The following is a 288358-nucleotide window of genomic DNA, read 5'->3' on the forward strand; positions in this document are numbered from 1 at the left end:
TGTCCCCAAAGTCTCGAGCAAACATCCTCCCATGTAACAATTTCCAGTTCAATGAAATGTCACTCACAAGGAAACAGTCACGCCCAGGTTCGAGAATCAAACCTGGAACATGAGACTTCCTCAGATAAATCATGAATATTGTGTACAATAATTACAACGCCAGTTCATTCCTGGTAATTCTGAATCTGCGGTTTGGTTTGCATATATAAGCAGGACAATATTCAGTTTTCGAGGGCTCGTACCGTCGAAACTAGGAGTCAAAAAAATATTAAGAAAGTTTTTTTTTGTATTTATAATGATAATCCTTTGCATACGTTGTTAATTCTATATTTTTCGAGACTTGAGACGAGAAAGAGAATTGCCCTCCCAAACCGAGACGGATGTTTATAAATCGAGACGAGACTGTCAATGAGACATTTACAAATAAACACGAGACAGACATTTAGAACTCTCAACGAGAACGAGATCAAGGCTGCCATGTCTCGTCTCGATAGGATCCTTAGTGCTGAAGTTGTGAACGAACCAATTAATGCGTTCGGGGTAACGAGATGAGGCAGCTTCTTTCGCAGTACAAAATTCAAAATACATCGTACCATTTCAGTATGGGATATTGTTATACACGTGGGCGTATATATAGTTCACGTGGGTGGGGGGGATGGATCAACTTTTGGTATGATTAGGGTTGCTTTATTTCGTAAGTGAAAATCCAGGACACTGCTGGCCGGAAGCTTGTTGGGGAGCAGGGGGTGCTGGACCCATCAAAGTTGTGTGTATGTAGTCACGAAGTCACGCTAGTATTGATACTTTTCTGTTCATTTTGTGTCACTGCTTTTTTAAAAACCAAATATCTTTAAGATGACTCGAGGGGAAAAAAATAACTGATTTGATAGTCTCAATGCAGTTTGTTATCGCAGAAATTCCGAAACTATCAGGAAATTGCAGACATTTGGTCTGCAGTCCCATCTGGTGTGTTGAATTACGTAATTTCCTTCCCATCCGTATCCCGTCCTACATCTCTAATTTAAGAGAATAAAATATGTCCAAAGATTTTTTTATGAACAAGCAGTTGAACAGGTAACTCTGGTAATTTTACTGAACCAAAGGGGGGTGGACCCGTTGAACCCCCCCATAAATACGCCCTTGGTTATACACATTATTTCCTTGTAATAATTATACATACACTAAGTAGCCTATTAATATGTACTGTGCAACTGATGTAATCTTCTCAGTGTATTTTCTCTTAATTGCCCAAAAATATTTGATCATAACTTGCGCAACAGAAATGAAACACAAACTGAAATTGCTTTATGGAAAAAAAAAAAAAAAAGTAAAATAGGCTTTATAAATAAAGTGAAGAATGTAATTCTTATTTTGCACTACATAGGTTACGGTAAATTTCGATAAATACTATAAGTTTAAAATATATGTATTTTTGAAAGTTTGGTCAGCAACCAATTTTACAAGCGTATTTTTCGCATGACCTGAGAACACGCACGCAGCAGAACCTTTTCATTTATCTTGCACGTGAGCAGCAGGGATATTTCATGGAAGAATGATAATTACAAAGCATAGCTTTCCTGTCCACTATCGCTCCTTCTTCCATTATTTAAATCTGTACAGATTTGCAAAACTGCTGCACATGTTCGCTCACCGTGGGCTCTCTAAGTCGTGACGTATTAACATGGCGGCGGCGTGTTTTCAGCACAACGCTAGCCTCGCAACTTTGGAAGTATCGTTTTTGCCTTAAACTGGACGGAGAGAAACGCGAGAACTTGCAGGGGCCGTTTTTCCAGGGTGTAGTTTTTAAAACTGTTGTAAAAAAAAAATTGAGTGAAAATGTCCTGACCAGAATACCAACTAAACTTCTCAGTTCCCAAGTACAAGTATTAAATGAAAAATGCACATACATAACCTTGACCACTTTCTTTCACGAATGTTATTGTTTCAAGTTGTTGTTTGCTTCTCTCAGTGGCGTGCCCAGGATTTAAAAAAAAAGGGGGGGAATACGTATACCTTTTTAGTAGTCAGCCCTCATTTTGCCATCTTTTCTTGCCTTTAATGGGGCATTCCAGCGTTTCGTGTGTGACATTTTACACACAAAATTTGAAGTTCTAGACATGAGATTGGATTAAAATATTCACAACGAACTGTTTTCATAGAATTATGAAATACTCTTGTAGTGTCTACTAACAAATTAAAAAACTTGAGTATAATGGCATAGCCTGAATTCATGAAAGGCATTAACAAAAGTGCGTTACGTGTGTGACACTGAAAATGTAGCAAATTGTGACTTCATTTGTAGGTGAAGCATATAGGATAAAGATGCTAGTGACTTTTATTGGTGAAATGTGTAAATTACATGCATTCACGAACATCTAAACTTTAATGCAATTATACACAATAATAATTTCCATGTTAATACGTTTTGTTATTTACATGGAGTAGAACCACTTTTCGTGAATGACCCTAATATTGTTCTTTTTTTTTAAGAAATATTTGGGCCAAAGTACGGTTATGACCCCCACCAACCTACCTTTGGCACACCACAGACTACTTTTCGTCATTTTTGTATGAAAGCCTTTCATACTAGGAATATTTGTGCAACTGAGTATATCTATTTAGTATGTTGCAATTATTTACGCGTAGTTTCACCACTCATACAATATTATTGTTGTGTATTTAAACAAGAGGTGTAATACGCGCAAATTCGTTCATATTGGTGCAATAAACATTACGAGAATTCACAGTAACAATGATTTTAATGCACTACTTACGTCCTGGATCAAGATGTCTGTACTCCCACATTAGCATATAAACAACAGTACAAACGAGCGAACGTTGATAATCAAGATTGACGTACAGTAACCTCCCCGAGTTACGTAATGCGTTCCGTAAACCTTTACGTAACTTGAATTTACGTACGTCGAATTTGTAAATTGCTTAAGTGTAACTTCGTAAGAAACTGCAATATTTATTATTATTATATGTATGTATATTATTTACACAGTATTATTTTATATATGAAACTTCATGCAGCAGTATTTACTATAAAAGTATGAAAAATATATAAAAATAATATAAAAACAAACTGAAATCACACTTTAAAAAAAATGCCTTGTGACAGCTACGTACACTTATTACGTAACTTCGAATTGACGTAAGTTTGGGGGTTACTGTATTTACAATTCAAACATTTACAACAATTTACATTTATACTTAAATTGGAATGAAAGGAATCAAATAAAAGTCCATAGCATTGTTGTTGTACGTAAAAATTATATTTTCATAAATTGTGCAATGGAGGCAACAAAATACATAGATAGACAAAGTTAACACAAGTGCACCAAATTATTAATAAAAATGGATATATTTTAGAACATAGCTATTTAAGTACAGAACGAGTACTGGGTACAATGAAGCAAGGTACACGGCCTCACAAGAATTTACAAAGAACTGAAAATATGTATATGTGTCAAAGTTATGTTGTTTTACAAAAACCACTCATTCAATTATAATAGTACGAGCATAGCCTTGTAATACTGTTCAGATAACTCACCGTTTATTCTTTCTCAAAGCAAATAATTTACATCAAGATTTGTTGAAAATTAGAGAAAAGATTTTTCAATTTTAAAATATTAAAAAATGTGCTTAATTTAATTTATTGTCATAGTTCTTTGAAATATCCTATATACAATTTTCATAAAGTTTGTAACACAATTAGGTTCAGGTCTAATAGTTTTCAACATGCTTCATGAACTTCAATATAAAATATATGTACATGTAAATTTATTTGTTTTTTATTTATTTTAGAATTATATTACGTCATATTTTATCGTGCCATGTTCTATATTATTCGTCCTCAGAAATATCTGATGTTTTTCTTTTGCTTCAGTTAGCCAAGCATCATAAACCTTTTATTAGTAATTAATACTGATTTGAATTTGTGTACCATCTTCAAATATTTACATTCAATAAGCAAAGATCTGAGGCAAGTATTACTATATTTTTCATTCTACTAATCTTCAAATATTATTCATATACACGTGGAACAAACTTGAAGTGTATAATTACTACTTGATTGTTATAATTAGGGAACGGAACTTTAGGTAAATAAATGTTGTTTTTTTTCTGCGATAAGATAGAGACCCTCGTTTTTGCAAAAAATCTGATCATAGCGTTATATGTCAACACAGCAAATTTTATTTTACATAAAAACACATATTTTCCAGTTTTCCGTATGTAAATACATATTTTGGGAATTTTCATTTTAAATACATAAAATCGCTCATTGACTTCAGCTGCCTCGAAATCCTCGAAGGAAAAATGTTTATTCTCCGCACCTCTTTTATATCGAGAGTGTTAGGTTTGTTTTGTCTTTGAACACGCTCGCTGGCAGACTTCTGGCGCCTCGCCTACGATCCTATTGGGGGGAAATATTACCCCCACTGGATCTAACGCAAAAGTGCTAATGTATAAATGTACAGAATTTTTTTGGGGAAAACCAAGATTTTCAAACTTTGTGCCAAATTGCACGTGTTTTGGAAGGTGAAGTAGAGGAAGAGGAAGCTTTGGAAAACTTCAGCGTTAGTGGCATTTCGTGCTTCAAATATGAAAGAATTGTTTCTTATGACGTGGAGCGATCTTTCTCACAATATAAGATGCTTTTTAGAGATAATCGTCACAGATTTAGAATGGAGAATTTGGAAAAAACTATGATGATCCACTGCAACTCTTGCAAAAAATAGCTCACTAAGAGGTAAGCATTTAGAAACTGAATTCAGGTGTTTAAAATGCATGTAATATTTTGTTTTTGTTACCAAATGGCTTTTATTTTTGTCACATTTATGACACATAAAAAAAAATATATTTCTGAGTTTTTAGCACATAAAGATCCGTTCCCTAGTTATAATTCTCTTGAAACAATATAATTATTCATTGTAACCAAAGTAACTCAGTTTCGTGTGGCTTATCAAAAAAAACTTTCATTATTTTACATTAGCGCAGTATCGTATTTCTAGTTTATTAGAAACTAGCTAAATTAATTAGACAAGTAAAGGGCACAATAACATTTATAATTCTCATCATAGTTTTTATGAGAATTCTAGAATGAACCTAGTATGTATCTTTTGGCTTCTGAAATACTTTGAGATCATGCTATTCTATACTCGTAATAAAAACATATTATATAAGATTGATTTAATGAAAATATCAAACCATATCTTTATATTTATATATATATATATATATATATATATATGTATCATGTGCAGATACAATACGTTAACTGCACAGAGCAGGGAAGTGTATAATACATCACTGGCTTCAATTCGTTGTACATGTTTTCTACAAATTCAAGTTTGTTGAATGATCAGACATTTTGCACAACACCGACTGTATTTGGTAAAGATTTAACTTTAAATTGGCACCAAAGATTTCAGTTTGAAAACTTAAACCAGGTTATCGAACGCCTAATAATGATACTATTAACTGAACTACCACTGGCTTCAATTCCTTGTTCATCTCTTCTAAAAATTCAAGTTTGTTAAATGATCAGACATTTTCCACAACACCGACGGTTTTTGGTACAGTCTTCACTATAATTTTACAACAAAGATTTCAGTTTAAAAATTGCTCCAGGTTAATGAACCCTTAATGTGCTAGTAATAACATAACTACTCAATCTTTCTTTAGCATTTACTGTCGATTTTAGTGATTTTATAGTGAACTTCATAAAATCTAATACCGATCAACACTTCGCTTGAAATTGAAGAGACATGGGTTTCAATTAGGTTCAAACAATTTACATCACAACAATAAATTCTTGACAAGTTTTAATAATGCAATATTTACAATCAAATCATTAGATGTTGTATGTCACGTTTGTTGTTCAGTCGTTCTTACCGTTTTGTCTTTATTATATAATGAGAAGAAACATACATATATATAGTTACATATCATGTGACCAATTGAGGAGAACGTTGCAGGAATATTTCTGAAGCAACGAATTAGATTTAAATTGGCTGCAGGGCTACCTGGCACAAGACCCACAAAATGGCGGATCCCTTCTCCAACTCTCATGGGTTCCTTGATATCACGTGGATGGTCAACCAACGAATCATCTCGCGCCATAAAGAGAGCGAGTCTAGGTTGATCATCTCTTCAGTTCTTGAAGGGCATCTGTACTCAAACACATCGCACTTCCTAGCCCTGAAACATAAAAATATTCATTTTAATAAAGATGGTATGTAAAATATATTGTAGAGAATTAAGTATGCATGAAATAACAAGAAAATTGCAGGATTTCTGCAGGCTAGTTATTTCTGTTCTTAATAACATAAATGAACTTCAGTTAGTTTAGTTTTTATACTCCATGAGGCCTTAGAAAGATCGCTTCGCGGGCTTGCAGCAGACGACAATGTGGGGGTGTGTCTGCGAGAACCAATCAGGTCCGCGAATGAGCGAGCCCGGTTGCCACAGCTAGCTCACTGCACCCTTCTGGAAGGGTGAGTGACCTCTGCCTCTTGCTACCTCGGCCTGTTTGTCCGGCTGAGGAGCAGACGACACGAGAGTATCGGCAATAGTGTGCGAGCGACGTCTGCTGTTAGCCCGCGAAACGCCCTTTCTAAGGCCTCCTGCAGTATAGTTGTAACGTAAGGTCTAATTTGTCTTGACATTACCATTTGTGGTTATATTCACTGAGCAACTTTCTTCCATTGTTGCCTCGAAGGACACTGACCCCTCGAAACGTCCCTAAAATTTCCCGTAGCCTACAGCAAATATTACTTTAAATTAAATAAACCCTGCATTTTTAAATTTAAAAAAAAATGCATTTAGATCACAATTGGTTCCTGTTCAGAGTAAGTTAAATATAATGTGATATTAATAATTTAATATATATTTGTTCATTAAAAACGACTACTACATATTAATGAAAAATTAATTGGTGCAAATATCGTGTGTGTGATTTATATCTATTTGTATGATATAAATATTCAAATTTGACACCCCCATCCAATACATCGTCCTACCTACACCCCTGTGTATAACCTAACATTTGTACGAAAATTATGTTTTGAGAAGGACAGAGTGTGTTCAACAATAATACTAATCCTATCAATATGACAATGAGTGAAATGGCACATGACTTTCTATGAGTATGTATCAAATAGAAAATGTATTTTATTATTATTATTACTTACGCTACTATGTCCGTTGTAATAAAATATCTTGATTTGAGTTTATGAAGTTGGCCATAAAAATGTCAGAATGTGGAAAGATAATATTTGTCGTTTCTCCTCATCCCATAAATACATTCGAACTAGTGGCGTGTCGAAAGGGGGAGGGGGCTTTACGGATAATTTTCTAGTAGTCAGTCCTCATTTTGCTATCTCTTTCTGCCATTGATGTTCATTTTTTTAGGAATACTGGGCCAAAAGGTGGGTTATGAACCCCAGAAACCCCCCTGGAGGACACCACTGATGCGAACATTGCACGTTGAGTACAAAATTCTCATATACACTGCAGTATATGTTTGGGCCTGACTTTTGGGGAGAGCAGAACATGAAACTCAGGTCCTGTGAATTTAATAAAATTTGTAAATTGGCGGGCGAGTGTCCCCCAGCTCTCCCAAGTTACGCCTTTGCATATACATTTACACATATAGGGTCAAGCTGGGTCAGAAAATGACATAAATCATACTCTAGACCTACACTACAATTAGCGAACACTGCTTACATGACAATTCAGGATTTCATTATTCCCTTTTCTGCAATTTGATTGCATATTTTCAAAATCAAAATTTTGCTATCGTTTTTGAGATGGGAGTTGGATAAAATGCAATAGTCGTATTTTAACAAATATGTATGTCTTTCAGGTTTCAAATTGAGCTGATAAACAATTTCCCGCCAATTTTTACAAATCTCATGTGGTTGTTCAAACAACGCAGGATTTTCGACAATTTCATACAGGACATATTGCTACTAAAACGGAATTTTTAAACAGCTTGGTTTCATGTTCTGCCTACTGACATCGTTGCAATGTACTTTGTTTCTTTTGATATCAACTTTGACTCAGAGAGACAAAATATAATTAGCACAATTATAATAAACAAGAAATGTACTAACCTGTCTTGTCCTCTGAACGTAGCCTCCATGTATGACAAAAGGCGAGCTCCTTCTGTGGTATTGATGAGTTGTGACGTCAGATAGCGGTAGTTTCCATTGAAACTAAAAGGAAGATAAACTTATTTCAATTCCACAAAAGTAACATAAATTAACATCCAGAAATGGATAAAATATTCTTCCATAATAACAAAGTGTCCTTCCATATCAAATATTAAGGTACTGCTTCGATCTCGTGAAAACACCTATCACTCATTTATTTCGTCTTTTTTAACATTGCTACTTACGTATCCTGCATTGCGGAACATTCTATAGGGTGGAATTATGCTTTTCTCACGAAAATAATAGCGGATAGCCCCACAAACCATTCACGAATAGCCCCAAAAACCATTCACTCATAGCCCCGCAAACCATTCACGCATAGCCCCAAACACCATTCACGCATAGCCCCAAAAACCATTCACTCATAGCCCCAAAAACCATTCACGGTAAGGTTAGGTTAGGTTCCGTTAGGTTAGGCAAACATACTTAAAAATTCATTTTTCTAGAAGAAAACATGAATTCGCGCAAAAAAAGATTACACGATGAAAGAAAATACATTCATGAACTTCGATAATGCTATAGAAACTGATTTCCGTAAGTAGTTTCTTCTGTAAAAATGAAGAAATCAGTTTTCACTAGATCGAAGTGTTACCAATATTAATTCTTGTATTAGATTTTAAAATTCGAAAACTTATGTAGTTAATAAATTTAATATCTTTACTTCATATTTACGTTTCTTTTAAACTTCATAGCTTAAACCGTTTTTTTTTCTTTCAGGATGTATTTCCAAGTCAACAAACGTATTTGTCAAAAAATTGTGTGTTTTAGGCAACGTTAATGTTACTAAGTAATGTGAAAATATTCGATAACCAAACTTTTTTTTTTCAACTAGCGTAATATAAATTATATTCTCCATAGGTACCACTGGCGTATACTCAGCCTATGAGCTTGACTATATCACTATGGCAAGGATGAAAAGTAGCCTCTCGCAAACGCTGTGTATAAGTTGTCATACACGCCCATTTTTCTTCGTTTACTACGTCATCAAGGAATTCACGTTGCCAGGTCAACGGCTGTCAGGTTGCAAACTTCAAAGAAATCAGGTTGCCAACTCCAGAATCATCACCATCTTATCGAAATGAACAATTTTATTTGCATTTTCTAATCGATTGTAACTGCACATTTTGGTCTCTGGGTTTGAGGCTCCAGATAGACTAGCTAGTCTAGAATTTACGCCGCTATAGCTCTTTTCAGTTCTTACGGCGGGCGCTCTAGAAGCTGGCAGGAGAAGTGGGGAGCGGGGATTACGCAACAGACCAACCAGACAACAGCAGTGGCGCCGAGAGACACGGCGCGGCCGGAAAAAGTACTACGTTAAACTCGTTCTACTGGCCGCTACGTTTCTTATCGTGCTGGATTGGTCGCTTCCCCGCTCCCCACTTCCCCTGCCAGCTTCTAGAGCGCCCGCCGTAAGAACTGAAAAGAGCTATAATAGGCACCTACATATTTACAATCAGCTCACAGCTTCAAAGTCGTTTCAAAACCTATTTTAAGTCCACTTTAGGCTTGGACAGGGTATCTGGACTGGGCCTACAATTGAAAGTGGAATCCGAAACACTGCAATGTGCCTTCACTTCGATTTCGAGATGACATCGGCTCTGGGTCTGATTGTATAGTCACGAACAGTTCTGAGTTGTAATGATTCCACTTACAACAGGGTTCTTACAACCCAGAACTGTCCGTGACTGTACAGGCCAAGGTGTGAATAGCCTGCATTTTTTACTTATGATTTGTTCTCTAATGAAAGTATGATTGATCCATGAACAAACACGCTCAATCCGCTCAAATAAGAATAATCTTTTAGTTGAGCATCGCGTTACGCTAACCACTTTGCCACACAGGCTAGTACAAGTGCTGACATCTCTGTTCTTTCGTATAAGAACATTCCATAGAACAGCCAGAAAGTTCGCAAGCAAAAAAAACCCATAAGCTTTCCTATCCTACAACTCAGCAGAGAAAATTTCTGTCCAGTTAATCACATGGACCGTATGTGTAAAACTCAACATGGGGAGTAGTCTCGGCTGATCTTAAATCTCCCTCTTATTCAGGAACTAAGGGAAAAGGGGGGAGAAGGTCATAATCGCTAAACTTTCCCTCCAAAACAACCGTCTGGGAAGTTTTTTATGTTATTGTTCCTGGGATGTCTGGCTCGCATCCAGGGGCCAGGCGCCGCATTAGGACTATTGTCTTTTGCTGCAAATGCAACTTTTGCTATCTTTAGACTTCTCTGCTGTGCAAATGTAATGCTGTGGGTTTTGCAGTTATATTCCTATGCATAGGCATCCGCAGAGGGAGCCGGGGGCTCTTGCTCCTCTGAGGTATCGAATTTGAGTGGTTAAATTGTTGCGTGAAAACATGGATAAGGGGTGCCATAAAAGCATAATTAAACGATCTCTGATGTCTGTGGCGTGAAAAAAAGTGCAAGAGACAAAGAATTGTTCATCACCAAAGCGCTATATGTTTATGAACAGTAATCAAATCGAATCTTTTTTCTATTTAAATAGTTAACTGAAGTCTGAACTTGACAACAACGCCAATATATTTTCGATTCAGTTTTGATTCTATGATTTGTAAAATAATGATAATAATAATAATAGGTAAAGTTCCCCGTGCCTCGTAGGGCAGCGTGCCAGGAAGGCATATTTAGGGGAAGTGAGTGTATGACCCCACACATTCTCGATCTCGGCATTTTGGAGGTAATTTGATCAGCATCACGTCCCAGCCGCCTTTACCCCCCAGATTTGCCCCAAGGCACTAAATCATTTGAGGCTGGGTGAGCCCCAAAGCTGCTTTCAGACCTTGGATCGCCCACCCACTCGGGTCTCCCGCGTGCCAGTCAGACACCCTATCGACTACACTACCGCGTCTCTTTAATAATAGTACTAATAAACATCATAAAAGTTAAAATATGAGTTTCTATGACTGAAGGGCAAGCTATGAAATCTTAGGCCTGGTATACATTGGTCAAGTAGAAGGGAAAGTAGTTGGAGTGAGAAGGGTAAAGCGAGCTACTCTCCTCGTGTAAACAACTGGGGAGAGCACTGGAGCCAGTACTCGCTCCAGTAGTCAGGACAGTCGAGTGGCTGTCTACGGAGGACAGTGACTCGACCAAGTTGCTTCCTCTCCCATTGATTTTTTCACTCGCGCGTAAACTCGACAGACCACTCGATCAATGTAAACGGTTTCTGAGGAGAGTATGGAGTCTGTGCGGTAGTAGAGTGTTGTGATTTGGCATTGTAATTGTAATTGTATTTTTAAAAAAATCACCAAGAATACGAGGTGATCCAAGTCTGACAACATAAAGTTTGTAGAGGCGTAGGAGAAGTAAAATTGAAAGTAAAGAATTTACGTTCTACGTACAACCAAGAACAATTGAAAATAGAAAAATCAAGGAAGTTAGTTGTCTTTCTAGACTTCTTCTCGTGCATTACTGTGTTCATGTCTCGTAAAACAAAAGGAACTGTTTTAGAGTTGTTTGTTTTAAATCGCCAACGACGTGGACGTGTCCATATTGTCAAAAGATCACCAAACAGCTGCAGCCACTATCCCACTTTGCTAGAAAGTGTGTAAACAGCTACTAGCCACATAATGGTCGAGTCGAGCAGATAAGCCAGTAACTCGTCCCATTAAATCTCCCGCTTACTCGACCAATGTAAACGAGCCTTTACTCTGGCCCCCAGCGCCCTAAGTGGAAACTCCTATCTGAGGGGATGGTTTGCCCAGTTTGGGGAAAGGTGGGGATGCTTGTATGGATCGACATGGAGGAAATGCAGTGCGTGAGAGGATGCCTACGTAAATTATGAGAATGGACATTTCCACTCAATTTTTTTAAAAGCAATTTTAAAAACTACACCCTGAGAAAATTACCCCTGCAATTTTTCACGTTTTCCTGCGTTCAGTTTAAGGGGAAAACCAGACTTCCAAAGTTGCGAGGCTAGCGTTACGCTGAAAAACACGCCCCGCCATGTTAATACGTCACTACTCAGAGAGAGCTGGTTTGTCGTCTGCTTCGAGCGTCCAGTTTACTGGGGGTAGCCCACGGAGAGTCAACCTGCACAGTAATTTTGCAAATCTGTGTAGAGTTACATAATGGAAAAAGGAACGATCATGGAAGGAAAAGCTATGCTTTATAATGGTCATTCTTCTATTAAATATCTATCCCTGCTGCTCACGTGAAAGATAAACGAAAGAGTTCTGCTGCGTGCGTGTTTTCATCAAGTCACGAGAAAACTATTGCTTGTAAAATTGGTTACTGACCAAGTTTTCAAAAATATATTTTAAACTTATATTTATCGAAATTTACCATAAACCATGTAGTGCAAAATAAGAATTTTCACATTCTTCACTTTACTTATAACGCCTATTTTTACTTTCTTTTCCATAAAGCAATTTCAGTCTGTGTTTCATTTGTTACGCAAATTATGATAAAATATTTTTTGTGCAGATAAGAGAAAATACACTGAGAAGATTACATCAGTTGCACAGTACATTTCAAAGCTAACTTTATGTGTAATTATTCCAAGGGAATAATGTATATAACACTTTATCACATACTGAAATATATTTTGAATTTTGCACTGCGAAAAAAGCTGCCTCATCTCTTTCTCCGGACGCATTAATTAATTGGTTCACAACCTCATTACTAGGGATCCTATCGAGACGAGACAGGGCAGTCTTGGTTTCGTTCTCGTTGAGAGTTGTAAATGTCTGTCTCGTGTTTATTTGTAAATGCCTCGTTGACAGTCTCGTCTCGGTTTCGGAGGGCAATTCTCGTTCTTGTCTCAAGTCTCGAAAAAGATAGAATTGACAACTTATGCAAAGGATTTTCGTACAAACTTTCACAGTGCATAGTGATCATAAAGACAAAACAACTTTTCTTAATTATTTTTTGTTTGTTTGACTCCTCGTTTCAACGCTACGAGCCTTCTAAAACTGGATATTATCCTGCTTATACGTCTATATGCATACCAAACTGCCGATTCAGAATTACCACGAATGAACTGGCGTTGTAATTATTATACACAAAATTCATAATTTAACTGAGGAACTCACATGTTTCAGGTTTGACTCTCGAGCTGGGCATGACTTTTCCTTTGTGAATGTCCATTCATTGAAGTGGAAGTTTTTTGGTGGAGGAGGGGGGTTTGCTCGATCCTTTGGGGACAGTAGGCCCAAGCGGATACTTCTATTGTTAACGTTAGTGTTGCTCACGAGACGAGACATTTCCGTCTCATCTAATAAAAGGAGACGGGAAAAGAGAATGTTTCGAAATGAGACGGGACAGACCAAAGTGTGGTCTCGTCTTGTGGGCAGGTTGGGTGATACTTAGATTATGCTGGTTGGTGTTGGTGACAGTGGGGGAGTTTCTCCTGCACCCCGACTACGAATACTGCTCGTAGCTATTGTAGCGATTACCCAAAAGTGGGAAGAAATGTGACATTGGAGAAGATACATACTAACCATTAAACAATATGACGGAAAAGCGACGTAAAAGTAGGATAAATACATAAATTTGTCACATATATATATTAACTGAAGAAAACTGTCGTTTACTGCAGGAAATTTAAAAACTGGGCGTACTTTTTTTTAAATTATTATTATTATTATTTTTATTATATATATACCATATCATCTCTTATATTGAAGAAATTGGCGTGTAAACCCTAGTGTTCTAAACGCAGGGTGCGAAATCCAAGGGGGAATATCTCCCCACCAATGATCTTGTCCTGAAATTTCCCCCCACCAATCTCTTCCGGGGAGGAGAGTTTTTGTTTTAACAAGAAACAAAGAAACATAAACAATTAATTTTGGATTCGAATATATTTGACTGGAATAATATCGAAAACGTACAAAAGGAACGGACATCAAAGAGCCTCATCTCTAAGGACACTGAACACCGCTATCCCTAGCACACAGAAATAAGACCGATTTCTTATTCCTTCTCCATTTCTCATCGGCTTTCGTTAGCAACCGCGAAGTATATAAATATATTAATAAAACACGTATTAGCATTTATATGTGGATCTTTTACAGGAAACTATTATCTTCTCTTAATGTCTCTTAATTTTTGTCCCTCCCTCCTTAGGCAAATCATTGTTCATAGCATCAGTAGTAGCTACATTAAAATCTTCAATTTGCAATTACATTTTGAATGAAGGACTGTCGATATAATATATTGTATAATTTAATTTCATTATTTAATAATTGACACTTATTTAATGACTGTATATACGTGTGTGTGTGTGTTTATATATACCTAGATATATATAGTGTGTGTGTATATATACTTAGGTATATAGTGTGTGTGTGTGACTGTCTGCTGCTTCCCCCCCACAATCTGCAGTGATTTCGCACCCTGTCTAATTGTATCGTTATTTTAAAAATTGCGAAGAAAATATGACGAAAATAATTCTAATTCCAGAAAAGACATTTTTGTAACAATAATTACTTGCCAGTCAGAACCTATGTATTGGCAATGAACAAGGCTGTTCACGTGTTCAGCCATTGACTGTTACCTTACCAGTATTGTTTTGTCAGCCTAATGAAAACCCTATACCGAGTGGCTGAATTATAGTAAATTCTGCTATACTGTTAGGGTATAATTCATATCCAACAAATGGAGCACACATTACTTTTGCACTGGAAGTTATAACAAGATACTTGTTTTACGCAGTAAGAAATGACTGTCGCTTGCACGGCCCATGGTAGTTTACGGGACGAGCAGGAGCCCTGCCTGCACGCATTTCTAAAGGATGACGTCAGGCCTGTCTAGTCACCTTCTACGTCACGTTTTGAAATCTGTGACGTAGGAGGTGAATTTCAGCAGTGTTTGAAGGCGTGTATCTTGAACACCAAAACAAATATCGCCGAGATATTTTGCACATTTCAGTTTGGTGTCATTATCAGTAAAATGCATATATTTAAAACGTTTTTCATGTCATAGTGGAAATGTCCATTGTCTTAACTGGGGCATTCACCACGCTCCTCCACTTTGAGTACTGCTGACCCCCCCCCCCCCCACCACCACCAAAGAAAAAAATTCTGCGGGCATTCTCTTTGTGGCCGGCTCCAGTGGCGGAGTGGTTAGCACATCGCGCTACGAAGCCAGGGGTCCCAGGTTCGAATCCTGGCCTGGTCTTTGATGTTTGCGAGTGTCCATTCATCAATTTCATCATATCTTCACTCATCCCCATCCACGCAAATTAGCCAAAACTGGCACAAAAAGCGAAGTAAAATAAAGCAAATCAATCAATCAATTTATCTTTATATGTCCATATCCCACAGGCGTGTTCACATCCTCCCATTGGGGGTGGGGGGTGGGGAGCGAAATCAACTACTTAAGGTAAGTCGAGGAAAGAAAAACTACATTACGCACAACTATACTGTTTTTGCAGACTCTGTATTTATGAGTATAGAACAGGGGCGTTGGGTCAGAACCACTCGAAAATGGTATTTGTGTAATTTAGACTTAATTACATACATGCTATACTTCTGATGTGGAATAGAATTGAAGCACAGGAAAGCATAATATAAACCAAATTCATCTTGTGAATTGACTGCACATATATGTAGTACTTTTTTTTTCTTTTTTTTTTTTACAAATATTGGATACCATGAAACACTGTTGGTCCAACATTAGAATTGACTTCTGCAGATTTATGAGAATAACACATCTTACTGTGTCAGTCCTCGTTCAGTTGGTACGCCGAACTCCGTGATGGAGTGGTTAGCACAGCGTGCTACGACGCCATGTATTCAGGGTTCGAATCTCGGCCAGGCCATGGGTGTTCTTTGTGAGAATCCCAATATGCTGACCAAGGCAGAATTTATTTTATTACAAAACATAAAGCTAAACGTTACGTTTGAACCTTCTAGCAAGGTCTTCTTCAGACTCTGTACCAAATACAAGTGAAATAAGGTACAAAACAGGAAGATCCATATACACAAAAATAACTCCCCTCCACACACAAGATAATTAGAAAGTTGTTTATCTGGAACATTCCTTTCCAGGTGTTCCAGCAGGTGGCCTCCTGCCAACTGTTGTTTCATCTGACAGGCGATTTTGATAAACATTCCCTTTTATCTGGAAAGTGGTTGGACTCCTTATCTCATGCTCAATTTTCCTTATCCTTTCTTTCTTCATTGCTAGAAGGTTGAAACGTAACGTTTAGTTTAATGTTTTATAATAAAATAAATTCTGCCTTGGTAAGCATATTGAGTTTTTGATTATCATGGAAACAAGGCTTAAAGGTGTTATTCTTTGTGAGTTCATCAATTTCTACAATTTCATCGCATCATAAATCATCCTCATCTAAATAAAGCTAAATAAGATAAACCAAATGAAACAATTTATTACTTTATGCCACTTTTGGCTACTTGCGACGATGAGGGTGAGTGATGATGTGATGAAATTGGTAAAGGGACACTCAGAAAGAACACCAGTGCCCAGGTAGGAATTCGAACCCGGGTCCCCAGGCGTCGCTGTGCTAACCACTCTGCCACGGAAGTCGGCATAACAAATTAAATAAAGTGTTGAAAAATTGTTTACACATCGTAATTTGCAGACATCATAAACAAGGACGTATTTCGGGGGTCCAGCCCCCCCAGAAAGACTTACTAAGTACTAAAATTAAATAATGACAATAATGAAATAATAAAATAACTAAAATTTAATAATGAAAATATACTTGTAGTTTAATCTAGGGTTATTTATCTCCTCCCAACTTATTGGAAGGCAAGAATCATGTGGCTTTGAATGACAGTACCAGAGAATATTTATGTATGATTTATTACTATGTAGATATAATAATATGCATCAAATATTACCAGGAACATAACTTTTCGTCAACTGGATCTAACATCCTTTTTTGATATTCAATAAATATTATTTATCTATTTGACGTCAATTACCTTGTCACGTGAGGTTCTTTTTTACAAATTTTACCGACCTAGTACATTATGCAATTAAAATATAATTGTAATATTTGGTGTCCCGACAGAACGTACCAGCGACGAAACGTACCACTCAGAAAAACACCTACCTTCAAGATATTTACTCCGCGACAAAACGTACCATTTCGAGGAAAACGCTTGAACTTAAAATCAAAAGAGAATAAAGTGGTTAGTGGCCCGACCAGTGATCACGTTTGTGGAATCCCGAATGATACTCAGTTACATGTGAAGAAGCGTATGCAAGAGGCGAAGAAAAGGGTTCGAGAGGAAGACACGCCAATGACCAAGATTTACAACGATACTCTAGGCAACCTTCACGGCAAAGGTTAGGTTAGGTTAGGTTTGGTTAGGTTAGACTAGGTTAGGTTAGGTTAAGTTATGCTAGGTTAGGTTAGTCTAGGTTAAGGTAGGTTAGGTTAGGTTAAGGTAGGTTAGGTTAGGTTAGGTTAAGTTAGGCTAGGTTAGGTTAGGCTAAGTTAGGCTAGGTTAGGTTAGGTTAAGTTAGGCTAGGCTAGGTTAGGTTAGGTTAAGTTAGGCTAGGTTAGGTTAGGTTAAGTTAGGCTAGGTTAGGTTTGGTTAGGTTAGGGTAGGTTAAGGTAGGTTAGGTTAAGGTAGGTTAGGTTAGGTTAGGTTAAGGTAGGTTAGGTTAGGTTAAGGTAGGTTAGGTTAGGCTAGGTTAAGGTTAGGTTAGGTTAAGTTAGGTTAGGTTAGGCTAGGTTAAGGTAGGGTTAGGATAGGTTAGGTTAGGTTAAGGTGGGTTAGGTTAGGTTAGTTTAAGGTAGGTTAGGTTAGGTTAGGTTAGGTTAAGGTAGGTTAGGTTAAGGTAGGTTACGTTAAGTTAGGTTAGGTTAAGGAAAGTTAGTTTAGGTTAGGTTAAGTTAGGTTAGGTTAGAACTGACATAACTCAAACGAAAATCGAAAAAAACAGAAGAAAATGTGGACGACAGCTTAAGCACAGCTGATTTTAAACACGCCAAAATAGCTATATATGCATTATATAGTAATTTTGCCAGTCCAAAGCGTGGATAAAGTGTGATGGAAATCAGCAAAACCACCAAGTGGTACGTTTTGTCGCATCGCAAATATTTTTATTATATTCATTGGAAGACCCTTCGCAGGTAACCACTCAGGTGGTAGTTACGTTTTGTTGGTGGTACCTTCGGTCTCGTATTCGGAATAATTAATTAAATATAATTATTTTAATTTAAACATTATCATTATTATTATTATAATGAACCGCGGTAGCTTAGTCGTTATGGCGTCTGACTACCATGCAATAGACCTGGGTTCGATACCCGGCGGGGAAGAACCGGGATTTTTCTGCCTGTTCAAGCCGCGACCAGCCGCCTCGTATAAAGTGGGTACCTGGAGGATACTCTGGTGGTAAAGGCTGCCAGGGGCGTGGTGCTGATCACATCATCCTCACCTTGGGCAGTGATCAAGAAAGTGTGTGACCCTAACTCCACATCCGCTATACGCCTTCATGCGTGGTGCAAAGCACAAGGGAGCACTTTATTTTTTACTCCATTATTATTATTATTAGACACTTGGTTCTGACTTCCCCCTATCGAAATATATTTCTAGATACGTGCCTGACCCTAAAGGATTATAAGTAAGTACCTCTATTCATCAACTCACCTAGTTTCATCATATAGTATGTTGCTCAGAGGGTAAAATTTGTTGGGGTCCTTTGCAGCCTCACACAGCATCCTCTGCCGACAGTCCTCTGAGAGCACATTCAACCTCTCGAAGTAATAGTCCAGTTTCTGGAGCCTGGAGTGGACCTCGAACTTTGGAGACTCCTCCTTCTTGTTCTCCAGAGTTTCCAGGAGCTGCCCGATTGGTCCTGCCGGCTGCACGGGCATGTTGGGAAATTTTTGTGACACTTTGGGGATGTGCGAGGGGTCTCCTGTTTTCCCGGTAACCTCCATTTTGGGCTGCTGGGCGTAGTCGTCCACGAAAATGAATTCTGAATTGAGAAAATAATAAAATTTGAGTCCATGAGTGACAGCATAAACTTTTATACAACGGGTGAATGGGTAAAAGCTTTGTTGAATCCATAAATTGTGTATAACAAAGTCAGGGTAACGTCACATGTATGAGCCGTTGGAAATCATTTTAGTCGAGGATTATATTATATCTATTATTTTTATCTAAGCGTTGTCTAGGTCCACAAAATGGTTACAACCAGAAGTAGAAAAATACAGCACCTGCGCCTGAATTTTCAAATTCAGTTCTAAAAATCTATACATATACAAATTAATATTTCGAGTTCGCTTTTGGAAATTTGCATTATATTTAAGAAAAAATAACGAGTACAGTATGTATTTTTTCACTGTTACTAGCCAAATTTTAAAATCTGCAATGATATGGTAGAGTCTGCTGTATATTAGAATGTATTGCATAGCTATACATGCTGTTACCAGTTAAGTCTTCTCCGACAAAAGAATTAATTACTTTTAATACTAATTAATGAAATAAATGGTTTTATATCACATTTCAAAATGTGTATCTTTATCATAGTTGGATTCATTTCTTTCTTATCTCGTATTTACAAAAAGAAAGAACAGCTAGCTGCTGAGAAAAAGGGGCTGTGTCCTGAATTAGCTTCAGTTTCTTCTACACCTGGTTACAGCCATGTAACATTTAATCAGGAGCTATTGCGTTTGCGTAATGCCTTCAACTGTCGCAATGAAATCAAGTTTCTCGAATTACATTGCAGAACATTTACGATCCAACTTTAAACTACTTGCCCAGTCCAGATTAGCCTATCAATGCATAAAGTAGACTTAAAAACTCAACTATAAACCCAAAATGTGACATATTGGTTTGATAGTGAAAGCATACAGGTTTAGCAAATTATACTATTTTGTCCGGTCAATAAATAACCGGATTAATGCCGTGAAAAAGCGAAATAAACTGGCAGAGCGATGAAACTTACGGGATATGTACACCAGGTTGGGGTACGCCACATGTCTGCAAGACGAGTTCCAGACCGTGTCGCTAGGTGGCAGCACTCTCAGGGAAGTGTGTTCGGGACAAGCACTCACCACCATACACAGCAGTCTTACGCTCGTAAATGTTCGCTGGTGTGTTGCCATCTGCCGTCAAAAACTGTATCACGGATCGCTGAGCCTCTTTGTGGCACCTGACACCGTGAACGCCATGATTCACCTCACTGAATGACTGACTGGCGCCTTGGAGGCAAATTGCACATACAGAACCTCCCTTCCCTGCCAGTGCTGCCACCTAGCGACTCGTCTCGCAGACATGTGGCGTACCCCAGCCTGGTCTACATATTCCGTAAGTTTCATCGCTCTGTCACTTTATTTCGCTTTTTCACGGCATTAATCCGGTTATTTATTGACCGTACCAAATATAGAAACCTTAAGAGGTAGTTGAGACTCAATTCTGTGCGGGTACAGCCACCAATAAAAATGAGACACCTAGATCCTGAAAGACTGTCTTCCCTACAATGCATTATGTATGTTCCATTAAGTCTATAGCGATCAGACGACTTCAACATCAACCTTTTAACACGAAGTTCTGTTATCGCCGTAGAATATTGCAACACATAACACATTGCAGGGAAGCCAGTGTTTCAGGATCTAGGTGTCGCATTTATATTGCCAGTATACCCAGACGAACTGCTGTGGATTTTAAGTAAGCACATACCCATATTTGTGGCTAACTGCCTCCTGCTTGGCGTAGACTGGTGAACACTTTGATCGTCTTGCCTCTTCTCCATATTGTAGTTTTTATATCGCTTCATTTGTTTGAGTAAGAAGTTCTTCTTGGGTACCATATCCCTTATGATTGGGGAATTCTTAATCACATTGGTCCAGTTGAAATTGGCGTACGGGCTAGTCCTGCAAAAGATAATGAAGGTTGTCAGAATCACGATTTCGAAGAAACATCGAAATGAAAAATATATATGTAAATATCTTTCTTGTTCATTAAAGCTTATTTTGAGAATAACATCCTCAACATTGAATATTCAGGTTTAAGGAGAAAGATTTTTTGTTTCATTTGCGAACAAAATTTTACATCGTACATTTAACACACTGAACTTATTAGAAAAGTATTGTGTTAGAGACAATGCTGCCCTCTATCGAGAAAGCAAATTGATATTTATTACGAATTGTGTTCATCACTACAAATGTCTGAAGTAAATGTTTGTCTATTCCACTGTTAACAAATGATTGCATATTTTCAATGCTTATTTACAGGCAGGGAACGGATTTAAACGTAATACGAATGTAATGTGCTTATTACGTAAATGTATATTTAGTTATTTTAATCAAAATTGTAAAAAATACCATTTTAATAATATAAGATACTACACGAGCTACATCAAATTCAGTCCCGGCATTTTAACTGTATTATCGCGACCGTCTTGAAGAGAAACCAGAAGCGAACGTTTGCCACAAAATTGTGGTTCTGGCGCTACTGTCGTGCGCACAACTATGGTAGTGAGGGTGGGGTTAGCAACAGGCTGCTCGACTTGGGCCTCTCTTTCAACCTTGCTAAAACAACTTTGTAATGAGCAGGAGCTCTCATTCTCTATTGTTGACAACAATTGTAAATAACCAGGAATTTCAAGTGTTTTACAATAACAAAAGCAAACAGTTGGAAGCAGAGTGGATAAAAATCATAATTTTTATATAAAAAATCATTTTTGTTGATTTTTTTATTTAAATCAGATTTCTTTTATTTAAATCTATTTTTATATTTAAAAAAAAACATGCTTAAAATTGCTTCCTTGGTTTTTGGCATCATGCACAGAGATATATGTTTTTTATAGAAATGCTTTTTCTAGTAAATGTCCCCTGTAAAATATTTGAACAGTTCGATTAAAGCAAATAAAAAAATGCGTAAACATACATTTTTCTGTTTCTGATACTGTAACTACTATGGAAATGTTTGTTGAGTTTCTTAATGAAACAAATAATAATTTCAGTAACGTTTCTTCCAGTGAAACAAAAACATTCTGGATGTACTATAAAATTGCAACTTAAAATATAATCTTAAATATTTTTAAAGTCTTTGTACCTGAATTTTGGAGAGTTTTTGTAATGATAGTTCAAAAAATATCATCTGCCATGTTCATTTACACTTTAATGATAATGTCACTATTTATGGTTTAACATGATTAGTATTTTGTATATTTTTCTACAAAAAATGTTTGCTATTTTTGCGCATAAAATTATTGAATTTTAAATCAAGAGAAATCCTGTGTTTATTTACATTTCCTTTCGTATGAACTTCACACCATCAGAACATATATTTTATTTCCTTAATTTTCCTATCTTAGAACCTAATAATCATCATTAAATGATTACGAGATTAATGTACTTTCACCAAAAGTGTTTCTGATGTCTACAAAGTCCTTATGTACATTATTCTGTAAATTATTTATTTAGAGTTATTTAAATCAGTAATTTTTTTTAAAAAAAATCATCAGATTTAAATCGTTATTTAAGTCAATCCACCCTGGTTGGGAGGTTGTAAAATTGAATATATCTGAAAGCACTGATTTAAATTACTCTAAATAAATAATTTATAGAATAATGTACAGCTAGTATTGAACCTAATAACAATAGGTTGTGGTGTCTAGTAGCCTACTGTTCGCTTTTCAACCATGTTTCAGGGCATACATTTTGGAAAAGGAAAATTGTAAGTAAAAAAAATTATAATTGCTTTGTAGTAACACACACACAGAGAGAGATAGAGAGAGAGAGAGAGAGAGAGAGAGAGTCTTGTTTTTTAAGAGGTTTCCTAATTAGCCTAAGTAACTTTAACTTTGCAAGTTAAATAATTCGAAGTGATTCCTAATTTTCTCCCATTTTCATTGCAATATGAAGTCAGAGAAGGGAAGAGGGGCAATATGAAATAATTAAATTTCCCTGCATCTGCACCAACACACATACGTATTCCGCAGCCTAGAATGTACTTGTGGAAGCTCTGAATTAATGTCAGCTTCCTGCATACATTTTTGCGATATTGTATTTGAAATGTGGTAAAAATGTAATCAGTGTACACGTGTAAGATCTAGTTGATTTTTGCCCCGTTATACAATGTGCACATAATTTTACATCATGATACTATACTGGTTACATTCCGAGCTAGCGGGTTGGGAAAAGCAGAGGCGTAGCAAGGGGTGGGCGAAGCGGGCGACCGCCCGGTGCCTCGCGCCTGAAAGGGCCCCGCGCTCCCAGGTTTATACGAAAAAATATATAATAATTAGAAGTGAGAAAAATATGTGAAAAAGTTATATTGTTTGCCCGGCAATAAAAATAACACTGAATACGTTACATGTTTAGCATTTGAGAAGCCACGTCTCTATAAACAAACTAAGATTATAATAATTTTCCATTTTGTCAATTCTCTGTCTATTATTCATTCGTTTTATGCGCTTGGAAGCAGTGTTGCAAACCTCCAATTACACAGAAAAAACTGGTTTGTTTGGAATTACCAAAAAAGTTTGGTTGAGCTGTTTGGTTATGCTTTTTGTTTCCGATAACCAAATGTTGCTTGTAATTACTAAATAATTTTGTTTAAGAATACCAAAAAATTTGGTCAGACAATATATGGTACTCGTAAACAAAATGATGCATATGTAAGTAAAGAGAAACAAAACGTTTGGTTAAATTTACTATATGTGCGTGAGCGTGCTTTCGAATTTGAAATAACGATTGTCCAGTTTCGTCGAGTGTAGTATGAAAATCTTTTGTCAAAAATTGAAACTCATGTAAATAGATAATTACTCGAAGCGAGTCTTTATGTTGCTGTGTAAGCTAATATTCTGAAAAAAAGCTCAGAATATACTTACTTTATACTGAGTTTCCTACACCGGCCTCTAGATGGTTCTGTCAAAATGTGTACAAGAAACATAAGTTTTTGTACAACAAATAATGGTACGTTTGATTGTAATCATAATGAAAAATTGTGCTTTAACATTCTTCGAAAGATGTGTGAACATCAAAGCTACAAATTAAGAAGAAAATGTACTGCAGTGAATAAAAGTGAATCTCCCATGAGCAACCTTTTGATTCTGGACTATATAAGTAGAAGGTAAGTGTGTTGCAGAAAAAAAAAACCACGCTCCAAAATCGGTTAGTTCATGTCAACTTTGAGATCAGTTATTTTCTACAAACTATCCACCCTAGCTAAATTACAACATAAGTAATTATGAAAATTATTTAACAAACCGTTTGCTTTTCCTAAAGAAATGGGTTACATTTTGTTAGATTTACCAAAATAATATTTGGTTTTGGTAACCACCAAAAAATTGTTTACGACAAACAAATAGAATTTGACCAAATCTTTTGGTAATGGTGAACAATTGTTTGGTTGATGCCTATTTAAACAAACGATTTGTTCACCACTCCATTTCTTTGGTTAATCCAAACAAACATTTTTCTCTGTGTATGCTTGGTTTAAGCTTGACGAAAGAATTTGAAACACACACACACATAGGGTTACTAAAAATTTAAATTCACGAAAGATTTTACGGCAGTGTGTTATATATTTATCTGAATTCTGATATCAGAAAAACTCAAGCGAAAGAATAGTCTACAAACTTGCAACCCACAGCGGTAGATGTCGCAATGCATTGAAATCCAAACCTTACGCGGCACGTCGACAACAAAAGAGACTGAAAAAATCCAATTTTTCTTTGTTTTGGAGTTCTGTTAAACACAAGCGTTATTGCGATTGTTGCAACTGTAAGATCTTCACTGCTGACATATTCTGAAGCCTTGAAGCCAGGCACAGCAATGCAAACAGAATGTTGTGCACGGTGACAAGCGGTTCTTAGCGTTGCTCGCTTTATTAACTCTCCACCGTGTTTAGTGTTCGGTAGTGATATTACAGTAATGTCGGTTAGAGATCGCGATGTGGGAAGAAAATTCCCGTCCGGTGCGTCTAAGAGAAATAGAAAAGCTGAAATAACAAAACAGAATAAATGTTCATGTGGTTCGCTGATGAAATATCTGAAAACATATGCAGGGGAAAGTGTTGCAAGTGATGTCAATGAAATACACGAAGATGAGTGTCAACCAGTACATTCAGAGGATGGTGCATGTGTAGATCATAGTGTAAGTGAATTACATTGTGTTACTGCTACAGAAGATAATTCGAGTTCCTGTTCGTCAGTAAGCAAAGACGTAGCGGAACCAAGTTTCAAAGATCCAGGTAAGTGGATATTAAATTTAAGTGATCAACAGAGCTGCGAAATAGTACACAACGGTCCATTGCGCCCTTTGCTGAGTGACGAACAGTACCCAAAGGATGATCAGAGCAGTTTTCACTATCACAGAATAATAAAAAATAGCGGGAACTTGAACAGACGTTGGTTAGTATATTCCGTCTCTAACAATTGCGTTTATTGTTGCTCATGTAGATTATTCTCTGTACACAGACCTCCCTAGTGCTAAGCGGATGTCATGACTGGAAACATATGAGCAGTGTGTTACAGAAACATGAAAACAGTGAGTCACATCAACTCCATGTTAAAGTGGCTTGAATTAGAACAGCGTTTGTTAGAAGGGAGTTCTATTGACCATGTAACACAGTCACGTATTCAGGAAGCTAAAAAACTCGCCATGCTATCGACAGAGAACGATATCGTCTCAACTCTGGACTATTCAGTCCACTTTCATAAGTTTATTATTATTATTATTATTACTATTATTATTATTATTATTAATATTATTATTATTATTATTTTTGTTGTTAAAATTTCGCTAACGTATGACTGGAGATTTTGTATCGAACAACACTGTTTCAAATTTAGAACACGGAAAGGGGCCTCGCATTTTAATCTCGCTCAGAGCTTCGCGATATGTTGCTTCGCCACTGGGGAAAAGCAACGAATTAGCGATCAGCTGAATTCTCTTCAACTGACATCGGGCATTTTCGAGTCACGAATTACCGAAGTTGCTGGCGGGACGAAACAAATGAGCGTCGGATACACAGCATGTTGCCAAACGTACTGTAAAACTGGAGCTAGGAAGAGTCTATCAGCACCGTTATTGGATAATAGTTGTACGTACAATAGTACACAAAGCACGGAAAATTAGTACACAAAACACCCAACCACTGTAAAAGCAATATAATAGAAACAACTAACAAAATCAGACGTACTCTTGTCAAAGTTGTAACGGGAGAGCGATGTTACCCCTACAGGTTTAACTTCGCAACTGAGGTTGTTGACACTTATCAATTGACATATCCCCGAAGACAATTGGTGCACAGATTGAAATATGTAGGTCAGTCGCCAGTTGAGGCTGCGATCAGTATAGAAATGTAAGTAAATTAAAATCAGGGCACGAAATTCTGGGGAGGACGGGGGATCACCCCCCCCCCCACCACCACCAACAATCTTGTCCCCCATCATCAAAACCTTGCGGACAAAGAGACTTTGTTGTAACAACAAAGATAAGCACTTACTTCCCACTTCATATACAGGGTGTTTATAAAGTCCCGGCACCATTACAAATGTAATATACATTGTAATGGTACCGGGACTTTATGAAAACCCTATATATACTTCACCAACGATAATATCTCCTACCTATGCAGTAAGGTGCGTCACACTTCTTACTAATTGCCATTCCCCATTCCACTTTTCTGTTTTTCTCATTATGTTTTGGATGCGTGTGTAGATATACAGGGTGCGGCGTTTAATTTTTCCCATTTTCAAAATACCAAAACTGATTTATTGCGCAAGGAAATTATACGAAATGTTAGGCACGTTATAGTCTTGGATTTACGGTTCAAAACATATTTCTTGCATTTGTTAGGCTGTTGAGATCAGCGAGGGTAAGAGTGTGCGGTGTTTAACGGCAGTTAAGCAGAACTTTCGATATTGGCTCAATCAAATCCATGCAAAATCTTCAAGCGGCCACTACACAGTCCTAAGGTCGTAGTCTGTTACGTCATTGCATCGCAGGGAATTATCGGCCCCTACTTTTTCGAGGACGATAATGGTGCTGCGGTGACTGTCAATTCCCAACGTTACATCATGCTTACAACCTTCTGCCTGTGGTGACACGTTGTAACTGGAGAGCTTGTGGTTTCAGCAGGATGGAGCCACATCACGTACAGTACGTCTGTCGATGAACATGCTACGTTCTGCTTTCTCCGGGCGACTTCTCTCCAGGTCCGGTGACATTCAGTGGCCCTCCGTATCTTCGACCTCACTGCACTGGACTTCTTTTTGTGGCGGGGTACCTGATGGCTAAGGTCTACGCTCGTACCCTCCCTGATCTCAACAGCATCAAAAATGCTGTTCATGAGGCAATGCTGATGTTACACCAGACACTCTGCAGCGTGTAATGGCCAGTGTGCAAGGGAGATTCCAACAATTAACTGACGCCAATGTATGGCATCTCATGGACGTATTATTAAAAATAATAAGATTTTAACTGTAAAACTAAGGCTATAACGTGCTTAACATTGTTCATTTCAAGTAATTTCTTTGTACAATAAATCAGTTATGCTATTTTGAAAATGAGAAACGTTAAATGCCGCACCCTGTAGATATAAATAACGTTTACTGCGCTGTAAACAAAGCACATATAAGGGACAATGTCTGCCCAGGATAAATTCATTAGCATGACCGATAATTTTGCATTGATTGATTGATTGATTGATTGGGTTTATTTTACCTTGCTTTTCTGCTACATTTGGCTAATCGCGAAGAGGAGGATGAGTGATGATATGAAATTGATGAAGGGACACTTAAAAATAAAGCCTATAAGACGAGATAGGGCCATAAAGAGAAGGGGGGTCATGCCGTTTAATTTTTAGCAGTCTGTTCTACACCACTTCGACATTTTTTCAGCTTTTCTCTTTCGAAAAATTGGATCAAGGGGAGGGGTTACAACCCTCATCAACCCCATTTGATATGCCATTGGTTGAAACAGTCAATGTTGTGTATAAGGTTATCGTAGTATGCGAAATTAACCATGTTAACAGAATAGCACGGCTTCGTTTGCAATTTAGAAACGAGACAATGCCGATATAATTCAAATTCCAGAACGTCATCTTTTCCAGAGCACTCCAGAGTCCTGGAAGCAGACTTCTTTATATTCATGAGGAGCCTTCCAGAGGAAAATGCCCCTCGGACATTCGCCTGCATCGAAAAATTGGTTACGCCAACCGTAATGCGACAAAGTCGTTGCGTGGACTCGAAAAGAGAAACTGTCCCTTTTTGTCTTGGATAAAAAGCTATGTCGAGTGGAAGGGGATTTATTGTACTGTTGCCAAAGGGTGGGGGAGGTCTTGTGTTTCAGATCTTGGCACGTTTCGGCCAGTGGGGAGGGTGCAGGGCGGAATACACTTCGTTCTGCTTCATTTCAGCCAGTTACTGGCGACAAATTGAGCGCGTGTGAACAAGAAAGTCTAGTGTGTAGTTTTTCGCTAAACTTTACATTGTATATAGTATATCCATGAAATGAACTTGCTTGAAAAGAAACTCAGTCACAATTAAAGTTACTTATTTTGAGCGTTAATCCCCCCATTCTCCTTATAAACGCTGTAGATATAGTCTTGTAGATTTACAGAAACGGTATGCCTCCTAGTTACATAACTTGCATTTGCCTAAGACTTTTGTAATTTTCCTAGCATTCTATGTTATAAGCCCTTTATTGTTCATTTCCTGTGGTATTCCATGTTTGAAGCACTTTTTCTTAGGATAGATTTTTGACATTATTTTACGATTCTCTTTTAAATGTTCTTTATTCCTGTTGTGTTTTTCAAGTAACTGAATGATGGATAATCTTCGAAACATGAAAGTGTAATGTTACTTTTAGGCCGTTCGCTGGCTTAAACTGCTTGGCTGCGAGAGGATCTTAAATGTGAGGAGGCGCAATAATTAATGCTCTTGCCCCTTATCAATATTTATTTAGGACTCAGGTAACGAGGGGGAAGTTTACGCCAGAGCCGGATCAAAAAGTAATTAAATACTGATAATAGAAGGACCAGTTGTCATCACTGCACCTGTTGATGTTCCCGCGGTGCTGTCCCGCGGAGGGCGTCTACGTTTGGCACGGCCCAAACCTCCGCGCGGGCCCACTCTACGGTGCACACACTACATACATACATACATACGTTCATACATGCATATGCAGCGGCGGCTCAAGGGGGAGAGCCGCCGTGTCATGGCACTACCCTCAGAAGAAAGAAATGCATGCCTAGCCCAAGTATTGTTAATTAATACATTGATAGTTTACAGACAAGGAGATTCGAATCTTGCTATCGGTCAAGCTGACGTGACGACCGCCACAACCACAGACTAGATATGAACCGCTCCAACCTCCTCACTGCACTGCCAACTGTTTCGTACCCTCGGCGAGGCAGCGGTCCGCGCCATCCAAGAGCTGGCCTAACAAAGTTGAAACACGTGCACAGGGTTGGAGAAATCTCAGCGAGTAACATTTCCACCATGAGCCGGGAGGAAGGTGGCAGGGGGTGGTTTTAGCCAATGGGGTTAGCCCATAAGACACCAGCCGTGCCCGTTTTCGCTTGGCACAGCGAGGGAACTTTCGCAGTGTTGACACAGTTGCCATCTTCAGAGATAAGTCGCTAAATACGACGGATTTCTAAGACCCGTTGGGGAAGTAATTCGTGAAAAAGGTACTATCTACTTTTCTGCCAACTTTTGGAGAAACGAACCTAGTATTTTTTCAAAGTTAAATGAACATTTTGATAATAGATAGATGCGCCTACAGGGCCATCCAGACTTTTGAAAAAATATAAAAGTAAAAAATCCTATGGTGATGCGAGTTTCCTTTGGCATTTCGACAATTTATTTTTACATCAAATGTCTAGAATATTTTCAACATCCAGTTGGAATACGTGTGTATAGGGGAGGAGAAGGTGAGAAGATTTGTTTTCCCTTCCTCTTGTAATTGTGTTTTTAGTGAAGTGTCCTGTAGTGTATAAAGATAGGTTAGTGAGTGAAGATGAATCGTATTAGTGTGTTATTACTTAAACACACACTGTTTTCCACGTTACCAAACGAGGATAAACATCTTGGCCAGTGGGGCAACCTCAAGGAGAAGGGGGGGGGCATTGCGGATGTTTTTTTTATTTTTTATTTCTTGATCACGTTGGCACTACCCATCATACTTGCCGCCGGCCGCCACTGTGCATATGTACAGTAGCGTAACTAACAAGCTCTGCGCCCCCTCGCAACTTTCAGTTGTGCGCCCCTCGTTTGAAAAAGCAATATTTTTTTCTAATATATTAATTCACGCCTACATTTATATTAGGTAAGTATATACAAAAATGAAAATACATACATGTATTTTGAATCAATGTAAAAACTGGTACGAAAGGTTAAGACAACAAACTAACAATTTATGTATTATAATTGTATGTGAAAATACACTTACTACAAAAATTACGATATTGTTAAATGCTCATTACCAGTTCTCTGAGTTTTTGATGGACGTAAATTCTTCTGATAGTTTGGTCAAATCTAGTTTTCGTGCCCGATCGCTTTCAATGATTAACAGCGCCAGTCCACTCAATCTCACTCTTGTCATTCTGCTTCTCAAGTAATTTTTGATCAATTTTAGCTTGGAAAACGACCTCTCAGCTGATGAGGACGTCACAGGCAGTGACGGCGCCAGCCTAAAATAAGTGGGGGGCTACAGATTTCGGAGTCAAATTGTCGGCGGCTAACTAATACTGAATGAAAGGTATTTACTTAATACTTTAGTTTGGTATAATTTAACCAGTGACATATTTTACAGTCAGAACGAAAGATACCGGTAAATCACTGATGTTGCATTTTGTTCTATCATATACAAAAAAAAAACTTTTAGGTACGAATCATTTATATCAAATAAAATGCAACAATTATATTGTTTTCTTTTCCTAAGCCATTATTTAATGGAATAATATCACAGATCTACTATTCATATGAACCGAACACTACAAGATACGCCATATACGAATAAATACTACTCGTAACACTATTTCTAGGTTGTTTCTTTGCTGAAATGAGAAAATGAACCACAGCAAGAAACTACTAAGATGCGTCTGTTATTATGAGCAGCTTTCAATCCAAAGTTTATAGCATTCGTAAAAGGCAATTTTGAATTTTTCAACCATTGCAAGCAGTTGCTGAAGGGTTTTTATTTTAAGTTTCTATCTGCCTCATAGTGTGCCATAACTCTAAACTGTCCAGATCACAACTGCACGAAGCGACGAAACATTGTAGCTTGTCGTGCTTCAGAAAATCGGCACTAACTTAATAAAGTAGGCATCAAATAAACACCACGACCCTTGAATAGAAAGTGTGTTAGTGATACCATTTTCTCTGCCATGTTGAAATATCTAAAGTCTTCTCAACGACTAGAATTCAGAAAATAGGTCTAAAAATGGAGACAATGCAAGAAAATACAGTCTACGCAAGGAGGTGCCACTCTCAAGGAAAAATATATTTTCACTACAAATTCAATTCCACAGGAGAAAAATACATTGGCATAAAAGTAATGAATATAATTTCAACTCTTGCACTGGACATTTTGATTAGAGAATGTAGCTGCTGAAGATTATAATCTTATTTCAGAATATATTATGAATAAATAGTGATTAGAATTGGATCAGTAGTTTTAGATGAGCTTCAAAGATTGATTCTCCTGCACAGAATCAAATTCGGTCACTATGACGGTACTGAAGAAATTATTTTCTAATTAATTAACATGTAGGAATAGGGCTGCGAGCAATGAAATGGCCCAAGCGTGCTGATTTTTGCACCATATTGATTACTTGATGGATTTGTATTAAGGTCCACCATATGCACAGCGGTTTAATGGTAACGTCGTAGCCTTGTAATCAAGGGGTCCCAGGTCGATACACGGTAGAGGCACATAGTGGTTCGGATTCCACTTTAAACTGTAGGTCCAGTTCCAATTAGTCTATCTATGCATAAAAGTGGACTTAAAACGAAACTCAAACAAGCTAATGTGGACGAGAGCTACAGCTTCTAGTGAAATGTTACCTCCGTCGAGGATCGAACCCAGGACCCCTTGATATCAAGGCAGCAGATTTATCGCTAGACTATCGGGGCTGGGAGGCCAATTTTAATCTTCCACTTCTTAACATTTAAGAATTAGTTTGTGTACTCTTTGAGTCTAACGTCGTATTTCTTCCTCTTGAATATTTGCAGCGATAAGAATAGATATAACAATGGGACCAATGAAAGAATCGATAACACCCATGCAATCATCGTTACTCGAATGACGAACTAAGAAACAGAAAAGACACATAGCCCTTCTTTAGATTTTGAACGTCGTCATACGTATAAAAATTCATTTGTTACAACTGTTAGACCTATTCTGAAATACAGTGTTACGATTTATAGCGGCTAATATAATTGTACACATTTAGCTGCATATGTCAACAATGAAAGAACAATCCCACAGCTACTGAATGCTTCTACCTACCAGACAGGCAATAGATATCGTAGCAAGTTAGGCGAATTGCGACTCATGATTTGGCCAATTACTTAGTATCAAATTACCAGTGGCCACTGTTATCCAGGCATATCTGCAGCTAACCCCTTCTCTTGATTTTAGAACACATCGTAATAAAGTAATCTTGCATCTAACCGAACTACTAGAAAATATACTTCAAGATGGACGTTTTCTAATGGAAAATGGAAACTTCTACTTTTTAAGTTTTCAGTCGAAATGCGTCTACCGTACTACATAATCTAGGGGGGCTACAGGGGGGGCTGAGACCTGTTTTTTGGGGGGGGCTTCAGCCTCCCCCAGCCACAGGTAGGGTCAAATACAGCATATAAGCAGCGCATATGTCAGGAATGCTACTAGCCAGAAGTTTTGTTTTCTATCAAGATGAATTCTGCAACTTCGCTGATGTTCGACATGTTTCTTCTTTTAATTTCAATTGACACTACATTCCGAAAACAAACTATTTATGTAGCTATAGCGTAACATACATCTTCAAATTTCTTTCAGGAATCAGTAGCGGATTTCAGTAACTGTCTATCGGTGTGTCCCGTAAGGCGGTGGGGCTTAAAAGATAAAAAAAGGCGAAGGTTTCTTCAATTTGTTTCATACCCTGAAATCTATTGTTTACTTGAATCACTACGATCTAAAGCACGGTATAAAATCTTTACTTTAAAACAATCCAATGGGTCGAGAAAGCCAATACCTTCTCAGTTCGTCGACGAAGGAGCGTTGACAGCGGATTTTCTTGCCTGTCGTCTATTAAACTACTCAGCTAATGAAGGTTTTATTCTAATATGGCAATTCACTTTCTACTTTTCTAGTGATTCACATTTTCTGTTTGCAGTTGTAGGGGGAGAAAAACATTTTGTTTTCTTGAAAATATATTTTAAAGCTGAAAGGAAAACTTTTGTGAACTATCGGACTTTCTTAATTAGCTCGTGCCCCTCCCCCCCCCCGCACCACGAGGTTTGCAGGGGTGCTATTTACGCCACTGCATTAGTATATGCACACACTTTCTCTTATTAAACAAGAAAGTTCACCTGTGACGAACTAGGTAGAAAAGTAAATATTACATTCAATGCTAAAAAGTAATTCTATTTCAAACTCAACAATATTCACTCCCCAACAGTGAGCTCGACTGCCACGTTTCAAATATGAAGTCTTCACGCCCAGTTAGGAATGATAAATTACAATAAAGCATAAATTTTTTAATGTAACAGAGCCTAGTTTCCTTGCCTTCGGTGATTCCACGAACATTCTTTCACCTTAACGTCCAGAGAAGACACATACTTGCGAACAGTCTTCCCCACACTACAAATTTTCAAGTTAACAATTTAAGTATAGCAAAGTACCCGTGAAGGTAACTACTCATCACGTTACTTTATTGCAAAAAAGTAACTCTGTTACAGTTGCATCTACTTACTTTCAAAAGTAACTCGTTACAGTTAGAATTCCACAAAAAAGTAACTGCCTATAATACGTTTATCTGTAGTATTACCAAGCAAATTGTCCATCGGTAAGTTTATTCTCTTTGTTTGAATCCTGGCCTGGGCATGGATGTTTCTGAGTGTCCATTCATTAATTTCATCATATCATTCCTCATTCCCATCTTCGCAAATTTGCCAAAAGTGGCACAAAAAGCGAAGAAAAATTAAACAAATCAAAATAAAAAAAAATCAAATCTTTGATTCCTTAAACTTGTACTGATCTTCTTGTCCTGTTCAAAAGTATTTATACACAGTGTATGGCTCGTATTACATCCAGCTTCACTGGTCGCTTCATCTATCCAGGCGTTGATTTTTGGACCTCTTTCTTCTCCACGGCTTATATTTTATTTAAAACACACAAACACAGGGTTCTGTGTTCCCGTGAAACAATTACAAACTTTCACGTAAAAACGTGAGTGCGCACAGTACGATGTAAAACCTTGAGGCTTTGTTTCGAAGCTACAGGCCTTGAAAAACAGCATATTACATCCTGTAGGTATGCAATCGCACAGCAGAGAGTCATGGTTTCCACTGTCATTCATAATTTCTGTCGGACAAAGTGCTATAAAGTGACAGCATAGATATCCAGCGGTGGTCTGTGGCTCTGAAATTATTGAAGGGTTAGTACTATAATAATGGGGCAATAGAGAAAATTAGATCAATAGTTACACATATTTATTTTAACAATAGAACTCATATATGTTTCTTGTATATTGAATCGATTCTTCTTAAGGCTGCAAACGTGTCAGTGACGTACTCGTGAAACGGCTGCTTCTTAATTTCTTTCCAAAATTCAGCATTCGGTAACGATGAAAGGCTCTCTTATGAAACTGCATTATGATGAATGTTTTTATGTGTCTGAGCAAGATGGATTTATTTAAATTAGGTTGATTCAAATCGCTATTTAAATCAATGTTTAAATCAGGTGATTTTTTTTAAAAAAAAATCATTGATACAAATCACTTTAAAGATATCATATCACTTTTCACTGTAATTTTGTCTGGATGGAAATATATGAAATAGTTATGCATGTTTGAGAATTGCAAGTATGTTTATAAAAACATATATATTTTATTCAATCTATATATATATATAAATGGATGTATGTGTGTGGGTGTGTATATATGTTTGTTCCGGCATAACTCTCGAACGCCTGGAGCAATTTCAACCAAACTTGGTACACGTATCACTTGCAATCTGGAAAGAATACTTTTGGGGTAAGACACCCCTGACACCCCTAGGAGTGGGGTGGGAAGGGGTGACATGTAAAAATAATCGAGAACGACCGATATTAAATTCCGCACAAACAGACATCCGTGACTCTATGCAATCCCGCACAACGACAGTGTTTCTCGGGTTGTCTAACATTCAGGCTGTGTAGCGAATGGAATCCATAGTTTTCGTGACACTCCCAATGCGGTTCAACTCCAAGTTCATCACCTATCGGCAGGGGGGGGGGGTGAGAGGGGGTGAAAAATAAAATGCCACAAATGACCTAGATTAGTGTCGAATCCATAGTTTTCGGAGTCGCTAAGCCAATTAGTGACATTCACGATCACATTTAAAATTAGTTAAATTTTACACTATAGTTAGAATTCATTATTTTCCTGTCTAATACAAGATTGGGATAAATAAATACCCGGGCAACGCCAGGTAATCAGATAGTATATGATATTTTAGACGTTAACTCGAAAGTACAAGTTTTATGCACATTTTTCATTTAACTAACGTATTTACTTCTCTCTCTCTCTCTCTCTCTCTCTCTCTATCTGTGTGTGTGTGTGTGTTTGTTTGTATGTCAATTTTAACAAAAAAGCTCTGCATATCGACACACCTTTAGTCTCATTTCCTTAATAGCATCTCTTTCTACAAGTTTTCGTTTGATATTAGTTACACAAATGTCAAACTCCTTTCTATGTAGTACACCCTGGATGGCATATTGTAGACTATCCAAGCTTTGGCGTCTGGACCCACAACCAGTATAATCTTCTGTGGGGCTCGTGTCGTGTGTTGCCCGTATGTATTTGTGATTGTCCCTTCATCAATTTCATCATATCATACTCATCTTCTGCGAAAAGTGGCAGAAAATCGAAGTAAATTAAACCAAATCAATCGATCAATCGAATTCAAGACTTCTGAATTCCTATTTCGCAGTGCGTCAATATGCGAACACGATGAGATTAAATAGCAAAATGTATCTCGATAAAGTACATGAGTACAACAAATAATAGGGTTCAAGTAAGAATCAAAATTCGCCCCCGCCCCTCAAAAATAAAAAAAAATATAAACAATATCAGTGAAATTTAATTTGTTTCAAATTGATTTTGTAGTGACATTTATTATATATCTGCATTCAGCACATCTTGTCAAATGTCATGAAGATGAGATTAACAAAGTACCAATGTTCCTCATCCAGAAATTGTTTGTACATTCCCTATTTTATTTCAAATAAATCGATTTTCAAGTTTTTGGAAGTCCACTTTATGCATATTGTAAGCCAATCGGCACATTATCTCCAGTTTAAAATCGGATCCTCTTTTTCTATGTTTCCGCCTGTCCCTCTGAACTCTCTCAGAACTTCTTGTTCAATCAAATGTGTTCAGAAAGCATAACCGAACAGAAAAAATGCTTGTTTGTAATGACCAGTAAAGAGACAGCAATTGACCAAATATTTGTTTCAACTGACAAAGTCAAATTATTGTTCATTGCATTTGAATTATTAGAAAATTTCCCAAAAAATAATCCAACATTTTCAAATTTGGTAAAGGTCACAATGTATTTTAGAAACTACAAACAAACAAACAAACAAAAGTAGTACACGAAAACATTTTTTGTGTTATTTTATTGCTTCTAAGGAAATTAATTGAAAGCAAACATTTCTGATTCTGAAAAAAAGTGAAAACTATCTATAAAACAGACACCGGTGACAAAATATTTTTTCAAAAAATTGGCAATAAAAGCATTATTGATTTGATTTGATTTTTGTTAGTTAGCGTTGCTTTTCTGCTTCTTTTGGCTAATCGCAACGGCGAGGATAATATGATGAAACTGATGAAGGGACACTCACAAAGAACACCAATGCCAAGAGAAAAAGGAATTGAAGACTAAAATTGGTAAACGGGTAAGTGCCACAATAATTCAAACACCGTTTTCCACGTTAAACTGTGAAATGTGCCATGCTTTAAACGTGAAATGTGGCTGGTAGCCCTCTAAGTAGTTCAAAGGGCGTGTAAAGAGGTCACTAGTGTGCACGTTCTTACGGGCTGATGAGCGGAACGATGCGATTTCACAACACTTTCGCTTTTGGCACTTACAACGTTTACCACTTTAGTCCTCAATTATTGTTTACCGCATGAATTTTGTTTAGTGATCAGGATCATACGTTTTGAAATTACCAGAAAATAACCCAAACCCAACATTTTTAGTTTTGATGAAGGCTAAAATGTGTTTCAGTAGCCACAAACAAAATATAGTTGTGTACAAAAAAAACTTTTTTTGCACTATTTTAGTGTCGCAAAGAAAGTTAATTAGAAACTGAAATATTTATAATTAGCCGGAACAAACCAGTAAGTTGCACTGAGAGACTCTTAAAATCAGTGGCGTACATACACTTTCATTTCGAAGGCTACTTTTTTTTCTGCGTAAATTTGTATCTGTGTAATGCCAACCACATGATTTTATTGCAGTTATATAGGGCGTCGCACTCGCTACCGATCCCAGCATTTCTTTAATAATTTTGAAACTAATGAAGATATTGCAACGAAATTTGAAGCGGGCTTACCTCTGTTTCTGGGAAACGTGATGACACTATAACATGTGATGAAAGTGACCACCATTTACGTCCAGGCAGCATTGAACCCGGTACACCATATTTCGCTACCGAACTCCAACGAGTAAGTCCAGCATCTGATTATTTATATGGGGATGTCTGAGGGATAGTTTACGCAAACAATCCACGAACCTAAGACTCCTTGAAAGCAATCATCAACGAAGAAATTCAGGCAGTTACAGCGGAAGAACTTGCAAAGTGGTTCCGAAATATGGTGCACCGGGTTCAGTGTAGTCTGGACGTAAATGGTGACCACTTCCAGAAAATATTATGATGTCATCACATTTCTTATAAAATAGGGTAACCCCGCTTCAAATTTCGTTGAAATATCTTCACTAGTGTCAAAATTATTAAGCAAATGCCGGGTTCGGTGGCGAATGGGACACCCTGTATTTAAATCAACAATTTGAGAGGGGATTCCAGGACATTTGAAGGGTACTCAAGCCCGATACTTCCCTTTAAATAAGTCGCTCTGTAAAGGTCAAACATCAAAGCTGTTAATGCATGCTTAATACATAAAAAAATGCATATAAATCTAAATGAACTCACTGTCCTGCATCTGTTGGTCTGTCGTTTTGAGGTTCGTGAATATTTTGAGTGCTGCTTCGTGATCCGTCGATGTTCGGTTCGTAATCGCTTCTGCAGTTGGACACTAACACCAACACCAATACGACTATCATGTTCTTGGTATCAACCATCACGAAGAAATGCTATATGTCGTGCGGAACTATGCCTGCCTACCTGTTGAAGCACGGTCACTAGAAAGTATAAGCTTTTCACTAGCGCAAGAGATATGATCAAAAGTCTTGAAGTGCCAATCTCCAACGACTAAATAATTGGAACGAATACTGTTGAATTGCACGATGTCAGTCTCAGTCGAACAGGAACTTCTCGCCCAATACTCGTACCGAATGGATGAAACCTGTTTTTCGGCTTGTTCGCTCAGGGTGGGTTGAGAATTATGGCCGTGTTTTCGGAGGGGAAAATCGCGTTGCCTAGACGACCTGCAAACCCCCGAGTCTGAATCCGTAGCAGTAGAAAGATCGCGGAAGACTGCTTGGTGAACTCACCGACGGCAAAGTCCAAAGGAAATGTTCTATCAATCAATGTTGCTAACTCCCTTCGCGCAGTATCGTCCTGTTCGTGTTGCGCAGGATTAATCGGGCGGAATACTCCAGCGGTCACGTTAAGTGGAAACACATAAAGTCAGGATTTGATTTAGGATGGTGTGGATCTCGTGTCTAATACAGAGTGACCACTGTTGATATGGATGTCGTGCTTAATACAGGGTGACCAACTGTTGATAGGATTCCGTGCTTAATACAGGGTGACCAACTGTTGATATAATCTCGTGCTTAATACAGGGTGACCAACTGTTGATAGGATTCCGTGCTTAATACAGGGTGACCAACTGTTGATAGGATTCCGTGCTTAACACAGGGTGACCAACTGTTGATATAATCTCGTGCTTAATACAGGGTGACCAACTGTTGATAGGATCCCGTGCTTGATACAGGGTGATCTGGGTTCGATTCCCAGGGTGGATGATCTAAGGTCAGAATTCTGGAGTTCACCCAACCTCTAATAAATTGCCTTGGGGGTAAATATGGTTGGAGCGTGTTGCTGATTACATCATTACCTAAAAAATTGCCTGAGTTCGATAATGTTTGGAGCCTACTCCCACATACCAAAACATGTCTTCATGGCACGGTCCAATACACACGGAGAACTTTACCGTACCGTACTACTTCATACAGGGTGACCACTGTTGTTATGGACCTCTTGTTTAATACAGGGTAAATGACAGTTGATATGGATCTCGTTCCTAATACAGAGCGTCCAGCTGTTGATATGGATTTTATGCTTACAATGTGACCACTGTTGTTACTATTCATACAGGGTAACCCTGTTGATATGGATCTCGTACTGCATACAGGGTGACCAACTGTTTATGTCAACTCGAGACATGTGTAAAAGCGAAAACAGGCAAAAGAAAAAGTTACATTGTTCAGTATCATTTACTTGTTTTGTAAAAGCACTATTTTCATTACCAGCCGATCAATAGAGACACTGAATTAAAATTAATTAAACATGAAATAGTAAGGGAAAGGACCCGATTATCGTCCCCTCTCCCAATACCGTCCCCCATGGTATTGGCGTCGTAACGTGCTGCCAACTACGGAAAACAGACAGAACTATTTGAACGTGGCCTGTTTAGTATGCAGTGAGAGAACAAAGGTTGGTGTGTGCACGCTGGAGATTGTGTTGTGGAAAATAAGTGTTTTGCTGTTTCCAAACGTTTAGGAGTGCATTACCACCGCACCACAGAAAGGTAGGTGTTTCCCTTTACCTTAATATAGTACATCAAAATAGAGGTTGTAAAGTATATTTAAATGTATTTGATTGGTCGTTTCTCGTACCACGTCATGCTCAATCACGACGTCATAGTGCTTATAGGATAGATCCCAATATGATCCCCCCCATGTATGTTAAATACCGTCCCTGGGACGATAGTAGGCTCCCAGTTACATTGCGCTTTCATCGTTTCAGATGCCTCCTGGTCCTACAAAACGAAGAAAACAGTGGGTTAAAGAAGCCATGGTTCGAGCAGTGGAAGCAGTTCGCAAGAAAGAAGAACATCAAATATCAAAGTTCGTCATCGGAAGATGAGGAAGAACCTGAACGTGTAAGCACAGATGATGAAGACAGCGATGACGATTACGGTATCAAGACGGAGACAAGGATTATGAAGACAGTGAAGAAGATGCCGTGTACTTGTATTGTGATGGTTTATTTTCTGCCGACAGGAATGGTGAAAAATGGGTGCAATGCTCAACTTGTAAAAAGTGGTGCCACGAGGACTGTGCTGGAGGACAGAAGCCACCTATTCACTTCACCTCTTCAGTTTGCTTAAGTGCGTAGATAAATGTTTGCATTTTTTTTTCAGTCCAACATCCATCAGCTTACGTTTTTCTCATGGTTGCAGGGGACGATATTAGGCAACCCATTCCTTACTTTCGTGCATTTGAGCACTTTTAAGAAACTTTTTTTCGCAGGTATTTTGTATATTATTTATATACAGCTCACATATATAAGAAATATATATAATATTCTACTGAATCGTGTTGTTTTCCATTTTTGCACTTAGCTTTTTCAACTGAAATTTTTGTGTTTTAAAAAAGGGTCGATATTCTGGTCCTTTCCCTTATGTCACCCTTAAAATTTCTTAGTAACTTCCGCAGCCATAAACACAATTTTATCTCACGTGTCTGCTACCTTTATATGCGTGTTTCACTTAGCTGGCAATGAATGTCGTTCAGTATTGTGCAAAGCAAGCAGAGAAAACGTATGTTTACATGCTGTTCTTTGAACGTAACTGCCATCGTCAGTAGCGTCTAAAATAAACTCAATGACAGCTGACACAAGGAGGCTTCTATAAGCTGGACGATGCTGCCATCTGTCCCTCACAGCAGTAAAGAATGCCAGCGTCTCTTAAAATAACTCTCATGTTTATACCTGCTCCCCACCCCCAAAAAACGAGGCTTTTGAATTGGAATGCACCTCATACAAATATACAGCATTCATTATTCAATTAGATTTCTCCAAGGAGTTGAATTCACGCTACGAATGATTTTGTACATAATCATTTGGTATTCAGAAAGGTAATGTCAGTAGTAACAAATCAGAAGAAATAAGATTTTTGGCCTCTCGGTATGCTAGGTAAACAGCTTATGGTGTCCAAGCCTTCCTGGTCAAACAGAGGCCTTTGTTTATCCTAACGTAATATCATAGAAGCAAAGTACTGCTAAGATTTTACAAAGAGAAATACAAGTAATGTGCAGATTCTTCAACGTTCACTGTATTTTTGATGTCAAGAATATTTTTTTAAAAAAATATTCTACTTTTGGTTGCATTTTTGTTTTTAGCGTCGCTTTTCTTCCAATGTTAGCTAATCGCGACGGTGAGATGGTTGGATTAAGTCGAAAGAAACACCATGTCGAGGCCAGGACTCGAATGTCACCACTCAGTATATCACCCAAACGTTCTTTTTTTCGAATAGGCAAACACCATGGTCGTGTTTAGGGGGTCCAGGGGATTCAAGGGGTCCGGACCCCCACCGAAAAACTTACCAAGTACTGAAATTAAATTATTATTATTATTATTATTACTATTATTATTATTATTTATTTGTTCAGCATAGGATACATTTCCCAGTTATGTTGAACATAGCACACTGTGAATAAATAACAAGATAGAAGAGAGAAAAAAAAGAATACATGAAAGTATGAACGTCTATGTACACAATATGTACATCAATTTATGAACTTATTGTTGTGATTATCTTTTTTTTCAGCACACTACGTGAGTCTGTGAACATATCAAAGTCTACAGTTTTTAATAGTTCATTCACCGTGTCCTGCATGCGCACTGCAGGTGAAAACCTATGCGTGTTGACCCTTGACCTCTCAAGTGTAGAATAATTTTCGGTTTCTTGCACTGTGTCGGCCTACATTAAAGTTTATACTTTCTAACAGTGCAGAACACTCACAGCCGTGATTAATCAGTTTCTGTAAAAAAATGACATCACTGACGACTCTTCTGTTGAACAAAGTTTGCCGACCGAAATGCTTGCATAAAGATGTATAGTTCTTTTTGTGATATTCAATGTTCACCTTGAAGCACAGCCATTTCACAAACTGCCTCTGGACGCTCTCCACTTCCTCTTGCCATGTTTTGCACTGTGGATTCCATATGGGACTGCAGTATTCCAGTACTGGACGAACGAGTGTGACGTATATTTTTACAACCGCAGGCACAGAAAAATTAAACAGAAAATTTTTCTTTTTTAATGTTTGTTGTATAATCGATGGTTATTTATTTTCACCGAACTTATTGCAAGGCGAGCATTATATGGGGATCATATGGTTTTGAAGAGCAGTACTATCAAAGAAAAATTATGCACACAACTTCTTTCAATAATAATCAGGATCTTTACTTTTCGTCTACTGAATCAAACATATTTCTTTGTTATTCAATAAATATTCAATTCCTTATCTATTTGACATTAATTTCCTAGCCAGGACAGTTGTTTTATACACATTTTCATGATCAAAAGTACTTACATGTAAACTAATAATGAATAGGTGATGTAAATGTAAGGTAAAGTGCTCACGTGTGCTTTGCACCACGCCATGAAGGCGTATAGGGGTTGTGGGGTTAGGGCCCCACACTTTCTTGTTCTCGACCGAGTTGGGGGTGATGTGATCAACACCACCCTCTTTGCCGCCTTTACAATTCCCTCGAAATCGACCGAACTACTCGTGCAAGTTTGTGCTACCAAACGATGCTCGGTAGAGTCCATTATGATCAAGGGGGTGACTCTCAACATGCATTGCCCGACGCGTGCTATTACCCCTCTTTCCCTATTTTCCGTGCATGGTAAACACTGAAATTTCAACTATATTCAGTGATTTTCTCAAACAGTTGGCAACACTTTTCTCTAGTGTGGGATCCTTGCCAGCACTTCAATGTGTTAGGATCAACGGGATGATAAAAGCGAATGGAGGGAAATGGAAATCCTGGTGCGAGAGGAAAAAAAAGAAAGTTACTCGATCCCTGGTCCTATCTTTCTGCACTGGATTCGGTAGGATTTGGAGGTTCGAACCTGGGATAATCAGGATCCTGAAAAAAATTCGTTCTCTGGCATGACCGGGTAGAAGGTAGAACGCGGAAGATGTATTGATTTCTTACCAACAGACACAGAAATGAAAGAAGTGATACTTTGCGTGCGAAAAATTTCCCCCTCTGTGCATTGGACGTGGCACGCCAAACTTTTTTGGTCGATATTACTACATACTTTCAGTACATGAACATGCTTGAAATTCATTTGCAACTTCAAAGTCGTGAAAGGTTTCTGACTGATTGGCCGCATGGTGGCGTTCGTAGCTGCATATCACGTGATGTACAGAGAATATACGTAGTGACGTGTTTAAGGTGTCTATCTTGTTTCAAAGCCCCAGAAATATACTAATGTCCAAAATTAAAGCAACAAACGGAAATTCTTTCCCGTGTGTCCATTTGACCGCATAATATGATCAGGTGATAGTAATATTTAGGATGTCATAGACAACTGGTTTAAGATAGAAAATAAACTAACCTTAATGTGCCAGGATTCAGGGGTGCCCATCCCCCTCAAGGCCAATGGCGCATCCCCCCAAAAATCATGTCATGCGTTTCCCCCAAATCATATCATTCGCGCCCTCAAACCATATCGTAATCCCCACAAAATATTTAATTACGACAGCGTGTCTACCGAAAGTAACTTTTTTCTTAGCTTTACTGAACATTATAATTGATCTGCCCCTCCTCCCTAAACAGGGGTGCCATCACTCAAGACCACCCCTAAATCGTTCATCATAATCGAAAATATCGCGTGGATCCCACTTTAAACTGTAGGTTCAGTCCCGATTAGCCTTAGAGTGCATAAAGTGGTCTTAAAAAACCAAACCAATCAACCGAGAATATCGCTTGTCTTGTAATGCAGCGTTAGTATAAAAACTTCATATTCTTGTCATTAAAGCGCCAAACACACACCATAACAACACACCATTGCGAGCGAAGCGAGCAAGAAAATTTTTACTTCCATTTCTTTGCAGGCTTTGAATAACATTAGTTTAATGGTGTGTCAATACTTTCTTAAGATCCCGAGATATTTAGTCTTTTCCTTTTCCAACTTTTCCTTTGGCACATTCGTGGTCGGAAACGCATGGATGCCTTATCGCTAAATAGTCTCCAAAATGTAATATTCGAACTCTCTCTCAACTACAGAAATCCCTTCACAATCTAAGATTTAACACTTTATCAAGAGCTTTCTATCTCCCCCTTTAAATTTCATACTCAATCCTGCCACTAAAATTTCCATGCCAATTTTAGACTTACTGTTAATATTGAAGAGTAGATAATGCCTCCTCCAAAAAAATAATTCTAAGTTTCCACACCACAATTTCCGCAACAGTCTAAGACAAGAATTGGATACCCCCTTCAATTTAATGCTCAATCCCCCTCTAACTAAAGTACTCGCCATAATCTAAGACCTAGAGTTGGACACTGTCCCCCCAAAGTTTAATTCAGAATCCCCCTCAGAACCCACGTGTCAATTAAGGCCTAATATATAGGAGTTTGATACCCCCTCGATAATGTCCTAAACACTTTCATTTTTTCATCTAATGGATTAAATATGGTGCATTTAAGGTGTAAAATTTTTAGATATATTTTGGAAAAGATATAAATGTTGAATTTTATATTACTTGAAGGGAAAAAATCCCCCCAAAAATCTTGATGGCGCATCCTGCGCCATAAACCCTTCCCATGTGGGCAACCCTGCCAGGATTTATCAACAAAAAATCACGATAACAACAGGTTAAACTTGACAAATTTATCAACAACAAAAAATCACACGAGGAAAGGATTTCTGTTTGTTGCTTTAATTTTGGACACTAGTGTAGAATACAATAGTCTTTAATCTACTACCAGGTTGAGATTCGATAGGCACTAAAAGCTCTCAAAATAGACACTACATTTAATGTACACTTACCGGCAATAAAGATGGGAAACATATATCCTGAAATATTCACTTCCCTGCAAGGCGAATTTTGGGATATAGGTGTCCCATTTTTATTGCCGCTAACTGTATACGTATCTAGAAATATATTTCGGGGAGGGGAGTCCGAACCAAATGTCTCAGAACTAATAATAATAACAATAATGGTAACATAAATGTTTAAATTAATACGAGTACTTTAATTTACAATACTTCAATATTATTTATAGGTCTATTCATAATGTATACATTAGTTAATATCTATTATTACGTGACTAGGTAAAAAGACGGTATACGAATCGATATACGCGTACTCCTATAACAGCACTATTCATTATCTAGCTTACTTGTAGAGAGTCTACCAATTTGAATGAGTGTTGTGGCAACACTGACTGGAATGACGAGATGGAACTGTGACATCTGTGTGCAGCAGTCTGTGGCAAGTTATCATGTAGAGATACACAATGCAACAAAGCATAGAAATTATTCGAATTTATTATCAAAATTCGTGTTCAGTTCGACAGATATTTCGTGCATTGAGAGGAATTTCAATATCTTTTCCGATGAAGCACATTTTTTTTCTTCATGGCTACGTTAACAAACAAAACTGTAGGATTTGGGCAGATGAAAATCCGCAAGTGATTCTGGACGTACCCTTTCATCCTAAAAAAGTGACTGTGTGGTGTGGTTTTGGGCCAATGGCGTGATCGGGCCTTATTGTTTTGACGACCAACATGGAAATCACATGGCTGTCAACAGGAGGGATACAGGAATTTGGTGGTGCAGTTTCTGTGGCCTAAACTGGCAAATCTTGACATCAACAATGTGTTTTTCCAACAGGACGGCGCAACTTGCCATGAAGCTTGCCAATGGAATTATTGCAGGAAAGGTTCCCCGGACGAGTTCTGTCCAGAAAGGGTGATGTGTACTGGCCACCAAGATCATGTGACTTAACCCCCCCTGGATTATTTTCTATGGGGTTATGTCAAATCTAAGGTCTATGAGACGCCACGCACAGTTCGTGCCCTGAAACGGAACATCGAACGAACCATTGAGGCTATACCGCTCAATATGTGTGCAGACGTGCTGGAAAATTGGACATTCAGAATCCATTCCACCCACCGAAGCAGAGGAGGACATTTGAACGACATATTATTCAAAACATAATTCCATTGTTTGCTCTTCAAAATAAAAAAAAATGTATGTCATTATCACTTGTGGTTTTTATTCTATTTAATTTTGAAGATCTGACCCTATACTAAAGATCGCCAAAACATTGTGTAAAAACAGCCAAGGAAATTAAGGTCGAAAAGATAAAGAATTGGATACCTAGTGATTATCAAAAAAGGATGTTAGATCCAGTTCACGAAAAGTAAAGTTCTTCATTAATATTTTATGCATATTGCTATTAGTAGTAGCACTGACAAAGGTAAAAATCAGCAGTGGCGTAGCAAGGAGTGGGCGAAAGTGGGCGACCGCCTGGGACCACGCACTTGAAGGGGCCTCGCTTCCCATGTGGTTGATACGAAAAATGTAATAAATAGAAGTGAGAAAAATAGATGAAAATGGCTAATAATGATAAAATGAGAACATTCTGTTTTTAGATGGCTTTAAATTTTAGTTCAACGTTATAATTTGAATGAATGCGTCAAATCAGAGGCGTAACCTACAGGCGGGCCCCCTAACCCTAAGGGGGCCCGAAAAAAGTAAAAATTATTTTCGTTTTTCTCATATGAAACATATACGCAAAAATTTACGATAACTTGGGTGGACATTTTCATGTTTTTAATCTTTTCTTGGAAAAAAAAAACTCACAAGATTTGTTGATACTAAAACCGATTCTGTTGAGGAGCCAGCCTCGTAGCTAGATATTTTGGCGCCCTAGGCAGGTTGTGGTTTAGTGGCCCCCCTTACCACCGCTTTACCAAACACCGACAATTTGTGTGTGTCCTTCGATATTTTTTTCCTTCAAATTGGGGCCCCGGGTTCGATACCCGGTACCCGGCAGAGGGACATAGTGGTTCGGATCCCACTTTAAACTGTAGGTCCAGTACCGATTAGCCTTATTGTGCATAAAGTGGACTTAAAATACCAACTCAATCAATCAATGAAAAGAAATCTTCGTTCAAATTTTGAAATGAGGAAACAAAGAAAAACTCATTAAAAATATTATAGGTTATATTTAATGATTCCTACTTTGTATTTTTTTAACAAAATAGGATATTTATGGATATTTCAGTTATGTCTTAGTGCCTGAAGAATATCTTTAGGAACTTACTATTACTACTACTTTGGTTATAGAAAATTCCAGCAGTGTGTTACAAGAATATACCTCTCCTGACGTATCCCTGAATACTTTGTATCGATTCACATGAGATTTCAAATTCAAAGAACGGATGGGTGCCTCGCATTCTAATCTCGTCAAGGGCCTCGCGATATGTTGCTACGTCACTGATAGGCAGTCACTGAGTTCAGTCAGCAAACCTATTGCGGTCTCTGCAAGAAGTTCAGAGGATCCTCCACTTACCTTTGCCTGTGGTAGTAGTGTGCATGAATCTTCTTTGGTACTGTTATTCAAAGCTGTATGATCCCAATATAATCCTTTATAATAACTTAGGAAGAAATAAATAACCCGAGATTATACAAGAAATGCTAAACAAGATTATTTTCATTATTTAATTTTAGAACTTGGTAAGTCTTTCGGGGGGGGGGGGGGCAGACCCCCGAGTTCTTCACATCAATAGATTTCCCATATAGGGCAATCAAAAGCAGTTATCTTCGAAGTATTCACTTATGAATGAAGCAGGCAACAACCGATAGAAAAAGAAAGTGCTGTATAGTTTTCAGATATGGCCTGAAATTAGTTTTAAACTCAATAACCTACATTTATTGCATGTAGATATGGAAAAAAATAATGTTAGGGCACACTGTGGGTTGGTTCTCTTCCCCAAAATCTATGTTATGCTCCAAAAGTTGTGTGTTTCGAAACGATTGAGTTAATTTACGAAGTTCTAACTAAGCGTTGAAATACTTAACTATCCACACCAACAGATGGAGCTGAAGTGTTGTGCATACCCAGAGGGGGCCACTCCGCGACTTGCACGTTATTGGCTAGAGCTTGTGACGTCACCAAGCGGACACGAGCGGAAGAAAGCTATGCGTAGAATGTAGCAGATGGCCCATGAAACGCTGTGTTTTCATGCATCTTTTGATATTATACACCAAAGCTGTTAATTTAATTTGACAACAAGAGATCAAATACGCGATAGAAGAATACACTTATTCCGAAACAATGCTTAGTTTATTTTTCATACATTATATGCGTGATATCTTGTCCCTGTAGGCTGTAGTCCACTGCCAGTTTTCTTTCCAGCTAACCTATTGCATTTATTTTAAATGTCTAATTCTAAGGAAAGTTCTTGTCCGGCCATATTTTGATATGAATTTTTACTGAATGTCCTGGAATTTCCCTTTAATATTTTTACACTACTTTTCAGATTCTCCAGTTGATCGCCACGATGAGGATAAATTTATTTTTGTTATTTAGCGTCTTCATCCACTTTTGGCTAATCGCGACGAACAGGATGAGTGATGATTAGTTTAAATTGATGAAGGGACACTTGCAGCAGGCACGTATCCAAGGGGGAGCTTAGGGGGCTCCAGCACCTCGTTCAGGAAATTCCGCTACATAAAATTAGGTTCATGGCTTCTTAAATAATGTGATGATAATTTGAGATAAATAATTATCGAGGCAAGACACAGAATGTTCTATAACCCTGTTATTGTTAATAGAGCGTATCCAAGGTGGGATCAGGGGGCTGGAGCCCCCCTTAATAATTTGCAGTTTACGCTACATAAAATTAGTGGGTTTTTTTTTGATTTGATTTATTTTATTTTACTTCGCGTTTTGTTCCTCTTAGCTAATTTACGAAGATGTGAATGAGTGATGAAATGATGAAAATGATAAATGGACATTCACACACAACCATGGCCGAGCAGGATTCGAACCCGGGACCCTTGGCGTCGCAGCGCGATGTGCTAACCACTTTTTTTTTTTTTTTTTTTTTCAAAAGGAAAGCCCCCTAAGCGGAAGCTTCCCCCCTCACATTCACTCATATAATTTCATTCACATTTCTATTTCAGGACTTTTTCAGGACAGACAATCACAAATACCCATGCCTTACCCGGGACTCGAACCCGGAACCCCTGGCGTTGTAGCGCGTTCTGCTAACCACTTCGCCACGGAGGTCGACACCACTCGGCCACAGGGTCGGGCACCCCGAATTTTTATCTGGAGGGAGAAAGTACTAGGATAAACGTACCAATAATAATAATAGTAATAATAATAACATTAATAATGGCATTATTATTACTAGTGGTAGTAGTAGTAGTATCAAAGACGTTATTACGCAAAAGGGAGGTAGATGTCTGGGCTAAAGCATTTATTTGGAACAAACGATTTGAAATATTTTTTCAACACCAGAAATTTTACATTAGCTAATAATTGAAAACAAGCACACAAACTGTATTTTTGAATGGCAGAAAATGAATGATAAATGCATGCCGAAGATATTTTTTTTGTACATATAACATGTATAACTTTCATATGTTTTACACATATGCAACATGGAGCGTAAAATAACAAAATACATATGCAAGATGCTAACACTAAATTATGTACGTATTCAAAGTTTTTTCATTACATATATACAAAACATATTATTTAAATACATCACATTAGAAAAAAACAATTATATTGCGAGCGAAGCGAGAAAGAAAATTTTTTGATCCAATTTTTGCAATTTAAAACAATATTGATTTAATAAGGAACAAATAATATCACATGGCGCCAAGGCATTTTCTCTTTCACATTTTTTTTTAAATTAGATTATTTAGCGCCCATGGCCGACTCCCGACGCCCCCTAGCTACGTCTCTGAACTTGACGAGACTGAGAAAAGCTGGCACTGCAAGCGAAGCGAGCAAGAAAATTTTACGAAATGTATTTTTATTTGTATAAAATTTGAAATAGAAGGGGGCAATTTCTCCTCTGTGCACCCTGAAGGTGCCTTTGGCCATCAATGTTTGCCCCCCCCCCCCCTAGAATTGACTTCCGTCGAAGGTTGGAGGACAATGCCCCTGCCCTCCCCTGTGGTTGCACCACTAAGTAAGTCCGAAATTTGGAGGAACAAATTGAATCAATCCTGCTACAGCAACTTTTTGGGAAGTGATGATCACTTTATTCCAGGCGATTTTCTTCTATTATTATTATTGCACGTGGCAAGAGCACAAACAGGTTGATTTGTTCTCATTCTACCGGCATTCAAGAAAAGGTGTGTATAAGTAAATAATCGACCCATTTATCTCAAGCTTCCGTATACGATAACGAAGTAAGTTCCATTCTGTCCTCTTAATGACGTCATAGCGCGCACAGAATCATGGGAGAAAATCTCGGAACCTCGGGAATGGCCTACCTTATAAAGGTAGCTTGGTGCATACCATTGTTTCCTCTGTGTTCCAACGAAAAATGATCTAAACTTTAAACCCCCTAAAGTAAAAAGACTTCCTTGCAGAGTAAGTAAAAGCTTTGATTTTGCATTGAAAGTTATGGAAAAAGTGTTATCACATCTTTAAAGACTTTGTAAACCACTGCATGAACCTCAAATTGGATATTACATCTACTCTAGATGTGTCTATATGCTGAGCGTTCTAGTTGTTTTAGATGAGAAGAAAAACGTTTCTCTCGAAATTTGAAGAGATTTCATAATCACTCCATTGCTAGTTTGCTTCAAATTATAATCGTTAAGATTTGTCATGGATGCAAGAATATCCTCAATCCATTGATCAATATTTCAATATAGTTTGGCTCAATTTCACAAACTCTCTGCAAGGGCAGATTCAAAGAGTGCGAGGGGCCACTCTCCTCTTGCAATTTTGGGTGTAGAGGCAGGGTCAATCTTATTCTCAACGGCATTATTCTATTATCTGAGATACTGATAAATAAATGAAGTATTCGTAACCAGCCCAACCCCTGCCCATTGCTTTGTCCCCAGGGAATTTGTGACAAATGATTATAAATCTTAATATTAATTAATTGATTTGGTTTATTTTACTTCACTTTTCTGCCACGCTTTTGGCTAATCGCGAATGCTATGGGGGGAAAAAATTCAAAACTTGATCGCCATCTGACAAGTTTGATGTCAATTAGGCAAAGATATGTAAAGCCCATAACATTTCTCTCAGTAACATAATTGTATTGACTTAGGAAGATGTAAAAATTCCACAATCTCTAATATCCACATCCATGGGCCATCTATGGTGGGAATTCCCACATCTCTAACTAATGGAACCCATTCTCTGTTTTGTTTATCAGTCACTTCCGGGTATTACGGTTCCTCGAATATGAAAACAGAGCTTTCATATTTTGGGCAATTTTCCCATAAATTAAAGCCCTTGATATTATGGACAACCTTCTTGGAGTCCTTTTAAATTTCTGTAACTGTATGTTTCATCAGGAATCGAATAAACTCATTTTAGAGTGAAATAAGTTGGAAGTATTTATTTGACTTTCTTAAATCTCATGTCTACTACTTTTTGATCAACCCTAATATATTAACTTGCAGCTTGATTGTGGTTTTAAAAATTGCACGTTAAATTACACAAGGAAACTTTAAAAATTAGTCTCATGAATTTCATAAGTGGGAAGAGATTTCCATACTTAAGTATGGTCTAGTTTGAGAGTACTTTCTTATATTATTATTATTATTATTATAAATGAAAAATGACTGGTCTGGCTATACGTAAGCTACAAGCGAAGAGACAAGCAATACATTGCAAGAAATTCTGTGTTGGTAGTACAGGAATTTCCCACCAGGGAACACAGTCAGAGTCACCTTAAGTGCTGCCACAGCGTGAGAAAGTCCGGTACTATTATGTATTATGCACCTTTTATTTTACATGCCAAGTTACTACCTTATTAGTTTTGAAGTGTAGAAATTTAAAAAAGTTGACGCAGGTGCATAATCACGATTTTCTGCATGGACATTACTTAATCACCTCTTTCCAATAGGCAGAGAGAGATAGGCCTACATGTATACCAAAGATAAAGTGTGGACTGAAATTTTTTGCGTGTTTGCTTTATTGGCTTTTGGCAGTTCACCCGATGACATCATCCGATGACAGCCAATGCGCGTGCGCTACCAGTATTTGACTCACCTGCATGTGTCCGTCTTGTTCAGCAGGGATTGTGGGTAATGAAATGTAGCCACAGAATGTAGCCGGTAAAGAATCAAGTCCAGACATGTCGTGGTGAGATTTTAGCAGTGCATTGTGTTGTTAAACAGGTCCAAAAAGTTTCGTTATAAAATGAAAGATTAACTAGAATCGTTGTAAAAGAAAGAACATGTACACGTTCAAGAGCAGGTGAAAGACAAAAACCTTAGAACAAGCTCATGGATGATGCCAAAGTTCTCTAGATTCGGTAAGTAGACAAGCGAAAACAGTACATTTAACGTAAAGTTTCAAATTAATATTCAATTGAACGAGGTAAGCTTATGCGAACTTGGGAAGTTACTTGCTTCAAACACCAACATTTCAATAAAATAGCTATGTTAGAGTTTCTCGTAGTATGAACATTTAAATGACTACCGTACGGAAGTCTACTAAACAATATCTAATGCCAGTCCTTGACTTTAACAAGATGGAGTTAACTCGTAAGTACTGGTAGCTAAGCATATTTCGTTATGTACGTACCTTACATTTGAAGCTGAAACCAGAAAACTTGAAACATCGTCTCTAAAGGTATCTTGTGATAAAAGTTGATTACAGTCTATGCTTTCTTTTGTACCTTCTGTCTGATGTAAAGGAATAGATAGGTTTCGGATGGACTAAATCGGAAATTTGATATCGCGATGTATCGTCAAGAAAATATCATCCCAGACGACACGAAAGCACGATACGATATTTTTTTCGTATTGTGCTATCGGCGATATATCGTCCCTACGATATATATATCGCCAAATATCGTGAAGATATATCGCTGACACGATATATATAGCTAAAATATCGTGACGATATATCGCCAATGTGATATACGCCAATACTATATATATATATCGCCAAAATATCGTGAACGATATATATCGCCAAGATATCGTGACGATATATCGTCTAGTTGATATCGCCCAACACTAGTAAGAAAGAAAGAAAGAAAGAAGGATGGAAAGAAGTTGAAGAGAGAAAAGGGGCGAGATAAATGCAATCTTGGGAACCTCAACCGAAAAAGCACCTGAAAATATTATGTCCTCTCAAGCCTCTGCAAACATAATTTTCTAGTGACGTCACTCTAAGTGTTAGGTGGTAGAACAACGCAGGCTGAACCTCGCCCTTTAATAAAGGAAAATTGAATTGAATTTAATAAGTATGCAGACCAACTCTGTGATAGAACTCTATGACGAATGATCTAAAAATGACATCTGGTGCAAAATATTCGTCACAGAACACTTACTCTCAAGATCACAGTGTTTTGCGAACACAAAGATCCAAAATTACGTAATATCAGAAGTTTCAGGTCATAAATTATGACATACTGAATGAGGCCGGATACGTTAGGAAAGACGTAACATGATTATACATGGTGTTTTCTAATGAGAACGTTGAAAAGTGTTCTTCGATGTCCAATACTTTCTTTATTCCATGAACCATGAAATAGAGTATCAAAACTAGCCTCACAGTTCAGGTCAAGTTACAATGTGGAATTATAGGTACCCTAATTCACATTGCCACGGATGTCAATATTGGAATTCATATAATTACTGATAATTTTGTTTCTCAGCGAAGTAGTTGGGAACCGAATTAGATGTTACGTAAAGGCCGCTTCTTACAGGATATGAACTTTTAAAGGACAGTGAAATGGACACAGAACACACATTCCATTGTTTTCCTAACACCCTCGATGGCGTAGTGGTATCGTTGTAGCCTTGCAATCAAGGTGTCCCCTGTTAGATTCCCAGAGGGGGCGCATGGTATAGTGATTCGGGTACAACTTTAAATTGTAGATCCAGTCGTTAACCTATGTGAGTATAAATTGGAATTTGACAGCGTTCAAGGCGACTTTTTTTCTAAAATAATGTCTCGTTAAGTTGTCGATTTTGCCAACATATGTGGCAAAGTGGTTAGGAGAGCGAGCTACGACATTCACAATTAATATCCCGATCTGGGCATGTTTCATCATATCATCACTAATCCTCATCGTCGCGATTGGCCATGAGTGAAAAATCAAATCAAAATGGTCCACTTTCATTGCCAAAAGAGGTAGAAAGTGACGACGAAATGAGAAAGGTGCAAATACTCGTAGATTCCATCAGTCTGTTCTTTATCATTTTTTTAATGTAAAATTTTCGTTATTGAGTTTAGACTGAACATGAATCAGGGAATAATATATAATATAAATTCGTTTCTGAGGTATTTTTCTTGAACATAAATCAATGAAACATGAGAATAAAAGTGCAATTTTCTTTACTCTATTGCCATCTTACTTCGCTCTAATTTTAATACTTAGCACGTAAAGGCAATAATAAAGTAGTGTAAGTTGGTTGTTTCAAAGTAACACTTTGTAGGTATGCATTTGTAGCCTCTTTTTTTATCAATTGAATATCAGTTTTTGACATATTTTGACAATTTTTTGTCGTCGTTTTAGCGTTTAGCGATGTTTTAGTAAAATTTCCCTTTTTTCCCACTCACACTTGGTAGGTATGCATTTGTATCCTCTTTTTTTACCAATTGAATATCACTTTTTGACATATTTTGACAATTTTTTGTCGACGTTTTAGCGCTCAGCGATGTTTTAATAAAATTTCCCTTTTTTTCCCACTCGCACTTGGTAGGTATACCACAATCTTACGTGATATAACTTAACCTATCCTTTTTTTTTATTACGTGCTAAACTACACGAGAGCCTCTACATGCTTTGACCTACTTTAGAGTAGACCCAAATAGACAGTTCTACGCCCGAAAGTGGAGCTCGGAGTGGGGTTCGGTGGAGCTCGCCTTAATGGTTTTCTCTTGTAAGGCATAAGCTCCATTTTCTCGCAGTGTTGCCAACACCTCACTCGATCACGATCTTACGTGATATAACTTAACCTATCTTACGATTTTTTTTTTACGATCTTCAGTGATATAACTTAACCTATATATTTTTTTTTTTATTTGCACTCCAAACTGTAGTAGACCCAAATGGAGAGAGTTCACCAACCGAAAGTGTGGGCTCGACTTAATGGTTTGCTCTTGTAAGACACAAGCCTTATTTTCTCGCAGTGTTGCCAACATCTTACTCGATCACGATCTTACGTGATATAACTTAACCTATCTTACGATTTTTTTTTTACGATCTTCAGTGACCTATCATTTTTTTTCATTTGCAGCATCGACGTCGGACGACGATCTAAACCAGGCGCGGCATTTTTGGCATACTCTGTAATTGTTCGTGATGGGTTGCAACGAGGAAGGTTCGGTGCCTACGAGTATAACTTTCAAATCCGAAGAAATGAGCGTCGGGGTTGTGTTGGTCAGCGTCTGCAGGAAACACATCGTGTGGCAAAATTCGCAGCACGAGTCCGGTACGTCGCAGCAGGAGAATTCGATGCGAATTCCCGGGATGAAATGGAGCAGGCAGCACGCTTCGTTCTCCTGCTGGTCGATCTGGTCGAGGATCAAGCTGAATCCCAACTTCGGAGAAACGACCGCTTTCACGGTGTTGTTGTTCGCCTCGGTTCCAAATTGCCTGGCTCCGAAATTGCGATTTTTCATGTGAAAGTAAGAAAAAAGCGTTCGCACGACTTCGACCCACGGCGAGGGGATCTTTACCCAGTTCACGCGTTCGATGCGCTCCCGAACGAACGCGGAATCCTTTTTGGGAAAGTAGCGTTCTTTGCTCGCGTCCAGGTTGAGAGAATCGATGTACGTGGCCCAAGACCACACGTTGTGCTGGGGTTGTTGTTGTTCGCCGCTCCCCTCTACGACCTGGTGGAAACGAAAATTATCGGGCAGGATAGTCCGTTCGAAGGTTTTGTACTGGGTCGATATTCTCTTCTCCGTCCTCAGGAGGCGTAGAAATTGAGTTTTGAACGCGTCAGTTTCGGTTACGTCCTGGTACAAATCTTTCAGGACGTTCAACTTGTTTTCCAGAACCGTATAATGCAACACCAAGTAATTGATGTTGCAGTGTATGATGAAGAAAGGCGGGAGGATGCAGCAGAATCGATAGATCAGACCCCAGCCGAGAAAGTAATGCGTGTGGAAACGATGCTGGGTCGTCCACGTGAATTCGTTGAGAACGTGGCCGTCGCAGACGGTGTTCGGAAAAATCGCTCGCAAGTACCTGGCCGGATCCTTTCCGAAAACCTTCTCGAAAACGTGACGCCAAGCCAGAGCGTTGATGCAGTCGCTCTTGAAACTGGCCAACGGGGCTGACAGATCGAGCTTCCTTCCCAGATCGAATTGGGTCGCGTGCCTTTCCACGAACTCCAGGTAAGCCTTCGCCGTGGGCCACACGATGCTCGTGACGATCTGTTCCACCGAGTCAGTGGTTCGATATCCCGTGTCGAAGTATTCGCCCCCAACGCTTTCTTCAAGATCGTGAGCAGAAAATTTCTCTCTCGCACGTCTATGGCGGTCCTCAACCCTTTGAATTGCACCTCGTTGTTGTCGGCCAGCTGCACGACGTATTTTTTTTTGGTCAGCGCAAGAAAGTTTTTCAATACGAATTCGACCTTCACCCGCAGTTCGGGAACCAACCGCTCGTGTAAATAATCGATCAGGTTAGCCTTATGACGTTTATCCATGAGAATGAAACGCGAATCCGTGTCCATGTACATCATGCGCGGACGCTGGGGTTCGAGGGGAAATTTTCAACCACGTCGCGCGATTTCAATAAGATGGTTCGTGAGAGAAAAGTAACGAGAGAAGCGCAAGCGGGATTCTTCGAAACGAACGAGCTCCAAGTTTTCCCGTACGGCCTTCGAACGTAAAATTGGTTTACGTGAGATCGAATTTCTTCCGGAATGTCTTTCAGCTCGTACATCTGACCGTACATGCTATTCATCATCAATTTAGCCGTGTTCTGTTTGGCGTCCATTTCGAGCAGTTTGCCCGGCGGCAAGGTCTTCTTCTCGCAATTCTTAGCTTCCTTGATTTTTTTACGCAGGGCCATGATCTTGCGGATGCACGTGGCGTTGAGCGTGTCGGGCGAGAAATACACGTGGAGATCCGCTTCCGTGCAGCCGGTTTGGGGGATTCGTGTTGCCGCGATAAACATCGACTTCCGTGCCCGGCGGAACGGACGTTTGTCGGTGTGGAATTCACGCCATTTCAACGTGAACTTGGAGTGGCGAGAATCCCACTGCGACCATGACGCTCGGGTAGAGGGACGTATGTGAACCCCGAGAAAATTCTATATAAAATAACATACCTGAAAATTGTATTCACAGTATAGATTGAATTCTTGAGTTTTTTTGTATTCGCATCCAAGAAATTCTATATAAAATAACATACCTGAAAATTGTATCGCTATTATATACTAGACATTTTTTGATTTCTGTGATTTTGGAGAAAGCATAATGGCATCCACCACCAGTTTCAATCGTAAAAATGATAAAACTGAATGTGTTACTTGTGGGAAGCTAATCTCAAGTAACAATTTATCGGTACACAGGGCAAGATGTAGCGAAACAGGTTCGAGAATTAATCGTTCGTTACCTTCTAAGCCTTGTGTTCGATGCAGAAAGATGATCAGCATTGCACATTTAAGTAAACACCTGAAAATTTGCAAACCATCGACCGAACAAGGAACATTGAAAAGAAAAATCGATGATCCAGAAACGGAAGCTTCCACTTCCAAGCAAATTAAATTATCTAATGAACGAAAACCGATTAGATCTGCATTCAACCGTCATATTCAGGATTTCTCTTTTACTTCGGAACCAGGCTACGACATTCTTAGTTTCTTGCGTGAAACGAAAACATCCGTGATAAATATTCTAAAAAATAAATTAGAAAATAATTCCATAAAAGTATACGTTGATCTATTTTCCGAATACGAAAAAGTCGATGGTACAACAAGAGTCTTTTATCATCGAACAAAAAACCAGGCTCTTCATTTGGTGGACGTCGATAATTTGGACGAATTTTATTCCGATCTTTCAAATGAACTGGTTAAGAAACACGACGATTTCGAGGTTAAAGGGTCGGGATGGTCTCTGTGTGGAAGTCCTCACACGTTAACCGTTTACGTGAACCGATTCTCGCCTCTTCGCGCTTCCAGCTACGTTCCTCTTCCACCGAACATTCAACACAAGAGGGCTGTGTTAAATATACAGAACAGCGATAACAAGTGTTTTCTTTGGTGTGTGTTGGCGGAACTTCACCCGATTCATTGGTCAAATAATCCAGAACAGGTTTATCATTACAAGCAGCATGAACCTGAACTGGAAAATGCAATGGCTGGCATCGAATACCCGGTGACCATTTCTGATATATCAAAATTCGAAACACGAGCACGAGATGCAGAAGGAAAACGCTTAATCATCAACGTGTATTCCTATACGTTGGATAAACATGTCGTGCACCCCGTCAGGATAAGCGATGTCGACGATGACGATGCTCGTGTGATTAATCTTCTTCTTATTTCAAACGAGGGTGTTCACCATTACTGTCTCATTCGTTCACTATCACGCTTGGTCAGAAGTCAATCAACCAAGCATGCAAACAACATCGAAGTTTGCCCGAGATGCCTAACCACGTTCGACGATCGACAACAATCCGATTATCGAAAATACACCGGACGTCAGATTGCTATCGATAAACTTGCCGAACATAAAATATATTGCGGGAACAACAGACCGGTTCGAATGTTGATGCCCGAAAAGAACGAAGTGGAAGAATTCAAAATGCACAAGGCGTTGTTGGAACATCCGGCCATCATCGTTGCTGATTTCGAGGCGTTTCTCAAACCACTCTCGTACTGCGATCCGGATCCCGAAGTTTCTTCCACCACACCTTACCAGCTTCACGAACCAAACAGTTTCGGTTACGTTGTCGTGCGACAGGATACAATAGATGAACCGTACGTATACCGAGGACCCGATGCAATCGAACGCTTCTTCGAAAAGATGGTCGAGGAGGTGGGGAAAATTGGATGCATGCTGCAAACATCGAAACCGATGCTTCCGTTATCTGCTACCGAACTTCAAAATTACTATGACACTGTCAAGTGTCCCGTGTGCGATAACCACTTCACGGACGACAATCGTAAATTGTTTCACCATTCGCATACGGACGGTCGCTTCATAAGCGGAATCTGTAATGCATGCAACCTCAAAATCCAAAAACCAAAATTCGTCCCCATATTTTTTCACAATGGTTCTAATTACGACTTTCATACCTTAATTAGGAAACTTGGATACGACACTCAAAAAGTAGATATTCTTGCTCAAAACGAAGAACGATACATCTCTATAAGTAAGAAAGTTATGATTCCCGAGACTAAAAATACCATCGAGATGAGGTTTCTGGATTCGTACAGATTTCTCTCTGCCAGCCTGGACGCTCTTGCCGGCAAACTTCTAGACGAACAATTCAAAATTACAAAAGAGTAGTGTAATTGGATAGTTTCTAAGTCACACTTTGTAGGTATTTTTTTTTTATTAATTAAATATTACTTTTTGACATATTTTGACAATTTTTTGTCAACGTTTTAGTGTTTAGCGATGTTTTTAGTACAATTTTCAATGCAAATTTTTTTTTTCCCAGCAAATTTTTTTTTCCCACTCACACTTGGTAGGTATGCATTTGTAGCTTTTTTTTTATCAATTGAATATCAGTTTTTGACATATTTTGACAATTTTTTGTCGATGTTTTAGCGTTTAGCGATGTTTTAGTAAAATTTTTTTTTTCCCACCTCACACTTGCCACGATCTTACGTGATATAACTTAACCTATTTTTTTTTCTTGAGATAAATATTTTTGATCTTGCAGTTGTTGAATTCGCAAACAGATTTTTCCTAAGTCTTACCGTTTCCAAGATAACCTCACTTCCGGTCGCCATTTTGGATTTCCGAACATAGGTTTTATTCATATTTTACTCACATATAGGCGTACATGACGAATTTGCAAACAGATTTTTCCTAAGTCTTACTGTTTCCAAGATAACCCAACTTCCGGTTGCTATTTTGGATTTCCGAACATAGGTTCTATTCATATTTTACTTACATATAGGTGTACGTGATGAATCCGCAAACAGATTTTTTCTAAGCCTTACCGTTTCCAAGATAACACCACTTCCGGTCGCCATTTTGGATTTCCGAGCATAGGTTCTATTCATATTTGACTTACATATAGGCGTACGTGATGAATCCGCTAACAGATTTTTCCTAAGTCTTACTGTTTCCAAGATAACCTCACTTCCGGTCGCCATTTTGGATTTCCGAACATAGGTTCTATTCACATTTTTTCTCACGTATAGGTGTACATGATGAATCCGCAAACAGATTTTTCCTAAGTCTTACCGTTTCCAAGATAACCTCACTTCCGGTCGCCATTTTGGATTTCCGAGCATAGGTTCTATTCATATTTTACTTACATATAGGTGTACATGATGAAACACCAAACAGATTTTTCCTAAGTCTTACCGTTTCCAAGTTAACCCCACTTCCGGTCGCCATTTTGGATTTCCGAGCATAGGTTCTATTCATACTTTTTCTCACATATAGGTGTACATGATGAATCACCAAACAGATTTTTCCTAAGTCTTACTGTTTCCAAGATAACCTCACTTCCGGTCGCCATTTTGGATTTCCGAACATAGGTTCTATTCACATTTTTTCTCACGTATAAACGTACATGATGAATTCGCAAACAGATTTTTCCTAAGTCTTACCGTTTCCAAGATAACCCCACTTCCGGTCGCCATTTTGGATTTCCGAACGTAGGTTCTATTCATACTTTTTCTCACATATAGGCGTACGTGATGCATCCGCAAACAGAGTTTTCCTAAGTCTTACTGTTTCCAAGATAATCCCACTTCCGGTTGCTATTTTGGATTTCCGATCATAGGTTCTATTCATACTTTTTCTCACATATAGGCGTACATGATGAATCCACAAACAGATTTTTCCTAAGTCTTACTGTTTCCAAGATAACACCACTTCCGGTCGCCATTTTGGATTTCCGAGCATAGGTTCTATTCATATTTTATTTACATATAGGTGTACGTGATGAATCTGCAAACAGATTTTTTCTAAGCCTTATTGTTTCCAAGATAACACCACTTCCGGTTGCTATTTTGGATTTCCGAGCATAGGTTCTATTCATATTTTATTTACATATAGGTGTATGTGATGAATCACCAAACAGATTTTTCCTAAGTCTTACTGTTTCCAAGATAACCCCACTTCCGGTCGCTATTTTGGATTTCCGAGCATAGGTTCTATTCATATTTTTTCTCACGTATAGGTGTACATGATGAATCCCCAAACAGATTTTTTCTAAGTCTTACTGTTTCCAAGATAACACCACTTCCGGTTGCTATTTTGGATTTCCGAGCATAGGTTTTATTCATATTTTACTTACGTATAGGTGTACGTGATGAATCCGCAAACAGATTTTTTCTAAGTCTCACTGTTTCCAAGATAACCCCACTTCCGGTTGCTATTTTGGATTTCCGAACATAGGTTCTATTTATATTTTTTCTCACGTATAGGCGTATGTGATGAATCTGCAAACAGATTTTTTCCAAGTCTTACTGTTGTAGTAGAGCAGGTAAGAGAGTTCTGCGCCCGAAAATGGCGCTCGGTGGCGCTCGCAGTGTGGCCAACTTCTTACTTGAAAAAATCACCAAGGTTTTTGTTTTTGGGTCTAACCTAACCTCAAGCAAGGAGCTGGCAACGCTTGAGGCTTGCACCTAACCTAACCTAACCTAACCTAACCTACCTAACCTAACCTAACCTACCTAACCTAACCTAACCTAACCTAACTGGTGAGGCTCGCCTTAATGGATTTCTCTCGTAAGGCATGAGCCTTATTTTCTCGCAGTGTTACCAACTCCTCACTCGAAAAAATCACCAAGGTTTTTATTCGGTCTAACCTAACCTAAAGCAAGGAGCTGGCAACACTGCTTGAGGCTTGCACCTAACCTAACCTAACCTAACCTAACCTACCTAACCTACCTAACCTAACCTAACCTAACCTAACCTACCTAACCTAACCTAACCTAACCTACCTAACCTAACCTAACCTACCTAACCTAACCTAACCTAACCTACCTAACCTAACCTAACCTAACCTAACCTAACCTGGGGAAGAGTTAAACAATCGACAATGCTGCCAACACCTACCTACAGCTTTTTTTTTTATTTGGCAAGGGCTTAGCCAATTTATATACTGGCGTAACATACATACACTGGGCAAGAAGAGCCGGCAACAAACACACACTGCTGTAAAAGAGAGATGGATGGAAGGCAACACAGTATGTGTGTGCGTGTGTGCGTATAATATGTAGTATTATTAACTAGAGTATGTTGGCAACCCACTTACAACTAAAAAATAGAGATGCTAATGTTGCTGTAAGATGAAGAGAGAGACCTATCGTGATTTTTGTAAACCTCTCTCGGGGGAAACACAATGTGCTACACACACACGTGCGCGCGTGTTTTTTTATTATTTTTGTATTGTGATGCAAACACATCTAGAAAAACTACAATTTTGTTCCCTCTCCTCTCTGTGTGTGCTATCAATGTTGACACAATGATGCAAATTCAACAATATGTAGGTCTTGGGACGACGGAAGTTACACAACGGCGAGCCTCGTCAGTACACCTACCTGCAACATCCGGAGCGTGCAAGTACATAATACCTAACCTAACCTAACCTAACCTAACCTAACCTAACCTAACCTAACCTAACCTGGGGAAGAGTTAAACAATCGACAATGCTGCCAACACCTACCTACAGCTTTTTTTTTTATTTGGCAAGGGCTTAGCCAATTTATATACTGGCGTAACATACATACACTGGGCAAGAAGAGCCGGCAACAAACATACACTGCCGTAAAAGAGAGAGAGATGGATGGATGGATGGCAACACAGTATGTGTGTGCGTGTGTGTGTATAATATGTAGTATTATTAACTAGAGTGTGTTGGCAACCCACCTGCAACTAAAAAAGATAGAGATACCAACATTGCTGTAAGATGAGGAGGGAGGGAGACCTATAGCTGGCAACAGTGGTGAGCGAATACGTATTATTTCCAAGTCCCGGGGGCCAATGTTTATATATATCGTGACCTTTGTAAACACCTTTCGGGGGAACGATGTGCTACACATGCGCGTGCGCCTCTTATTATTTTCTGTATTGTGACGCAAACAAACAAATAATAATTTTTTTTTTTTTTTTAGATGGGGGTGTTTTTCGATATATTTTTTCGATAACTCTTACTATTTTCGAGATATTTGCAATTTTAAGATTTTTTTTAACGCTGGACTTAGAAATTTTTCGGTATATATTTTTTTTTGTTCCATGACAACCTATGTTTATTTTGGTATGGGAGGACAGAGGACACCGAGACTCGACCGACACACTAAACCCAACCTCTCTATGTGTACTCTACGTCACCAAAAAAGGTTAAAGGTACCAAATAACAATAGTTAGAGTTTTGCCAATCTAGTAAAGTGGATTGGTTGAAATCTCCAAGGCGTATTTTGTATTTTTTTTTTCAAATAAGAACACGTTAAAACTGAACTGTCTTGGATTTTTGAGTTTTGTATTTGCCCTGAGAAAATTCTATATAAAATAACGTACCTGAAAATTATATTCACAGTAGATTGATTTTTTTAGTTTTGTAATCACCTCAAGAAATTCTATATAAAATAACATACCTGAAAATTGTATTGCTATATACTAGACTTTTTGATTTCTGTGATTTTGGAGAAAGCAATGGCATCCACCACCAGTTTCAATCGTAAAAATGATAAAACTGAATGTGTTACTTGTGGGAAGCTAATCTCAAGGAACAATTTATCGGTACACAGGACAAGATGTAGCGAAACAGGTTCGAGAATTAATCGTTCGTTACCTTCTAAGTCTTGTGCTCGATGCGGAAAGATGATCAGCATTGCACATTTAAGTAAACACCTCAAAATTTGCAAACCATCGACCGGACAAGCATCGAAAAGGAAAATCGATAATTCAGAAACGGAAGCTTCCACTTCCAAGCAAATTAAATTATCTAATGAACGCAAACCAATTAGATCTGCATTCAACGACCAACTCCAGGATTTTTCAATTAAGTCAGAACCAGGCCGTGACATTCTAAGTTTCTTGGACGAAACAAAAACATCTCTACTAAATATTTTGAAAGATAAACTTGAAAACAACTCTATAAAAGTATATGTTGTTCTGTTTTCTGAATACGAGAAAGTTGATGGCACAACGAGTATTTTTTATCATTGTACAAAAAACCAGACTTTTTATTTTGCTGACGTCGAAAATTTGGACAACTTCTATTATAAAGTTTCCAACGAGCTGGTTAAGAAACATGACGATTTCGAGGCTAAAGGGTCGGGGTGGTCTCTATGTGGAAGTCCTCACACGTTAACTGTTTACGTGAACCAATTCTCACCTCTTCGTGCATCCAGCTACGTTCCTCTTCCACCGAACATTCAACACAAGAGGGCTGTGTTAAATATACAGAACAGCGATAACAAGTGTTTTCTCTGGTGTATATTGGCAGAACTTCATCCGATTTATTGGTCAAATAATCCAGAACGGGTTTATCATTACAAGCAATACGAGTCCGAGTTTGAAAGTGTAATGTCTGGCATTGAATACCCGGTGACATTGTCGGATATAACAAAGTTCGAAAATCGTGCAGGAAAACGCATCGCTATTAATGTATATTCCTTCACGTCAGATAAATATCTTGTGCATCCCGTCAGGATAAGCGATATCGACGATGACGATGCTTGTGTAATAAATCTTCTTCTCATTTCCAACGAGGATGTCTATCATTACACGCTAATTCGTTCTCTATCACGTTTGGTCAGAAGTCAAACTACCAAGTATGCAACCCACATCGAAGTTTGCCCGAGATGCCTAACCACGTTCGACGATCGTGACCGACGTGATCATCAAAATCTTCATAGTCGTCAAATTGCTATCGATAAACTTGCCGAACATAAAATTTATTGCGGTGACAACAGACCGACTAGAATGTTGATGCCCGAAACGAACGAAGTCGAAGAATTCAAAATGCACAAGGCATTGTCGGAACATCCCGCAATCATCGTCGCAGATTTCGAGGCGTTCCTCAAACCACTCTCCTACTGCGAACCGGATCCTGAAATTTCCTCCACAACGCCGTACCAGCTTCATCAACCTAATAGTTTCGGCTATGTTGTTGTGCGACGTGATAAAATAAATGAAGCATATATATACCGCGGACCAAATGTAATCGAACACTTCCTGGAAAAAATGGTGGAGGAGGTTGAGGTAATTGGTAGCGTACTGCTTACATCAAAACCGATGGCACCTTTAACTGAAAATGAACTTCAAAATTACAATTCCACTGAGGTGTGTCCGGTATGTGATCAAAGTTTCACTGATGAGAACAAAAAAATATTCCACCACGATCATTTCAGCGGAAACTACATAGGTGGAATTTGCAACACGTGCAATCTTAAAATCCAGAAACCTAAATTCATACCCATATTCTTTCACAACGGAAGCGGATATGATTTTCACCACCTGGTGAGACATCTTGGCTACGATCCGAAACGTATAGGTGTCTTGGCCGAGAATGAAGAACGCTACATTAGTCTCAGCAAGCAAGTGTCGATTCCGGGAACGAAAAATACAATCGAGATGCGCTTCCTGGATTCGTACAGATTTCTGTCTGCAAGTCTGGATGCTTTAGCGAACAAACTCACCGACGATCAATTTAAAATAACTAGAGCTAGTTTTCCCAACGTAGACATAGAACTCGTTAGACGTAAAGGGGTTTATCCTTACGAATACGTTAGTGATGGTTCTAAATTTAACGACGACGCTCTCCCACCTCCAAGAGAATTTTACAGCAGACTCAGAGAGAAAGGAATCACGGACGAAGAATACCAACACGCACAACTCATGTGGGAGAAATTAGAATGTAGGACACTCGGAGACTACCACGACGCCTACTTAAAATTAGACGTGACGATACTCGCGGATGTTTTTCAAGCGTTCAGAAAAACGGCAACGAATATTTATAAATTAGATCCAGCGTATTTCTACAGTCTACCGGGATTAGCGTGGTCGGCAATGTTATTCCAGACAAAGGTCAAGCTGGAACTGATATCGGACGTTGACATGTTGCTATTTATCGAAAGAGGGATACGAGGTGGAATGGTGCAATGCGTACAGAGACATGCAAAAGCTAATAACGTACACATGAAAGAAGATTACGATTCAAATCGAGCATCGAATTACATCTTCTACGCCGACGTTAATAATCTCTACGGACATGCCATGGTTCAGAAACTTCCTTACGGGGGATTCGAATGGTTAGATCCCACTTCGATAGATATTATTCATTTCGACGATAGCGAGTGTGGTTTCTTCGCAGAGGTAGATCTCCGATTCTCCGACCACCTGCACGACACGTTTTCGGATTTGCCTCCGACTCCCGAAATCAAATGTCCACCCGACTCGGTTCAAGACAAGCTTTTGTTAACATTGGACCCTAAACAGAGATACGTCGTCCACTACAAGAATCTCCGGTTTTTGATTGGGAAGGGTGTTCAGATAGTAAATGTTAGAAGAATACTAAAGTTTAAACATTCCACGTGGTTAAGACCTTACATAGAAACTAACACACAACATAGAACAGCTGCCACTTCCGATTTAGACAAGGACTTCTTTAAATTAATGAACAACGCGGTGTACGGAAAGACCATGGAGAATGTTAGAAAGCACGTAGACGTGAAATTAATTTCCGATAAGAATAAATGTCGGAAGTGGATAGCCGATCCTAGATTCAAGTCGAGAAAAATTTACAACGAGAATTTGGCACTTTTCAATCTAGATATAAAATTGATGAAATTCAGAAAACCAATTTACGTTGGCGCAACGGTTCTCGACTTGTCGAAACTTTACATGTTCGAATTTCATTACGACGTGATGAAACCCTTCTTCAATGATAAGATATCACTTTTGTACACGGACACCGACAGCTTCATTTACAGCATACAAACACCTAACCTCTATGAAGACATAAAAAATTCTTCCATGCTCGAGTATTTCGATACTTCTGCATATCCTCAACCCAACAGATTTGGAATTCCATCTCGTAACAAAAAAGTCCTAGGTAAACTGAAAGATGAATGTAACGGTGATATTATTGTCGAGTTCGCGGGTTTGCGTTCGAAGATGTATGCCATGAGAACAGAGAGTAGCGTCACGAAGAAAGCAAAAGGTGTGGGCAAGAATACGGTGGAGAACAAACTCACCTTCCACGATTACATCGATTGCCTTTACTCACAATCGACGATACTAAGTATAGAACAAAGAATCCAAAGTGTAGACCATGTGATTACAACAAACGAAGTGAGGAAAGTAGCATTAGATCCGCATGACGATAAAAGATGTATTTTGTCTTGTGGAATCCACACGTTGCCTTGGGGACACTATCGTTTAGAAATTAGTAAAAATTGTAGGCAATGCAAATGAAAAAAAATGAACTTAAATAACTATAACTAAAATTAAAAAAAACTTTAACTGTCTCAAATTATCACATACACAATAAATAACTAGCAAGGACAATCAATCTCTTTGGTTTCCGAAAGCAAACAATGGAGACTGTACACCGCACGGCAGATCATGAATTTCTACCTTCCATGTTATCTAAACTCAACGGTCTGTTGATCAATCAATTTTCGGAACGCTGCTCTTCTTGCTGGAACAGTGACGATTTCGGATTCGCGACGATCGACATGACGAGGAAACCCAACGACGGAAAATACAGAAACAAAATCAACGACTTTCTAAACGTTGCAACGTTGTGAGAAACGTTTCTCACAACGTTGCAACGTTTAGAAAGTCGTTGATTTTGTTTCTGTATTTTCCGTCGTTGGGTTTCCTCGTCATGTCGATCGTCGCGAATCCGAAATCGTCACTGTTCCAGCAAGAAGAGCAGCGTTCCGAAAATTGATTGATCAACAGACCGTTGAGTTTAGATAACATGGAAGGTAGAAATTCATGATCTGCCGTGCGGTGTACAGTCTCCATTGTTTGCTTTCGGAAACCAAAGAGATTGATTGTCCTTGCTAGTTATTTATTGTGTATGTGATAATTTGAGACAGTTAAAGTTTTTTTAATTTTAGTTATAGTTATTTAAGTTCATTTTTTTTCATTTGCATTGCCTACAATTTTTACTAATTTCTAAACGATAGTGTCCCCAAGGCAACGTGTGGATTCCACAAGACAAAATACATCTTTTATCGTCATGCGGATCTAATGCTACTTTCCTCACTTCGTTTGTTGTAATCACATGGTCTACACTTTGGATTCTTTGTTCTATACTTAGTATCGTCGATTGTGAGTAAAGGCAATCGATGTAATCGTGGAAGGTGAGTTTGTTCTCCACCGTATTCTTGCCCACACCTTTTGCTTTCTTCGTGACGCTACTCTCTGTTCTCATGGCATACATCTTCGAACGCAAACCCGCGAACTCGACAATAATATCACCGTTACATTCATCTTTCAGTTTACCTAGGACTTTTTTGTTACGAGATGGAATTCCAAATCTGTTGGGTTGAGGATATGCAGAAGTATCGAAATACTCGAGCATGGAAGAATTTTTTATGTCTTCATAGAGGTTAGGTGTTTGTATGCTGTAAATGAAGCTGTCGGTGTCCGTGTACAAAAGTGATATCTTATCATTGAAGAAGGGTTTCATCACGTCGTAATGAAATTCGAACATGTAAAGTTTCGACAAGTCGAGAACCGTTGCGCCAACGTAAATTGGTTTTCTGAATTTCATCAATTTTATATCTAGATTGAAAAGTGCCAAATTCTCGTTGTAAATTTTTCTCGACTTGAATCTAGGATCGGCTATCCACTTCCGACATTTATTCTTATCGGAAATTAATTTCACGTCTACGTGCTTTCTAACATTCTCCATGGTCTTTCCGTACACCGCGTTGTTCATTAATTTAAAGAAGTCCTTGTCTAAATCGGAAGTGGCAGCTGTTCTATGTTGTGTGTTAGTTTCTATGTAAGGTCTTAACCACGTGGAATGTTTAAACTTTAGTATTCTTCTAACATTTACTATCTGAACACCCTTCCCAATCAAAAACCGGAGATTCTTGTAGTGGACGACGTATCTCTGTTTAGGGTCCAATGTTAACAAAAGCTTGTCTTGAACCGAGTCGGGTGGACATTTGATTTCGGGAGTCGGAGGCAAATCCGAAAACGTGTCGTGCAGGTGGTCGGAGAATCGGAGATCTACCTCTGCGAAGAAACCACACTCGCTATCGTCGAAATGAATAATATCTATCGAAGTGGGATCTAACCATTCGAATCCCCCGTAAGGAAGTTTCTGAACCATGGCATGTCCGTAGAGATTATTAACGTCGGCGTAGAAGATGTAATTCGATGCTCGATTTGAATCGTAATCTTCTTTCATGTGTACGTTATTAGCTTTTGCATGTCTCTGTACGCATTGCACCATTCCACCTCGTATCCCTCTTTCGATAAATAGCAACATGTCAACGTCCGATATCAGTTCCAGCTTGACCTTTGTCTGGAATAACATTGCCGACCACGCTAATCCCGGTAGACTGTAGAAATACGCTGGATCTAATTTATAAATATTCGTTGCCGTTTTTCTGAACGCTTGAAAAACATCCGCGAGTATCGTCACGTCTAATTTTAAGTAGGCGTCGTGGTAGTCTCCGAGTGTCCTACATTCTAATTTCTCCCACATGAGTTGTGCGTGTTGGTATTCTTCGTCCGTGATTCCTTTCTCTCTGAGTCTGCTGTAAAATTCTCTTGGAGGTGGGAGAGCGTCGTCGTTAAATTTAGAACCATCACTAACGTATTCGTAAGGATAAACCCCTTTACGTCTAACGAGTTCTATGTCTACGTTGGGAAAACTAGCTCTAGTTATTTTAAATTGATCGTCGGTGAGTTTGTTCGCTAAAGCATCCAGACTTGCAGACAGAAATCTGTACGAATCCAGGAAGCGCATCTCGATTGTATTTTTCGTTCCCGGAATCGACACTTGCTTGCTGAGACTAATGTAGCGTTCTTCATTCTCGGCCAAGACACCTATACGTTTCGGATCGTAGCCAAGATGTCTCACCAGGTGGTGAAAATCATATCCGCTTCCGTTGTGAAAGAATATGGGTATGAATTTAGGTTTCTGGATTTTAAGATTGCACGTGTTGCAAATTCCACCTATGTAGTTTCCGCTGAAATGATCGTGGTGGAATATTTTTTTGTTCTCATCAGTGAAACTTTGATCACATACCGGACACACCTCAGTGGAATTGTAATTTTGAAGTTCATTTTCAGTTAAAGGTGCCATCGGTTTTGATGTAAGCAGTACGCTACCAATTACCTCAACCTCCTCCACCATTTTTTCCAGGAAGTGTTCGATTACATTTGGTCCGCGGTATATATATGCTTCATTTATTTTATCACGTCGCACAACAACATAGCCGAAACTATTAGGTTGATGAAGCTGGTACGGCGTTGTGGAGGAAATTTCAGGATCCGGTTCGCAGTAGGAGAGTGGTTTGAGGAACGCCTCGAAATCTGCGACGATGATTGCGGGATGTTCCGACAATGCCTTGTGCATTTTGAATTCTTCGACTTCGTTCGTTTCGGGCATCAACATTCTAGTCGGTCTGTTGTCACCGCAATAAATTTTATGTTCGGCAAGTTTATCGATAGCAATTTGACGACTATGAAGATTTTGATGATCACGTCGGTCACGATCGTCGAACGTGGTTAGGCATCTCGGGCAAACTTCGATGTGGGTTGCATACTTGGTAGTTTGACTTCTGACCAAACGTGATAGAGAACGAATTAGCGTGTAATGATAGACATCCTCGTTGGAAATGAGAAGAAGATTTATTACACAAGCATCGTCATCGTCGATATCGCTTATCCTGACGGGATGCACAAGATATTTATCTGACGTGAAGGAATATACATTAATAGCGATGCGTTTTCCTGCACGATTTTCGAACTTTGTTATATCCGACAATGTCACCGGGTATTCAATGCCAGACATTACACTTTCAAACTCGGACTCGTATTGCTTGTAATGATAAACCCGTTCTGGATTATTTGACCAATAAATCGGATGAAGTTCTGCCAATATACACCAGAGAAAACACTTGTTATCGCTGTTCTGTATATTTAACACAGCCCTCTTGTGTTGAATGTTCGGTGGAAGAGGAACGTAGCTGGATGCACGAAGAGGTGAGAATTGGTTCACGTAAACAGTTAACGTGTGAGGACTTCCACATAGAGACCACCCCGACCCTTTAGCCTCGAAATCGTCATGTTTCTTAACCAGCTCGTTGGAAACTTTATAATAGAAGTTGTCCAAATTTTCGACGTCAGCAAAATAAAAAGTCTGGTTTTTTGTACAATGATAAAAAATACTCGTTGTGCCATCAACTTTCTCGTATTCAGAAAACAGAACAACATATACTTTTATAGAGTTGTTTTCAAGTTTATCTTTCAAAATATTTAGTAGAGATGTTTTTGTTTCGTCCAAGAAACTTAGAATGTCACGGCCTGGTTCTGACTTAATTGAAAAATCCTGGAGTTGGTCGTTGAATGCAGATCTAATTGGTTTGCGTTCATTAGATAATTTAATTTGCTTGGAAGTGGAAGCTTCCGTTTCTGAATTATCGATTTTCCTTTTCGATGCTTGTCCGGTCGATGGTTTGCAAATTTTGAGGTGTTTACTTAAATGTGCAATGCTGATCATCTTTCCGCATCGAGCACAAGACTTAGAAGGTAACGAACGATTAATTCTCGAACCTGTTTCGCTACATCTTGTCCTGTGTACCGATAAATTGTTCCTTGAGATTAGCTTCCCACAAGTAACACATTCAGTTTTATCATTTTTACGATTGAAACTGGTGGTGGATGCCATTGCTTTCTCCAAAATCACAGAAATCAAAAAGTCTAGTATATAGCAATACAATTTTCAGGTATGTTATTTTATATAGAATTTCTTGAGGTGATTACAAAACTAAAAAAATCAATCTACTGTGAATATAATTTTCAGGTACGTTATTTTATATAGAATTTTCTCAGGGCAAATACAAAACTCAAAAATCCAAGACAGTTCAGTTTTAACGTGTTCTTATTTGAAAAAAAAAATACAAAATACGCCTTGGAGATTTCAACCAATCCACTTTACTAGATTGGCAAAACTCTAACTATTGTTATTTGGTACCTTTAACCTTTTTTGGTGACGTAGAGTACACATAGAGAGGTTGGGTTTAGTGTGTCGGTCGAGTCTCGGTGTCCTCTGTCCTCCCATACCAAAATAAACATAGGTTGTCATGGAACAAAAAAAAATATATACCGAAAATTTTCTAAGTCCAGCGTTAAAAAAAATCTTAAAATTGCAAATATCTCGAAAATAGTAAGAGTTATCGAAAAAATATATCGAAAAACACCCCCATCTAAAAAAAAAAAAAACAATTATTATTTGTTTGTTTGCGTCACAATACAGAAAATAATAAGAGGCGCACGCGCATGTGTAGCACATCGTTCCCCCGAAAGGTGTTTACAAAGGTCACGATATATATAAACATTGGCCTCCGGGACTTGGAAATAATACGTATTCGCTCACCACTGTTGCCAGCTATAGGTCTCCCTCCCTCCTCATCTTACAGCAATGTTGGTATCTCTATCTTTTTTAGTTGCAGGTGGGTTGCCAACACACTCTAGTTAATAATACTACATATTATACACACACACGCACACACATACTGTGTTGCCATCCATCCATCCATCTCTCTCTCTTTTACGGCAGTGTATGTTTGTTGCCGGCTCTTCTTGCCCAGTGTATGTATGTTACGCCAGTATATAAATTGGCTAAGCCCTTGCCAAATAAAAAAAAAAGCTGTAGGTAGGTGTTGGCAGCATTGTCGATTGTTTAACTCTTCCCCAGGTTAGGTTAGGTTAGGTTAGGTTAGGTTAGGTTAGGTTAGGTTAGGTTAGGTATTATGTACTTGCACGCTCCGGATGTTGCAGGTAGGTGTACTGACGAGGCTCGCCGTTGTGTAACTTCCGTCGTCCCAAGACCTACATATTGTTGAATTTGCATCATTGTGTCAACATTGATAGCACACACAGAGAGGAGAGGGAACAAAATTGTAGTTTTTCTAGATGTGTTTGCATCACAATACAAAAATAATAAAAAAACACGCGCGCACGTGTGTGTGTAGCACATTGTGTTTCCCCCGAGAGAGGTTTACAAAAATCACGATAGGTCTCTCTCTTCATCTTACAGCAACATTAGCATCTCTATTTTTTAGTTGTAAGTGGGTTGCCAACATACTCTAGTTAATAATACTACATATTATACGCACACACGCACACACATACTGTGTTGCCTTCCATCCATCTCTCTTTTACAGCAGTGTGTGTTTGTTGCCGGCTCTTCTTGCCCAGTGTATGTATGTTACGCCAGTATATAAATTGGCTAAGCCCTTGCCAAATAAAAAAAAAAGCTGTAGGTAGGTGTTGGCAGCATTGTCGATTGTTTAACTCTTCCCCAGGTTAGGTTAGGTTAGGTTAGGTTAGGTTAGGTAGGTTAGGTTAGGTTAGGTTAGGTAGGTTAGGTTAGGTTAGGTAGGTTAGGTTAGGTTAGGTTAGGTAGGTTAGGTTAGGTTAGGTTAGGTTAGGTAGGTTAGGTAGGTTAGGTTAGGTTAGGTTAGGTTAGGTGCAAGCCTCAAGCAGTGTTGCCAGCTCCTTGCTTTAGGTTAGGTTAGACCGAATAAAAACCTTGGTGATTTTTTCGAGTGAGGAGTTGGTAACACTGCGAGAAAATAAGGCTCATGCCTTACGAGAGAAATCCATTAAGGCGAGCCTCACCAGTTAGGTTAGGTTAGGTTAGGTTAGGTAGGTTAGGTTAGGTTAGGTTAGGTAGGTTAGGTTAGGTTAGGTTAGGTTAGGTGCAAGCCTCAAGCGTTGCCAGCTCCTTGCTTGAGGTTAGGTTAGACCCAAAAACAAAAACCTTGGTGATTTTTTCAAGTAAGAAGTTGGCCACACTGCGAGCGCCACCGAGCGCCATTTTCGGGCGCAGAACTCTCTTACCTGCTCTACTACAACAGTAAGACTTGGAAAAAATCTGTTTGCAGATTCATCACATACGCCTATACGTGAGAAAAAATATAAATAGAACCTATGTTCGGAAATCCAAAATAGCAACCGGAAGTGGGGTTATCTTGGAAACAGTGAGACTTAGAAAAAATCTGTTTGCGGATTCATCACGTACACCTATACGTAAGTAAAATATGAATAAAACCTATGCTCGGAAATCCAAAATAGCAACCGGAAGTGGTGTTATCTTGGAAACAGTAAGACTTAGAAAAAATCTGTTTGGGGATTCATCATGTACACCTATACGTGAGAAAAAATATGAATAGAACCTATGCTCGGAAATCCAAAATAGCGACCGGAAGTGGGGTTATCTTGGAAACAGTAAGACTTAGGAAAAATCTGTTTGGTGATTCATCACATACACCTATATGTAAATAAAATATGAATAGAACCTATGCTCGGAAATCCAAAATAGCAACCGGAAGTGGTGTTATCTTGGAAACAATAAGGCTTAGAAAAAATCTGTTTGCAGATTCATCACGTACACCTATATGTAAATAAAATATGAATAGAACCTATGCTCGGAAATCCAAAATGGCGACCGGAAGTGGTGTTATCTTGGAAACAGTAAGACTTAGGAAAAATCTGTTTGTGGATTCATCATGTACGCCTATATGTGAGAAAAAGTATGAATAGAACCTATGATCGGAAATCCAAAATAGCAACCGGAAGTGGGATTATCTTGGAAACAGTAAGACTTAGGAAAACTCTGTTTGCGGATGCATCACGTACGCCTATATGTGAGAAAAAGTATGAATAGAACCTACGTTCGGAAATCCAAAATGGCGACCGGAAGTGGGGTTATCTTGGAAACGGTAAGACTTAGGAAAAATCTGTTTGCGAATTCATCATGTACGTTTATACGTGAGAAAAAATGTGAATAGAACCTATGTTCGGAAATCCAAAATGGCGACCGGAAGTGAGGTTATCTTGGAAACAGTAAGACTTAGGAAAAATCTGTTTGGTGATTCATCATGTACACCTATATGTGAGAAAAAGTATGAATAGAACCTATGCTCGGAAATCCAAAATGGCGACCGGAAGTGGGGTTAACTTGGAAACGGTAAGACTTAGGAAAAATCTGTTTGGTGTTTCATCATGTACACCTATATGTAAGTAAAATATGAATAGAACCTATGCTCGGAAATCCAAAATGGCGACCGGAAGTGAGGTTATCTTGGAAACGGTAAGACTTAGGAAAAATCTGTTTGCGGATTCATCATGTACACCTATACGTGAGAAAAAATGTGAATAGAACCTATGTTCGGAAATCCAAAATGGCGACCGGAAGTGAGGTTATCTTGGAAACAGTAAGACTTAGGAAAAATCTGTTAGCGGATTCATCACGTACGCCTATATGTAAGTCAAATATGAATAGAACCTATGCTCGGAAATCCAAAATGGCGACCGGAAGTGGTGTTATCTTGGAAACGGTAAGGCTTAGAAAAAATCTGTTTGCGGATTCATCACGTACACCTATATGTAAGTAAAATATGAATAGAACCTATGTTCGGAAATCCAAAATAGCAACCGGAAGTTGGGTTATCTTGGAAACAGTAAGACTTAGGAAAAATCTGTTTGCAAATTCGTCATGTACGCCTATATGTGAGTAAAATATGAATAAAACCTATGTTCGGAAATCCAAAATGGCGACCGGAAGTGAGGTTATCTTGGAAACGGTAAGACTTAGGAAAAATCTGTTTGCGAATTCAACAACTGCAAGATCAAAAATATTTATCTCAAGAAAAAAAAATAGGTTAAGTTATATCACGTAAGATCGTGGCAAGTGTGAGGTGGGAAAAAAAAATTTTACTAAAACATCGCTAAACGCTAAAACATCGACAAAAAATTGTCAAAATATGTCAAAAACTGATATTCAATTGATAAAAAAAAAGCTACAAATGCATACCTACCAAGTGTGAGTGGGAAAAAAAAATTTGCTGGGAAAAAAAAAATTTGCATTGAAAATTGTACTAAAAACATCGCTAAACACTAAAACGTTGACAAAAAATTGTCAAAATATGTCAAAAAGTAATATTTAATTAATAAAAAAAAAATACCTACAAAGTGTGACTTAGAAACTATCCAATTACACTACTCAAAAGCTAGTTTTCCCAACGTAGACATAGAACTCGTTAGACGTAAAGGGATTTATCCTTACGAATACGTTAGTGATAATTCTAAATTTAACGACGACGCTCTCCCACTTCCAAGAGAACTTTACAGCAGACTCAGAGAGAAAGGAATCACGGACGAAGAATACCAACACGCGCAACTCATGTGGGAGAAATTAGAATGTAGGACACTCGGAGACTACCACGATGCCTACTTAAAATTAGACGTGACGATACTCGCGGATGTTTTTCAAGCGTTCAGGAAAACGGCAACGAATATTTATAAATTAGATCCAGCGTATTTCTACAGCCTACCGGGATTAGCGTGGTCGGCAATGTTATTCCAGACAAAGGTCAAGCTGGAACTGATATCGGACGTGGACATGTTACTTTTCATCGAGAGGGGGATTCGGGGCGGGATGGTACAATGTGTGCAGAGATATGCGAAAGCCAACAACGTGCACATGAAAGAAGATTATGATTCAAATCGAGCATCGAATTACATCTTCTACGCCGACGTTAATAATCTTTACGGACATGCCATGGTACAGAAACTTCCTTACGGGGGATTCGAATGGGCATCGATAGACGTAGAAAATTTCGACGATAGTGAGTATGGCTTCTTCGCAGAGGTGGATATCGAATTCCCCGACCATTTACACGATCTGTTCAGCGATTTACCACCGGCATCCGAGTTCAAATCTTCGCCTCATTCTAATCAATGCAAGCTTTTGTTGACTCTGGAGGGGAAAAAGAGATACGTTGTTCATTACTCGAATCTCCGATTCTTGATCGGGAAGGGTGCTAAGGTAGCGAATATTAGAAGAGTCCTCAGGTTTAAACATTCCGAGTGGCTCAAACCGTACATTGAAAAAAACACGCAACATAGGACGGTTGCCACTTCCGATTTAGACAAAGATTTTTTTTAAATTGATGAATAACGCGGTGTATGGCAAGACGATGGAAAACGTGCGGAATCACGTAGACGTGAAATTAGTTTCGGATAAAAATAAATGCATGAAATGGGTGGCCGATCCTAGATTCAAGTCGAGAAAAATTTACAACGAGAATTTGGCACTTTTCAATCTAGATATAAAATTGATGAAATTCAGAAAACCAATTTACGTTGGCGCAACGGTTCTCGACTTGTCGAAACTTTACATGTTCGAATTTCATTACGACGTGATGAAACCCTTCTTCGATGATAAGATATCACTTTTGTACACGGACACCGACAGCTTCATTTACAGCATACAAACACCTAACCTCTACGAAGACATAAAAAATCCTTCCATGCTCGAGTATTTCGATACTTCTGCATATCCTCAACCCAACAGATTTGGGATTCCTTCCCTCAACAAAAAAGTCCTAGGTAAACTGAAAGATGAATGTAACGGTGATATTATTGTCGAGTTCGCGGGTTTGCGTTCGAAAATGTATGCCATGAGAACAGAAAGTAGCGTCACGAAGAAAGCAAAAGGTGTGTGCAAGAATACGGTGGAGAACAAACTCACCTTCCACGATTACATCGATTGCCTTTACTCACAATCGACGATACTAAGTATAGAACAAAGAATCCAAAGTGTAGACCACGTGATTACAACAAACAAAGTTAGGAAAGTAGCATTAGATCCGCATGACGATAAAAGATGTATTTTGTCTTGTGGAATCCACACGTTGCCTTGGGGGCACTATCGTTTAGAAATTAGTAAAAATTGTAGACAATGCAAATGAAAAAAAAAACTTTAACTGTCTCACATACACAATAAATAAATAGCAAGGACAATGAATCTTTTTGGTTTCCGAAAGCAAACAATGGAGACTGTACACCGCACGACAACAGATCATGAATTTCTACCTTCCATGTTATCTAAACTCAACGGCCTGTTGATCATTCACCTCAACAGCATTTGGACAAAATTGGACGAGGATGTGGGCAAGATTTTTTACGTCTTCAATAACAATTTACATTTCTACGAAATTCCGATCGACGGGAAACTTCGGATCACCGTGAATCCGGAAAACGTAGGCGAAATCAAAATATCTACCGGCAAGAACATTTTTCGAATGAAGCACGACAAGATGCTTTCTAACATGGCGTACGATGTTTCTGCAGGAGATTGTTTATTACATGGAACTCCTAGGAGATTACGACAAACTCGTTCCTCTCTTCGTAGAATTACGAATCGTGTATCCTATTATAAATAACCGTTAACAAAAATGCCTAACGACATTTTCGGCAACACCAAGCGTGTAGACCACGCAGAAGAAATTCTCATGCTGGATGTCCGAATTAAAAAGTTGAGGAGCGATTTAATCGCTTTGCAGGAGACCTTAAACAAAAGTTTAGAGTCGGAGATCGCTACGCTCCAAACGCAATGTCTCGACCCCATTCTGAAAATCGATTCCGAACTGAAAACGCTCATAAAAAATTATGTCGACGTACCTTCTTACGACAACGTTCAAAATATACAGTTGAGCGTGGATTCGCTTCAAAATGATTTGCTCAAATTACAGCAATTTCAATCGAAAAATGAAGATTTGGAAAAATTGAAACTCGAAATCGAAGAACGAACTTCCGCAATCGAAAAGAATTTCTCTGAACTTCAAACCGTCGTGAAAGATATCGATGTAGAACGCTTGCACGTCGTCGTTTCCAAATTACAAGAAGAATTCACCAGCACGTTGGAAGAAATTAAATCCAAGTTACAGACTTTGGAAGATACGATGACGAACCTACCATCGTCGGACGAACTGCAGGTCATCGGTAAAAGCGTCGCGAACATAAAAATTCAATTGGAGGCTTATCAAGATTTCGAACACATTCAAACCACCATCGCTACGCTTCAGGCGTCTCTGGAATTGATCAACGAAGAAATTAAAAATATTAGAGTTCAAGCAAGCACGTTGACGAGCATTCAAGACACGTTAAGCACGGTTCAGCAGAAGATCGAATATTTAGAAAATTTGAACGTCGAATCGAACCTTGCTCATTTTCATCACGTACTGGACAACATACAGGCTGACTTGGAATCGTTACGGACGAGCGTGCCTTCGAAGGAAGATTTGGAAAAATTGAAAACGGCGGTGACGGCATTATCCGAATCGAGCGACATCAAAAGTTCATTGAGCGATCTCGAGAGTAGGGTGGCCAATCTCCCCACCTCCAAAGAATTACACGCTTTGAAAAGGAACATATCACGTATGCTGAAACGACTGGAAACGGAAACGGCGAACGTGGAACAGATTCGAGACGAAATTAGTTCGCTGGTGTCGACGCTGCCCACTTCGCAGAGCGTCGCCGACCTTCACACGCAGTTTACCGATATGCGAAGCATCGTGAACGATCTTACCGAGAAAAGCTCGAAATTGAATCAAGTCGAGAACCTTCAGAACATTGTCGTCAACATCAGAGATCAAGTTGGAGTGCTGGAATCCACGCAGGAATCGACGCTGGCCTCTTTCGGTGCCAAGTTGCAAGAACTCAACGAAAACTACAAGCAGTTGAACGTGGAAGTGAAAATCAAACCGTCATTTTCTGCCGTAACGGATACCATAGTCGAGCATTTGCTGCCCATCGAAAATAAACTTGGACACGTTCACAGTAATCTGCTCGGCGTCGATACTAAATTCGCCAAATTGATCACCTTGCAAGCCATCGAAATCAACAGCGTACCCAATCAGCAGAGAATCTCCAACTTCGTCGAAGGTAACAAACTGTACATGTTGCATCCTTATCATCCGTACTACAAGTTTCTCCTCGATGGCACGATTCATATAAACGAATTTTCGTACTGGTCTCACGGCAGAAAAGCTAGCGTTCCCACCATGACCTTGATATCGAATCGTGGCGTCGAGAAAGCAGGAAACATTCCTCTGGCACGTTGGAACGAAACGCGCAACATATATGAAATACACGAAGACGAAGATCTTACCGTTTTCGACGTGAGTGCCGGCGATAAGCTGATCGTTCAAAACACGAGCGAGGTGCCACCCTCTTTGAATCCCATCACGCTGGTGCTTCTCTCCAAACGTAATCTCTAAAAAAAAAAAAATGTCTAGGCAAGCCATCGTCGAAGAATTGCATAAACCTGCACGCCGCAACTACGAACGTTTAGCGGTGGTAACCAAGGGCATCGACGACCTCTGGGAAAGCGACCTCGTCGAGATGAGCAGCGGCAAGTTAAAAAACGTACATAAATTGACAAGGGCAACAAGTACCTCCTCACCGTCGTAGACACGTTTTCCAAATTCGCATGGGCTCTACCTTTGAAGGCGAAAACAGGAACGTGCGTCACGGAAGCATTCAAGACAATTTTTCGCGAAAGCGGCGGCAGACGACCTCGGTTTCTGCACACGGACAAGGGGAAGGAATTCTACAATGCCGTATTCCAAAAGTTTATTCGGAAACACGACGTTCGACATTACTCGACCTTCAGTGACGTCAAGGCCAGCATCGTGGAAAGATTCAACCGGACTCTGAAATCGCGCATGTGGTCACGCTTCACGCTTCAGGGAAGCTACAAGTGGGTCACCATTCTTCCGGAACTCGTTAACGACTATAATCACACGGTGCACAGAACTATAGGCATGAAGCCAGCTGACGTTACCAAGTCCGACGAGCAACGTTTAATTTCTAGCGTTTACTGCCCAAAGTACACGCCCACGACAAAAAAAGCTAAATACAAAATTGGAGACCAGGTGAGGGTCAGTAAATTGAAGCGAACGTTCGACAGGGGTTTCACACGAAACTGGAGCACGGAACTTTTTACCGTAGTTCGAGTTTTACCCGGGAACCGTCACACGTATATAATAAAGGACAGTGGCGGTGAAATTTTATTGGGGCGCTTCTACGAGGAGGAACTCTCTAAAACTAAATACCCCGACACGTACCTTATCGAAAAAGTTTTGCGTAAGAGAGGCGAAAAACTTTTGGTGAAATGGCTGGGACTTCCGGACACGAGTTGGATCGATTCGAACGAAGTGATTCTATGAGTACGTGGAATGTCGTGAAACGTCTACCTGATTCGGAAAATCAAACGAAGAAAAGGAACGGCGAATTGCTCCCCGACAGCATACGGTGTCTGATCGTAGGACCTTCGGGGTGCGGAAAGACGACACTGCTCATTGATAATTTTATCCTCGCACCCAATTGGTTAGACTGGGAAAACAGACACCTCTACGTATTTTCGAAAAGTCTCGAACAACCGAAATGCCAGCAACTTATGAAACTGTACGAGGGACTGGGCATTGCAACTTTCGCATCGGAAATCATTCCACTGGACGATTGTCTCGAGAATTCCGTTGTGGTGTTCGACGACATGATCTTGGAAAATCAAAACGAGATTCGTAATTTTTTCACTCGAGGTCGTCACAAAGGATTAGATTGTTTCTACCTAGCACAAACTTTTTCCAAGGTTCCGAAACAACTGCTACGCGACAACGCTAATTTCATTTGCTTGTTTCGACAAGACCACACCAATTTAAAACACGCACACGATGATTACGTAGGGGCTGACATAAATTACAATCTATTTTCTAAATTCTGCTCCCACTGTTGGAACAGTGACGATTTCGGATTCGTGACCATCGACATGACTCGAAAAGCAAACCATGGAAAATATAGGAATAAAATAAACGTTTATCTAGACGTCTCAAAGGCTAACAAGAGGACAATTTCAGATTTGCAACAAGAAGAAAAAAATCCAAAAAAAATCAAAGGTCGTGAGAATCTAAAAAATAAAATTTGAAAAAACGTTCTTTTTTTTTCAAACGTCTGACAAGCATACATAAATAACCATTACAACAAAAAGTGAATGTTAGAAAAAGTGGATAATCTCAAGCGGGTGACAGCAAGAAAACTAGGAGAACCGAACGTATAGGCTGAGAATTCGACGTTTAAAAAACGTTTCAACGTATATAGAAAAATGTCAAAACGTCAATTTCAAGAAGAGGACAATCTCAAGTTGCGAGAATACCTCGTGAAGCGATTCAAAGGTTGGAAATCCGAGAATCGCGGATCCTACGAAGAGAAGAAACGTCAGGATCAACCTGTGATCGACGCCATCAGCGGTCTAGGTAAAGAAATTAAAAGTGTCACGGAACAAAATAAAAATTTGATCAACGAACTCGTGCCGCTCGCAGCTAAAAGTTACACCGTACCCACGCCCATTTCGAGCATTCCTTCGACGCCGTTCGAACTGAAGGACGTACCGACACGACGTCGAGCCATAGGTAGCACGTCTTCGGATAAGATCGAGTTGGGACCTTTGGCACGAGACTACCTGAGCACGGGGAAGTTCGACAAGGATGAAGTGTTCGGATTGTATCCGAGCATGGAAACCAACGAAGGCGGTGGTGTGGTGTGGAAGATTGGAAAATCGAAGGTGACCTTCGAAGGCAACGACATTAAAGTTAATTTAGGCGAGAAGGATAGTTGGAACAGGTATCCCGGCACGGTGGGACTGTGGGAACTCGTTGCCAAAAAGCAGCCGAAAGATTACACCGACGAGGATTACCAGAGTTACAAGGAAATTCTGATCATGACGGATGCCTTGTACCAAAACAACGACGCCTCGCAGAATAGGGTGAAATCGAGCAGCGGCGAGAAGTACAGGAATCTCATCAAACCGATTTGGAACCAGGTCAAAACAGGCAGCGGCGTCAAACGCTACAACACGTTACCCAAAGAATTCGTTTGGGTGGACGACGTTAGGAAGCTCGTGGACCGATTGTTGGTGATAGCCGGCGAAGAGAATGCAGGCAATCGTAATTTCAACAACGAGAAGGTTGGCATCGTGGACATGATCAGCGCCAAACTTTCCAACTTCATCGTGAACGACGACAAGGGCATAGGTTACCTCATTAAAATTATCAACACGCTGCCTCCGAGATTCTGGAACGTGGCCGAAGGAAAGGGACTCGTGAACGACATCATCAACAAGTTACCTTTCGAGATGCATTTACCTTGCTACCAGTACTGCGGACCGGGTACCAAACTCGAGAAAAGATTGGAGAGAGGAGACAAGGGTGTGAATCCGTTGGACGCCGCATGCAAAGATCACGACATCGCCTACAACACCACGCAGACGGATCTGGATGCACGTCACGAAGCAGACAAGAAATTGGAGCATGCAGCTTTCGAAAGATTCGTCAGCAGAGACGCTTTGTTGGGTGAACGGGTCGCCGCACTGGGCACCACCATCGCCATGAACACGAAACAAAAATTTGGGTGGGGTGTATAAATAACATACAGTAAAAAAAACAACATGGCTTGCATAACCGATTTGCCGCAGGAACTGCTTAGAAAAATATTCAAACATGCAGTAAACGGAGATGTAGGAAAACTTTTGATCATAGCGAGATCAACGCCGGATTTTCGCATCCCTTGTGAAATGGCTGTCAAGGACCGTCTTCGGGAGATCAGTGGCATGAGGTGCGGTGATCTCGACACTCTTCTTTCGGCTGCAGGGGAAAAATTAAACGATAGGTTGGATGAATTGCACGAGGCGAGGCAGGGAAGAAGACGATACACGGATGATTGGCGAAAGTCGAAACAGGAGACCGAAGAAATCATCACGCACATCATCGCGTTTTCCGAAGCACGGACTTTCTTCCTCTAACACAGACAAAAAAAATCTTCGATACAAAAAAAATCTCGTGAAAAAAAAAGTATATATAAATAACACACATCGTGAATAAAAATTAAATTTCTCTAACACTCTGAAAATTTTTCTCCTTCGATATGACTGAAAAAAAATGAGTGATCTCCAAGCATTAAAACAAATGCTAAATTTGTCAGTCGAGTATGTAAAAATTCAGGAATTGGAAGTCGGCAAACCTTACACGATAACTTCCGGTTCAATCGTTTCTACCCAGTATGGTCCCAAGGTACGTCTGTTGCTCGACGGACAATACAGTCTATTTTTACCAGATCGATACGCTAACATGTTATCCGACGAGAAGCTATCTATTTTAATCGAGAACAAAACTCGAATCGTGTACAAGGGGACAAAGGAACTTCTTGGTAAGAAAACGAAGCACGTAATAGAATTTGTGTAACGGTGCTGTGCGGAGTATATATAAAATAACATCCCTTGAAAAAAAAATTACACGAAAAATCTCAGAACATTTATATATAAATAACATACCGTGAAAAAAAAATTACGCGAGAGAGGGAAACAAAAAAAAATCTCAGAACATTTATATATATAAATAACATACCGTGAAAAAAAAATGAAGCCCAAGGGTGTCGTGTACCAGATACCATACTCCAATCTGAAAAATCTAGGTGCCCTCGATGGGTTACTCACCAAGAAACAACGCGAGAAGAAACGTTCTTGCTTGACGAAAGGACACGGAATGAAATTACTTCTCAGCACTCCACAATTGAGACGCTTGCAGCGTTCGCGGAAACAGCAAAAGATCGGAGGTTTCATATTCAGCATCCCGGCCATCCTGGCAGCATTGGGGGCCGTTGGAAGTTTGGCCGGCGGAAGCGCCGCCATCGCGAAAACCGTCATCGACTCGAAGAAGAACAAGGCGGAATTGGAAGAACAGAAACGTCACAACCTGGCCATGGAAAAGAAAGGGGGGAAGGGAGTGATGAAAAAGTTTTAAAAAAAGAAACAACAGCACTCACCAACCGAGACATTGAATCTCTGATCCAACCATTACAAATCAAACACTTCAGAGGAGTTTTCATGTCCGACTCGTTACCTTCAACCGTTAAAAGAAGAGAATGCGGCGTAGTCAACTTGGACAGTCAAGAAAATCCAGGCACGCATTGGATATGTTACCACAAAAACGACAATAACAAAGCATTCGTTTTCGATTCTTTCGGAGGTGTTCCACCTACAAATTTAGTTCAATATCTGAAAACGAACAAAACCTCTATATACTACAACGACGAACGCATTCAAAATTTCGGAGACGAGAACTGCGGTCATCTCTGTCTCTCCATGCTCGCGTTTCTCTCTAAAATAAATAAGCCTACGATCGAAGATATCCAGAAACCACTGTGGAACCTGAAGCATCATCACGACAATGGGCGTGTTCCATCTCACGAGCGAATCTTCGATCTTGAAACTCACGCTGCACGACGACATCGTCTATCCTAAATCCGTAGCTCTGCGTGCATTCTACAGCATGTACCTCATACCTAACGTCACGCAGCACAACAACAAAATTAGCGTCGGAAGCGAACATATCGTCGTCACGCCAGGCCAATACAATCTTTCTACTTTGCAAGCTCAGTTACCCAAAGGCACGTACCTTTCTCAAAATTCGGTCACGCACAGAGTGGAAATCGTGTCCGCGACGGAGACCGTAGACCTGGGCACCATAGGAGAACTTTTAGGTTTCGAGAAGGACACCAAACTCGAAGCTGGCATCAAGCACACGGCAACAAACATTCCTAAATTTCTAGCCATCGAAACTTTGAACGTACACTGCAACGTGGCGGAAGGCATGATCACGAAATCTTCGGACGGGGGGTTGTTGGGAAGTCACAAGCAGACGGGAATCATAGCCACGTTCAAACCCAGTTCCGAGTTCATGGAACCGATCATCTACACACCCTCTTCACCGATCTATTTTCCGGTATGTCGCAACCGCATAGACGACATAGAGTTGGTGGTGACGAACGAGAAAGGAGAGGTGGTGGATTTCGCAGGTGCAACGACCACGGCCGTCGTGGAGATCAACGTATAATAAATAACACACATAGTGTAAAAAAAAAAATGGAGCAAATCGAAAGTTACGAATTGCAATCTTTCCCTCCCAACCGTCGCACGTTCGCCAATCTGAACGAAGCGAACAGGGAGATCGAATACGACGTGGACGTAGGGGACGGGTTCGTTCATCCTCACAGAGCGGACCTCTACCTTCAATTCGACGTGGTGAAGAAGGAAAGCGGAGAAGCGTTCCCGCCCAATGCAAATTTGATACTCGTGGACAACTTCGTGCCTCACCTGTTCTCGCAGGTGGAGGTGAGGAAACACAACACCGTCATCGACAGAATCGATTATCCAGGCATCACGTCGACGGCAGTGGGAACATTGAAATTATCCAAAACGGACGCAGCATACTATCACGCCGGGGGGTTCGAAGCAGGAACCAAAATATCGACGAGAAGTCACACGGTGCTCTTTCCCATGCGTCTGCTTCCGGGATTCTTCTCGGACTACAAGGAGATCATGTGGAAGGGAGGATTGCGCGTCACTTTTCGCAGAGCGGCCAACGACAACGACGCACTGATGCGATACGCTACTTTGGGTCCGGACGGCACCACGCCACTGCCCAACACTTTACCCGAAGCAGCCAAGTGCGTCATCCGAAGCATGGAGTTGAGAATGCCGATCGTGGAATACGAGACGAACTACGCCCTCAAGTACAAAGCGGAGATATTGAAAAGTCCGCAGGTGCCGATTCACTTTCACGGTTACCAGTGCGTGCAGAAGGTGGCGTCCGGAAGTCACATGGAATTCGACGTGACGACTCAGTTCAACAACATACAGTTCGACATGCCAGATTTTGTCGTAGTGCTCTTTCAGACCGGGCGCGATAAGAATCAGGAAAAAGATTCCAGCAAGTTCGACGACTGCAAGATCAAGAACGTTTATCTCAAGAACGGTAGGAACGAAGTCTTCCCGCGCGAGAATTACAACCTCGACATGACCAAAGACGATTACCTAAAACTTTACGAAGCTTACACCTCTTACAAACGCGTGACCGAGGGAAGCGTGGACATGTACTACACGCCCAGCGAATTCAAAATCCGCAGACCCATGTTCGTCATCAACACCACGAAAAGGAAGCAGGTGGTGGTCAACGATCGCACCAACATCAAGATCGTCTGCGAGTTCCACGACGCGCTGCCTGCCGATACTCTATGCAGCGTCATCCTGGTCGCAGAGAAGTCCTTCGCGTACGACGTGAAGAACGAGAGGGTGACGGAGCAGTTTTAAAAAATATTCCTAAAAAAATTGCCACTTACTAAAAAAAAAAAATCAACAAGGTTATATAAAATATAATGTAAGTTAGTTCGGTGTGCAAATGAAAAAAAAATGATAGATCACTGAAGATCGTAAAAAAAAATCGTAAGATAGGTTAAGTTATATCACGTAAGATCGTGATCGAGTAAGATGTTGGCAACACTGCGAGAAAATAAGGCTTGTGTCTTACAAGAGCAAACCATTAAGTCGAGCCCACACTTTCGGTTGGTGAACTCTCTCCATTTGGGTCTACTACAGTTTGGTGTGCAAATAAAAAAAAAATGATAGGTTAAGTTATATCACTGAAGATCGTAAAAAAAAATCGTAAGATAGGTTAAGTTATATCACGTAAGATCGTGATCGAGTGAGGTGTTGGCAACACTGCGAGAAAATGGAGCTTATGCCTTACAAGAGAAAACCATTAAGGCGAGCTCCACCGAACCCCACTCCGAGCTCCACTTTCGGGCGTAGAACTGTCTTTTTGGGTCTACTCTAAAGTAGGTCAAAGCATGTAGAGGCTCTCGTGTAGTTTAGCACGTAATAAAAAAAAAAGGATAGGTTAAGTTATATCACGTAAGATTGTGGTATACCTACCAAGTGCGAGTGGGAAAAAATAAAAGGAAATTTTATTAAAACATCGCTGAGCGCTAAAACGTCGACAAAAAATTGTCAAAATATGTCAAAAAGTGATATTCAATTGGTAAAAAAAGAGGATACAAATGCATACCTACCAAGTGTGAGTGGGAAAAAAGGGAAATTTTACTAAAACATCGCTAAACGCTAAAACGACGACAAAAAATTGTCAAAATATGTCAAAAACTGATATTCAATTGATAAAAAAAAAGAGGCTACAAATGCATACCTACAAAGTGTTACTTTGAAACAACCAACTTACACTACTTAATAACATTTTTTTATTCGAGTGACTACATTTAGACTTGCTCTACATTAGCATCAATTAATTGTTTCTATTCAAGCGTTAAAATTTAAAATGGGTCAATTCTCACATCCAATAAGTTGTAGTATTGATTTTGAAATATTCAGTAAAGTAGCGTACCTAGGAATTTCGAAGCAGTCGTTTTGGCTTCTTTCTTTTGAATGCAGTCTTATTTGTTTACATCTTTTCTTTCTTCTTTACGGCGCCAGGGGTTCCGGTTGGTCATGGGTGTTCTTTGTAAGTGTCCCTTCATCAGTTTAACCATGTCATCATCCAATATCATATTCGCGATTAGCCAAAAGTGACAAAAAAGCGAAGTAAAATAAGCCAAATGAATCATTTTAAAGGAAAGTTATACAGACGTTATATGTTCCCAGATCAGACTAAAATTCTATATGGGATGCCAGAATATTCCCTTTCTTTACTTTCTAATTTCGTATATATTTATAATACAGGAGATTCAAAGTTAAATTTTTTGGCATCCCATATGGAATTTCACTCACTTTCAATAAGAAAGTAAAAACAATTAGGAAGCATTTATCTGATTTCAAATACGAGAAATGCAAAAACATAAATAGTTGTATGATTTATGCATTTACTTAACATTTCAAATAAAATGTACTAAGTTTCCTTTGTCATTCTCTTTATTATTAATTAAACCTTTAGCTTAAAATGTTTAATTAAAAAAACTAATTATATTCGGCAGCACTACTGAGTTACAATGGAAACGAAAGACACAATTTTCATATATCGCGTCTTTATATTCCATTACAAGAAGTAGAAGTAGATATGAATTAGATTTCCCAATCTGTGCCAAATTTTAAAATGAATCTTCACTCAAAAATTACCCGTCCCTGGGAAATACCGCTGCTGGGAACATTTATGACCCCACACTTGTACAGTACGTACGCCACTGATTCAGCAGTGAATCCGAAATATCCAAACTAAATTCTGCCCCTTGAGTAGTCGAAATAAGCAATGACAGATTAAAATTCGGTGACTTCATTTCTTAGGTACAGCTCAATACGATTATGTGCATTCATTTTCATTGTTGTCAAGAACGCAGTACTACTTGTCACTCCTACCAGGAGGCCACTTTAGAAGAGGTTGGCAGGTGATGGAAACTGATATGGCGCTTATTCCTTTGCCCCTCCCAAGAAATCCTCGGCTTGTCATAAAATTGACATTGTCAACAATCGTGACTCACCATTCTTGAAAGGATCTTCAAAGTATGATGGAGAAAAAGAGAAGGAAATCATCTTCCGGAACGCTGAGCAGAAAGATTATCTTGTTTATCATGGGGCTCGGTGATCTTTGCTTGTACAATTGCATCGAGAAAAAGCAGAAAAATATTATCTTTTAGGGGAAAGGAGTTGAAAGGTTGCATGCTGACTATGAGTTACTGGTGTTGTCCAGATTTGATTGAATTGTTGTTTTAAGTGAACTTTATGCACAGATAGGTTAATTGGTACTGGACCTACAGTTGAAATTGGGATCCAAACCACTGTGTGCCTCCACTTTGTATTGAATCCTGGACCACTTGATTACAAGGAGACGACGTTACCACTACGCCATCGGAAAGGCCCTATCTGGCTTCTACTTCTATTGCAGAAAAGTAACTCCGTGACAGTCACGGCTAGTTTTAAAAGTATTTAGCTACAGTTAAAATTGCTCAAAAGAAATAACTGTGACTTCCAACGGTGGCTGGTGGCTCTGAATTAAGTGGAGGGATAGTAGGAAAAAATGGGCATACAGAAAATTAGGTCAATAATTAGGCATATTTATTAGAAATGGGATCCCTAACAAAACACACAGTAAATTTAGGTGTGTAGCCCTTTGCCTAATTCAGAGCAGGGCCTTCCCCATGGCGCAGTGGTAGCGTCATTGCCTTGTAATCACGGGGTCCCGGGTTCGATACCCGGTGGAGGCTCAAGTGGTTCGGATCCCACTTTAAACTGTAGGTCCAGTCACGATTAGCCTTACTGTGCATAAAGTGGACTTAAAACAGCAACTCAAACTAAGCCTAATTCAGAGCCACCAGCAGCTGATACCTTGTCTCTATATCTCTTTCTTTCCAATATACACAAGCTCCCCCTCTCCTCTCTTTCTATCATTGTACAGTCAGCTGCAATAAAAATGGAACACATAAATCCTGAAATACTCGCTTCCCTGCAAGGCGTTATGTGTGTTGCCTAACTCTACGGCGATAAGTGGATTTCAAAGCAAACTTTCAATGTAGTGTTTTTAATCAAAAGGTTCAGTCTTTGATTACCGGTGAAAGGACAGTGGTTCGGATTCAAATTTGAATTTAGGTCCAAGGGCTAGTCACGATTAACTAAACTTTCTTCTTCTATCTCTCTCTCTCTCTCTCTCTCTCTCTCTCTCTCTCTCTCTCTCTCTCTCTCTCTCTCTGCGTCGTGTGTGTGTGTGTGTGTTTGTGTGTTTGTGTGTATGTGCCAGACGTTACGGATCCGAATCTCGACCTGAGCATGGATGTTTTTTTTGTGAGTGTTTCTTCAGAAATTCCATCTTATCATCACTTATCCTTGTCTTCGCGATTAGCCAAAAGTGGCAGAAGGAAAGAGGGAGAAAGGAGAGTAACAGAAAGAAAGGGGAAAAGAGAGGAAGAGAAACAAGAAAAGATGAGAGAGAGAAAAGGAAGAAAGAAGGGAGAAAAGGAGAGAGAGAAACGAAAATGAAAACTTAGAGAATAAGGAAAAAAGAAAGACAGAAAGAAGGAAGAAACAGGAAGAAGGAAAGAGAGAGAGAGCGAGAGAGAAACATGAATGAGAAACAGAAACAAAGAAAGAAAGAAATAAGCTTGAAAAATGAAAGAGAGATAGAGGAACATGAAGGAGAGAGAGACAAGATCAAAGAAAGAAAGAGAGAAGCATGAAGAATGAAAGAGAGATAGAGGAACATGAAGGAGAAAAGAGAGAGAAAACAAAAAGAAAGAGAGGAGCATGAAGAATGAAAGAGAGATAGAGGAATATGAAGGAGAAAGAGAGAAGATCAAAGAAATAAAGAGAGAAGCATGAACAATGAAAGAAATATAGAAGAACATGAAGGAAAAAAAGAGAAAACAAAGAAAGAAAGAGAGGAGCATGAACAATGAAGGGTAAAAGAACATGAAGGAGAAAAAAGAGAAAACAAAGAAATAAATAGAGAACACGAAGAATGAAAGAGAGATAGAGAAACATGAAGGAGAAAAGAGAGAGAAAACAAAAAGAAAGAGAGGAGCATGAAGAATGAAAGAGAGATAGAGGAATATGAAGGAGAAAGAGAGAAGATCAAAGAAATAAAGAGAGAAGCATGAACAATGAAAGAAATATAGAAGAACATGAAGGAAAAAAAGAGAAAACAAAGAAAGAAAGAGAGGAGCATGAACAATGAAGGGTAAAAGAACATGAAGGAGAAAAAAGAGGAAACAAAGAAATAAATAGAGAACACGAAGAATGAAAGAGAGATAGAGGAACATGAAGGAGAAACAAGAGAGAAAACAAAGAAAGAGAGAAGTATGAAGAATGAAAGAGAGATAGAGGAACACGAAGAAGAAAAGAGAGAAAACAAAAAAGAAAGAGAGGAGCATGAAGAATGAAAGAGAGATAGAGGAAGATAGAAGATCATGAAGGAGAAAGAGAGAAAACAAAGGAAAAGAGAGAAGCATGAAGAATGAAAGAGAGATAGAGGAACATGAAGGAGAAAAGAGAGAGAGAAAACCAAAAAGAAAGAGAGGAGCATGAAGAATGAAAGAAAGATAGAAGAATATGAAGGAGAAATAGCGAAAACAAAGAAAAAGATAGAATCATGAAGAATGAAAGAGAGATAGAGGAACATGAAGGAGAAAGAGAGAGGACAAAGTAAGAAAGAGAGAGGACAAAGTAAGAAAGAGAGAGGACAAAGTAAGAAAGAGAGAATCATGAAGAATGAAAAATAGAGAATGAGAGAGAGAAAGATGAAGGAGAAAGAAAAAACAGAAAGAAAGAAAGAGAATAGGAGAGAGAGAGAGAAACCTGAAGTAGGATAAAAAAAAGGAAGAAAGTCACCATATTTCCTCCCCCAGTTTCCCTCCGCCCTTGTGTACCTCTTAAACTGTTTCCGTAAATGCAGCTCCTAATAAGAATTAGCTCTCGGAGAGACAAAACACCTTAATTACAGCAAAACCGGTGCGATCAACAAGTCTCACATACTTCATTTCATCTTTGAACCTTGAACAAGATCTTGCAGCGTGTTTGGAGGTCACCATATTGTATCCTTCACACTAAGGGCCGTAGCAACAGCAGACAAGGGAGAAAAAAACTTGTAAGGCAACCCGTCAAAACTATGATACCGATGCCACTGTACGAAAAATAGGTCAGAAATGAATGAGAAGATCAACCGAAAACATCTGAAGCTGCAGGGACAGCCCAAGGTGCTAGAAACGATAATTACAGCAAGGTGGCAGCACTTGTTTGACCGGGAAGGTGGGACACACGGATAATGCTACATGTTTACTGTCACGCAAGTAGACTTCCGTTCCATATACACCCTTCTACTCCGAATTCTATCCTCACGATAGGAATTCTAATTGTCGTCAAGCGCCGGGCATTGTTTATGGTGTGCAACACGCTTACAAAGCGTTCGTGCCGTTGGTAGAAGTGAGGCATTAATGTATTCCAAGATCCTCTCGTGCTGACAAATTTTCACGAAATGTTTCGATCAAATTTCTTTGATAGTGTTGTAACTGATTATTTGGCGATTGTTGTGAAGTTTTGTTGCCAACAGGTTCACTGGCGTTCTTCTTGGTTTCCGTGACCCCTGCGTCTGTTGCCTGGAATCAGTCTTGTGTTGAGTGACGCTAAGTTTGTTATGCTCAATGACATACTAACGGCAAGGTTAATCCAATATATACGAGTATCTAGCCCCAATCGCACTGACTTACTGACATAAATGTTCTCCATGAAGGCAAAAAATGCTCCATTACGACCCTCCCTCATGATACTGTCTAGAAACACTCACATACCCCTTTTTTAAGGGTAAAAATGCCCCTTTTAGACGTCTCTACCAACGTCCGTTTCCAAGGGCAAAAAAAATCCTATATTGTTTCTCACAGATCAATTGCACACAGATGAATAAGTTCCTACTTAGAAAATGTGCTTCAAACAAGAGTGACATCTACATTAGAAGATACAGGCCAGATATAGATATTGGTTCTCAATACGAAAACATGGCCTCCCCGATAGCGCAGTGGTAGCGTTGTCGCCTTGTAATCAAGGGGTTCCGGGTTCGATACCTAGTGGTTCGGATCACACTTTAAACTCTAGGTTCAGTCTCGATTAGCCTACTGTCCATAAAGTGGACTTAAAACAACAACTCAATACGAAATTATCTACATCGTGGCTGTTTGAATAGAAACAGCAATAATTATAAGGCCATGGATGTCCCCAAGGTAAAATATTCCGGAGGTAAAATAGTCCCCCGTTCGGATCTCCAGGTGGGGACTACTTTGGGAGGTCCCTGGACTAAGGATAAGATCTACATTAGGAATAAGGATATTAAATTAGGCACCTGGAATGTTCTGATCCTTTACCGGCCTGAGGCATTTCAGTGTACAGTTAATGAGATAGTTAAGTATAAATTAGATGTAGTAGCTGTCCAGGAAGTTAGGTGGCCAGGAGAAGGGAATTGTAAAACTAAAAATTATACTTTTTTCTATGGTGGTACTGAAAATCATAATTTTGGAACAGGCTTTTTCATAAATAATAATAGAATTATCTCGGCTCTTAAAACAGTAGAATTTATTAATGATATGATATCGATATCATATGCAGTTTTACAGGGTAGGTGCTGTAAAATTATTTTAATAAACATACATGCACCAACGGAAGATGAAGATGATAATACTAAAGATGATTTTTATACAGAGTTAGAACAGGTCTTTGATAAATTTTCTCAGTATGATATGAAAATTCTGTTAGGTAACTGTAATGCACAGATTGGCAAAGAAGAGACATTTAAACCCACGATTGGTAAAGAAAGTCTTCATGAATTAAGTAATGATAATGGTATAAGATTGATTACTTTTACAACCTCAAAGAATTTAATTGTGAAAAGTACCACTTTTAAACATAAAGATATTCATAAATATACCTGGTCTTCTCCAGATGGTAAAACTCATAATCAGATAGAAGTAGTGGGATTGGTGGTAGGGAGAGCTCAGGAAAGGAAGAGCTCTCCTCAAGCAGATTTACCTACACTTAAACCTAGCTCAACATGCCCATATGAGCTTCTTGCTCTAGTGTGGAACCCCCTCTAATCCAAGATTTTTGTAAAAAAGCCCTCTCAGAAAGGAAGAGCCCCTCAGATTTGTTTACCCATACTTACAAAAGGCACTTCTGTGAGATTGTTGTCTATAAACTTGTCAAAAATTGATATTTTTTGCCTATACTTAAAACTAGGCCAAGACACACACACACACACACACACACACACACACACATATTTACTTCCAATTTAAGTTCAATTGGATACCAGCTTCAATCTAATATTAAAACAATGCAATTCTTCTAGAATTGCTCTGTAACTCTCTCATTTCTTACATCATAAACATATGATTTTTCTCCTATGAGAATAACACTACATATGGTGTCATCAGGTAATGCCTCATGAAATTCACAGATAATTTTAATGTTTGTCCTGTCATTCACCACAACTTGTTTCCTTTTTGAAGCGTTGATGACAAACATGGGTCTCTGTGCCTTGAATTCATCTGGTGTGTAATACATGTCAGTATTGCCTGTAGTGACTCTTTTGAAGGATGTAAAAGCCTCATATAATTTAAGGAAATCATCCTTGGACATGTCTAAATTGTAATTCTCTCTAGGAAATACCTCATTTCTGCCATTTTTAAGATATATGTTCTTGATGTTGCAGCTATCAAATTTACTTGAATTTTTTTCCTGATTATTGTGTCTTCCAGTCTGAAACAGTACCACTACGAAATCAGGCATGTCAAATTGAATGCTGGAGAATGAATTTGTAGCATCAAATTCATAATAAGAACCAGATGCAGGCTTCTGTACACATTGATATGTATAAAATTGCAAAGAAATCTGTGGATTTTTTATTATATCTGCTTTGTATTTAAGACCATAACTGGCTTCATACTCAACAACAGGGATTCTTAACTCCATAGTCTGAATAATGCATTTGCCTGCATCTGGTAAGGTATCAGGCAGAGCTTCTCCTGTAGGGTTTATTGCACTGTACCTCATCAAAGCATTGTTATCATTTGCAGCTCTTCTAAATGTAATTCTTAACCCACCTTTCCACATAATATCTTTGTAATCTGAGAAGAATCCTGGCAACAGGCGCATGGGGAACAGCACTGTGTGGTTCTTAGATAATATCTTATCACCAGCCTCGAATCCTCCTATTTTGTAGTATGAAGCCTCGGTTTTGGATAATTTTAATGTGGCCAAAGCTGTGGAGGTAATGCCGGGATAATCCACTCTGTTTATAACAACGCCATGCTTTCTGATCTCAATTTCAGAGAACAGATGTGGCACAAAATTGTCTACAAGTCTTATATTTGAATTTGCCGGATAATCTGTACCATCGAGCTTTACAACATCAAATTTGATGTATAAATCTGCTCTGTGGGGGTGTATAAAGCCATCCCCTACATCAAGATCAACCTCAATTTCTGTGTTGGGTTGATTTAAATTTGCAAATGTCCTCCTGTTTGGAGGGAATGATTGTAGCTCATAACTCTCAATATTTTCCATTGTATGTATTTTTATTTAAATATTAATCTCTATGATTGCAGTTGTTGTGGCTCCAGCAAAATCAACTAATTCTTCTTTTTCATTAGTGACCATCAATTCAATATTATCTATTCTGTTGTGACACACAGGAAAATATAATGTTGGGGATGGATTGTAGATGATGGGCTCCATAAATTCAGAATTAGGCTTGAATGTTGCAATGATGCCTGTTTGTTTGTGAGAGCCTATACCATTTGATTTGGTGATCATACCCTCAGCCACATTACAGTGAATATTCAGAGTCTCTATGGCTAAGAATTTAGGTATATTCATAGCAGTGTGTTTGATGCCTGGTTCAAGTTTTGTGTTGTTCTCAAATCCTAACAGCTCTCCTGTAGTACCCAGATCCACTGTTTCTGTAGCAGATACAATTTCTACTCTGTGAGTGACAGAATTTTGACTTAATACTATACCTCTGGGTAATTGAGCATTTAGAGTGGATAGATTATATTGCCCTGGAGTGATGACAATTTTTTCATCCCCAACTGCAATTGTGTTGTTGTGGTGTGTAATATTAGGGATCAGGTACATGCCATAAAATGCCCTGAGAGCTATTGTTTTGGGATACACTATGTCATCATGCAATTTGAGTTTCAATATTGAATTTTGGCTGGTGAGATGGAATACCCCCATGATGTTTCAGATACCACAAGGCCTTTTGAAAATCTTCAATTGATGGTTTATTTATTTGAGACATATATCTAAGAACAGATAAACACAAATGTCCGCAATTAACATCTTTGAAGTTTTGAACACGGGCATTATTGTAATAAAGATTAGATGAATTTAGATATTTTATTAAATTTTCAGGTGGAACACCTCCAAATGAATCAAACACAAATGCCTCATTTTTTAAATATTTAAGATAACAAATCCAGTGAGTGCCTTGATTTTTGTACTCATCCAAATTAACAATGCCACACTCTTTGTTGAGTGGTTGTTCCGGTAAAGAATCAGACATGTACACACCTCTAAAATGTTTGATGCCCAGTGGCTTGATTAAAGCTTCAATATCTTGGTTTGTAAGCGGCTCTTGTTTTTTTTAAACTTATTCATGGCTCTCTTAACACCTTTGCCTTGTTTCTCCATTGCCAGGTTATGGCGCCTCTGCTCATCTAATTCTGCCCTATTTTTCTTGGCATCTATTACTGTTTTTGCTATGGCAGCTGACCCCCCAGCCAAGCTCCCCACAGCCCCGAGAGCAGCTAAGATGGCAGGGATGGTAAATATAAATCCCCCCACATGTGATTTTTTTCTTGATTGCTGTAATTTTTTTAATTGGGGGGTGCTGAGTAACAATTTCATACCATGCCCCTTTGCAATACAAGAATTTTTCTTCTTGCGCTGCTTTTTGGTCAAGAGACTATCAATAGTTTTAAGAGATTTAAGACCTGCATAAGGTACTTGATACATAACACCCTTGGCCCTCATTGTAGGTTTATTATATACATATTCACAACCCCCACCCCAATTTTTGTTTGGTGCTCATAGCTATGGTGGTTCCCAATGCTGCTATTTTTTCACTCAAAGAAGCATCTTTGCTTACAAATCTGCCAAATGCAGCCTCTTCTAATTTCTTGTCTGCAACATGTCTCTTGTCAAGATCAGAATGTGTGTTGTATGCAATATCATGGTCTCTACAAGCAGCATCTAAGGGATTAACACCAGGATCACCTCTGTTTAATCTATGGTCCAATTTTGTGCCTGGACCACAATACTGATAGCCTGGAATATGCAGTTCAAATGGCAACTTGTTTATAATGTCATTAACAAGGCCCCGACCCTCAGAAACATTCCAAAATTTGGGGGGTAGAGTATTAATTATTTTTATGAGATATCCAATCCCCTTAGGGTCATTCACTATAAAATTAGACAATTTGGTGCTTATCATGTCCATAATTCCAACCTTTTCATTGTAAAAATTGTTGTTGCCAGCATTTTCCTCCCCAGCTATCACCAATAACCTATCTACAAGTTTCCTGACATCATCAACCCACACAAATTCTTTAGGCAGGGTGTTGTATTGTTTGATTCCACTGCCAGTCTTGATTTGTGACCATATGGGCTTGATTAAATTATTGTATTTTTCCCCACTGCTTGACTTAACCCTTTTTTGTGTGGGATCATTGTTCTGGTACAGAGCATCTGATTTTATTAATATTTCTTTGTAATCCTCATAATCTTGATCTGTATAGCTGCCAGGTCTCTTCCTGGTCATGAGTTCCCACAATCCAGGTGTTCCGGAGTACTTAACAAAAGCACCTTTTTCTCCGAGACGAGATTCTGAATATACAATTATATCATCTCCCATAAATGTTACTCTGAAATTGCCAATTCTATGAATGATGCTGCCGTCAAGCTCTGTGTCAGCATATAAGCCAAAAACCTCATCTTTATTGTCTTTAGGTGTTGTTAAATATTTTTGAGCAAGAAGACCCAATTCAATAGGATCCTGACTAGCCTCAATTCTTCTAGGAGGACTAGGTGTATGAATACTTGAAAGTGGGGTGAATGGATAATCTAATATGTTTCTTGCAGCTACAGGTACAAGCTCTGTGAGCAAATTTTGATTCTGCTCTGTAACAGTTTTGATATTCTTACCTAAATTATCAATAGCATCAATTATAGGCTGTTCTGTTTGTTTGTGTTTTTCATAAATTCCCCGGTTCTCTGATTTCCATCCCTTAAATCTTTTTACAAGATAATCTCTTAACTTAAGATCATCAATGATTGGCCTTTTCATGTTTATTTATATACGTCTCAACGTCTAGAAAAATGTTTCAACGTCTAGAAAATTGTTGATTTTATTTCTGTATTTGCCACTATTGGGTGTTCTTGTCATATCAATTGTGACAAACCCATAACTGTCCTGGTTCCAGCACTTGCTGCAAAACTTAGAAAAATCATTGTAGCTCAGGTCCCCACCCACATATTCATCATGTATGTGTTTGAGGTTGGTATGGTCTTGATGAAACACACAAATAAAATTGCTGTTGTCTCGGATCAGTTGCTTGGGTATTTTTGAAAAAGTCTGTGCCAGGTAGAAACAATCAATGTTTTTGTGCCGGCCCTGTGTAAAAAAATGTCTAACCTTGTTTTGATTATCCAATATAATGTCATCAAACACAACAACAGAATTATCGAGACATTCATCAAGTGGCTTAACTTCTGGTTCAAAAGTGGCAATATCCAATCCATCATATAGCTTCATCAGCTGCTGATATTTTAATTGTTCCAAGCTCTTAGAAAAAACATACAAGTGCCTGTTTTTCCAGTCTAACCAGTTGGGTGCCAATAAAAAATTATCAACTAATAGTGTAGTTTTACCACAAGCAGATGGCCCAACAATAAGACACCTAATATTATCAGGCAGCAAGTTGCCATTTCTCTTATTCTGTTGTTCAGGTTCTGGCAGCCTTTTTATAACATCCCAGGTGTTCATATTATTATTTTGTTTGCATCGATCCAGCTGTTTTCCGGATGACCCAGCCATTTGACAAGTAACTTTTTGCCTTTTCTGCGGATGATTTTTTCTATGAGATATGTGTCAGGCTGTTTAGTTTTGCTGAGCTCTTGTTCATAGAACCTGCCTTTGAGAATTTCTCCTCGGTGATCCTTTATTATATATGTGTTAAGGGTCCCGGGTTTAACTTGAACCACTGTAAATAATTCAGTGCTCCAGTTTCTTGTAAAGCCTCTCTTGAATAAGTGCTTATATTTACTAATTCTTACTTGATCACCCACCCTGTATTTGGCCTTTCTTGCTGTTGGCTGATATCTAGGATAATAAACAGTGCTGATCAATTTTTGCTCATCAGATGAAGTTACTTCAGAGGGTTTCATGTTGATTGTGGAATGGACCGAGTTGTTATATTTATGTAGAAGTTCTGGAAGAATATTAATCCATTTATAATTACCCTGCAGTGTAAATTGTTTATACATAAGATTTTTTAAGGTTCTGTTGAATCTCTCTACAATTGAGGCTTTGAGATCACTGTAACTCGAATAATGTTTTATTGCCTGGCTTTTAATAAATTGTTGAAACACTGAATTATAAAATTCTTTGCCATTATCTGTTTGCAAATAGCGCGGGGATCTTCCACTCTGATTAATGATTGTTCTAAAAGCTTCTGTAACACATTTTCCAGTCTTGGATTTGAGTGGCACAGCCCAGGCAAATTTTGAAAATGTGTCTATTACAGTAAGTAGATACTTGTAGCCCTTGTTGATTTTGTCGAAGTTTTTCAACTGCCCACTTGCCATTTCAATCAAGTCGCTTTGCCATAAATCATCTATGCTTTTTGTGACTACTGGGAGTCTCTTAAAATTATGTCTGGCCTGTCTGTGTAATTCATCAACAATAATTTGTCTAGACATAATATGTAAACAAGAATATTGCAACTATGGGGTGTTCAGCAGCTGATACTGCAGGATTTTCTAAATATAATTTGTCCCCTATCTGTATTTTAAATTCCAGAGTGCCATCATCTTCAGTATAGGCTGTTTCTAATGTATTGGGATCTGTAAAATCCTCTAATTCTACACTGGTGATTTTTACTTTGTTATCAGCATTTGTTATTGATAATGTAGGGTAGTGGTGTGCCTGTGGCTGTAGCCAATATTTGATCTTGATTGGTCTCAATGTTCCCCCAACAAAAAATTGGTAATAAAATTGTGCAGGGGACAGCATATATATTTTGCCACCTGGTGTAAATGGAGAATCATATTCTTTGTTGGGGATGCTGTACAATTCAAGAATTACTGTATGTTTTGGATTCTCGATTATGCCTGTTATTTCTTTTTCTGCTGTAAGCAATCTGCTTGTTACGGATTCAAGGTGCTCATTGATAGTTCTAACAACATCATCATGGCCTGGCTTTATTTTTATGTCCACAACAAGTTTTTTGTATTGTTGCACAATATCTTGTAGCTGGGTGGCAAAAACAGACAGAGCATTTGCTTGATTGGATTCCATGGTCCCTAGCTGTTGCTTGATATTAGCTACAATTTGTTGCAAATTTTCAACAACTGCCAATTTTGAATTTTGAGCTGTAAGATCATGGACCTGCCTTCTGATATCCTCAAACAGGGCATGCAGTTCATTAATATGTTGATTGGTTGGAAGAGTGGCCACTGTCTGTGTGAGATGTTTGATCTCTGCTTGGATATTCTTGATATCTTCTGATTTCAATATGCGATTCACTGCTCTCTTAATATTTTTAAGTTCCTGTGATGTAGGCAGATTTGATACTGTATTTTGCAAAAATTCAAGTGCCAATTTCACATTGTTTAATTCAGAAGCATCAGCAACATTTTGCATAGCATTTTGGAGCAGAGCTATATCTGCCTGAGAGGGTGTGGATTGTTGTAAAATTTCAAGTTTTGTTTGGATATCATCTATCAAATGATGAAAATGAGATAGTTCAGATTCAGTGTTGAGGTTTTCAAGCTTTGTGATCTGTTGCTGGACACTGACAAGGGTATCTACAATCCCAGGCAATCGGGATTCAAGTACATTTGCCAAATCACTTTGCACTGCTGCTATTGTACCTTCAAGATGGGTTATGGAACTTTGAATTTTTCCAAAATCTTCATATGTTTCAAGTTGCAGCTTAATATTTGCTACACTCCGAGTTATTGCATTTAAAGCATCAGAAGATGGCAAATTGTTCATAAAATTTTCAAGTGTCTCAATTTTGTCTTTAACCTCGGCTATGGCATTGTTCAAGGGGTCCAGATTAGGTATTTGGAGTGACTGAATCTGTTCCTTTAGAGTGGAAATCACTAGATCAAAATCTTCTTGTGATTTTATGCTTTTGACAATTGTTTGGAGTTGTGTCTGGACATTATTTATCTGCTCCTCTAATTGCTGTTTCAATTGCTCAGAGTTGTTAGCCTGGGTCTTAAATTTGGCTTGAAGAGCTGCAACAGCTTCTTCTAAACTTTGAAAATTATCTAATGTAGCTAGGTCAGTATATTTCTGAAGCAGCAACTTGAGTTCAGAATCAATTTTAAGAAGAGGGTCCATGCATTGTGATTGCAAATTTGTAATTTCTAATTGAAGACTGGCATTGAGTGTGGTTTGTAAAGCTTGTAAATCACTTCTTAATTTCTTGACTCTGACATCAAGCATCAAAATCTCATCACTGTGATCTTCATGTCTTGTATGGCCAAAAATATCATTAGGCATTTTGTTTAGTAGTTATTTATTATTGAATATCTGATTCTTAATTCTATAAAAAAGGGTATAAGCTTGTCATAAGATCCAGGGACCTCAATATATAAGCAGTCACCAGCAGAAACAGTATAAACAGTGCCAGAAACCATGTTTGAGTGCTTAATTCTGTAAATATTTCTCCCTACTGAAATTTTAACATCACCCTCAGGGGTTGTAATAAATTGCAATTGCCCACCTACAGGTAATTGGTAATGATTTAAATTATTGTTAAATATGTACAATATTTTGCCTGTTTCATCATCAACATCTGTAAGTATGCTGTTCAGATGAATAATTAACAAGCCACTCAGTTTAGACAGCATATCAGGAGAGGGTTGTGGTGGTGGCAGCTCCATAATACCTTGTTTCTTGAACCCAAATAAGTTCATAGGCATGTTTATTTATTTCAAATCATGCTCTGTGATTGGGCATTGATTGCCATTTTTCAAATCACAATGCCCCCATGGTAGAGTATGTATTCCACATGATAAAATGCATCTCTTATCATCATGTGGGTCCAGAGCCACTTTTCTTACAACATTTGAAGTCAATAAGTGATCCACACTCTGGATTCTGGATTCTGATGTTTTGATTGTGCTACATGATTTGATGCAATTTTTATAATCTTCAAATTGGAGCTCTTTTTCCACAGCTACTTTGCCAATGCCCTTGGCTTTTTTGACAACAGCATTACATGTTTTAAAACTGTACATCTTAGCACTTAACCCAGCAAATTCCACAATAACATCACCAAGTGTCTCATCTTTTAACTTGCCAGGCACCTTTTTGTTGTGGGGTTGAATCCTTTTATGTTCACTGGTATCAAAATATTCAAGCAATTCAGGCTGTGACATATCTTGATAAATATCTTCTGTTTTAATATCAAGAATAAAACTATCCGTGTCCATGTACATCAATTTTACATTATCACCATAAAAAGGTTTCAACACATCATAATACAATGTTAACATATGTAATTTGGACAATTCCAATATTGCAGCCCCTACATAAATAGGTTTATCAAACTTAATTTTTGTTTTTTTCATGTTGAAAAGTGCCATATCTTCATTATAAATTCTTCTATAATTGAAGTTGGGCTTTGCAACCAATTTTTTGCTCAGGCTGGGGTCAGTAATTATTTTAACATCGGTATGTTTTCTGACATTTTCAATTGTTTTGCCATACACAGAATTAACCAACAATTTAAACAAGCCCTTATCAAATTCGCTCTTTGCAGATGTTCGAAGCTCCGTGTTTGTATCAATATATGGTTTCAACCATTCTGAGTGCCTGAACCTCAAAACTTTTCCAAGTTTGGTCACTTGAACACCATGATGCATCAGGAACTGGAGGTTCTTGTAATATATGACATATCCCTGTTTTGACTCTAGTGTCATCATGAGCTTCTTCTGTTTAGAGCCAGGTGAGCACTGAACCTCGGGAATTGGGGGCAGATCAGAAAATTTGTTGTGTAAATGATCTGGAATTGTCAAATCAACCTCTAAGATTAGGCCATAATTACTGTCATCAAAGTCCTGAAGATCCTCAATATTAAAATCTTCGACCCATTCAAGCCCTGCATATGGCAGTTTTTGCATCATTGCGTGACCATAGAGGCTGTTTGCATCCACATACAATATATAATTTGATGGCCGTGCTGGATTATAATCAGGCATATATTTGTTATTTGCTCTGGCATATCTCTGAGAACATTGCACCATGCCTCCTCTTATACCTTGCTCCACAAACAGATACATATCTTGATCTTGGATCAGATCCAATTGCTTTTTGGTGTTTAAAAACATTGCAGACCATGCTAGGCCCGGGGCACTGAAAAAATACACTGGGTCCAGTCCATAATTTTGCATACAAGATTTTCTGAATGCTTGAAGTATATCAGCTAAGAGGGCCACATCAAGTTTCAAATATGCCATGTGATAATCACCAAATGTCCGGCATTTTAAATTGTTCCACATCAATTGGGCATGGTGATAATGTTCATCTGTGATTCCAGAACCTCTGATTTTGCTGTAAAACTCATGTTGTGGAGGCAGGGAACATTCATCAAATTTAGAAAAATCTGTAACATAATCATATGGATATACACCCTTCCGCCTAATTAATTTCAGATCCAGATTTGGAAACAATGCACGTGTGATTTTGAATCCATCATCAGGTAATTGAGAGGTCAGTGTAGCCAGGCTATCAGATAAAAATCTGTAAGAATCAAGAAATCTCATGTGAATAGGAACACCATTAACTTTAATTGTTTTGCTAATAGATATATATTTCTCATCATTTTCAGCTAAAATATTTAAATTCTGCTTGTCAAACCCCTCATATCTGATCAGATGATGGAAATCATAATTGGATGCTCCATGGCAAAATATGGGGACAAATCTTGGGCTCTTGATCTTAATATTACAGCTATTACACAGGGCCTGTTTATATCGACCATCTGTATGAGAATGGTGATGTACCTTGATATTTGTATCTGAAAATTTAGAATCACATAGTGGGCATTTTTCTGCATTGTTGAAATCTTCAATCTGTTTCTCTGTTAAAGGCAACATGGGTTTTGATTTTAATAAGATGTTAGATGCTATGTCACGGCACTCATTTTCTATTCTATGTGCAAATATTTTGATGGCATCTGGTCCCATGTATGAATCTATTTTGCTAACAACACCATCCTGTACAACCACATAACAAAAACTGGAAGGTTCATGTAGCTGATATGGTGTAATTGAGGATTCTTCAGGATCTGGGCTACAAAATGCAAGAGATTTGAGGTTCGATTCAAAATCATAGACAATATATGCTGGGTGTTCCAACAAGGCTTCAAACTTTTTGAATTCTGCTTTTTCACTTGGATTGGGCATCACCATATGAACAGGTTTATGGTTGCCACAGTATTTCAGATGCTCAATTAATCTGTTCTTGGCAATTTCTGCACTCTCTTTACGAACCCCATTCACCATTTTCCTGCCATCAATTGCAGTTGAGCATCTTCTGCACACCTCGAATATTCTATTAGATTTGTCTAGTTGTGCTCTCACTAAAGCTAGAAAATTATGTATCAGAGTGTAATGGTATGTATCTTCCCCTTCAATTAAGAGCAAATTAATCGGAACAGCAGAATCATCATCAATTGTACTGATTCTGAGAGGTGCTATCAAGCAATTATCACGGCCAGTGGAACAAATATATACGTTAATAGATAATTGTTTGCCATTGATATCCCGAGCTTTTTTTTCAAATTTATCAATATTCTGAACAGACATTGGATATTCTAAACCCTCCATTGCATCGTCAAAATCATGTTCATGTTGTTTGTAATAACTTATTCTCTGAGAATTTCTTGAAACTGGATACAAAGCAGCTAAAATACACCACAAAAAGCATTTATTATCATTATTTTCTATATTAACCACGGCTCTTCTGTTTTTAATATTGATAGGTAATGGCAAATATGTAGAACCTTGTAATGGGCTGAATTCAGAAATATTAACATATAACCTGTGTGGAGAGCCACATAGGCTCCATCCAGACTCTTTTGTCGCAAATTCAGAGTGCTCAATATTCAATTGATCTATTAAACTGCTTATTATTGTGTCTGAATTTGCATTTGAATATACAGGTACAGTTTCTGTTATGTGGGGCTGTGTAAATTTTGTACCATTTGGTTTCTTATATTGTGTAAACAATTTGAGGGACAGTTTATAAGAGCCATTTTGTGCATTTAGAATTGCCTGCAGATCAGGTTTTACACTGTTCAAGAAATTCTCAATGCCACATCTTGGCTCTGATACAAACCGATAATCCCTAAGTTGGGCATTAAAACTGCTATGGATAGGTGCAAAGCATGGCTGCTTTGCTACTCTGGCATTAAGAGGTACTTCATGCTTCCTTTTCAGACCAGATGTAGATGCTTGTGGGGGCAATGTTGATGACTGTGCAGAACAAGTATTTTTATGTGTATATGTGAAGTATTGCATGCTGTATTTTCTATTGCATTTGGGGCAAATTTTTGTGGGAGCTCTGCATTTGCCTGGGTCACAAATCTTTTGGTGTCTAGCCCAATTAGAGCTGGATATATTTTTATTGCACTGATTACAATATTTTTGACTTGGCATTTTTTCCGTTGTTTATTATATACAATTTCCCGGGTTTCAATTCAAAACTTTATACTGAATAAAAAATATCAGTTGGGTTCAGCACTGTGCTTTTGTGTGTATATATGTATATGTGTGCATATGTGTGTTAATATTTTTGGCTTTGGTATTTATAAAATTTCCTGGGTTTTTAAATCAAATCTTTATGCCTATTATGACAGGTTGTAATGCCAATAGCCCACAAGTGGAAAAAGAGAATAAATATTGATTCACACTGACCTTCCGCAAATGCCTGCACGAACATGCATATCTTGAATGGCAATGACCCAGCACTGAGTGCTATGTATTGATTTTTGTATAACAAGCTGTGACAGATATAGGCCTAACCCTAAATAACAGCAAACAAGCTAGATGTAACAAATATCAGGCAACAATATATATTTAATTAAATCAAACAAGCCTGTAAGTATGAGGAGCAATGTAAAAGCACATCTGTTCTTCTCAGCCACTCTCACAATACTGGCTAATGCAATACAAAATCTCTTTATATACCCTAAATTCACGGGAATTTCCCGGCTGATGTAATTTTGTTTGCACGCAAAGCTTCAATACTCAGAAATTGCATCAGCCAAGAAATTTCCGTAAAATTTGTTTTTTACAAGAATTTCCCGAGAGTTTTTTCACAGGAAATTCCGAGGGGGCATATTTTTCACGGGAATTTCTCGGCTGATGCAATTTTGTTTGCATGCAAATACTCAGAAATTGCATCAGCCGAGAAATTTCCGTGAAATTTGTTTTTTACAAGAATTTCCCGAGGGTTTTTTTACAGGAAATTCCGAGGGGGCATATTTTTCACGGGAATTTGTTTTTTACAAGAATTTCCCGAGGGTTTTTTTCACGGAGCAATTCTAGAAGAATTGCATTGTTTTAATATTGGATAAACAAATTGAAGCTGGTATCCAATTGAACTTAAACCAGAAGTAACTATGTGTGTGTATGTAGGTGTGTGTGTGTGTGTGTGTGTGTGTGTCTTGGCCTAGTTTTAAGTATAGGCAAAAAATATCAATTTTTGACAAGTTTATAGACAACAATCTCACAGAAGTGCCTTTTGTAAGTATGGGTAAACAAATCTGAGGGGCTCTTCCTTTCTGAGAGGGCTTTTTTACAAAAATCTTGGATTAGAGGGGGTTCCACACTAGAGCAAGAAGCTCATATGGGCATGTTGAGCTAGGTTTAAGTGTAGGTAAATCTGCTTGAGGAGAGCTCTTCCTTTCCTGAGCTCTCCCTACCACCAATCCCACTACTGATAGATCATATTCTCATTGATAAGAGAAGGCATACTAGTATAATTGACGTTCGTACGCATGGAGGTGCTGACTGTGCCAGTGACCATTATTTAGTAATTGCTAAATTAAGAGAAAGACTCTCAGTGATAAATCATAAGCAACAAAATCTAAAAGTTCTAAAATTTGATACAGGAAAGTTTACTGATGAAAGAATTAAGAAAGATTACCAAATTAAACTGTCAAATAGATTTGATGTTTTGCAGGATTTAAATGATGATGAAAATATAAATGAAACAGACGTAAATAAGAATTGGGAGCACATACGTAATGCAATAGAATCAGCAGCTAAAAAAAGTATAGGATACCATAAACCGAGAAAAAGTAAGCCATGGTTTGATAATGAATGTCATAATCTAATAGAAATAAGAGATCAGGCTAGACTTAGGTGGTTAAATAACTCTGATTATACAAATCTAAACAATTATAATAGAGTAAAGCGAGAAGTTAACTGCACGTTTAGAAGTAAAAAAAGAGATTACTTGAAAAGCAAAATTAACGAAATTGAAACAAACAGCAAAAATAAAAATATCAGAGATTTATATAAAGGTGTAAATGAGATTAAAGGGGTGGCAACATAAAGTAAACTTGATAAAAGATAAAGACGGTGATCTTCTAGCTGACCCAAGCGATATTCTAAATAGATGGAAGAACTACTTTAATGACCTTTTAAATGTCCATGTAGGAGATAAATCAGAAGTAAATGAAGTCCACACAGCAGAACCTTTAGTTCCAGAACCTAACTTGACTGAAGTTAAGGATGCTCTTAAAAGGCTAAAGAATAACAAAGCACCTGGCATTGATTTAATACCAGCTGAGTTAATTAAATATGGTGGAAATTCATTAATATGTCAAATTCATAAATTAATTTGTTTAATATGGAATACAGAAGAAATCCCTCAACAGTGGAAAGAATCCATAATTGTTCCTGTGTTTATAAAAGGTGATAAAATGAACTGCAATAATTACCGTGGAATTTCTCTACTCTCAACAACATATAAAATATTATCAAACATTATTTTAACAAGACTAACCCCATATGCTAATGAAATTATAGGTGATTATCAATGTGGATTTAAACGTAACAGATCAACTACAGATCAAATTTTTCACATCAGACAGACACTTGAGAAAAAGAGGGAATATAATCAAAATGTCCATCAGCTATTCATTGATTTCAAAAAAGCATATGATTCAGTCAAAAGAGATAAATTATATAATATATTAGTAGAGTTTGGAATACCTAAGAAGCTTGTTAGTATGATAAAAATATGCACCTGTGAAACAGAAAGTAAAATTCGTGTGGGTATTAATATGTCTGACAAATTTACAATTCATGATGGGTTAAAACAAGGAGATGCATTATCTCCATTGCTCTTTAATTTTGCCTTAGAATATACTGTTAGGAAGGTAAAAGAAACTAAAGAAGGACTAAAATTAAATGGTGTGACTCAGTTGTTAGCATATGCAGACGATGTAGACTTACTGGGGGATGATGTGAATACAATAAAGAATAATGCTAAAATATTTTTCAAAACTGCTAAAGAGATAGGTTTGGAAGTTAACAAAGAGAAAACTAAATATATGCTTACAGGCCGAAACCAAGTGTTAGGTAATAATCAAAATCTAATTATTGATAACAACTCGTTTGAACCAGTTTCCAAATTCAAATACTTAGGAGTAATATTAACAAATGAAAATTATATTAAAGAGGAAATAAAAAGTAGGCTTAATTCAGGAAATGCATGTTACTTCTCTCTTCATAAACTTTTGTCTTCTCGTTTAATATCTAAGAAACTAAAAGTTAAAATATACAAAACCGTAATTTTGCCTGTAGTATTATATGGATGTGAAACTTGGTCCCTTACATTGAAAGAGGAACATAAATTGAGAGTATTTGAAAATAAGATCCTTAGGAAAATATTTGGACCTAAAAGGGATGAGGAGACTGGTGAGTGGAGAAGGTTACATAATTTAGAACTACATAATTTGTATTCATGTCCAGATATTATTAGAATAATTAAATCAAGAAGACTTAGGTGGGCAGGCCATGTGGCACGAATGGGAGAGGAAAGAGGAGTTTACAGGATTCTTGTTGGGAAACCTGATGGTAAGAGACCTGTAGGAAGGCCAAGACGAAGATGGAGGGACAACGTTGAGATGGACCTAAGGGAAATCGGTAGGGATGGAAAAGAGTATATTGAACTTGCTCAAGATAGGGAAAGAGGGAAGGCCTGTGTTGCTGCAGCCATGAACCTTCGGGTTTAAGAAGGCTAGGGAGTTAGTTAGTTAGTTAGTGGCTGTTTGAATAAAATATTTAGAGCTATGGCAATTATTTCGAGTTTATCATGTTTGTTTGTTGGCCATAAAAACGGGAGTTGCTAGGGAACTTAAAGAAAGGTTATTTTCACCCCGAAAACTATGATAAGTGAGTTATATTCGAATTTTCCTGTCTCAAAATATGAGCGTCAGGATTTATTATTACAGGGACTATGTAGGAATTTCCGAGGAATGAGGGAAAACAATTATTTTTCAAATTACGTATTTTCAAATATGTAAAAATTGTCATATTTTCATAGAAGCCTTATAAAAGTTGATTGTTATTTGATGTAGTTGTGCATGTTTCATTTTCCTATTTTCAACATCGTACCCCCCCCCCCCCCAAATTCCGCACCTCCTCAGTACCCCTAGATGGTTAATCCTGGCGCCGCCGCTGTATACTGCTAGCGCACAAGATTAGACAAAGGCCACATCGAAAGTGTGCGAGTCTATCACTAAAATGTAAAACAATGAAATGACAGTGTAGCAATATGTAAATATTAAGCACCTGAACAAGAAGGATCTCTAGTTAAGGACAGGCTTGCCAACCAACTGACTCTCTCGGTCTTCCGGAAATGCTTCGTTATGTGCCGGAATTGCGGGCCGAATAAATTCGTTATTGTGAACCAAGCAATTAAACTTCACAATATTATTATTGAGATCGTGAAAAAATTGAGTCATTGTTAAAATTAATGAAAGGAGGAGAAATAGGAAATTAAACACATTGTTGAACCAAAGTTTCTGCTCTAGAGGTGCCTACAGTAGTGTAAGTTTATTGTTTCTACGCAATACTTTGTAGGTATGCATTTGTAGCCTCTTTTTTTATCAATTGAATATCACTTTTTGACATATTTTGACAATTTTTTGTCGATGTTTTAGCGTTTAGCGATGTTTTAGTAAAATTTCCCTTTTTTTCCCACTCATACTTGGTAGGTATGCATTTGTATCCTCTTTTTTATCAATTGAATATCAGTTTTTGACATATTTTGACAATTTTTTGTCGATGTTTTAGCATTTAGCGATGTTTTAGTAAAATTTCCCTTTTTTTCCCACTCGCATTTGTAGGTATGCCACGATCTTACGTGATATAACTTAACCTATTTATTTTTTTTTCGTGCTAAACTACACGAGAGCCTCTACGTGCTTTGACCAACTTTAGAGTAGACCCAAATAGAGAGTTCTGCGCCATCAAATGAGGTTCACCAAAACCTCAAAAACTCACTTTCTCTCCACGTTCCGCGCCTCATTTATTGCGCTGACGATGTTTCACACCGAAGAAAACAGCACCAAAACATCAAAAACTCACTTTACTCATTTGGGGTTCACCAAAACCTCAAAAACTCATTTTCTCGCATTTATCGCGCTGACGATGTTTCACAGCGAAGAAAACCGCACCAAAAAACATCAAAAACTCACTTTCTCTCCACGTTCCGCCTCGAAGTGAGGCTCGGTGAGGCTCGCCTTAATGGTTTTACGTGATATAACTTAACCTATCTTACGATTTTTTTTTACGATCTTCAGTGATATAACTTAACCTATTATTTTTTTTATTTGCACACCGAACTAACTTACATTATATTTTATATAACCTTGTTGATTTTTTTTTTAGTATGTGGCAATTTTTTTTTTTAGGAATATTTTTTAAAATTGCTCCGTGACCCTCTCGTTCTTCACGTCGTACGCGAAGGACTTCTCTGCGACCAGGATGACGCTGCACAGAGTATCGGCAGGCAGCGCGTCGTGGAACTCGCACACGACCTTGATGTTGGTGCGATCGTTGACCACGACCTGCTTCCGCTTCGTTGTATTGATAACGGACATGGGTCTGTGGGTTTTGAATTCGCTGGGCGCGTAGTACATGTCCACGCTTCCCTCCGTTACCCTCTTGTAAGCCGTGTAAGCTTCGTAAAGTTTGAGGTAATCGTCTTTGGTCATGTCGAGGTTGTAATTTTCGCGCGGGAACACTTCGTTCCTGCCATTCTTGAGATAAACGTTCTTGATCTTGCAGTCGTCGAATTTGCTGGAATCTTTTTCCTGATTCTTGTCCCTCCCGGTCTGAAAGAGCACCACGACGAAATCTGGCATGTCGAACTGTATGTTGTTGAATTGAGTCGCGTGCCTTTCCACGAACTCCAAGTAAGCCTTCGCCGTGGGCCACACGATGCTCGTGACGATCTGTTCGACCGAATCCGTCGTACGATATCCCGTGTCGAAGTATTCGCCCCCAACGCTTTCTTCAGGATCGTGATCAGAAAATTTCTCTCTCGCACGTCTATGGCGGTCCTCAGCCCTTTGAATTGCACCTCGTCGCTGTCGGCCAGCTGCACGACGTATTTTTTCTTGGTCAACGCGAAAAAGTTTTTTAGTACGAATTCGACCTTCACCCGCAGTTCGGGAACCAAATCGCTCGTGCAGGTGATCGATCAAGTTAGCCTGATGGCGTTTATCCATGAGGATGAAAAGCGAATCCGGGTCCATGTACATCATGCGCAGTCGCTGGGGTTCGAGGGGAAATTTTCAACCACGTCGCGCGATTTCAATAAGATGGTTCGCGACAGAAAAGTAACTAGAGAAGCACAAGCTGGGGGTTCTTCGAAACGAACGAGCCCCCAACGTTTTCCCGTATGGCCTTCTAACGTAAGGTTGGTTCACGTGAGCGCGAATCTCTTCGGGAATGTCTTTCAGCTCGTACATCTGACCGTACATGCTGTTCATCATCAACTTCGCCGTGTTCTGTTTCGCGTCCATTTCGAGCAATTTTTGCCCCAGGCGGCAAGGTCTTCTCGCAATTCTTGACTTCCTTGATTTTTTTTACGCAAGGCCATGATCTTGCGGATGCACGTGGCGCGTTGAGCGTGTCGGGCGAGAAATACACGTGGAGATCCGCTTCCGTGCAGCCGGTTGGGGATTCGTACTGCCGCGATAAACATCGACTTCCGTGCCCGGTGGAACGGACGTTCCGGTGTGGAATTCGCGCCACTCCCAAAGTTTACGTTGAAGGGGGAGAGTCCAGCTGCGACCATGACGCTCGGGTAGAGGGGACGTATGAACCCCGAGAAAATTCTATATAAAATAACATATCTGGAAATTATATTCACAGTATAGATTGAATTTTGAGTTTTGTAATTACCCCCCCAAAGAAAATTCTATATAAAATAACATACCTGAAATTATATTCACAGTATAGATTGAATTTTTTTAGTTTTGTATTCACACCCAAGAAATTCTATATAAAATAACATACCTGAAAATTATATTCACAGTATAGATTGAATTCTCGAGTTTTGTATTCACACCCAAGAAATTCTATATAAAATAACATACCTGAAAATTGTATCGCTATATATACTAGACTTTTTGATTTCTGTTATTTGGAGAAAGCATAATGGCATCCACCACCAGTTTCAATCGTAAAAATGATAAAACTGAATGTGTTACTTGTGGGAAGCTAATCTCAAGGAACAATTTATCGATACACAGGGCAAGATGTAGCGAAACAGGTTCGAGAATTAATCGTTCGTTACCTTCTAAGCCTTGTTCTCGATGCGGAAAGATGATTAGCATTGCAAATTTAAATAAACACCTGAAAATTTGCAAACCATCGACCGAACAAAGAACATTGAAAAGAAAAATCGATGATCCAGAAACCGAAGCTTCCACTTCCAAGCAAATTAAATTATGTAATGAACGAAAACCAATTAGATCTGCATTCAACCGTCATATTCAGGATTTCTTTTTTACTTCGGAACCAGGCCGGGACATTCTTAGTTTCTTGCGTGAAACGAAAACATCCGTGATAAATATTCTAAAAAATAAATTGGAAAATAATTCCATAAAAGTATACGTCGATCTATTTTCCGAATACGAAAAAGTCGATGGTACAACAAGAGTCTTTTATCATCGAACAAAAAACCAGGCTCTTCATTTGGGGGACATCGATAATTTGGACGAATTTTATTCCGATCTTTCAAATGAGCTGGTTAAGAAACACGACGATTTCGAGGCTAAAGGGTCGGGATGGTCTCTGTGTGGAAGTCCTCACACGTTAACCGTTTACGTGAACCGATTCTCGCCTCTTCTCGCTTCCAGCTACGTTCCTCTTCCACCGAACATTCAACACAAGAGGGCTGTGTTAAATGTACAGAACAGCGATAACAAGTGTTTTCTTTGGTGTATGTTGGCGGAACTTCACCCGATTCATTGGTCAAATCATCCAGAACAGGTTTATCATTACAAGCAGCATGAACCTGAACTGGAAAATGCAATGGCTGGCATCGAATACCCGGTGACCATTTCTGATATATCATAATTCGAAACACGAGCACGAGATGCAGAAGGAAAACGCTTAATCATCAACGTGTATTCCTATACGTTGGATAAACATGTCGTGCATCCCGTCAGGATAAGCGATGTCGACGATGACGATGCTCGTGTGATTAATCTTCTTATTTCAAACGACAGTGTTCACCATTACTGTCTTATTCGTTCACTATCACGTTTGGTCAGAAGTCAATCAACCAAGTATGCAAACAACATCGAAGTTTGCCCGAGATGTCTAACCACGTTCAACGATCGACAACAATCCGATTATCGAAAATACACCGGACGTCACATTGCTATCGAGAAACTTGCCGAACATAAAATTTATTGCGGCAACAACAGACCGGTTCGAAAGTTGATGCCCGAAAAGAACGAAGTGGAAGAATTTAGGATGCACAAGGCGTTGTTGGAACATCCGGCCATCATCGTTGCTGATTTCGAGGCGTTCCTCAAACCACTCTCGTACTGCGATCCGGATCCCGAAGTTTCTTCCACCACACCTTACCAGCTTCACGAACCAAACAGTTTCGGTTACGTTGTCGTGCGACAGGATAAAATAGATGAACCGTACGTATACCGAGGACCCGATGCAATCGAACGCTTCTTCGAAAAGATGATCGAGGAGGTTGGGAAAATTGGATGCATGCTGCAAACATCGAAACCGATGCTTCCGTTATCTGCTATCGAACTTCAAACTTACTATGACACTGTCAAGTGTCCTGTGTGCGATAACCACTTCACGGACGACAATCGTAAAGTGTTTCACCATTCGCATACGGACGGTCGCTTCATAAGCGGAAACTGTAATGCATGCAACCTCAAAATCCAAAAACCAAAATTCGTCCCCATATTCTTTCACAATGGCTCTAATTACGATTTTCATCCCTTAATTAGGAAACTTGGATACGACACTCAAAAAATAGATATTCTTGCTCAAAACGAAGAACGATACATCTCCATAAGTAAGAAAGTTATGATTCCTGAGACTAAAAATACCATCGAGATAAGGTTTCTGGATCCGTACAGATTTCTCTCTGCCAGCCTGGACGCTCTTGCCAGCAAACTTTTAGACGAACAATTCAAAATTACAAAACCTAGTTTTCCCAACGTAGACATAGAACTCGTTAGACGTAAAGGGATTTATCCTTACGAATACGTTAGTGATAATTCTAAATTTAATGACGACGCTCTCCCACTTCCAAGAGAATTTTACAGCAGACTCAGAGAGAAAGGAATCACGGACGAAGAATACCAACACGCGCAACTCATGTGGGAGAAATTAGAATGTAAGACACTCGGAGACTACCACGATGCCTACTTAAAACTGGACGTGACGATACTCGCGGATGTTTTTCAAGCGTTCAGGAAAACGGCAACGAATATTTATAAATTAGATCCAGCGTATTTCTACAACCTACCGGGATTAGCGTGGTCGGCAATGTTATTCCAGACAAAGGTCAAGCTGGAACTGATATCGGACGTGGACATGTTACTTTTCATCGAGAGGGGGAAGGTACAATGTGTGCTGAGATATGCAAAAGCCAACAACGTGCACATGAAAGAAGATTATGATTCAAATCGAGCATCGAATTACATCTTCTACGCCGACGTTAATAATCTCTACGGACATGCCATGGTACAGAAACTTCCTTACGGGGGATTCGAATGGGCATCAACAGACATAGAAAATTTCGACGATAGTGAGTATGGCTTCTTCGCAGAGGTGGATATCGAATTCCCCGACCATTTACACGATCTGTTCAGCGATTTACCACCGGCATCCGAGTTCAAATCTTCGCATCATTCTAATCAATGCAAGCTTTTGTTGACTCTAGAGGGGAAAAAGAGATACGTTGTTCATTACTCGAATCTCCGATTCTTGATCGGGAAGGGTGTTAAGGTAGCGAAGATTAGAAGAGTCCTCAGGTTTAAACATTCCGAATGGCTCAAACCGTACATTGAAACAGACACGCAACATAGGACGGTTGCCACTTCCGATTTAGACAAAGATTTTTTTTAAATTGATGAATAACGCGGTGTATGGCAAGACCATGGAGAATGTTAGAAAGCACGTAGACGTGAAATTAATTTCCGATAAGAATAAATGTCGGAAGTGGATAGCCGATCCTCGATTCAAGTCGAGAAAAATTTACAATGAGAATTTGGCACTTTTCAATCTAGATATAAAATTGATGAAATTCAGAAAACCAATTTACGTTGGCGCAACGGTTCTCGACTTGTCGAAACTTTACATGTTCGAATTTCATTACGACGTGATGAAACCCTTCTATAATGATAAAATATCACTTTTGTACACGGACACCGACAGCTTCATTTACAGCATACAAACACCTAACCTCTATGAAGACATAAAAAATCCTTCCATGCTCGAGTATTTCGATACTTCTGCATATCCTCAACCCAACAGATTTGGGATTCCTTCCCTCAACAAAAAAGTCCTAGGTAAACTGAAAGATGAATGTAACGGTGATATTATTGTCGAGTTCGCGGGTTTGCGTTCGAAAATGTATGCCATGAGAACAGAAAGTAGCGTCACGAAGAAAGCAAAAGGTGTGTGCAAGAATACGGTGGAGAACAAACTCACCTTCCACGATTACATCGATTGCCTTTACTCGCAATCGACGATACTAAGTATAGAACAAAGAATCCAAAGTGTAGACCACGTGATTACAACAAACAAAGTTAGGAAAGTAGCATTAGATCCGCATGACGATAAAAGATGTATTTTGTCTTGTGGAATCTACACGTTGCCTTGGGGACACTATCGTTTAGAAATTAGTAAAAATTGTAGGCAATGCAAATGAAAAAAAATAAACTTAAATAAATACACAATAAATAACTAGCAAAGGACAATGAATCTTTTTGGTTTCCGAAAGCAAACAAACATGGAGACTGTACACCGCACGACGACAGATCATGAATTTCTACCTTCCCTGTTATCCAAACTCAGCGGTCTACTGATCGTTCACCTCAACAGCATTTGGACGAAATTGGATGATGATGTGGGCAAGATGTTTTACGTCTTCAATAACAATTTACATCTCTACGAAATTCCGATCGACGAGAAACTTCGGATCACCGTGAATCCGGAGAACGAAGGGCGAAAAATCAAAATATCTACCGGCAAGAACATTTTTCGAATGAAAATGTGCTTTCTAACATTGCGTACGATGTTTCAGCAGGAGATTGTTTATACGTGGAACTCCTCGGAGATTACGACAAACTCATTCCTCTCTTCGTAGAATTACGAATCGTCTATCCTATTATAAATAACCGTTAACAAAAATGCCTAACGACATTTTCGGCAACACCAAGCGTGTAGACCACGCAGAAGAGATTCTCATGTTGGACGTTCGAATTAAAAAGTTGAGGAGCGATTTGATCGCTTTGCAGGAGACCTTAAACAAAAGTTTAGAGTCGGAGATCGCTACGCTCCAAACGCAATGTCTCGACCCCATTCTGAAAATCGATTCCGAACTGAAAACGCTAATAAAAAATTATGTCGACGTACCTTCTTACGACAACGTTCAAAATATACAGTTGAGCGTGGATTCGCTTCAAAATGATTTGGCCAAATTACAGCAATTTCAATCGAAAAATGAAGATTTGGAAAAATTGAAACTCGAAATCGAAGAACGAACTTCCGCAATCGAAAAGAATTTCTCTGAACTTCAAACCGTCGTGAACGATATCGATGTAGAACGCTTGTATGTCGTCGTTTCCAAATTACAAGAAGAATTCACCGGCACGTTGGAAGAAATTAAATCCAAGTTACAGACTTTGGAAGATACAATGACGAACCTACCATCATCAGACGAACTGCAGGTCATCGGTAAAAACGTCGCGAACATAAAAATTCAATTGGAGGTCTATCAAGATTTCGAACACATTCAAACCACCATCGCCACTCTTCAGGCGTCTCTGGAGTTGATCAACGAAGAAATTAAAAATATTAGAGTTCAAGCAAGCGCGTTGACGAGCATTCAAGATACGTTAAGCACGGTTCAGCAGAAGATGGAATATTTAGAAAATTTGAACGTGGAATCGAACCTTGCTCATTTTCATCACGTACTCGACAACATACCGGGTGACTTGGAATCGTTACGGACGAGCGTACCTTCGAGCGAAGATTTGGAAAAATTGAAACCGGCGGTGACGGCATTATCCAATTCGAGCGACATCAAAAGTTCGTTGATCGATCTCGAGCGTAGGGTGGCCAATCTCCCCACCTCCAAAGAATTGCATGCTCTGAAAAGAAACATATCTCGAATGCTGAAACGACTAGAAACGGAAACGGCAAACGTGGAACAGATTCGAGATGAAATCAGTTCGCTGGTGTCGACCTTGCCCACTTCGCAGAGCATCGCGGATCTTCACACGCAGTTTACGAGATGCGAAGCATAGTGAACGATCTTACCGAGAAGAGTTCGAAATTGAATCAAGTCGAGAACCTTCAGAACATTGTCGTCAACATCAGAGATCAAGTTGGAGTGCTAGAATCCACGCAGGAATCGACGCTGGCCTCTTTCGGTGCCAAGTTGCAAGAACTGAACGAAAACTACAAGCAGTTGAACGTGGAAGTGAAAATCAAACCGTCATTTTCTGCCGTAACGGTTACCATAGTCGAGCATTTGTTGCCCATCGAAAATAAACTCGGACAAGTTCACAGTAATCTGCTCAGCGTCGACACTAAAATCGCCAAATTGTTCACCTTGCAAGCCATCGAAATCAACAGCGTACCCAATCAACAGAGAATCTCCACGTTCGTCGAAGGTAACAAACTGTACATGTTACATCCTTATCATCCGTACTACAAGTTTCTCCTCGATGGCACGATTCAGATAAACGAATTTTCGTACTGGTCTCACGGCTGAAAAGCTAGCGTTCCCACCATGACCTTGATATCGAATCGTGGTGTCCAGAAAGCATGAAACATTCCTCTGGCACGTTGGAACGAAACGCACAACATATATGAAGTACACGAAGACGAAGATCTTACCGTTTTCGACGTGAGTGCCGGCGATAAGCTGATTGTTCAAAACACGAGCGAGGTACCACCCTCTTTGAATCCCATCACGCTCGTGCTTCTCTTCAAACGTAATCTCTAAAAAAAATGTCTAGGCAAGCCATCGTCGAAGAATTGCATAAACCTGCACGCCGCAACTACGAACGTTTAGCTGTGGTAACCAAGGGCATCGACGACCTCTGGGAAAGTGACCTCGTGGAGATGAGTAGCGGCAAGTTAAAAAAACGTACATAAATTGAACAAGGGCAACAAGTACCTCCTCACCGTCATAGACACATTTTCGAAATTCGCATGGGCTCTACCTTTGAAGGCGAAAACAGGAGCGTCACGGAAGCATTCAAATTAATTTTTCGCGAAAGCGGCAGACGACCTCGGTTTCTGCACACGGACAAGGGGAAGGAATTTTACAATGCCGTATTCCAAAAGTTTATTCGGAAACACGACGTTCAACATTACTCGACCTTCAGTGACGTCAAAGCCAGCATCGTGGAAAGATTCAATCGGACTCTGAAATCGCGCATGTGGTCACGCTTTACGCTTCAGGGAAGCTACAAGTGGGTCACCATTCTTCCGGAACTCGTTAACGACTATAATCACACGGTGCACAGAACGATAGGCATGAAGCCAGCTGACGTTACCAAGTCCGACGAGCAACGTTTAATTTCTACCGTTTACTGTCCAAAGTACACACCCACGACAAAAAAAGCTAAATACAAAATTGGAGACCAGGTGAGGGTCAGTAAATTGAAGCGAACGTTCGACAGGCGTTTCACACGAAACTGGAGTTCGGAACTTTTTACCGTGATTCGAGTTTTACCCGGGAACCGTCACACGTATATAATAAAGGACAGTGGCGGTGAAATTTTATTGGGGCGCTTCTACGAGGAGGAACTCTCTAAAACTAAATACCCCGACACGTACCTTATCGAAAAAGTTTTGCGTAAGAGAGGTGACAAACTTTTGGTGAAATGGCTGGGACTTCCGGGAACAAGTTGGATCGATTCGAACGAAGTGATTCTATGAGTACGTGGAATGTCGTGAAACGTTTACCTGATTCGGAAAATCGAACGAAGAAAAGAAACGGCGAATTGCTCCCCGACAGCATACGATGTCTGATCGTAGGACCTTCGGGGTGCGGAAAGACGACACTGCTCATTGATAATTTTATCCTCGCACCCAATTGGTTAGACTGGGAAAACAGACACCTCTACGTATTTTCGAAAAGTCTCGAACAACCAAAATACCAGCAACTTATGTAACTGTACGAGGGACTGGGCATTGCTACTTTCACATCTGAAATCATTCCACTGGACGATTGTCTCGAGAATTCCGTTGTGGTGTTCGACGACATGATCTTGGAAAATCAAAACGAGATTCGTAATTTTTTCACTCGAGGACGTCACAAAGGATTAGATTGTTTCTACCTAGCACAAACTTTTTCCAAGGTTCCGAAACAACTGCTACGCGACAACGCTAATTTCATTTGCTTGTTTCGACAAGACCACACCAATTTAAAACACGCACATGATGATTACGTGTTGGCTGACATAAATTACAATCTATTTTTTAATTCTGCTCCCACTGTTGGAACAGTGACGATTTCGGATTCGTCACCATTGACATGACTCGAAAAGCAAACCATGGAAAATATAGGAATAAAATAAACGTTTATCTAGACGTCTCAAAGGCTAACAAGAGGACAATTTCAGATTTGCAACAAGAAGAAAAAAATCCAAAAAAAATCAAAGGTCGAGAATCTAAAAAATAAAATTTGAAAAAACGTTCTTTTCTTTTTCAAACGTCTGACAAGCATATATAAATAACCATTACAACAAAAAGTGAGTGTTAGAAAAAGTGGATAGTCTCAAGCGGGTGTCAGCAAGAAAACTACGAGAACCGAACGTATAGGCTGAGAATTCGACGTTTCAGAAACGTTTCAACGTATATAGAAAAATGTCAAAACGTCAATTTCAAGAAGAGGACAATCTCAAGTTGCGTGAATATCTAGTGAAGCGATTCAAAGGTTGGAAATCCGAGAATCGCGGATCCTACGAAGAGAAGAAACGTCAGGATCAACCTGTGATCGATGCCATCAGCGGTCTAGGTAAAGAAATTAAAAGTGTCACGGAACAAAATAAAAATTTGATCAACGAACTCGTACCACTTGCAGCTAAAAGTTACGCTGTACCCACGCCCATTTCGAGCATTCCTTCGACGCCGTTCGAACTGAAGGACGTACCACGACGTCAAGCCATAAGCAGTACCTCTTCGTCTTCGGATAAGATCGAGTTGGGACCTTTGGCACGAGACACCTGAGCACGGGGAAATTCGACAAGGATGAAGTGTTCGGATTGTATCCGAGCATGGAAACCAACGAAGGCGGTGTCGTGTGGAAGATTGGAAAATCGAAAGTCACCTTCGAAGGCAACGACATTAAAGTTAATTTAGGCGAGAAGGATAGTTGGACCAGGTATCCGGGTACGGTGGGACTGTGGGAACTCGTTGCCAAAAAGCAGCCGAAAGATTACACCGACGAAGATTACCAAAGTTACAGGGAAATTCTAATCATGACGGATGCCATGTACCAGAACAACGACGCCTCGCAGAATAGGGTGAAATCGAGTAGCGGTGAGAAGTACAGGAATCTCATCAAACCGATTTGGAACGAGGTGAAGAGTGGAAGCGGCGTCAAACGCTACAACACGCTACCCAAAGAATTCGTTTGGGTGGACGACGTGAGGAAGTTCGTGGACCGATTGTTGGTGATAGCCGGCGAAGAGAATGCAGGCAATCGTAATTTCTACAACGAGAAGGTTGGCATCGTGGACATGATCAGCACGAAACTTTCCAACTTCATCGTGAACGACGACAAGGGTATAGGTTACCTTATTAAAATTATCAACACGCTGCCTCCGAGATTCTGGAACGTGGCCGAAGGAAAGGGACTCGTGAACGACATCATCAACAAGTTACCTTTCGAGATGCATTTACCTGGCTACCAGTACTGCGGACCGGGTACCAAACTCGAGAAAAGATTGGAGAGAGGAGACAAGGGTGTGAATCCGTTGGACGCAGCATGCAAATATCAAGACATCGCCTACAACAACACTCGCACCGATCTGGATGCACGTCACGAAGCAGACAAGAAATTGGAGCATGCCGCTTTCGAAAGATTCGTCAGCAGAGACGCTTCGCTGGGTGAACGAGTTGCGACACTGGGCACCACCATAGCCATGAACACGAAACAAAAATTTGGGTGGGGTGTATAAATAAATAACATACAGTAAAAAAACATGTCTTGTATAACCGACTTACCGCACGAACTGCTATGTAAAATATTCAAACACGTAGTAAACGGAGATGTAGGGAAACTTTTGATCATAGCAAAAACGACGCCGGAATTTCGTATCCCTTGTGAAATGGTTGTCAAGAATTATCTTCGGGAGATCAGTGGCATGAGGTGCGGTGATCTCGACACTCTTCTTTCGGCCGCAGGGGAAAAATTAAACGAGAGGATGGACGAACTGCACGAGGCGAGGCAAGGGAGAACACGATACACGGATGATTGGCGCAAGTCTAAACAGGAGACCGAAGAAATCATCACGCACATCATCGCGTTTTCCGAAGCACGAACTTTCTTCCTCTGTTAAAAAAAAAATAATAATAATATATATACGTGTCAAAACTTGATATACAAATAACACACATCGTGAAAAAAAAATAATCTTCGGTATATATAAATAACACACATTGTGAAAAAGAAAATTAAATTTCTCTAACACCCTGAAATTTTTCTCTTCGATATGAGTGAAAAAAAAATGAGTGACCTCCAAGCATTAAAACAAATGCTAAATTTGTCAGTCGAGTATGTAAAAATTCAGGAATTGGAAGTCGGCAAACCTTACACGATAACTTCCGGTTCAATCGTTTCTACCCTGTATGGTCCCAAGGTGCGTCTGTTGCTCGACGGACAATACAGTTTATTTTTACCAGATCGATACGCTAACATGTTATCCGACGAGAAGCTATCTATTTTAATCGAGAACAAAACTCGAATCGTGTACAAGGGGACAAAGGAACTTCTTGGTAAGAAAACGAAGCACGTAATAGAATTTGTTTAATCACAGACACCCCAACCCCCGGAATATATATATAAATAACATACCATGAAAAAAAATGACAACTTGTATAACTCAACTTCCTCCCGAAGTGTTGCACAAAATATTTACGTTCACGTTCGACGGGGATGTAACTAAACTCATAGACTTGTGTAAAGTAACGCCAGAATTTCGTTCACCGTGCAAAATGATTTTCATGGATCACCTCCGAGAAATAAGCGGAATGAAAAAAATGTTCCGATCCGCAGAGACTCTAGTAGTGTTATTTGACCTATTATAAACCCGAGAAAGTATGACGCCCTCAGATTGATTTGCCTACACTTAAAACTAGCTCAATATGCCCATATGAGCTTTTTGCTCAAGTGTGGAACTCTGTCTAATCCAAGATTTTTGTAAAAATGCCCTCGAGAATTTCCCGGGAAAGTTATGAACCCCCTCAGATTGATTTGCCTACACTTATAAAAGGTACTTCTGTGAGATTGTTGTCCATAAATTTGTTAAAAATATGCCCCTCTTGATATTTTTTTTGGCTACACTTAAAACTAGGCCAAGATACACCCACCTACACACATATACACACATACATACACACACACCCACCCACACACACACCCACACCCACCCACACATATTTACTTCCGGTCCACTTCCGGTTTACTTCCGGTTTAAGTTCAATTGGGCACCAGGCTCAACTTGTATATCTAGTATTAAGATAATATAATTCTTCTAGAATTGCTCTGTGACCCTCTCATTTCTTACATCATAAACATATGATTTTTCACCTATGAGAATAACACTACATATGGTGTCATCAGGTAATGCCTCATGGAATTCACAGATAATTTTAATGTTTGTCCTGTCATTCACCACAACTTGTTTCCTTTTTGAGGTGTTGATTACAAACATGGGTCTCTGTGCTTTGAATTCATCTGGTGTGTAATACATGTCAGTATTGCCAGTAGTGACTCTTTTGAATGCTGTAAATGCCTCATATAATTTGAGGAAATCATCCTTGGACATGTCTAAATTATAATTTTCTCTAGGAAATACCTCATTTCTGCCATTTTTAAGATATATGTTCTTGATGTTGCAGTTATCAAATTTACTTGAATTTTTTTCCTGATTATTGTGTCTTCCAGTCTGAAACAATACCACCACAAAATCAGGCATGTCATATTGTATACTGGAGAATGAATTTGTAGCATCAAACTCATAATAAGTACCAGATGCGGGCTTCTGTACACATTGATATGTATAAAATTGTAGAGGAATCTGTGGATTTTTTATTATATCAGCTTTGTGTTTAAGAGCATAACTGGCCTCATATTCAACAACTGGAATTCTTAGCTCCATAGTCTGAATAATGCATTTGCCCTCATCAGGTAGGGTATTAGGCAGAGCTTCCCCTGTAGAGTTTAATGTACTGTACCTCATCAAAGCATTATTATCATTGGCAGCTCTTCTAAATGTGATTCTTAAACCGCCCTTCCACATAATATCTTTGTAATCTGAGAAGAATCCTGGCAACAGGCGCATGGGGAACAGCACTGTGTGGTTTTTAGATAATATTTTATCACCAGCCTCAAATCCACCTATTTTGTAGTAAGAAGCCTCGGTTTTGGATAATTTTAATGTGGCCAAAGCTGTGGAGGTAATGCCGGGATAATCCACTCTGTTTATAACAACGCCATGCTTTCTGATCTCAATTTCAGAGAACAGATGCGGCACAAAATTGTCCACCAATCTTATATTTGAATTTGCCGGATAATCTGTACCATCGAGCTTTACAACATCAAATTTGATGTATAGATCTGCTCTGTGAAGGTATATAAAGCCATCCCCTACATCAAGATCAACCTCAATCTCTGTGTTGGGTTGATTTAAATTTGCAAATGTCCTCCTGTTTGGAGGGAATGATTGTAGCTCATAACTCTCAATATTTTCCTTTTTTTGTATGTATTTTTATTTAAATATTAATCTCTATGATTGCAGTTGTTGTGGCTCCAGCAAAATCAACTAATTCTTCTTTTTCATTAGTGACCATCAATTCAATATAATCTATTCTGTTGTGACACACAGGAAAATATAATGTTGGGGATGGATTGTAGATGATTGGCTCCATAAATTCAGAATTAGGTTTGAATGTTGCAATGATGCCAGTTTGTTTGTGAGTGCCTATGCCATTTGATTTGGTGCCACATTACAGTGAATATTCAGAGTCTCTATGGCTAAGAATTTAGGTATACTAATAGCAGTGTGTTTGATGGCTGGTTCAAGTATTGTGTTGTTCTCAAAGCCCAATAGCTCTCCTATCGTACCCAGATCCACTGTTTCTGTAGCAGATACAATTTCTACTCTGTGAGTGACAGAATTTTGACTTAACACTACACCTCTGGGTAATTGAGCATTTAGAGTGGACAGATTACACTGCCCTGGAGTGATGACAATTTTTTGATCCCCTACTGCAATTGTGTTGTTGTGGTGTGTAATATTAGGGATCAAGTACATGCCATAAAATGCTCTGAGAGCTATTGTTTTGGGATATACTATGTCATCATGTAATTTGAGTTTCAATATTGAATTTTGGCTGGTGAGATGGAATACCCCCATGATGTTTTAAATACCACAAGGCTTTTTGAAAAGCTTCAATTGATGGTTTATTTATTTGAGACATATATCTAAGAACAGATAAACACAAATGTCCGCAATTAACATCTTTGAAGTTTTGAACACGGGCATTATTGTAATAAAGATTAGCTGATTTTAGATATTTTATTAAATTTTCAGGTGGAACACCTCCAAATGAATCAAACACAAATGCCTCATCTTTTAAATATTTAAGATAACAGATCCAGTGAGTGCCCAGATTTTTGTACTTATCCAAATTAATAATGCCACACTCTTTGTTGAGTGGTTGTTCTGGCAAAGAATCAGACATGTACACACCTCTAAAATGTTTGATGCCCAGTGGCTTGATTAAAGCTTCAATAGCTTGGTTTGTAAGCGGCTCTTGTTTTTTTTAAACTTATTCATGGCTCTCTTAACACCTTTGCCTTGTTTCTCAATAGCCAGGTTATGGCGCCTCTGCTCATCTAATTCTGCCTTATTTTTCTTGGCATCTATTACTGTTTTTGCTATGGCGGCTGATCCCCCGGCCAAGCTCCCCACAGCCCCGAGAGCAGCTAAGATGGCAGGGATGGTAAATATGAAACCCCCCACATGTGATTTTTTCTTGATTGCTGTAATTTTTTTAATTGGGGGGTGCTAAGCAACAATTTCATACCATGTCCCTTTGCAAGACAAGAATTTTTTTCTTGCGTTGCTTTTTGGTTAGAAGATTATTAATAGGTCCAAGAGATTTGAGACCTGCATAAGGTATTTGATACATAACACCCTTGGCCTTCATTGTAGGTTTATTATATACATATTCACAACCCCCACCCCAATTTTTGTTTGGTGTTCATAGCTATGGTGGTCCCCAATGCTGCTATTTTTTCACTCAAAGAAGCATCTTTGCTTACAAATCTACCAAATGCAGCCTCTTCTAATTTCTTGTCTGCAACATGTCTCTTGTCAAGATCAGAATGTGTGTTGTATGCTATGTCATGGTCCCTACAAGCAGCATCTAGGGGATTAACACCAGGGTCCCCTCTGTTTAATCTATGATCCAGTTTTGTGCCCGGACCACAATACTGATAACCTGGAATGTGTAGTTCAAATGGCAGCTTGTTTATAATGTCATTAACAAGCCCCCGACCCTCAGAAATATTCCAAAATTTAGGTGGTAGAGTATTAATAATTTTTATAAGATATCCAATCCCCTTAGTGTCATTCACTATAAAATTAGACAATTTGGTGCTTATCATGTCCATAATTCCAACCTTTTCATTGTAAAAATTGTGGTTGCCAGCATTTTCCTCCCCAGCTATCACCAATAACCTATCTATAAGTTTCCTGACATCATCAACCCACACAAATTCTTTGGGCAGGGTGTTGTATTGTTTGATTCCACTACCTGTCTTGATTTGTGACCATATGGGCTTGATTAAATTGTTGTATTTTGCTCCACTGCTCGACTTGACTCTTTTTTGTGTGGGATCATTGTTCTGGTATAGAGCATCTGATTTTATTAATATTTCTTTGTAATGTTCATAATCTTGATCTGTATAGCTGCCAGGCCTCTTCCTGGTCATCAGTTCCCACAATCCAGGTGTTCCGGGATACTTAACAAAAGCACCTTTTTCTCCGAGACGAGATTCTGAATAAACAATCAGTTCATCCCCCATAAATGTTACTCTGAAATTGCCAATTCTATGTATGATGCTACCATCACGCTCTGTGTCAGCATATAAGCCAAATACCTCATCTTTATTGTCTTTAGGTGTGGTTAAATATTTTTGAGCAAGAAGACCCAATTCAATAGGATCCAGAGTAGCTTCAATTCTTCTAGGAGCAATAGGACTAGGTGTATGAATACTGGAAAGTGGGGTGGATGGATAATCTAATATGTTCCTAGTAGCTGCAGGTACAAGCTCTGTGATCAAATTTTGATTTTGCTCTGTAACAGTTTTGATATTTTTACCTAATTCACCAATAGCGTCAATAATAGGCTGTTCTGTTTGTTTGTGTTTTTCATAAATTACTCGGTTCTCTGATTTCCATCCCTTAAATCTTTTTACAAGATAATCTCTTAATTTAAGATCATCAATAATTGGCCTTTTCATGTTTATTTATATATGTTTCAATGTCTAGAAAATTGTTGATTTTATTTCTGTATTTGCCACTATTGGGTGTTCTTGTCATATCAATTGTGACAAACCCATAACTGTCCTGGTTCCAGCACCTGCTGCAAATCTTAGAAAAATCATTGTAGATCAGGTCCCCACCTACATATTCATCATGTATGTGTTTGAGGTTGGTATGGTCTTGATGAAACACACATATAAAATTGCTGTTGTCTCGGATCAGCTGCTTCGGTATTTTTGAAAAAGTCTGTGCCAGGCAGAAGCAATCAATGTTTTTGTGCCGGCCCTGTGTAAAGAAATTTCTAACCTTGTTTTGATTATCCAGTATAATGTCATCAAACACAACAACAGAATTATCGAGACATTCATGGAGTGGCTTAACATCTGGTTCAAAAGTAGCAATATCCAATCCATCATATAGCTTCATCAACTGCTGATATTTTAATTGTTCCAAGCTTTTTGAGAAGACATACAAGTGCCTGTTTTTCCAGTCTAACCAGTTGGGTGCCAATAAAAAATTATCAACCATTAGTGTAGTTTTACCACAAGCAGATGGCCCAACAATAAGACACCTAATATTATCAGGCAGCAATTTTCCATTTCTCTTATTCTGCTGTTCAGGTTCTGGCAGCCTTTTTATAACATCCCAGGTGTTCATATTATTATTTTGTTTGCATCGATCCAGCTGTGTTCTGGGAGTCCTAGCCATTTGACAAATAACTTGTTGCCTTTTCTGCGGATGATTTTTTCTATGAAATATGTGTCAGGCTGTTTAGTTTTGCTGAGCTCTTCTTCATAAAACCTGCCTTTGAGAATTTCTCCTCGGTGGTCTTTTATTATATATGTGTTAAGGGTCCCAGGTTTAACTTGAACCACTGTAAATAATTCAGTGCTCCAGTTTCTTGTAAAGCCTCTTTTGAATAAGTGCTTATATTTGCTGATTCTTACTTGATCACCCACCCTGTATTTGGCCTTTCTTGTTGTTGGCTGGTATCTAGGATAATAAACAGTTCTGATCAATTTTTGCTCATCAGATGAAGTTACTTCAGAAGGTTTCATGTTGATTGTGGAATGGACCGAGTTGTTATATTTATGTAGAAGTTCTGGAAGAATATTAATCCATTTATAATTACCTTGGAGGGTAAATTGTTTATACATAAGATTTTTTAGGGTTCTGTTGAATCTCTCTACAATTGAGGCCTTGAGATCACTGTAACTCGAATAATGTTGTATTGCCTGGCTTTTAATAAATTGTTGAAACACTGAATTATAAAATTCTTTGCCATTATCTGTTTGCAAATAGCGCGGTGATCTTCCACTCTGATTGATGATTGTTCTGATGGCCTCTGTAACACATTTTCCAGTCTTGGATTTGAGTGGCACAGCCCAGGCAAATTTTGAAAATGTGTCTATTACAGTAAGTAGATACTTGTAGCTCTTGTTGATTTTGTCTAAGTTTTTCAGCTGTCCACTTGCCATTTCAATCAAGTCGCTCTGCCATAAATCATCTATGCCCTTTGTGACTACTGGCAGTCTCTTAAAATTATGTCTGGCTTGTCTGTGTAATTCATCAACAATAATTTGTCTAGACATAATATGTAAACAAGAATATTGCAACTATAGGGTGTTCAGCAGCTGATACTACAGGATTTTCTAAATATAATTTGTCCCCTATTTGTATTTTAAATTCCAGAGAGCCATTATCTTCAACATATGCTGTTTCTAATGTATTGGGATCTGTAAAATCCTCTAATTCTACACGGGTGATTTTTACTTTGTTATCAGCATTTTTTATTGATAAAGTAGGGTAGTGGTGTGCCTGTGGTTGAAGCCAATATTTGATCTTGATTGGTCTCAATGTGCCCCCAACAAAAAATTGGTAATAAAATTGTGCAGGGGACAGCATATATATTTTGCCACCTGGTGTAAATGGAGAATCATATTCTTTGTTGGGGATGCTGTACAATTCAAGAATTACTGTATGTTTTGGATTCTCGATTATGCCTGTTATTTCTTTTTCTGCTGTGAGCAATCTACTTGTTACAGATTCAAGATGCTCATTGATGGTCCTAACAATCTCATCGTGCCCAGGCTTGATTCTTATGTCCACAGCAAGTTTCTTGTATTGTTGCACAATCTCTTGTAGCTGGGTAGCAAAAACAGACAAAGCATTTGCTTGATTGGATTCCATGGCCCCTAGCTGTTGCTTGATATTAGCTACAATTTGTTGCAAATTTTCAACAACTGCCAATTTTGAATTTTGAGCAGTAAGATCATGGACCTGTCTTCTGATATCCTCAAACAGGGCATGCAGTTCATTAATATGTTGATTGGTTGGAAGAGTGGCCACTGTCTGAGTAAGTTGTTTGATCTCTGCTTGGATATTCCTGATATCTTCTGATTTCAATATGCGATTCACTGCCCTCTTAATATTTGACAAGGGTATCTACAATACCGGGCAGGCGAGATTCTAGAGTTTCTTGTACATTTGCCAAATCACTTTGCACTGCTGCTATTGTACCTTCAAGATGGGTTATGGTACTTTGAATTTTTCCAAAATCTTCATATGTTTCAAGTTGCAGCTTAATATTGGCAACACTCCGAGTTATTGCACTCAAAGCATCAGAAGATGGCAAGTTGTTCATAAAATTTTCAAGTGTCTCAATTTTTTCTTTAACCTCGGCTATGGCATTGTTCAGAGGGTCCAGATTAGGTATTTGGAGTGACTGAATCTGTTCCTTTAGAGTGGAAATCACAAGATCAAAATCTTCTTGTGATTTTATGCTTTTGACAATTGTTTGGAGCTGTGTCTGGACATTATTAATCTGCTCTTCTAATTGCTGTTTCAATTGCTCAGAGTTGGTGGCCTGGGTCTTAAATTTGGCTTGAAGAGCTGCTACAGCCTCTTCTAAACTTTGAAAATTATCTAATGTGGCCAAGTCAGTATATTTCTGAAGCAGCAATTTGAGTTCAGAATCAATTTTAAGAAGAGGGTCCATGCATTGTGATTGCAAATTTGTAATTTCTAATTGAAGACTGGCATTGAGTGTGGTTTGTAAAGCTTGTAAATCACTTCTTAATTTCTTGACTCTGACATCAAGCATCAGAACCTCATCACTGTGATCTTCATGTCTTGTATGGCCAAATATATCATTAGGCATTTTTGTTTTAATGGTTATTTATTATAGAGTATCTGATTCTTAATTCTATAAAAAAAGGTATAAGCTTGTCATAGGATCCAGGGACTTCAATATATAAGCAGTCACCAGCAGAAACAGTATAAACAGTGCCAGAAATCATGTTTGAGTGCTTAATTCTATAAATATTTCTCCCTACTGAAATTTTAACATCACCCTCAGGAGTTGTAATAAATTGTAATTGCCCACCTACAGGTAATTGGTAATAATTTAAATTATTGTTAAATATGTACAATATTTTACCTGTTTTATCATCAACATCTGTAAGTATGCTGTTCAGATGAATAATTAAGAAACCACTTAGTTTAGATATTATATCAGAAGAGGGTTGTGGTGTTGGCAGGTCCATAATACCTTGTTTTTTAAACCCAAATAAGTTCATAGGCATGTTTATTTATTTCAAATCATGCTCTGTGTTTGGGCATTGATTGCCATTTTTCAAATCACAATGACCCCATGGTAGAGTATGTATGCCACATGATAAAATGCATCTCTTATCATCATGTGGGTCCAGAGCCACTTTTCTTACAATATTGCTAGTCAGCAAGTGATCCACACTCTGAATTCTGCATTCTGATGTTTTGATTGTGCTACATGATTTGAGGCAATTTTCATAATCTTCAAATTCAAGCTCTTTGTCAACAGTAACTCTGCCAATACCCTTGGCTTTTTTGGCAACAGCACCACTACATGTCTCAAAACTGTACATCTTGGCCCTTAACCCAGCAAATGCCACAATAACATCACCAAGTGTCTCATCTTTTAACTTGCCAGGCACTTTTTTGTTGTGGGGTTGAATTCTTGTATGTTCACTGGTATCAAAATATTCAAGCAATGCAGGCTGTGCCATATCTTGATAAACATCTTCTGTTTTAATATCAAGAACAAAACTATCCGTGTCCATGTACATCAGTTTTACACGATCCTTATAAAAAGGCTTCAACACATCATAATACAATTTTAACATGTGTAATTTGGCCAATTCCAATATCACAGCCCCTACATAAATAGGTTTATCAAACTTAATTTTTGTTTTTTTCATGTTGAAAAGTGCCATATTTTCATCATAAATTCTTCTATAATTGAAATTAGGCTTTGCAACCAATTTTTTGCTCAGGGTGGGGTCAGTAATTATTTTAACATCGGTATGTTTTATGACATTTTCAATAGTTTTGCCATACACAGAATTGACCATCAATTTAAACAAGGCCTTATCAAATTGGCTTTTTGCAGATGTTCGAAGCTCCGTGTTGGTATTAATATAAGACTTCAACCATTTTAAGTGCCTGAACCTCAAAACTTTGCCAAGTTTGGTCACTTGGACACCATGATGCATCAGGAACTGGAGGTTTTTGTAATATATGACATAACCCTGTTTTGGCTCCAGTGTCATCATCAATTTCTTCTGTTTAGAGCCAGGTGAGCACTCAACCTCAGGAATTGGGGGCAGATCAGAAAATATATTGTGTAAATTATCTGGAATTGTCAGATCAACCTCTAAGAAGAGGCCATAGTGACTGTCATCAAAATCCTTAAGATTTTCAATATTGAAATCTTCGACCCACTCAAGCCCTGCATATGGCAGTTTATCCATCATAGCATAGCCATAGAGGCTCTTGGCATCTACATACAGTATATAATTTGATGGCAATGCTGGATCATAATCAGGAATGTATTTGTTATTTGCTCTGGCATATCTCTGAGAGCATTGCACCATCCCTCCTCTTATACATTGTTCCATGAACAGATACATATCTTGATCTTGGATTAGATCCAATTGCTTTTTAGTGTTTAAAAACATTGCAGCCCATGCTAGGCCCGGGGCACTGTAAAAATATATTGGATCCAGTTCATAATTTTGCATGGAAGATTTTCTGAATGCCTGCAGTATTTCAGCTAAGAGAGTGACATCAAGTTTTAAATAAGCCATGTGATAATCACCAAATGTCTGGCATTTTAAATTGTTCCACATCAATTGGGCATGGTGATAATCTTCATCAGTGATTCCAGATCCTCTGATTTTGCTGTAAAACTCATGTTGTGGTGGCAGAGAACACTCATCAAATTTAGAAAAACCTGTAACATAGTCATATGGATATACACCCTTCCGCCTAATTAATTTCAGGTCCTGATTTGGAAACATGGCACATGTGATTTTGAATTGATCATCAGATAATTGAGTGGCCAGTGTAGCCAGGCTAGCAGATGAAATTCTGTATGAATCAAGAAATCTTAAGTGAATAGGAACACCATTAACTTTAATTATTTTGCTAATAGCAATATATTTTTCATCATTTTCAGCTAAAATATTTAAATTCTGCTTGTCAAACCCCTCGTACCTGATCAAATTATGGAAATCATAATTGGATGCTCCATGGCAAAATATAGGGATAAATTTTGGTCTCTGGATCTTAATATTACAGCTATTACACAGGGCCATTTTGAATTTACCATCTGTATGAGAATCGTGTTTCACCTTGATTTTTGTATCTGAAAATTCAGAATCACATACCGGGCATTTTTCTGCATTGTTGAAATCTTCAATCTGTTTCTCTGTTAAAGGCAACATAGGTTTTGATTTTAATAAGATATTAGATGCTATGTCATGGCACTCATTTTCTATTCTATGTGCAAATTTTTTGATGGCATCTGGTCCCATGTATGAATCTTTTTTACTAACAACACCATCCTGTACAACAACATAATAAAAACTAGAAGGTTCATGTAGCTGGTATGGTGTAATTGAAGATTCTTCAGGATCTGGATTGTAAAATGCAAGAGGTTTGAGATTTGATTCAAAATCACAGACTATATATGCTGGGTGTTCCAACAAGGCTTCAAACTTTTTGAATTTTGCATTTTCACTTGGCATTGGCATCACCATATGAACAGGTTTATGACTTTTACAGTATTTTAAATGTTCAATTAACTTGTTTTTAGCAATTTCTGCATTCCTTTCACGAACCCCATTTATTATTTTTTTACCATCAAATACAGACAAACATCTTCTGCACAACTTGAATATTGTATTGGATTTGTCTAGTTGTGTTCTCACTAAAGCTTCAAGATTATGTATCAGAGTGTAATGATATGTGCCATCCCCTTCAATTAAGAGCAAATCAATCGGAACAGCAGATTCATCATCAAGTGTACTGATTCTGAGAGGTTCTATCAAACAATTGCCACGGCCAGTGGAACAAATAAATACATTAATAGATAATTGTTTACCATTAATATCCCGGGCCTTTTTTTCAAATTTATCAATATTCTGAACAGACATTGGATATTCTAAACCCTTCATTGCTTCATTAAAAATATGTTCATGCTGTTTATAATAACTTATTCTCTCAGGTTGCCTTGAAACTGGATACAAAGCAGCTAAAATACACCACAAAAAGCATTTCTCATCATTATTTTCCATGTTAACCACGGCTCTTTTGTTTTTAATATTGGCAGGTAATGGCAGATATGTAGATCCTTGTAATGGGCTGAATTCAGAAATATTAACATATAACTTGTGTGGAGAACCGCATAGGCTCCATCCAGACTCTTTTGCTGCAAATTCAGAGTGTTTAATATTCAATTGATCTATCAATCTGCTTATTATTTTGTCTGAATTTGTATTTGAATATACAGGTACAGTTTCTGTTATGTGGGGCTGTGTAAATTTTGTGCCATTTGGTTTCTTATATTGTGTAAACAATTTGAGGGACAGCTTATAAGAGCCATTTTGTGCATTTAGAATTGCCTGCAGATCAGGATTTATATTGTTCAAAAAATTCTTAATACCACATCTTGGCTCTGATACAAACCGGTAATCCCCAAGTTGGGCATTAAAACTGCTATGGATGGGTGCATAGCATGGCTGCTTTGCAGGTCCAGCATTAACAGGTGCTTCATGCTTTCTTTTCAGACCAGATGTAGATGGTTGTGAGGGCAATGTTGATGACTGTGCAGAGCAAGTATCTTTATGTTTATATGTGAAATATTCCATGCTATATTTTCTATAGCATTTGGGGCATATTTTTGTGGGAGTTCTGTATTTGTCTGGATTACAATTCCTTTGATGCTTAGCCCAATTGGGGCTGGATATATTTTTTTTGCATTGATTACAATATTTTTGATTTGGCATTTTTGTTGTTGTTTATGATATACAATTTCTTGGGATTCAAATCAAAATTCTATGCTTAATAAAAAATGTCAGTTGGGTTCAGCAGTGTGATTTGTGTGTGTGTATGTGTGTGTGTGTGTGTGTGTGTGTGTGTGTGTGTGTGTGTGTGTGTGTGTGTGTGTGTGGTAATATTTTTGGCTTTGGTATTTATATAAAATTTCTTGGGGTTCAAATCAAAATTCTATGCTTAATAAAAAATATCAGTTGGGTTCAGCAGTGTGATTTATGTGTGTGTGTGTGTGTGTGTGTGTGTGTGTGTGTGTTAATATTTTTGGCTTTGGTATTTATATAAAATTTCTTGGGGTTCAAATCAAAACTCTATACTTAATAAACCTATGACAGGTTGTCAAAAATTCTGTATATTAAATCAAATAGATTTGTAATTCAATTTATACACAAGTGGACCGGAAGTAGGCAAACCGGAAGTGGACCGGAAGTGGACCTGAAGTAAATATGTGTGGGTGTGGGTGGGTGTGGGTGTATGTGGGTGGGTGTGGGTGGTGTAGGTGTGGGTGTGGGTGTGTGTAGGTGTATCTTGGCCTAGTTTTAAGTGTAGCCAAAAAAAAATATCAAGAGGGGCATATTTTTAACAAATTTATGGACAACAATCTCACAGAAGTACCTTTTATAAGTGTGGGCAAATCAATCTGAGGGGGGTCATACTTTCCCGGGAAATTCTCGAGGGCATTTTTTACAAAAATCTTGGATTAGACAGAGTTCCACACTTGAGCAAAAAGCTCATATGGGCATATTGAGCTAGTTTTAAGTGTAGGCAAATCAATCTGAGGGGGATCATACTTTCTCGGGTTTATAATAGGTCAAATAACACTACTGACTCTCTTTCGAGCCGCAAACAAAAAAATTGACGATAGGTTAGACGAGCTGCACGAGTGGAGGCAGGGGAGAAGAAGATTTACCGAAGACTGGTACGCGTTGAACATTGAAACTGTCGATCTTGTAAACCACATGATAGCATTAGGCGAAGCAAAAACTTTTTTCTTTCCCAGAATACATATATATAAATAACACATCGCCACCTATTCTGAGTGAGACGATATAAATAACACATACCTTGAAAAAAAAAATTACACGAGACAAAAAAAAATCTCAGAACATTTATATATAAATAACATACCGTGAAAAAAAAACATGAAGCCCAAGGGTGTCGTGTACCAGATACCATACTCCAATCTAAAAAATCTAGGTGCCCTCGATGGGTTACTCACGAAGAAACAACGCGAGAAGAAACGTTCTTGCTTGACGAAAGGACACGGAATGAAATTGCTGCTCAGCACTCCACAATTGAAAAGATTGCAGCGTTCGCGGAAACAGCAAAAGATCGGAGGTTTCATATTCAGCATCCCGGCCATCCTGGCAGCATTGGGGGCCGTGGGAAGTTTGGCTGGGGGTAGCGCCGCCATCGCGAAAACCGTCATCGACTCGAAGAAGAACAAGGCCGAGTTGGAAGAACAGAAACGTCACAACCTGGCCATGGAGAAGAAAGGGGGAAGGGCGTCATGAGAAAGTTTAAAAAAAAGAAACAGCACTCACCAACCGAGACATTGAATCTCTGATCAAACCATTACAAATCAAACACTTCAGAGGAGTTTTCATGTCCGACTCGTTACCTTCAACCGTCAAAAGAAGAGAATGCGGCGTAGTCAACTTGGACGGTCAAGAAAATCTAGGCACCCATTGGATATGTTACCACAACGCAAATAATAAAGCATTCGTTTTCGATTCTTTCGGAGGTGTTCCACATACAAATTTAGTTCATTATCTGAAAACGAACAAAACCTCTATATACTACAACGACGAACGCATTCAAAATTTCGGAGACGTGAACTGCGGTCATCTCTGTGTCTCCATGCTCGCGTTTCTCTCTAAAATAAATAAGCCGCAGGTGGAAGATTTCCAGAAAGCATTGTGGAACCTGAAACAGCATCACGATGGGCGTGTTCCATCTCACGAGCGAATCTTCGATCTTGAAACTCACGCTGCACGACGACATCGTCTATCCTAAATCCGTAGCTTTACGTGCATTCTACAGCATGTACCTCATACCTAACGTCACGCAGCACAACAACAAAATTAGCGTCGGAAGCGAACATATCGTCGTCACGGCAGGCCAATACAATCTTTCCACTTTGCAAGCTCAATTACCCAAAGGCACGTACCTTTCTCAAAATTCGGTCACGCACAGAGTGGAAATCGTGTCGGCGACGGAGACCGTGGACCTGGGCACCATGGGAGAACTTTTAGGTTTCGAGAACGACACAAAACTCGAAGCTGGCATCAAGCACACGGCAACAAACATTCCTAAATTCTTGGCCATAGAGACTCTGAACGTACACTGCAACGTGTCGGAAGGCATGATCACGAAATCTTCGGACGGGTTGCTGGGAAGTCACAAGCAGACGGGAATCATCGCCACGTTCAAACCAAGTTCCGAATTCATGGAACCGATCATCTACACACCCTCTTCGCCGATCTATTTTCCAGTATGTCGCAACCGCATAGACGACATAGAGTTGGTGGTGACAAACGAGAAAGGAGAGGTGGTGGATTTCGCAACGACCACTGCCATCGTGGAGATCAACGTATAATAAATAACACACATAGTGGAAAAAAAATGGAGCAAATCGAAAGTTACGAATTGCAATCTTTCCCTCCGAACCGTCGCACGGTCGCCAATCTGAACGAAGCGAACAGGGAGATCGAATACGACGTGGACGTAGGGGACGGGTTCGTTCATCCTCACAGAGCGGACCTTTACCTTCAATTCGACGTGGTGAAGAAAGAAAGCGGAGAAGCGTTCCCCGCAGCAGCAAATTTGATACTCGTGGACAACTTCGTGCCTCACCTGTTCTCGCAGGTGGAGGTGAGGAAACACAACACCGTCATCGACAGAATCGATTATCCAGGCATCACGTCGACGGCAGTGGGAACATTGAAATTATCCAAAACGGACGCAGCATACTATCAAGCGGGAGGGTTCGAAGCGAGGACGAAAATATCGACGAGAAGTCACACGGTGCTCTTTCCCATGCGTCTGCTTCCGGGATTCTTCTCGGACTACAAGGAGATCATGTGGAAGGGAGGACTGAGGATCAGCTTTCGAAGAGCGGCCAACGACAACGACGCACTGATGCGATACGCTACTTTGGGTCCGGACGGCACCACGCCGCTGCCCAACACTTTACCCGAAGCAGCCAAGTGCGTCATCCGGAGCATGGAATTGAGAATGCCGATCGTGGAATACGAAACGAACTACGCCCTCAAGTACAAAGCGGAGATATTGAAGAGTCCACAGGTGCCGATTCACTTTCACGGTTACCAGTGCGTGCAGAAGATGGCGTCGGGAAGTCACATGGAATTCGACGTGACGACTCAATTCAACAACATACAGTTCGACATGCCAGATTTCGTCGTGGTGCTCTTTCAGACCGGGAGGGACAAGAATCAAGAAAAAGATTCCAGCAAATTCGACGACTGCAAGATCAAGAACGTTTATCTCAAGAATGGCAGGAACGAAGTGTTCCCGCGCGAAAATTACAACCTCGACATGACCAAAGACGATTACCTCAAACTTTACGAAGCTTACACGGCTTACAAGAGGGTAACGGAGGGAAGCGTGGACATGTACTACGCGCCCAGCGAATTCAAAACCCACAGACCCATGTCCGTTATCAATACCACGAAGCGGAAGCAGGTCGTGGTCAACGATCGCACCAACATCAAGGTCGTGTGCGAGTTCCACGACGCGCTGCCTGCCGATACTCTGTGCAGCGTCATCCTGGTCGCAGAGAAGTCCTTCGCGTACGACGTGAAGAACGAGAGGGTCACGGAGCAGTTTTAAAAAATATTCCTAAAAAAAAATTGCCACATACTAAAAAAAAAATCAACAAGGTTATATAAAATATAATGTAAGTTAGTTCGGTGTGCAAATAAAAAAAAATAATAGGTTAAGTTATATTACTGAAGATCGTAAAAAAAAATCGTAAGATAGGTTAAGTTATATCACGTAAAACCATTAAGGCGAGCCTCACCGAGCCTCACTTCGAGGCGGAACGTGGAGAGAAAGTGAGTTTTTGATGTTTTTTGGTGCGGTTTTCTTCGCTGTGAAACATCGTCAGCGCGATAAATGCGAGAAAATGAGTTTTTGAGGTTTTGGTGAACCCCAAATGAGTAAAGTGAGTTTTTGAGGTTTTGGTGCTGTTTTCTTCGCTGTGAAACATCGTCAGCGCAATAAATGAGGCGCGGAACGTGGAGAGAAAGTGAGTTTTTGAGGTTTTGGTGAACCCCACTTGATGGCGCAGAACTCTCTATTTGGGCCTACTCTAAAGTAGGTCAAAGCACGTAGAGGCTCTCGTGTAGTTTAGCACGAAAAAAAAATAAATAGGTTAAGTTATATCACGTAAGATCGTGGTATACCTACAAATGCGAGTGGGAAAAAAAAGGGAAATTTTACTAAAACATCGCTAAATGCTAAAACATCGACAAAAAATTGTCAAAATATGTCAAAAACTGATATTCAATTGATAAAAAAAGAGGATACAAATGCATACCTACAAAGTATTGCGTAGAAACAATAAACTTACACTACTGCCTACAAAAAAGCATTGTTGCGACAATGTCCTGAGATTTCTTTATTTTCCTCCAACCAATTTTGCTTCGTTGTACAGATTTATTTCATAGTGGGATTATGTGTTTAGAATGTTAATATTTCAATTTAGTTCTTTTTATAAATTTATGGCATTTCAGTTTGAATAATTTTGTTTACTGCTTCAGAAGCGTCTGTATCAGTATATTGATTTTTTTTACTTACAAATTGTGGTTTATAGGTTGTTTTGATGAATCAAGTTGATTCAATCTTGCATTCACAGACCACAAACAGATAACAGTTGATACTCAGGACATTAGCCTTAATCTAACAGGTTTGGACTTTGGAGGTTGTAAAAAAATCTCCCGGAATTGTATTCTTGAAAGCTGGCAAGCCTACTTAGGGATGTTTATCAAAGCCTATGGAAAAGCAAATGTGGAAGTCACTAGCGCCATCAAACAGTTGGACGACAACTTTTACAAACACACGGACAAGAAACAGGCTTTCGCGATTAGTCCGCTGTCGACTTGAAACTCATAAAGCGATTTACTAAATTTCATCAAATTACCTTGTAGACAGGGATGTAGTGTCGAGGGTATATGGCGGTATGAGCCGTATGCCCTCTGGTTAACCTTAATAACTGTACATTCTGCTTCCATGCGTATACTTTCTTAAGAATACTTTCGCTAAACCTCTTGTACACTATCTGGCCATTCGTCACCGGACACCCCATCAGGTGGCATCATGGTCTGGTCGTGCTTCTCCTGGTATGGTCTTGGTCCTCTTGTGTTAGTGCGTGGAAACATGAATGCAGATGCATACCAAACGATCCTGGACAATTCTGCGCTACCGACATTGTGGGCACAATTCGGTAGTGGTCCTTATCTGTTTCAGCACGACAATGCCCCATGTCATACGGCAGGTGTGATCAACACGTGGTTCGAGGATATGGGTGTGCAAAAACTTGATTGGCCCGCCCAAAGTCCTGATCTCAACCCGATTGAGCATCTTTGGGACGAGTTGGAGCGCCGGTTGAGAGCCAGGCCACACCGCCCAAAAAATACTAAAGAGTTGTTCGCCGCTTTGCAAGAGGAATGGAGCAGGATTCCCGTCGAAACCTATCGCAATTTGGTGGACAGTCTTCCTCAGAGGGTTGCGGCTGTACTTGCTGCGAAAGGTGGCCCCACACGATACTGACGGACGCCTGAAACCGGATTAAAGTACTCGTTCCAGGTGTCCGGTGACGAATGGCCAGATAGTGTATACCAAGTATGTCTATCCTACTATGCTCGAGAAGTTAAATTCTTTCATCCATATATTTAATGGAAACCTAACCCAAAGTTAATGGAAAATTATTCCGTACCTAAAGTTTCACCCTGTCAAAATATCAGGACTTCAGCAGTGCTTGTAGAGTGTCCTATTTGTTTTACATTTTGTGCTTATGTTGTAAAATACTGAAGCAAAATATTCACTATTAAATTTTAAACCCCGGGTAATAATTTAAATTCATGTAGCCGTCAGTATATTCAATTTAACTGTAACCAGAAATTATGAATGCGTTTAAGTATGATCAGTTGTCTGGCATTTTTCTATCTGCATCCTGTAACACTAGCGCATAGATTCCGTATTATTTTCATAGATAATTTCACCCTCTACCTTCGTTACGTCATCACGAAAAAGACAATTCATCTACCCAACCAGGCCCGTAGCCAGGTAGGGGTCAGGGGGGCTCAACCTGACAGGGTCGCCAGGGTCGCCAGGCCCCCCCTGGCACTGCCGCCAGCCCCCTTGTCATTAGGTAAAACTATTTTGTACTCTAATTTGTTTGAGGTGAAGAGTGAAAATGTAGACAGAATATATTATTTTGTTCAAAACTTTGTCCGTTCATCTTATTTATGAGCAGAATTCTAAGCAGCGGCAAATGTTTAGAAGATTTTCTAGACTTTAGAAAGTTCTCTTTCTCTGGTTGTACCTTCCCTGCACCTGTTGCAGCCTCTCGTTTGACAGAAATCTGTGACTTTGATGTCATTATCCACATTCCTTCCACATCTGTGTCAATTGTCAACAGACCCCAAGTTTTATGGATTTGGCCGGGGGTGAAATGTACGGTAGGCACTATGATTGAAGTGAATATTGTACATTTTAACATGTATGATAAATATCTGAATCATCAAAAATAGTATGGAGCGTGTATTAAAGGATGGTGTCAGTAGCAGTCATTAGCACTTCAACAGATGTTTTAGAAGATATGGAAAAATAAACTGTAGTATTTGTATGATATTTCTAAATTTTATATTTTAATTAACTTAATAATTCTGACAGACATAATTTACCATTTAATACTATTACAAGGGCCAATACTATATCGGCCATAATGACGAAATTCATCCAAAAATAACGAATCATAAGCTACGATATCTGTTGTACTTTTGATAAGAATGAGTAAATTAACAAAGCAAGAGCATGTGTTTAATCAGTTAATTCAAATAATGTTATTTAAATATAATAGTTGCTATATGGGGCAGAAAAATAATGTTAAAAGCAGTAACAATCTGTTTTTTTTTTTTTAAATTTCATGTTATTTTCTCCATCTGTTGAGAATTTTGTCAGTGTATAAAGTGTGGGGATGTATCGGTACTGTTAAAAGTACTGATATCAAAGTTACCGGTCCGTAAGGGCCTCGAATTCTATTAGTAAAAGTCTCTAGGTGCAGCTCTGCATTTATCAGTTTAACTAACCTTTTAGAAATTTTAAAGTTTGGTTGGTTGGTTGGTTGGTTGGTTGGTTGGTTTGATTTGGTGTTTTAAGTCCACTTTATCCACATTAAGGCTATTTAAAGTTTGGTCTAGTATATAATACTTCATTCGGTGTTTGTAGGGAACATATTTTGAAATGAACCGACATTTCAGGCAAATTTAAAAGAAAAGAATGCGGATATGAGGAACGGAACATACACATTTAGTATGCTAATAGTGCAAAATAAGACACGTATAGGAATTGCATGCACTGCTAACCTGGTTGTGATATTAAAGAAGAAACTGCACACACATAATAATGACCATTTTCCTTTCTTGTTGCATGTATATTATTAAAAAGCAATTATGTTATTAACAGGATGCAGACCATTGATGATAAAGCCTCGGTTTGTTCATGCATGAAATTGCATCGATAATGTATTCTATTCGTCAGGTGCAATGGCAACATATTCCGGGCTAATGTTCTTAGGTATATAAGATTTGATGCAGAAATCCTTATGTTGAAGAATATTCTTTAGGACAAGTGTGCGTGTTATACTGTTCAGCTTGGCGACCACGAAACAGATGGTGGATGCCGGAGGCTGGAGTAGCCCTGCGCATGCGCACACATGGCATGAAGGAATATGGGGTGATGTAGAGGTAGAGCTTTACATATTCTTGATCTTGGCCATAGTTGGGGTGATGTGATCAGCATCACACCCGGCCGCTTTTTCGCCCCAGGGTTGCAGGCAGGTATCCATCGATACGAGGTTGGGTGGGCCTCAGAGCCGCGCAAGATGACTGGAAAATGTCCTGGTCTAGATCACCTGCCCCGGGATTAGAACCGTACTTTAAATAGGAATTGTAGTTTTCCTGGCGACGTAATTCAAAAAGTGTTCTCAGGTAACCAGTCAGGTTAACAATGACAACCTGAGTGGTATCCCTTGAACTCCATTGGAATCGAATCCGACACTCTTTGGTTACAAGACGACACGATAACCGCTACGCTAAGGAAAAGGATCTATTCCTAATTAAAGTGCATAGTCACCTCCTATACACGCACTTGTCTGCACTACAGAGTGTTCCTGGTTCGAACAAAACTGTGATAGTTTCGATCTTAACCCGGCGCTTTGAGGCCAACTGCGTAACTATTTCAAAACTGTTACAATGAAGAGAGTCGGGCCTACAACCCAGTACTTCCTGACTCGAGATCGGGAGTCAAAGAACAAAGAGCCACAAAAATACATGCGACCTGTGCATCAGGCCATTTGTGCCTTTATGGCATGAAGAAATGGTGCCACTTAGAGGTCATTCCATGTCAAATCAAACAATGATCTGAGAAATTGATAATTTTTGGAAGCGGTAGTACCAGTGAAATTGACAAAAACTCCAAATTTGAAATTTTTGGGGCTCTTAGGTTTTGTGTTATTGAATTTTAAAATAGCAAAAATCACAAAACTCTGCAACATTTTGAAATCTTTAAACAGCTGTAGATCAAAAATTATTTGACCTAGAGAGCTCAAATTGCTATCATTCTCTTCTGTGATAATTAACTTTAAATTGAAATGCAACATGACTGTGGTATTTGAATTTTGTAATATTTTCAAAAATTCGTTTTTTTAAATCTCTAAAACACCCTTTTTAATTTTTTCAATATGTGTTTTAAAGACATCAATTGATTATTTATTTGCAAGATTTCATAATGGGACGTGAAATTAAATCTCATTAAAAACATAACAGAATGGCATCAATTTGAGCTCTCTAGGTCAGATAGTTTTTGACCTACAGCTGTTTAAAGATTTGAAAATGTTGCCAAATTTTGGGACTTTCTGCCTTTTTGAAAGTCAATAACTTAAAAACTAAGAGCCCAAAAAATCTGAAATTTGGCCGTTTTTGTCCCATTTATAGGTGTAATGAATGAAGAAGAAATCATAAAATTCTGAACCCTAAAGGTTCAAAAATTGTTTTTATTGGTTGATTTGATATGAACCGTAGACGAAATCCCGTTCGTCTGTAAACTGTGATTCTACTTTAGATGTTCATAAAACCAAGTGGAAGAAAATGAATGAAAAGAATCTCATCCACAGAATAGGTTAAAGAGATGGACAGAAATTACAACAGAAAGCGATAGAAGAAGAAGGAAAGAATATGATGAAAGAGATGGAGAAATAGAGATAGTAATACAGAGAGAGAGAGAGAGAAAGATAAAGAGCAAGTAATTAGGAAGAAGGATAAAGATAGAGAGAGATAGAAAGAGAAAAGAGAGAGAAAGAGATGGAAACAGTAACAGTCAAAATGGAAAGAAGAGACGGATATAAAGTAAGAGTTAGAGAAACAGGCGAAAAATAAAGGAGGAAGAGTGAAAGAGAGAAAAAGATAGAGATACAGTATAAGACTGAAGGATATATATAATAGAGAAACAGATGAAGAATGGGGAGAGAAGGAAAGGAAGAGAAACAGAAGAATGTAGGAGAGAGGGGGAATAGAGAGCAAAATAGAGAGATATGAAGAGTGAAGGACAAAGAAAGAAAGAAACCAACAAACAAGGAGAAAAAGAAGAGAAAAACGAAAAAACGGAGAAAAAATAAAAAGATAGCTAGAGGAACAAAAAAGAATTAAAGGACATTCTTAACTAGCCATCATCGTTCCCAAAGGCTGACCCTCAAAAGAGCACAGCTCATCCTCCCGAAGACATGCGAGGATGAGTGAGGTTGATGAGCTAAGGAAGATTGAGTCAATATGGCCATGACCACCTGAACAGTACGAAGGAAATTCTTCTGTAGATGCCGCTATGTATATAGAACGTCTTTATGTATACGTATATTTTAGATAAGTACGAAAGCTTCGACCTCCTATGTCCCAAACTCGAGCGAGATGTAAACTATGTAAAAAGTGATGTAGCCAGCGTAAATAGAAACTTATGATTGTAGTACCAAGCTAATTATAAAAGGTATGATTCCTCAGCCAATATTTCCTGTTATGGACAAGATCACACACACGTGGATTCCTTATAATGATGAGGTTTGTTGTTTGTTGCTGAAGAGGTGAACAGGTGGGTTGGGGAAGTCTTAGGAGCAAGTAGTAAAACCAGTCCAACCTGAGCTTCTGGAAGTTTATTACGTAGGTCAGAAGTTGGAACCAGCTCAAAGGTTGTCAAGGCGAGGAAGAAGCTCAACAGAAATAAAAGGCAATATGATCACTAGGGTTAGGATTTTGGTGACCTTAAAACTGCCAAAAAATGAACTTTAAAAAATGCATTTATGACGTAATGAATGCAAGAAAATGCCCTATAAACTTAGAAATATTACCTAAAAATTCTGAAAGATTTGTAGAACAAATTTATAAACTACCAAGATAAATTCAAATTACAAATTAACGTTACAGTATCTATCACATGTTCATTGCGTATGGTAGCACAAGTGAGAAAGTTCACTTTTTGTCATCTTTTACACTTTTAAGTACTGAGTTGCAGTACACAATGAAAATCATATGTAAATTTTCAAAAATGAATGATGTCGGTTGTCGGACAAGAGAGCCTTGTACAGTGTCTCTTAAAAGTTTTAGGACAACGACATTTTAAACTAGGCAACCCAATTTACACAAGGCGTTGGTGGGTTGCGTGTAGAGTTAGGCTCAATTTCAGGGTTGCCACATGCACAATAAATATTTATAAAATACGCGAAAGAAATAAAAACAAGTATTAGTGTATAAATGTATTAAAAATATCACTATTATATCGCAAGTGACAAAATTCTTTCTGAAAGAAAAATAATAGGTTTTCTAGTATTTCATCGCTGATGAGTCTACAGAAAGGAAAAGAGGTGAGAGAAAACGAGAGGTGACAAAGGACAGGAGAAAGAAGAAAGCGAAAAGAGAAGAGAAAAAGTAGAGGAGAGAAGAAAGAGAGGATAGACGAGGAGAGGAGAATGGAAAAAGATTCTAGAAGAGATGAGGAAAATGGAGCAAACAAGAGAAAAGAGAAGGAAAACGAGATGAGAGAAGCGTGGAGAGTAGAGTAAAGGAGAGAAAAAGAGAAGAACGAAAAGAAGAGGAGAAAAGTGCGTGGAGTCGGAAATCTAAGACAGGAAAGGAGATACGAGGAGTGGAGATGAGTGGGATGGAGATAAGATGCGAGAAAAGTAGGGAAGGCGATATGAGGTAAAAGCAGAGCAGAAGGAGGGAAGAGAAGAAGGAGAAGAGAAGAAGAGAAGGGACTGAAGAGAAGAGATAGTTGCAGAAAATATCGTCTCAGCGTCAAGAATTGATGCATTGGTCAAATTATCGACATGAAACATTCAATAACATTTTGAAATGTATTGGAGAATGTATTAGATCGGTGCGAAATGGCTTTTGCCTTACTTCAGAGCAAGGTAAAATCTTACATGTAAGATCTTTTATTTTACCTGCGATTATACCACTAAAAACATGAATGTAATTTTAAAATTTATAAGAATTATCCAATTTTTGTCCACTTCTCGGTTAGTTGAAATGGAGATTTTGTAATTTAATATTTCCCCTCCCCCCCATCGTTAATTCCAAACTGAATCATTCCGTTTCACACGGCGTGGACAATGAACACAATGGTATAGGTCTAAAACTTACGAAAATTTTCTGCCACCGGAAGGGTTTGAACCTACGACCATCAGATTGACAGTCCTGAATGGTAAACACTACCCTACAAACTTTCGCTCCTGAAAGTAAGTAAAAGGATCTGACCAATGTGAAATGTAAATGCAACTCTCCTACATGTAATGTGCAAACAATACTTGTTTGTAACAAAGAAAACGAAGGTAGTACGAATCGGCGAAAACATTTAATGGAGAATTGCACATGATGAGAACTTTTCATTCGATATTTGTGGAGGTATCCTTGCATTGAACTCGAGTGGGAAAAGGGGTAAAATTAGTATGTCCTGAATTGCCACAAATATAAATAGTAATTTCATTAATATTTGTCAATGTATTTGAAGCAGTACACAATTATTGTTAGAGTATCATAATTCACGATCTTATACATGAAAATATCCCTTTGAACGTGTGTCAATTCATTTATTTATTTATTTTTTTATAAATTCCATTTGCAGAACAATGTAGCCACTATACACTGCTATTACAAATAATGTAATTATCTCCATCCCACTCATCTCCACTCCTCGTATCTCCTTTCCTGTCTTAGATTTCGGACTCCACGCACTTTTCTCCTCTTCTTTTCGTTCTTCTCTTTTTCTCTCCTTTACTCTACTCTCCACGCTTCTCTCATCTCGTTTTCCTTCTCTTTTCTCTTGTTTGCTCCATTTTCCTCATCTCTTCTAGAATCTTTTTCCATTCTCCTCTCCTCGTCTATCCTCTCTTTCTTCTCTCCTCTACTTTTCCTCTTCTCTTTTCGCTTTCTTCTTTCTCCTGTCCTTTGTCACCTCTCGTTTTCTCTCACCTCTTTTCCTTTCTGTAGACTCATCAGCGATGAAATACTAGAAAACCTATTCTTTTTCTTTCAGAAAGAATTTTGTCACTTGCGATATAATAGTGATATTTTAATACATTTATACACTAATACTTGTTTTTATTTCTTTCGCGTATTTTATAAATATTTATTGTGCATGTGGCAACCCTGAAATTGAGCCTAACTCTACACGCAACCCACCAACGCCTTGTGTAAATTGGGTTGCCTAGTTTAAAATGTCGTTGTCCTAAAACTTTTGAGAGACACTGTACATGGAAGAAACCTCTCTCAATTTCCAATGAACTTGAGTTGAAATGAACAATATCACTTGCTGTTAAGTCACTTTCAATTCCATGGAGTGCAAATTGTTTCCCTGACAAAATATCCGATACAGAGCACAAAACTTTGTACCCCTTGTTTTTGAACAATAATCCGTTCGGCGACAATGTATTTACTGATAGAGGGGAAATCACATTGTTTGAGCTGAATTGTTACACAACAGCTTGTATCAACAATACTGCACAGAATTTCTTTGTTTCTTCAAACACATACATTCAGAACTGCGCTGAAGGCAATGAGACGAGAGTCGGGAACCTCTCTCCTTCAAAGGATTACATTTGCATGTAAAATGCCCTTCTTTCACCAAAATGTAGAAAAATGCATAATATGACTTTTAAAAGGCCGAAAAATGACTTAAAAGGTTTAAAAAGTTTAAAATATGACCTTTACTCCAAAAAGGGTCAAAAATGCAAAAAAATGCCCTAACAAAGGCATCCCAATTTATTCACTTACGTGTAAAACACGTTCCTATCTACTTATGCAACGTTTCTGCCTTACCAAAAAATGAATGCATTTGCATCAAAATCCTAGTCCTAGTGATCACGTTTCCACGCGCTTTATATTTAGACTATATTATATATTATATTATATTATATTATATTATATTATATTATATTATATTATATATTATATTATGTCGCTTTTTTACCTTTTAGGAGAGTGAATGATGAACTCGTTAAGTAGGACATGGGACAAGAGATCCACGTTTTTTCATCTAGAAAACTTAGGCTGCTGGCAGTTAGCACTGGCCGTTAACAAGGCTACGTCCAGCTGAAAGTCAATGGACTTGCGAATTGGCCATGAATTCAGCGCATGCAGGAAGAGAAGTGAATGCGGGTGCAACAATGGAGTTCCCCATTATCACCGGCTCTCGTGTTTCTCCTTGTGGAAAGTGCTGCTGATGGACAAACACCTTTGGTTTGTTCAACTGTCAAGGCAGTTCCTCGTCTGCTTTGACTTCATAATATCCATTTTTGTTGTTGCAAATGTGATGTTTGAGTGTCGTTTAAGCTGTCCTCATCGCCTCAAAAATGATTTTCTTTGTGGTCTTAGGCGCTTCGTGCTACGTGCTGCTGCATTTTAGGGAACTGGCATGTCTGAAGAACTTACCGACACTGGTGGACAACGTTAGGAAAGATGTGGTTCAGTGGGATGGTTGCGTTTAAGTGCGTTCCGAATCTGGAATGTTTTAGTTGCATCGTTCTTTCTTTAGAACTATGTTAGCATGCAGCCTAAGTTCTCCTCGATACAGGGGCTAGGTTCAAGATAAAATTTTCACCCGGCCGAGATGGATCTTTGGTGCCCCTTACTTTTCACTGTGACACTCCCCCAACTTTGTACCCTGGTGCCCCTACTTTCCAACTTCATCCAATAAAAAACATGATCACGTTACAATTAAACCAAATCAATCAATCAATGAATCAATATGTCCTCATATACCTATATGTAATATAATAGGTCAGTCAAAAAGTAAATGCAATCATTTTATTTTTATTTTTCACAGCAACAATAGAAAACTTACAATTATATCATTTTCCAACATAGTTCCCCTGCACTTCAATACACTCGCTCCAACGTTCCACAAGCTTTCCGATACCCTGAGAAAAAAATGTTTTCGGTTGAGCAGCAAGCCACGTATGCACCGCTTCCTTCACCTGTTGATCTGCGTCGAATCGACGGCCTCTTAAAGCATATTTAAGTGGACCGAACAGATGGTAATCCGACGGGGCGAGATCGGGACTGTATGCAGGATGCTCTAACACCTCGAAGCCCAGATTTTGAAGAGTTTGAGCGGTGTTGGTGGCGGTATGGGGACGCGCGTTGTCGTGCAACAAAAGAATGCCTTCCGACAATCGACCTCGTTGTTTGCATCGAATTGCAGGCTTCAACTTGTTCGAAAGCATATCACTGTATCGTTCACTGTTTATTGTTGTCCCCTTTTCCACATAATGTTTCATAATTACCCCTTTTGAGTCCCAAAAAAGTGTGAGCATCACTGCAGAGTGTTGACGCTTGACGTTTTTTTCACTGGAGGTTCATGGTGTTTCCCTTCCATGCTCTGGCGTTTGCTCTCAGATTCGAAGTGATGGATCCATGTTTCATCTCCAGTGATGATTCGTTTCAAAAAAGCTTCACCTTGGTTAGCATGTCTGTCCAATAATTGCTGACAGATTCTCACACGATTTCGCTTGTTCTCGTCAGTGAGTTCTTTAGGGACCCATCTCGTACAGACTTTATGAAAGTTGAGCCTGTTATGGATAATTTCATATGCAGAACCATTACTAACGTGCATAAGGTTTGCCACTTCATCAACAGTCACTCGTCGGTTATTCAGAACCAGCTCACGGACTTGCTCAATGTTGTCATCAGTAGTAGATGTGGCTGGACGACCTGCTCTTTCCTCGTCCTTCACACTTGTTCGACCGCTTTTGAACTTTTCAATCCACTGGTAAACACTTCGCAGCGGTAAAACATTGTCACCGTATTGTGCTGAAAGTCTTCTATGGATTTCAGCTCCTGGTATACCTTCATACCACAAAAAAAAAAAAAAAAAAAAAAAAAAAACGGATTACAGAATGCTGTTCTTCTGTGGTGTACACGGACACTGGCGCAGCCATGTTTACTTGGCAACACTGCAGAGCGAACTGAAGTGATGACGCTGTAACCTGCCACAGGCGAAGACACGATACTATCTATCGGCTTGCGAGCGTATAAAGCTGTACAGCCAACCTACGGAAGAAAAGAAAAACATTGCATTTACTTTTTGACTAACCTAATATATTGATTTTGAAAACCTTTTGACAAATTAGACCACTCAATTTTGCTTCAGAAATTATCAAACTTAGGTTTTTCCATAAGTTTATTAAAACTAGTAGCTTCCTATTTAAGTAATCGAACCCAATTTGTAACATATAATCACGTAACCTCTTTTCCGTTTATTGTGCACTCAGGCGTACAACAGGGTTCAAATTTGGGCCCTTTATTTTTTCTATTATATATTAATGACTTACGTACCACGAACAATTAAATACTCCAAGTGCTTATTGTTTGCCGATGATGAAAAAATATACAAGAGAGTAAATCATGAGACTGACTAGCTCTCCAATCCGATTTAAATAATTGTTACGTTTGGTCACAAACAAATAAGCTTTCTTTTAATGTCAATAAATGCTTTGTACTTTCTTTTGCTCGACGACATATAAGATACACTCACAAATATATAATTAACAGTAATTCTTTAAGTAGAAAAAGCATTACCAAGGATTTAGGAATATGGTTATACAACAAACTCGCCTTTGATACTCATATTGAGAAAGTAGTTAACGACTCTTATAAAATACTTGGATTTGTTTTAAGAAACTCCAAAGATTTATTTAATATCAACTCTTTAGTATATTTATTTAATAATCTTGTACGAGCAAAATTAGAATACGAGAGTACAGTATGGAACCCATACATCTCATGCCATATCAATAAAATTGAAAAAGTTCAGAATAAATTTTTACGACATATTTACTACAAAAAATACAAGAGATCTTCATATGCAGATCGCATCTCCTATGTTAAATTGCTAAATGGATTCTCATGTGATACACTTCAACGAAGACGTGAAACGGCTGACCATATATTCCTATACAACCTTATCAATGGTATACTTGAGTGTGAAAATCTTTTACAGTTGATAAAATTTAACATCAATTATAAGGTATTAAGAGTAAGACAACCATTTTACTACAATAAATCAAACGCAAAATTCCATTAAAATTCTCCAATCATTAGATTATTAAGTAAACATAATAATATTGTCTCGAATGGAATTGATTTGGATTTTGCTTTTAACATTAAAAACTTTCTATATAGTTTAAATAACATATTAGATATAATATACAAATAAAACAGATCCGATTCTAGAGTGATATATTTATAGTCTCAAATACAATTCATAGCTTTTATCTAAATTTTGTATACATATAACTAAATTCAAATTTGAACTTTTGCTTTGTATTGATTATTGCTGTTTCTTATTTAAATAATGGCATTTGTATAATTTCTTTATTATTCTCAAGCTTTTATAGCTTGTTACTTGTTTATTTTCTTCTGTCCTTTAGTTTTCTACTCTGTTCAAAATTTGTAATATATATTATTATGTATTTTTTTTGTATTTGTGTAACTTTTGTATTTGTTTAACTTTTTGTATTCGTATTTATCTAAGGTTCTGTGTAATAATTACTATGTGTTTGTATCATGTATTATGTATTTATGTAAATGATATTGTATGTAGCAAATTGTAATGCCTATTGTAATTTGAGCATTCGCTCTTTTATAGGCGACTGGTTAATAAATAAATAGATTACTACAACCAATTTTAAAATTATGGAACTAGGAGTTAGCTTTATTTACTCGAATACCACGTTCCAGATGAATCCAGCAGTGGCGTAGCGTTATAGCACGCCCGTACGCCCGGCGTTCCCAGATTTAAAATTTCAAAAATGCTTAAATGCTGTGATTATAAAGTAAAACGTGACTAATTTCATAAATGTTTGACCTTCATGACATTATAATAGCTATTTTTCGCGATCCGCTTGCAACGCTCCACTCTCAACACTCGTTCTAGCATCTCTTTTCAATGCCTTTCCAGGCCGGACGCCGAGCAGGTTCGGCGTACAGGATTCTATATTCCTTGCTGCCTTTATGGAGGGAAAGCTTCGATTTCTACAGCACGCGCGTAAATGCTCTTTCTTACGCCAGCGTACGGTACGGAGCAGAGAGGTCTACCGTGATTGGTTCATGTGACCCTTCCTGCCTTCTGAAGCAGACGACAGCGGTAGAATTCCTACCCGGTTCTTTGCTCTTCGCGCTCATGCAACTCGTGCTATGTGATGCTATAATACGCAATATTGACTGACGTAACTTTACCAATCTCAAATATACTGTTTCTTAATGGCCACTGTATTGTATAATTTATCGCACGAACAGCGATGTGGATTAGAAACTAAAAGATCAACACAGTTTTTGTCAAGTAAGTTGGTGAAGTCCTCGTGGTAGAAATTCAGCCTGTGGCTGCTCTACCACTTAACCCGCAAAACTATTAATTTTTTTAATTGTATTTTTTCGTTATTATCTAACTACTTAATATTGTGTCAATGGAAATGTTTAGCATTCATTTGAAAACTTAACATCGAATGGTCTCTGGACAAAATTATTTTAAAATGTTTATCAGCATTCTCAAGATGTAATAAACAGTGGTCTGAATTACTAATCGGCACTGTTACGTCAGTAGAGTGTACGATATTTGGATCATCCACTCTGCTTTGCACAGTGCGCCAAGACGACAGAGGTCCCTTGTTCGAATCCCGGCGTGAGCACGGGTGTTCTTTGTCAGTGTCCCTTCATCAGTATCATCACTCATATTCATATTCGCAATTAACCAAAAGTGGTAGAAAAGCGAAATAAAATAAACCAAATCAATCAGTAGTTGGATCATCCACAACAATGACGTCTACTGTTGTGCAGAGGCACTTATGATTCAGGCAGGTTTTTAATGACTTGCGTCATGCAGAAAGGTATTTAAAAAGTATAAAACACCAGAGTTCAAAACATTTGTGGCATAGTGAGGCATCTAATTTTCTAGCTAAAACCATAGAAAAGTTAGGTTTTCTATGCTAAAACATGCATTAAAAAAATCCATCGCTCAACAGCCCATGAAGGGCCTAGGCATACCTACCGACTGCCGGTCTCCCTCCCACGCTTTCCTTCGTCACCTCTAAGCGTAGAGATCTTCAACAAGTATTGGAATAGTCGGGGGTCAGCCCGACGTATCCCCAGCCGTTAAAGTAGGTCTGAAAACCCAGCTGACTTCAGGCAAATAAACAATACCTGTGGCGACTAATACCATAAGTAAATTATTAAGCAATAAAGGGCCGTCCCTTCCTTCGGACTTGGCGTTCCCACCCGAAATGTCCATGCTACGCCACTGGAATCCAGTAATCCACCAATGGGCTGGTCAACGAAAGGTATTGTAGGTGGCAGCACGACCGTTCTGTCCCCACGCTTTTGATAGGCAATTGTTCTCCAAATTAAATATGTGGGGAATTTGATGATGAACGTGCTGTTGTTATATTAAATTGCAAGTTTAATTTCATCTTAACCTCAGAAATTATGTCGGAGCATGATAGATGAAAAATCGGTGTTGTAAAACTAGTATTTTATAAAAGATGATCGTCAACAGCGGAAAAAATATCGGAAGTAAAAAAAAAAAAGCTTAAAAATTTTCTCAGTATTTGTTTACATCACTGTACTTCTATTTTTATAGTTGCTATTAATAAATGACTCTTTTATTTTAAATGATATGACTCTTCGACATTTTTGCTAAATATGGTCCTCTGTCTTATACACACACATTTATCGAGAATAGATATTACAAAAGTACTTTATCTTCTGTTCCATGTCTCGCCTCTAGGGCGTTCTTATTTAGAGGAATTATAATTTTGAAAGTGTTCTAACCAAAAAATAAAGGTCGAAAGTTAGAGTGGAAAATATTTGCTTAATATAAGGAAAAACATTATTTAATATTAAGTTATCGGATAGGACATACTGTGTATATTAATAAATAGGGAACTTAATACATTTTTCTCTGGATAATTTAGGGTTTCTCCTATTCCTACCCTCGCCGTTGAATTATACATACTCTCAACCAGAACAAACATAACGCATTGTAGAATCAAAATGTTTGTATTATCTACTCATAGCAGCTAGGAAACGACCCAAATGAAGTCACGTTTAAAGCTCTTTGTGCATAAACATACGATATTCAGCCTGTTCCAGCTATTCTGGGAAGCACATTAAAATATTAATTCTTACGCTCAAGAGAATGTAGTTTTCGCAAAGTTATTACTTGCTACATAATCTTAAAAGTTTGCTAAACACATTTGTATTATCGATTTATACGAGAAACTCTTACCATCGGTGCAAATAACGTTTGAATATCCACTCTATAGCGCTCCAATGTAAAGCTTATGGCAACGAAATTACGATCGAAATTCTATTGGGACACAAGGAGAGTGGCGCTGCTACCGGAAAATTTTGGCAATGAACAACCACATTACCGAAGTCTCACAAACGACGAATTGCGACAAAGAGTGAATGTTCTAAATGTAGCATACAACGAAGCCTAACTTCCTAGCTTTAGCCGATTTCACTAATACACTAATACACTTCGAAACAGAGTTGCTAAATTTAGCTGCTCTCGCAAGTTACATTCTTTCACGTTAGTAATTTAAGTAATATAAAGTAGGTGAAATTAGGTTCGTACTTTTCGCTACAATCAAACTTACAATTATAGGAGCTAGTAACCAAAATTCAGCTTTAATGGTTATCAATCGGTGGATCAGACATTTACGTAATAATTCATTTAGATGACATGGAAGTTCTATTGTGAAATATCCATGAAGAGCAATTAAAAACCCTATATTGAATTCAGTTGTTTTTAAACATAATAACTAGTTTTTTGTTACGTAAATTAATGCATTGGTCTCTCAGTTTTCTTTGTCTTCTGTAACACTTGAATTAGTAAAAAGTACATGCTGCCATCTATGAACAGGAGTTCTAATTTCAAATGTCTCAACAGCTTAATGTTATTGGTTGAATATTTCAGTTTCTTCAATTTCATGTGATAAATTTCATTCAAAATGAGTGCACGCTTAGAAATTTTGGCCCTAAGGTTCTGTCCTTGGCGGCCAGTAATTTCATGGGATGTAAAATGTAATCAGAGTTTGCATTCGTAGAACCTTTCAGCAAAGGACATCTGACACCAGTGGCGTATTCTGAAAATTTGACCTCGTTTACTGCAACAATTCTTATTTATTGCATATATTAATTATTACCGCCATCTAGATTAATTAGATGCAATAGAAGTCAAACAACAATGCGAGGATGCAATTTAAACAGAAACAGAAGTTAGACAATTTCAAACTTTCCATTAATTTCAATATTTTTCTTAATATTTCCCTATTTATCTAAAATTAGACATTTCACTAAGGGAAATTTTCCTTTGTGTAGCAACACTGCTTCTGCCAAGCGCGGCACAAATGCAGGAACCAGCAGCTCTTGCCCACCATCGCTGTTTGTAGCGGTGGAACTGACTACGCAGGGCCCCCCTTTTTTAAATAGCCACTGGCGCACTTTTTCCTTGAGGCCCTCGCCTGGACGCTTTAAACCCGGTTGTCAGAAGGGTGTGATGGAGAACGATCAGTGACGTACTTAAACCAGTCTTTAAGTTCGTTATATAATTTACTTAAATTCTGGTTTAGAAGCTTGTTTTATTAGTTTGCATAATGAGCAATTGCGCATACAGGGCGTTTCTGTGACCGTGTTACAGACTTGCAGGGATGATGGAAGGGAACAAACGCAGCCAAATGAGATAGGGAACCCTGGTCCGGAAATGTCCGAGTCAAAAGTTAAAAGCCAAAACCTTCGAAGGACAGCCAACCACGTATAACGCGGAAGGAAACCATAACAGAAAGAGGAAGTAATCCACCGCGCATGCCCTGGAACATTTAATAGGTTAGTTTCTTTTACCGCCACGATTAAATGGACGAGTGTACACTGTGTTTCTGAGAGACATCCTCCCCGAGTTATTGGAACATGTTCCACTTCTCATTCGTCAACGCATGTGGTTTCAGCATGATTGGGCCCCAGCCCACTTCGAAGCTGGTGCTCGTGATATTCTGACGCAGACCTTCACACATCGGTGGATAGGGAGAGGCGGGCCTGTTGCTTAGCCTGTCCGTTCACCTGATCTAACCCTTCCTGTTTTTTTTGTTTTTTTGTGGGGTCAATGTCAAAAGTGTTGTCTACGAGACATCTGTGAGTAATGTAGAGGAACTCTTGGCAAGAATCCTTGCAGCCTGTGATCTTGTCCGAACGACTCCTGGGATATTAGAGCGGATGTGACAGAGCAGGGGCGGGGGCGTCACTTTGAACAACTGCTGTAATAATGGCTGCAGTTACTACTCATTAAAGCCACTACAGTGATTCTTCTGTGCTTATTTTCCACTTTCCCATACATCATTTATGGTTCCCCTACGCGTTGTGCGTGGTTACCTGCCCTTCGAAGGTTTTGGCTTGTAACTTTTGACTGGGGCATTTCCGGACCAGCGTTCCTTATCTCATTTGGTTGCGTTTGTTCCCTTCCATCATCCCTGCAAGTCTGTAACACGGTCACAGAAACACCCTGTATATTAAAGCTAAATGTATAAGGACAGCTTTAGACGAAATCATTTTTCTTAACATTTATGCCATGACCAAAATGTTAGCGTGTAAAGTGAAAAATCTTATGGTATTTCATGGCATTTCTCAAGGTTAGAAGCAATCAAGCATAACCAATCAGAAACGAGCTCTAGGTCACGAGTGCAGATGTAATGGCGGCCGAGTAAGATGTAGACAATGCATCACATCACATTTTTAAAAGCCGATAACTATTCAACGGAGTTAAATAACGTTTCTTATAAAACGGTATTAGGTACAAAAGCAATGGCACTGCTTAAATACATACAGTATAACGTACACTGTACACGTGTGAAAGGATATTTCAGTTGTTTCAATTGTAAACACCATGTACTCACCATAACTCCCATAACTCGACGTGCGTTTCGTGCACATTGTAAACCGTAAGAGATAACCGAAATGCTTTCGTGTAAACTACTATCTGCTGTAAGATTTTTGGAAGCATTTCCATAGCATTTATGCTAGCAAAAATGTTAAAGGAAATGCTTCCGAGCGAGCCTAAAAATATGCCAAATATGAAGGCTTGACGACCTAAAGGCAATAATATGGAGAATACGCCACTGTTTATGACCTTTCATTCTACACACGGTACTAAAAGACAAATAGAAATAATAGGTCTTATGCTCATTCAGACCTTCTAAAGCGCAGATCACATAATAACCACGAAGACTTTGCAACGCTGGACTCCCAAGCAGTAAGCCTCAGCATGGTTTGTGTGTCAGCGAGGTAAGGGCGACACTCTCAGTGTTACCAGGAGGATCCCGTTACCAAGCCATGGTTCCCAACGAGAGAAAATATTTTAGCTGCGAGTTCGTGTTGGAGGCGAAATTCACACGTGCTTTTTTTTTGGTCAAAGGAAAAGGAAGAGGTGCCGTGAAAATTTTCCCTTCTCGGTTTCGACCACGCAGTCATTATGAAGAGGCTTATTGGGCCGGTTTCATGAGGTAAACGTCTGCTCGCATAATGTTAATCCTCCATAAACCTAATTCCAGAAAATGAAAGGTTCATTCAATTATAAAACGAATATGTTACATATGTTGCTAGATATTCATGTTGGAAATCATGCTTTTCCAATTGCCATTTACTGATACTCAAAAACTACCCTCGGGTGTAAGAGGTGACCCTTTGCGAAGTCACCCAAATGCAGGATTGTTAAGGTCCAAGAATTTTAAATAAATTCAATTCCGGTCCAGGAGAGAAATTCAGCAAGTGTAAATGGGTTCTGGACCGTAAAGTATTTCAATTAAAAGAAACCTTTTTCCGGATCAATTTAAATACGGTCACTTTCGTGTGCCTGCCCGCTCAACAAGAAGCACTCTACTTTTTGCTTCTCAGAAGCCGAGATTGTGCCTCATCCAGCGCTCTCTGTTTCATAGACTGCCCAGTGAATACAATAATCTAGGAAGCGAAATAGACATTTTTGAAAATCTGGACCGTTTTAGAAGAAAGTTAGCTAAAAGTATGTAAGTCTCTTAACCACATGTAATTTTTCTGTTATTTTTTTTTTGTATTATGTTATTATTATTTTTTTTTTGTCCTTATGTTCTATAAAATCGTTCCAATGTAAAATGTCTAACGCTGTATTTGGAATCTTCTATTAAATAAATAAATAAAATAAATAAAGAACCAAAAAAAAAAGAGAAATCATAAGCACATATGTATATTCTGTGTATGTGTATAGCTTTTCCGTATCGTGCTTCATTGTACATGAATGTTTCGTACACACGTCCAGTTTCAATTAAATATGTTCTTTGTTCACCGTCTGGTTTTCATCTTGTGTAACTAGTATTAACCTATATTACCATGTCCTCCACGCGAATCTATCAATTTGGCGCTGTGAACAGGATATATGTGCTTATGATTTCTTTTCTTTTGGCGGTGAAGACCAAATCTAGTAGCCATGCACTATTACCTGGACCGTATGAACGTGTAAAGTTTATGAAACTGGTTTCTACCTTTTTGTACAACAGCGGTTATTACAAAAAAGATATGTCTTTTTTAATATGCTCCTATCCAGATAACGGTAATATAAGGTCATTGTTATGGAATTCCATTGTAGCTATTAAGAGACAGAAGAAGCACGAAGCTTGCTTTCAATTTCTTTCCCGCGCTTTTCCATCATTAAGCACGCGCAGTCTTTACATCTTCCTTATTGTTGGAAGGAAATTTTGCAGCAATTCAATTTATCTGCAAGCGAGGTTCTCAAGTAGAAAGCAGTGTTGCCAAAACAGATCTGCATAAGAGAGCTAAGTTGCACCTTAAATGGAGCTAAAAACTACTTTAAAGGAGCTACGTAGATTTTTCTAAGATGCGACAAACTAACGTACCTCCTAAGGTAATTCTAGGTAAAAGGGGGGGGGCTGCTATTACCATTAACTTTAAAGTGCTGACGATTGATTCTTAGTTTTCAACGTCTACATCGGACGGTACCATCCCCTCAATACTCCACCGATAGTCGTATGAAATCAAAAACAAATTATTAACGGTGATCAATTTAATGTCATCTTTAAATCAGAGGTAAAATAAACCAAATCAATCAATCAAGCATTTTAATATTTTTTAGTTTTCAAACATAAGTATTTATAACGAAACAGTATTATATTGAAGAGGTTTTCTCGGGCAATCAGCCAGGTGATCCGGAAATAACGTGGCTGATTGCCCGAGAAAACCTCTTCAATATTCGTCGCCAGGAAAGCTTCAAGAATTATTTCAGCTTTATATTAAAATGTGTACATTTTGCCTTACCGTTTTGTCTGTTGTTTTAGCAATCTGGTCGTTTTAATATTTTGCCATTTGAGTTGGTGTTTTAAGTCCACTTTATGCACAGTAAGGCTAATCGGGACTGGACCTACAGTTTAAAGTGGGATCCGAACCACTGTGTGTATCGAACCCGGGACCTCATTTTAATATGAATTTATTGTCAGTATAATATTGAAAGGGCTATTTACCCTCGCAAAGCTAAAAAAATCTCCTTGGGGCATTTCGAAATTTTTGGAGCCAAATGAGTCTGCAAAGGAAACAAATCTGGCTCCAAAAGTACTGAATTGGCAACAGTGGTAGAAATTGCCTTTGTTGCTGAAAAAGAGAAGGAATCAGTTCAATTCTGAAAGAAAATTGTGCTTCGATACTGGGTGAAAAGTTCATAAAGACCGTGAGAGAAGATGCCAATGATGAGGAATTGCCCAACGATTTCAGAAACTCGGTTCCTGGCTTACATAACATGCCCTGGACATTCCTGCTTATGAGGTGTTAGGTGTCTAGTCTTATTATAATTGTCACCTTACTCACGTACGTGTTGGACCACGAATGCACGCACAACATACTTTTGGTTTGACCGTCAGGACACGGAACACTAGAATATCCACATTCTAAACCACAGTCGGTGGGAGGGAACGTGATCGGTGCGTATTCAGTTACGCAACCAAATTTCTGAAGTTAGGGAAGTGTGCTGAATGCCTGGTTCCAAGGGCCAGGAAATGGCATACATGTATTCATTGATGTTCCTAATCCTCCAATAACCCCAATGAAATGGTCGAGCTATCAGGAGATGAGAGATGAAAATAGATTGATACGTTTTGTATATTAGAGGTGTGGTTGTATTAGAATAATGCTCAGCGGTTAACGATGAGACTCGCTGAAGTATACAGACTCCTCGGGTACAAGGATAGTGTTGGACAACGACAATATTTCCCAGCACAGAGAAATAAAAACACATTATTCCCGTAGATAAAATGAAATGATTTATTATTTATATATTACAATTATATTGCAAATAATGTACTTCGAACAAATACAACACATCCTTATCGGTGTCTTGGCTCCACTACAACACACAACCTCAATGCGTGGCTATCGGCGTACCTATGGTCGCATAGGTCTAGTTTATTCCCCGAACTACCACACCAAGAGGTATGTACAATATCGAGCAGTTCTTTTGTGCTTGAATTCTGTCGACGATCTGCGTCGAATGTTCATTTCCCCTGCGAAATCCTCGCTTTTATACATTATTCAAGATCACAGATCAAACACAGATGAATCACTTTCTAATTAGAAATACATGCTACAAACAAAAGTGACATCTACATAGATTTCTATCCCAGAGTATAAAACGGTAACAGTATGGTACAGTGAAAACACATTTCTTCAAATTTAGAGGAGAAACTACTTACGAAAATGAGTTTCTGTAGACTTTTGGAAGCTCGTGGAAGTGTTTTCTCCCTTCGTTCAACTTATTCGGTCGGTAAATCATGTATTTTTCGACATTAATGTATCTCCGATGCACGATAGCTGTTGCCACCATTACGTCGACTACGTGAATCAAATGTTCCGTGCGTTCGATTATATAACCCCCTGTTAGTGTTGCGTGTGAGTGGTTTTCTTTTTTCAATTTAATTTTCTGTTTGCCTAACCTAACTGAACCTAACCTAACCTTCCGTGAATGGTATGTGGATCAATTTTCGCCCTAAAAACCTTCTGTGAATAGTTTGTGCGGCATTTTTCGGTTAATAAGTTTGGAAACACTGCATATCAGTTGACGATAGACAACGTGACTCAAGATTTGCCCGCCATATTGTGTGTAACGAAAGCGAATTAGCAACGAACAAAAATACTTGTAATGAGAAAAATTACGCTTTTTTTCAGTGAAAAAAGCAAAATCCCACGTTCAAAAATGTTCCCCTATGCATAACAGGTAAGTAGAAATGTAAATAATTAGGAAATGAACGAGTGAAATGTGTTTTCACTATACCATACTGTTACCAAAAGAACATTTTAATACCATTACCCAATACAGCAATATACTCACAGAATTAAACAAAAATAAAACATACAATAAATATTAAACCAGACAAACAAGATGCAATTTATGTACAATAACACAAAAATTAAGATTTCTCTCACAAAAGGGTATACCAGTGACATATTTTTAAGTGGTGACGTCACGTAAAGATATGGATCATATCAATATAAAATGGAACAAACACAATGCTACATTTACACTTAACCAAGATTCGAAACTGGGAATTCTTACTTCGAAGACCACTGCGCCACAGATGTTCATCCCTATTCTTAAACTTTTGACCAATTACATTTGCCCTCCCTTACACTCTCTCTAGGGATAATGATAATGAACACAATGCACTTATTTTAACCATTACAGAGCCGACCTAAGTGGAGAAAAGGTTAGCACAGGTAGTCAGGGTACGAGTGTTGTTTGTGGGCGTCCCTTCCTCAATTTATTATCACTCATCCTCATCTTCGTGATTAGCCAAAAGTGGCAGAAAAGCGAAGTAAAATAATTTCAATCAATCAACACTCGTGAAGGGTCTCAGTGTGCGTAATTTCCTTGATTTCTTGTTGGCGGGTCTCGAACCCTTAATTCTTGTTTCGACTGCGGTCTCAGAGTGAGGTATTTAACTTGTCTATGTCACTATATGGTTATTTTGATTGGCAGGGTGTGTTTAAATTGATTTGTCTGCTATAGTTTGCCCCTGTACACGTATATACAGTCACCAGCAATAAAATAGGACACTTAGAACCTTAAATACTGGCTGTGTGTTGCCTAACTAACTATACGGCGATGAACCGACTTCAATAGCAACTTCAATGGAAAGTTCTTCTATTCCCTGATAATTAGGCAACACGTGTAACACATTGCAGGAAAGTGAGTATTTCAGGATCTAGATGGCCTTTTTTTATTGCCGGTGACTGTACATTTTGATGTCAAGTTTAATTTTATAATGTAAATACAGAGATAGATTTTTGAATCTACATATGAAAATAAATTATGTTTGGTTTGACTGCAGATCTTAACACATTTCCTTGCTCACGTAAGTGTTATTTGAATGCTGTTCATGCTATTGATATTATTGCTCCTATTTCAGCTCCCACATAATAATATTCCTGTTTCAAGCCACACGTTGGAAATGGAGGGGCATGCGGGGATGTTATCCACCAGTTAGTAAAAGGTTCCAATAGGTGTCCATGTTAAAACTGTAGTTAAAACCAAGTTAATTCCAAAGCTTAAGGAAACATCCTCCCACATACAAATCCCACACTCACACATACACCGTTGTTGAAATTAGGGCTAAGCCGATAACACTTTCAACAGATACCCTTACGATATCGATCCTCTTAGCAATTCGCAATGATACCGATACCCATGCTTGAAAATTGAAACAATTAAAAGTTTCTCACAATATTGATTAATGTTAGTGGGTGAGTCAATTATAAGCATAATTTACCAGAGTTTTACTTCAAAATATTCAAGAATTACAGCAGAATCTTATAATGCCTGTTATGAAATCACAAACTATAGATTTGCACATACCATTGGTGCAAAATCAATGGAATTTTCAAATTTGTATAACCTTCAGGATAATTTGTGTAGTGGAGGCTTGGTAATTTTACATTATGTTTCAGTTAATAACAACAAATTACAGTAATGTACATGGTTCTAAATCACAACACCGATCTGTAGTATAAAGACTCAGGGGTGCCCACGCGCCTGCCTCATGGGAATTTTTGGGGGGACAGAATTTTATACCAATTCCATATATCTTTACACATCTTTTCTTTGATAGACTTGTTATTGATTTTTAGTTATAGGTATTGTGTACAGTTTACCTACCTACCTGTGAGTGGTCGCGGCGATGGGTTTGAAATGAAACACCACCTCTTGTGTATTTAGAATCGGTTTGGAAGAGGGCGGGGGGCGTGCTTTTCGCATTAATACAAGGTTAGTCAAGCAGACAAACTGTTAAGAATAAGAAGAGATAAATTGGCAGTTAGCCTGAGCATTTTTGTACGCTTTATATGGCGTAAATATGTCTGTATTATATTGTTCCGCAAATTTTATCTGACCAAAATAATTTCAGTAAATAATTCGGCATGATAGGGGGCTAGGAAAATAATCTAACTTTTGGGGGAGTGCGTCATAAGTAGGGAACGGAAGTTTATGACCTAAAAAATATAGGTATATGACCTATAGCATGTCCTAAAAATGGGGAAAATGTAAAAAATGCAAAAAATGACCATTAAATTTGTTAGTTTCAGGTTAAAAATTGAAATGAAAAGGAAATTAAACAAAATGCAATATTGTTTTTTTTAAAAAAAGGCACCAAATGATACCACATAGACATTCAATTAAATTTTGCAACGAGGATGTCCAATGGAAACAACCGAATAATTTTTAAACAATTTAATGAAAACGTCGTATACACTGCATCTGTGCTTGTAAACTGCAATCTTGCGAGATATATATATATAGGCCTATTTTCACCTTGGTGAAAAGACTCAAGAATATTACCAAAATGAAATAAGTGATAAAATATGACGAAACAATACACCGAATATAGCGAAAAATGACGGGAAAATGCCGAAAATAGGGGAAAATGGCATAAAACCTGAAAATTGGCAAAAAATGCAAAAACAATGCACATTAAAATTACCTTGTTTGAGTTCTAGACGAAGTGCAATATTGTGTATATGTAATGGGCATCGTGTCCAAGATGTCAGAAAAAAAGATGACATTTCATCAACTTCCGCTCCCTAGTCATAAGCCTTGGGAGGATGGGAACCTCTGTATATACTTATTGTCTGCACAAAACAAGTACATTAACTTAGGTTCGATTTACTGTGATCCAAACTACACACAAAAGGTTCTTTTAATTAATTTGTTTTCAACAACTGGTTTGCATCTTCTTACACATAAGAATTGATTGCACGTTTTGTACAATTTGAAATTAGTCAGAGAATGATCAAAACGCTGGATAAGTATCGGCCGGTATCGGTAAATAAAATCGAACTGATACATCAGCATCAGTATCGGCCCAGCCTTAGTTGAAAATTATGACCACTCCCGATTTTTTTTTCAAAAAATTTTGCATCAAAATTTCGACCCACCCTGTGCTTTATTGTCAACAAATAAATTCTTGCCTCATCAACTGTCTTAAACAGTGCGACATCATCCTCTTGAACTACTTTCAGAGACTAAGTATGAATCACGCCACACATAAGTCCATTGGGAAACAAAAGGATGTTGGTGACATAATTCTACGATTCACTTCGGTCGTGCCTCACAACGTTGGCGTCATCCGCCATTGTCTTTTGCGCGGGATATTTTTCTTCCGCGGACTAACGGTATTCCCATCTGTTCTTCCTTTATGCACTTACACACGCTTGCCATTTTGGGAGAAGTCGAAGCAAAATTGTTCCCAAGGTGTGACTGCAACGGTTACCATGAAACAATGCTCTTACTTTCCGAACTGTGTCATGAGGAGTCGGCAACCACATAAAGGAATTTACCCTAAAGATCCAAACCACAAGCATCGAGCCAAAGCCACAGATCATTTCGATTCTGTGGTCTTTGCCATCTGGGCATCTTCGCAGATTATTGTAACTTTGCCCAGGGCCGCCACGAAGTTGTGGTATTCCTTTTTGTGGGAGCCAAGCAGGCCCGTAGGTAGCGTGGGGTAGATTAGAGGGGCTGAAGCCTGGGGCTCCATTCAAAAGCTTTTTTTTATCTACAAAGGCCAGAAATGCGACGGCGAATAAAAAAAAACTATCCGAGATCGTCAATGGGTCAGGAGATATTAAAAAATCTCTCAACATTATCAAATTGAAAAGAAATTGCAAAAAATGGTGAATTTTGATATGATAATTGCCAATTTTGCTCCATTGAAATCAAGAAAAGTTAAAATATAATTATTTTATTTCTGATCTCTCTCTCTCTCTCTCTCTCTCTCTCTCTCTCTCTCTCTCTCTCTCTCTCTCTCTCTCTCTCTCTCTCTCTCTCTCTCTCTCTCTCTCTGTCTAGCCTTCTTAAACCCGAAGGTTTATGGCTGCAGCAACACAGGCCTTTAATCTCTCCTTATCAATCCAATTTTTTCCATTCTTACCAATTTCCTTTAGGTCCATCTCAATATTATCTCTCCATCTTCGTCTTGGTCTTCCTACTGGTCGCTTACCATCAAGTTTCCCAACAAGAATCCAGTAAACTCTTCTTTCCTCTCCCATTTGTACCATATGACCTATCCACCTAAGTCTTCTTGATTTAATTATTCTAATAATATCTGGACATGAATTCAAATTATGTAGTTCTAAATTATGTTAACCTTCTCCACTCGCCTGTCTCCTCATCCCTTTTAGGTGCAAATATTTTTCCAAGGATTTAATTTTCAAATACTCTCTGTTTATGTTGCTCTTGTAATGTAAGGGACCAATTTACACATCCATATAATACTACAGGAAAAATTACTGTTTTGTATATTTTAACTTTTAGTTTCTTAGATATTATACGAGAAGATAATAGTTTATGAAGAGATCAGTCGGGTTATATAAATATTTTGTAACTTTTTCTTAGAATAATGTGTACATAGTTTATAACGATGTTATTTTTTCACGCAGAGTTGAATGATTTTGGATTACAAATTTCTCTTCCGAAAACATACTGCATACTGTATTATTTATTTTCATTATTATTCTTAACCTTTTCTTCTTCTTTTATTTGTAGATTTATATTCTGGTAACACAGTGCTGGAATTCTCTGTTTCTGAAAGTAGTAGAAATACAGTAAAACCTCGTTAATCCGGACTAATGGGGGGATAAGTTGACCGGTTTAACGAAAGTCCGGATTAACTGAAATAACCTAAAAGAACAGTAGAAAGTGAATCAAAACTCCGTTTATAGCAACAAGACACGTTTATTATGGTGTATTTAAAGGGCATAGGCCTAAATACACTATACAGTACAGTACAAAGTATGCGGGAAACAGAATTTCATCAGTGGTTGACGGCCTTTTCTTTGGGAAGTTCTCTTGTTGACTTCTAGCCACATTTAAAACCTTGCATTCTGCTTTATTATTATTATATTTTTTTTTTGCTTTTTGTCTGTCCGGATTAAGCGAAGCCCGGCTTATCGGGTCCAGATTAACGAGGTTTTACTGTAGTACGGGTTTGAATATGTTCTTCAGACACTCAGACATTACTGAAATATTCTTAAATATGCTAAACTTTCTTAAATCCGAAATGCAAACTATGATTTTTTTAATATAACCTATATTAGTTTTTAATTATATTTTCTTTGTTTCTTCATTTCAAAATTTGTAGGATGTATGTAAGAAGATTACACAAGAATAAAATATCGAAGGACGCAAGTAAAATTCCGGTACCTGGTAGTGCGGGGGAGGTAGGGGGCGCCAGACAACAATCCTGCCTAGGGCGTCAAAATATCTAGCTAGTCTCTTTATTTCCCTCTCTCCTTGTTTTTCTTTTATTTATATCTTTCCCATTTTATCATATTATTTTCCTCGCGGTTCTCTTGTTTATACCTCTATCTGTCCATTTCATTATCTCTCTCTCTCTCTCTCTCATTTTCTCTCCATATCTCTCAGCTTTTGCAGTGCCATTTCAGCCGTAGACTCAGTACGTTGGAATTAAATGAAACAGGACTCGTGGAATCGTCCCAGTAGAACTGTAGGTCCAGTCTTGATTTACCCATCTGTGCTTAACAACGGTTGTATACTAAATAATAAATTATGTGCATTTATTCTATTTTCAACTCCAATAACAAATTTATTTACAAGACGATTCTAATTATTCTGATATTTATTTTCTATTTTTATTTTAATAGTAATTTTATTAATAATTTATGTAAATAGAGTATATGTTTATATAGCTTATATTATAGCATGACATTTAAGATGTCAGGAAATATAATGAAATTTGTAAAAATTTTTACCTTGAAAAGGTAACGTAATTTTTATACTAAAGAAATTAAGTGAGGACTGTGACGGTGATTGGGTTTCAAAACCGGAGGGGCAAGGTACCAAAATTCTGGGTGGGGGGCAAAGACAGTATATTTCCCTAAGTATATAAGGTTTAGCATAGTGCAGGGGCAAAAGTGGCGAAAAGTTGGGGCAACTGCCCCCTCGCCCTCCCCCTAATCGCCGCCACTGAGTAAGGATATTAATGGAATTTCACCATTAACGATAAAAGTTAGCAGCTTGGTTAGAACATTCGATTTTTGAACACACTGTTCCAGTTACTTAGTTCCACATGTCACGGTTCTAGTACAAAATGGCATTGTTTCGCAGAGAGCAACACTGCTGTTTTTGTTGTCCCATCTTCATGCTTCGTGCCTTCGGCTGTCCACACATCTTTAACTTTGAACTCAAAAAGAAGAAGATGATGGAAAAAATGGAGCCACTCACTGACGCGAATTTCCACAACATTGGGAATGCGAAGTAGCTGAAATAATTTGTTCATGGGTTGGGAGCAAGTCCACTTCTTATTGCATAGCAACAGTCACGGAATGAAACGAGATGAAAGAGCAGGAGGATATGCATGGTGGAGAAGGCGGAAAGAAGAAGGAAACACAGAAATTGCAGTGTTTCGATATATATGTTCTGTTGAGACTTTCTCACGGCTGTGGGAAAAGTCCCAAAATTTCTGGGTCAACTCTTTTGGGAACAATATGTGCAACTGGTTACATTTGGGTGCTACGTTCGACATGTGTGTCATCTATAACCTGGAGGTTTTCAACTTACAGGTCGGCAAAACTCTAAGTTAGTCAGGACCAGCAATGAAGATTTCGGATTGCCTGAAGTGACAGGGCCAGAAAAGTAATTTGATTTTTGTTATTGGCCTGGCTTATGTGCCACTTTTGGCTAGTCGCAACGATGAGGATGATAGATGATGTGATGAAATTGATGAAGGGGCATTAACATAGAACTTCCATGCCCAGGCAGCCGGGATTCGAACCCAAGACCCCTGGCGTCTTAGCGCGCTGTGCTAACCGCTCCGCTACAGAGGTCGGCATGATTGGAAGGTTGGGAAGGAAAAGGGGTGGCGATAATATCTGGGCGAATACAAAAAGGTATATCATTTATTTATCTATTTTTTCTTGATTTTAAGGATTCACTAACAATTCATATCCACCGTGGACCTCGAGTTCGAATCCCCGCCAGAGCATGGGTGTTCTTTGTGAGTGTTATTTCATCAATGTCATTATTCCATTACTCATCCTCATCTTCGCGATTAGCCACAAGTGGAAGAAAAGCGAAGTAAAATAAACCAAATCAATCAATTCATATCCATAGACATTTTTTTAAAAGGGCGCAGCACTCATAAAGCCACCATTCCCACTGCGCTTGTTGTCTTGGTACCTTAAAACTTAAACCAGGACGTAATTTTCTCAGAATTATAGTTCCACCATTTATATTTTATATCACTTTAGTAGAATCATTTTATGACTAATATGGTACGGTTACTATGCCTGTTCTGGTTTCCAATATAGACACGATTTACATTTTTTTAAGCAAGTCCGTCTTCGTAACGTGCAATGTTTTATAATGATACGAGTATATACGTCATAATGATTTAGGTTGTCAATAGTATTAATATTAAAATAAAATTTCCATCGTACTAGACGCCAAAACCTCGTTGGCCTTCAAGACTGCAATTACCGGAGTGTACTACGTGGAAGTGAGGTTGCCTTCTGAAAAGGTCGCTCTTTACACCCCAGAAACACTTTCCTATCTTATTACAATCATATCAGTCAGCTACAATATCCGGAACATACCTATTACTGGCACCCTTCCGTTTCTGCATAAAAAGCAGCGCAACAAAAGAAATTGAACTATTCTTCTATTCTATTCTTGAGCGAAACTTATTTGGGGTTTACTCTATTGTATACTGTATTTTTATTATTTTACGTCGCTCTTATTGGCTACTGTACTCACGACGATGAGTGATGATTTGATAAAAATTAATAAAGGGACACTCACAAGACTGGGACTCGAACTCAGGAACTTCGGTGGCGCGAGCAACGCTCTCGGCCTCTGGCCCGGTTATTTGTGGTTTTTAATATTTATTGGAGGGACTTAATAGTGAAATATCTGTTTTTGATTCTGGATTTATCACATACTTTGGGAGGAAGATGCGTACTAGAATATATGTGTAAAAAAATGAAGTTTTCCCTTAATTTACGTTTCCTTAAGGCATGTAAGAGGGTGTAGTTTATCCGTCTCTATTTTCTTTCATCTGGTCTCCTTCCTGCCCATTTAACCTCCTTACAGAAATCCAGAATAGCTTGGATTAGGCAATAATGTAGAGCATTTCCATATGATTAAATTCAGGTCAGCACCCACGACTCAAGTTCCTTGGCGTCAGAGTTACCTGGAGTATCCGGTTGTGACACTCATTATTAGATCAAATATTCGGAGGTCTCGGGTAAAATTTCGCGGTAGTTCATCCACTTTTATGTACTTGATTTTTCGTTCATTGTTCAACCCCTCTTTAACCGCCCAAATCTTAAACAGTGGTAAAAAATTGTTTGATCGTCAACTACTAACCTATATCAACCACCACTAGTCACAGGGAACAGTTACTAGAAATAGAAGTACATTTAAAAGCGGATGGTTACGGAAGATCTATAGCCTTTGTAGGCCAAGACCTACCAAGCATCATTTCATAAGGTGACGCATGATTAACTTGTTTTCTGGCTTCCGTGATCGGTCTGTTACTATTGTTTGAATTGTCCTCGTGATGATAAGCCAACATCAATATTTTCGAGCTCCCATCGGGGATCGAACCCATGACCGCTCGGACTAAAGGCAAGAGTGCTAACCATTGGGATACATCGATAAAATCTGAAGACCGAAAGGTCCACAACTACGAATGGAAAAGAAAGTTCATAGACAAGAAAGAAGAAAGCACCGGAATCTCGTTAGCTTGCACTATACTGTAAATCACATAGGTTTTTGACATTTCTGTGCATAGGTGCAACATCATGAATAGAATAGAATGGATCCTTATTTAAACAGATGTGTTTTGGCCTTATCTGCAATTCTTACAACCAATTCTTGTCACAGATATAATGAATCAAACAGAAAGAAAGGAAAATAATATCATAATTACACAGTAAAGAAATTATTGTTAAAGAAATTACGCAATATTCCTTCATTGAAGTTTTAAAAATTTGAATTAAAGGTAATTAAATGTGCATGTAATTAGTCGTTATCAGTATCGTTTTGCGACTGGTAATCGGCATGCGTTACAAAATGTATTCGTGTATGTGCAATTATGAAGATTAATGTAAGATAATGTTGGTGGTGAACAATAATAAGTTCCTTAGTCTTTTTAACAGCTATAATGGCAAATAATGTTAGTCAATGGGGCAGGTAGTATGTTCCGTTCTATAATCTCTGTAACTTGGTGTATAATCTTCTTTGGGACTTGTATGCTGTCCATATGTGTTTGTTATTTAATCCTTCAACTATTTCATCCTCATCTTTGTGATTAACCAAAAAGTGGCCGTAAAGCGAAGTAAAATGATCTAAATCGATCAATGATTCGATCTAATCACTGTAACAATGAACAACTTGTTTTAAGTGGAGGTTTGTGATCGATATATTACACTGGGGAACAGTGAAATTGCGGCACAGTGTTTGAGAGCTAATTTAGGGCAATTTCATGCTGCTGAATAATGATATAATAATATATTTCCTGAATTGGCTCTAATTTATGAAATAAATGCAACTAAACCAAAATGGCGGAAACATAAGATATACATATAAATGAACTTCCAACAACAATTTAATATTTCTTTTTGTGATTACAATCATTATTATAAAAATAAATATATATAGGCCTATGATCCAAAGAATTAAGAAAATATGTACACAATGAAGTAACAAACTATGTGAAACGTTTTCTATACGATTTCCTGCTGTATTGCTTTTTAGCACAATCCCTCTGTAAGCTCCAACAGTAGTCGGCCATCACGTGGCGATCCCACCGTCCCTGGTACCTTTCTTCTATTATCCTTATATCCTGATGGAACCTTTCTCCCCGTTCTTCACTAAAATCACCAACGTTCTCAGGGAATCTGTCAATGTGGCTATGTAGAAAATGTATCTTCACAGTCATATTAGCTCCCAATTTCTCAAAATTTTTCAACATATTTCCAACTATATCGGGGTACTTTTCTGCGCTGTGATTCCCCAAAAAGTTTTTGACGACGGACACAAAGCTCAGCCAGGCCTCAAATTCGATGTAAGACATGTAAGTTGTAAAATTGGCATCATTTATAAGTGTACGAATTTGTGGTCGTCCGTCAAAGATTCCTGCCTTCAATTTTTCAATCCTTAGTCCTGGAAAAGTGTGGCATATATATTTGAAACAATCACCACTTGTATCTAAGGCCTTGACAAACTGTTTTATTAACCCAAGTTTAATATGCAGTGGCGGAAGGATGATTTTGTCCCTATCTATCAGCGGTTCATGAATGATATTAGCTTTTTCCACTAATATTTTCCCTTGGGGGCCAAACTTTTATCGTCCAATGCTTTTCTCTAGCACGACTATCCCACAAACATAGCAAACAGGGATATTTTGTGTACCCACTTTGCTGTCCTAGTAAAAAATTCACCATCTTCAAATCCACACACACACGAGCCACTTATGTTCAGCATATTCAATTTTTTTCTAAAACCATTTTTATGTTTTGGTATTCTTCCTTAAGGTTTGTTGAGTGTCCGATATATTGCCTAGCAATGCTTCATAAGTTACCTAGCAACAATTTACAAATAAATAAATAAGTTTCTTATGGGAATTTCAGCCAATTATAAATTTTGATATTACCGAGAAAAGCGTAGAGTAATTTTACCTCCTACATTTTCCATGGTGTGTTTATTTTTATAACTGGAGTCAATTCAACTGAACCAATCATACAATTGGCAATCACAGCTGTTTTGTGTGCTGAAACTGTTATTAAACTTTATGCCGCAAAATAAAATCTTTTTTTTGTTCCCCAGTGTTATTTAAATTGACTTTCTTTCAGATCTCATGTTCGACCAGAACACAGCTTATTGGATAAGTATTTTGGAGACCCATTGTTAAGAATTCTATGCAGCAAGGTGAGTGTTAACTATTTTATTCTATTGCTGAAATTTAATAAAGACATTTTTTTTCTAATATGGAGATATACTATGTTCTTTTCGGTTTAGGTTAAAAATGAAAGGTATACAAAAGTTCTGGATTTTTTAGGGCTGAGTCGATACCGCTGCCGATATATCGGTGGTATCGATATCGGATAGTATTGGTTGAAATTTATACTTTTCGGGTGTTTAGGTCTTTCACGAGGTTCGCAAAAATTCTGCGTGACACATTCGCGGAGTTTGACTTTTCGTGTTAAGTCCACTTACTGCACAGGAGGCTAATCGGGAATAGACCTACAGTTTAAAGTGGGATCCGAACCACTGTGTACCTCCACCGGGTACCCATTTATTACAAGGGTTACCATTAAGTCACCAATTCGGCGCTACACTTTCACGGAGTCTAATTATGCTGAAAATTATGCGAAATTCGAAGTTTATTTTTAGTTAGCACCAATTTTTGTGAAAAACTGGGTTTTCTTATTACATAACGTGTATTTTAATATTCTGTTGTAATTCTCGTGTGTTTTAAAGCAATTGGTAATTGGGAGTATAATACTTTCAAAATAATATTACTGAACAAAATATTAAAACGTATGTATACTTACGAACTGTAATTTGAACAACTTTTGATTAGTTTTCAAGCATTGGTATCGGTATCGGTGGGAATCGGTACGAGTATTGTTAGGGTACCTCTTTCTAAGGGGTATCGGCTAAGCTAGGGCCAGGGGCGCCCTTAGTGTTTCAAGATTTTTCCGCTGAGCCAAAGTCAGAATGTAGGCTTATCTAACATTTGCAACGCTCAGTTAGTGTGGTTAGGTATGTTTGATACAATCATATCATTTCAGTGAAAATGTTGGAACGTTTCGCGGCGCCCCTGTAAGCCAGTCAAGGCGCCCCAGGGCGCCGCGGCCCACTCTTTGGGAACCACTGGGCTAAGCTCAAATTTTTTAAAGGCCTCCTGGATGGCGGAGTGGTAACGTCCTCGCCTTTGAATCAAGAGGCTTCCGATTCGATACCCGGTGTAGGATCCCACTTAAAACTATAAGGCAGTATTTCCCCTCGCTGTCTCATTGTCACCATGTTAAACCATAGGAATATATCCCCAGCGAATCCCAAAGCTTGACCAAAACATTCCCCAAGTAAAGATTTTCCACTGACTACAAATCCAGTCCCGATTATCCTTTCTGAGGTATATCGTTTAGGCCCTACGAAAAAGATTACTGTATGCTGGAGCGCCAAAAACTAATGTGGGTAGGGCAAGTGCTTCCAAGAATTCATTATTATTATTATTTATGACACATGTAGTCTCCTGGCACCTTACGGCAGATTTAAATTAACATAGTTAAAGATTCCGAAGCATTTATGCCAGCAGTTCTATATTTCCAGAGTACTTGCTCCTACTTGGCTACCAGTCAAGGTTGTCGGACGCAACGGGCTGCTCTTTTTTCTCTCGTTTTGGCCAGAAACTTAAATAACGGAACCGAAGACCTACATCGAAATGAAGGTTTAGTGAATGCCCAGGACAATAAGTACAGAGAGAAAGATCAGTCAATAAAAACGCAAGGCTCTCGAGGAGGTTCTGCTGGGGTTGGGTGGGGGAGAAGGGAAGCTGGCCAATCCTGAGTAGCTGGCAGACAGTTCAGTCGGTAATCCGGGACACCTGTTACCATACATGCAGGTGTGTTAGACGATCGGTGGTTTGTATAGCTGCAGTGCGAATGGGCTGTTTATCGTGGACAAACACTGGGTTTTGCCGAAGCATTGCGTCTGCTTTGGTGAGTTTTTTCCCCCCTGTTTCTCCCCCTCCCACTGACACAATTCCGCCGGCACCACGTTGCGTCAGGACGAGAATCTCGCTTCAAGTTCAAGGCCAAGAGCGAACTGGCATCGACAATGCATCAGCTGGGGGAATCTTAGAGGAGCGCCGACCGACCTGCTGTCCGAGTTTTGAGTGTGTGGCTGTACCGTTGCAGGAAGCGTCATATAGACCATATCCTTTCCTTGTGCGTCATTATCATCTCTTGGGTGTATTTCGATAGTGGACCCATCAAGCGGAACTTCCACCCAAGACGTCCCCTGCCATCAAAGACTCCAACTTCATAATTTCATGAGCGAAATAACATTTTGGAGTATCTTTGCCCGCAAGAGTCACTGTAAAATGTTTAGGGTCCAGTTCTTTTGTAGTGTGTGACCACAGCAGGACCTCATGCTACCCTCACCAATGTCGGAACACCATGTTAGCTTCTTATGCCCGCGAGCACCAGTGACCCAACTTTAGATACACAAAGTCAGCCGCAAGAACAGGTTTGCCCGGCTCGGGATATCGAACACTAAGACGCCGTCCACACGGAAACATGGAGAAGACGCGAACACTTGAAGTGTACCTGCTAGTACTATCCCTTTGTGCCAATGCATTATGTTACAGCACCGGAAATCCTACACCGGAAACGGAAGTTCGAAGTTCGGCGACTTCAACGGTGAACCTATCCCCAAACAGTGATTTTAGTGTCAATAATAGTGTAGACAATAGTGTTAACCATCATCCCCATAGAGATTACTTGGTGTTAAAGTTATACCGCAAGTGTATTGAGAATGATACAGTGGCTTGTCTCAAGTATAAAGTTCTTGTGTACGTATTGCAATTGCTAAACAAGGATAACTACGAAGTTTTCGATGGTGTCCGAGTAGTGAAAACCAGTGTTGCCAGATCGTTGGATAATGGTTATGAAACTACCGATGTGATTACCACGGAGGAAAATGTGCCATTGTATTTGTTTCAGAGAGTGAAAAATTACATTGCTTCTCATACAGTGATATTCGAAGTCCCCAGGTTTGTTAGGAATTTATTTCAATCCTCTGGGGATGCAAGATATTTTATCAAGGCTCCAAAAGGTATGTACCCACATTTTCTTAATTAAAATGTAATTTTCTCATTGTATCATGCTATTTAAGAGCATTCGTTCAGAACAAAACACTCACTGCCTTTCATTATAACTTCGGCTTCAATTACATTTATAACTTGTAATTTTTCATTTCAAAACCTTTTATTGACCATAACAAAGTATTATTTATATATTTGATTTTTTAATTTGTTCATTTCTCAACATCAAGCAATAATAAAAAAACGAAACAAAATCAATCAATGAATAATGCTCATGCATGTGATTCAGCATTTATATTTTGGAAGAAAAATTTAACACATAATAGCGCCTTATATATTTAGGTTTCAATAGCAAAACATGTATATCTTTCAACTAACTCAGTTTCATGTCCTATTCAATTGTTGTTCGTGCACACATCATTAAGAAATATACATATTAATTTAAAGTAAGTCTCTTTTTCTAAACTATATTCTTAGCTTGTGACTCAACATTTTCATTTCTAACCTAACAGTAGTTTTAACTATCAACATTTTACAAAAGCACAATTACAAAAACGGTGCGAGACAAATGGTATAATGTGCGAGTTACAACACTGAATGTAATGTATAGTGAACTCCATCTCTGTTTCTCTCTGTGTGTGTGTGTGTATATGTGTGTGTGTGTGTGTGTAGTAACCATGGTAGTATCCCAAGGGGGACATGAGGGGAATTTACTCCGTTGTTATCTGCGTCCCCACCTGGTTGCTAATTTTTGTTACATGGGGGAATTCATATATATAATTTATGTAACACTCCGATATTTGAAGATAATTATTTACTTAAATTTTTCCCACTGGAACTATTTCAAATGCACACTAGTAATAACTATATATATATATATATCAGTAGTGTATAGTTTAGGACAAGTAACACCAGGGGTCCCGGCTTAGAATCCCTGGATGTTATTTGAGAGTGTTCTTTCATCAATTTCATCACATCATCACTCATTCTCATCGTCGCGATTAGCCAAAATTAGCAAAAAACAGACGCTAAATGACCAAAAAGAAATCTAGGTTACCTGCGAAACCCGAAGCATACAGACTAATATAGCAAAATGATTTTTAAAAAATGCAAAAATTGTTAATTTCAATAAGATGATTTTTCATATTGCATCCTTATTTACTCATTCTATTAAACATATATTTTATTTCTTCGTTTGAGCAAGGGTCAATATATTTTTGTTATGTTGTCATTCCAATTTCAAATTTTAATTCCAAAACGTGAACGAGGTAGAGTCAGTCCCCCTTTGGAACTTTTCTTTTCATTTCAAACACCACAGTATGGTGATAGAGCCCACCCTTATGTTTAATCCAGCATACGCCATATGAGGGGAATTTCCCCCAATATTTTCTGAATCCCCTTCGGGTTCCTAATATTTGGCAGAGGGAAATCCACATTTATAGTACACACCTGAAGTTTATGCACAGTGGCGTCAACTTATATGGGCCCACGGGGCTCGAGATCATCCAACAATTTGTCGTGTCATTATTATTATTATTTGCTTTGTAATTCTTGGTGGATTGCTTTCATTAATATCATTCATGATATTTTTGCGAACTTATAACTGAAGTGTTTGAGCCCACCCAACATTTTTCAAAAGTTGGTGCCCCTGGATAGGCTAATCGGGACTGGAGCTACTGTTTAAAGTGGTGTCCGAACCTCCATGTGCCTCCTCTGATGTAAATTACTTTTGTCACTGTGATACAATCTTAGGAGTAGGAATATGCTGCCATCAAGTAAATAGGATAAAAACAATGACTTTAGTAGTGATGGCCAGCAATAGCACGTTCAATTTAAAACAACCTCACCAATAAATCAAGATAAAAAGAGCTGTTTTCTTCAACAAGAATCCTTATCCATTGTGCAATACACATTTTAAACAGGCACCTCTTTTTTTTGAGAACCCTCCTTCCTCTCTATCGCGTGTTTGATATTATTTGTTATTATTGACACCCCTCCCCCCCGCACTCCTATACTGTTCACATTCTTCATTCTATTCGTTTGTCGCGTGATTTTCTTTTGTCCCAGATAAGGGCCTCCCCAATGGCGCAGTGTTAGCGTCTTCGCTTTGTAATTAAGGGAAGGCACATAGTGGTTCGGATCCCACTTTAAACTGTAGGTCCAGTCCCAATTAGCGTTACTGTGCATAAAGTTGACTTAAAACACCAAATCAATCAACCAATCTTGTCCCGGATAACATTTTTGTACACTGTACTAGGGCTCCTTCAAAGCAAGTGTGTATTTCTTGACCTATGAGTACAGAAACATTTTTAGCAGAATGTCATTAAATTTAGAATCTTCCTTAGTTTATCGACCATTAATTTTATATCTCTGTTGTGTGTGTGATAAAGAGTATGTGACTGTGTGTGTGACTTATAAAACCTTTTTCGAGCAGGCCTCATCTTCAGGTAGATATCAGCTCGGCACCTATCGACCTATTGGGTGAGAATGAGTCAAGGCAAGGACTTTAAATACCTTTTCCTGCTCCCCCCCCCAAATAGGCAATAGTTAGGCTGGAGAGTTCCTGAGAACTAACCGACTCTAACCGTGATAGAGCAGATGATTGTGTGTGAATGAAAGCGAGGAGAATATATACCCGGCCAGGGTATATACTTCCCTATTGTGTGTGTGTGTGTCTATTAAATTTATAGAATCATCATTCATCCCGAACGTAACAATAAGCTAAAATGTTGCGGGTAAGCGACGTTCAACAAGAAAAATTCGCAATTAGGGTTGTCCAAAAAGATTTTAATCGTCATGCATTGTACGTACCCACACCGGCAATAATTATGAGACACCTAGATCCTGAAATGCTCGCTTTCCTGCAAAGTGTTATGTGTGTTGCCTACCTCTAAGGCGAGAAGTGTATTTTAAAAGCAAATTTTCAAAGGCATCTTGGGGTGTAAGGGGTGAACTTCCATGTAGTACACCCAAATGTCAACCTCACTTCCACGTTAGTCCACCCTGGACTGAGGACTAACGAGGCTCTGGCGACTGGCCTCATGGCCAGTATAATTTTGTTTGTGATGTACTTTGTTTTGTCCTTATTTGTGCTGAGTGCCCGTTTACAGCCTCAGCTTTTAACAGAAGTCAGAACATTTTAAGATTTTTAATTATGCAACGTTAGAGTTGTTATTTGTAATGATAAGGGGCTGGTCCCCGTATTATGTGACGGGAGCAAAATAGCCTAAGTGCTGACGCTCCCACAATTTTAAAATCAAATTCAAAATTCAAATTCAAAGGCATCTTCAAACCAACGTCGTAGGGTTAGTCAAGCATAACGGAGTATTTTAGGATCTAGGTGTCCCATTTTTATTGCCGGGTGGCTGTCAGGGTGCGAAATTCTGGGGCACGGGGGGATTTTCCCCCACCAACTTTCTTTGCGTAACAAATCCCCCCACCAAACATTTCCGGGGGGGAGTTTTTGTTATAACAAACAAAAGATAAGCAATTACTTTTAATTTCAAATATACTTTACTAAGAATAATATCGAAAACACACACAAATTAGTATTGAATGCATTCTCTCTCAAAAGATCATTAACAAATCTGCATCAATACGAAAATAAAATTAAAACAAGAATGCAATGTAATTGATTTATATTAATATAAAGCACAAACTAAATGAAAACTTACACATAATAAAAGCACTTTAACTATTTCATAATTTATTAAAATCTTTAACCAGTTACTAAAGGAATCAGTTAGCTTCTTTGCAATATCTGATATGTATAAAAGTAACAAATTAATTTCCTTTATGTAATTAATAATAATATATTTTTAATTGAGTAATTCTTTTTACTTTTAATAACATTACAAATATCTATATAGTATAATTTGCACATATGTTTGTGGAGGAGGAGGGGGGGTTGAAGATTAAGAACTTTCTCTCCACCCCCACCAGTTTTCAATGATTTCGCACCCTGGTGGCTGTACATAGCATATTCGTTTGTAACAAATGTCTTGCAGTATTTTTTTCAAGTATAAGGGCTCATTTTGATTTTTCACATTGAAACATTTGAGATATATTCCACTTGTCACGGAATCAGTTTGGGACTGTCAGCAAATCCTAATGATTGATAGTTCCTAGGCATGTAAAAGTATAAGAAACAGCTCATGCACATTGTGGTGTACAGTTATCTATGTACACCAAGGAAACATGACATGTTGAAGTGCAAGGCAGCATTCATTAAACAAACACATTGATAATGATAATGTCACGGAACCATCTTCGAGTCAACCATTGTATGATGACATGTACGAACAGTAACCTGTGAGATACATAAAAAAAGGTAAAGTGTTCCCCTGTGCTTAGCACCACGCCATGAAGAAGAAACAAATATTGAATTGCTTTATTTTACTTCGCTTTTTGTGCCACTTTGGCTAATTTGCGAAGATGGGGATGAGTAATGACATTGATGAATGGACACTCACAAACATCCATCCCCTGGCCAGGATTCGATCCCGCGACCCCTAGCGTCGTAGCGCGATGTGCTAACCACTCCGGCACGGCGTAAAGAAGAAACAAATATATATCAAGTACATATTGCAAGGAACACAGTTCAAGAGTTCTAAAACAATATCTTGAAATATGTCATGTCACGGATTCAGAATTTGTCCATCATCACTAATGCACATATAAAACAAGTAAAGTGTTCGAAAATAACCTTAACTCAAATAAAAAATGAGTGATACATACATGTCATCATCTGATAGGCATGATTACCAATGCTATCCATTATATACAGCCAACCTCCTTGGCAGAGTGGTCAGCATGGCACGCTACGACGCCAGGGATCCCGGGTTCGAAACCCGTCCTGGGTACGGGTGTTCTTTGTGAATGTCCCTTCATCAATTTCATCATATCATCACTCATCCTCATCTTCGCGATTTGCCAAAAGTGGCAGATAAGCGAAATGAAATAAATCAAAGTATCTCACTTTAAATTGATTGATTGATTGTGTTGGTGTTTTAAGTCCACTTTATGCACAGTAAGGCTAATCGGAACTGGACCTACAGTTTGCTGTTGGATCCGAACCACTATGTGCCTCTACCGGGTATCGAACCCTGACCTTTTTTATTTTATATTTATGTCTATTCCCAGTAGACTTTCAGTTCATACAGTAGACTCAAAAAACAAACTCTTAAATTGAATGAAGTAACTGTAAAATTCACTTACAGTTCCTTTTTAAAGCAGAGGCAAACATAACTGAGTTACTCTTTCGAAGTTACAGTCATCGTTACATTTCAAAAAGCAACAAACTTACGTTTATATTTACTTTATTATTCATTATCTATAACTCATAGAATGTGACCATTTAAAATTAACCCTAATTTTATTGAAATTTTGTAGTAAAAATATAGGAAGAAGAGAAAATTAAAATTAAGCCCTTGTACCTGAAAAAATGCATGACACAAAACATTTATGTAAAAAAAGATTCTCTCAGGCTGGTCGATAGCCCGAGAGAATATTTTCATCATTGGTCGCCAGGAAACCTTCAAGACTCACTATAAAACATTTACTTGCAACAAATGTATTTTGGATCGATTAATTTTAGATATTTTAGAGCAAAACTATAATTGTTGGAATGTACATAAAAGTAATTGTGAAAGAAATTTATCATTTTTATCACTCGTTACCTGATAAAAAGCAAACGAGTTAGAGGTTCAGTTGCAGTAACTGACTTCAGAAAGTAACTAGATACAGCTGCTCGAAAAACGTAGTCTGTTACTTCCAAACTTTGATACAGACAGTGATATATGTGTATGTGTGTGTGTGTATACTGTATATCAGAGGCATCTCGTGAACGCATGCGGTGCATGCTGCGCATGCGTCAATTGTGGGATAAAGGACAGCCTGTTCTGCGACGACATTCATGAGCATTTCTACATTGTAATTTCTTTATATAGGAGAAGTATTTATTTTACACGAGAGCGCTCAACTAATCTTATATTACATTTCTTGGATCTGAAGTGACGCATGCATCAATTGTGGGAAAATAATTATTACTTTCTTCCAGTTCAGATCCAATAAATGTAATATAAGCTTAGTCCAGCGCTCTCGTGTAAAATAAATACTTCTCCTATATGAAGAAATTACAATGTAGAAATGCTCATGAATGTCGTCGCAGAGCAAGCTGTCCTTTTCCCCACAATTGACGAGACGCCTCTGCTGTATATACGTGTGTGTTTGTGTGTATGTGTTTGTATGTGTATATATATATATATATATATATATATATATGTTTGTGTGTGTGTGTGTAGAGAGAGAGAGAGAGAGAGAGATACGGAGATGGAGAAGGGAGCAAACATACTACTTAAAACTGATAATTACCTTATGAGTTTTTAACTTTAATATGAAATTTCTTCGAAAATGTTCCTATGTTATGTTCCGCACAGAGTAAGGTATCATATTCAATAACTACTAACGGGTATCTAGTATACTGGTTATAATTTTCTTCCTAGCATATGTTTATTTTACAATCTTGTAACATTTTATCCACGTTACACCATGCCAGTTTTCTTGTTCTTCTCTTTACTTTTGTCATATTTTATAATATTTCATTTTCGAAGGTATACGTTTACGATATGTAACGATTCTGTGGAAAATAGACAAACATTTTGAATTAGTTGTAAATCTTTCTATTTTGCAAAATGTTTCATTGACATATCTTCAATGATGTATCCTTTGAAGTACTTTCTATAATTTTATTACTTTTTAAATTTAACTTGGATTAAGTATTTAAGTTCATCTACTGATATAAGTATTCAAACTCTTAAGTACAATATTTTAAAATGTTATTTATCTGTAGTAAAAGCAAAAATAGGTTCGAATTCTTGTTACACTATTAAATGATTACAAATTACAACTCTTGAACAAGAGACAGTATAACATTTTAAAATGTTATTTATCTGTTGTTAAAAAAAGATTAGTTTCGAATTCTTATTACACTATTAAATGGTTACAAATTACAACTGTTGAACAAGAGGCCACTACGAAATTTAACGCTTTCTGTTACGTAGGCTGTAGTATTACGATTTCAACTAACTTGGATTAGAATGAAAGACACTGTTCCAAGCTCGATATATTTTTTTTCATGAAGGGGTTTACTACGAGGTGGCAACCCTGCTTCAGGTTGTTGACATACTTCGTGCAAGATCTTCAGAGTTCTGGGTACGCATACTTAATTGTATTGCGTAAGACCATGCTCAAACAGGATTTTTTCTGAAGGTCAATGGCATGCACGTCTGTGGAGACATGTGGGATTCGATACGGTATGACCTCGAAAGATGATTTCGTATTACACAACTTCCCTGTAGACTACGTTTTTAGGGCTAAGGTAACGAAACTCACTGATATTGTAGGGCATTACTTGATTTACGATTTGGTACTAAAAATGTTAAAATGGAGTGGTTAGTATGAAAAGGTCGGAGGGTCAAAGTGACCCGATTAAAGTTTTAAAAATTACAGGGTGGTCCAAAAGTGCGGAACGGGCCGAATGAAACCGAAATGCATGCGGTTATTGAAATGTTATATGTGTACATGGGGGAAAACCTACCGAACCGATTTGAAATATGCTTGCCATCTTGAAAGCCGCCATCTTGGATGGAGATCACATTTTTCAAATGGGAACCTAGGCATATGACACATGAAATTACACTACATGCAAAAATGAATGCTAACATCGTGTTTGTGAGCTTTTTACAGTGTAATTTCATGTGTCACATGCCTAGGTTTCATTTAAAAAAAATTGGTCGCGATCCAAGATGGCGACCATATTTCAAAAGCTGTTCGGTAGGTTTTCCCCCATGCCAAAAGTACATGTACACACATAACATTTCAATAACCGCATGCATTTCGGTTTTATTCGGCCCGTTCCGCACTTTTGGACCACCCTGTAGAATTTAGACATATTACATTATAGCAAAATTGTTCGACGTGTTTCACGAGAAAACTATTTTTCATACGTTACCAGCACTGCAGATTATGTTTATATTTACAGAACTTTTCTATGCTACACTTTTCTCGGCTGAACTTTTGACTGACTCAAGCGAAACCGTTTTCCTCTCCTTTCGAAAGCCTCCATGATATTCCATAGTCTGAAAAATTACATCTGCTTAGAATTTCTTCTAGAAGATGTGGTTTACTTTGCTGATGTCTATTTATTCGCAATAGTTAATATGTTTACGTAGGCACGGAACTATTGCGAATATGTAGAAAACAGCGAAGGCAAAGCACATGTGAATGCTCTAGATGTAATTCTTCATATTTTGGAATATAATTGTGTTTTCTCTAAAGGGGAAGACATTTTGAAAATGGTTTCGCTGACGTCAGCCAAAGAAACTCAAAGGAACATCACTTGGGATACAATTCGGTTACAGATGCCTCAAGCTTAGAAGGTGTGAGTTCGGAATGCCACCAATGATCTATCGACGCAAAATGGCGTAAAACTTTCAAGATTAATTCTTTGTATATGTTAATTCAATATTGTAATTAAGCACAATCTATCCGAAAGTATAGGTGTGTTTCACCTACATCACAAACTGTTGCATTGTGGCTTCGAGCAGCCATGATTGTGGCCAGTTCTTGTAAGAATACGGAATGCAAGCGGGCGAGCAGGAGAAACTAACACAGGCATTCGTGATTAAAAACGAACGTGCAGTTGGTGCAGATGTAACGAACGCGACGTGGTGGATATTCACTTGCAAACGACAAATAAAATTCGCCGCAGGAATGGTTAAAGTAACTAATTTTCCGGCTTACACTAATTTTTTTTTTCACGGTTTGGTCATATTCTCGCAAAAATTACTATGCTTTAACTTACCAACAGGAGGTAAGGTGTTTGTAATTGAACTTTTTACCTTGAGTTCAAATATGCAGTCAGAATTTTCTATGATTCGCATTTTTCCTGTGATGATACTTTTTGAATGTTTGTGCCGGAACACGATGTACTATAAGAATTCATCTTCCGACAATTTTCAGGATATTTTTCCTTCATGTCTAATCCTAATTTAGAAGCAGATAAACCTACTTCTTCTTGTCAACCTCACCTGTTAACTCAAGAGTTATTCCAAAAATGGGGGCTCAACTTTTGAGTTATTGACTGAATGGCTGCTCTCTGATTTGGTATCGCACCTTAATCGTCATGACGAGTTGTAATTTTGTCAGAAAGAATCCTCTCTTGCAAGACTATTTAGGGTGTGAATGATAGGGCTAATAACGAGCATCAAATAAATTCTTAAAAAATGAAATAGTACGTCTATATATAACCTGGGTAATGATTGGTTTATGAATCATTTTGTGATGATTATACGATAATACGATTATACGTAGAAACATATGACTTGCTTACTTTTCAGCACTCAAATAATATGTTATGTGCCTTCCTCTTTTTGTCCGCAAGAATGTAGTGAAAATTATGTATTTTAATTTTATAGAACTTCGAGCTTAAATCATCCTTTTATAACAATAATTAACACATGTAGAATATGTTTCCCAATATCCTGAATTTCTCTTCACAACATTCTTATATTGTATAAGTGGAGGGCTCCATCTGTTGAGTAGTTCATTCACGACCACGCTACCAAAAGTCGGGCTGAAAGAGGAAACCTTTTCTAAAGACACTCAGATGTCAATCTCACTTCCACGTAGTAAATACACCCTGCAGACTAACGAGGCTCTGGCGTTAGGATTAACATGAATCTCGAAAGCATAGGATTTGTTTCCAAACATGATCATGTAGCTGAAAGGCTCTTTTTTACTTTTTGCGGCCATATTTAATGTTACATTATTAAGTGGATCTTTTTAATTTAATTCTTATTTTCATAGTCGAGTTTTAAACTGCAACTTTCATGAAAATAAGATGCCATGAAACATAAATAACTGTAAACAAGTAACACGGTTCACGAATAATATTTTCGTCACGACCGCCATTTTGATGACGTCATTAGAGACGAACGGGAACTTCAAAACTTTGGGTCTGGGTTGTTTTAGATTCAGGAATGGATGTAGCATCTTCACGCCAAACCGCATGTTCTCCGCCAGAAGTGAGATACTTTACCACTTATTCTTACTTTCCATCCGCACTATTAGCGAAAAGTGCCAGAAAAGCGTAGGAAAATTAGCCAATTCAATCAATCAACTACCAAAAGATCTTTCCTATCACAGATGTATCGTGGCATGAGTTTTTAATCAATTCTTTGTCATCCTTCCGTCGTGTCGATTAGTCGAAAGTAGCAGAGAAGCGACGCGAAATAATATCAAAATATATGCAGGGCGCAGGGCGGTTGCAGGAAGTGCTGATTGATCGTGAAAGGTCCTCGCTTCTGCTTTTGAATCTCTTGCACTGATTAATTTTGTGTGGATTGTAAAAAGGAAGACAAAAAAATTAAGAAATTTGTCCATTCATCTTTGATACCGTTATTGCCAATGGTGCGTGAAAAGTGAAATGTATCCTTTCTGACCTTTAAAACATTTGAAGCGGCATCAGGTGCGATCTGAAAAGACGTCACTATTCTATCTTAATAATACACATGGTCCAGTAAATTTTATATAACTTCACTGTAAAATTAATAAACGTAGGAGAGATATACTCGGTTGGTAATATTGAAAACATTAGTATTTTCTACTTTCTAATGAGGATAATTCAATGACAATTCGAATGGTATTTTTTGGATTCATCGTAGTTTCCTAAATGGCAGTGGCGTGCCAAAAGGGAGTTTGGTGGTGGTCATAACTCCCAATTCTGCCCAGTATTCTTACAAAAACTAACGCCAAAGGTTATCCTGTTCGTGTCTCACGCCACAATCTAACTATTTATCAAAGAATCTAAGTATTGAAACATACAATTGGTTGGTTGATTTAGTGTTTTTTTAAGTCTACTTTATGCACAGTAAGGCTAATCGGGTCTGGACCTACAGTTTAAAATGGAATCCGAACCACTATGTGCCTCCACCGGGTATCGGACCCGGGACCCCTTGATTACAAGGCGACGACGCTACGACTGCGCCATCGGGGAGGCCTCTATTGAAACACAAAACAGTATGCCGGTAGTTTTGTATGGATGTGGATCGTGGAAGAATATTATTTGTTTTATTAATGGTGATGATCTATCTTGTAGTCCTAGTGATTTCATGTTGCCATTTTTAAGGAAGGATGCTCTTATTTTTTAAGCTTAAACTCAACGCACCTTTCTGCCACCTTGGCCTCCCAGATGGCGTAGTGGTAACGTCGTCGCCTTGTAATCAAGGGGTCCCGGTTTGATACCCGCGTACAGTGGTTCGGATTCCACTTTAAACTGTAGGTCCAGTCCCGATTGACCTTTATGTGCATAAAGTTGACTAAAAAGAACAATTTAAAAAATTCTGCCGCCTTAAAAGTTTGTTAATAATCTGGGTGCCTTACATTAAAAGAGACACATAAAATAATATATTTAAAAAATATAATAAAACCTTAATGAAGATAGTTTACCTAAATAAGATGAAAGAACTGGTTACACAAGATAATGATTAAATCAAGAATACTTCCGTGGGTAGGAAAGTAGCATGTATTTGGAGAGGAGAGCATAGTTTACAAGGTTCATGGGAACCCCAAAGGTAGGTCCAAAGTTTGATAGGCTTAAGGTTCTATTTTTGCTATTAGTTAAAAGTGGCAGAAAACGTAGTAAAATAGAACTTATGAATAGAATAAAGCTTATGGTGCAATGTGGAGCGACCTGAAGGGGAAGGGTTTGGGGAGCAATTCGGATAGCTGAGGTTCCCTTAAAACAATAGCCAAGGTGTAGAAAAATGTATTCAAAATTAAGAATGTCCTTCTTTTTCTTGTACCTAGTGATTCCAGTTAAGATATATTATTCATTTATTTATTTACTTCAAGTTTCAGATACAGTACCGAATGACCACTTTATGTTGAAACAGCCGGAAAGCAACAACAAGACTAAAAGAATGCAAAATGGTACAGAAAAAAAATTAAAGTTGCTCGCAGTGCTTGAAAGGGTGTGTGTGGTGGAAGGGTACTGTATGGCTACCTTAGCCGAGACCATGGACGGAAGAGCGCATGCGCCACCCGGACGTGTTCAGTGGCTAAATAGGGGTGACGGCTGGAAGCGGATTCCTTGAAAATTGTCTGCTGTGGAAAAAATGAAGTTTCAACGTAGTAATATCGCCTCCAAAATATATAGAGAGATGTTTACGAATTATGTAAGGGCTCAGAACGAAATTAAAGCCATCCATATACTACTATATCAGCAAACAGAACATAATATCATGAGTATTCATCACGTCACATTAGTAGATGAACTTGTTTGTAAACCAGTAGCTTTATTTTAGATTATTCAATTAAATTGATCTCCTTAGTAAATATTATAATTAGCATAAATGTACACAGCATTAATCAGGATACTGTTCACTAATAATAATAATATTGTTGTATATAGTGTTATAAATATACATGTAGTGACTGAATGGTTTGTGACATTTTCTAGTACAACGAGGGTGTTTTGTAGGATGTGGAACAGGGAACAAAACGTCTCAATTTTCTTTATCCCACTTCGAAACGGGTTCTTGCCAATTGTAAGAGCCATCACAGACACAACACAGCAAGCGGTAATAAACACAAGAAGTGAAATACCACAGGGTAGTTTGGCGAGGGCTTCTCCCTGCTTCCCCTCTCGCGTTTGGAATCGTCCTCTCCAGGTAGTTTCGTCTTCCTTGGCCGGACTGTATCCCCCCCAGCTAAGCAAAAGTTTAGCAAAGCATCCCCACAGCTATTTTATTGTCAACATGCTAAACTATAGGAGCGTCTTCCTAGCTAATTCACGGCCATGAAAATATGTGGCTGGGCAGAATTGCGCTGGTGCCACATATGGGAAAAGCAAAGAGAGAGCTGGTCAAAAGTCGCTGGTTCCGTCCCACGCACTGTGTTGCAACGTCAACCGGGCTGCGTTGCCTAGTTCGAGCCTCAGACAGATCTCTCTCCGGGGCACTCTTGTGTCATCCCTGACAGTTGGAGCAAACACTGTCAGTTTGTATCACATGGATTACAAAGACCAACTCTACGACGAGATCTTTCACTCTCTTAATCCTCCGAGCACACGGAGTTGTGCTCTGATCTCTGACGTGGCAACAGCGCGAACTTCTGTCACCCGCCTAATTTCATGGCCGTGCGTATAGTCAACATTTTCCGCAAGTACTGGTTACACAATACATTTTTACCAATTGTCATAAATTGTGTTCTGGAAAGAAAATATCAGCATTTGGAGGCAGCAGGGTTGGCATGTCTAAAACAAAAGTGTTTTAAACAACTTGTTTTAAATGTTTAAAACACACGGCTTTGTTTTTTCACAAATGTTTAAAACGTTTAAAACAAAGCGTTTTAATCATGTTTCCTCAGACTTGTTTAAAACACATTTTGACACTTGATGTTTGATTGTCTGTGGTTATTTCCGAGTTTTGTAACAGCCTTTTAATTCAATCCGTGTCATTTTGTTTACTGTGCATAGAAATCTGTTCAGTGACTGAAAATGTATATTGAAGTAACAAAGAAACATATATTGATGAATGCCCGTGGGCCACGTTTAAAACACCTGGCTATGTTTTTTTACAAGTGATCAAAACATTTTTAAAATTGAATACTATGTGGATGAAACAGTTTTGTTCCTCACTTAACATATTGCACATAGTTGTTAATCTCAATATTTAGTTACATTCAAGATAATTTAAGAAAACAGAGTAGCTGTTTGGTCTGAGTGGGGCCTGGCAAGTGTGGATTAGTTTAAGATTTCTCGAACAACTAACATGCGAGATATAAGAATAACATAAATATGTATTTTATGAAGTTAGTCAAGCGTGTACTTTATAATAAGTACACAGTCCATCCTTGGATGATTAACAGATTCTTTTTAATCATTATTCTTAGAAAATAAGCCTTCTTGGCATTATGTTTTATACGTTTTATTTGTTTAAAACATGTTTTTTTTCGGTTCCTGTTTAAAACATTGTTTGAAACATTTAAAACATGCTTAATACTAAAAAACTGTTTGTTTGGTTTCTTTTATAAAAAACACACATTTTGCCAACCCTGGGAGGCAGGTTAATATGTAAGCGGACAAATCTATGGAAAAGATACCTTTGTAGAAGGGAGAGTTTCGTAGTGGTGTGAATGAGCCTTAGGTTGCGTGTTGATTCTCGTAGATTAAATTGATTGATTAGAAATTCGATTTGATTTTCTCATTCAAAAAAATTTTGTCTGCTAGTTCACCACGAGTGTGTGATGGCTGTATATTCAATACGGAAATGATATCTGATGTTGAATGGTAAATCTTGCCTCCACTAAATAATAACATGTAGTAGCTATAACAGACCGTGAGGGCCAGTGCCTAGACGACTGTCGGTGGGAGATCATCCAATCAGTTACCGGGTGACGTATGGTCAGCACGACGATCACTCAGTTGTTGTGGGTTTTCTGTGTCAGGGTTACGCTACTCAATCGTAGCTCGCCAATTTTCTCACGATGGCCCGAAATCTCAGGATCTTCTCCCAGGATACTTGAATATGCGTGCGTCCCGTAGTCGACACTCATATTAAAAGATATGATTTTTTCTAAAAATTCGGTAAATTTTATCTGATTGTAACGGTCTCGATCATATTTTTTAAACTTATTCCTGTTTTAAGCTAAGAAAACCACCGCAAAAAAATGAACGTTCACTGTGTACTTCGATCTTTCCTACAACCATATTTTGCAAATAATTAATTCACGCTGATTCTAGGAATAGTGACTGTAGGTCAGCGATACAGGGAATGTCCCTAACGGAATTTTCGGGAGTTCTTCTCTTCCACTGGTAAGCACGGGAATAAAGCAATTGACTGAAGACTACGAAAATTAAAATTATATTGTTTATAAAGGGTGTTCCGTATAGGACGCCGAATTTGAATCGAGTGATATTGTTTTGTTTCGAGGTTGGCAGACCTGTTCTTACCAATGTTGGCATCTGTTGTCATGCCGATTAATGTAGCCTCAATTGTTTTGACTCGATTATTGTGGTTTCCTTCCGAAAATCCTCGAATAATCCAGGAACGTGAAATCCATACATCCGCTGAGAACGACTGTGTGGTGTGGATTTTGGCAGGTAGAGTGTGATCTTACACCCTGTGATTTCTTCTTATAGGTGTTTGTGAAATCACAGGGTACCCCAACAAACCACGAATCCTTTTGGAATTGAAGGCGGAAATCATACGGCTGATTGGAGGCATCGGGACAGACATCTGCGAGAGGGTTATCAATAATTTTGTGGAGCGTATAAATGCATGCTGACTCAGTAGGGGTGGACATATGCCTGACATTGTTTTTCATACGTAAATGAGAGATGTTACTGCTTACATATATGTTAAATATAACTATTTGCATGATATTTTCCATATTTTTATTTAATTTTCTAATTCGGCAAATAATTTATGCTGGTTCTAGGAATAGTGACTGTAGGCCAGCGGTACAGGGAGTGTCCCTAACGGAATTTTCGGGAGTTCTTCTCTTCCACTGGAAAGCACGGGAATGAAGGAATTGACTGAAGACACCCTATACTTATGTTGTTGTTGTTTTCATATTTAAGCAATTTACCTTCATATTTATGTGTATATGTAGTTCGCATTTATTTGGTTACATATATATCTAGGCTTTTGTCAAGACCTTTTATGCCTACTTCTGATTCATGGTGTGTCTACAAATGGACATCACTAACGTTCATTCTAGTTCCACCTTAGACTTTTGCCAGCTGACTGTGCATGACTACAACTTAAGATCGTTAAGTTTCAGTGAATGACAGTTCTGGATTTTAGCCTTTTTATCTAGTTATACAGGTATGACAATAGCATCAGCATAGCAAGGACCTATTTACAACATGTACGTATTTATTTCACCTGTTAGGCTCATTGTCATGATACTTTTGATGCATATGGACACTATGCATATTTTATCCAACATTTCAATATTTACATGTATATTTCAGCTCGAATGTCATTAGTTTTGACAAAGTTTGTTTCCAGTGCACTGTATGCACAGATAAGCTGAAAGGAAGTTTAAAACGTGATCCGAGACACAGATTTGTACGTGAATCGAACCTGTATCCTTCATAACAAGACGACAGGATTAACCAATGCACTGTAGTTTAAGCTCTCGCGTTTATTGTTTAATCTCCGGCCGTCACAGCGCAGAACGGTTATTTTGACAAAATACTGTTTCCCTGCTGGGAGAACTTTGGAAGGCTTTTATTGTTGACGCTTCTTGCCCAGCACTAGGCCTAATTGGTCATAATGGCGGTTTCACGCCGAATCATAGGCCGTTCCAGCTATAGTTGTTGCTGATTGATTTTGTGAAAGACAGTTGAGTTGAATATGTTTTTTTTATGCACAGAAAGGCTAATCGGGATTGGACCTACAGTTTAAAGTTGGATCCGAACCACTGTGCCAGGTGAATCCACCGTGAATCGAACCCGTTGTGAAAGAGAGACAGGTTTTCGACCTCGCCACGGAAGATCACGGGTTCAAATCCTGCCTTGGGCATGGTGTTCTTTGTGAGAGTCCGTTCGTCAGTTTTATCACTGCGACGTCCGTGGCAAAGTGATGTATCGTATCGTTCCCTTAGGGACCGGGGATCTTAACCTGGGACCTTCAGACGTCCCTTGAGTTGCGTTAGTACTTTTCATCGTTCATACTCGCTTGGCGATTGATCCTCATGCGAGAGGTTGTACCTGTATAACTCAGAACGGCAAATGAACACACAATACACACTAATTTGGACTTTAGATCTCCCTAAGATTGTCTCGGTATGATGTAAGGAAAATGCCGGTTTCAACCAGAAGCTGATGTTCTCCGTAGACTCGCCGTATGGAAGAAGAACATAGACTTGTTCTTTCAGCTGTCGTAGTGTAGGCAGAGTGAAACTGCACCATTACCTTGGTGTCAAACCTGCATCAGGCCTTCAGGCCGATGTGCGTAGCAAGACCACTCTCTCTCATGTAGTGTCTACAATGCTCTATGTTCAGATCTCACTGATCAACTGACGAACTGACTCTGATTCCCTCTGTCAGAATACACACTATTTATCCTCCAAGGATTGCTGTTGTAAACACCAGGTCGATGCACATCTTTACTTCCTCAAAGTTGTTTCTTAACCTGGTGCCGGACAAAGAAAGATGTATCGGTAACATCTTTACTCAGCAATACTTGGAAGCGACTGCTTCTTGGCTGTGCTTCTGATAGACAAGAATCGAGAGTAATTACCTTTGTGGTCATAATAAAGTATGAAATTGTATATAATTGATACGGTATATCCATTATCTTCTGGTTTATCCAAAATCCGAGATGGGCTGTTAACGTCTTGTTCTCAGCGCGAGAGAATGAGGGGTATTGACAAAGCCGGGTAACATAATACCCATATTCGGGCTACATAGAGAGTGGCCCAACCCTCTCACCCTTTTCTAGGCTTACCAAATCCGTGTATTCGACGTCCGTGGCGGAGTGGTTAGAACAGCGCGCTGCGACGCCAGGCGTCCTGAGCTCGAAACTCGACCTGGACATTGGTGTTCTTTGTGAGTGTCCCTTCATCAATTTCTTTAGGTAGAATGTATAATGCACTATGGTTATTCGGGATATCAGCGTAGTTAAGAGACTATCTAATTTGGGTAGATTTTACATTGGATGTGCGTTATACGTATATAACAAAATGAAATACCTAAAAGGAAAAGAAAAAATATTGTGATAGGTATAAGATAAATATTATTTAATATAACGCCATATGCAATCACACAACAATACATACCAACAAACATGATGTACACAAGTTCAAAACATTTCACACACTCATGACACAAAATAGCTATACATGACACACATATTTATTTATTTATTAATTTGCTTCAACAGAGAGAACCTCCAATTACAGGAAAGCGTACATTATTATATTCAAATAATAAACATATATAACTAGAGTACATACAACCTTTGTCAGAAAAGTTCCAGGACTATTTTTTTATTATTATTTACCTATCATATTGAAACACAAGAAATGGGTGTTTTTCAGTTACCTGATATATGTTCTGAATAAACATGGCCTTCGAAGTGTTTGCATGTATACTCACTAGGTGGCAGGGCTGTGCTTTGCAACCCACTGTTCGGTTTGTTGGCACATTTAGTTGAAAGTTACTCGAGTGACGTGATGGACGTGGATTCTGAGCAGAGAGTTAACATTAAGTTCTCTGTTAAGCTAGGAAAACCTCTAGTGAAACATTGAATATGATACAGCAAGTATATGTGACAAGGCATTATCGAGAAGTCGTGTCTTTTATTGGCACAAAAGGTTTTGGGAGGGCAGAGATTCAGTGCAAGACGATCCAAAGACAATGTTGATCACATTTTTTTATGCTAAAGTGCACCATGCACCATGAATATCTGCCTGAAGGATAAACGATAAATCAAAACTTTTATATTAACGAGCTGAAACGTTTTTGTCAAGCAATTTGGTGGTGCCGTTCTGATTTGTCGGCGTCTTGGCAGTGGTTCTTATTGCACGACAATGCAAGGCTCCATATTGCTTTATCAGTCTATGAAAATCTGGCCAAGCATAGTATCCCTGCTCTACCACATCCCCCATATTCATCCGAACTGTCGCCGTGTGATTTTTTTTTGTTTCCCCCATGTGAAAAAGCCTCTGAAAGGGAAGTGTCATGAAGATATTGTAGCAATCCAAACAGTTTTGCGACATATGTGCTGAGAAGCATCCCGGATGAAGCTTTCTCCGCTTGCTTCCATGACCTTCAGAAACGGTGGCAGCTGTGAATAGATAGCCGAGGGAACTAATTTGGCAAGACCTAGGACCATTAGTTCCTAACTTGAATACATTATTTTTTACGAGCTCAGTCCTGGAACTTTTCTGTCAAAGGTTGTATAATACACACAGACAAACACATTTATACACACAAGATAATAATGTAGTGCTGTATGTACGTACGTATGAAACTATGTAAACAACAATGTACATCAGCTTCACTGGCTACCAGAAATGAGTATGGTATCCATACAAACTATTATACATATTATTAATTACATTATATATATGAATCACAATAAAGCAATAAAGTTTAATAAAAAAAACGAGGGAGACTGACGTTCTGGTTCAACATGTGCATACCACTGACAGTATTGCGGGTGGAGGCGGGCATTTTTAACCCCCCTTCCTTTATTCATCAATTCCATCATATCATCACTTATCCTCACCGACTCGATTAACCAAAAATGGTAGAAAAGCGACGCTAAATATTCAAAATTAAGTCAAATCAATTCCATCGTATTATCGCTCAGCCCCGTCGTCGCGATTGGCCAAAGGTGGTACAAAAGGGGCGGAAAATAGCAAAAGTACAAATACAGAAATATAAATTGTGAATAGAAGGCGCTGGAAGCAAGGAACAATGAAAGTCTCTTTTGAGGGTACCATCCAAGCATATCAACATAGCCAATCGCAGGATCCTCCTTCTCTCCTAGCCACATATTTGCTTGTTACCTTTAATATTAGAACCGGATCATTCCATGCCAAGTCGACAAAATTTGTATTCTATTTGGACCTTTTAGCCTTAAAGTTTTGTAATATTTTTGTTTTATTTGAAAGTATCCATGTAGAGAACAAAAACTGCAAATTTCTGAATTTTTGGGCTCGATAGATTGAGTGTAATTTAATGTTGAAAAACAAGAAGCGGTTCAAATAAAAATTGTTATGTCTTCGAAACTATTGAACATGCAGAGTTAATAGTAATGTCAGTGTAAAGCTCTTACAATAATAATAAAATATTTATTATTAATTTATTTAAAAAATATTCATTTAAAAAAACTCGAAAAGCATCATCCTTCTTTACACGTGGTGAATGTCAAGATCGAATGAAAATGGTAATAAATAAAATATAATTAAAATTATAAAAGGATGCTATTATGAAGAGTGGAACTTTGACCAAGTTACAAGCAGAAAGATTTTGATACCTCACATATTTTCTTATTTAAAAGATAAGTACCCTTTTAAGTGGCATGCTCTTTTATTCTCTTATTGAATCTGCGGCTGATTTGGGGTGTTTCTTGTTATTTAGTACTCAGTGCCATCTTTTCACCATCTTTTTAAGTGTTCGATGTCCGCTTTTAGGAAGTTTTAGACATTGTACTTTAATTTTTCAACGTATTTACAAAATCCTATCATTTTTAGTTTTTCAATAATCAACAACAATGCAACTGTCTTCAAAATTTGAGACAATATAAAAAATGTCATGAAAATCTGATACCAAGGCCTCCGGCAGAATTTTTTTTCAGGGGGCAGCAATGTTCAAAAGGGGTACCGCGGGGGGATACTACCTCCCAGTTAATAAAATTATCATAAAGCATAGGATAATTTGCATAAGCATTCCTCACCCACTACATTTTCTCCATGTTGATTTGTGGAATTATTCCACCCCCGGCTAGGAATTGTCACATCGAGCACTGAAGGGCAGAGTAAGATATCATATCTTGCTCTTCACTCCTAAACGCATATATTTTACCTTTCATTATTATTATTATTATTGTTGTTTAGCAAATCATAAAAATGAAATTGAATTGAAAATACCGTGGCGTTGTCAAGCTCACACTGGAGCTTACTATTTAAACAGAAACTGGATTCGACTTACGTCCTTTTCATAAACATCTGTCACTTTGTTGATGAACAGCTTTTTGTGTTTTCGTAGTTTTTATTGATGTACCAGAAACACATAATGTATTGTCTTCCATGGCACCAGAAAGCCATGTTTTCATGCTACTTTTTCACCTTCGAATTGCATGAAGTTTTCCAGATATCTCGGGTGGGTGCCCCACTGCCCCCTCTCAGCAGGCGCCCTTATCTGTGTACTATAAGGTTACAAAGGAATCCAAATTGGAATGACCCGACCATACTGTCCCGGCTGATTTAGTTTTCAGTCAAATTACCGCATGATCATTACCACTCTTCCAATGTTTATTACGTGCAAGTAAGTAGTCCGGTAACATGAAACTACCGCAACAATAGTAAACTCGTGTTCTGGCCTGAAAATTAGGAGCAAAAGTAATTTGTTTGTTACAGAACATGAAAGAAGCTCTCTTATCTTTCTTCACAAGAAATATTAGTGTTTATTGTGAGAGCAAGAACGTTATCAAGTCACACAATGAGTTATCTGATTGTCTTACTAAAGAGGAGGTGGTAACGGTATCCTGCACCCTGAGACTGCACTTTTATGCAGTTTTATTTTGTTAGAGATGCGTTTTGCTTCATGATGTAACTGCAATCTCCTGATTAACAGGGTTTTTTTATGGTAACCTTGAGCCAAGTAACTTCGTGCTTTCCTATAAGCTACACACATATAACTGTTTCTACACCTGGTGCATTGTTCTCTTGATACAACGTAAGGAGGATATTTTTTACATCACTTTTTGACTCTTTTTGCACTCATGCATCTAGTTACAAAGTGCAATACTGAGTCGTCTACTTCGTTGATTTGGTGTAATGTAGTTTATTTGGTGTTTGTACTACGTTCTGGAGCGGCGTACAGTGTGGTGCAGGGACACGTGGCACTGCGCGTTAACCAAGGGTTCCCAAACCTCGTTTCACGGCGCCCTTAGTGTTTCAAAGATTTTTACGCAGCGCCAAGTCAGAATGTAGGCCTATCTAACACTTGCAACACTCAGTGTGGTTAGGTCGCTTGCCTTGAGTTAAAAAATAAACACATATTTCAAATTCAAAAACATTTGTAACGAACCTGAGCGTTTAAGGTTTTATATTTGTAAGAAGTTAAGATTTTTAAAATGTTTGTTACTTCAAATAATGTGCAAGTTGTCATAGACAACTAAAGTTAGATTGATACAGTTGTGGTTGGGACTTGTATGTATGTTTATAAATACGTCATAATCTGTTCGTGTTGACGTCACTTTCTCATCTCAGCAGAGGAAGTGAACCCACCTGAATGTTTCTCACCTGACGACAGACTGAGTTTGGAAAACAGGCGAAGGTGAAGAATCAATAAGAACTTGAAAACGGGGAGAATTCAAGAATAGATTTTCGGTTTTCGAGTTTTCTTCTTGCCGATAAGTTGAAAGTAAGCAATTAATTATGTAATTTGACTTTCGCTATATGTGAGTGAATTGCCCAACGTTAGTATTGAATGTTCTAGCGTTTTATTGGTAAGCGATTATAAAACTGCGTTTAACTTTGAAAACAATGTTGTGTTTCTTTTCTGCCCAGCAAGCCCTGATGATTTGCAAAGATTCTCATGTTCCCGACTAAAGGAGTAGCGGACTAACTTTATGACGACTGGTGTACAACCGGGGGACGTTGCATATTTTATGTGTAAAAAGTACTAATTCAGCACATATTTGGAACAATCATATCACTGATTGAATATATTGGAGAGCGCAGCACGCTACGACGCCAGGGGTCCCAAGTTCGAATCACGGTTAAGGCTTGGATGTTTGTGTTTGCTTGTCCTAAATGAAAAAATAGAGAATTGAGTTTAATTGAGATTGTTGTGTGGAGAAAACTGCCGCTTAGGGGTTTTCCTTTCTAAAGTAAATATAAAAGATGGCGTGGTGAGGATGTCATCGACTTGAAATCAAGCGGTCCTGGGATCGATACGCGTTGGAAGTCCATAATGGATTCGGATCCCACTTTAAAATCTAGGCCCATTCCACATTAGCTTATCTGTGCATAAAGTGGACTTAAAAACAACAGCTCAATAATTTCGTTGCACCAGCCTGACAATGTAGCTACGTGCACCACGCCTGCTGTCAAAAAGTGCAGCCAACCAGGCTGGGCAATAGAAAGCACACGACAGTGCAGCAAGTGGTGAACGTTATTTCTGAAATACGGTAAAATGTATTCAAGGATTTTTTGTTTTCGTTTATCAGCTTGGGTACGCTACAGGGTGGTTCGAATGTCTTGTTACCGCCTGCAGAACAACTTACCAAGTTACATAAAGCTCGTATGCTGCACTCCTCCGTATTACCATACTAGAATCAGTAAGCTCGTTGATAAACATAGGACGACAGGACACTTTTTCAAATTCCACGAATTATGCACATTTTCTTGCCTCCATTGTGATCTTGGGTACTTTCCTTATCAATTATTGGTGAACAGCTTCTGTTTCCGTCTTAATAATGTCTGTATTCACTAAAGTACCCATGATTTTGTTTTCAAAGGGGGCTGCTGAAATTGTAAAAATGGATATCACATAGCCGTATTCTGGGTATTTGCGAGGAACACTATAAAATATTTCATAATTACTATTTTTAGCCTTAGTTTTTTAAATTGTTAAAAGACAAAAACTAGTGCAGTAAAACCTCGTTAATCCGGACTAATGAGGGGATTAGTTGACCGGTTTAACGAAAGTCCGAATTAACTGAAATAACCTAAAGGAACAGTAGAAAGTGCATTAAAACTCTGTTTATAGCAACAAGGCATGTATATTATGGTGTATTTAAAGGGCATAGCCCTAAATACACTACACAGTACGCCCGTACAGTACAAGGTCTGCGGGAAACAGAATTTCATCAGTGGTTGACTGCCTTTTCTTTGGGAAGTTCTCTTGTTGACTTCTAGCCACATTTAAAACCTTGCATTCTGCTTTTTTTTCTTTTGCCTGTCCGGATTAAGCGAAGTCCGGTTTATCGGGGTTCGGATTAACGAGGTTTTACTGTATTGTAATATTTATTTATTCTGGTTTCTGTGACTCTCATGTCAGCTGTTCAAGCTGCGTTTTTTCACTCTTGCACCCTAAATTGAGATTACCAGATGAAATATCGCCTAAAAATCCCAAACCTTCAAGGAAAAAATAGCTGAATTGCCCACAGTAGAACCGAGAGGGAAAAAAATTGCTACGTAATACCGGACGCCATTTTGTATCTAGATAAAACAAAGAGAACGGTGCAGGCTGTCACTAGGGATGGACGATATAGGAAATTTGATATCGCGATATATCGTCAAGAAAATATCGTCACAGACGATACGATATTTGTTCCGTCTCGCGATATCGGCGATGAATCGTCTCCACGATATATATTGCCAAATATCGGGACGATATATCGTCCAAATGGTATCGCCTGGACGATATTTTTCAATATCGCGATATATCATCTTGACGATATGTCGTCCAACAATGGCTGTCACCACAGATACCTTATCTGTGCTGTCACCTTAGGACCTTCATACGCTTGTCGATCTGGTAGATTTTAATGCCCAGAATACTAAACCTATGGCTGGCATGAAAATGTTGCTAAAAAGGGAAAAGACGTATCCGAGAAAGATGAAGTGCAGTTTACAAGATCGATAACCTTTTCGTATTACATACAGATTAATGGAGTTGAAATTTCAATTTGCAAAGAAACTTTTATAACTGTCCATGGCTTGCAGAACCATGCACGAAGAGTGAGTAATTTTCAACAGCAAATAAAGAATTGTTTAACAATACCAAAACAGGAAGGAAGAGCTAAGCATGATAATCATCCACATAAATATCAGATAACAACCTGCAATCTACGTAGAACTGTCGGGTGACACGGCTCACATCGACACGATTGTCTAGTCTTAGTTCGTGCCACACTCGCATCAACATGTGCCTGTCGATAGTGTCCATCCAACCCTTAGGGCTGCGATATCACGCGGCATCGGTGAGATGAATACCCTGCCTTTAGTGAAACCCCACAAAAAGAAGTCACACGGTGCAAGGTCCAGTGATCTTGGGGACCAAAACATTGCACAAGGCACTGTGAGTTATGTGGTTGAGTGTCGCCTAGCGGCAGGGATATGAACTCTCAGCTTAACAAACGTAAGTTCAATTGCTTCCTTGCAATATTTTTTTGTAACCCCTCATGTATTTATGAAACACCCGGTATTATGATTGTATATGTGTACTTCAGACTGACGAACAAAATTTAAAAAATTTAATTATAGGTCTCGAGAATATTGTATACCACAGGCCTCGCACCCACCTAGGCCGGCCGGCCCTTGGACCGAGTGACCGGATTGTTTTTGTTGCATTAAGTTATTTTTTTGTAGGTCAATCAGTCTATCAGGTTTTGCTTCAATCGATCTTGTACATTCTGAAATCTTCATTGTTGACACGAACCGACAGAGAGACAGACAAAAATGGTACTTTTTTTTTCATCTTTTGAAAAAGTATTTGAAAATTTATTCTTAGAGAAAGTGTAAACTTTTCTAATTCTTTTTACAAAATTTAAAAAAAAGTGCATCAAAATTGCAACTAAACTAACTAACTTACTCTCTAGACTTCTTAAACTCGAAGGTTTATGGCTGCAGCAACACAAGCCTTCCATCTGTCACTAGTGCTGCCCACGAGACGAGACTTTGGCCTGTCTCGTCTCGTGAAAGTCTCGTGGAAATGCTGTCTCGTCTCGAAAATATTCGTTTGTCTCATGACTAGAGCCCGGAAGTTTGGCAAAATGCCTCTTTTTATTTACTGCATATATTGATAAAATTTTTCCGGATATACGTTTTTTATGTTGTTTCGAATGTTTTAGAAGCCTTTTCATTTTGCCTATTTGGGCCCCACTGCCTATTTTTAATTATAATGCCTTTTTCTGCCTTTTTCAATGAAATTTGACCATTTTTTTTTGAAAAAAAATGTTGGCATTTATTTTTCTTCCGTTTATTACGTGAATAATTTTCGCCTTATTTAAGTAATATTGAACTCACGCATGTTTCAACATTGCTGAAGGACAAAAGTGTGAGAAAAAAGTATTTCATGCTGAGTTAGGATATTGCCTTTCGGTTAACATTTCCTTGTGCATGATTGACTGCTGAAGTGGACAGGTTGATTTCGAACACAAAGAAGATATTTCTGAAATCTCCCTCTCGAACCCGAAAATTTCAGGAAGTTACGCCTGAGCTTAGTTTTTCTCCGCAACCAGTCTTGACAAGATGGGGAACCTGGATATCAGCAGCTATATATTATGCTAACAACCTTGAAAAAATCAGTGAGGTGATCGATGCTCATCCAGAAAATGAAGCGGCTTCAATTCGTGAAGTGAAAAACTCCTGTGCTATTCAGAACTGAAGAATGAACTGTCGTTTATTTTTGCACATTATGGTGCATTGCCAGAGACAATTAAAAAGCTAGAAAAAAGAGGTGAGACTCTTGTAGCATCCATGAAAATCTTCGAGGAATCTATGCAGCAGATGATGGAAGTGCCAGGAGAAAAGGGGTCAGCTGTTGCGGAAAAGTGCAAACGGGTAGTGAGTGCAAATAAGGACTTGAAACAATTGAAAACAATTTGTGATATTCTAAAAGATGAAAATGCTGTTACCAAAATGAGTCCAGCTACATTAGCTTGTTCTATGTATGCTCCAATAACTTCTGTCGAAGTAGAAAGATCATTTTCTATTATGAAAAACATTCTCTCTGACAGACGACTATCAATGAATGTTGAGAACTTAAAAAAACACCTTGTAGTTATGTGCAATCAAGACAGAGAAAATTGAAATGCTCTTCCCAATGTAGATTTTAACATGTTGCCAGAAATTATATATAAAAGTAAGCGACTTCCAAATGTGCCATTTTTTCGGTTTATTTTGCCTTTTTTTTCATTTTTAGTGCCTATTTTCCACATTATAAATGCCTTTTTGCCTGCCTATTTTAACGACAATAAATGCCTGAACAACACTATCTGTCACTATCCTGGGCAAGATCAATCCAATGTTTTCCATCCTTACCGTTTTCCTTTAGACCCATCTCAACGTTATCCCTCCATCTTCGTCTCTTAGCATCAGGTTTCCCAACAAGTATCCTGTAAACCCTTCTTTCCTCTCCCATTCCTGCCACATGGCCTGCCCACGTAAGTCTTCTTGATTTAATTATTCTAATAATATCTGGACATGAATACAAATTATGCAGTTCTAAATTGTAACTTTTCCTCCACTCACCTGTCACCTGATCCCTTTTAGGCCCAAATATTTACCTAAGAATCTTATTTTCAAATACTCTCAATTTATGTTCCTCTTTCAATGTAAGGGACAAAGTTTCGCATCCATATAATAGTAGTACAGGCAACAATACTGTTTTGTATACTCAAAATTGTTCTGTATAAATTACACAGTAGCCTACTACTAAATTAATTGACTGCACGAAACATCAAGAACTACTCTTGATTACTGATAAGACAGGCAAAAGAGAAACGCACTCAATACACACAACAAATGCTTAATCATATGTTATCAGTGTTGCCATATGCAACCTTATAAACTAGTGCATGTATACTTTACATGGCCTTTTTAGCCAACACTATATTTTTCCATCACACAATTTAATACAAGATATTGGAAGAATAAAGAAGATAGTTTCTACAAAGGTGACATTACAAAGAAATCAAAGCAACACATTTAGTTGTTGGTAAACGAAACAAATAAGTCATATAATCAGAGTAGGCCCCTAGGGAGGATTAATCTGGGGCACTCGCCCAAGGCCCCGCACAATTAAGCAACTAATCTAGTTTTTCTCTGATTTCGTAGATTGTTGTCCCATTCTCAAAATTATCCAAAATTAATATCATTCTAAACAAAGTACTATAGAAAGAATCGTATTCAGATATTTAAAAAACTAGTAAATATTCACTATCTGTCTAATCATGAAGTGAAAATATTATTTTATATGAAACATTATGCATTCACTACAGCGTCAAAATTCAATAAAAATTATTGGATATGAATAAAAATTGTCACTTTCATGTGTCAAATGATAGCTTGATATTGAACATGCCCAATTTTGTAATTAAATAATTGGCACATCATAATTGAAACGAAACATTAATTTAAACTTTTATTATCCTCTCGTTATTCTTGGTTTTCACCTTAATACGTTCTGTGATCATTGTTACTTGGTAACAAGCAGTGGCGGCGATTATGGCAGCTCCCCCCCCCCCTACTTTTTGCCACTTTTGTCTCCGTACTATGCTAAACCTTATTTACCAAGGGAAAGTAAACTGTCCTTGCCCCAGTCCCACAATTTTGGTACCTTGCCCCCCCCCCCAGTTTTAACACCGTGCCCCCTCAGTTTTGGAACCCAATCGACACCACTGGTAATAATACAGAATATATTAAATAATTGTTTAGTAATTCCAATAATATTTATATTATGACAATAAAGAACACATGTTCTTCAGACTAAAATCTGCTTTTTTTTCACTTCTCAAGAATTTTCGTTTTAGGCCCCGCGTATGCCCCAGACCTGGCCGGCTCTGCATATAATATATTACCAATGTATTGCAGTTGATCTAGTATATCTCGTACCAAAATATTTATTTCCACGTTTCTAAGTAAGTTATATCATATTGCACGAAAGGAAAAACAAGAAACTAAGTCGTTTAACTGCTCGTATTCATTGACCTGCAGATTGGCAGAAATGTTCAAGCTACGGAGCGTGGGATTTTCCCACACCAGTTTCTGTATTGTGTCATTTTTTCCCTAGTAGCAGGGTGGGAAATTTCCTAATTGTACTCGTGCGTCTTCTGTGGATGATTTTTCGCACGTGATTTCTGCCTTAAGATACTTAGTTTGTAGAAGGATAAACCTGGTTTCTTAAAATCTACCTGTCTAGGTTAAACGACACGATGAGCATGAATGAACGGCGAATTGATGACATCAATAAGATAACAAATTCAATGATGCGTTCATGACTTTACCTAGGACCTATATTTTCGTATCACTTATCCCAGATAGCACGTAAGCTTGTGGCAAGTTTATGATAATTTGCTCATGCCTTGTCGATGTAGGTTTGATATGGTAAGCTCAAGCTGGATTCAAGTTCGATGTAAGAGATACTTGGCAAGTGAGTGTTTGCCGAAAGCTTGACTAGCTTGATGCAGGATTTTACGAGATTGGCAAGTTTGATGCAACTTAGACTTATGGAACTAGAGATCTTGATCAGTGTTCGATTGATTGATTGATTGATTTAGTTTATTTTACTTCGCGTTTTGTGCCTCTTGGCTAGTTTGTGAAGATGGGGATGAGTGATGAAATGGTGAAATTGATGAATGGACATTCACTGCCTAATGGTCCGGCATTTTTCGGTAGTAATATTACTTATGAAATTCAATCCTCCCTGATGCAAAAGGTACGATTATTAACATCTCCTATTAAAATAATCAATATTTCATATATTTAATAAATCCCAACACTGTACTAAGAAGCCCGAGCGGGATTCGAACCCGGGACCCTTGGCGTCGCAGCGCGATGTGCTAACAACTTGTTTTTTAACAAACTTTTATTTTATCAGCATATATACAAAATAGATCTGCTTTCTCACATAAATTCTGTTAAAAGTATTGTATACTAGAATTTTTTAACATAGTAAGCAATATAGTAAGAGTCCCATTTTCTGTATCTGATACAAGATTTTTGGCGTAAACATACTGTTGTACCTGTAATACAAATATACGTTTCTTCATATATTAAATACCTGTTTACACTTTCACACCACACCACTCGGCCATAGGGTCCGGCTGATCAGTGTTCGAATTGAAGAAAATCACAACTACTTAAGTTCACCTTATGCACAGTAAGGCTAATCGGGACTGGACCTACAGTTTAAAGTGGGTTCCGAACCACTACGTGCCTCCACCGGGTATCGAACCCGGGACCTCTTGATTACAAGGCGACGACGCTACCACTGCGCCATAGGGGAGGTGGCGTGGTGGGTCAGTAGCCCCGGCGTTATGGCCTTTTAATGCTACGCCTTGTTTTCAAAGAAAAAATAAACTGTTGTTGCGTCCCCCGCTCCCTCCCCCATGTTTTGGCACTCAATCGCCGCTAATGATTTCAGTGTACGTGTAAATTATGTGTGGCAGCATGGTATCATTCCTGCAGCCTCATTTTAGTAAATGTTGTCACAGTAACGTTTTTTTTTTTGTTTGGCTTCTTTCGATTTTCTTCGTTCCTCAAAACTCACAACTGAAACTGCAATACTTAAGGTTAGCCGAAGTTGGCAAAAAGCTAAAATATTCATTTTAAATTTATTTTTTTTCAGAAAAAATAATACACTCTAAAAAGCGGCTATTTGGCAACCCTGACTTAGAGCAGCCATTTACAGCGATAAATAACAATGCTCATCCTTTTTCATCCTTCTTTCAATTTTGTCGTTCGATATGAGTCATGTTCATTTTACTGAAACCTCTGTCACCCTCAGTCATTGATATTGGAATGGTCTGTAGTTTGCAGAAAGTTCACTCAGCAAAGCACTATTGAACTCATTTTCATGTTTTTGCATTAGTTGCGAAATAAGCAGTTCCCTTTTATTTTAACTACCACACAACAAATAATAATAATAATAACAATAAATCGTTTTTATTAGAGCGGGTGTGTTTCGGCCTCATACAATAGACCCTTGTCTGGAATATTAATACAATACAATGGAATAAAGGATATACGTACATTGAAAAATGAAAATAAAAACATGAAAAGGATTAAAAATCAATACAATAATGAAAAAAAAGGTTTACCTATAAATTATTGAACATAGGTATCTAATGTTTGTTGCTTTTGTCTTTAATACATATATACATTCAGTAATCTGGAACAATGAATAATATAATAGTAATAAGGAAGTGAAATAAAATAATGAAATTATAAAATTTATATGCAGACAGTTGCTAAATATTGCAGTGAGTATTTTTATGATTGAAAACTTGCTTGTGATTCACTATTTCGCTTCCTTGCCAGTAGATACTGTTTGATCACAAATCACAAAGCCATTTTTTTGTCACCATACAACATACATTCTGTTTCATGGTTCAAAACAGATGCTTCTTCGAATATTCCATGATCTTCAAATCTGGAATTCATGTTTGTTTATCAGTAAGTCACTGAAGGGAATGCTTCCAAATATATGTTTTTTTTCTCATCGGCTTCGTCTGGAGAAAACTAAAATTCTATATCTTTGCACTTTATCCATGGTGATCTTTCATTGAAGTTAGTGGTTGCATTGTCACAGCCAGTTCCTGACATGCAGTAATTACACTAGCACTTCTTCTCTGTAGAAGTAATGAAAACTGTTTGAGGAAATGTAATAAAACATGGGAAAGACAAAATTCTAATACAAATAATTAAGTTGGTACCTTCTTTAGCATTCCTTGGCACTTTCTCTTTCTTTTCAACAGATAGCTACACTGAGCTCACGAATCGAAAAGAAATGTACAAGAAGCAGATAATTATTTATTACTGCCGATACAGATTGATTTGATACCACCCAACAAATGTCAAACATTTTGTGAATTTCCATCATTGATGTTGCCACTGCTTGACCACTCTCGAACGGATCCTTTTGATTTTTGCTGCTTTGACTGAAGTAAAGTGCATTCCTAAAAGATTTAGAGTGCAAATGACTGTATCTTTTTTCACAACATCGTGAACATAAGCTAGAAAGTATGACTCAAACAGTGAATGACTGTCATGCCATCCCAAATAAGAATACACATTCAGAGGGGGGGGGGGATTTCCTTTCCCTCGTTGGGAATGAAAATATAAATGTAGAGCCAGGAATGGAAAAACTAGGAGGGTTCTGGCTTCCCCCCCTTCAATTTGGACACTGATCTGGATGCAAGCTGGCAGCAAGCTCACAGCTGGCCATGAAGATCTTGCAGAAGCTTCTCAATTGAAATGGCAAGCTTGCTTCAGACTTGCAGCAAGTTTTCTGTGCTATCTGGGATCGAATTATCCCTCCCACCCACCGCCACTGAGCCTGGTGATTGCTTATTAATGATATCTACCAACAGTGGCATCACTCAACCTATTATTGAAATATATTACATCTTATGAACTGCAGAAAGTATGAATAACAATGTAGATTGTAGCTTTCGAAAAAAAATCCCAAACTTTTGGAGATTTGTGGATGTAAAATTTAGCCAGTATTATTCAAAGTTGACAATTCGAAATCGAGTAATTATTATTAAACTTAAATCAGAGAACAACTTGATTAAATATGGTGTATGAAATAATATTAATAATGGTAACAGTTCCACAAAATCGTGCCCTAAATTTGAAAATTAAAAAAAGAAACAGACATTTTAGAATAAAACCATTGCGACTGATGAGATGCAGTATTAAATATTAATATATTCCTAATACTTCGACCATGAAACTATTTTGATTATATTGACGAGCTCTCTTTATATAAATGTATGTAGCCCTTTACATGTATATTATGAAATGGCAGTAATCCATTACAAATTCAACACGGTTCTTTTCATACATAACAATTTTTTCTATGGATATTCATAATACCAACCTGAATTTTCTACCCCTTTTTATTCAATAACAGCACATGGCACAGTGGTTCGGATTGCACTTTAAACTGTAGTTCCTGTCCCGATTACCCTTTCTGTTCTTAAAGTGGACTTTTAAACAACAGTTCAATCAATAATTCAATAACATGTGGTTTAATTTCTACATTATTTTTCCTTTACAAATATGTCACAACACATCATAACAATTTTTTTTTGTAACACATGATAATATATAAGACATTTGAAATGTTGAGTGTATTTAAAATATTTAACAGTCTTATATAAAGCAAAGTTTTCTTGGGAATTTACTGAACTCAATATACTACTTTCAGTGTATAATGTGTGGAAGGAAAAGGACCCTTAACAGAACAATACTATTCTGCCACCTATGTATCTCATATGAATAAAATTACCTGAGAATTAATACTTAGAATTGCAAATACGTAGTAGTTTTGAAAGAATAGAAGACATGTAATACACGTATGTCAACCATAAATATATTGGGTATAGTCTCTGAAAGACGTGATGATTTATTCGATAATGAAGTTTACTCCAAAAGAAATCCATATGCTGGAGTTCTTCAGCTTCTTTTTCATATAAACAGGGGTGCCCAGATGTCCCCTTCATCATGGCCTGTGCTGTCAAAAATTTCTTAGGGGTGACCAAATAACTGAACTCTGATAACATAATTAACAATTTAAAATATTTTTATGGTTGATGTACCAATTCTATTTATCTTCACACTAAATGGGATGTCGATTTATTAAATTTTGGTAATCTAGCATTGTTTTTTCTATTTATTGGTTAATCTATGCGATGAGGAAAAGTGGATGAATAATTAAATAATGAAGGGACTCAAGCAAATATACCGGGTAGCCCTCTGGAGCCCATTTGAAGTATCTGATTGCAGTGAAATTTCGTAGAGAGGCTATGTAGACTGCGGGGAAGCGAATGCTAACGAAACAAAAATAGTTCACCACCAGCTTGAAATGTGCCCCTCAAATGTGGTACAGTGAATAACATCCCGGGGAAAAACTTCGTGAGACCATTGATAACGTCGTCTTACGCTTCCAAAACTTCATTCGCGATGACGGGACGCATTCTGAACCCTGCTGTACCGACATAAACTCAAATTACTGGTTGTTGTTACTGCAGCGCGTCAGTGCCACGTGGTGGTGGAAATTGAACTATTTTTTTCGGCAGCATTCGCTTCTCCATGATTTCCACGGCACCTCTACCAAAGGGATTCGAATCCTTCACTTCTTGTCTTTGCAAGATTTCAACCACAAGCAATGGATATTTGTGTGCGGTGTTCGTTTCATTAATCAGACTCAAACTATTAACTTGTAGTGGTTTCGTTCCCAATTTGAAAGACGTCCAATTCGGCAGTGTTGCAAACACACATCGACTTGTGATCCGATGGCTATTTGCCATGGCTTTCAACACAATGTACGCGTAGAAATATTCGTTCCATGCGATCTTGGATTGAAGCGTATGTCTGCATGCATATGTAAAACCTGCATAATAATACAGTTGATCGTAGGGTGCCCATCGGGGGGGGGGGGGGGGTAATGGCGTGGTTCGCGTCATCAAAATTCTAAGGGGGACTTTCTTTCTTAGAATAACATGAAATTCAACATGTTTGTCTTTAACGAAATGTAACAAAAAGTTTTCATTTTGACACCATGCTGCAATATGTCCAATGAGGCGGGGTGAATCGAATATATTTAGGGTGTTCGGGAAAAAGCACATTAGTCAAAAAATGCAATGTTACAGTAGACAGTTATTTATTTATTATTTTAATAGCATAACATTACAGAAATGATATATATGTTGGACCATCACTGCTTAGAATCTTTACACACGCCCAATATAAAATTATATTTATGATATTTTATTTAATTGAGCCAGTGTGACTTAAATGAAAACACCAGAACACAGCTTTTTGTGACTTACATGCCTTCTTCCGAACAACCTATATACTTTCTTAGTAATTCATTTCTTTTAGCTGGTTCCAAGTCACTTTTGCTATAGTCGACGCGCTAGCTTCGTTAACGACCGGCTGGCTTTGGAGTCGACGGAACGCGCTCACCAGCTACAACAATCACATTCAACGCTCAGTGTTGCCACATCCACTCTCCAGCTGCGAAAGGAGAAAGGTCTCCACATTGAAGTTGCAAACAAACAAATTGACACTACGGCAACAGCGTATCTGCAGTCATGTGACTGAGACTCCACGTGGAGTAGACGAGCAGAATGACAGCTTTGTGGCTGAAGGTTGAGTGTGATTGGACGAAAACAACTCGCCCGCTGTTTGTGGCGGCGGCTTTCTTCAGTTCTTGGACGTTAACGAAGTAAACGCACGGACTATATTAGGTGCACCATATTTATTCCGTTAGATGAAGAAAAGGAAGAATTTACGAGGAGCAGATAAAGAAAAGTGTTCAGTAAAGCTAAAAACAATTACTTTCAGTAATGGGACAGTAGTAGTCATCCTGTCGTAATTAGATATTTTATGGGCATTATAACATGATCTGGGGACATTGTGGGGAGGGAGAGAGCCCCCCCCCCCCCCCGAGTTGATCATTGCTCTTTAGCTTCTCCAAAAATCCGTTAATTTTTATTTGATTGTGACAGGTCTGCCACTTTACTCACCGCGAAATTCATATTGAAGATGACTTCGTTCTTCGCTGATGGTGATTCTTAAAATAGTGACTGTTGTCTTTCACAGTAGCGGCGATTGGTCTACAAAATGGGGGGGCATGGTACTAGAACTTGGGGGGCAAAGACAGTTTATTTCCCTTTGTAGATAAGTTTTAGCATAGTACGGTGGCAAAAGTGGCGAAAAGTGGGGGGCAACTGCCCCCCTCGAATCGCCGCCACTGGTCATTCACGTTATCAATTTATCTGATTATGAATTTTCCAATGTAATTTAGCAGATTACACTTTCATTATTTCAAGATGAGTTCTTAAAACATAATTATATTGAGAAATTCATTTAGTATAATTACATTTTTTACTGCCAGGCAGCTAAAAAACAACTGAGAAATTAGAAATAATATGCATATTAAATATTTTAATATACTTTGATATTTTTATATATTTCAGTATATTTACATAATTTGATGTTGAAATTTTTTCGCAGATACCATGTTTTGGCTACATAAAAATCCGGACTCTAGTAATAAAGTTTATTTGGCCCAGGTATCCTTAAAAGAATTACGAAATACGGAAAAGATGGCAATATATAGGACTACCAACTAAATATCCCCTCCTATGGTCTCCTCACGAATTTTACATAGGCACGCGACTGATCACAATGCAGTGTAATGTGTTTTATGTTTCGCTTATGCTTGTGTAAAACAAGAGCAATAGCACTTTGTTATATACGCGTAGGTACACTAAAGATGCTTATAAATAGCTTGGGCAATGTTATCCATTTACCTATTTGGGGGGGATTAAGTATTTTGGAACAAACTTAATGAGTCACGTAGCACGAAGGTTTCAATAAAAGTGCTCTCTTATTTCTGTGCGTCTTTATTATTTTGCTTCGTGTAATTGGAACAGTGTCTTTGAATAAACCTTAAAACTTTATAAACATATATTTTTCTCTCTCTCTAACTACACTTATTGCTGAAGCAATTTCGTTCTAAGCTGCTCAGAAACGAAAAGTAACATAGCATTTTTGTTTATAATATTTGCAGCTTAAATGATCAAATCGAATTTGCTTCCGAAATCTTGTACAGTCACGCACACTGCCGGCTTGTAATAAATACATTGACTTTCAATGGAATCGTTACAAGCCGGCAGTGTCCGTGACGTATACACAGTAGCTTATTCAACATCAAGACAAAGCTATAACGGTATTTCATTTCATTATAATTATATTTCCTACATCATCATCTAGAAAATATGTTTCTGCTAGTATTTTTATGAAAACTTTATAAGTGAAATATTAACTGACATGAGAACTTTAACAGAAATATATTGTTTATATTATAACCGATAAAGTCAATAGGGTAAATGTCCAAAAAATCGAGTTATTTTCATAAGTCTCAACAGAAAGCTTTAGTAGCCATAAATTGACGTGGTTTGCCATTAATTAGTAATTTTTAAACAACACGTAAATTGTATTCTCATGTATCATGTTAGTTTGGTTGAGTTACTTGAACTTAAAATTTTAATTTCTTTCTTGCATAATATAAGTACCTTTCAATTATTTGATGAGAATATTTCAAAATTTACAGAAATAATGCACTGAAAATATGCATTAATGCACTACTTATGCTCATATTGTACGGGACTTTTTTTTTTTTTAAAAAAAAAAGCATTCACATTTGACAAACATGTATGGTTTTTTTTAAAAAAAATCTCTAATGAATAATTTATTCTCAAAATAATTTATTAATCATCTTATGACAATCGTGTTAATAAATAATCAGAAATTAATTATGCTTTGTGTTGTCTAATATTGTTTTATCATGTTCAGCAGTGGAATAAGACATTGAAGTCACAGTAAGAAAGAAGAAGTTAACATTCAGGAAGAAATGTAGATCCAAGGAGGATGTTGATAAATTCGCAAAATGAAATTTGAATAAGCACTGGTTATAACACTAAATATCTTCAAAATCTGTGAATTTACTTTTTTCTGTTACTAGAATCTCATTCTAACGAGAAGAAAAATATCTTTTGTTTTTCAGAATCATTCCTGTTTTGTTATAAAAGATTATTTGGAGTCAAAGTTTTTAACATAACATTGTTGCATGTATGTATATACTTGGGTTTTCTAAAACCAATCAAAGTAGTTACATGATTAAGAGCAAGAGCTTCTATGAATGTACATAATCTGGCAACATTTTTTCTTGTATCTTTCATTGGTACTTAATCTACTTAGTGCATGGTTTAACATAATGTATGTGCATGTACATAATTTGACCGGTCTTAAAATCAACATATTTTTGTTTCAACTTCTCATTTCGACTTTCTACAAGATACAATATCATTCAATTTATTAATGTATAAATAAATATATATTTCAAGTGTTATTGATATTTAGAGGAATTTGGCAAATGCCCTAGAGAGTAGGTATTACACAAGAAAGTTTCTAATGGCAGGTTTGGTAAATATCTTTCTACACTTAGAGAATATATAGACAAAATCAGGCACAATACATATAAGATAGGAGAAGCGATTAGGTATATAAAAAAATAGGTAAGATTAATTTGAACTGTATTATCCTTGCTTGTGCCAAATGTACACTTATTATTTAAGAATTTAAGGTACCGCGTTATGGTTAGTAGTTCATATAAGCAGATGTGTTTTAAAAATCGGGAAGGTTAACATCTGAAATATGTACGCTGCGTTTTGATGAAATAATTGTGATAGAATTATCTCAGTATCCATTAATAATTTCAATCATAAAATAATGCATCTCGGTGGATTATGGCGCGTGTAAAGCATATGCATATTTTTTTACATTTGTTGTTCTAGAAAAACAGTATTGCCTTGACAGTTGTCTGATGCTGTAATAATAATTAAACTTAGTGCAATACATAGTAACGCATTGCAAATTGCCCAATAGGACAGACTAAATATGAACTATGCATTTCGAACTTTCTCGGCACAAGACAAGTGTGTGTCAGTAAGCGAACTTCGCAACAATGAGATGAAATTAGTATAATTGTAGGGAATCGAGCATACAAAGCTTATATTTTGAGCTACAGATTCCTTACTGGCTCGGCGAGTTTCTGCTTGCATACAAATATTAAAATGGAGAGATAAATAGAGTGAATAATAACAATGTATGAAGCAGAGGTGTCACAATAAAAGTTTCATCTATGGTGTAGAAATCTCTCGCTATGACTATGAAGAACCAATGGAAAATTTGAGTTGATTACCTAATTAAACTTTGATTTGATCTCGTGATAGTTTGTTAGGTTTTTACATAAATTACGTATGAAAACAAGTCTACTGTTTGAACTTCTACTGCATGAATAATATTTGAAAGGGGAAGTCTTTATGCTTGTCCTCTATTATTACACTTTTACCTCACTTCCCTTCATAGCACCTATTATTGGTGGATGTGTCTAACAGCATGCTATCTTAAAAGAAAACACTAAATCAGTTTTAAAAGAAAAGAGCTAAAATATTGATTTTTCCTTTCCCAATAAACAGAAATTATAAATTGAATACATAAAAATATTTTTAAAAAACAAATGACGAAACACGAATGCTCCTGAAAGGCAAGTGATATGGTTGACACCTTACTTACATCGTCTGTCCTTTCCTTACGAAATATACTAATGTGTTAAGTGCATGAGGAAAAGGATCAAAGTGCAGCACTTTCTTATGTCGTGACTTCAACCTGTCTTCTGTTCCAGTTCTCGGACGAAACACCTTTTTAACCGGCTTTGGTCTCGGATTTCTAGCCTTTGGACTGAAGAAGCTCCTTTTGCCGTTCTTCATCGGGCTACAGGTCGTGAAATCCTTGGCCCTGGCCCTGTTCCTGCCCACCCTCCTCGGCGGGGTGACGAAGTACCTGGCCACCAAAGGGGTGCAAGTGGCGTCGTCGTCGTCGATGGACGATTTCAATACTGGCTTCAAGGACAACTTCGACACCAGCTACGACTCTTTGAACAACCTGAGGTATCCTGAGAACCGTCTGGAAACGGCCGCTTCGGACGCTTACGGCGTCGGCTATCCCGCTACTGGAATGTCCCGGACGCCGTTGATGTCCGGTCCGGTGCCTGTGTTCGTCCCGGCCGCTCCGGTCACAAGGGTCCAGCAACCCATGCACGTGGCGTCCCCGAAAGTGTCGTCGGTCAACTCCATCTACACTGGACCTTCTCTAGGAGCCGACGGTGTCCGACCAGCGGACGAGAAGCTCAATTCGAAGCAGGACTTCAAGATTTTCCATAACATCCCTTCCTCCTCGATGCTCCTCACCACCTACGACCCCTTCTACAGTCCCTTGCTCTCTAGGATCGACAGTGTGTTCAAGCAGCTGGGCTACGACACCGAAGTTTGCAGGGAGAAGTTGGTCTGCAGCATGTACAAGACGCCTGCCAAGTTTGCGCCCTTCAGCAACCTTATATCTGCACAACTAAGCCGGTGAGTACCGCTACACAATTTTACATTCTAATGTAGTAATACGACCAGTGTCATGTTTAAGGGGAGTTAACCCCTCCGACTTTGAGACTATGATGTTCCAAATTCCAAGAAAAGTACATCTGATTAGGATTTCTTCTAGACGCTCTAACTAAGATCTTGTCTGGTCTTATACCGGGGGGCCTACATGCTGGCAAGGGAAGTGGCGAGCGGGGAAGCGACCAATCCGCAGCAGCATGTAGAACGAGGTGCGCGCAGCACCTTCTCCCACGACGTCGTAACTCTCGGCGCCACCACTGTGGTCTGGTTGGTCTGCAGCGTATTCCTCGCTCCCCACTTCTCTTGCCAGCATGGAGGTCGCCCGCCGTAAGACTAGACTGGAGCTATAGTTTCGTGGCCATGTAAAACTATTTTCCTATATCTAGACCACAGCCAGTCCCGTAGCTAGAATTTTATTTCGGGGGAGGTCTTATCCCTTATCAGCAGTCGCCATCTAACGGCGAAAACATGGGGGGTAGAAATCCTGAAGATGAATTTCTCATATTACAAGTTATTATACGAGATGTTCTACTTGCTAAGGAAGTAAAATTAATTACCACTATGTATATACCTGTTAAATTACGTATTTGTAGGATTTCTGGGAGCGCTTCAGCCCTCGAATCCACCCTCTGGCTACGTAACCACAGCAAAAGCAAGCCACACGTTGGAAGGAATGGAAGTAGATGTATCTTTTTTTTTCTCCAGATGTTGGAATATCATAACAGTTTGTCGAGAGGAAAGGAATTTTTCTAAAACAGCTTGGTTGGCACTGGCCAGAGATCCAAGAGAGTCTTAAAGTCCTCTACCAAAAATGGATTTATGAGACTTACGAATCACAAATGGCAAAATGTACACTTATTGTAATAAGATTCAAACACCTTTTCGCCATAGGTTCGTCCAGTCTGTGGGTGAATGATGGTTACATTTTCAGCTTTCTATACGTGATTTGTAGATACATTATTTCTCATTTGTCCATTCAACTAAATGAATTGTAGAAACTCACAGGGAGAAAGCAAAATTCAATTAGTAAAAGCCAGAGCATAGTTTCTATAGATCCTCTTTCGTGCTAGGGATCTCTCATCCCCACTAGACTCTGGCAAGACAAATTTTCATCCAGATGAAATATTCCCCTATAACTGTTGTGGGGAGCTCTTATATACAATAAATGTAATTTATTAGTTCTGTACAATATATCTAAATTTGTTTTTAAAGTAAAAAATGACAAATATAGTCTATATGCTGCAAAATACAGTAACTAATAGAAAAAATAAAATGCATTAAACCGAGACGATCAAGCGCTTACAGGAAAACTTTTGTGCGAGAATGTTATGATTTTTTAAATGAAATCTCTATATTGTGTTCAAGGTTTAACTAGAGTAGACCATGACTTACTCAAAAATAGTCTAGCTCACTCTGCCAAAATGTCACTGACAAATTTTGTAATAATATTAAAAGTTAGGCTCGATAGATAATGAAAAATGTGACGGAAAACCTAAGAGATTTAATTCAAGGTTACGGACCGCACTCTATTGTCTCTATATCATGGATCTTTAAACCTAAAATGTAACGCATTTGAATTCATAAAATTTGCTTGTCCAATAATATTGATATTCCCTTTTATTGCATAATAAATCCTTTATTGGATCACGTGTGTGGCCAACCCAAGTCTTAGTAGCAACCAGGGCCCCACTCCACACTAGAAAACTGTTTTCGCCACTGATTCTGTCAGGGGCGACTCAAGATTTTTCAACCGGGCGAGGTGGATTTTTGTTAGACTTTTCACCTTCCTCCAGTAAAGAAAAAGCATGACCATGTTATATATTTAAGGTTTTAATGAAAAAAAATATTCCCCTTCTATTTAAAATACTTTAGTGTTACCGTTAAAGAACATGTATATTGTATGTACGTGTTTATTTCATACCTGCATAATAACTCCACAGTAACAGTAATCTCTTAACTTGAATTGCAACATGATTTTGCAATATACTACTTATTACGTTACAGCTATAACTTCATTAATTTTTGTCAACAGTTAATCAACTATTTTTAAAACAACCACGCCCACGATGGATGCACATAGTGGTTCGGATCTCATTTTAAACTAAAGATTCTGTCCCGATTAGCCTTTCGATGAATTAAGTTGTCTTAAAAATAAACTCAAACAAGCAAATACCCACCCTTATGTGTAAAGTTTTGGCTCTAATCAAGTAGAGTGTCACAGGCAGTTGCTCTGGGTTGTATTAATGTTTTTCTTCTTCTTGCATGCTTTTTTACAACCATATTCATTTTCTGTTACACCTAAAACTAACAATAGATGGCAGCTCTATCTAAAAGAAGTAAAAAGGTAAATTATCACACTGTCATTTCCCCTGAGATATTGGTGGTAAGAAAATAAAAGTTTGGTATTCAGTTCTGAAACTAAGACATCCTTTCCTCTAAATTCAATTCGTTGTAACTTCCAAAGATCTTGATACTAGGAGACAGACGCAATCGTTACACGAAGTAATGTACTGATTAAAGCTTTGCTGATGTAGCTATGAAAGTGAACTTCATGTTGTGTGTTTCGAACTTTATCCACTAGATGGTGTAAATTGTTCCTTCGTGGCGAGCATATGCTTCAGAGAACACTGCTCACTCTTTCCTCACAATTATAAAGTGTTTTCATTCGTCTGATGTCGACGAGTTGCGTAACGTAACTCGAAGAAGCTCTCTTTTATGGCGTCAAGGAAATCCCGATTGAAGGAACGAGAGCGTGTAACGGTTGGATAACCTACGCATTGAAAAATGGCTGTAACATTTACCCACATTCCGTGTGTACTAAAAATGGATTAACAGGTTCATCAGGGTTGCCAGCGTTAAGTGAATAATCGGAAATTTCCGAAAAAAAATATTACTGACACTGGAAAGGCGTACAAATCGTTTACTGATTAGTCAGAGCAGTAGCGTGCCCAGGATTTCCTTTTCCGGGCTTCGACCCCCGCGGCGGAGTGGTTAGCACATTGCGCTACTTCATTAGGGGTCCCGAGTTCGAATCCAGGCCTGGATTCACAGTAAATAGGATGCAATTTTTCTTGTTAAATTCATAAATATATACAAAGCCCCGTTTCATAAAATTTGATGTTCTATTGGTTTACTTTAATTTACTGAGTAAATACAATTACTGAGAATTATTTTTTAAAAATCAGGAAATATTTTGATTCGGAAACGAAATGTATTTTAGTTCTTCTTTCTTCTCTGGATATTACCTCTTTTCTTGTAAAGCTAAAGAGAGAAGAGAAAAATAGAGACGAGGAAAAGAGGTAGACAGAATACAGATAGGGAGAGAGCGAGAGAGAGAGAATAAGGTAGAGAAAATGTTGATAACATTTGGGAAGAATGTGTAAAGAGGATGAGAATGGAATGGAAAGAGAGATAGAGGAAAAAGACGGATGCAGATGGGGAAAATATGGACAGACGCAAGAGCATCCGCCCGGGGTCAGAATTAGGCTTAGGCCAAGTATTTTTATTTGTATCTATCCTATTTTTCTTTTCTTGGATCTCTTTCCAACTTTCCTTTCTCTTTTCTCAGCCTTAGTAACTCTATCTACATTCGTGCTTACTTCCCATTCCCTTCTGGATTATTTCTCTTTCATAACTTTTTTTCTGTTTGTCCCATTATCTTCTTTTCTTCTGTCTTCTTGTTATTTATCTTCCTTCTCTCTCTTCCTTGTTCCTTGTCTTGCTTGTATACTCTGTCCCGGGAATCTGTGGAGCAAGGCCGCGCATAACATTAAAGAAGGGGAGAAAGCGAATGAACGGAGCGAAGCAGCTAACAGCTGGTAGTTGTAGCCGCATGCACTCACTTCCACTCTCACGCGTTCATTGGTTGAGCTCTCTCGAGTCCTTCCCTGCGCAGAGACTTGTTTTCATTCTCTTGCTCCAGATATTCCCGGGATCGAGAATTTCTGTTTCTTTCTCTTTTTCTCTTGTTTCGTCTCTCTCTCTTTTTCCCCGTTTCTATTTTCTCTGTCTTGCTTCTTTATCTATCTCCTTCTCTTTGTGCTCGCTTCTTTTTCATTATTTTCTCTATCTTGCTTCTTTATGTATCTTTATCTCTCTGTGTCCCTTTTCCTTCTCTTTCCTCTTTCTATCATTCTGTTGACACGTTCTTTTAGTCAAAAGAACATGATTTAACTAAAAGAGCAAATAATAAATTTACATGAAAGACTCGAAAGCATTCACGTGATGCCTCTCAGGGTATGGAGTAATATCTCTCTGTTAGTTCGTCAAATAAAAATCAAAGTTAAGTTTGCACTAAGAAAAATATACTTCTTTGCAAACTAAATACCTAATCCATTTCACTCAAAGAAATTATACTTCTTATAATTCAACTTGATCACTCTATTCAAAAACCGAGCCCGAACGTCAAAGTCAAGACAAAAGACAATCGTAATAGCCCTTAGGTAGTGAAACTGTGACCGCCATTTAGCGTGTTACTGAAGGGAAAAAGAAACGAACAAAACTTACTTCGTACGTCGAAAATATGGATTATTTCCGTGAAAAAACGAAATGGAACCTTCAAGAATCCTTAGGAATGCAGAATACGTAAGAACCGATGTGAAAAAGAAGAAAATAAAGGAATTTCAGGCGTTTCGGGGATACTTAACATTTAATCTTCTTTCCACCTCTCTAAAATTTTCAACGCTGACCAAGAGTGCATGTGTTTGCTTGGTGAGATTAGGTGTACCTAGCTAGAGTAAAGGCGAAACTTGAATTCCAACTTTGGGGAGGCAGAATCGAACTTAGAGCTTAACTTTGGCAGTATTTGCAAATTCATAATTCATTCATTATACTTGCTCTTCAGGTTCCAGGAGATTAACAAGATTACCATTAACTCGTTAATTTTCATAATCCTGAATATTTGGGTGGGGAAAGTTACGCCTATGGTGTGAAGGACACTTCTGCAATGCACGTATCTTGAATGTACGCTCACCACTCTCATCCGGATTGACTTCCAACATTATTGTGAGGCGCACTTACATACAGCTCGACCAAGACGAGGAACACCCCGGCAAACTCGCGAACTAAAGTCGACAGTCATTTGTTTACTTCTCTCGTTTCCCCTACGCTTCTGCCGAAGCGCCCCCGTGTTGCTGACCAAGGCAGTTTATTAAGATATAAAAACACATAATATGTAACGTTTCATCCCTGTATCAGGGTCTTCCTCAGACGAAGAATGACCATGTTAAATATTTAAGGTTTTAATGGGAAAAAATAATCCCCTTCTATATAAAATATTTGGTTTCATTCATCAGGATTATTTAAAATGATGTTTTAGTTTAGTTCTTCGTCTGAGGAAGACCCTGATACAGGGTTGAAACGTTACATGTTAAGTGTTTTTATATATTAATAAACTGCCTTGGTCAGCAATCTTACTGTTTATAACTTTAAGATCAAGTTATGTCAGATGGTTTCTTCTTTCAAACTTCACCACATTTCAAATATTTAATTTTTTCCCCATTTTGTAGCCCTTTCCTCCAGTAGAGAATCAGTTGTGGAGGCCCCGCCTCGTCGGGCGGTCCGTGCGGGGCCCTCGTTCCAATTGCATCAATATGTTCTGGGTACTTTTTTTGGTCTTGATTGATTGATTGATTGATTGATTTGCTTTATTTCACTTCGCTTTTGTGTCACTTTTGGCTAATTTGCGACGATGGGGATGAGTGATGATATGATGAAATTGATGAATGAAGACTCACAAACATCCATGCCCAGGCCGGGATTCGAACCCGGGACTCCTCCTGGAGTCGTAGCGCGATGTGCTAACGACTCCGCCACGGGAGCCGGCTTTTTAGGTCTTAAATATGTTTTTGTACACATATTACACGTGCATTAACTTTGACCTAACACAGTATTCGCATTTGCACTAACAACATGACAAGTGTGACACCAGTGCAACCAGTCATAATAGACATATCTTAAGCTGACGAACATTTGGTGTGGTTTCAATCCAGAAGAAAGTGGCATTTATAAAGCTATGTTACGTAGTTTTGTCTCTATGTTTAATCGCAACGAAGGAGATTAGTGATAAATAGATTAAATCATTAAAGAATCATACACACACACACACACAAAGGAACAATCATGTTGGGACTCATAGGCATTACCATTGGTGTGGGAGGGTGCGTTTGCACACTATATGTTGAACGTTCGACACTTACAAATATTCACTTCAATTTTAACAACAATAATAAAACAATATAAAATTGTTTTTAAGCACTGTACTAAATTACAATTGGTTCAATTCTGAAGATATGTTCATTGTAACGAGACGAGGCTTTGTAGGAATTCCAGCGAGAAATGCAAGTTCGGCCAGGACTCGAACCTGGGTCTTTGGCATACTGTGCCATTGGTCTACCAACTAAGATACCGGTCTGTTAGAGACCCGGGTTCGGGTCCTGGCCGAGTCTTTATTTTTCGATTAAATTTCTGCTAAAATATCTACATATTACATCTCCTGTGTGCGCCAAATCGTACGGTAAAGAAACGATACGATACTTTTGCTATCATCTCGAGTAGCAAACGCTTGTGTTGTTCTCGGTGTCTTCTCGTCTCGATTTATAAGCAACCATCTCGTTCTCGTCTCCAGTCTCGAAATATATTGTACAATCAATAAATATAGCGTGTCATCGCCCAAAGTTTCCCAACGTACAGAGGCCATTGACCAGTGATCGAATTGAGTCGGTATGGCATAGTAAATTAACATGCCAAATAGCATACCAGCAGAAAATTTTTAAAATTGGCACCTTTTTATTGGAGCTGATTGCACAAGTAGCTATGCAATGGCCAACAATGTACTCGCTCATCTCTCTCTCTCTCTCTCTCTCTTTGTTGCACTTTTGAGTTGTACCGTATGGTACTCTGTACTCTTCCCCCACCACACCGTTCACGGCCGATCATACGGCATGAGAAACGCAACAATAGCGTCTGCCATAGGCGTAGCTAGAACTTTATATTTGGGTGTGCACAAAGAAAAAGATGAGGTCTTGTACCTTTTTAATAGCATATTTTGCAACACAATCACTTGGCTCTTTAACTGCACTGATGTTTGTAAAGGAAAATAAATTCACTAAATGACAGTGTTGAAAATTTCTGAATATATGTAGTAGAAAATAATCAAATTGCATAGAAATTACACACACACAAAATGTTCATAAATGTTACAAACAAATACATCAAAATACACGTCATCTATAACAAGAGACGTCTGTCAAAAGGTACAATGTTCTTATACTCATCAATAACTTCATTTACATCAAGAGACTAAGCTTTTTCCTGTTCCACAAATAGCAAGAGCAGGGCTTCCAATCTATCCTGCTTCTGAGTTGCTCTTAATTTAGTTTTAACTTGGGCGAGCTTGGAGAAAGCTCTCTCACACGTGCAGCTTGTGACAGGTATAGAAGAAAAGCGCTGTAGTACAGAGTAGAATGCAGTAAATATCTTCTTTCTTTCTCCAATGACATCAAAAAATCGAAAAACTACACACACTCGTTTCATCAGCGATAATGCACACTCTTGTACCAAGTAATGACATTTTTAACTTCTTACAAACTGCCGCCCGACCCTGTGGCCGAGTGGTTAGCACATCGCGCTGCGACGCTAAGGGTCCCGGGTTCGAATCCTGGTCGGGCTTGGTTGTTTGTGAATGTCCATTCATCACTTTCATCATTTCATCACTCATCCCCATCTTCGCAAATTAGCCAAGAGGCACAAAACGCGAAGTAAAATAAACTAAATCAATCAATCAATCAATTACAAACTGCCGCTTATTTTCTCTCTTATTGAAATATCTGTCTTTAATTCTCTTTGATAAAGCAGCCTATTAGGGTGTGCCTAGGCACACCCCATAGCTACGCCTATGGCGTCTGCATCATAGTAAATGGAATAAGTGTTGATAATGTAAACTTTGCTCTTTTCATAGGGCCATTAACTGTTTGTCCCTTTAACAATTATTTGGTTTGATTCATCAGAATTATTTAAAATGTTATACGCAAAAATGTCGTCACATGGATTATCCGTTTACTGATCGTAACTGCCCACGAGAAGTTTCAGTTCTAATCTCAATTCTTGTGGTTGTGGATTGAAGTGTAAAAACAAACAAACAAAAGTTTAAGTTGTTATTGTACTGTATAAATGTTTGTTTCTCGTCCAGTTGGTATCACGGGCTGAATTGTGCGACATGTTCATTTCGCGTGCAAGTGACAAGTGAAAGTCACAAGTGAAAAATTAGTTTAGATTTGTGGCTAAAACGAACACCGTCCAACAAACGCGATACAACTGAAGTTGAACTTCAAAGTGCTAAAAACATAAGTACTGAAAGAAAGGGTTGTATCAAAAGACAGGTCTGTGTATACGAGCATACCGGCAGTAACTTATTTCCAATACTTTTCTTAATAAAGATTTTCTGTACAACGCCTCGTTTCGACGCTACGAGCCCTCGAAAACTATCCTGAATATATATGCAACACGCACCACAGGATGACAATTGCCACTAGTGATCATAAGCAAAATGACCTATCTATAAATAATCAGGTAGATATATCAGTGCCTATGTCTGAAGAGGTTGCATATTCGGTTTGAGTAACTTTTTCTCGTCTATATTTTCACTAGACTCTGACAGTTGCGTATACTGAGTCCAAGATATGGGCTATCTCACTACGTCACGTGGTCCTAGGCTATGAATAGAAATAAATTTACCAACTCCTAAGAAATCAGGTTGCCAACTCATAAGAAATCAGGTTGCCAACTCCAGAATCAGCATCATCATCTCACTGATATCAATAATAACGTTTACAATTTCTGATCGTTTTTCTCCTGAATTTTATTCTGTAGACTTCAGGCTTTGCAGATAGCCTTGCTAGCCTAGAGTATACGCTCCTGGACTCTCACGGTCTCGGCGAGCATGTGTGTTAGTAAAATCTTAAAAATGGAAACTTTTGAGCCCTTTATCCGTGTTCCTAAAGTTTAACCTTGAAATGAGTTTCCAGTGACTACCATAACAAATAGTTAAAATGACATTCGAACACAAACCTTGCAACAAAATCTCTTTGCCGACAAAATTGTTCATGTTATTGCAACAAGCATAAATAATGAGGATGTTCCAAACCGAAGAGAAAGAAAATAGTACGTCGTAAAGAGAAGAAAGCAACATAATATTCATGGAGTCATGCCTCAGTGATAGACATGAGGTTAACTCTCTCTTCCTTTCTTTTCTGTCGTATTTTTTCTCTTGATATTTCTCCTTATACCTATCTCTTTTCCATCTGTCTCTGTCCCATATCTCAACTTCTTATAGCTCTCCTTTCCTCTTGTTTTCTTCCTCTAAAATGGTTTATGTGTGTCTTTCCCTCTCTTTCTAACCCTCATAAGTCTTCTTTTTCATTGCTTCTACTTTTATTTCATTTCTTGTTCTCTTTCTTCCTCGTTCTGTCCTTCTTTATCTCTCCTTCTATTCACCTTAAATCTCGCTTCTTTCTCATTGCTCCTACTTTCATTTCCCGTTCTTTTTCTATTTCTTAACTTTTATCTCTTCTTTTCTTCACTTTATATTTGTCTTCTTTTTTATTTATTCTCCTTTCTTTTGTTTTATTTCGTTTCTTATCTCCTTTCTTTTACTTCTTTATCTCTCCTCTTTACTTTGTATCTCTACTGTTCCTCACTGCTTCTTTTTCTATCTCCTTTATCTCATCTTCTCCTTCTCTATCTTCCTCTTTCTTTCCTTCTTTATCCCTAAACCTTTCTCTTTCCTTCTCTTCACAACTTCTTCTTATTTTCTCCCTTCTTTTATCTTTCTTTCTTGCTTGCTCTCCCATCCCCTCTCTGCCTCTGTTCTTTATATTCCTATATTTTACTATTTTGCCTTATACCATTCTTTCTTTCTTGCTGTCTTCTTATAAGTTTACATTTTACACTCTCCCTCTCTATATCTTTAACCATTTCTCTCTCTTTTTGCATTGTCACGTTTTCTTCAAATCTTTCTTTCCCTTTCTCTTATCTCTTTACATCTCTCTTCCGCCTTATCCTCCTTTCACTACTTTTCTTGGCATCTCTGTTTATCTTCCCTCATTTTACTTCACTTTCATACTCTCTATATCTGCTCTTCCACCTTACATGTATCCTTCTCGCTTATACTGAACCTTGCTTTTGTGCTTCCTTGTTTATCTCTTAAACATTCTTCGTTAATGTCATTACCCCCGTTCCTAGTTCTGAGCACCGTATCTCACTATACCTCGCGGCATAGGGACGAGCAAATCTTGCCAAGGGACATAACCTTCAGCGGTCGTTGTCGCCTGCATTGTCAGTCAACACATCGGCTGAGCAAATGTTTGCGCTAGACGGTCAATAGGTCATTGCAAGGGGGAACTCTTAAGAATGAACCTCACGTGTGTGACGTCTGAACTCCTGCCAAACAAGAAGTTAAGTGGCACAGGCTTCCTGTTTCCAACATGTGTCATGCGAGGAGTGCCATAGAACGCCCATTAGTACCATATCCTGCTCCGTCGGCTGCGATCAAGTGCATGCTCCACTTTTCAAAATCCAATTGTTATTCTGTGGATAGGCAGGTGCTATCTATTCATGCGCATCTTCATGTATCCACCTTTCTTTTTTCTGTTCTTGCCTTAAGTTGCTATAAATTACGCATGCATGAATATAATTGAATATTGTTTTGCCTCCACGGTATTTGATACCAGAATGATTTGACAAAATGGAGTGTATTGTTTATTTATGAAACAGGGCATGCTTCAATAGAGCTGTACCCAGAGACCTCTCTTCCTATTTTCTATTTGCTACTAACCAAGTTATTTCCTGCATTGTTTTGGGGAAGTTTCAAAGGGTATAACTACAGAAATTAAGTGGAAACAATGAGTAGCTTACTTGTGTGTGAATTTAAGTTTTCGTCTCCTAAAATTCTAAATACTGCTATGTCAAAGAAGGAGATGTAAAAACGATAATGAAAAGATTATTATAGTATTTATTCTTTAATCTTGAACTATTTTGGATTAATATAAATTAATGAATACTTTCTAATATTGGAATCCAATTATATATGTATCGCCTGAATTTCAAAATCTCTATAACACTATATTACTTCCATCTCTTATACTCATAAGTAACACAAAACCTTACGTTGAAGTAGGTTTCTCCTCCAAAACAAAGATTAGAGTATTTAGTATTAAATATTAATGTGATATGTGGAAACAGTATTTAATTAATTAGTATATTGTTAAAGGATACTTTGTTGTAGGAAACTTGAAATTCTGTGGTGTTTTCCAACCTGAGGCGAGTACAGAATGCATTTCTATCTATACTCATCTTAGTGAACTAGTCCCAACCTGGGCATCAACGTTCTTTGCGATTGTCCCTTCATCCATTTAATCTAATCATTCATCGGCATAGCGTAAATTTTCAATGGGGAAAATTTTCCTTCGCGGGGGCGAACGTATCAATCCCTAGGATTGTATGTTTATTTTATTAAGTCTCTCTGAACGCTTCATGTTGACCAGGGCATTCACTTGTTTTTCTCAGCTGTCTCAAGCCTCTTAGGCATGTTTACAATGCATTGTGTTGTGCCATGCAAACCTCCTGAGTATTCAGGAAGCAGGTAATACTTCTGGGTTTGGTGTCAGCGGTTTGCATGGTAGCAATTATAATAAACACGATTCGGCGATTCGGCATCGAGGAAGAGCTCGATGGCCAGGGAATATAGAGGTGAGACAAGCTGGGAAGTGACTGGACTTTGGGAATTGAGTTGGTAGAGAGAGGAGGTCAGCAAGACAGGAGGTCGATAGTGGAAGCACGCTTTGGTCAACAAGTTAGAAGCTTACAGAGGACTTCGCTATTTTCATCCAGCTCAGAGACTTCAGTTAGACAGGTAATTATCCTACACCCAGCCATGATACAGGTTCAACGGTTCACAAAATCCAACGAGTTGCCATTGTCTTTTCAGTAGTTTAATTCCTTTTGTGTAATTTGTACCTTTCGCATGCCAAGCAATAACTCGTCATGTCAATGACGAGTGGTCTCATCAAGAGGATGAATGATGAGTAGTTTACATCACCCCATCAGTTAACTGGTTCAGATCCCTTCATTCTATAGAATGACACGATAGTCTCGAATAGATATAAATGTATGCCAGTAAGCTTATACTTCTGTCTGAATTATTGATTTCGTGTTGCAGTTCGTCCGAAAGCGAAATTGTAGAAAAATGCAACAGTTCGTCCGCTACGGTTTAATGAGTTGTGTTTCGTCCGCGCCTGGCTGATGACGAGTCACACCTTAACTAACCGATTGAACTCAGTCGTGGGTAAAGATTTGATTATGTACTAGAAGAAAGAAGCAGAACATTCAGATGCTAAGATTGTAACAATGGAACTGAATTTAGAAGGGGTGAAAAGGAATTAGAAATATGTCTCGATGGACAACATAATTTTAAGAATCACTGAAGCAATGGAGCAGTCAGGAGACATAGACAATGTTTTAAGATATGTCTCTTTCTTTATCCAAATGGATTAAAATACATTGAGATTATAATTTATTATTACGATGTTATCTGTATTTATATCTACTAACTGACAAAGCAACAGCTGCTAAAATTGAAGTATATACCGGGTAGTCCAAAAGTCCCGGAACGATCACATATCGTGAGAAATACACATCGAATCGGAAAACGAAAAAATACGTTTTTAATAAGTGAAAGAAAGCTATTCAATGATATCACACTTGACAACTGCGAAATTTTAAATGGAAACCCCCATTTTGTATTGTAGAATCGGAAAGAGGACTTCATCCCGAGTCCAACGAGCTATCAACCATCCTCCTAGTTCAATTAGGAATGGAGATATGGCGATTTTAAATTTTCGCCGAAAAATAATAATAAATAAATAAAATTTAAAAAAATAACACATTATAAATGACAAAGCCAATTATTAAATTTAAGGCCGTGTGCTGTAATTCCATGGAGCTGTTAGGCATTTTAAACATTCTCAAAATAACTTAAAATATCCATCCGTGTGGGTTCATGGCGTCCGTGGGTAACTTATGACCCCCAGACGTGCATGCCGAGTGTGAGGCTACATATCTCTATTTTCATAGATGTGACAATTAAAGAAGGCACATAGTCCTGGCTGGTGCTAACAATGGACCTTATCGCGCTGTAAACCTAATAAATGAACAACAGGTTTTAAAGCTTCATTAAACACTATTAAGATGGTAGCCCTCGGACGAAACGCTACTCGGTCAGGTAACCGTAAGCTGCCTGCCTGTTCCTGGAATTCGGACCAAACGCAACTCGGACGAAACGCTACGCCACGGAATTATTACCATAGGCGCCGACTTTAGGGGGCGAGGCACTTTCTACACCAAAATTCCTCAAGAAGAATATACATTATACATATTTCTTTTGTCAATCTTACACTCTTCCTCCAAATATGTACATGATGTTGGCGGCCCTGATTATTACTTCAGTGACAGAAGCAGTGGCGGCAATTAGGAGGGGGGGGGGGCAGTTGCTCCTAACTTTATGCCACTTTTACCCTCGCACTATGCTAAACCTTATCTACCAAGGGCAAGTAAACTGTCCTTGACCCCCGCCAGTTTTGTCCCCTTGCCCCCCACCCGTTATGGAACCCAACCGCCACTGGACAGAAGCGCTGGTTGTTGTGGTTCTATTCTCGCATTCAATTTGTGCTTTCTCTATTCTAAATACATAGTGGAATTGGTTTCGGTATTTATTAACAATAGTACATAACAACATGGAGCAGTGGTGTAAGGTTTACAATTCTCCTGGATCTCCCAGGGAACTCCGAGTCACTGACGTACACAGAGGTCTGATGAAGCTAGAGCTCCTCCAAAATTTTGAGAAAATCAACATTTTCAATAAAAGCACACCCTCCTTAAAATGACTCCCAATTGCCATTTTTGAGAGTTGAAAGTTCTAAAAATGCGAAATATCTTATTGCGTATGCAGCCCTCCTCCCCCCCCCCCCCCCCCTAGAAAGCTGCTATGTACTATTCACCTTTACAATTCCAGCCCTTCTCGAAAAAGAATCCTGTGTACGCCAGTGCTCCGGGTAAACATCTTCATGAAATTATTCCATAAATTAAATATGCACTGGAAATATACGAGGGTCGTACTATAATGATTTACACTTTATTATTTTTTAGTTCGCATTGTCCACCATTCGAGAAGTGAGGACTGGCATATGAAGCTACGAGTCTAGTCTACCGATTGCAGGCAGCAGTGCCCAAAAAGGATTCCCGGTGTTCACACAGCAGCACGTTTTATATATCATTGTCAGCGGACTATTGGACAACATGGAAAGCGATTATAATGGTCAGCGTTGGACAAGTTGGTTTCTATGGAGAGATGGTGTGAGCACAGCAGATTTACAGACGATTGGTGGCAGTGTGTAGTGAACATGCGCCTTCACGGAAAACCGTTTACAATTGAGTGGAAGGCTGGAAAACAGGACGCACGTCAACAGAAAAAGGACCAACTGTGACAAGACCAACAAACATTACACGGGTTGAGCAAGTCACTCTTGAGAACAGGTACATCACGTTTTCTGAAATGGAGGTGACCACGGGCTTGTCCAGAAACACCCTGCACAATCCCTGCACAATCCCTGCACAATCACCAAACCAACTTGTCCATTATAGTCGCTTTCCATGTTGTCCAATAGTCCGCTGACAATGATGTACGGAACGTGCTGCTGTGTGAACACCGGGATTCCTTTCTGGGCACTGCTGCCTGCAATCGGTAGACTAGACTCGTAGCTTCATAGGCCAGTCCTCACTTCTCGAATGGTGGACAATGGGACCTAAAAATAATAAAGTGTAAATCATTATAGTACGCCCCTCGTAATTGTACTAAACAATGCAAGTTTTAGTAAAACTGTTAAACTATGTTATCACCCTGAAATTATTTTGTGGTGTAGATACTGAAACATAAAAATATTTGTATTTTAATTAAAGTTATATCAGCATTATATATGCTACAATTTCGGTAATTAATTTAAATATATTATTTGACCGTTATTCTTATGGTCATAAAATTGTTTTGTTTCATTAAAATAAATAACACCTGAATAATTCATAACTTGCAAGTGTTGAAATAATTTTTTTATGAACTTCTATATTTTTTAAATGAATCGAAACAAAAATTTATTTTAACATCAGGGTATTGTCACAGGATATTGTATTCTTACAGTCTTAAGATTAAGATTCAACGATAGAAAATAGTTTTTGAAATTGTCACAGTATTCATACTAACACAACTTTTTCCTGAAGATGGCGATGTTTAAACACACCCTTTTCCACGAGAAGTCTTAGTTCTGAAATGTGATTTTTTCTTTTGAAATTAGTTCAAGATTGTGCAGATCTCGTAAAAATATAAAAGAATTAACAGTGCTTAGAAAGTTGGTAAAAGTTACAATTGGAGTGCTAATTACTTGCCTAAACTACAGAGAGGTATCAGTACAAAGTTTGTATAAATAAAATTTTAATGTTTTTTATACATACTTGACAAGCTTTTCCCCCATCCAATAATATTCTAAATAGACATGTAAGTACAATCAAACATATGGCATGTAAATATAGATAAAGCATTAAAAAAATGAACGCGGACACATTTTGACAAGATAAATTAGCAATTTCGTAGTTATATTAAACAGACACGAGTCAGTGAGGGAAATGAAGATTGCAGAACCCGTAACTGCCATGGTAAAAATTTCACATTTAACCAATGACGGGCTCACATTCAGACCAAATTATATTTTGATTGCAAAGAGCTTTCATAATTGGATTTTTTTAACTGCTTTCTTTACCTTAACTCAACATTATTAGATAATACTGACATAATATATGTGTACAGTCACCGGCAATGTACAAGGGACACCTAGATTCTGAAATACTCGCTTCCCTGCAAGGTGTTTTGTGTGTTGCCTAACATTACGGCGATAAGTGGATTTTAATAGCAAATTTTCAATGGCAATTTCTTGTGTCGCTTCGATCTGAAAGCTTCCTTGCTTACTTATCCGGCCCTACAGTTCTGGACGAACCATGGCCTCCCCAATTACAGTTCTCCATTCTTCTCTATCCTTTGCAGCATTTCTCCAATTCCTAACTTCTAGGTTTTTCAAAGCGCTCTCCACTTCATCTAGCCAGGGATTTCGTGGTCTTCCTCTGTTTCTTCTGCTTTCCGGTGAATAAGCTCTTGGTATCCTCCCTTCTTGCAATCTCTCAATATGTCCAATCCATCTTAATCGATTTGATTTTACAAATCTCACTATATCTTCCATTTCTAATATATTGTCTGATCCATATTATTGCGTATTCTCCAGGCATTTCCCTCTTTGGTAGGTCCATAAATTCTTCGTACTATTTGTCTTTCGAACACACGTAGTTTCTTGGCATCTTCGGTATTAACATATCAACTTTCTCAGTCATGCACTACCACTGGTTTTATTGTTATTTGATATATTTTAATTTTTGTTGATCTTGATACGCGTATTAGTTCCGATTTTAATAGCGCTTGATTTCCTACCATTCTTTTTTGCATCTCTTCACTAATTCTATTATTATTATTTTTTTATTAACGTTTAACCCCTTCAAAGTTTTAGATGTTATATCCGGTTTCTTCCTTTTCTTGCTGGCATTTTCAAATGTCGTGTTTTATTTTCATTAATTTTCAGTCTCATTTCTTTTCTTCTTGAATCTAATTTATTTTAGGCTATTCACATTTTGTGATATTAGAACTATGTCATCAGCATAGGCACAAACCTGTTTAGTTGTGTACACAATATGATCCTTCTCTTCAAAGGATTCAAAACTACTGCAGAGCAATGGCAAATATGATAGCTGACAATGTATCTCCTTGACGTACATCTCTGTTTTGTTGAAATGGTTCTTCGACTCGTCTGAAAGCTTCCTAAACTCATGACCATGAAAATATGTGGCTGGGCATAATTGCGCTGGTGCCAAATATGGGAAAAGCATAGCGAGAGCGGGACAAAAGTCGCTGGTTCCGGCTCACTGTGTGGCAACGTCAACCGGGCTGCGTTGCCTAGTTTGTGCGTCAGACCGACTTCTTTCCGGGCACTTTTGTGTCATCCCTGACCTTTCGAGCAAATACTGTCACTTTGTAACACACGGATTACAAAGACGAATTCCACAACTCTACAACGAGATAAACCTCCGAACACACAGGGTTGTGCTCTGACGTGGCAACAGCGCGATCTTCTGCCACCCGCCTAATTTCATGGCCGTTCGTTAGGTGTTATGAAAAGTGGTGGGCGCGTGAGGTGAGGTTCATGTACATATTAAATTATTATCTGATGATTTGAGATGTCAGTGAAATCGCCCCTTCACACGGTGAATTGTCAACACCACAATTATGTATGTACGTATGTATGTATATGAGCCATTCCATGTGAAAGTGGGCAAACAAGGTTAATTTATTCTTATTGAAACCAGATATGAAATTAAAGGGAAAACTATGTAGAATTTGTAATTATTAATATAAACATTCGTTTCATAGCTTTTAAATAACACGTTGTGTCAAACCTTTTTATAGTACAAGTGGAATTTTATGTGTGGTGTTTCCACTTAATTTAGTTTCATTATGATACGATATTATATCAAAAGAGAAATAAATTAATTCTAATTTCGATCTAATTGTTTCATTTATTGTTTCTATATCTTAAGCTCTGAAGTATTCTACTTCATTTCTGAAACAAATCTTAGTTTGAAGAATCTATTTATGATAATTTTCATAGCCTTTGCATTGTTTCATAATCTTACATCACACAGGCAAAAATATTTTTTTGAAAAATGTATGTAGTATTTTTTTTAACTAAATGTCGAGTAAAGTTTGCTTTGTGAAAATAAAATGAAATTGTTTCAATAAACCCATATATAGTTTTCTGAACAACTGAGAAAGGTACTAAAGTCAAGTCTCAGAAGTGTCACACCCATCCGTCACAATTACAAAAAATGTATTTTCTGTAGCTGAAAATTGAAGTGGGGGAGGAATATTCTGAAATTAAAAGAACTTTCATCAAGAATAATGACATTACATGAATTGATAGAGTTGCATATTTGAAGGTGCAATGAAAATAATGTTAAAATGAATATAAATTTGTCTGAATGTCACACCCGTCACAATGGAATTAACCATATGCAGTGGCGTCGCCAGAAATTTTTCTTGGAGATGGCTCAAGGGTGGATAAAATATTTTTATGTCTGCTCTGGTTCGGTGGTCATGGCCAGGGCTCTAGAATTTTTTCAGGTGGAGCGATGTTCATGAACGTTGTGCTGTACTGGAGCATTCTTGTTCATGGCTCAAATTAATACTTATAATGCAATTATTACAAATATTTTGTATCCAATGTTTATTAGTGTTAAAAAAATCGGCTCATAAATTTGCTGTATTTTGTAAAAAAAAATGAATATTATAAAAATAAAGCAAATTAGCTTTCGTCGGTTAAGAAAAAGCTTCTCTAGGCTTTTACAAGACAAACGAAGCTTGTAAACGTAATAATGGAATAATTATATTCAACTGATAACATTCCAAAAATATTTAATTTGCCAAAACTCATTTAGTCACAGTTACCGGAATAGTAAAAATAATTCTAGAATAACAATTTTGAGCAAATTTATTAAATATTTTTTCCAATTTTTGTAGATTTACTCATTGTTTTACATGTGTTAACAGTTTAATTTGATCATTTTAACTGAGATGGATAATATAGAAACGTTCTTCAATTTTGAAGTGAAACAATTATGTTATTCAATATGTCAAAGCCGCTTTGTGTGCTTTATACTATAATTATTTAGCAGCTTGTTACTTTGCGTTATCTAAATAATATATATCATGCATTCATTCTATTTGCGTGGACAGACGGGTGGGCTGAGACTATTTTAAGGTGTGCTAGAGCCCACCCTTACCCATCCAGTGGAGACGCCCCTGACCATATGTGAATGCAAGCATGAGAATGTATCTTGTCATGTTTAATTAAAGGCGCTTGAACTATATTTTACAGGGAACTGAACGAACTTCGGAAGCCGTATTCTGACAACCCAGAAATCCTGAGGTTCTTCCGGTACATGAAGGCAGCCAAGGATGGCCAGGATGGACGTGACTGCAACCAAGTGTACGCGGGATGCGAACTCAAGCCCAATCTACCCAACAGCCCTCCGATGGTGAAGACATACAACGAGATCAACAAGTTGGTTCTCGCTAGACGCTTTGGACGACACCTTGACATCACAAACACCACAAACCCAATCGAACAAACAATGACTTTAAACACGAACGTGACTAACAACAATACAATGACACAGAACAATGAAACCGTTGCTCACAAGAGACATTGACTTTCATAAGTTACAATGGAATAATGTTTGTTTTTTTCCCATATCGTGTATAGTTTCTAAGTCATGTTAGATATTTCTTCTCTTACAGAGACATTCAACAGTAATGAAGTGATTTTTTAACACCGCGCATAGTACATATATGAAATATTTTTTTAAAGATTCCAAACTACATTAAATAATTGTTTTAATCAGTGCTAAGCAGGTCACACTTGAATAATATAAAATAATTCTTACATGAAGTATGATGGTATAGTCACTTCATCAAGTGTTTAATAATATCGTCCACCCATTATAAAGTAATGGGAACTCCGTTTCTGAGCATATTCATTAAATATTATACATTTTGCCAGAGTGGTATTTGTAGAGGAGATGATGGGAAATTTCCCTCTTCTATATACTATATTCGCCTCTCTGTATGAACATTTTTAGCCAGTGAAGGGATACTAAACATTTCCTGATGCTTCGAAAGATGTTATTGGAATACGCCTTCCTCCAACTGCAAAGTTTTTAAACTTCACACTGAATTTTGCAAAAAAAGAAAAATGTGAATTGAAATTAATCTACTCTTGGCTAATGAAGGGATTAGCTATTAATAATAAAACAAATAAAATATAATAAGATTATACAGAAACGTTTATTATGCTATTGTTATTTGTTCGAAATATAAATATATACTACTAACAATACGCGCTGCCATTAACACACAATGTACAAAACTCCTAACTTAAATTTAAAAAATATCATATCATTTTTAAGGATGTACATACTTTTTAAACGCACTTCCTGTACTGAAATGCATTCAAATATAACTCAAAAGTAAAATTTGAAATGAATTAAATACAATAGATTTTTTGGCAGTTTTAAATTTAAATTTTTAAATTTTAAATTAAGACAAACTATTTTCTGATTTTAAACTAACCGGAAAATCAACAATAATTCTAAACTCCGTAGAATCGGAATTTGTTTCGGTTTCCTAAACTGAAAAAAAAACGATAAAATTACTCCTGCAATATATATATATATATATATATATATATATATATATATATATATTGCAATATGTATTATCTAGCTAGAGCCACGAATATGCATATGTCTACTGTTGAATCGCATGTACACATGTAATTATATGACAGAGAAATGTGGCAGTTTTCCTACAAACCTAATTACTAATAGATGAATCTGTGTATGTCTTTAGAAACTTACACAATTTTCAAAGTGTGTTAATGATGTTTGCAACATGTAAAATATAAGTAAACATGACATATCTTAGTTTAAGGAATTTTCAGAATGGTCAAGGTGAGAAATGAACTACATAGTAACTATAAGAAATTCTGGATAGTAGTTATGTGGGAATTTCGAAATGGATGAAGAAATTACTAAATTAATCTAGTAGTATTTTCACAAGTATGGGATTTAAAGGGCATATAAATCAAAAATATAATTGATGTAATGTATTATAGAATGACATGGTTGTTAAGAAATAAATGTATTTTTTTTAATATGATTACTTGGTTATTGATTTAAGTTTTCAAACATTAAAAAAATTACACAAGTACGACATGGAGTAGTAATATTCAGTAAATCTATGTTGTAGTTCATTTCAAAATGTACTGGGCCATTTTGACTATGCCTTTGGAAAAATATTTCTTACACAACTATACTCTGGGTTGTACTCTTGATATGGTTTTGGGAATTATATTTCCTTCGTTTCCTTTTAAAGGAATAAGTAGAATTACTCTACATTTCTTTTTCTCAGATTATTTTGAAATTTCCAGCAGAAATATGTAATTACACATACCTCTTAGAATTCAAATGCATGTTTGGACAGTCATTAAGATCATATAAATATTACAATTAGTAAGAGTGTCAAAATTTTGTCTATTTTAAAACCACTAGTAACATTGGTATTTACATGAAAGTAGCAAATAATTGTTAATTTCATTAAAAAAAATTAACATATTTCTTCCTATTTTCTATTCTCAAGGTGGAATATTAACATTTCCTACCGAACAAACGAGTTTGTTTGCTGAACTTGTTGTAGGGAAATTTCAAAGGGTGTAATAGTGCATTAATATATATTAATATAGACTGAGAAAGTGGAGACAATAAGTAGCTATCTACTGTTGTTAATTAAGTTCTCATCTCCTACAATTCAAAATATTGCAATGAAAGCAGGAGACGTAAAAACGATATTGCAAATATTATTATGAATTATTTTCGATTAATATAAATCATTGAATACTTTATAATATCTATATTACTTTAATTTTAAATGTGACATTTTGTACATAATACTGTTTTCATGTTTATATTTATTGTTTGAATAATTTATTGTGTAATTTATTATGTTATCAATAAAATATTTTTTCAAATAATGCATTCTTGTATATCTATCCTGTGAATTGTATTTCTGTATTATTTCAACAAATATCTTGACAATTTATGTAGTCTCCCAGTAAATATACGTCTGTAGTAAGTCTTTGAAAACTTTAATGATTTTCTTTGTTTTTTCCACTTGTTAAATTTCTTTAAGGGTAAGCAGTTATATTTGGAGCGTTATTGCAATGACATACTGAAAAATGAAAATTAATCTAATAATAAGAGCGGAATAATATGTAATTTTTTGTAGAAAACTCAGTTTGAATTTTTCCTAGATGTGAAATTCTTAGCGTTGAGAATAATGTCAATACATATCGTTTCATCCTATTCAATGTTAAATTATGCATCGCCTGTTAAACACGAATTTGTTTTTTCGATGTAGTGAATGAATTTGATTGTAACTATTCTTAAAATTACATTGATATCATTATTATTATTAATTAATTAATATTAATAGAAGAAGTGTCAGAAAAGAAATCATTGATATTTCAAGAAACATAATATTGAAGTTTTAGTTTCATTGGGAAATATAAAAAAATGCTATATTCCATTATATGTATTCTCAGGAAAATGTGAGTCTCAAACTAATTATTAAAATGTATTTTACGTTAATTTCTTCTTTCCTCTATTAGGTCATTTAGAAACTAGACCTTTAGTTGTATCCTTGTATTTAATATCTGTAATTTCCCACATGTATTATACATTGTAATGGTATATTATACATTATACAAGAACACAACAAGGTCAGGCTTACCAATATCTTTTTCTGTTCGCTTTCGTACAATAAGTTTATCCCAAAAACAATTTTGTATTTTTCCTACAATCTTCAAACTTGTTACATTCTATATATATTTCAATTTTAGAAAAAAAGTCTAATAAATGTAGAATAGATTGTTTTAAGTGTGTGAGAAGTAAACAGTGCATGTAAACAGGATGAAGAAAATCAATTCGTATCTACTTCTTAATTTGAAGTAGAATTTTGTTAGTCAGTATAAAATGTAAACATTAGTTGTAAATACGTGTAATATAGATTAAATAAGATTAGAATTGTTTAATATATCAGAAAAAAGGACTGAAGAGACAGTAGAGGGGCGTGCCCGAGAAATATAACTTTCATGAACAATTAGCTGTGTAAATGAAGTGCAAGTGAAAGTTAACTTGTATTTTTTTTACCTTATAAGTACTATTTTTTTGAAGATATTCGGGAGGGAGGGGGATGAAGTTCCAAATCTATTTTCTCGGCACGCCCCTGGGACAGTAACACTTTTTGACAAATGTGACTCTTACTGACTTCAGACTGAATAAAATTATTTAGAAATAAAAGATGAAACAGGTAAGTGTTTCCTGAAGCAAGTTAACAATTAGCAAAAGGTATGTACAAACACAATGATGTTTCTTTATTAAATTTTAAAGTTAGAATCGTGTTGAATCAGATGAATTTGTTTTCCTAGCAAAATAAATTGTATGTAAAATGTTTGACAGTTCTGAAGTTTCCAATTATAGATATTCCCTTGTCTCTAAAATCTCCATTACAATTGATAAGTATATTAAATTTAAATATTCAAATTTTTTGCAATTTTATTTTTTAGGCATGAACTTGGAACTAAGACTAAAACAAAATAATGTTACAGTTGTGATTACTGAAATTTATTGAATGTATTTACAGCCACTATTCATACACAAAAAGATACTTTTAATAAAACTTCACATTTCATCAACCAGCTATTTAAACAATAGTAACTTTCCCATCTTTAGTAATAGACATCTATTAGGATTCTAGTAATCTTGGCTAGCATAATTTCAGTATATAACACCACAAAACTAAGATAATGATACGTGCCTAAATTTGGTTTGAATACTTTTGTGATATTGATAACTAGCAATATAATTCTGAAATTGTTCTAAAAGGTTTAAGATGGAAAAATGGGAAATATATGTATACCAAATACTATCACGAACAAATTGTAACTGATTGTTTATAAACTGTTATCTTCCATTCACATATAACGTGTGACTGAGTCAAATATTGAGACCACAAAACTGATGAGGATAGATGGTTACGAAGGAATGGCAGGCAACTACAGAACCTAATAGGACCAATAAGGAGACATCTAGCAGAATCTTCTGCTCAAGAGGTAAGATTAATTATTTCTCACAATTTCAATAATTGTCTAATAATGAACAACAATGAAGGGATTCATTTCTAAGTCTAATAGGGGGAAGTCTATCAAACTGCTGATGGCCATGGCTCACCGACTTCATTGTCCATATAGTCTTTTCACGTTCTAGTACAATCAGTTGAAAGATAATAGTAAGAAAATTGTACATTGTTATTTATTCTTGTGATGGAGAGGTCCTCCGCTTAATGGTAGTTTCTGTTTCAACTCTACGTTGCTGAAAACAGGATGAATGGATATGGTTTGCCTACTGCTGTCTTTGCTGTTGGCTGTTAGTGAGATCCATGAGTATTACAGTGCAAACTGTCCATGACTATTTTCATTAATTTTTCTCTTACATCCTATCTGTTTTTAAGCGATTGATTTTTATGTATGCTGGTGCACAAGTTGTCTGCAGCTTGTTTTGAGTTTTCTATTAATTCTTGAAGCTCTTATTGGGTCAAATAAAGTGTACGAGCATGGTGATGGACATTTTGCACGGTAATACTGTTCAACACCAACAGTTTAAGCTCTGGGTCAAACATACTTGTATTTTCTGTTGCAATAGTGACGCATTAGGTAAGTGCATATAATTTATTCAGACTAGGGTAGAGCGTTGTAATTTGGATACTTTAACAGAAAAATTGAAATGAAGGGAAAAGTTGATGTATTCAAATGAATACATAAATGATGCACTATCATTGCACATAATCTGATTAAATGATAATTCTGACCCCGAAATAAAGGTATCTGATTTACCCGGCAATTTATAAATGAAATTATACATACGTGCCTGTCAATTGATGATTCTCTTGCAATTGTCACCAAGAGAGTAAAAAACTACATTTGATTAGTATAGGGTGTCTTTGTATATGTGTTGAGAATTCGTGATATACGTTAACTATGGATGTTGATAAAAAGGTAAAGCAGTAAAGCATTAAATAGTGTAGTGATATTTCATCAAACAACTCACATGACGTTACTCGTGGATTCCCACTGGCAACATTTATTTGGAAGGGGGCGTTTATTTCCGTGAGCATGGTTTATAAAACAACGCTTCTCGAAGTTCTTTCGTTACGGAAAAACCAAGCTAATAAGAGGGAAAGTGTTTACCACAATGAAGTTCATTAACAAACACCAGTAAATCCGTTTGACTTAAACTTTCACTTGTCTCGTGGCGGGCGAGGCGGCTGCGGGGGTGGAGGGAAGAAAGTGAAACCAAGATATGGACCAGTGAAAGGGAAGTTCTTTTAGATTCAGATGATGTGCGCAACACGTAATTCTCTTCACCGCAACATCCCTGATCGTACAATACGCCTTTCTCTCCCGGATCCGGGTTGACGTCCCTGTCGTCTGCTTTCTACAGGGAGGACAGATCATCTTGACTTTTGCCCCAGTTCGGGAACTTCGAAACCACGTGCAGTGTACATGAAGTAAAGGTTGCCAGCAGGGTGGATAAAAATCATTTTTGATGATATTATTTAAATCTATTTTTTTTTCTAAAAAAAAAAACACGCTTAAAATTGCTTGTATGATTCTTGGCACCATACATACAGACATATGTTTTTTGTGAAAATAATTTTTCTGATGCAGTTTGATTAAAGTGTAAATATAATATTTCTGTTTCTGATACTGTATATATGAACCTACTTTGGAAAGTTTTTTGAGTGTGTTAATGAAACTATAATAATTACAGTAACTCTCTTTCAGTGAAAATAAAACATTCTGGATGTACTGTATAATTGTAACTTAAAATATTTTTATAGTCTTCGTACCTGAATTTTGGCAATTTTTTAATCATAGTTTGCAAAATATCATCTGGCATGTTTATTTACAGGTTAATGATAATGACACTATTTACTGTTTAACATGATTAGTATTTTGTATATTATTCTACACAAAATATTTGCTATTTTTACCTATAAAAATTCTTGAATTTTATGTCACAGCGATTAGGGAGGTGGCAGTTTTCCCCTCCACTTTTTTTTGCCAATTTTGTGCCCTTACTATGCTGAACCTTATCTACCAATGGAAAGTAAACTGTCCTTGATTCTGCCCCCAGTTTTGACACCTTGTATTCTATACATTATTTTTTTCAAGTGATTTAAATCAATCCACCTTGGAAGCCAGTTCAATATCATGCCTAAGGCCAGGATTCTTGTGTAGAAAGAATCCCTACATTCATTGTTACCAATATATCCCTGCAGTAGCCTAGTGTCCAGTTAGCCTCAGAGAGTGTATTCATTCCCAATTTGTAGGTTGAATCAAATTTCTCTATTTCGGCGTCAGAATTATAATTCATTTTAGTGTTGCATTGTATAATTATTTTCCTGTAGTTTACGGTTATAACAAGCATAAGAAAACAGATTTTCGTTGTGACGTTTCAGGAGAACACACGCTCCCTTCATTAAACATTTATTTTCATTTTGACTAAAGATACAGTTATAACAATGGTTAGCAATTTTTTTAAACAAAAAGAATCCGTTATATAATGGATGTTGTCAATGTTACATTGTTGTAATATGGCAACTTAACTGTGAAAAGAAGCAGTCTGTTTTATTTTTATTTCAGATAAAAAAATGATCACATTATTTTCTATTTAAAATTATAAATCCCAAATATCATCAGGTAATTCAAAGTAATCATTATTTTCACAAAGTCTCTTGATGTTTTCTGTTACATTTAATTTTAAAGTAGGTGGCTTACTCCATTTGTGAAAAAGAAAACTCCATACTGGATCTATGTTACCATTTTCATTATTTAATTTATTCCAGTGTTCTTCTGCAATGAACGAAGCTTCCCAGACATTCAACTCTATGTTTAATCAAATGCTTCTCTTCGATGATGTGAGCTGACAAACCCTTTTCACAGCTAAGTTGCCATATTACAACAATGTAACATTGACAACATGCATTATATAACGGATTCTTTTTGTTTAAAAAAATTGCTAACCATTGTTATAACTGTATCTTTAGTCAAAATGAAAATTAATGTCTGATGAAGGGAGCGTGTGTTCTCCTGAAACGTCACAACGAAAAACTGTGTTCTTATGCTTGTAATAACCGTAAACTACAGAAAAATAATCAAATTATTTGCCATAAACCATTTGTATGTTAACTTGAATGTTCTTTACAACCCAAGATCACTTACTAATTTCCTGTTACTCCGCTACGGAGCATAGGCCATCAACGAAGCATCGCCAACGGACTCTGTTTCCAGCCATCTTCCTTATCTTGTTCCAGGTCTTTCCTGCTTCCCATATTTCTTGCTCTATTGTCCTTCTCCAACTCATTCTTGGCCTTCCTCTCCTACGTTGTCCTTGTTGATTCCAGCTCAATGCTTGTCTCTCTATTGCCGATGGATCTTTCCTCAATGTGTGGCCAATCCACTTCCACTTTCTTCTTTTGATCTGTATTGCCACCGGTTCCTCTTGCGTACGTTTCCATAGATCTTCATTTGAGATAATATCTGGCCAATATATTCCCAGAAGTTTCCTTAGGCATCTGTTTATGAATGTCTGTAGGTCTTTAGTAATTTTCTTTGTTACTTTCCAAGTTTCACATCCATAAAGGAGAACTGACTTCACATTAGTTCTAAAAATTCGCAGCTTAGTTCTTATTGAAATTTCTCTGGCTCTCCAAACTTTATATAGCTGAATAAATGCCACATTTGTTGTCCTAATTCTTGATCTAACATCATCTTCTGTTCCCCCTGTATTTGTCACCAAACTCCCCAGATATGTAAACTTCTTAACCTCTTCAATATTTTCCTCATTCAAGTGGAAATTTTCCATCTTTTTTACATTTGTTCTTAATGATTTCGTCTTTGTACTATTTATCTTTAAACCAACTCTTTTCCCTTCCTTATCCAAATCTCCTAATTTCTTTTCCATATTACGGTATGTGTGAGACAGCAGACAAACATCATCTGCAAAACACAAGTCTTCTAGCTGTTGGGTGAGACTCCAATTTATACCTCTCCTTTTTCCTTCCGTTACCCTCTTCATTACTTTATCAATTACCATCAGAAATATTGTTGGTGACAAAATACATCCTTGCCTTACTCCTGAAATAACTGGTATTGGATCCGTAAGTATTCCCTCATGCACATTGTGGAACCATCATAGGAGTTTTTAATAAGATCAATCATATGTGCTGGAATGACATATTCTTTTACAATTGTCCACATTTTCATTCTATTTACAGAGTCAAATGCTTTCTGGAAGTTCACAAATATAAGGTACATATTAGAGAAGTATTCTATACTCTGTTCTATAATAATACGCAGTGTATTTATCTGATCTATACAGGAACGGTTGCTTCGAAAGCCTGCTTGTTCTCTCCGAATCTTTTTCTCAACACATCCTTTAATTCGGTTTAAAATAATTCTACTTAGAACTTTCCTAGGAACTGAAAGTAGTGTTATGCCTTTCCAGTTATTGCAGTTAGTAATATCTCCCTTCTTAGGTATTTTTACTAGTAAACCTCTTTTCCAATCTTCTGGTATTGATTTTGTTTTCCATATTTTTGCAAAAAGTGGTTGTAATATTTCTATTGTCATTTCCATGTCTTCCTTTAGAATTTCTGGTGGAATGTGATCAATTCCAGGTGCTTTACCACTCTTTTGTTCTCTCAATGCTTTTTTAATTTCTTCTTTTGTTGGTTCTTTAGTAGTTATTTCATCTTCTATTTCATATTCTGGCATTTCTTCCGGTATTTCAAGCAAATCTTCTGTCCCTTCTATGGTTTGGTTTAATACTTCTGAAAAATGTTCTTTCCATCTATTGAGCTGATTTTCCTTATTCGTAAGGAGTACTCCATCTCTATTTCTCACTGGGCGATTCCGTATGGTTTTCTTTTGAGACAAGATCTTCGTAATTTGGTATATTTCCTTCATGTTTCCCTTATTTACTGCTTTTTCTGCCTTCCCGGCTAACTCACTGGTCCATTTTCTACGGTCAGCTCGCGCACTATATTTCACTTCATGATCTTTTTTCCTATATTCTTCTTGTAATTCTGCTTTCTTTTTTCCTAGTTTTACACATATTAATCTTCTGCTTAATGTGTTTCCTTTCTTCTATTTTCCTCCAAGTTTCCTCTAACATCCAGTTCTTTTTCTTAGGGTTTCTATATCCCAAAACTTCTTTTGATACCGTTGTAAATGTATTTTTCACCTTTTCCCAGTGTTGTTCCACCTCATCACCATCCAGCTCCCCTAGTTCTTGATATTTGTTTTGAAGTTGCAACTTGAAGTCCTATTATTATGTAGTTTTACAATGTCAAACTTTGTGCTTTGTTTATTAAATTTCTCCTTTGCGGCCATACTTTTTACCCTAAAACTGGCTACCATAAGATGATGATCACTGCTAATGTCTGCTCCACGTTTACTTCTCACATCTAATAAAGATGTTCTCCATTTCCTACTTATAGCTATATGATCAATCTGATTTTGAATTCTATGATCTGGGGATACCCAAGAGATCTTATGTATATTTGTATGTGCAAATAGTGTACCTCCAATAGTCATTTCATTTGAGGCACACCACTCTACAAACATTTCCCCATTTTCATCTCTATCACCTAGACCAATCACTTGCTCCAGTCCAACATTTTCTGAGCCAATTTTAGCATTTAAATCTCCCATTACAATAATAACATCTTTCTTCTTAACCTTATTTATAGTGTCTTGTAATTCTTTGTAGAACTCTTGCTTTTTTCTATTTCTGCTTGGTTTGTAGGTGCATAGCATTGTATGATGCTCACATTTCTAACAGGCTTCCAGTCCAATATACTTCGAGCAGTCTTCTTGTTTATGAGTATGCCTACTCCATTACGATGTTCATCATCTTCATTTGGTCTACCTGAATAGAGGAATGTCATACCACTAGATGTTTTCATCTCTCCAAATTCATTCCAACGTACTTCGCTCATTCCCAGGATGCCCAACTTATATTTCTCCATTTCTGCTTCTACTTGTTGCAATTTTCCTGCCTCATATAATGTTCTAACATTCCAAAACCCCACTACAGTTTTCTTTTTAAGTCCAAAGGTCGTCAACAGTTTGTCCGTCCGGCTGTTTCCTCGTTTGGTTTCTTTAGACACAGCCATTTTATCCTCTGTCAAACAGAAAAGAAAAGTATGTGTGAACCAGAGCCTAAACCGTTGGTGCATACTCTGGTGCTGTACAGTAGAGGTCTGCACGGGCCTAAATTGTAAGGCCCGAGTCCGGCCCGGCCCGAGGAAAAGAAACCCGAACCCGACCCGAGTCCGATAGTAAGTAAACATGAGCCCGGCCCGAGCCCGAAAACATAATTAAAATTACTTTCCAATTTAGCATTTGAAAAAAAAAATGGGCACTGTTGTACTTCGTTAACTAGCTGTTATAAAAAAATGTATTCTCATTCTCGAAGTAAACCATAATTTCAATAATTAAAAATTATTTTTCGATGACAATATTCGCTAACAAAATAGCCACGAGGCCCGGGCCCGACCCGAGCCCGAGAAGTTCTGGTTATTTATGGCCCGAGTCCGGCCCGCGGGCCGGGCCGGGCCTAGGCCCGAGGGCCTGGCCCGAGCCCGTGCAGACCTAGTCACCGTCAATAAAAATGGGTCCCCTAGATCCTGAAATACTCACTTCCCTGCAAAGCTTTGTGTGTGTTACCTAAATCTATGGCGGTGATAGAAGCAGATATTGAAAATTTGGAATTAAAAACCACTCATCGCCGTAGAGTTAGGCAACACACATAACTCCTTGAATTGAAGAGAGAGTTTCAGGATCTAGGTGTCCCATTTTTATTGACGGTGAGTGTACATAAAGCAAAAATAACAGAAGGAAGTATGAATGTTTGTCCCACAGTTATAGCTCCTTACTAAATGAAAAACCAGATAGATGTCCCAAATAGTGCATTTTATGTACAAATGTTAAATGTAAAGGGGCAGTATAAAAGCTTGTGTCAAGCATAAGGTAGCTTGCTTCAGCTTGTCAAAGTCAGATGCATACGACAAACTTGATACAAGCATATTTCAAGCATGTAGCTTTCTGTGGTAAGCTTGATGAAAATAAAATCCTTAGAAAAATATTTGGACGTAAAAGGGATGAGACAGGTGAGTGGAGCTAACTGCATAATATATATATTCATGTACAGATATTATTAGAATAATTAAATCAAGATGGGCCGGCAATGCTGAACGAATGGGAGAGGGAAGAAGAGTTTACACGATTCTTGTTGGGAAACCTAATGGTAAGAGACCTGTAGGAAGGCTAAGACGAAGATGGAGGGATAACGTTGAGATGGACCTAATGGAAATCTGTAAGGATGGAAAGATTGGATTGACATTGCTCAGGATAGGGACAGACGGAAAGCTTGTGATGCTGCAGCCATAAACCTTCGGGTTTAAGAAAGCTAGAGAGTTAGTTATTTACTTAGTTATATAATAATAGTAATTATTAAGATGAACAGTTTTCATGACACCTTCGTTACAGTTATGAAAGCTGGTAATAAATTTTTGAAACATCCCGAACCAGGTAGCTGCAGGATCATGTAACAGTTTCAAAGATAATCTATTTCCATGGAAGAGTTCTTATCTTTTCATCATATTAGAAAGGAAATTCCCAAAATCAATGACAAATCTGTGTTTTTATTGTGTACGTGTTTATAATACAAAAAAGATTGTGTTAAGAGGATGAAATAAGTAAAGCGCCAAACGTACTTTTCAAAATATATACGTTCAAAATCCTATATTTATTGTTCTTTTTAAATAGGACAAACAAAGTTACTTTCATATGATTAAATAGAGAATTATTCACAATTACAAATATTATAGCTTATATTAAATCTTTGCCATCCTTTGTTTATTTTGTAGATATCTTGGATAAAATTTGTGTTAGAGTTTGTTATTATGACATGCATAGTCTCGTACCTGAGGTCCCCTGTTGACATCTGGTAAAATTATTCTGTGGGAATGCAGCAGAGAAATAGAACCGAAGTGGGGGAGGGCGGCATATCCAAAGGTAGGTCCCGACCCCTGTGACCAGTGGTTATCACATCGCGCTACAACGCCAGGGGTTCCGGTTTCGAATCCCGGCCTGGTCATGGATGTTTGTGAGTGTCCATTCATCAATTCTATCATGACATCACTCAACCCCATCTTCGCAAACTAGCCAAAAGGGGCACAAAAGGCGAAGTAAAATACAGCAAATCAATCAACCAATTAAATGTAATTGCCTAACCTAACAATAAGGACAACAAAAGTTCTTGAAAGAATTTTCAGCCTCTTGTCTTAGACATCTTAAGTGATAAGAGAAACCCATTTTGTTGCAAAGATGTCGAAATTGTCTGTGATATGTAAGGGATAATTGAATAATAACATCCATAATTTCTTCTCTTCTTCTCTTTCTATCTCGCTTTTCTCTCTTTCTGTTTCACATCTATTATTTTTTCCTTTCTCTCTTCTTCTTTTTTCCTTCTCTTTTTCTCTCTCCCTAGTTCTTCTTCTCTGCCCCACTCTTTCTCTCTCTCTCTCTCTCTCTCTCGCTCCCTCTCTCCCTCCTCCTCTCTATCCATTTCATTTATCTTTCTCCGTCTATTCTATCTATTCCTCCATCTCTTCGTCTCTCTTGTAAATTTTTGAAATCAAATTTTACATAATTAATAATTAAATAGGTTTTCTGATTATTTGAAATTTTTTGTTAGAAGGTCTTCTCTTGTACGTAACTCCCAGTTTGTACGGCCCATGCATTTTTATTACAGAATAGAATAACAGTAGCCTCAAACATATTACTGGATAATTAGAATACTGATGAGCTAATTCTTTCGTCACTTGAAATGTTTTGTCCCATCATAAACGACTATAATCTATTATTACGCTCACTCACTCTCTAGCCTTCTTGAACCCGAAGGTTCATGGCTGCAGCAACACAGGCCTTCCATCTGTCCCTATCCTGAGCAAGATCTATATACTCTTCTCCATTCCTACCAATTTCATTTAGGTCCATCTCAACATTATCTCTCCATCTTCAGCTTGGTCTTCCTACTGGTCTCTTACCATCAGGTTTCCCAACAAGAATCCAGTAAACTCTTCTTTCCTCTCCCATTCGTGCCATATGGCCTGCCCACCTAAGTCTTCTTGATTAAATCATTCTAATAATATCTGGACATGAATACAAATTATGTACTTCTAAATTATGTAACCTTTTCCACTCACCTGTCTCCTCATCGCTTTTAGGTCCAAATATTTTCCTAAGGCTGTTATTTTCAAATATTCTCAATTTATGTTCCTCTTTCAATGTAAGGGACCAAATTTCGCATCCATATAATATTACAGGCAAAATTACTGTTTTGTATATTTTAACTTTTAGTTTCTTAGATATTAAACGAGACGACAAAAGTTTATGAAGAGAGAAGTAACATGCATTTCCTGAATTAAGCCTGCTTTTTATTTCCTCTTTAATATCATTTTCATTTGTTACTATTACTCCTAAGTATTTGAATTTGGAAACTGGTGCAAACGAGTTGTTATCAATAATTAGATTTTGATTATTACTTAACACTTGGTTTCGGCCTGTAAGCATATATTTAGTATTCTCTTTACTAACTTCCAAACCTATATGTTTAGCAGTTTTGAAAAATATTTTAGCATTATTCTTAATTGTATTTACATCATCCCCCAGTAAATCTACATCATCTGCATATGCTAACAGCTAAGTCACACCGTTTAATTTTAGTCCTTCGTTAGTTTCGTTTACCTTCCTAACAGCGTATTCTAAGGCAAAATTAAAGAGCAATGGAGATAATGGATCTCCTTGTTTTAACCCATCATGAATTGTAAACTATTACTAACAGAATTTAAATAAAATGTATTTCCCTGTTGAGAAATGAACGTCCTGCAGGTCACAATTTATTGTCCAAAAGGACAAATTCATTAAATAATTTTTTAATTCTTTCTTGTGTGTGTGTGGCAAATGTGGGTTATACAGTTTAAACAGTTGTGTCTTATTAGTTCTGTGATCTACAGCGTCCTCAAGAGTTTTGAAAGGAAGGAGGCCTTTCTAAAAAAGGCGATATAGCCAGTCTGGCATCTGAAAAATTCCCAAAGCAGGAAGCTATTGGATATGTATACCATGCGTCAAGGTCAAATTGTACGTCAACTTTTCGAACTATTCTCCATAAAGTATTTTGGTATTCGTGTGATTTTATATATGACGTCGTTAAAGATTTAGTTTCAAATTCCACAACTCACATCACTTATTATGGAACGTAGGGTTCAGATGCTGCCAGTTGCTGACTTCCTATTAGATCCATCTAGTTGTTAGGTGACTTCGGGAGGTGAAACTAGCTCTCAAGCCGAAAATGGCGGACAGACGGAGATGCCATGAAAGTATTCGCACTACACTGAATTGCATGAATATAGCTCGTGCCACGATAGAAAACTGCCTTATGATGAATACCGAAATATTTTTGATTAAAAAAAGCACTGTGTGTGCATATTTATGTATGCATTAAAGAGCATAACAGTCTTCAGCCTCCTAATATTGACATGCTTGGACAAATCTAGGCAGGAGTTTACCAAATTTAATTAACTTCATGCTTGATTTAATATTTTTTTAAAATACGTTTTGGACTATTTTGGTTGTCGTCATCATTTTGTACTGGTTCATAAAATATGGATAAAACCTCATATGCTAGATAGATGATATGTGGTAGAGAGAATTTACGTTCAGAAAGAAGCAGGGATAATATACATTCAGGGAGTAGAAGCCTGTCAATAATAATAATAATACGAAAGAAAAATGGTACACATGATTATCCAAATGGGTAGTGTTAATTAGTTTACCAGTACTTTCAAGGAGAACTTTGTACAGTCACCAGCAAAATGCGACACCTAGATCCTGAAATATCCACTTCCCTGCAATGTGTTGTGTGTGTTCTCTAACTCTACGGCGGTGAGCAACCTTATCAATAGGAAGATCTTCTATCGCCTCAGGGTTAGGCAACACACATAGCTCCATACAGGCGAGTATTTCCGGATGTAGGTGACTACATCTACACAAAAAATCATCTCACTTGTGGATAAATGTTTGAGACTGGAAGTAGAGGATCTAAGCAAGCAGGGGGCGGAGACGGGAGTCCTTCTCATCCCACCTGAAAATACCACTCTGGACATAACCTTTATCAAAACATCTTTTGTTCTCACCGTGCTTCCAACAGAAAGTGCAAGGGTGCTCTGAATTGATAGGAGTGGGTGAAATTCATTGCCGTTATTTACTAACAATATGAGGGTTGTTTCTAGTTTCTGGAGGATTGTAAGGGGTGACCTTCTGAGGAGACAACCTCATCACGTAGTACACTCCGATAACTACAGTATTGTAGGCCAACGAGGCCCTGGCGCCTGCAATCACGGCTTGAATAATTATAATCCGTGGGAATTGTGTATGTGAATGTCCATCCGCACCATCTACTCACCATTCATACCCATCGTCGCGATTAGGCAAACGTGGTAGAAATGCAATGCTAAAATAAACAAAATCAATAAACCAGTTATATTTCCTGGAAATTGAGTATTAGGTTCAGCCACTGGCCAGAAAAATAGGACACCAAGATCCTGAAATACTTACTCGCTTCCCAGGAAAGGTGTGTTGCCTAACTCTACGGCGATAAGTAGATCTGAATAGCAAATTTTCTATGGCAACTTCTACTACCGCCATAGAATTAGATATTTTAAAGTTGAACTTTTATTATCTGTGTCGTAGTGTCGTGCTGTGTGAAAATACAGATGGCAGTGGCAACCCTTGGTGATCCATAGAGGTTCAGAGAGGAAATCCGTGCTTTGGAGAAAGGTGTAAGCCTACTGGGTACTCCCCAGAGTCAACGACCACAGCAGACGCATGATGCATCGCGCATCGAACCGCGAGGCCTTTCTTTACGATGGAAATCCGGCTGAAATCCGGGTCATGAAGGAAGGAAAAGCCTTCGCAGAGACTGTTGGTGATGTTTGTGCGCGTGGGGGAGACTGATAAAACAAGAGGAAAGGCCTATTTCGCCCCTGGTGAAGTAAGACCACTTTCTTTCGTCGTGCAACCATCGAAAGTTGTGTTGGTCTTGGGCTTTTTGTCCGAACATTCACACGCGCAACATTACGGTGCCGTTATTACTAATCTAGCCACACCCCCCTGCACATCCTTGAAGACTGCTCGTTAAATACACGTTGGAAGGAAGCCGAGTCCAATATCCCCTGTGAAGTTGCACGAAGCTGGTCGGGATCCCGGTGAAATGTGGTGATCCTTTCCTTAAAAAAGAGGGATCGTTGCAGTGCGACAGTGGGACCGTGAGCAGTGTAGCTACCTAGAATTCCTTACGGCATTTAGTGTTCCGCTTGCTTACGACAAGAGTCACGTAACCAAGAGTGCCTTCATAATCATCCCACCTTGACCGTTGCTCGACTAACGGTAGCTGTTCTTTTCCCTCTACTCTCGCGTTCCTGTACAAGCGACATCTATTTTTTCTTTTTGCCGGCGTGTTTTCTCCTAAGCTAGCTTTCCCTAAAGGCAAGCACTGAGAGTCCTCCTGCTGTTGAGGGCTTGTAAGGAGGACAGTAGGCTAGAAGAACTCGAGTAGAAGTCGAGGGAAAAAGGAAAGCAGGAGAGAGAAAAAACGAAGCGGGAAAAAACAAGCGACAATCGGAATCTTGCAACGCACTACTGCATTGGTAATTCAAGATGGTGGACAGACGTGTGTTGGCAACAGTGGGCGTCGCGCTGCTATTTTTGGCGGGCAACACTGGTACTCAGGGACAGAGAGTCAATAATTTGTCATTTCCGGACAGAAACCAGACGGTTAGAGGCGGCAAATTTCTCGATTTCCTCAGCTTAGGTCACGAGAACGATGTATACTTGTCGAGAGCGGGCGAGGAATGCCTCAGAAGCGATCTGTACGCGTGTTTTAAGTACAAGGCTCTATCCTCACTGGACGATTTCTTCGGCCAAAAGTCGTACGTCCTGAACGACAACACAAGGATGATAAGGATGCCGTACAAGCAGGAGCGATATTATGAGTTCTCATCGGCTCCAAGGTCAGAAGATTCAGAGTGGGATCAGTTCGTCAAGTTCCTCCTGCGAAAAGTGGAAAAATTCGTGAAGTCAACAGCGTTTGTGGTCACCCTCCCGGACGAGATAACTGCCAGTGGACGTTACGCGCCGAGATTCATCGACGAGATAGCCACGGAGCTGGACATAATTGAAGACAAAAACGAAAGCGTGTTCTGTAAGTACCAATATTTCTTTATGATCTTTCCTTTTTTTGCTCAGGTTCTGACTTGTCTCAGCTTCGCCTCTTTACAGACCTATTCCTCTTCCGCTCAAAACCAGTCTTTGAACCTCACCTACTTATCGCTGCACCTCCTTCATTCCAGTTCTTTCGATGACCTCGATTCGCTGAACGCCCAACTATGTGGCCAATTCGCTTATTGCATTAGCGTCCAATCACAGTAGATCTTGCAGCAAAAAATTCCGTTACTTAATTCCTGGGAAATGTTACGGTAAAGCAAACATCCCTGTCTCTGTACCATCAAATATTGTCATGCTGTGATGATAAATGAGCTTCGGTAGTACCTCTGTACATGAGTACCGGTGGGGGCTCATCCCTATATCAGCAGCCACCATCTAAAGGTGACAAAGTGAGGTAGAAATCCTGAAGATGAATTTCTCAGTATATTACAACTTATTATACAAAAAGTTAATTACTACTATAGCTGCACTATTTAAATTAGATAGTTGTCTATTTCTGGGGGCTTCAGCCCCCAAGCCCCCTCCATGGCTGCCTGCCTTTCTGTCGATTATACGCATCCCCTTTCTCTCCAGTGCCGATAAAGTGGTTCACTTCTCGAATAGCATTACAAAAGTAGGCACACTTCACATTGATTCGGATCTCTCTTTAAACTGTAGGTTCAGTCCCGATTAGCCTATCTGCGCGAAAGTGGACTTAAAAGAACAATTCAAACAACAAAAGTAATGGAATGTATGATACTTAATAGTCGAATTGAATCTTCTACACATGTTGTGCGTTGGCCATGATTGCAATTTAATAGGCATATTAGCAGTGTGCGAATTAATAAGGGGGATGTCAAGGATTTCCCCCTTCACATAATATATTATCCCCGGCAAAATAAAATTATTTTCATCCCTGCTGGGGATATTTTTGTCCCCCTAAAAGAAAATGAAAAGCATGCAGCATATCGTTACTTGACTATGTAAGAAACATTACTGAAAATTCATTCGTTTCCAGTCATAAAAAAAATTCCCTGCCTAAAAGAATGACACAGTGCTGAAACTGACCAACCTCACCGTGCCAACAGCAGGCTGCTTTCCACTTAAGTTTTTATGGCATATAGCTGACACATGTATTAAAATGTTCACAAGAAATTTGTACGTAAGTTAGATGGATACTAAGTTTGAAATCGTCAATAGAAATTTGGTCAGTGTTGCTAGTTCGATGCCTATTTTTTTTTGTTGTTTGAGTTTCGACTTTCTTGGAATTTAAATATATTGTGTTTCAGAATCACGTGTAAATGTTATCATAGGATCAATGACCTAAGTTACATACCAATGTTTTAAGTACTTATAACTGCAAGACATTAGTTTATAACCTGTCCCAGCTAACTGTAGAGCAGGCCCGCGCATATCGGTAGAGGAGTAGGAGGAAAATTGATTGGTGAAAGCGTAGCGTTGCCAACCGTACGGCTTGCTCTTGCAGTTTTATCCCTAATATTTCCCTAAGAAATTCTTAAACCAGACCTGGAGACAAAAATACGGTACGTTTGGAATGTGCATTCGGCATATCGTTTTCAAAAGTTTGCAACACTGCATAGCGAAGGAGAAAATCGGGTAACTCCCGTCGCCCATTACGCAATCCCGTTTCTCTCACTGTTCATTGGTGGAGCCGTCTCGCGTCACTACTTGCGCAGAGACTTGTTCTCGTTCGCCTGGTCTACAGTTAGCTGGTACGGGGTTTAGTTTACTGACTGATTTTCATACCCAAGAAAACATACCTCCCGAAAAGAAATCACAAGAACGCCACTGAGTGCACATCCCCCCACAAAAAAGCGAAAAGCTTGAAATTTGTAACATGCATGAACACCAGGAAGGGGAGCCACGCCCCCATGGGAAATCAATCTAAAAAAATGGTGTTATGGTCATTTTGGCTCTAAATTTACTCTTAGTACATATCCTAAATACGAACTTACCCCCCACCCCTCTCTGGAGGGAAAATTCTGGATAAACAGCATTCAGATTGTGTCTTATGAGGACTGCCATCTGGCAAATTTTCATCGAAACATTCCGTTGTGTTTTCACTTGCACCTGTGTTTATTATTCATGACTGAAAGGGGCTCGTTCTTGTGACACAATTCGAAAGAATGGGCTGTTCATGTCTTGCGTGTTTGTTGCAGGGAACCACGTCGTACGTGTTAAGGGCTATTGATATGCTAACTTGCAGAAGCAATACGTGAACCAGAGCCTTTGCATGTCGCACTCAATATGACGAATAATGCTAATGAATACTGATTACGGTGTTTCACCTACTGCAATGAGTACCTTAGTGTGTTGAATTTGCTACTTCGTTTCACCTGCCACATGCTCTCAAATACTAGAGTGATCTTCCTTCCATGCCGTTTCTGTGGTGGTTACAGGGCCGGCCCTAAGTGGGTGCGGGGCCGGGGTCATAAAATATACGCGGGGCCTATGACCAAAAATTTTCGCAGGTCTGAAAAAATAAGAGATTTTCCTTTATTCTGAAGAGGATAGAATTCTAGTGTAGGACAGGTGTCCTTATACTAGGGTCTTCATAATGTAAAGATTACAAATATTCAGAGGCATGGTGGTCTCGTCGGCCCCCGTGGCGGAGTGGTTAGCACATCGCGCTACGACGCCCGGGGTCCCGGTTTCGAATCCCGGCCTGGGCATGGATATTTGTGAGTGTCCATTCGTCAATTTCATCATATCATCACTCATCCCCATATTGGCTTTGGCTAACCAAAAGTGGCACAAGAAGCGAAGTAAAATAAACCAAGTTAAGCAATCAATTGAATCCCGGTTAGGACATGGATGTTTGTTTGTCGGGGAATACTACCGCATAGGGGTATTCCCTTTTTAAAAAAAAAGTCGGTAAGGCGTCTGACTGTTACGCGGAAGACCCGGGTTCAATTCCTGGATGTATTTTTTCGGCCTTGTCCCCTCATAAAGCGGCTCTGGGGTTCACCCAGCCTCAAATCAATAGTCACCTGGGGCAACCTTTGGGCGTAAAGGCGGCCCACATCCCCTTAATGAGCCTTCATGGCACGGTGCTATATGCTCTGGGAACTTTGCCTTGTACCTATAAACAATTAATTTATATATTTTGTAGTATTGCCTTAGAGCAATAAGCAGGACGTGTTGAAGGTTAAAAGGCAGAATTATGTGAAGCTGATAAAAGATTCTAAGTTACGTTTCCTTTCAGTGCCATTGCTGCGACATTCATTACATTAAATTACGAAACTGTATATGTTAAATATCGAAAGTGGCAATTTTTAATCATATCAATAACATTATCATAATTCCCCTTTGTTCACTTTTCTTTGAATTTTGAGGGTTCTTCATGATTGCATTATATAAATAAACAAATAGTGCATATTGATTATTTTTGACTGAAATATTTGAAGACGTCTTTTATGTAGTACTTTGTTTACAGTATTGTTTCATTAGTTTTGAATATTGTTAAGTGTACAAAAAATCCATGAAGTTTCGAAATATCAGATTAGTTGCATAGTTTGAAGCACCAGCATCCCATAACTCGTAATAAACTGTGCACAATTATTTTTATCAGACTCCTGCATCGCGGGCAAGTGCAAAAATTGTCCCTGTCTAAGGTCAGCTTTGAGTGGTTAATACTGTGACAATCCATAGCGTACACAAGCTGGCACTCATGGTATGGGAGATTATTCTTTATAAAACACTAAATAACAACCAATCTAATTTCTAAGAAATTAAGCCCTTATATTTCTTTTATAACACACTCCATACTTATCTGTTTAATATGTAATTAGTGTGCTAAACCTCACGTTTCACAACAAAATATATCACATTTTCACAACATTAATGTATATTCCTTACTTTATGTCTAAAACAATTTATTTATTTGGTCGTCAGCAGTTTCATATTTTACACTTTTTTCAATTTTCATTGCTTGATTTGATTTAATTCTTGTTATTTAGCGTCGCTTTCCTTACACTTCTGGCTAATCGTGACGATGAGGATATAATGAAATTGATGACTCACAATCAATACCCATGCCCAGGTCAGGATTCGAACAGTGAACCTCTGTCGTCGTAACTCGCTGTGCTAACCACTCCGCCACCTAGATCGGCAATGTCGCTAAAACATTACAAACAAACTAATAATCATTGATTGTTTTGGTGTTTTAAGTACACTTTATGCACAGTAAGGCTAATCGGGACTGGAGTGGGATCCGAACCACTATGTGACTCCACCGGGTATCGAACCCGAGACCCCTTGATTACAAGGCGACAACGCTACCACTGCACGATCGGGGAGGCCCTAAAATATTAATCATATACTACTTAGTTATAAAGATTAGAAATAGCATAAACAATTCTATATTCGTCCAACTGGTTGAGGACACATCAACTTTTAGACTTTTTAGGTGGCTATACCAAAGTTTCATTTTCCAAAACTTTCTAGTAGCATGTAGGCTGTTGATGACAACTTTCATAAGGTTTTGTGAGAAAGTAGGATTAAGTTAAGGGAACTAGTGCACACGTAGCTTTCCTTACAGAGTAGTGAAACAGGATGTTGTTTATGAGAGAGGAGTCAGCATATTAAACGCCTGCCTAACACATGCACGCGAGAAACATTCTGGACCACTTTGAGAAGGAAAATTGGTGAAATCTGCATAAAATGCAAAAATTATGGCTGCGTTTAAGAGCATAACACTACAGTGAATATGAGGAAACGGAATGCGTGGAATTAGCACATTAAATATTCTGTTACTTTTTTTATGGATACTCGTTGAAACCGTGGCAAGCAGCATTGACCTTATACAGAAAAGAAGTATTGCTTTGAGATAATTTTTTCAAGTTTGTTTTCTAAATCTTTTCTCCCGTTCTGAGATAATTAATCTCTTCACTTCAAAGCATGATTTTTTCCACCTTAACTCTAAATATTATAAATTGTGTTCTTATTGCCCAAACTGATGGTGCCAATGGTAAGACATCTCAATTATTAATTATTTTCGGATTTTTGTCAATTTTGATAACTTAAAGTATTTCGGTGCTTTAATATTAGAGCAGAAGGTGGTAATGTGGAACCCTGCTGGTAATATGGAACCTCTCAATATCTGAAGAACACGCAGCTGCACTCTGGTGATAAAAGTTGTAACTTGTATATTGGTTGTCTATCAAGTGCGAAAATAGCCTTTAACAGTATCTTGCTTTCATTGTAACTTCACACAAAAATTGTACAGATGCCGTAATTGTGTCTTGTATTATAAATTATACATGTCAGACCTATCCATTGTTGTATATCCTTTCGAGAACTAACACATAATTCCCATAAATGTAAAGTTATACAATCATTGTCAGAATTTAGGGACCATGTGATTATGACAGCTAAACATAATGTGCAAAAATTCAAAGTGGTAATTACAATAGTTGATTGTGTAATTGATAATAATGGATTGAATATGTGTTATGTCATGTTTGGAATAAGTAATACCCATTTGAATGTAGATAATTTTAGCGCTTGTGTGAGATGGTGGTCACCATTGTTACTTCAGACATATCTGTTTTAATATTAATACAACTATCTTTAATATTCCCAACAATAATTATATCTTAAAATCTTTGACATGTGAGAAAAGAACTCACGCAACAAGTATAATTCTACAAACATCAATATTTTGTAACCCCGCCCACACCCACACACATTTCTCCCCAAAATTGTACAATTTTCTACAAGCTGAAATCTCTTCATTAAATCATATTTTAGACAACCACATATTGCTTTTCAAAAAAAATCCCCAAAATAATTAATAAGTAATAAAGCAGATCTCAGATACAAAAATTCAGCTTCTGTAATTTTCACAAAACCCCAAAACTACTAGTTTGCATGGTACTCTAGGGGAGACCAAGCGTTATTTGAATTCGTTATTGATAACGATTAGCTACGTAAATGGATAAGCTTGATAACTTCGTTTCAGGAGAAGTTGTCACAAAAATGGATGACATATGACCTAGAATGTTCTCTCTTTGTGTTCATCAGTGACAGTTTTTGCCTGGTAACCAAGTCCCGGATTCGATTTCCGGTGTCGACTTATTTAAGTGCCTAATGTTTCTAGTCCCGATTAGTGTAATTGTGCTGGACTTTGTGTTATTATTTTACTATCTGGAAAAGGATCGCTCGAACATTTTTGTCAGTTGTAATACAATGCTATCAATACTTATAATAACACTTAGTCATCACATTTTTGAGGGGTGTATGTGTTCCCATACCCATTCCGCTTAAATCCGCCAAATTAAACTACTATTAGTTGATCATAATGTTCAGGATGAAGTTCTCAACCAAGGTTGTTGAAGGTCCAGGAATTGTAAAAAAATTCAATTCCCATCCAGGAGAGAAAATCAGCAAGTGTAAATGGGTTCTAGAGCGCAAAGAAACTTTTAGTATGTTTAAAGGAGTTCAATTTTGTCCAGGAACCTTTTTTCCGGATTAATTTAAATACGGTCCAGGAACCTTTTTTCAATGTTCCTTGACCTTTAACAACCCTGTTCACAATAAAAGTTTACTTAATCAATCTATTTCTTCTACTCCAGCACGAACGAAGCTGAAGAAACTCTTCATCCCACTCCTGATCATTCTGAAGTTGTTCAAGCTGAAGTTGCTGCTCTTCCTGCCTTTGATCCTAGGTTTAGCATCCTTCAAGAAAGTCCTGGGCTTTATGGCGTTGCTCATCCCAGGCCTAATAGGATTCTTCAAGCTTTGCAAACCAGATCTTCACCATAACTACGGCAGCTTCGGACACAGCAACTACTATCAACCTCATCAGGGATCGTCTTCATCTTCCTACTACCATGGACCATACTCAAGAGATGCTCAACCGGAAGATGATAAAGTAGCTCCACCACCGTCCTCACCTCAGTACGCTTGGCAGTATAAGCATGATAGCCAATCAGCGCCTTCATCAGGATCAAAAGTTGCCTTTAGGGATCCTGAACAGTCTAGTAGCAGTAGCAACAGTTGGGATCCCCATCAACTAGCATACAGGGGGTACCAGAACCAATAGGAATTCAATAAGGTAAATACCTATGTGTGTGTGTATATATACTGTATATATTATATATGTATGTATGCATATATATTAATGTTCTCTTTGCCAACTATTTTCCTAGCCAAGGACATTACTATGTGATTTTCACTTCATGAGAAGTTGTAATGTTTTTGACGAGGTTTTCATTTCCCATCAAGTTTAAAATCTAACAAACAATAAAAAATAGTTGTACACAGGGGCGCCAACATCATATAAAAATGGGGGGAGGGCAAGATTGACGACAAATTGTGTATAATGTATACACTTCTTGAGTAATTCGGCGTCTAAGGTACCAAAACAATTAAGATTACCAGCATTACTAAGTTCAATCGACTTGACTTCAGTATAACACTGGTTACAACAGGGGCCTGCTTTCGTTCTTAGATATACAAAATATACGGCTCTTGGAAATATGTTGACAGGCATATGCGATTAATATTAAAGGAAAGTAAAATTTAAATTATTATAATTACATACCAAGTTAAAAAGTGTGAATCCACCTAAGGTCTGACAGAAGTAAATTCATTTTGTTTTCTTAAATCTTAAAATTATATGTCTTCGTAGTATTATGTTCGTTAGAGTTAAATTCGTATAATCAGGGTTTTTTCCAAAATTTTCATTTTGATATGCAAATTCAGTTTCAATATTGTCACAAATTTTGGAAGTGATCCAGTCTGCCTCCCTTAGCCCCCTCCACAACAAACAAGATATAAGATAAATAATTTTTCTCCTATCTTCACTGGGCCTCGAAAGAATAAGGAGGCGTATTTGGAAACGTGAATAAATTACTATATGAAATAAGAATGCATTTCCTTTGGATATTCGCTAATAAAAACGTAAGGGCAATATTTGTCCATGTCTTACAGCTCCCAAACATCTGAAGTTTATTTTACGTATCTTTTACGTTAAGCAAGTTTAGTCAACACTGGAATATACATCAGTTGTTTTTAAGTACAGTACAATTATTACTTTATCACCATTAGTTTCAGCATGATGAAGTGTGATTTTGATAAATTTTATTCGACTACTTACCTAGAAATGGAATTTCATGCTACTTAATAAATTATATTGATTCTTGTTGTTGTTCAAGCATTTGAGAATAAATAAAAGTGTCAGTTCTAATGCCTCGTATTTCTTTATTGCAGGATAAATTATTTTTCCATGAACAATTTAAATAAGCGAGATTGAAATAATCAGCTTAGATATGACTGAACACTTTTGGTTCGAACCAAATTATGCAAGATGACGTCTATTCTGCAATTTTCTGTTATCCTGAGGAAAATCTGACATTATATCGCTGCTGATATATGGAGATACCAACAGAGAAATAAAAATAAAGTTAAAATAATTAGCGAGTAGACATTTTATTTACGAAATAAGGACGAACTGTGTTCCGAAAAAGCCAATATAGTGTTTTGCTGTATTTTTATACAGCGGTGTGATTCTAATTAGTGAAAATGTGTTTGTTTACAACAAATAGGATTACTTCCTTCCCTAACATTCAAGCTTTAACCCTTTAATAATAAGTAGTGTATCACGATATGTAATAACAAACAAGTACATGCCAGTGTAGAATGCAGAATCATTGAAATGTTCAGCTCCTCACAACATGTGGTATTAGAGTATACAAATGTATTGCTAAGCAATTTATTACATACTTAATTGTTTGGAATTTCCATGATTGAAAATAACGCTCTTTACCTGATACTGAAACTAATGCTTTTAGTCAACGTTTGTTTTCATACTCAGTTTAATTAAATACTATTTTTGTTTATAATTTCAAACACATTTAAATTCCTTTTCGATAGCTATTGATGCTTCCTGCGTACAATGCAAATATATGTTTTCAATGTTAACTTCAGTTTAGTGTTTTATTGAAGTTTATCTTAACTTCTATCTTTTGCAAAGAAACCTAGTCAGTGTGTCAGCTATTCTAAAACATAGAAAATAAAGATTGCTTAATCCATTGTTACTTTGAAAATATTGTAACGTTTAAAATTACGGTTAATCTGAATGAAAACTGTATAGACTAGAGTATTCTTCTATTGCTGTCAAAGATAATTTTGTGTTCTAAAAATTAATGAAAGTTGTATTTATTTTTTTCATATATGTGTGTATTCATGTCTCGAATGTATGTGACAATAAAGCGCTTTTTTTAAATAAATGTTGAAAAATTATTTTCATATTCAAAAGTTAACGCGCGCTTGTGTGTAAATAATAAAAATTTTGACGTGTTGTAACGAAGTTTCCCCATGGAAATAAATAGATGCTTACTTCTTCTCCCTCCTTACGTATATTTAATCGTTTTTTCTCCTTCGTGTGTCTTCTTTCTAGCTTTCAATATTTCTCTGTTAATTGATCTTGTTTTTCCTATTCCTTCTCTCTGTTTATCTATCCCTAACTTTCTTATTTTCTTTCCTTATTTCTCTCACTATCGCTCTATCTACCTGTCTTGTCAGTTGCGTAACCAGGATTTTCGAAAGGGGGTTAACGTATTATTCTTTTAGTAGTCAACCCCCATTCGAGACGAGACCGAGAGTTGTTCAAGTCTCGTCTTGGTACCATCCCTACTTACAGATTCGACACACACGGGAGTTGCACTACATATAAATTTAAGCGGAAAATGCAGGCTCGACCAGGATTCGAGCCTTGGTCTCTGGCATACCGTGTCATTGCAACGGCCTTAAATATCTACCATCCCTATTGTCTTGCTTTTTATTTTTTCTTCCCTTCTCTCATTCCATCGTTCTTTCATCTGTTTTTATTTTACCCTTATGATATTTCTTCTGAGGGAAATGAAACATGCTGTCGATTTGGCAACATTTTCTGTGCCCACCAGTCCATAAAATTGTATCTTTCTGGCTCAAAAGATAAGGTGAGGTAAAGTTCCTTGTGCACAGTGCCATGAAGGCACATTTAGGGGATGTTGGGGGTAGGTCCCCACGCATTCTCGATCTTGGCTCACAAGACACGAACAAGTTTTCTAAATTATCATTTAATCCGGGGGTTCCCAAGCTTTTTTTTGTTTCACGCGCCCGTGTTTCAAGATTTTTCCGCATTGCCCAAGTCAGAATGTAGGCCTATCTAACACTTGGGACTCTCAGTTGGTGTGGTTAGGTCGGTTAGGTTGCTTGCCTTAAGTTAAAAAATAAACACATGTTTCAAATTGAGAAACATTTTACATGTTAAAAGTACTAAAACTATGTGCAGACTAACAAGTGAGCATCATTTTAGTGAAAATATTGGAACAGGCGGCACGGTGCACACTTTGGGAGCCACTATCCTTAAGCCAAAGGTTTCACGACTTGTTTTTAATACTTGAAACGTGACCTGTATGGGGAAGATGAAATTTCATTGTTCGTTGCTTACTTTTTAAAGTACGAAGTGTGCTAAGTCCATGATGTTCTTGACTTCAGGAAATGCAAACGTGTAACAGCTAACAATAGCATGTGCCGTTAACTTATGTGTACAGAGAAAATTGCATCGCATGGAAAATCACGCAATAACTGTTCATTATGTCTAGATGGGTTTTTTAAGGATACTTTGATTGATTGATTGATTTGCTTTATTTTACTTCGCTTTTTTGTGCCACGTTTGTCTAATATCCGAATATGGAGATGAGCGATGACGTGATGAAGTTGATGAATTTACACTCGCAAACATCCATGGCCAGGCCAGGATTCGAACCCGGGGCCCCTGGCGTCGTAGCGCGATGTGCTAACCACTCCGCCACGGGGGCTGGCTTAAGGATGCTAATTAGCAGACTGAAGACAGTGGCGTTGAAAGCAAAACTAACCCATTACGTAATTAGGGACTCGTTCAAATTTTAATTAATTCGAGTTTAATCAAAAAATATTCGAGCTAGGAAAACTGAGTTTTAGTCACAAGTTAGTTTGAATGCACATAAAATGAATAGGAGTAAATGTTTTTTTTTTACTTCGCGTTTTGTGCCTCTTGGCTAATTTGCGAAGATGGGAATGAGTGATGAAATTGATGAATGGACATTCACAAACAACCAAGCCCGACCGGGATTCGAACCCGGGACCCTTGGCGTTGCAGCGCGATGTGCTAACCACTTTTTTTTTTTTTTTTTTTAACAAAATTTTATTTTATCAGCATATATACAAAATATGTCTGTTTTCTTACATAAATTCTGTTAAAGTATTGTATAGAATTTTTAACATAGTAAGTATTATAGTAAGAGTCCCATTTTGGCTATCTGATACAATATTTTTGGCGTAAACATGCATTTGTACCTGTAATATAAATATACATTTCTTCATATATTTAATACCTGTTTACACTTTCACACCACAAGTACATAATTATTGTTTTCTAAACAACACTGAGGTAGTTTCCAAAATACTCATACATTTTTGGATATTGTAACATTTTCCATCTAGTTCTTTTTAAATACTGTGTGAACAAAATGCTATTGCTCTCATACTTTTTACAAAATACATAATATATTGTATTAGCTATTAACCAAATTACTGCATTGTTTTTCTTTTCTGGAAAATATTTGAAATCTGGTCTTGTACACATCGACGGTTGAAAGTATTTGGGTGATGTTCGACATATTTGTCCTAGATATGTCGTTAGGCATTTCCAAATTTCCTGTACTCCATTACATGTTACTATTCTATGCTCAATGGTGTCTATCTCTCCACATATGTTGCATTTATCAGTTGTTAGTCTATTGATATTATGTAAGCGTTCATTAGTTGGTATAATATCATGTATTACATTGTACCAAACACTATACACTGATGTATCCAGAAATTTCTTATTTAAATTTTTCCAAATATTTTGCCATCTGTTATTGGGAAAATGTTTTTCAATGCGGTGAGTTGGTATCTGCAACTGTTTGTGAAACAGTGTATACAAGTATTGAGAGAGTTTTACATCTTCACCTTTTGGCGGAAGCACCACATAACTGAATTCTTGCATCAAACTTCGGAGATATAACGGTCCTTTTTTCAATCTCCGTAGATCTGGCGGATTTTGGGGTGGAAATTCCTCCGTCCATAACTGTATCCATAATGATGTAATGGAATCTTCGATGCCATAGAGCGTATAGGATCTTGCCAGGAATAGGGATTTGCATTTGATCTCAATATTTGTGAGGTCCAATCCTCCTTTTAGTTTCATTTGCCATAGATTGGATAGTGGTATTCGAAAAAAATGGCCATACCACATAAACCAACCAATTGCTGAATTCATTATTCTGAGGTATTTTTGATTGATTGGGATCACTTGGGCCGTATAGTTTAATTTACTAAACATATATGTTTGCAAAAACCACACTCGTTGTATCATGTTCAACTGTCTGCTTCGCATTTTATAACATTGTATGCGAATGTCTCTCGCTATCTTTTGCCAATTGGATTCTAACATTTGTTCCTCGTCCCTGTGAAAAATTATTCCTAATATTTTAATTTCCTGTACATATGGGATCCCTATATCTGGATATTTTTGATCCCATGTGCCAAAGGGTAGCGCCTTTGATTTTTCCATATTTATTTTGGCCCCACTAGCACGGCAGTATATATGTATCGCTGCCATCATTTTTTCCATTTGCTCGTTTGTGGTGATACAAGCGGATAAATCATCTGCAAAAGCAAACACTTGGTTTTCCTTAAAGGCGTGTATCGCGTCGGGAGTAGTTTTCCTGATATATTGCAGCAAAGGATCCAGGGTTAAAGCAAACAAGAGCATACTTAGTGGACATCCTTGCCGAATTGATCTTGTTATATTTATTGGGGACGACAGGAATCCATTGACCATTATCTGAGATGTTGCCTGTTGATAGAAACCTTTGAAAATATTAATAAATTTATCACTGAATCTATATGCCTTTAGCACCTCAAACAGGTAGTCATGCGACACTAAATCAAACGCTTTTTTTAAATCAAAAGCAAGCACACATGCATCAAGTTTCTGCACCAGATAATAGGATATCAGATCGCGAATCCCTCCAACTGCACTGAATATGTTATGCTTTTTGCCAATGCATGTTTGTTTCTCACTGAGTATCCGTGGTAAAATTAACTTTAACCTACTTGCTAAGATCTTTGCCATTATTTTATAGTCACAATTTAGTAATGTTATTGGTCTGTAGTCGTCTACTTGTTTTGCATGTGTTTTTTTCGGTATCAATATGATGATGCCTTCATTTTGTAAAACTTTTCCATTTTTAAAGGCATCTTGTATGATTTTGATTAGTTCATATTTTATAATCTCAAAAAACTGCAAATAAAACTTGTAACCAATACCATCTTTTCCTGGTGCTCCTTTAAGATTGCATGTTTGTAACGCTTCATATACTTCTTCTATTGTTACTTCAGTATCTAAAAGTTGTCTATCCTCTTCTTGCAAACCATTAGTTAAAGAATTCAGTATTGTCTCTCTTGCTTCTGATTCCCCCTCAGTAGTGGGGGTGCACGGGTTCTGCAACCGAAAATGGAGCTCGGTGGGGGTTGCCTTAATGGATTTCTCTCGTAAGGCATGAGCTCCATTTTCTTGCAGTGTTGCCAACTCCTCACTCGAAAAAATCACCAAGGTTTTTTTGGGTATAACCTAACCTAAAGCAAGAAGCTGGCAACACTGCTTGAGGCTTGCCTTGCAGCGTTGCCAACATCTTACTCGATAAAATCACCAAGGTTTTTGTTTTTGGGTCTAACCTAACCTAAAGCAAGGAGCTGGCAATACTGCTTGAGGCTTGTCTTGCAGTATTGCCAACATCTTACTCGAAAAGTCACCAAGGTTTTTATTTTGGTCTAACCTAACCTAAAGCAAGGAGCTGGCAATACTGCTTGAGGCCTTACAGTGCATAAAGCAATTTGCCAACCTTCTGGTATTTTTGCCATAGCTTTTTACAAAAAAAAAGAGAGAGAGGAGAAAAAGAGAGAGAGGGAAGAGTTAAACAACCGACAATGCTGCCGACACCTACCTACAGCTTTTTTTACTTGGCAAGGGTTTAGCCAATTTAGCAAGGAGTGCCGGCAACAAATATATACTGCCGTAAAAGAGAGAGATGGATGGCAACACATTATGTGTGTGCGTGTGTGTATAATATGTAGCATTATTAACTAGAGTGTGTTGGCAACCCATCTGCAACTAAAAAGATGGAGATACCAACATTGCTGTAAGATAAAGAAAGAGAGACCTATTGCGACTTTTGTAAACCTCTCTTGGGGGGAAACACGATGTGCTATACACATGTGCGCGCTGGTGCCTCTTATTATTTTCGTATTGTGAGGCAAACAAACAAATAAATAATTGTTTTTTTTTTTTAGGATGCCTGGCCCCTAACCTCGCCAGGGTGCGTGGTGCCCAACCAAAAAAAGGTTCTAACGGCTGCGGCTCTAGATAATCGCACCTCTGTAGGGTTTCACGTGTTTTTTTTTTTTATATGGTAGTGGTGGTGCCGGCAATAGTGGGTGGGTTAATTGTTGTTGTAATATTTTGGTTATTTGGCAGAGTGCTGCTGGTAACTGGAGGAGTTAGCGTGGGAACGTGAGGCGGTGGCGTCTGATTGTCTCCTGCGTTATTGTTCCTACCTGAAGGTCTTTCCGGCCCAGTTCTGGTCGGTCTTTGTACGGGTGACCTCGGCGGTATTGTGTTGGTTCTGTCGCTGGACACGCCAGTAAGGCGGTGGCGTCTGATTGTCTCCTCTGCTATTGTTCCTACCTGAAGGTCTTTCCGGCCCAGTTCTGGTCGGTCTTTGTACGGGTGACCTCGGCGGTATTGTATTACATCCTGCGAATTGGGGGCGTGATACACGCCAGGGCTTTTGTCTGCTTTTCCGTTCTTTTTGTTGCTGGATTTTCTATAGTATGCCAAGGTGACCCATATTATGACGACTACGATGCAGGAAATTCCAAAAGGCTACGATCCAAATCATGATGGACGGGTGTGTTGTTTTTTTTTTTTTTTGTTATTATTTATCGTCAAAGACCATGCACACGTAACTCGAACCAACCTTGGAATTTTAGCTACCGACAGGTATAAGTTTCTATTAGAAACCCCGCGCTCATCAGTTGCAGTCGAGTATTGCTACTGGGTAGTCGCATAAAAGTGTACGCTATACCAAGTGTAATATCAAGAGTAATAGAAACCGAATTAGTTTGGTCTGTCAGGTGAGTACCATATCAGCATAAGTTATATGCACACAAGTTGCTTGACCAGCTATAAAACTAAAATTTACGCAATTATACTACTGTTTTGTGTGTGTTAAATTGCTAGCAGCTTTTTGTAGGTAAGTTTTGTTTTTTTTGTTATTTTTTTTGCATGTGTGTGTGTTAATAATAATTGCGAGCGGCGTTAGTGAACAGAAAGTGTTGTTTTGATTAAACAACAAAATTACGCTAAACAAAAAAATATGAGCATATATAACATGTGCTTGAAAAAACACTATTCTTCATCGCAAATAACATAAAAGCGAGGTAACAATCGGAGGGAGAGGGGGCAATAATTATGATCATATTAGTTTACTTATAGTGGATAGTATTGACGCGTGTACACAGGGTTGGAGGAAACTCTATTTTTTGAATTTGTTGATACTCTGGATTGGATTTTGTTGTTTTTAAGTCTATTTTATGCACGTATGGTTAATCGGGACTGGAGCTACAGTTTCAAGAACTACTTATACCTCCACCGGGTATCGAACTCTTGATTACAAGACAACAACGTTATCGCTGCGCCATCGCAGAAGCTGGTGGAAGTACTGATTGATTTGATGTTTTAAGTCCACTTTATGCACAGTAAGGCTAATCGGGACTGGACCTACAGTTTCAAAAACCACTTGTGCGGGTATCGAACCCGAGATCTCTTGATTACAATGCTACCGCTGTGCCATTGCAAAGGCTAGTGGAAGTACATAGTTATTCGAATCTTATTTATTTAAAATATTTAGTTTTTTTTTATGCACGCTTATTGATTTTTAAACCTAAAGTTAAATAAAATCCGGCAATTATATCCAAATATACTTATGGCTACAACGAGCATTCGCAAAAAATGGCTTGAGATTTTTTTGCTACGTAAACAAAATGGTCGACATGCCAAATATGAACAGACTATATAGATTTGAGAGATGGATAGAAAAAAAAGTTAATTAAAATTTAATTTCATGATTGCAACACGGAACTTAATGATTGATTGATTGATTGATTTAGTTTATTTTAACTTCGCGTTTTGTGCCTCTTGGCTAATTTGCGAAGATGGGGATGGGTGATGAAAATGATGAAAATGGATATTCACAAACAACCATACCCGACCGGGATTTGAACCTGGGACTCTTGGCGTCGTAGCGTGATGTGTTAACCACTCGGCCACAGGGTCGGGCAAGTACTGGTATATACATAGACCAAAATTACATGGTTCTAGGCCCCATAGGAGTCGAAAAAATCAATGTCTTGGAAAACGTCTTAAGACAAATATCTTAATCTTTAAGAAAGTCGACTTCCGGTATCTCAAGATGTTACTTCCGGTCTGTCAAGAAAATTTTCTTAAGACAAAAATCTTAAGATGTTTTCCAAGACATTGATTTTCTCGGCTCCTAATTGAGCTAGGATGATGATTTTGGGTTTGTTGGATAGGATTCGACGAAAACTATTCGACTAGCAAATAAAATCGATTCCACCCCCTCAAGTTTCGAAAATATAGACATTTTTTTTATTTTTTTGAGAAACTTGATTTGCCGGCTTAGTTTTTACTCTAATTCGAAAATTTTAATGATATTTGATAAAAAATTGAATGTACTCTGCAACCTATTGGAAACATAATGATTAGTGCTTACTGTTTTTGAGTTATTTTAAATTTAAATTTCAAGATGTAATTTCTAAGTTGTTTTGTAACTCGTAAACTATGGGTCGTAGAAAACCTATTCTTGTTTTATCTGCTATTGCCCGACAAATACTATAAACACAAATAATGTTTATTGCTTGATTTAAAAAAATAAAGATCGAAAATAATTTTGTTTTCTGAAAATAAAAAATGTGTGTATGGAAAAAAAAATACGATTGTGTAATTTTTTTATGATGTATGTTTGCATGTAAAAATAAGTATACTTGAAAGTTTTAGAATTTCAAAATAGCTATATATATATATTTGCTATTATATTAGCCAAAATAATAGAATATATATAAACAAGTATATTTTCATAGTTTCATACCTCTACTAGATTGGTGAAAAAATATACTAATGGGCAATAAAATCTGAAGAAAATTTGTGTCTAACAAAAATAAACTAAATAGAATTACACATGCATACAATATTTATTGTGTTTTTTTCTATCTACAATTATATTTTTCTTATATATTTTTTTAATTTTTTTATAGAGTTGATTAAAGCACATATTTGAGGAAGGCAACACCACTCATATATAAATAAACATACCCCGAAAAAAATGCATTCCACGAAAAGTTGCCCTGTGTGTAAAAAAACTATATCAAGCATTCATTTTGCAAGACATTGTCGTACCTGTGTGCCAGGCAAGCATTTGACTGCCACCGAACTGTGTTCCGGATGCAATAAACACATTACAATTGCGTATGTCAAAAAGCATAAGCTTATTTGTCTAAGCAAAAATACATCTGGGTCCCAGCCTTCGACCTCCACCAAGAGGAAGGCAGAAACAGCCTCCATCAATGCACCACCCGCCAAATGCGTCAAGCCTGCGATAAAAGCAAACCAGTCTGCTTTCCAGCATTTGTTAGAGGACTTTCCCCTTACTTCGGAGGACTCATGCGACGTGCGTAGCTTTTTGGAGAATGTGCAAGCCCAAATTATTTCCATCCTCGGCGATACGCTTGCAACGCACTCCACCAAATTCTACGCATCGCTTCGCTGCTGGTACAAGAAGCCGTCTGATGAAATTTACAGCTTCTGCCACAACACCAAGGCGAAGACGCTGCATCTGGCGGATGTCGACAACCTCGAGGACATCTACAACAAGTTTGCCGAGGAGCTGGTGGCAAAGCAAGAAGAACATCAAGCCAAGGGCTCGGGGGGTTCGCTGTGTGGGAAGCCTCACGAACTGCGCGTCAAACTTTGCAAGTTTGTGCCTCTCTCCGCGTCCAGCTACGTTCCCTTACCACCTGCCATTGCTGCAAAGAAGGCTGTCCTGAACATTCAGAACAGTGACGCCAAGTGCTTCGTTTGGTCGGTGCTTGCAGCGTTACACCCTGTCGAGCGGAAAAACCATCCACACCGAGTTAACCACTACCTACCCTACGAGCCAGAGCTAGAAGATGAGATGGCTGGGATCGACTACCCGGTGGAGGTCTCGGATATTCGCAAGTTCGAGGCCCGTACACACAACCCGCGGTTGGCCATCAATGTTTATGGCCTCACTGACGAAAATGTGGTGTACCCTATCCGGGTGAGCGACGTAGACGACAATGATGCTCGAGAAATCCATCTCCTACTCATCAAGGACGAGACCCATCACCACTACACCCTTATTCGCACCCTCTCTAGACTTGTTTCGAGCCAACGGAGCAAAGACAAAACCCACATAGAAGTTTGTCGCAGGTGCTTGTCTATATTTCGTAATCAAAAACAGCAGGATTATCACCGCATCAGAGGCTCCAACATCGCTGCCGAGAAGCTCGCTAACCACAAACTTTATTGCAATGCCAACGAACCGGGGGTGGCAGACTTGCCCAAACCTGGCACCGTGGAGCGTTTCCACATGCACGGTGCCATGGTGGAGCACCCCGCTATCATCATCGCGGATTTCGAGGCCTTCCTCAAACCCCTGTCCACTTGCGATCCCGATCCCGAAGTTTCCTCCACCACCCCTTACCAACTCCACGAGGCATCCAGTTTCGCATATGTTGTGGTGCGACGAGATCAACACATCGCCCCCGAGCCCTACGTGTACCGTGGTCCCGACGCAGCCAAACACTTCCTCGAGAGGATGGTTGTCGAGGCCATCGAGATAGGGAAGGTATTGTTGACCCCCAAGTCTATGCTCCCACTGTCCCTCGACGATCAACGTAGACACGACGAGGCCATCGCTTGCCCTGTCTGCGTCGAGGAGTACACCGCCAAAAACCGTAAAGTCCGTCACCACGATCACTTTAACGGTAGGTACGTTGGTCCTTGGTGCAATGATTGCAACCGTATGGCCCGGGACCCGCGCTTCATCCCTGTGTTTTTTCACAATGGCTCGGGGTACGACTTTCACCACCTGATCAAGCATCTTGGGTACGACGACATGCAAATCAACGTTCTCGCCCAGAACGAGGAGCGTTACATCAGTGTGAGCAAATGGGTTCGAATCCCGGGAGCAGACTCTACCGTCGAGCTTCGCTTCCTCGACTCCCTGAGGTTCCTCCCGGCCAGCCTCGATGCTCTTGCAGGGAAGCTGAGCAACGAACAAATGCTTATTACCTCAGCAAATTTTCCAAACTTGGACGCCGGTCTCTTCAGGCGTAAGGGGGTCTACCCCTACGAATATGTCACCGACTCTACCAAGTTTGCGGAGACGTCGCTACCTCCCCAGGCGAAGTTCTACAGTCAGCTACGAGGCTCGAACATCACCGACGAAGAATATCATCACGCGCAGTCCATGTGGCGCGAGCTAGGTTGTCGAACTCTCGGAGACTACCACGACGCCTACCTCAGACTTGATGTGACGCTCCTCGCCGACGTGTTCCAGACGTTCCGGGCGACCGCAATGAACATCTACCACCTGGATCCCGCCTACTTCTATAGTCTCCCCGGACTGGCGTGGTCAGCCATGTTTCTGGTGACGAAAATCAAGCTGGAGCTTCTTTCGGACGTGGACATGATGCTGTTTGTGGAACGCGCTATCCGGGGTGGCATGGTCCAGGTGTCGCAACGGCACGCGCGCGCCAACAACCATCACATGGCTACTGGGTACGACTCCACCCAACCGTCGAGCTACATCATGCACACGGATGTGAATAACTTGTACGGGCACTCCATGATGCAGCCACTCCCTTTTAGAGGGTTGGAGTGGGCTGATCCTACCAAATTTGATGTTGAAGGTTTCGACGATTCGGAACATGGGTTCTTCGCCGAGGTGGACCTTGAGTTCTCCGAGATGCTGCAGGATTCGTTCTGCGATCTTCCCCCTGCACCCGAGTTTAAGTGTCCACCCGATTCCAACCAGACGAAGCTCGTCATGGATTTCGAACCCAAGAAGAATTACGTCCTTCACTACCGGAATCTCCGGTGGTTGATGCAGCGAGGGGTCACGGTCCACGCAGTTCACCACATCCTCAAGTTCGAGCATTCTCCATGGTTGCGTCCATATATTGAAGTCAACACTGAATACCGCACCGCAGCCACGTCCGAGCTTGATAAGGATTTCTTCAAGCTCATGAATAATGCAGTGTTTGGCAAGACCATGGAGAATGTACGGAATCGCGTGGACATAAAATTGGTGACGAGGAAAGAGCGATGTCGTCAGCTTGTCGCGAGTCCATTGTTCAAGTCTCGAACAATCTATAACGAGCAGCTGGCTCTGATTCACATGAAGCAAGGTGTGGTGAAACTCACCAAGCCCATCTATGTTGGAGCCACGGTGCTGGATCTGAGCAAGCTCCACATGTTCGAGACGTACTACGACATATTACGTCCACACTACGGCCACAACATCTCGCTTCTCTACACGGACACGGACAGCTTGGTGTACCACGTTCGCTCAGCCGACGCATATGGGGATATAGCCACAGTTCCATCTTTGGTTAACCTCTTCGACACCTCGGGCTATCCCCAGCCGAACCAGTACGATATCCTGGCCCGCAACAAGAAGGTGCCTGGCAAACTCAAAGATGAGAAGGACGGAGACGTGATTCTTGAGTTTGCTGGTCTTCGCGCCAAGGCCTATACCATTAAAGCCGAGGGCAGCGTTACCAAGAAGGCCAAGGGTGTCGGCAGACAGGTGGTTCGGGAGCATCTCACATTCGAGGACTTCGTAGATTGCCTCAAGACCAGGTCGTCGGTTCTAAGAGCAGAACAGCGCATCCAGAGCGTCGACCATGTGTTGACCACCAACAAAGTGAGGAAGATTGCCCTGGATCCCAACGACGACAAGAGGTGCGTTCTCCAATGCGGAATCCACACACTGCCGTGGGGGCACTATCGCTTAGCAGAAAGCAAAACCTGCAACATATGCCCATCTTCAACAGAAGATTCATAAAACAAAACAAAAAAAAAACAAAAAAATCATTTTGTTAGTCATTACAAAAAAAAAAACACTGACTGTCATTACAAAAAACTTTGACCGTATTATTAAATAACCAGCATACCTATGAATCTCTTTGGTTTCCGAAAACAAACCAACATGGAGACTGTACACCGCGCGACGACAGATCATGAATTTCTACCTTCCATGTTAACTAAACTCAATGGTCTACTGATTGTTCACCTTAACAGCATTTGGACGAAATTGGATGACGATGTGGGCAAGATGTTTTACGTCTTCAACAACAATTTACAATTTTACAAAATTCCGATCGATGGAAAACTTCAAATCACCGTGAATCCGGAAAACGTAGGCGAAATCAAAATATCTACCGGCAAGAACATTTTTCGAATCAAGCACGACAAGATGCTTTCTAACATTACGTACGATGTTTCTGCAGGAGATTGTTTATACGTGGAACTCCTAGGAGATTACGACAAACTCATTCCTCTCTTCGTAGAATTACGAATCGTCTATCCTATTATAAATAACCGTTAACCAAAATGCCTAACGATATTTTCGGCCACACCAAACGTGTAGACCATGCAGAAGAGATTCTCATGTTGGACGTCCGAATTAAAAAGTTGAGGAGCGATTTGATCGCTTTGCAGGAGACCTTAAACAAAAGTTTAGAGTCGGAGATCGCTACGCTCCAAACGCAATGTCTCGACCCCATTCTGAAAATCGATTCCGAACTGAAAACGCTCATAAAAAATTATGTCGACGTACCTTCTTACGACAACGTTCAAAATATACAGTTGAGCGTGGATAAGCTTCAAAATGATTTGCTCAAATTGCAGCAATTTCAATCGAAAAATGAAGATTTGGAAAAATTGAAACTCGAAATCGAAGAACGAACTTCGGCAATCGAAAAGAATTTCTCTGAACTTCAAACCGTCGTGAAGGATATTGATGTAGAACGCTTGCATGTTGTTGTTTCCAAATTACAAGAAGAATTCGCCGGCACGTTGGAAGAAATTAAATCCAAGTTACAGACTTTGGAAGATACCATGACGAACCTACCATCGTCAGACGAACTGCAGGTCATCGGCAAAAGCGTCGCGAACATAAAAATTCAATTGGAGGCTTATCAAGATTTCGAACACATTCAAACCACCATCGCTACGCTTCAGGCGTCTCTGGAGTTGATCAACAAAGAAATTAAAAATATTCATGCTGAAGCCAGTGCGTTGACGAGCATACAAGACACGTTAAGCACGGTTCAGCAGAAGATCGAATATTTAGAAAATTTGAACGTCGAAACAAATCTTGCTCATTTTCATCACGTACTGGACAACATACAGAGTGACTTGGAATCGTTACGGACGAGCGTACCTTCGAGCGAAGATTTGGAAAAATTGAAAACGGCGGTGACGGCACTATCCGATTCGAGCGACATCAAAAGTTCATTGAGCGATCTCGAGAGTAGGGTGGCCAATCTCCCCACCTCAAAAGAATTGCACGCTTTGAAAAGGAGCATATCACGTATGCTGAAACGACTGGAAACGGAAACGGCAAACGTGGAACAGATTCGAGACGAACTTGCTTCGCTGGTGTCGACGCTGCCCACTTCGCAGAGCGTTGCCGACCTTCACACGCAGTTTACCGAGATGCGAAGCATCGTGAACGATCTTACCGAGAAAAGTTCGAAATTGAATCAAGTCGAGAACCTTCAGAGTATTGTCGTCAACATCAGAGATCAAGTTGGAGTGCTGGAATCCACGCAGGAATCGACGCTGGCCTCTTTCGGTGCCAAATTACAAGAACTCAACGAAAACTTCAAGCAGTTGAACGTGGAAGTGAAAATCAAACCGTCATTTTCTACAGTAACGGATACCATCGTCGAACATTTGTTGCCCGTACAAAATACACTGGGACAGCTTCACAGCAACCTCGTTAGCGTCGATACTAAATTCGCTAAACTGCATTCTCTGCAAGCCATCGAAATCAACAGCATACCCAATCAACAGAGAATCTCCACGTTCGTCGAAGGTAACAAACTGTACATGTTACATCCTTATCATCCGTACTACAAGTTTCTCCTCGATGGCACGATTCAGATAAATGAATTTTCGTACTGGTCTCACGGCAGAAAAGCTAGCGTTCCCACCATGACCTTGATATCGAATCGTGGTGTCCAGAAAGCAGGAAACATTCCTCTGGCACGTTGGAACGAAACGCGCAACATATATGAAATACACGAAGACGAAGATCTTACCGTTTTTGACGTGAGTGCCGGCGATAAGCTGATCATTCAAAACACGAGCGAAGTGCCACCCTCTTTGAATCCCATCACGCTGGTGCTTCTCTTCAAACGTAATCTCTAAAAAATGTCTAGGCAAGCCATCGTCGAAGAATTGCATAAACCTGCACGCCGCAACTACAAACGTTTGGCGGTGGTAACCAAGGGAATCGATGACCTCTGGCAAAGTGACCTTGTGGAGATGAGTAGCGGCAATCTAAAAAATATGCATAAATTGAACAAGGGCAACAAGTACCTCCTCACCGTCATAGACACATTTTCGAAATTCGCATGGGCTCTACCTTTGAAAGCCAAAACGGGGACATGTGTCACGGAAGCATTCAAATTAATTTTTCGCGAAAGCAACAGACGACCTCGGTTTTTGCAAACGGACAAGGGGAAGGAATTTTACAATGCCGTATTCCAAAAGTTTATTCAAAAACATGGCATTCGACATTATTCAACCTTCAGTCACATCAAAGCCAGCATCGTGGAAAGATTTAATCGAACCTTGAAAACACACATGTGGAAACGATTCACGCTTCGGGGAAATTACAAATGGGTCGACATACTGCCGGAACTCGTCGATACCTATAATGATACGGTACACAGAACGATAGGCATGAAGCCAGCTGACGTTACGAAATCTGACGAGCAGCGTTTAATTTCTACAGTTTACTGTCCAAAGTACACTCCCACGACTACCAAGAAATCAAAATTCAAAATTGGAGACCAGGTGAGGATCAGTAAATTCAAACGCACCTTCGAGAAGGGGTTCACAAAAAATTGGAGCACGGAACTTTTTACGGTGGTTCGAGTTCTACCCGGAAACCGACACACGTATATAATAAAAGATAGTAGCGGCGAGATTTTGAAAGGAAGATTTTACGAAGAGGAACTCTCTAAAACAAAACATCCCAACACGTACCTCATCGAAAAAGTTTTGCGTAGGAAAGGGGACAAACTGTTTGTCAAATGGCTGGGACTTCCGGAAAAGAGTTGGATCGACGCGAACGAAGTGATCTTGTAAGTACGTGGAACATGGTGAAGCGTCTACCGGATTCGGAAAGTCAAACAAAAAAAAAAGAACGGCGAGTTGCTTCCCGACAGCATCCGCTGTCTGATCGTAGGTCCTTCGGGGTGTGGGAAAACAACACTGCTCGTGGACAATTTTCTCCTCGCACCGAATTGGTTAGATTGGAAGAACAGGCACCTGTACATGTTCTCGAAAAGTTTGGAGCAATCCAAATACCAGCAACTGATGAAACTGTACGATGGTCTAGACATTGCAACGTTCTCTTCGGAAATAAAGCCACTCGACGATTGTTGTGAAAATTCAGTCGTTGTGTTCGACGATGTCATCCTGGAAAATCAAAATGAAATTCGCAATTTTTTCACGCAAGGTCGTCACAAAGGAATAGATTGCTTCTTCCTAGCTCAAACGTTTTCCAAAATTCCAAAACAGTTAGTACGCGACAACGCTAATTTCATATGTTTGTTTCGTCAAGATCACACCAACCTCAAGCACGCGTACGATGACTACGTAGGCGGAGACATGAACTACAATCAATTTTCGGAACGCTGCTGCTCCCACTGTTGGAACAGTGACGATTTCGGATTCGCGACGATCGACATGACGAGGAAACCCAACGACGGAAAATACAGAAACAAAATCAACGACTTTCTAAACGTTGCAACGTTGTGAGAAACGACGTGTTTAAATAACGCTATGACGAAACGAAAAATCGAAGACGAAAATCTCAAGCTTCGCGATTACCTCGCGAAACGTTTCAAAGGTTGGAAATCCGAGAATCGCGGATTCTACGAAGAGAAGAAACGTCAAGATCAACCTGTGATCGACGCCATCAGCGATCTAGGTAAAGAAATTAAAGGCGTCACGGAACAAAATAAAAATTTGATCAACGAACTCGTACCACTTGCAGCTAAAAGTTACACCGTACCCACGCCTATTTCGAGCATTCCTTCGACGCCGTTCGAACTGAAGGACGTACCGGCACGACGTCGAGCCATAGGTAGCACGCCGTCGTCTTTGGATAAGATCGAGTTGGGACCTTTGGCACGAGACTACCTGAGCACGGGAAAATTCGACAAAGATGAAGTGTTCGGATTGTATCCGAGCATGGAGAGCAACGAAGGCGGCGGTGTGGTTTGGAAGATTGGAAAATCGAAAGTCACCTTCGAAGGCAACGACATTAAAGTTAATTTAGGCGAGAAGGATAGTTGGAACAGGTATCCGGGTACGGTGGGACTGTGGGAACTCGTTGCCAAAAAGCAGCCGAAAGATTACACCGACGAAGATTAGCAGAGTTACAAGGAAATTTTGATCATGACGGATGCCTTGTACTAGAATAACGACGCCTCGCAGAATAGGGTGAAATCGAGCAGCGGCGAGAAGTACAGAAATCTCATCAAACCGATTTGGAACCAGGTGAAAACAGGCAGCGGCGTCAAACTCTACAACACCCTGCCCAAAGAGTTTGTGTGGGTGGACGACGTGCGCAAGCTCATAGACCGATTGTTGGTTATTGCAGGAGAGGAGAATGCAGGCAATCGTAATTTCTACAACGAGAAGGTTGGCATCGTGGACATGATCAGCACAAAACTTTCCAACTTCATCGTGAACGACGACAAGGGCATAGGTTACCTCATTAAAATTATCAACACGCTGCCTCCGAGATTCTGGAACGTTGCCGAAGGAAAGGGACTCGTGAACGACATCATCAACAAGTTACCTTTCGAGATGCATTTACCCGGCTACCAGTACTGCGGACCGGGTACCAAACTCGAGAAAAGATTGAAGAGAGGAGACAAGGGTGTGAATCCGTTGGACGCCGCATGCAAAGATCACGACATTGCCTACAACACCACTCGCACCGATCTGGATGCACGTCACGAAGCAGACAGAAAGTTAGAGCACGCAGCTTTCGAAAGATTCGTCAGCAGAGACGCATCGCTGGGAGAAAGAGTTGCAGCACTGGGCACCACCATCGCCATGAACACGAAACAAAAATTTGGATGGGGTGTGTAGAAATAAAAAAATTTCTCGAACCGTGAAAAAAATTTCTTCGGTATATAAATAACACTACGTAAAAAAAAAAAATAAAAAAAAAAACTCCAGTTGTGTTTGCCATCTTATAAAAAAATGAGTAACCAATCACTAGACGCCCAAGCATTAAAACAAATGCTAAATTCATCAGTCGAATATGTAAAAATTCAGGAATTGGAAGTGGACAAACCTTACACGATAACTTCAATTGTTCAATTGTTTCTACCCAGTATGGTCCCAAGGCGCGTTTGTTGCTCAACGCACAATACAGTCTATTTTTACCAGATCGATACGCTAACATGTTATCCGACGAGAAGCTAGCTATTTTAATCGAGAACAAAACTCAAATCGTGTACAAGGGTACAAAGGAACTTCTTGGTAAGAAAACAAAGCATGTAATATAATTTGTGTAACGGCTCTGCGCGGAGTATATCCTTGAAAAAAAATTACACGGAACAAAAAAAAATCTCAGAACATTTATATATAAATAACATACCGAAAAAAATTACACAAAACAAAAAAAATCTCAAAACATATATATAAATAACATACCGTGAAAATAACATATAGAGCATCAACATGAAGCCCAAAGGTGTCGTGTACCAGATACCATACTCCAATCTGAAAAATCTAGGTGCCCTCGATGGGTTACTCACCAAGAAACAACGCGAGAAGAAACGTTCTTGCTTGACGAAAGGACATGGAATGAAATTACTTCTCAGCACACCTCAATTGAGACGCTTGCAGCGTTCGCGGAAACAGCAAAAAATCGGAGGTTTCATATTCAGCATCCCAGCCATCCTGGCAGCATTGGGGGCCGTTGGAAGTTTGGCCGGCGGTAGCGCCGCCATCGCGAAAACCGTCATCGACTCGAAGAAGAACAAGGCAGAATTGGAAGAACAGAAACGTCACAACCTGGTTATGGAGAAGAAGGGGAAAGGTATAACCAAAAAACAAAAAAGCAACCTCGATGCTTTGAAGAAATATAAAAAAAAGAAGAAGCCCTGTCCAACTTCGATATTGAATCTCTGATCGAACTATTGGGAATAAAAAACTTTAGGGGTGTTTTCATGTCCGATTCTCTACCCTCTGCTGTGAAGAAAAAGGAGTATGGCGTGGTCAACCTGGACAGTTACAAAAATCCTGGTACACATTGGATATGCTACCTCAAAATTGACGATAACAATGCATTTGTTTTCGATTCGTTCGGTGGCACACCACCTGCCAGGTTGGTAAAGTATCTCAGTGTTGCCAACCTCTACTACAATGACAAACGCATCCAGGGTTTCACCGATGTTAACTGCGGCCACCTATGCCTTTCCGTTCTCGCATACATGTCTAAAATAAATAACCCGTTGGTGGAACATTTTCAGAAAGCATTGTGGAACCTTAAACACGATGGGTGTGTTCCATCTCACGAGCGAATCTTCAATCTTGAAACTCACGCTGCACGACGACATCGTCTATCCTAAATCCGTGGCTCTGCGTGCATTCTACAGTATGTACCTCATACCTAACGTCACGCAGCACAACAACAAAATTAGTGTCGGAAGCGAACACATCGTCGTCACGCCAGGCCAATACAATCTTTCCACTTTGCAAGCTCAGTTACCCAAAGGCACGTACTTTTCTCAAAATTCGGTCACGCACAGAGTGGAAATTGTGTCGGCGACGGAGACCGTGGATCTGGGTACCATGGGAGAACTTTTAGGTTTCGAGAACAACACCAAACTCGAAGCTGGCATCAAACACACAGCAGCAAACATTCCTAAATTTCTGGCCATAGAGACTCTAAACGTTCACTGCAACGTGGCAGAAGGAATGATCACTAAATCTTCGGACGGGGAGTTGCTGGGAAGTCACAAGCAAACGGGAATCATAGCCACGTTCAAACCAAGTTCCGAATTCATGGAACCGATCATCTACACGCCCTCTTCGCCGATCTATTTTCCAGTATGTCGCAACCGCATAGACGACATAGAGTTGGTGGTGACGAACGAGAAAGGAGACGTGGTGGATTTCGCAGGTGCAACAACCACTGCCATCGTGGAGATCAACGTATAATAAATAACACACATAGTGAAAATGGAGCAAATTGAAAGTTACGAATTGCAATCTTTTCCTCCCAACCGTCGCACGTTCGCCAATCTCAACGAAGCGAACAGGGAGATCGAATACGACGTGGACGTAGGCGATGGGTTTGTTCATCCTCACAGAGCGGACCTCTACCTTCAATTCGACGTGGTGAAGAAGGAAAGCGGAGACGCGTTTCCGCCCAATGCAAATTTGATACTCGTGGACAACTTCGTGCCTCACCTGTTCTCGCAGGTGGAGGTGAGGAAACACAACACTGTCATCGACAGAATCGATTATCCAGGCATCACGTCGACGGCAGTGGGAACATTGAAATTATCCAAAACAGACGCAGCGTACTATCAAGCAGGAGGATTCGAAGCAGGGACGAAAATATCGACGACAAGTCACACGGTGCTTTTTCCCATGCGTCTGCTGCCGGGATTCTTCTCGGACTACAAAGAGATCATGTGGAAGGGGGGATTGCGCGTCACATTTCGAAGAGCAGCCAACGACAACGACGCACTGATGCGATACACCAACTTGAACGCCGACGGCACGCCGATAGCCAACACATTACCCGACGCAGCCAAGTGCGTCATCCGGAGCATGGAGTTGAGAATGCCGATCGTGGAATACGAAACAAACTACGCCCTCAAGTACAAAGCGGAGATCTTGAAGAGTCCGCAGGTGCCGATTCACTTTCACGGTTACCAGTGCGTGCAGAAGATGGCGTCGGGAAGTCACATGGAATTCGACGTGACGACGCAGTTCAACAACATACAGTTCGACATGCCAGATTTCGTCGTGGTGCTTTTTCAGACCGGGCGCGATAAAAATCAGGAAAAAGATTCCAGCAAATTCGACGACTGCAAGATCAAGAACGTTTATCTGAAGAATGGAAGAAACGAAGTGTTCCCGCGCGAGAATTACAACCTCGACATGACCAAAGACGATTACCTAAAACTTTACGAAGCTTACACCTCTTTCAAACGCGTGACCGAGGGAAACGTGGACATGTACTACACGCCCAGCGAATTCAAAACCCACAGACCCATGTCCGTCATCAATACCACGAAGAGGAAGCAGGTGGTGGTCAACGATCGAACCAACATCAAGGTCGTCTGCGAGTTCCACGAAGCCTTGCCCGAGAACACCGTATGCAGTGTGATCCTGGTCGCCGAGAAGTCCTTCGTCCACGACGTGAAGAACGAGAGGGTCACAGAGCAGTTTTAACAAGTTTTTAACATTTTTTCTTGCACAATAAGAAATTTTTGTACTAGCACAATCAGTTTCAATAGCACAATACAAAAATTTCACTAATTCAAGATCAGTTACAATATCAATTTCATCAGTTATCAGTTGCAATATCTTTTTTTGCACTATAGCACGAGAGACAAATCAGAAAATTTGCACAAAAATTTTGTTGTTGTTGTTGTTTTTACATGAGAAAATTAACAATAAAATTCTTTTTTTATCGTTTCAGATGCTGTCGAACATCAAAAACACATACACACACACTAGAAAAAAAAGCATGCAACTTTATTTGTAACACACACACATACATTCTCCATCTTCATCAAAAAATATTATAATAAACATAATTATTTTTATCTATCTCACAATAAAACTCTATATCCAAAAATATTACAACATCAAAATAACACTAGAGTCGTTAGTACACGTTGCATGCATTACGGAGGTCCTCTGTAGGGTTTCATGGAAGTTTGGGGGGGAAAAAAAAACACGTGAAACCCTACAGAGGTGCGATTATCTAGAGCCGCAGCCGTTAGAACCTTTTTTTGGTTGGGCACCACGCACCCTGGCGAGGTTAGGGGCCAGGCATCCTAAAAAAAAAAAACAATTATTTATTTGTTTGTTTACCTCACAATACGAAAATAATAAGAGGCACCAGCGCGCACATGTGTATAGCACATCGTGTTTCCCCCCAAGAGAGGTTTACAAAAGTCGCAATAGGTCTCTCTTTCTTTATCTTACAGCAATGTTGGTATCTCCATCTTTTTAGTTGCAGATGGGTTGCCAACACACTCTAGTTAATAATGCTACATATGGCCGCGGTGGCTCAGTCGGTAACGCGTCTGACTACCATGCTCAAGGTCCCGGGTTCGATCCCCGGCCGGTTCAAATCCGGGAACTTTTCTAACGATGGAAGCGGCCCCGGCGCCCACCCAGCGTCGAATAACATGGGTACCTGGGGGGAACCCTGGGGGGTAAAGGCGGTCAGGGGCGTGATGCTGATCACATCACCCCCACTCACGACCGGGATCAAGAAAGTGTGGGGCGTTACCCCCACACCCCCTATACGCCTTCATGGCGTGGTGCTATGCACAGGGGAGCACTTTACCTTTTTACCTTTACCTTTTACATATTATACACACACGCACACACATAATGTGTTGCCATCCATCTCTCTCTTTTACGGCAGTATATATTTGTTGCCGGCACTCCTTGCTAAATTGGCTAAACCCTTGCCAAGTAAAAAAAGCTGTAGGTAGGTGTCGGCAGCATTGTCGGTTGTTTAACTCTTCCCTCTCTCTCTTTTTCTCCTCTCTCTCTTTTTTTTTTGTAAAAAGCTATGGCAAAAATACCAGAAGGTTGGCAAATTGCTTTATGCACTGTAAGGCCTCAAGCAGTATTGCCAGCTCCTTGCTTTAGGTTAGGTTAGACCAAAATAAAAACCTTGGTGACTTTTCGAGTAAGATGTTGGCAATACTGCAAGACAAGCCTCAAGCAGTATTGCCAGCTCCTTGCTTTAGGTTAGGTTAGACCCAAAAACAAAAACCTTGGTGATTTTATCGAGTAAGATGTTGGCAACGCTGCAAGGCAAGCCTCAAGCAGTGTTGCCAGCTTCTTGCTTTAGGTTAGGTTATACCCAAAAAAAACCTTGGTGATTTTTTCGAGTGAGGAGTTGGCAACACTGCAAGAAAATGGAGCTCATGCCTTACGAGAGAAATCCATTAAGGCAACCCCCACCGAGCTCCATTTTCGGTTGCAGAACCCGTGCACCCCCACTACTCCCCTCCCCGGTTTGATAAAGCTCCCCATAATAGTCATAAAATGTTTGCATGATTCCTGGCTGACTCGAATGCGATTCTCCACCTGAATCCACAAGATTGTTTATCATGAGTGTTTTTTGTTGTTTTTGCATCTGTACATAGTGATACATCGAAGTTCTTTCATCTTGAATTAAATTCTTGGAATTGGTTCTTATTGTTATGCCTTCCATTTGTTGCCTCTGGAGTGTTAAGATTTTGGCTTTATACTGCTGTATGGCTTGGTAATTTTTGGTGACATCTCTCCCTTGACATGCCTCGTGTAAACACTGGTAATAAAAGTTGATCAATCCATTTCTGTCTTTTGCATTTTCTTTTCCATACCAGCAGAAAAATGTTTTTAATTTTGGTTTTACATATCGAACCCACCAGTCATTATGATTACTGTAATACTTTTGTTGTTTACACCAGTCGGCCCATTTTTGTGCAAATATTTCATTGATATGTGGAAGCTCTAATAACTGTATATTTAGCTTCCAATATGAAGGACCCCTGACTAGTTTTGTTTCTTCCAGGTTAATTCCCATTTTTACTGCCATATGATCAGTAAAGGGCGCTGGCAATGCTTCTATGGATGTTATATTTTTTATTTGATCTGTATTCGTATATAACCTATCGATTCTCGATCCAGATTTATTATTAAAATATGTAAATATTATATCCTGTCTCTTCTGTAACCAAATATCTTTCAAATGCAATTCTTCAATTAATGTTGCAAGAGCTGGACTCTTTTGATAAGCTCCTAAACAATCGCTGGGATTTAATACCTGATTAAAATCACCCCCAAGTATTATTTTAGATTCATTTAACGGTAGCAAATATAAAATGTCCTGATTATAAAATTGTTCACGTACCTGTCTATTTTGATTGCCTGATGGGGCATAAATATTCACAAAAGTATAGTTCTTACTTTGAAAGCTAATGCCTCTCCCATCTACTAACTTTTTTACATTAGTAATGGTTAGGCCGTTTCTAACAAGTGTTGCTGTCCCACGGCCATTGATACCAGTATTAACTATCGCTTCGTAACCATATATTGATGGAAAGTCACACATACAAACTTCCTGCAAAAACAATACGTCTATGGAGTGTACCCGTACAAATTCTTCTAACATTTTACATTTTACAGGCGAAAAGATTCCATTAATATTAATAGTACATATTCTAGTGGTATATACCATTAATAAATGAATAATATAGCACACAGTTAATAGTACTTTCCGATCGTCCCTCATAACGTTGAAAAAAAAATGCAAACAACAAATGAAATATCAAATTAAATTTCCCTTTTTAGGGTTTACTTCTTCTGTTCATTACTCTATTCATACCTCCTACCTCTCTCACTGATCTCCTCTTCGCTACTGTGATCTCGCTACCTTTCGAAGTATTTTTCGTCCGTTTTTTTGCACCCACCTTCTGAGATTTTTTCCACTTTGACACTGAAGTGACACTTTCGTCACTTTCTTCTTCTGTATTCAATTCACTTTCCAGCTCACAGTCTTTTGATGGTCCCTTGTCCTCCTCTTTTGGGACGTTGTCCTTTGCAGCTGGGATGGGAGGAAGATCAACTGAGTTTCCTTCGTCCTGCATCTGGTCATCCTGCATTTCTTCACTTCCTCTTTCCTCTTGTTTGTCTAGGTGGGAAGTTCCCGGTTGTTTTGTGTCCATCGGTAATATTTTCTGGTTGTGTTCTTCCTTTGTGGTCTCCGTATTTACCGGTGGGAACATTTCCACCGGGCGGGTGTCACTTGGCACATTCTTTATCCCCTTATCTTTCATTTGTTCTTTTATCACATTTTGTAGACCTTCCGACCTGTTTTGATTATTATCTGGTTGGAACTGATTTGTCACGTTCGAGGAACTCCCCCTTTCCACTACTATATCACTATAATTTCTCTCTCGGTTTTTATTCACACGAAGCGTTGTTATCTGACGACTATCACATTGCCAGCTATCGTGTCCTTCTTTTCCACACACCCTGCACGTTCTCGGCTGTCCGTCGTATATCACATGGCATTGATGAGATTTTACTGTAATGAACGACGGAATCGGTTTTTTCAGTTCCATTTTTACTATTCTCACCCCGTTGTAAACTTGATATTTAAAGTTTTCAGACCATGTTTCTTTATCTATACATTCCACCTTCCCAAATTCCGTCATTTTTTTCTTTCACACAGTCATCATCTAGTTCTAGTGGTA

The 288358-nt window shown here is 38.4% G+C and overlaps 3 protein-coding genes across 5 annotated transcripts; 2 read left to right on the forward strand and 1 right to left on the reverse strand.

Moving 5' to 3' along the window:
* Positions 1 to 3273: 3273 nt before the first annotated feature.
* Positions 3274 to 39046, reverse strand: LOC146003134 (uncharacterized). The gene is made up of 5 exons (XM_083141313.1): positions 38531 to 39046; positions 20850 to 21043; positions 18813 to 19143; positions 8124 to 8225; positions 3274 to 6207 (listed from the first exon to the last, which is right to left on the reverse strand). Exons 1-5 carry the CDS (start codon positions 38677 to 38679, stop codon positions 6075 to 6077), a joined length of 909 nt encoding a protein of 302 aa, XP_082997439.1. The 5' UTR covers positions 38680 to 39046; the 3' UTR covers positions 3274 to 6074.
* Positions 39047 to 52879: 13833 nt separating this feature from the next.
* Positions 52880 to 237274, forward strand: Osi24 (Protein). Of its 3 annotated transcripts, XM_083141316.1 has the most exons (4): positions 52880 to 53059; positions 174704 to 174779; positions 216467 to 217148; positions 236261 to 237274. In XM_083141316.1, the coding sequence occupies exons 2-4, from the start codon at positions 174770 to 174772 to the stop codon at positions 236592 to 236594; spliced, it is 1026 nt and encodes a 341-aa protein (XP_082997442.1). In that variant the 5' UTR covers positions 52880 to 53059; positions 174704 to 174769; the 3' UTR covers positions 236595 to 237274. The 3 variants fall into 3 exon arrangements, with proteins under 3 accessions (XP_082997442.1, XP_082997440.1, XP_082997441.1); XM_083141314.1 differs by lacking the exons at positions 52880 to 53059; positions 174704 to 174779 and adding an exon at positions 176678 to 177692 and having other exon boundaries at positions 216419 to 217148; XM_083141315.1 differs by lacking the exons at positions 52880 to 53059; positions 174704 to 174779 and adding an exon at positions 176678 to 177692.
* A 15866-nt stretch (positions 237275 to 253140) lies between these two features.
* Osi2 (DUF1676 domain-containing protein Osi2) lies at positions 253141 to 263606 on the forward strand. Its single transcript, XM_083141317.1, has 3 exons — positions 253141 to 254390; positions 260989 to 261470; positions 262628 to 263606. The coding sequence occupies exons 1-2, from the start codon at positions 253847 to 253849 to the stop codon at positions 261456 to 261458; spliced, it is 1014 nt and encodes a 337-aa protein (XP_082997443.1). The 5' UTR covers positions 253141 to 253846; the 3' UTR covers positions 261459 to 261470; positions 262628 to 263606.
* Positions 263607 to 288358: the final 24752 nt, after the last annotated feature.

The sequence above is a fragment of the Lepisma saccharinum genome, chromosome 19 (genome assembly GCF_977018435.1).
Source record: "Lepisma saccharinum chromosome 19, izLepSacc3.1, whole genome shotgun sequence".
NCBI lineage: Eukaryota > Metazoa > Arthropoda > Insecta > Zygentoma > Lepismatidae > Lepisma > Lepisma saccharinum.

Bases quoted from the DNA above. Each gene is read 5' to 3' on its own strand.
- Osi24 (XM_083141314.1), top strand. From the start codon at position 177,155: ATGGAGAAGACGCGAACACTTGAAGTGTACCTGCTAGTACTATCCCTT. The intron at 177,693-216,418 runs GTATGTACCCAC...CTTCTGTTCCAG, and splicing joins TTTTATCAAGGCTCCAAAAG to TTCTCGGACGAAACACCTTT. The intron at 217,149-236,260 runs GTGAGTACCGCT...TATATTTTACAG, and splicing joins ATATCTGCACAACTAAGCCG to GGAACTGAACGAACTTCGGA.
- Osi2 (XM_083141317.1), top strand. From the start codon at position 253,847: ATGGTGGACAGACGTGTGTTGGCAACAGTGGGCGTCGCGCTGCTATTT. The intron at 254,391-260,988 runs GTAAGTACCAAT...CTTCTACTCCAG, and splicing joins CAAAAACGAAAGCGTGTTCT to CACGAACGAAGCTGAAGAAA.
- LOC146003134 (XM_083141313.1), bottom strand. From the start codon at position 38,679: ATGGTTGATACCAAGAACATGATAGTCGTATTGGTGTTGGTGTTAGTG. The intron at 8,226-18,812 runs GTGAGTTGATGA...TCTTCCTTTTAG, and splicing joins ATACTATATGATGAAACTAG to TTTCAATGGAAACTACCGCT. The intron at 6,208-8,123 runs GTTAGTACATTT...TTTATGTTTCAG, and splicing joins ACGTTCAGAGGACAAGACAG to GGCTAGGAAGTGCGATGTGT.